This window comes from Epinephelus fuscoguttatus, linkage group LG9 (assembly GCF_011397635.1).
Source record: "Epinephelus fuscoguttatus linkage group LG9, E.fuscoguttatus.final_Chr_v1".
Classification (NCBI taxonomy): Eukaryota; Metazoa; Chordata; class Actinopteri; order Perciformes; family Serranidae; genus Epinephelus; species Epinephelus fuscoguttatus.
The window spans coordinates 23,265,337-23,485,257 of NC_064760.1; the positions used below are offsets into that span (position 1 = coordinate 23,265,337).

General features: G+C 41.5%; 2 protein-coding genes across 4 annotated transcripts; one reads left to right on the top strand and one right to left on the bottom strand.

Annotated features, from left to right (window-relative positions):
* Positions 1-232: 232 nt before the first annotated feature.
* LOC125894236 (dedicator of cytokinesis protein 2-like) lies at positions 233-152,060 on the top strand. Of its 2 annotated transcripts, none has more exons than XM_049585512.1 (51): positions 233-464; positions 4,036-4,119; positions 5,529-5,569; positions 5,758-5,813; positions 5,915-6,011; positions 6,095-6,243; positions 6,550-6,685; positions 7,315-7,472; positions 9,509-9,590; positions 9,836-9,971; positions 10,597-10,672; positions 10,852-10,928; positions 15,256-15,506; positions 15,867-15,965; positions 18,194-18,266; positions 18,549-18,652; positions 20,959-21,157; positions 24,048-24,145; positions 24,241-24,330; positions 24,603-24,703; positions 28,072-28,206; positions 37,982-38,090; positions 39,995-40,065; positions 42,021-42,127; positions 65,431-65,573; positions 72,000-72,095; positions 117,248-117,346; positions 117,452-117,546; positions 121,611-121,689; positions 121,829-121,929; positions 122,250-122,308; positions 123,709-123,857; positions 124,175-124,260; positions 125,387-125,543; positions 129,343-129,383; positions 134,824-134,914; positions 135,922-136,032; positions 137,934-138,023; positions 140,712-140,816; positions 142,922-143,063; positions 143,488-143,569; positions 143,735-143,819; positions 144,159-144,245; positions 144,383-144,559; positions 146,178-146,261; positions 146,350-146,487; positions 147,775-147,902; positions 148,942-149,146; positions 149,315-149,420; positions 150,041-150,189; positions 150,715-152,060. In XM_049585512.1, the coding sequence occupies exons 1-51, from the start codon at positions 422-424 to the stop codon at positions 150,775-150,777; spliced, it is 5,520 nt and encodes a 1,839-aa protein (XP_049441469.1). In that variant the 5' UTR covers positions 233-421; the 3' UTR covers positions 150,778-152,060. The 2 variants fall into 2 exon arrangements, with proteins under 2 accessions (XP_049441469.1, XP_049441470.1); XM_049585513.1 differs by lacking the exon at positions 233-464 and adding an exon at positions 3,698-3,791.
* On the bottom strand, positions 72,227-102,676 carry LOC125894237 (protein INSYN2B). Of its 2 annotated transcripts, none has more exons than XM_049585515.1 (4): positions 102,467-102,674; positions 87,377-89,284; positions 81,674-81,748; positions 72,227-75,375 (listed from the first exon to the last, which is right to left on the bottom strand). In XM_049585515.1, exons 2-4 carry the CDS (start codon positions 88,936-88,938, stop codon positions 75,186-75,188), a joined length of 1,827 nt encoding a protein of 608 aa, XP_049441472.1. In that variant the 5' UTR covers positions 88,939-89,284; positions 102,467-102,674; the 3' UTR covers positions 72,227-75,185. The 2 variants fall into 2 exon arrangements, with proteins under 2 accessions (XP_049441472.1, XP_049441473.1); XM_049585516.1 differs by lacking the exon at positions 72,227-75,375 and adding an exon at positions 77,230-77,955 and having other exon boundaries at positions 102,467-102,676.
* Positions 152,061-219,921: the final 67,861 nt, after the last annotated feature.

Here is a 219,921-nt window from a genome sequence, read left to right on the forward strand (position 1 = left end):
AATTTTGCTCTGATGGGAAGTTTATACTCTGTGGGTAATTCTGCATTCTATACTCACCATCACATTTGAACCCTTCTGTAACAGGAGATGTTGTTGATGCTTTGTGTTTGGTTACAGACGAAGTAATCTACTTCTAAATGAGCAAAATGGAGCCTTCACACACTGCGCAGGCCTGTGAGCTCTACAGGACTCCACCTTGTTGTACTCACCCACTTCCCCTTAACGGCCTGAAGGCAGGAAGAGAGGGGAGGCAGAAGAGGAAGAGAGGCAAAGAGGGCTGGGCTTGTTGCTTTCATTTAAAGTAAAAAAAAAATACAGAAGTGAGAAGTTCAGCAGACACCCTCAAAAAAACACACAGAGGGAGAAATAATCAGAAAGACACGACTCAGAATAGAAAGTAGGTAAAGGGCTACATGCAATCATGGCTCCTTGGACGAGGACCACCACGGAGCGGTATGGTGTAGGTAAGTCACTCTGTGCTCACCGTGTGTGTGTCTTTGTTTGCACATACATGTTGCTACGGTGTCTCTTAGTTTTGGTGTGATGGTAGACTATCCGTGTTGTGAAAAGAAACGAAAAAAATAGATGCCCATCACTTCCTACTTAACAGGATGTGAGCAGGTGCTAACGGCTTCACAGAACTTTAGGATGTACACATCAGATGCATTTCCCGCAACAAACTTAAATCCAAAAATCATATTTACCATTTACCCTAAATGCAACTCAACTTATAAGTGCTACAGTGTAGAAGATTGTGAGGGGGATAAAATCATAAATCATCATCCATCCTGAACTGATAGAAAAATGAGTGGCAGTTGGTAGGGCAGTTTTTATGCATTAAACATTACGCAGCGCATAAATGCAGACGCAAGAAGATGAATTATTCCTGAAAATGACAGTGTTACGTGCAGAATGACTGATTTTGGCACCAGGAACAAATCCTAGATAGTTAAGGAGCAACTTCTCAGTACAATCTTTAGTTTATCTGTAGTATGTGGGTTGAATATGGCCGAGCTGATCAGCATGTGTTGCTGTTAGATATGCGAGACACACAGCTTACCATGAATACAGATTTCTGACGTCTAATACAAAATGTAAGAGCAGAAGTTCACTGGCCTGTTGCAGACGATGCATTGATTTGTCACTTGCAGTAAGTTCAAGGCATATAGTTTGTGTTGTATACGCGAGGGAAAACTTTTCAAAGTTTTTAAATTCTTCCGTTGCTTTATAGCTAAAAGACTGAAAGTGACAATGGCTTGGAAGGATTTACAGAAGCCATTTTGAATCAGTCACTTAATAAGATTACTAAATGAAGTGTTGTTTATCTATGTGTATCTAGACTGAATTTCTTTCTGTGCTGTGTAAGACTACAACACAGGAAGTGGAGGAAGAAGGAAGGACTTCTTTTTTTTTTGTACCTCGTAGCTACACATCAGAATAGGGTACTGTTGTTGAAACCGCATCGTGTTATAAACTGTACACACCTCAGTTTTCATTTTAAAAGACTAGGCTTATAGCTTTTTGCAACTGAAGTGTTGGTCTGAAAATAGTGTACCATATACTGTCACAAGAATGATGTTAATTAGCGGTCATTTTGTAGCTGTGCAACTGCTTGTCAAGAATAGGATGGAGCAAAGCAAACCTGTGAGCTACTGCAGACAGTTAATGCAGGTTTTACTGCTACGCTTACTTACTGCAACAAACTGATACCCAATGCACAGGAGCTGCTGCCAGTGCTCTGCCTACTCTTTTGCTCTACCAAGCTGCTCCTGCGATGCTAATTCCTGCTGTAAACATGTTACCTGTACTGCTTGTACTCACATACAGTAAATCTAAGGCATTTTGTTTATTAAATCCATCATTTCTGGGTTGTTGTGTTTGTATATTATTTCATTTTGTGTGTATTTATTTCATTTCATCTATGTTTAAAATCAAATTGTATTCCATCTTAATTGATTTTTATCCTGTATTGCACATTGCATTTCCTCTCTGTTTGAAATGTGCTATATAAATCAAGCTACCTTGCCATCATGAGAAGCTGGAACTAGACACGGTTTGGCATTTTTGCATACAAAAATTACTTAAAAACATTTGTGAATTGGTTTTGAAAATAGTTTCAATGTGGTGTTTCTGTTAGCATCATTAAGGCCCAGCTGTTACTGAAATCATTTTGGCTCCATGTAACGTTAAAGGTCCAGTGTGTAAGATTTAGGACTTTGTGGCGTGCACTGGTGAAGACTGCAAATTGCAACCGGCTGACACTTCACTTAGTTAAAATTCCTACAGTGTTCATTGTTGAGGAGCTTTTTATCAGGAGCTGAATTATCTGCAGAAGTCCAGGTGATTTCACGTTACACATTGGCCTTTCTCCTACCTTGTCTGGCATGTCACAGCCGGCACACTTGCACAGCACCTGCAAATTTGTGCTCATCTTTCTTTTTTTCAGAGAACTTGTTCTGTGCTCACCTTATTTCTGATACAGACGTTGAGGATGTTTTTTAACACCCGGCCAGCATTTGTATTTGGGGCACATATAGGTAGTAAATGGGATGAAAAATGGGCCCCATATGGGATTGTTGACAGGTTCCATAATGGCTCCATGCCAATTGCCCACAAGGGTGGGTTAACCCATAGCTATTTTGGGCCCATACCCACCTGGTATCCAGGTAGCCCTGGCATAACCCATGTGGGGCCCACCTAGGCAAACCCACTTATGTGGGCAACTAGCATTGGGCCAATATAGAGCCCTTTGTCAGCCCCACAGAGGGTCCATTTTTCATTTTTTGCGTGAGCCAAATTATCCACTGTCTCTTTCTCTCCAAAACAAATGGAGCACTCCTTGACCTTTTGATACGTTTGATACTCTTGATACTTCTGATGCGGATGCATGATTGAATATATGTTCAGAGGAACACTACCTATGGTAATATCGGACTGATCTAGTGTCTGGGGATTGTTTGTTTGTATGTTTCTTCTTTTGTGTATTATGTCTAATGTTCTATTTGTGTTTTATGTTGGGCCCCCTCCTAAAAGCTTTGGGTAGCTTACTTGGGGTGTCCCCTTCACACATCCAAATTTGTGATGCATTTATTAAATGGTATCGGTATTATTTTGATGTGTGAATAAAAATCAAATCAAACCAGGGATTTACAGCATTAAAATCACTGAATAAAGCAGTTTCACAATGACAAATCAGTGTTTTCCACCACTGCTAATTTGCATTGGAGCTGCTGACTATGAGCCAGTGTTTTGTTTGTCCAATCTGGGCTACTGTAGAAATATGGCAGTGCAACAAAACATATGTATTGTATCATATTCATGGGTGTACTACTAGGTAGATGGGTAGGTTGGCTGAGGAGAAGGTGGGTACACTGTTCTATGTATACCAATGGCTTTTTGGTGGAGGTGGGTATACCCTGTATACCTGCATATACCCTCCACTACATCACTGATTAGCCTCATTTCTGCTAATATACTCCCCTAAATCCAACACACTGGACCTTTAAATCATCTTGTAAGTAAGCTGACCTGCTACTTGTGTGCCCATGTAAATGCATTTTTAGTGCACCGAGGAAGCCAAGGTGGTGTTGACAAGAAGTATGTAGGCAGGAATAAATTTCCATGTGTTTTGGTCCTGTTGTCACTGTGGTGGTTGTGGCAGTTTGACAGCTGATCCATGCTGCGGTTGTGGCGTGAGCTGAACTATTTTTAACTTGTGTTTATCTATAAGTAGCTTTCCTCCATTGATACACTAAAGTGTCACTCCTACACTCCGTGCATGGTCATGAAAGGTCCTGTTGTTTCCGTGCTGGTTTTTATTTCTGTAGCTGTTTAGCCTGAAACCTGCACGTGGCAGATTGACTGAACTGTTGCCAAGGTTACCACGGAACTGCTAAAGCTAGCTTACTGCTGTGCTAATCATACAGTCACTGCTACTAACATTAATCACATATTAGCTCTGCACAGTTGCTGCTTGTGTGCTTGGGACTTTTTTTTCCCATTGTATCACCATTAAACATCTGTCTTAACTTTTAGTTAAGTGGAATTTTGTCGGCAAAGGAGAGAAGCAGCTTTCCCTGGAGGTAGGAGATACAGTCCAGATCCTGGAGGCCTGTGATGGTAAGAATATCTCAAAATATAAAAATTATACTGTTATTATCACTCATGTTGTATGATGCCCATAAACAGCCTTTTTTAACATGTTCACCATCAATTAACATTTAAAATACCCTGTGCCAGTGTTTAGCATCTAGGCCTGTGCATGTAGCTTGTCCTAAAACCTTAAAGTCATATTTTTTTTCCCTATAAACCAACTGCCTTAAACAAAATGAAAAACACACTAAAAATAACAAATACTAATAGGCTCAGTTACAGTTTTGATAAACTGTCACTCACATTTTATGTATTTCACATCATAAGATAATGAGAATTTAAAATAACTTGATAAATATGATAAATAAATACACAGGGTGTGTACAGGTTCTTAAAAAGTCTTAAAATGTTAATATTACAACAGTACGGCCTTAAAAGTCATTAAATAGTCTTAAATCTGAATTTGAGAGGTCTTAACTACTACAGACATTATATCTAATTTCATTTATCCATTTCTTAATTTCTTCTGATGAAAATGTGTGAAGCCTTTCTTGTAAAAGCCCACATTTCTAATGTCATTTTACCTCATACTTGCACTTACCTTTTGGCTAAATGTAGATTGACTTAACTTACTCTCATAACCACACTCTTACATACTTACCCTCTGCACAAAACCACATACATACTGTACAACTTGCCTGCAATGATAACCTGTGATGCTTAAATAGTTTTTTGTCCACAAATCTGTCTTTAATTTGGTTTAAAGCTGTCTGAAAAGGCATTACATAAAACTGTCTGATACCTGTAGACACTCTGCAACTGTTGAGTAATTATCAAATCAGTTAAAAGGTTGTGTGCACCATAAAGTGCTTCAGGGATGACATTTCTCTGTAGGCCGACGCGGGCGTTAGCTCTGACCTGGTTCCTTTGTCAGAAAGCCTCCGGGATTTTTCTGTTGGATTTCAGATTATTGCAGAAGATGAGCTCTGTGGCAAACAAAAGTTTATGATCCTTACATGTTTTGTTCGGTGAGATAATCTCCACAAATGAACACCCCTGTTATGATTTTTGAAACCTAAATGCAAACGCCAAAAATAAAATCCTAACATTTGGCTATAAATGAAATACACTGCTGTTTGGCATGATGTCATTCTTTAGTTTCATTTAGCCACTTGTTAGCATCCACCTTTTAAAAGACAAAGTTTAAAAAGTCAGGATTGGGATACTTACTAATGTAGACTCTAAAGCTTGTGTTAACCACAGAACTTATTTCAGGCATCTAACCAAAATTCCATTCAAAGAATCCATTGACTTCAAAACATTTCCCGGTTTTAGGACTCCACACAGTCTAAACACTTCAATACTGTGAACACCAAAGGCTTGCCTATGCAGAGATGTCAGTGTGGCAGTAAAGTGACAGTCAATTTATCTTTCAGGATGGTACAGAGGCTACTTGGTCAGGAACAAATCCCAGCGGGTAAGAGCTCATACACACATCACCTGGTTTTTACACCAGACTCTGCATCACATTGATTTTAGCAGAAAGGTGATAAAAACACATTCAAGTGGGAGGTCTTCCTTCTAGTTTTGTGGATAGAAATGTGAAAGCTGACACTGTTTATTTCTTTCATCTTATTCATCTCCTCCACATGTATTCCTCTCCAGGGAGTGTTCCCCGCCAGTTTCATCCATCTTAAGGAGGTTATCATTGAAAAACGAGGGTAAGTGCAATTAAAAAAGTTTTCATCTGACTCCAAAACTTTTATCTTTTTTTTAAATTTGTTATGTTTTTGTGTGTGTGTGTGTGTGTGTGTGACTACAGAGGCGAGGAGGTCGTGATGTCTGCAGAGATGCCCTTGGTGAAGGAGGTGACCACCACGTTGAGGGAGTGGGGAAGCATATGGAAGCAGCTCTTTGTGGTAAAAAAAAAACAAACAAGAGAAAATACTTCGAGATGAATGTGTGTGTGTCTGAGTTTAACAGCATACATCTACCTGTCCAGGCCAATAAACAGATGCGTGTGACGCAAGTCAAGAGGCTGATGTGGGAGCTGATGGAGTGGCGTTCGCAGCTCCTGTCTGGCACTCTGCCCAGTGATGAATTCAAGGAGCTCAAGCAGAAAGTTACCTCCAAGATCGACTATGGCAACAAGTATGTGTGCTGAAAAACAAAATTGCCTGGTGACACTTTAATACGCTTGCTGTTTGAAGCCGATCTTTGTTAACAAGCTACTTTTTTCCTGTCTCACCCACCTGCTCTCGTCTTTCTAACCACATAATTCTCAGCAACATCTCCCCTCATCCCTTTCCGCTCTGCTCCAAACTGTCAGTCCTCTGTCCTCTTCCCTTCAGCATTGATGCCTCCACTTGCTACTTTTTTTTGTACAAGATGTGCTCATTTGTACTCCTACTATCAATCTCCCCAATCCTCACCTGAGCTCTCCTGTACCTTTGGCAGGATTCTGGAGCTGGACCAGGTAGTTCGAGACGAGAATGGGAACATCCTGGACCCAGAACGGGCCAGTGTCATCAGTCTGTTTCGGGCCCACGAGGAAGCCACAGCCAAGATCAACGAGCGTATCAAAGAAGAGCAGGTAAGGAAAAAGATGTGAGGGCAGAACCCAGCAGGGAGCGGGCCACATGGAAACTTTCATGGGGCAGAGATAGAACGTAATGGGTGGATGTTGTAATTACAGTTTAATTTATTTGGCAAATTCTTTAAACATTGCTGTGGTATGACAGCACTAAACTTTCCCACAGATTTGTGTATCATGGAAGTTTCCCTGGGAAACTGTGTGATCTCATTTAGTGTTTTTATGATTAAAATAGTAGTTATGAAACTGTCAACATAAGAATGCCATGGACTAAATATTTTGCTTGCCACTCATGTCTGCTGGTCAAGCATAATTAAGAATTCTCTTCATTACAAATTGGCTTGACTCTATTTCCACCCATGCACAGCCTTTTCTTATTATATTCATTAGTTAGAAGTGAATGTACTCTCTTATGAATTTCTTATTCTATGACTTTCCTCTCTCTCGTAAACCCACAATCTGGATCCTGCAGCTGGTACATCCCAGAACTCAGTAACCCGCTATTATTGATTGTTATTCCAGCCAACCAGATTCATCAGGACCTTGAAATGAAAGGTTTTGGTTGGCATTTTATCCTGTTTAACCCTCGTCCCAAGTTAACCTCCCACAATTAATGTCCTCTCCTGCAGTCCAACGTCCAGACGGACCACAGTGGGATCTCAGCAAGGATCCAGTCTTCCCCCACTCACAGCCTCTACGTCTTTGTCAGGAACTTCGTCTGTCGCATTGGAGAGGACTCGGAGCTCTTCATGTCTCTCTATGACCCCATCAAACAGACCATCATCAGGTGCCACTTGTCCTTCTCTCTTAGCTGTAATCCCTAGCCTCATACAGTGAGCTTCAAAAGGTGTTTTAGTACATGCTGATGTTTTCTTTTCGGTTGATTTTAAGGATTTGAAGCTCCAGATTCAAATGTGTCTCTTTTTTGGCTTCAGATAATGAACTAATTTTAGCCCTGAAGGTTGGCAGATTTAATTTAACTCTCCCTTTGTGTGTTTAATTTAATTTTGGAGTGTAGCATTGAGTCACATCAAGATAGAAAACAAGTAAACTCTGTCTATCACATAAAATGAGACTGTAGGAAACTTCAGATAAGGTGGGTTTAGCCCCAGCATCCCTGAAAAATGCATGCACACACACACATATGCTCTAGCCCACACACACTCTCCTCCCTTCTCTCTGGTGTCTATATACTTCTCCTTCTCTCGCATCTTGTCCTCTCTCATCCATTGTTGAACTCCTCTAGATTAGAACAACGAGGTGTCAAAAATACAAATAAAGAAAACTAAATTATAGGGCAGCAGATACTGACTGGCAGTGCTGTGTGGTGCCTGACAGTGCTGATGCTAAGTCCTGTCACTCACTGTCATACTGGGTGTATCTAGGTCCCAACCACAGCAGCTGGCAGTATTAAGATAGACCAGGATCGATTGTGTTTTTTTCAATATATCCACCACTGTTTGTCTCTGATTTTCTTGGCGTTTGCCCTGGATTCGGATGTTTTTCTGTTTCATTTTAAGTCTGAGTGATTGTGTCTATTTCTGTATCGTGCAATCGTGGTGATCTGATCACTAGGAGACAGGGGAGTAGGAACGGGTGAGGGGACTTATGTCACATCAAAAATAATCACACTTTTAAGCTTTTTGCAAGCAATACAGTTAAAGTTACCAGAATCAACATCTATTAACGATTGCACACATTTAATTTGAGATAAAAATCTATTTAATAGAAAAAAATGTCTCATCAATCTCTTTCAAGAGTGTGTGTGTCTCTGCTGGGTGCAACAATATCACAGCATCATGATCTGTTTTACAGTATTATCTCACCTTTAACATCACAAGCCAAATCATATCCATTACATTAAATACAATTACTGAGCGTAGAGCAAAGTTTTGGTAGAGCAGGCATGTGGAGAATGAAAATGCTGGGTGTCAGATTCGTGACAAAGAGACGGCAAACTGGTTTGAAATTAAGGACTTAAAATTCACTCGTCACTCAGGCTGATTAGCAGGGCTCAGTGGGCAGACAGGCCGATCCACCAGCAACACCTCTAAATCACAGTAGTTTGCAGATTCTAGAGATTACTTGTATAACATCGTAGTTCTGACAGCAAGCAAGTTAAAATCGCCTTAATGTCAGCATGGGAAAAACAGCATTGATTAGCCCTTTAGTTGTTGGTTTGTAAGCCGATTGCCAGTTGGCACAAGTCTGCCACATTTGCTTGTTATGTGTGTTTGATTGGTTAAACGCTTGGGTTTTTATTTTCATACAACCTGTCCCCTTACCTTGTCAGGAATGTTTTAAGAACATTTTCTCAGTTTAGATTCATCCTGCTGTTCCAATAGACACTCATCACTGTGTCTACCTTGCTATTTATCTTTCTCTTCATCCCTCAGCCAGTGTCTGGAAGGTGATTGAAACCTTGAACTTCATTCTCCCAGAAATCATTTAATGCCACATTAGTACACTGCATACAGTATTACTCATGTACACCAGACAGGCTGCTCTGTGATCCTCTCCCAGAAACCACTAAAAGATGAGGGAAGCAAACACTCCAGCTTTATCTGGACTAAGCACACACTCAGTCCTGGCCTGGACAGATAGCGTTTCTATCTTTTTGATTCATCACCCCCTGAAGGTGGAAATACACATACCCAAAAAACAACATTTTATCTTCTCAAGTAGAGTGAATCTGGAGCGTTTCAGTCAAGGAGAATGAGATGATCTTTACAGTGACAGCAATTTTTTATACTTTGTGCGTCTGTATATCAAAATCCTGTGCAGAACAATAACGACAACAACTATTTTCCGTGCTTTGTGCAGTGAGAATTACTTGGTACGCTGGGGCAGCAAAGGATTCCCCAAGGAGATCGACATGCTCAACAACCTGAAGGTTGTCTTTACAGTAAGTGGCCACAGGAGGGCACTATCACACTGTTTGTTAGCGCTACAGAAATGAATGGCTTCATCCACTTGTGGAAGATCACATTGTTTTGTTTTCTCCCTCACCCTTTTTCCCATTTAACCTTCTGTTCCTCAACTGCTCTTTCCTCCATCTGTTTATTCTTGTATCTCTTATTCCCTCTTCCACACCGTACTTCTTTTACTTTCCTTTCTCTCTGTTCTCCTTTGCCTGTCTGTGTCCACCAGGACTTGGGGAACAAGGACCTGTGCAGAGAAAAGATTTATCTAATCTGTCAGATAGTGAGAGTGGGCAGGATGGACCTGAAAGAGACAAACAACAAGAAGTGCACTCAAGGCCTGAGGCGGCCATTTGGGGTGGCAGGTACTTGAAGATCAGCCAACGCAATTTTTTTTTTTTTGGTCAAAGGTGCTGCTAAATTGCTAATCCAAGTGTGAAGTATTATTTGTGGTTACTGGACTTAGGTGTATTGCTTTTAGTCGCCTCTCTCTTAAAGCTACAGTGCATTTGCCATGCCAAATGTCAACAGTTTAGCCAGCAATAATGGCCTTCAGTCGTCTCCTCAGTCTTTTGTTCCCTAAAGGTCAGAGTAGTTTTCTCTTATTTGTCAACTGCTGCTGCTGCTGCTGCAGATATTATCGCCCAAATTTACACCTGGGAGCTGACCAATACAACAGTCATCTTTTGCACAAACAAAACTAAAATATTGATGATGACCATCCACCACTTTTCTTCCTACCCTTGGGGCTATTGTTTCTCCAGTGGCGCTAGAAAGTTGCCTATATCCTCAACTAACCTCAGAAAACAGCGATCAGCGTGTATAGTAGGGCCTGTGTTGCTAGACTAGAGAGTGTGATAGAGATTTATGTACAAAATGTTCACAGCCGCTGTCATTGTTGACTGATGTGAATCCACATCATGAATTCTTCTATAGCATTTTCTTTGATTTTGTCATCACAGACGCATTTGTTTTCCCCTTTCTTGGCAGTGATGGACATCAGTGCTCTCATCAAAGGGAAGATCGAATGTGACGAGGAGAAGCAGTATTTCATCCCTTTCTTCCCGTATGTCCTATTTTTCTCCTCTGTTACTCACGAATCCTCCCAGTAATTAAATAGCAATACTGCAGTTTTGTGTGTGAAGGTTTCAGCACCTGCATGGTTTTGAGATTAAACAGCTTTTCTGCGCTTTTAAGTGTCTTTGTGCGTTTTTTTTTTTAATGTTTTTACTTTTTTGCCTCCAGGGTAGTTGCTGAGAATGACTTTCTCCACTCCTTGCTGAACAAAGTGACAGCGTCACGGGGAGACAGTGGTGGACAAGGTACTGTTGTGCACTTACACGCTTCTCTCTCTGTTTCCTAGTGTGTAAACCATGTGACTGGGTTGCCAAAGGTAATGGTTAACCATATAACCTTCATTCTAGCTTCTCTTCACTGGTTACCAATACAGGCTGATTATAAAGCCTTGCATGGTTTTGCACCACCTCACCTATCTCAACTAATTACACCTTATACACCAGCATGTCTTCTTTGCTCTCTCGATGCTAGTCTCCTGCTCGTTTCTTTCGTGAACAACAAATAATTTGGCTTCAGAGCATTTTCCTCCGGTGCCCCTTATCTCTTGAATGGCCTTCCATTACATGTTTAGGGTGCACGTTCAGTAGTTTTGTTTTTTTGTCTGTCAGTATGCAGTTTACGTCACGCTGCTCTCCTGCTGCGGACCCAGACCCAGGCTGAGTCTGAGTGAGTCGTAGGCAGATGCCTGGAGGCAGAGAGGCTCCGAGATAATGTTATCTTCTGCCTTTTGCTTGGAAGTGGTGAATTCACAGCTCACAAGAACTTAATATGACGCAGTCTCCAGCTTTTGTTTGATATCTTGTGTCAGCAAAAAATGTTATGCATATATCTGATCCATCGTTAGCGTAGCAAGCAATAGTTTGGAAGGCTGGGTTACTGTAGCCTATCATGTGAACGTCACACTGATCATCCTATTTAACCCTGTTCAAACTCTCAAACTCTGTATGGATAAAAGGACCAAATAAGAAAAAGAAACAGCCAGATCTGATTCTACTAACATAATTCTGAGTCGGCTATAGCCCTCAGGTGAAATCTTTAATCAAGGCTAAACACTTAGCTTTAATTCACTTCATTAACAGCCTACCTTAGCACTTAGTCGGGTCCATCACCTTTAGCACTGATATTCTTAATGTGTTGCATTTTAAATTCTAACAATTTTATTTGCTCTCCATAAGCTTTGTCTTATGTATTCTTTTAATTGTTAAGTGTTTAGGGACCATTCTGTATGTTAATTCTGCACTATGAATGAATTGATTGATTGATAGAAAGGTCCCGAATGCACTAAGGGTTCCCACTGGACTGTAAACGCTGCAGTCATTTGTGGTCAGACAAAATGGCCATTTCTCATCACCTCCTCGCCTCTTCTCTCTGCGCCGTGGGTGAGAATGAAGGGCATTATCCTGATGGATGGCGTGCGCCCCCGAGCTGATGTTTTCATATTACTTACCCTTTATTTCTCCCTCGCCAGCCTCCAGCCCCGCTGCCCGCTGCCTCATGTTTATGGCTGACTTTGACAGACTCGATGGGTGACACTGTCTTATTCCACATAAAGTAACCTCACATGTTGGACTGCACTGTCACATCGCTCGACTTTTATCTCTCCTTCCTTCCTCGCTCCTGAAAGTCCTGGGCGTAACCTAGATATGAAAGGAGCACCTAGAAGAGCAGATACGGAGGGAGCACCTGAGGCCACCAGATGTCTGTTCTTAACATTACTCACCCCTAATCTCTCCTTCCTCTCACTTTGAGATGCTTTTGCAACACTACACACACACACACACACACACACACACACACTGGCACACATATACAGAGTATTCCCTGTAGGTATGTGGTTAGCCTTGAAAATGTGGGTTTGTGACATAGTCTAGATTTCACCAGCGATGTTTTTCCCTAAAATAACTCACCCCCTTTCCTATGTCCTGTCTATTCTTCATCTGTGCTTTCCTCACATAATTCCTCTGAAAGCTCTGAGAGCCCATATTCTTTAGAACTACATTTCTGCCTATTATTGTAACACCTTCACCCTTTCTTTGTCTCCTTTGCCACCCCTGTTTACACCCCTTTCACAAACAGGAGACAGCCATTTTATAGTATTATTGATTACAGTCTCGTCTCTAACAACAGCAGACATTTTCACATCCCCGCTTCACCTTGGAACACTTCAACATTATGCCCCCCTGGATAAACACTAACATTTTGCACAAAGTGGATCGCACTTTAAGATTAAGCTCTCAGGCCGAATGTTTCAAGGCTTCTGTGGGTCCTGAAAACACCTTAAAATGTTTTAAATTCAGTTTTAATAGTGCCGGGCCTTGAAATTCATTATTCATTCATTATGCTTTAATTTGAATTTACCTTCCTGCAGAGAGACATGAAAATTCCTCTCTGGATATCTCGTTTAGAATAGCTTGGAGTGGCACCTATTTGTCAAAAATAAATGTTGTTAAATTTATTGATACAAGTGCAGTCCCTGTTCAAAATGGGTTTTTCAGAACAGGCTGATTGCTTGGCTTCTGGTATTGCTACTTGCAGCTTTCTCGAGAATCATCCAAACAACCTCACGTCCAATACTGGCCTTCCTTGGGTCCTGAGCAACACACCTGTTGTGGCACAAATGCGTCCCCTAGTAACACTAGAGTATATGCATGTGTAACATACGCTCTCTTTATTCATCTGTTGTCAAATGTACTGTAACCTTGGATGTGTGAGACAACTGGACATGGCACTGCTGCTCAGCCTTGCTTCTATTTTTTCCCAGTGGCTACCAGTGATACTGCAGCAAAAAATTCCCCTGTGGCCCAAAATTTTCCCATATGCCGTTATAAAAGACATGTCTGTAAAACTGTTGACAGGACACCGCAAACTGCAAACAAGGTCAAATATGACTCTATATAATGTTTGATATAATGTTTGACATCATTACAATGTAGAGATGACGTGCTGATCAGGAACTTGTGGGCACGGCCAGTGGGAGAAACACTACTACGCATATTCAGTTACGTAAACGCGGAAGTTCAGAACTTTTTTTAGCATATGCCCCAAGTGAGCATCATTGCTCATCTCCCTGAATCGGCACCACCTCAGGGTCCAGTAACCAGATCTAATAATTCGTAACTGTAGTGAGCGATGGAGAGCCTGCTGTACTCAGCGTGCCATGTATCAATTAATAGGCTCCCCTCTCAATACAGTTCAAAGTTTGTATGTTTCACACTACTAATAGCCTGGATCTCAAGAGCTCACAGTCAACACCACACTTCCTTCAGTCCTCAGTCATACATTCAGTAATTGGGAAGTCGATCAGGTTGTCCAGAAACACAAGGGACAGACATGCAGACAGAGACTCCTTCCATAAAGTTTGATTGTGTCTCACAAGGTTTAGTGAAGTGTTGAATGAACTCTCTGATAGCCGCACATATCCTGTGGTTTTCTAAGCTGTTCTGGGTGACTGACATTGGTCATTATAGCTGTATAACAGGAGAATATTTCTCTCCTCCAGGCCTGTGACACTGTAAAGTAATACAGAAATCTTGTTTAATTACCAAGGAGTGAACGAGGAATGAATCAGAAATTCTAGCTGATGAATATCAGATACCAGCCTGTTGATATGATGGCCTCATTTAATGATGATGGACATCTTTAAGTGAAATCCTACAGTGAAACAGAATTTCTCTACAAATTTAATGTATCTCTCAATTTGTCAAATCATTACTCTTTAGATTAACAACCCATTTAAAAGCAGCAACATATCCTTGACAATATGTGCTGCGCATCATCCTGTCGTCTGTCTAAAGAGTCAGGAGTCTTGAGATTCTGAGTCTCGATAGTCTCAATGCTTTTTCAGGGGTGTATGCACTCCAGGTTCATACTTGTTATCTTGGTTTCTACTGGAACATATTAAGATGCTTTAATGTTCAAAAAACTTAATTTTCCTCGTACTGTCAGTGCTGGAATGCCTGTATTCACCCTCTGTCCGATACGCTCTGCTTTGGTGCCGAAAAGCCCAGTCTGCTCAGGTCACGCTCTGGTCAGTGTTTCCTACTCTTCCTGTCTTCACTATTGGCATCTCTGCACTGTTTTTGTAGCATGGGGAGTGGCTGTAACGGAACATAGCTGCACTTTCTATCATGAAAAATCAACTTTTAAAGTTTCTAAACCAAAATCCTCACGACCGGACATGTTCCAGCAAGAATATGATCTGTATCTGGGGAGAAATGAACAACACTGACAACCAAGATTACACGTTTCCCTGATGTTAGCATGTAGCTATATGTAGCAGTGTAGGCTACTTAATATAAACACCTGTAGTGGCATCCCTGGAGCAGATGACCAAATTAGGAAATCTGTCAGAAGCTTGGAGCAAAAGTAGATTATTTGAAACTTTGGTCCTGTTTTGAATGAACGTTAGACAATGTAAGATTATATATCTGGCAGAAAGTAAGGAAAAGCACAGCAGGGCAGGTAATTAGCAGTCTCACTGCATACATCCTGATGTTAATTGTGGACCTGATGTCTACTGATTAAACATTAATACACAGCTGTCTTTCTTCCTCTCCCCCCACCTCCCTCCAGGTCTGTGGGTGACCTTGAAGGCTCTGGTGGGAGACATAGTTCAGATCCGTAAGGAATACCCTCACCTGGTGGACCGCAGCACCGTGGTGGCCCGCAAGCTGGGCTTCCCCGAGATCATCATGCCGGGAGATGTTCGCAATGACATCTACCTCACCTTACAGGGTGGCGACTTCGACAAATACAACAAGACAACACAGAAGAACGTGGAGGTCATCATGTGGGTCTGTGATGAGGAGGGCAAGGTCATACAGGTGAGCAGCATAAAGAGATGAGGTCGACAACACGCAGGGCACGTCTGCCTGTTTGAATAGGATTTGTGTAAACAGGGATTGGTTTGTGTGTGGGGGTGTGAAATAGAGTGTGCAGGTGCATGTGTGTACTGTTTGTGTAGTATTTAAGAGATAGAGGTGGCATGGGTCAGTGAGCAAGCAAGGCACTGATCAAGCACTTATTCACCCTCTCATAGTCGGGGGCATATAGACGTGGCTTTATCCCAGTTTGAAAATCCATTTTAGACATACATGGACGCACATGCACACACACGTACACACAAGCATAAAATCCCTTAGTTCAATATGACACGCATTTTTCTCTCTCTCCCTCTTTCCCAGAATTCCATCTGTCTGGGAGCAGGGGATAAGGCAGTCAGCGAGTACAGATCCGTCATCTACTACCAAATCAAGCAGCCCCGCTGGATGGAGACAATTAAGGTGTGTGTGTGTGTTGTAGAGGTGTACAGAGGCATCATTGTCTGTACCTGAATCTGTTCACCCAACAAAATTTTCTGTCTCTGTAGCTGTCATATCCAGACGAATGTATTTTAATAACTAAAACACAGCCACAAGTCTTTGATCCATGTTGGTAATAACTGCACTTTTAACAGTATTAACCTTGTTTTAAGGCGAGAGCACAGCAAAGAAGGAAATGACAACAAAAAACACAAACAAAACAGACCAAAAACCACATTTAACTCCATAGCCTACTCACTTACTTAGGATAGAGTCATAGATATCAAAGAAAAATGACCAAATCAACAAGATCTGCAAGTCAACAAATCAGGCAGGCAAAATGCTCCGATTCTACAATGCTTCCTATGAGCAGATTCTCTAGTTCAAAAAGAGACCAAACTTTTCTATGAATGTCCATGGATGGTTTTGAGCCATACAAAAGCCACATTGTGTCCTGCAAGTGACAGTAAGGCTTGTTATTTTTAGCAGAGACAATTTCCGCAAAAACTTGAAGCCCGTAGTGGCCGGTTAAGAGAAGTGAGGAGTCAGCAGTCAGTGAATCTATAACACAGTCAATAAAACAGCTTTCTCAATAATTATGAGTCATTGCTACCATGAGAGATCCTCCAGCATACAGTTATAAATGTACAGACAAAATATGAAGCTTATAGTCTCATATTTTAGCTGCGAACAGATGAATACTCAAACATCCACACAAGACTAAAGGCTAATGACAGAGATGATAAATATAAATGGTAACGCTTTACTTGAAGGTATCTACATAAGAGTGGCATGACACTGTTATAACTATGACATGACACGGTCATGAACCTGTCATGAACATTATGTACATGTCATAAACATTTCTGACTGCTGTCATTAAGTGTTATTCTCTTTTTTGTGATGACAAATTGACATTGTTGGGGTTGTCTTGATTATGACAAGTTTACAGTAATTAAAGTGACATTACCAGAAGTTGTCTTTGTCATGACAACTTGACATTAACCAGGATGACATTACCAGAAGATGTCTTTGTCATAACAGCTTGACATGAACAAGAAATGCACCTCTTTTTGTGTTTATGACAAGTTGACATAATGATTGATACTAAGGCATCTTCTGGTAATGTCATCCTGGTTAATGTCAAGTTGTCATAATAAGGACATCCCAAACAAATTTACTGTCAAATTGTCATGACAAAGACAACTTCTGGTAATGTCACTTTAGTTAATGTCAAGTTGTCATAATCAAGACAACTCAAACAATGTCAACTTGTCATACAAAAACCAAATGATACTTAATGACAGCAGTCATAAACGTTTATGACATGTACATAATGTTTATAACAGGTTCTTGACCCTGTCATGTCACCCTTATGTAGAGACCTTCAAGTAAAGTGTTAGCATATAAATATATATGATCCACTATAGCTAATAAAATATTTAAATAGGAGTTTTTTTTAAGCATTACTTTCATTTATTTCAGGGAACTTTTATTTTGTAATTCCACAATTATTTCCCAGCTCTTTTTATTTCCATAACACACACAGCTAAAAACTACAGGTTCTAAGCTTCATTGTGATGTATAATCTGTGGGACTCTTGCAGAAATTCAGCTGCCGCACGAGGCTTTTGCTTTGCTACTCTGACAGCTCCTCGTAAAGGGGAGAGTGATAGCGGGGAACGGTCAGCTCTAAGCCCACTGCTGCCCAGTGTGTGCTGACTCGGTGGGGTTGATTAAAGAGTATAGCATCAATTTTCAATTAAGTGTAGTGAATCAAACGACTGATTGATGAAGTCAAAGTCCTGTGTTACAAACAGACCAGGCATTTTTATCTTCTGGTCATCCACAATGATATCAATCAATTTGAAGAAACAAAAATGTCTCTCATTGCTTTTCCCCTCAAACAATGACAAGCAACTTTTTGTGGAATAAATATTTGTTTCTGTTGCATTATTTGTGCTTTCCCTGGTAACGTATTCATATTCAGCTACTTCCCTAGTGTGTTGTGGAAGGAGTTGCATACAGTGGAAGAATTTCACTCCTGTCTATAAAAGCAACTCCTTTCAGTTTCCTCGAAGGTGCCTGATGTTTATGTAGCATTTGCATTCCGCTTTTCAACTGTAGCTTTACAGAAAATAAGCCCCCGAATGTATACCTGTAAATTTTGAAGATATATGATTTTATATTCTATAATAACATCCTCTCCAGGTGGCAGTCCCTCTGGAAGAAATGCACAGAATTCATTTACGCTTCATGTTCAGACACCGCTCTTCCCAGGAGTGTGAGTATCAGCCTCTCCTCCTCTGCCTATCTCTTCTCCTCTTACATTCACACTCTCTACTACTCTTATCCCCGGAGCATTATGGGACACTGAAGGGACCGAATGATTGGAAGCAATTTGGAAAATGACCCAAGGCATCATTACACACACTTGATTATACAAATCAGTAGTCTTTCTTCCTCCCATGCCTGGTTTCTCATCCTCCCTCCCTTTCTGTTCCCCTGACGTGTCTTTCCTGATCCTCCCTCCTTCTGTTTATGAATCCGTCTATTTTGTCTCCAGCCAAGGACAAGAGCGAGAAGAACTTTGCCATGGCCTTTGTGCGTCTGATGAAGGATGACGGCACAGTTCTGCAAGATGGACTGCACGACCTCGTCGTCTTCAAGGTCAGAACCAGAAGCAGAACTTTTTCAGAAAGAAAACAGATCAAGTCATGAAAGGGTTCAGTGTCGTCGTCAAAGAAAAACAAATCAAATAAGATGTAAAAGAGACCAATTTCAGCTCACTAAAAAAACCCTGACTCATTTATTGTCACCTGAATACCCTCCTCCTTGACCAAAGCATTTAGACTTTTACAGATGCTAAAGCTCCCCTGGGAGTAATAAATGACATAGTGAGCCTTTTATGATGAGAAAGGGTCCCAGCTCATAACTTTTGTTGGACCAAACAGTCTTGGATTAAACAGCCAGACCACAATAAGTCTGAAATCTGAAAAGCAGTATGTCAAATCAAAGTAAACTCTCACCAACTGGTGGTTAAACCTGCAGTTTTAGCTTTTATCAAAGTAACTTTGTGTCATATTTGCTGAAACTATCACCATATCCACACAGTAGTACATGAGACAACTAATTTGTGAAAAAAAATCACACTCCTCCTCCTCCTCTTCCTCATAGTGTTTCTAATGGCATTTGCTAGAATCTGCCACAGCTAAAGGAAGCAATCATAGCTGAGGAGTCTCTAACGCAAACATGTCAGTCACTGCTTGTAAACTGCGGTCAAACTGTCAAACTAGGCAGCGGTGGTCAAATATGAATCAAGATTCTGTCACTGCATTGCCTATTTCTCACCTCACATGTTTTCAGAAACATATTTTAGTGTACTGTTTAGCTGTAAAATGAGAAACTTTGCTCCAGCTGGTGGGTGGTGCTTCGCTTTGGCTGTACTGTTTTCAACATGGCGGCCAGGTCACAAACTTTCTCATTCTACAGCTAAACAGTAGACTAAAAAATGTTTCTGAAAAAGTTTGAGACAATACAAAAGCAACACAGATACAAAATCAGTTAACAGTTTGACTGTAGTTCACGAGATGTGATTGACATGACTGACAGCTTCGTTCGAGACTCCTCGGCTCTGATTGGTTGTTTTCATTCAGTGCGGTGGATTTTTGCAAATGCCATTAAAAGCACCATGAGGAGGCAGAGGAGCATAATTTGTTCACATTCTGTCTCATGTATTACTGTATGGATGTAGTGACAGTTTCAGCAAATATGACAAGAAGCTATTTATCTTAAAGATATCAGCTACAGCTTTTATAACACGACTGGTTTACAGAATTCTTTTGACACATCATTCATGATCAAACCTGAAAGAATGCAGAAGATTATTCTGACTGTGCCAAAGCTCAGTGCCATTCCTCACATAATTATGGAAGGCTTTATTTGGATATAGTAGTGAAAAATGAGTGGTAGACTTTACAAATCACTGAAGCCTTTTAGGTTATTTGTCTAAAACATGACATAAAAGGTCAGATTTACTGTCGGTCTGACATATACTGTGCATACTGTAACAGTTGTGCTCAGTTGCAGCCATCATCAAGGCACACCTAAACATATAGTGAGTCTGGACGGGAGATTATGGCCGCCCAGGTTGAGTGAAACCCAAATAGATTTCCTGCCAAATGAGCCAAAGCTAAGATTGAATCCCCCTATTGATTAAATGCCAAACGCAATGAAGATTAATTACTCGTGATTCACTCAAAGACCAAATGGATGGTCCCTACGTGCCCTCTTTCTCGATTATCTCTCGTTATCCCTGCATTCCTCTCGATCTCTGTGCCACTCATGGCTTCAATCTCTTACTCCCTTTTTTTCCACCCACTCACTCATTATTACTTATTGGTTTGGCATTAAAGAGGGCAGAGTTGAGGTTTGAAGCCCAAATTAATCAGTGACCTGAAGATGGTAGATTGATGTGTGGCGAAAATGCAAGTACGATCACATCATTAAACAAGCAAATAATATAGAAAATCAATATTCTAACATGATCTGTCTTTCTCTTTCTCTTCTTTCCATTGTGGTCACTCTAAGTTTTCAGCTGCCACCAAGTTTTTATTTTTCTAACCTGTCCTGGCCCCAGTGTTTCCAAAGCTATGAGTTCACAAACTGAAGTTGAGTTAGGTCGAGGTAGATGAGGCAAAGTGATCACAAGGGATTACTGCTGTGGAATCGGTGGCTTCAATCATTGTTTTTCCTTCAGGACTGGCCTGATAAATCACCGCAAGTGTAACAAACCCCAGTGACTTCTACTCCCGTATTTACATCAAGACATTTTGACTAAGCACGGGAAATATGATTTGTCTCTCAATGCTGCTGGGACAGCCACCAAACATCTGTGCCATTATTAACAAGTTGTAGCAATGCTGGTGTGTCAACATTACTGGGTTAGACATGACTCCCCCACATTGTCCTCTCAGGGTGACAGCAAGCGCATGGAAGATGTGAACTCCTACCTGTCACTGCCCTCATCCCGCAACCAGCAGGGTGACCTCCACAAGGGGACAGGCCTGAGCCGCAGCTCCAGCAATGTGTCAGGAAGTGGAGGCCTGTCAGTCAGCTCTAGAGACAGCTTCTGCATCTCCACCCTGGTCTGCTCCACCAAGCTCACCCAGAACGGTAGGTGCATGTGTGTCTTTGTTTGTGTGTGTGTGTGTGGGGGGGGGCAGGTGATGCAATATTCAGATCGCCCCTTTGTGACATTGTGTTGACATTAAGCCACTCTACAGACTTGGCAGGGCAAAACATTTTCATTCAAAAAATACACACGCACCCTCAGGTTGAAGATAGGTTAGGGGAGAAATTATTAGGAGGAGGGTGTTTGAAATTAAACCTGACACGTCAAAAAACATTAACTAACATCTTCTTTCAACAGAGTAATAAGGCCAGGCCAAGACAATGAATCATCTGTTGACTGTGAAAGTGGTAGAGGACAAATCCACTGCTTGGAAGGTCTCTTTAAATATACAATGTGTAGTTTTATGCCACTAGGGGTCTCTCAATCAAAACAAAAACAAAAGGTGGAGCAATGCCATCATTGCAGTCAGTTTATCCTGGTAAGGATTCCTTCAGCATGTATTGTTCAGGAGGTTCAGGAATTTACAGCAGAGGTCTCTTCCTATCCAAAAGAACCAGGCCAGGCGATTAAGGCAGTTGAAAACACTGAATAAAGTAGTTTCAATTTATAAGTAACTGTTTGGCTTGTCGTGAAGGGGCTGCTAGACTGGCTGCAGCTAATGTGTGCTCACCTATTTTCTCTAATAACTTAATATCCAGACGTTCAGGAGGTTTTTACCAGGAGCCGTATTATCTTCAAATGTCTCCTCCTCTTCAAAACCAGCATACCCTGTGATTTAAAGCAGTAAAAACACTAAATAAAGCAGTTTCATGTCAAAAATCTGTGTTTCTCCAATGCTGTTTGGTTCACCAGGGGCTGAAACTGAGCTGCCGCTTGCCTTTGCTCAGCTTGTTTCTCTGATAACTTTAGATCCAAACGTCTCATGACTAAAATCCTTCATCAAGTTAAAACATATAGTTAAAAACTGTGGCTTAAACTGAATAGTAAGTCAGTTTATCACAACTTCTGGCAGACAACTATGCTGACACATGTGCAAAGGGGATATGACGACAGTGACCAATTGACACAAACTGAATCCTTGATTAAACTTTCAGGTTTCTCTGGGTTCAAACTGTTTTAATACAGAGAAGTTACATATTATATCTTTAAGTCCTAAAACACTACTGGTCTAGTGTGCTTGCCATCTTGTCTTGGGCTAAATGGCTGGAAATTCAGATTTCTTGTGAGAAAACTCATAAAACTAGTAGTAAATGACAGGTAACCTGCAACCCTCCCTGACCTCATTACGCTAAATGTTATTTTCAGGTTTAGGGCTAAAAGTTGAATCAAGATGACAGTAGCTAAAGGGTGAGGTGAGGGTTAGGGTGAAGTAGACGTCCAGCCAATTAACTGAGAGTCAAGAGCATGTTAATTAGGTTAATGGTGCCGGAACTACAAGTGTGTGTGTCTGTGTAATGGTCATGGGATAGTAAGCACAGGATAGGGGGAACTGTACATGGGTTCGATTAGTGAGGAGTGTCGTCATTTTGTCCTGTACTCTCTGGCAGGCAGCCACATAACCACACACAAATACACGCACACACACAGAAGCGCACACCTAAATCCACAAATGCATGTGTGCACACACATTCCAGACAGTGAGGTGCATCAGGCACAGGTGCAGTGCAACAGCTGCTACTGAGGAAGCCAGTCCATCACTATAATGAACATTATCCCGCAGTATTAATCACCTGTACCACACACACACACACACACACACACACACACAGACAGACACAGACTTCCAGGCATGTATGCACACAGTGTTGTTTGGGGCCACCCACCAGATGTGCGGCTTGGCTTGGTGAGTCAGAAATTATTGGACAGGAAAAGCGGTGAGCTTCAAGCGGGCGGCCCTACAGAGACATGGAAATCTGCCCCATGTCAAACTGTAGCAGAATTAATGACAGCAACTGTGGATTTGAATGTTCAGCTTAAAGTCTCACTAAAAAAGAGGAACAGGGACTGTCCACATGACAAATCATCACTTGACAAATTGCTGCTTTGGTGTTGCTTATCAATCAGAGATGAATTTGGAAGTCACAGACCTGAGTGTATTATTGTTAGTAGGGCTGCAGCTAACAATTCCTTTCATCATAGATTCATTTATTGCTCTTTTTTTACTTGATTCAACCAGTTGTTTAGTACACAGTAACCACTTTTATTTGTATATGTTATGCACTCAATAGATACATTTCTCTCAGATTTTGGGTAAAATTTTGTTAAAATCCATGTATGACCACCTCTCCTTTTCCAAGATAATCCATCCACCTGACAGGTGTGGCATATCGAGATGCTGATTAAAAGGCATGAGCACTACACAGGTGCGCCTCGGGAGTGAAAACAAAATTGTTGTGTTTAAATTTTTCTCCAGTGTAATCTATCTATCCATCCATATAGATGTATAATAATATACTATAAATACAAAACCCCAAAGTGTGAGATTTACTCAGTTATCTTACATTAATAGGAAACAGAGAAAGGCAGTAAACCGCTAATTATGACATTGTTGCCAATTTATTTTCTGTCACGTAAACGATAAACTGACTTATTGTTTCAGCTCTAATTTCAATGCAGTGTATCAGCTCATTAACTCAAACTCCTTATCTTCTTTTGCATTATATTAAAAAGTGCCAAGTCACTGAAAGGTAAATTCAGAGTAACAGCTTATATGTATTCTGCGCCACAGTCAAGGAGACATGTAACACAGAAGGAGACACACGCTGTCAAATGTTCAAGGACAGAAAGTGAGAAATTATACAATACAATATAGAGAATGACATTTTTTCAACCAATACATTTCCATTGCAATAGCTTTGATCCACTCTTAAGTCAGACAGTTGGTTGTAAGACAGCTGAACAGAAAGTGTGCTGTGTGTCTCTTCTCTCCAGTGGGCCTGCTGGGGCTGCTCAAGTGGAGGACTCGACCTGAGCTCCTCAAAGAAAACCTGGAAAAACTCAAAATCATTGATGGAGAGGAGGTGGTCAAGGTCAGTGGTGTGAATACGAGTGTGTCCTTGCATAAGTGTGCAGACCGGCATATGTGCACTCTCACCGGACCTCTCCTTTGTCTGTGTGTGTGTAGTTCCTGCAGGACACTCTGGATGCCTTGTTCAACATCATGATGGAACACTCCCAAACTGACGACTACGACATCCTTGTGTTTGACGCCTTGGTGAGTGTGTGGTGTGTGTATGTTTATCCTCTGATAATGTTGTGTGCGTAAGTCTGTGTGTGCGGTTTGTCAACAGATGCAGCCGATTTGGTGACAGGCTGTCTCTTTGTGTATCCAGTCTGACATCTTTGCGTCTACTCATCCATCTTTTTCCAAATAAACATGTCTATCAGATGATTGTACATAACTTTTTATCTGCCCAGTAAATGTCTCCTGCTGTGTAAACATGTAACCCTCTCTCTGTCTCTCTGCTTCCCCCTCCTGTCTGCCAGATATACATCATAGGTCTGATTGCTGACAGAAAGTTCCAGCACTTCAACACAGTGTTGGAGGCCTACATCAAGCAGCATTTCAGCGCTACGCTGGCCTACAAGTAGGTCACTTCCTCCCACTTCCTCTCATCTCATTCTGTTACATTTTGTACACGCTCCCTGAATGACAGGAGGCACTGATCTCATCTACATGTATGTTTTGCACCAGATTTGAATGAATATGACATACAAGATTTTACACCATTTTTCACGCTTATAAGCCAACTTTTTTTTTTATTTTTTACCTGGACCATATTTTCCCATTTTCTTGTATCTAAGTGACTAATAGCGATAACAAGTTTTCAAAGTGGTCCAGTATTGGGAGAGACAGAGGTGAAACAGGCCGCAATGTAACCAGTTGGGGCATTTGTGCACTGTCAATTTATGACCTCTAAAAGTGCTTGTTTTTTTATCATTGACAGACTCAGATTATTATTCTTAATGTCTGACAACATTATGGAAAGGATCCCCACAAAGATAGTCTTTTTTGTTTAAACAGAAACAGCCCAAACCAACCAGGCTCCATGTAAAAAAACAGTAATTTTAAAGTCTATTGGGTCAGCCTATCTTCACATCTAACTTGGTGAATTGAGGGTTTATTTTAACCAAACAAGAGGTGTTTATTGTTGGAACACTGGAAAGATGAGGCGAAATGTTTTTTGTGAGTTTTATTTTATGTCTGCCGACTTCAAATAACATGTGTTTAATGATGATAAAATTACTGTTTGTTTAAAAGGAGTTTGGTGGGTTTGGCAATGGCGAGTTCAAAGCTGTTTCGAGTTAACCAAAAAGGATCTTACTGTTTAACAAAAAGGTTTTTATCTCTGTAGGGATCCTTAACATAATGTTGTCAGACACTTATAAGAACAATGGTAAACAGACTGCACTTGTATAGAGCCTTTCCAGTCTTCTGACCACTCAAAGTGCTTTTACACAACGTCACATTTACCCATTCACACACATTCACACACTGGCCGAGGCTACCATACATGTCCCCACCTGCTACTCAGTAAGCATTCACACACACTCACACACCAATAGAACAGCCATCAGGAGCAATTTGGGGTTCAGTATCTTGCCCAAGAATACGTCAACATGCAGACTAGAGGAGCCTGGGTCAAACCACCAATCTTCAGATTAGTGAATGACCCACTCTGCCTCTGAGCCACAGGCGCCTCAGTCTGAGCAAGCACTTTTAATGGACATAATTCATGGTGCACAAATGTGAACGAGACAAAGATAGGTACCTTAAATTCATACCAGCAGTCTGACTGAAAAAGACGCAACAAAGCAAAACATTGCAGACAAGCAATATATAATGTGCATGAAAGTAAAACACGGTAAGTAAGAGTTACGTAAATAATTAATAAGTACTCCAGAGAGCAAAAAGTTGAGTTGCAAATCAGTATGTTCATGCAACAACCTTGTTAATGCCTTCAGAAAGCAAAGTCATCTCCTTTTGAATCTGCCACAGGAGACTTTATTATCAATTAAACCCACCGAGCGCAACTGGCTATATTAGGTTTAAATCATTTTACCATGGGCACCATAAAATGCCAGCTGACTATTTAATTTAGCTATGACCTTTAGGATTTGTAATGACAGTGTTAGACTTCATGTAAAAAAACAAACATACAAAAACAAATATAATACTGATTTTGTGTGAAAATGTAAGCACAGTATCAGCAGTTTTCTTGTTTGCATTTCAGTGAGATTAGATGATCTTTCCTGAGGCAGGTCTCCCACCTCTTGGGAATTATGAAATCTCTTAAATCCCATTAGATAATCTCAATGATGCGCTGTCATCAAGCCCAAAAAAACAGACTGTTGTGTGGTTCCTAGAAAGTTGGACAGAGCAGCTTAAAGCACCGCACCAGCAACGCTTACATAGCATTAATGTGGGTTGTCCCCATCTGTGTCACAGACATAATCCTGTCAAGTATGCCATATTTCATGCCAGGGTTACACAAGTGTTAAACCTATTGTGGTAAATTGTCACCTGAAGATCTAATGTTCAGCGACTGAGTACTGCATTGTACCCAGCTGCCACTGGAGGTCAGTGTGTGTGCTGGCCTCTGGAGTACTTGACTGAACAGGATTAGAGTTTTAACCCTGCCTCTCTGTGGAGTAGCAGCTAAAGCACTCAGGCATGCACCCCAAACACTTCACTCTGCTTCTTACTCGCTGTTAATTCACTTCAATTGATTCAGTGGGCACTAGAGACAGCATTTGTTTGCACTGCCAAAGCTCCAGTTAGGAAATTAAAAGCAATTCTGACTCTTGCTGCTCTCTTCCCCCTTGAATCTTTTCTTGGTTTCCCCCAACTGCTTCTCCTCCTCCTTGGCTTTCTTTGCCCAATTATCCCTGAAACTCTCCTCCTCTTTTAACTGCTTTTCTCTCTTCCTGTCTGTTCGTCATTCCATCTACTCATCTGTCTCCTCACCATCACTCCATCCCTCCCCCTGCCAGTGTGTTGGTGTTCACCCTCTTAAAGAGGGTCACTGCAGCTTAACGCCTGTCAGCCCAGAGGCTGTTATGTAAAACTCTCTAACTCCCTCTCACTACATTTTAAACTCCCTATCTCTTGCTCTTAAAAAAGAATAAATCCTCCCGTGCTTGCCTTTAAGCCATGCACCAAAACAAAACCAGGGGAGACTGAATGGTAATAACGCTGGTAATATTTTCAAGGCCACCCTGATGGCAGTGAGGCCAGATTAGAGTTCATTTTTTAAGGGGACTTTTATTGTTTAAGAGGATTGGGTAGTTTTAAACCAGTTAGTGGGTGATCCCCTGTTGCCCTTTCATGGAAATAGAGCCATCACAAAGCCAGAAGTCTCAACCCTCTTAAGTCCTACAGTATTGTTTTAAGTGTCATGAATATGCTAGTGGTGTGTGCCGTTGAGATGATGCAGTGGGAGATTGGGCAGAGAACTGCTGATAGGTCTTAAACTTAGACTGAACTCTCGCCACCCACACCTCACTCAAACTGCTTTGACACAGTGGAATATTTATGTGTGTCTAAAGACGCCTGTGGGGTATGCATGTGTTGGAGGATGATTTTTTTTTTTCACCATGCATCTGAGGGCAAATAGAAATGTCTGTGAGCTGTGTGAAAGGTACATCTGTTGAGGTGTGAAATACTATTTTGCCATTTTGCCATTTTTCCACCTCCACCGCGCTGCCAGTCTTCCCCTCTCTCGTTCTCTCACCCTCACTCTGTTGCACTCTGTCTTTCTGCTCTATGGAAGTGAGAAATGGAGTTGGTGATTAAATTTCCAACCTGTGGATTGTCAGAAAGGGAATGACAATCCTGACTGAATGATTTTGATTTTTTCCTTCCTTTTTTTCCTCTGTCCTGATTATGTTTCCTATTCTTCCTCTCTACTTGCTCTCTCTCTTTCTCATCTTTGTATTATATCATTCTCCCCAGAAAGCTGATGTCGGTGTTGAAGAGGTATCTGGATGTGTCCAGCCGGGGAGAACAGTGTGAACCCATCCTTCGAACCCTCAAAGCCCTCGAGTACATCTTCAAGTTCATCGTTCGCTCACGCATGCTCTACTCCCAGTGAGTGTTTGTGCACTGATCATTATGATAATGACAACTAATTACTTTTTGGACTCACAATAATGCAAATACAGATTCTTGATCTCACACACACAGCCCAGTGACAAAGCAGGAGTAATCGTTTTTGACAGCTCTGTGAGAAAAGGCTGCTGATTACAGCACTAACGTTGCTAATAAGCATTGATGATGAAGTGCAGCGTCCGAATGAGAGCTAATGACAGGGCAGTGCTGCTGAACGGGCAGACGACAGAACACCAGACGAACAAAGTTCCTGCAGGAGAGACTTATGACACCTACTGTGCTGAGCCGAGAGCTGCGCCGTACGATAAGTGTAAACACCATTTATAACTGCAGCACAAAAATTGATGCTGACAGATCAGATCCATGATCCACAGCAAGTATTATGTGCCTTGCCTATGGGTGACTTGAGTACCTGTGTGTGTGTGTGTGTGTGTGTGTGTGTGTGTGTGTGTGTGTGTGTGTGTGTAGATGTTTAGTATATAAATCACAATCGTGTGCATAATTGAGTGCTTGTTCACATAAGATTGCAAGGTTTATGTGTGAATTGTTATGAGTTGTGTGCCTCTGTCAAAAGTCAGGGTGTATATCCCGAGTTTTTTCACAGTACGATATCGATTCTTTGGACAACGGTATGATATTTGCCAACATCACAAAGTCTGCCACAAAATGATTTTGATTTGATTTAATTCAGGGGTCTGCGATTGATATAAGACATTATCATATGTCCATTTAGTACACCCAGCTGTCTTACTCACAGCTGATTTAAGTTACCGCGTCTCCCGACACAACAGCTGGGTTGTATTTCAGCCTGCATGCATGTTTTTTCAGCCAAACGCTTTTGAAACAGAGCAGTGTTGCTGTAGCAAGAAGTTAGCCGAGTGAGATGCTTGTTAAGACGATTGATCGTTTGACCCCTCGTTAGAAGCAATGTATAGTGGTTGTATAGCTGAGTTTCAGTGGTGTCTGTCCATCTGTGTGTGTGTTGATGTGTGTATGTGTTTGTCTTTTGAAGTCCACCGGTCAATGAGGTCTGTCTTTTTAATCTTCTAGAGGGCATCACGGACTTTGTTTGTTCGAAAATGGTGTGTTTGTTTATCGATGTGGTGGATGTGTTTGTTTATTCAGCGTGTGCGGATCTGTGTGGATGTATTAGTGTGGGTTCCCCAGTGGGTGAGTGAGAGTGTGTGTGTGTGTGGGCACGTGTGTGTTTACAAAACATACATCTAAGTATGTCTGAGTGTTAGTCTTTGTACATGTGCACCCCATTATATCTCCGCTGCTCCTGGACTGACTGAGCTCCAGTCACCAGACTCCCCTGGGTATCTCTGAACTGATAAATCTCCCACTCCGTCTCTCTTTCTCTCCTCCTCTATCTGTCATCTCCCAGCCGATGACTCCAACTTGCTCTGCATCTAAAGTTTTCGCAAAATATCTCCTCCTATAAGGCCTGGCCGTGCCAGCAAAGAATGAGGTATTCAAGGCAGCCGCTGGTGCTGTAGGTGCATCTGTAAGGCTCCATCATCATCACCATCAAGACTAGCAGTCATTAATAGTTAAAGAGGCGGCGCTGAAGATTTATTAGCTTGTCAAATCGGCTTCGTGTTCATGCAAAGTCTATTAGGAGCATGTGATGTTTGCTTCAAAAATATGTAAGGCATGCTGCTGCACCAGATTTTGCTCTTTCCTTCACCTTCTTCCCGTCCTTCACGCCCTAAAGCTTCCACATTACTTCCCTGTAGTCTAGTTCATCAGTTGTATCTGTTTCTTTTTCCTTCCCCGGAGCACCTGCTATGTTCTATATTTCTCATCTGTCGTCCTCTTTCCCTCCATCCCTTCTCTCTTCTTTAAATCTCACCTGTCTTTACTTCATTCCTCCTCTTAATTTTTTCCCCACACATTTTCCTATGAGAGCACATTGCATTCATTATGTAAGTAAAAAAAAAAGGATGTTATCTAAAATGATCTTTTCTCATTATTGTGATATAGATCTAAATATTATGAGATCACTTCTGTTTCCTGTGAGATCTCATAATATGATTATGTAATCTTTTCTTGTCATCACAGTATCTAGGATTTCTAAATTTGTTATCTTGCGAAAGAAGACGTAATCTCTGGTAACGATAATAATAAAAGCATATCTTAAAATAATGAGAAACAGTTTATAGTAACATAGCATTCATCACACAGATAACTGCAATCACAGTGAGGCATTTGTTCCATCCATCAGGTACAGATATCTCAAACTTTACCGACCGAACAATATTTTAATGAATTCCATCTTTGCCAGAGCTTTACTGATTGGCCCGAGGGGTCCACAACGTTTGTTCAGTTGTCTGGTCGAATAAATTCTTAAACACTAATACAATTTAACAATACTCAAGGTAACTGTGTGACTCATTGCACCGCCCTTGCATTCATAAAAGTTTCAATGATCAGTCTCAGAGGAGCAATGTCGTTTTTATTGTACTGTATTGATGCATCGCAGCCTTGTTGGTCACTGCACCAGTTATTAGCTCGCTCAAGCCCATGATGCTAAATATCTGCTTTTCAAATTTGAACAAACCTGCAAGAAACCTCTGGGTACTTTGTTAAATGCAACAACCTTCATAACCCATTGCTCCTGACTAGAGGCCTCATCAGTCGATCAGTCAAGTTTATTCTGATAAGAAATGGTGATGTTGTAGATATTTAAATAATATATTATTTTAAAACTATTCTGTGCTCTTCATGGTAGAACTATCCATACCCACATCAGCTCAAAATGAAGTTAGTTAAAAGGACTTTTGCAGAGGCAGAAGTGGAGGTCAAATTCTGCCGTCCTCAGCATTATTAAAATGTGAATTGTAGATAGATTAAAGTCCAAGGAGGGCTGTCATTTCAGGTTAATTTTGCTTTTGATAGCCCGACACCCATTAACTGGTAACTAAGCGATTAATTTCTAAGAAAAAAAAAGCAAAATGACGTGATATAAAAGAGGCTTTTCCTTTTAGTCCAGTATTGTATGATTCAGTGAGCTTTAATGCCTCATTTAAAAATGCTATTCATTTACATGTGGTGTAATTTTAATGTTTTGAGTAGTAAATTTCTTGCCTTTTTTTTATTGGTTCTGTGGACAGATAGGCAGCTAGCTGTGGTAACTTGGAAACATAGCTCCCACTGCTCTCCCTCAGGCCCTCCATTAGCCTTGGCCAGTCTTCACTGTGCATCACTCAGGACAGATGGGAGCTAATGTCAGTTAGCTGGGTTGCTCATTTGTGATGAGTACTGGTAACACCGTCCTGCAGGGGCGATTGCTCTGAGACAACAAGGGAGGCTGAACTTCCCCTAAAATTTCATAGAAGAAATGGTCAAATATGCACTATTGAATTTACATTAAAATAAGAATTTACATGGCATTAAATGTGCACTAGGAGGCGTTTCACATCATGACTATGATGTTCAAACGTCAGCTGTTTATCACCAGTTTTCAGAGTGACCTCCCCGTCATACATTCTTCTGTCAGCACAGTGGACGCGGAGCCTCCAAGCATTCCTATGAGACAGCACTGAGCAGGTTTTTTCATGCAGCAAAGTGAGACGGTCATTGGATACGTGTGACAAAATCGTCACTTCCAGGGAGGCTCAGCTTCCCTGGGACCTAATGGAGCAGTAAGGAGAGGACGCTCGGTGTATGCATGATGATTGGAGGAATTGTGTAAAAGGCTGAACCCCTTTGTGACTGACAGTGCTTTGGAAATACACAGCGGCATCGTCGAGTGGAGTCATCTGACAGAGTGCCGTCTGGAGTTCCTTATTTCCATAAGCGATATAGCTCATTGTCACCATTTGTACAGTACAGTTCAGGTGTTTAAACCCATCTGAAAATCTTTGAAGCGTGTTTTGCTGTGGTTCTATGGCATGAGTGTGGTTGAAAAATGGCTTCAGTTAAATGTTCCTTTTTTAAGTCACTGCCTCGCTACAATATGGCAAATTTTATGATGTAAACTTAAAGTGAGCTTCCCCTGTTTGAAAGACCAGCAGCCACCACTGCTGTCCTGGTATAGCGACTTTGGGACTACATAGGGGGAAACCCTCTAGTCTGCCCTCACGTAGCCCCGTTGGTTAAGCAGTTTCATTTTGAGTCACAAAACCCCTTTGGCATTGTTAACTATGTCAGATGTTACACCATCCATGCTGACACTGGTAACGGTGCTAACAGAGCTAACAGTGATACAATAGTTAACAATGCAAAAGAAGGTTTGCAGCTCAAAGTTGACACTGTTCCTGAATCTTAACGCAGCTAGCTGTCTGTTTGTCTCCCACCAGATCTGGGTGGTGCGCAGTGTAGTAAACTGAAAAGTAGCAAGATTAAACTTTAGCCGGTCAAAAACACCCTCTGCAGTTAATCAGTTAATGTTTAACTGTCCCTAAGTCTAAGCTTTACAGTGATATATGACTTCATATTATTTTGTGTAGTTTACCTTCTTTTATGCCACCTGTATAAGTAAAATGGAAAAACAAGAACAAAATGAGTGACAGAAGAATAAGGAAAGGAGTGATAGCACATAGAAAGCTTCCATTGCTGGAATTCTTTCATGCATGTTCCAACACTTGGGACATAATCCTTTAAGAAAATCGCCATGAGACATGGTCCCTCCAAATTGGCACCGCAGTATAATATTAGGGGTACTGGCTCATGGACTGCTACTTTATTGCAGCATTGAACATTTTCACTGATTGGTCCAGTGGGGATACTGCAATTATAAATCATCACAAGGTGACATTTGTGACTGATTTGGTAAGACAGGGATTGTATAATTCACAGGGGACATGTTTGCCTTGTTGTTCTCCTTTTTCCTTCGCCTTCTCTTATCCACAGCTACATGCAGCTGAGCCGTCCTCCTCCTGTACTTTCTCTCCCGTTCGCCCCGTTGTTCAGTTTTCCTCAGTGTCCCTCACTCATCTCTCTCCTCCCTGTTGATTCCTTGTCCTTCATCCGTCTCTCTCTCTCCTCTCCATCTGTCTCCAGTACTAGTTTGCTGCTAGTATGACGTATTTATGTTGTTGTTTATGATGTGAGGGTATTTAGGGCCTGTGTGTGTGTGTGTGTGTGTGTGTGTGTGTGTGTGTGGTGTAGATAAGTTGTAGCAACAGCCTATGGTCATTTTAGTTCCACATGGATCTTTTGAGATGTATTAAAGTGATACCCTTCAGGCTTTAACATGCTATACTGCTATACTGTATAGTATAACTAATTTAGGGAAGTGTCTGTGTGGCAGGAGTGCACAACCTGCAGTTATCACACCGACACTGACCCTGACACATCAGACATCATCTCTCTCCCTACACACACACACAAACACATACACAGAAACACACACATTCTTGCACAGACAGGGCCGGTGGATTAAGCAGGACAATGCGTCTGTAATCATAACTGTGCTCTGCAAAGAGCCCAGTGATAATACCTCTGTGTGTTACTGCCTAATCCCTCCCCCCACATGCTAAATTCGCTGTGTGCCACATGCTAATCCTTCCCTCCAGCACTCATAACTTCTTTTGTAATTAACAACTGCACAGCTCCGCTGAATCAGACAGAGATAGTGAGTAGACGGGAGAAGGAAAGGGGCGGAGAGATGGATGAGAGAAGTTTGCTAGGGGGTGGAGGAAGTTGAACTGAAGGGATGGTAGAGGAATGTGTGGGTGTTTATATGTGATGTGAATAGCAGCAACAAAGATAACCCAGTTTTTTTTTTGGTTAAGTCAGAGGAGGATTGTTATAATCACAGCAGTCAGCACTTATCAATGTTTAATTTTACCTTGTCATCACAATGCTGCATGGGTTTGCTGCATCACTATGATAGCATACAGTGCATCGAATAACAAGTGAGTACTGGGCAGGCGGTAATCTCAGGGACTGAAATATGAAGCCAATGTGGAAGTACTAAAAACTGCAGTTCCTCTAATGGCCACTTGAGGCTGGCTCCTGAAGCGAATCAATCACCATAGACCCCCATGTTAAACAGCCCAAATTTACAGCAGAACTAAACACATAGCCTGGTACAAAAACGCTTTTGGTTTCTATTGCTAATTTCACCATTCATGACAACTGTATGGGGGGTGAATTTATATATCACTGATTTGAGTGACAGGCTGTCTGTGAGGCATCACCGCAATCTGTGAGTCATATCCACCCTCTCGTCCACATATGGTCACTTCTGGCCCAGAAAAACCAAGATGGAAACAGCTGAAGTGCCAATATTTTATGCAGTCTGTGGAACCGGGTAGCTCTGTGTGTTATACTTTCAGTGTCATGGTCTCACAGCTTCATATGTAAAATGTGCAATGTGTAATGCCTGGTCAAATGCTCTAAACAAATAGGGAGCAGCGTTTACCTCCTCCCACCCCAGTATAGCTTTCCAAAGTTCCAGTCTTGCCTCGCCAGGATTAGTAATGCAAAGAGGATACAATACGCAGGGTTCCCAGTCATGACATTTTGTTATTTGCAATGACATTAATTGTTACAGAAATCTTACATGGATAACCTTTCATGTAACGTAACATAACGGCGAATGTATTTTCTGTAGCTCTTGATGTAACATCTGCGTCGATGCGTGACAAATTTTTGTTTACCATCAAATAATTCTGTAATTTTCACCTCGCATTCCGTCTCTCCCTCCATGTATGGATTGTGTTTGAATAGAGTTTGAATCTGATATGTTTTAATAATGCTGGGCAAGTTAAGCCTAGTTTACATTACATGATTTTCACCCTGATTTTGTGTCGCGGAGACTATCGTAATCTTTTGAGTGTTCATACATGGCAACATGTTTTTCTGTCAGAGGGAGTCTCGCCAACTGCGTTACAACCTGTGTGTGCACACCACAAGATTTCTCCTCCGAGCCCTCGCCGACAGAGCCCCAGATAATGTGGTGACGTCACCAAACTTTTAGACGACACATCATAGAGGCATGGATGTTATTTATTACCCTATTATGTCCAAACATAACGGGCTCCCTGTGACCTTGTGCCGCCATTGTTGTTGTTGTTGCTTGCCGGCTGGCTTGTCAGTGTTGCCAGATCTTGGGAGAGAAACAAGCAACCAGGGCTATGGAAACAAGCCCAAAAGAAGCGACTATCATGCGTTTAAAATAACTTATTAGACAGATATATATATAAAGAAAGGTGACGTTTAGAGAGCAAGCCCAAATAAGCAACTCCACTTTAGAAACAAGCCCAAAGTTGCGGCTAATAAGCGGACCTGGCCAGTGGCAACCCTGTGGCTTGTCCTCCTTACATTTCTTCCATCCTCTTGCATGCTGACGTGGGACGTATCCTGCCTTTTCTAGCATGCCAGATATCCAGTCCCAGTCACAGACGAGGGGGCGACTTGCTCGTAGGTTTGTTCACACATGAGGACTCGTCGTGGCAGGCTATCTGCCGACTCACCTCCGACCCAAGGTGGCTCTCAAGATCCTCTGCGACGTGAAAATCGTGTAATGTGAACTAGGCTTTAAGCAAGAAAAATAATCCTGTGTGATTTAATATGTTTGCATACCTATGCCAGTTTTTTGAAATGGAGCAATTAACATGGGTATCCATAGGGTTTTCAGTTGTCATTTCGGTTTCATTTAAAAGTAGATCATGGTAGTTCCAAGGTACGGAGTATTCTTTTTTAAAAAAAAAAAAAAGAAAAAAAAAGAGAATGAACCGAATTGTTGGCTGTCACTCCCCGACTCCGGAAGCTTGGCTGTGCTGTGTCCACAGACTGCATGTAATACATAACATTTTGAGTACACACTACAGTTCTATTTGTGTTGTACATCATGAACAGTCCTGGAAATTTTTTATGGGTCTTTGAAAAGTCATAGAAAAGTTTTCATGGAAATTTTGTCCTGGGAAATGTGTGGGAACCCTGACTGTGCCAACTAATAACTAACAGCAGGGTAAGAATTCACCAAACTGCTGCAACTTTAAGAGATGGTCAAAATAACAATGCTATCTTAAAATCCTCACATGTGGTGTTGGTCTATATTCATGTTATAGTTTCGTGTTGTTTTAGAAAGACCATAGTAGCCAGAAAACAGCCACATCAAAACCATATATCGACATTTGGAATGTTTTTCGGTACAGTTTGTATCTAGTTGCACTAAAGATACCTGTCGCTGAAAAGCCAACGTTAGATGTTTCTTACCAGTCTAAAGGAAACGTTATGAGTTCAGCATCATATCTCATAGCTTTACTCTCCAGGAGCTCTCTAGTGGTGGAAAGCCACACCAATTTTTACTCTTGTTATCACCTTTTTCTTTGGCACTGAATGTTGTTTCTTGCTACAATGCCTCTAACTGGTGGCTGTACCTTCAATGTGAATGACAAGCCCTCGGGGCAGCTTGAATTCTTCGTCATCCCATGCTGGACTGAGAGCAGACTGGACGCTACAGTGACTCTGACCCCCCTCTTGAGGTACAACTGGTATTATAAGACAGAACAGAACAGCAGGGCTAGCTGGTCAGCATACTAAGTACAGTAGATATCTCTGTAACACAGTCTGTTGATGTCTTTGTGATAACACCAGAGCTGTTGCTTTTACATGTTCTTTTGATAACAGCAGTTCCTTTTTTTAAAGTTTTAAAACTAAAATTACAGCCATATCTACTGGTTAAATTCTAAAGCACCTTCATGCTGAATGCATTTTCTGCCATAATACTGAAAGAAGAAGTGAGAAGCTGCAGCCAATTCAGTTGATGCTTCATTTCCATAAAACACAAGAATCTATGTGTAATTTCACTCGTTGCCAGATTACTCTGAGTTGGCGCAGACAAAACCAGTGCTGGCTCGATGAAGATAACTTCAAAAACATTATCATTACCAACTTGGAATCATTCTACACTGTGATGAAAAACAACTACTGCGGAATAATTTACATCCCAGTGGAGTCCTTGGTTGTTTTATCAATAATAAAATGCTTAAAAGCCCAGAATAAAATCTGTCTAGGGGATAGAAAAGGTAGGTTTTTGATATGAAGTCACAATAAAAACAGGTTTTCAAGTAAAGAGGTGACTTAAAATACAGCAGATTATCATATATTATAATCATGTATTATCCTACTAAATCCTTCCAGAAAACAAAGGATTACAAAGTAGTTTTAGCATAACAGGGATGAGTCAATACCTCCTCCATAAGTACATGCTTCAGTAGAAGGAAAAACAGGTTTCTGTGTAAGATAAAACACCAGTTCATAATGCACGATGATCCCTTGGGTTATGATCGACTAGATATAAAAATCATGTCATGAAGTCACACCTGGCCCAAGTGATGGAGATGATAAAACAGGTATGAGCAAAGGCAGGAGGCAAATACAAGACATACCGTGAACTAAACCCTCGTCCAACCTTGTATGTTCAGCTGAAACATTTTTATTATGTTATATTTCAGTTAATAAATGTACTGTTTTTTGCTTAACCCTTGATAATCTTCCCATATTTCTGTTGCACTGAAACATATAACTATGGCTCTTTCTGTCTACATCTACATCCAACTTGAGCTTCATGTCAGACAACCTTGTTTTGACACTCTGTCTCTCCACGCTCCACCTTCACTGATTATTTACCCCCTGTTGTTTTCTCTCATCTTTCAATTCGCTCCTCGGTCCTCCCCTCCATCTACTTTGCTAATCACGTCATGTTTTCTGACATTTGTTGCATGCTCGCCTCTTTCTCTTTTTTTTTCTGTTTTTCCTGTTGCGTTTCCATTAATTTTCCCCCTTGCCCTCCCAGGTTGTACGAGGGAAAAGAGCAGGCGGAGTTTGAGGAGTCGCTGAGGAGGCTTTTTGAGTCCATCAACAGCCTGATGAGAACAGACTACACCACCACTCTGCTGCTCAGGGTAATCATGCATGCTCACGCTGCACACCATACTTCACCACCTAGCAGTCCTCTTTACATTCTTCTCGTCTTTATCCTCACTCTTTTTCACTCTTTCTTCTCATTTTTTTCCCTTTACTTTCACCTGTCTGACCCTGGCTGTGTTTCATTAGTTGTTCAACATGCCCTCGTTGACTTTTCTTCAGCACTTGCCCTTGGGGAGGAATTCCTGCCGCCATCATAAGTGTCGCTCCATTTGTTTGAAAAACTGAAGTGAACTTGTTGAGATCAACCCTGAGGGAGCAAAGTCAACATTGATGGTCACTCCAGAGGTGTATATCGCCCACATTGTATTGCAGTTATGTATTTGATGCAAGAAAATACATCCCTGGTTTGACGGCAGTAATGTCGTTAAAACTCTGGTTGGGAGCAACAAGGACAAGGAGAAGATGAATAAATTGTAAAATAAAAATTAAATAAGTCCACTACCTGACATTCTTTTCAGTTTCACATTTTCTAATATATCTTATAGGTTAATATAGGTAGACATTCATGTGTATAGGTTCACCAGTTAACACATATTTTCGAGAGACAATTGATAGCTTGATATTTTACTGAAAAATTTTACAATTAATTCCAGTAAATATTTACTTAGATTTTGTACTTTTCAGCTTGTGTGATTTCTTTACTCCAGACTACAGCTGTCAAGCGATTAAAAGAATGAGTCTAATTAGTTACATACTCTGTGATTAATTAATCGCAGGCAGACTTACTCAGCTTGCGTATGGACGTCTGGTCGAGTGTGGCTTGACGAGGCTAGCTGCTAATGCTAGCATTAGAGGCTGTGCTAGCTCGGACCTCTGGGTTTGCTGCTAAATGCTTTGCGTTGAGGTGATAGTTCAGGCTTGAAGTACTCCGATGGTACGAAAATTCCTCACTGTAGAAATACAGAGAATGGTGCTCATATCAAAAGCTCCATCTGGGCATTTTTTAAAAGTAAGGGCCAAGCAGTGTCATCTCATCCGTCTCTATCACGTAATAAAGCCAAAGTAGCCTTCAGTGATGCACGAGGTCAGAGGGCACCACGGAACACGATTAATCAGCGTTAAATTAACATGTTATTTTGACAGCCCTACCTCAAACATTATCTGTAAATGCATTATGAAATTGCCTTTTAGCCAGATACCATAAATCCATTGTGATAACAGTTAGGATTATCATAATACAGATCACAAGCAGTCCTAAATCAGAAGCTGATGCAGCCAATTATCAAGTGTCAATGTATTGCAATTATCTACAGAAGATTCCTTTGCCTGATTGAAATGAGTCTGCAGGTATTTCTGATGATTTATAGACATCAGTATAGCACCGAGCCAACAGCTGGTGGTTGATGATGATAGTTTGGGCTGAGGTGTACAAGGGTACATTTTGTTTAAGTCACCCGCTGCTCCCCTGCTGACTTTCCCTCTGCTCTCCAGGTGGCCTCTGTGTGATCTATGTCGTTACATAATACGAAGGGCTGAGGGTATGTTCATGAAGGGAAATGGAACTACTAATAAAACGCAGTGTTTGTCTCATCTTCCTGCTCCTCCACACGCTCTGACTTCTCCAGTGTGAACTCTCGATGTGATTCAGCCAACATCTCTATTCTGCTGCTTTATGTCTTTTTGTCATCCTCACCATTGACACCAAGGCAGACATACAAACCGAATGAGTCATAGACAGTTTGGCGGACACACAAGTGGCCCCATAAAACATTAAACAGATACTTACTCACACTTGTGATCAGAGGCTATATGATGGCAAAGTCACCTTCTATACACCAGCAGCTTCCACAGGATTTCAAGACAGTATTTTAACAGGGTTTTCTTGTGGTGTGTGTGTGTGTGTGTGTGTGTGTGTGTGTGTGTGTGTGTGTGTCATCAGGTTGCTGCTCTGAAGTATCTGCCAACAGTCCTGCATGATGTTGAGAAAGTGTTTGATGCCAAACTCCTCAGGTAAGCTTGCCTTTAAGCACACCGACACACACTAGCACATTATCTTGGGTCTCATTCAGGGACACTGACAGAGAGGATATATGGGAGCTTTCAGCTCAGCTGAAGTTTTCCTCCTGGCTTTGTTCAATGACCCCCGTCCTTCTGTCTCCCACACATTCCATCCTGGTTGAGCCCCACCTTCTTTATCAGGTGATAAAAATCTCATCAAACTGACATATACACAAGGACACACACTCAAACGCTGTCTGCGCCTCCTCCATGTGCCCCTGAGTGAATTGACAATTTCAGTGAAACCATCAAACAAAACCCATTTGAACCTCTTCTCCCAGGTTTATTCTCAGTCTCCTGAAGAGCAAAACGACTGGGAATGGCTTGTTTAACCTCTCTTTGACCCTGAATCAAACTTACAATATACAGTTTAGCCCATGAAATGACCTCAGTGTATACACTCACCAGCTTGGAACACCTTTTTCTAAAGTAGAAATTTAAGGCACTTTATTTGTCCTCTAGCAATACAGCACCCGAACATGGATCCATTGTCTTGGTATGACCTTGTTTCTTTTCGTAAAGAAGATGTTAATCGATGTTCTTCACTGGCCACGTTCCTTTTCAAACACCCTCATCCTCATAATTTCTCTTCTCACTTTTCTCTGACCTGAGTGTGCTTTTGTGGGTTTGTGGATTATCCACATCTGCCAGCTCAGTCCCTGGAGTGGCTTGATGTCAACACAGTGTCACAAAGGTGCTACCTTTAACACCTGCCACACAGACACACTCAATCAAGTACACACGTACACAGGTAGAAAGGTGACACGGGGCAGAAATAAAAAATCAGCTCACATTTTCTCACTTTGTGTCATTCATTTTCTCTGCCTCTCTCCTCTGACCGCATTCACTCACCCCTATTGTCTGTCTTCTGCATTTCTTCACACACACAAGCACAAATTTACCCGAGCCATCTAAGCTTAAAAGTAAGGTCCCCATTGCATTCCTGAACAGAACTGCCTGGGGCAGAGTTTCCAAAAGCAAGCTGTGTGAATTACAATCACTGCGCAAGAGGTGGACATCAAAGCTTTGTCTCGGCTTCTGTATAGTCACATTCCTGCACCTTGTAAACTCACCTGTAGTGTGATCCACCGACTAGTACAAGCACAGACGCTGTGAGCTATGCCTGTGCTTTGTTTGCTCTAAGTGTCCTTTGTATGTTCATGTGGGAAATAGGCTGACATTTTGGGTTTTAATTAAATTCAGCTCAGATGATTACTGGGCCTGATAAGTCTGCTCTGAACCTCTGTGCCCTGGAGTGTCCTCGCGCCAGCTTATGCACACCAAAAGTCACACAAACCTTTTTGTTGTGTTTGGGAGCAGAGGTGGTGCATTTAATTCTTTTGTACCATTACTGAAAGTGCTTCTGTAACCTGTGTGGCATAATTTAAAGAGACAGAGACAAAGTAAGGGACAGACGAAAAAACACGGAGACAGAGGGTTTGCCATGCTCTGAGCATTCAATCTTTCTAAGTGGCATCAGGCCTTTCAACCAGCCTGTTTAATTATTCTAAAATTGAATTTGGGGCGGAGGATGACTCAAACCTGTGTCTTCATTAAAAGCGTGTTTAGGCTTTGACTCATTTGTTTTCATGGCAGCATACACAGCTTTGCTCATGTCTGCGCTGCACTCTGCTTTTAGCGGTTGCATATTTCATGACCTTAAAGGTGAGATATGTGAAGCTCGATGTACCGAGGCGTGGTTGTGTTTTTGATCTTTGAATCAATTACATGGTAATCAGAGCAAGGAGATTTTTTGTTAAAATTCAGAGCGCATGCAATAATCCATGGAAAGTTATTATTGAATATTTATTGTGCTCATTTTCAGGAAAACAAACCTGTTGCTCCTCTCGTATAATGATCTTGCTGGTTATTTATTTATTCCACTGCCTATTGCTTTCTCCCTCCAGTGAGTTGCTGTATGACTTTTACTCCTGCATCCCCCCGGAGAAACTCCAGAAACAGAAGGTTGCCTCCATGACCGAAATCGTCAGCAGCCAGCTCTTCCAGAGACAAGGTGTGTCATTTTTTTTCTCGTTACAAGCCTCAGCACTGAGCCGCTAACCGTTTGCAGGCTTTACGGTTGTGTGAAGAACCCATCACAGATGTGCAAAGTACCAAACAACTCTGCCAACTCATTCTGTGTGAAATCCTACAGAGCATTAGTTGCTTCTCACTTAAAGGTTGGGATCACATTAAAAGGTCTATTATACAGTGAGTAATTCCAGCCCAGCAACAGGACTGGGCAGCTGTTCCCACTGTACTTTATGGCCAGTAAGGATGTCCCTTGCTTCAAAGGTTTTATCTTGATACAGCACAGTGGATAAAAGTGTGGTGCTAATACTGGAAGGGTAATGTTCCATTCCCTGTAGGGCAATCCAGTAAAGCACTCTGGATAAAAGCATTAGCCAAATGGTGAAAGGATATACTGGTGTTAATGCATTTAGGCTTTATTTGCTTTGCTGCAGCATACACACACATTTCAGTCAAGTCAGTTTGTTTTTTGAGGAAACAGAGTGTCTGCAGGTCAGTGTCTTGAATTAGGTGTTATAAATATTAGGCCATAAACCCATTAAACGTTTCTTAATTTAGAATTTATGAGGTTTTAATTGCCACAAACACTTTATCTTATATAATCTATGCCTCTTTCAATTTCTTTTTGTCAAAATGAGTCAAACTCTTCTGTGTGAGTCCACATTTCTGATGTTACAAATCTTTAAACCTACTCCTGAACCTAGTAGACCCTTTTCAGGCAGACGCCACAATGATATAGGATATAAGCTACATAGGAGTCTTAAAATGTTGTCTTGTTGTGTTATTGAGAGCCAGAATAGAAGGAGTCATGGCTATTTGGTTATTGCATACCAGCCGCCACTGCCTGTCAACAAAAACAAACTATGGTTAAATGCGATAAGATGAAAGGACTGGACGGAGCCAGTCATCAAAAATGCTCGCATGTGCAGCAGGTTAGGGACAAAGTATTTACTGTTGTAGGGATGAATAACGTGTATTAAGGGTTATCATGTGCAACTCATAAGAAATTGGGGAGGCATTAATCCTGTCAAATCATCCATCCACTGAGTGTGAGCACACGGGTCGGCCAGTCTGGTCCCGTTGATCAGCGCTTACCTAATTAAGTAACTCTCGCGGTCCCAGAAAGTGAGTGACCTGACATAATGTGTTCGTAAATTCAGTCTGACGTCCTGTACTAATATGAGAGCCCTGTTGGTCGAAGAAACGGAACGTTATATTTCTACATGATTTAACGAACAGTTAAGCCAATCAAACATTCACCCCACTCAGCACTCTGCTGCTCCGTCTCCCCAGACAGAATGCTGAGAGTGCGCTCTGCCACCTGAGAGTGCGGTGCTCCCGATTACTGAAGGACAGCGACAGCGCTCTGAATTTACCAACAGTCAAGTTTGTGCTAGAGTGCACTCTGGCACTCGGATTTCTGAATGCACCACTCATATCATCTTCCTCCATCATCTAAATCAAGTCAACAGAACTTGCTAGCTAGCGCTAACTAATGTCTGTGGAAAATGGTTTTGCCTCCAGCTAAGCCCCGCCCACCCCAAAACATCATTCTGTTTACTAACAGTAGAAAGTTCTTTACTGTCTTCTTACTTTATACTTATACCTACCTTTTGGCTAAATGTAGATCAGCCTAACTCACTCTTATGACTGTTTTCTGACTTAAAACCTACCTTTGCACTGGACCAGTATACAGTACTACTTACTTTTATACTTAACCTGCAATGCTTGAATAAGAAAAAAAAGATTTGTCCAAAAATCAGTCTAAATTTGCTTAAAAATGATCTTGAGAATTAAATTCAAGCACATGACACCCTGTAAAATGACTACACGTTACATAATTTCTATCAAAATCTTTTCACTTATGACAATTTGTCCAATTTACCTTATTCATTTGTTTATTATTAGATTTAAAGATTAAAGGATAAACCTACTTAAAGATTATCTGCTGCTTCAGTCTGTATTGAAATAAAGACGGCATGGATATCCGTGTTTAATTTTCCAAGCAAGCTTTTCCTCGGGGGCTGTTTTCTATTGAGATAAAGGAAACAATGAGGATACTTGATGCTGATGCTGTAAAACACAGTTTCAGTGCTGCTATATTCACCTCCACTGACATTACAATCAGTGCAATGGACTCTGGTCAGATACCATCTTATTACAATCAGCACAAGTGGCACCAATTAATGTAGTAGTAAAGGTCACTTCAAGTCACGCTTGCTGAGATGAAACAGTCATGAGGCTAAAATAACATCGACCTAAACATATATTTGTAGTCATTAGCCATATCTGTTGGTTTTCTTTTGTCCTTGTGGTGCTCACATTCCCTCTTCGCCCAGACTGAAAACGTCCATGAACCTTATTGCAAGCAGAAAATGAGTACACCGTTCACGACTCAGTAGGTGTTGGTGTTGAATATAGAGGAAGATAAGTGTTATCCATATTAATGTGACAGGTGATGCCTGCTGTCTGCCAATGGAGAAGAAGAAGTAATATCACCTAATGTTTTAAGCAGATAAGACAGGAAGTGTTTTCAGGGCGCTTCAGTTTCACTGACATCAGTGTGTCATTTTTCACACCTTGCCTACTTCACTTTAAAGTGACATTTACTAGATCAAGCGTAATTGCTGAGGACACATGGTTTTGTCAGTACTGGATTTTTAAAGGGGACATTTTATGCTAATTTTCAGGTTGTATGTTGGGTGTCTACTTGAACATGTTTACATGCTTTAATGTTTAAAATTTACCTCATACTGTCTGTGCTGAAACACCTGGATGCAACGTCTGTCTGAGATGCTTCGTTTTAGCTCTTTAAGCCCCGTTTCCAGGTCTTATTATTATTATTATTGCAGTCAGATAATGACTGAAACTGAGAATAGTGGCACTTGCTAACATGAAAAATCACCAATCACCTTCTAAACACAACTAGACATGTTCCAGTAGGAATATCATCCGATTGGGAAGAAATAAACAAAATTAGCAATCAAAATTACACTTATCCCTGACATTAACATGAAGCAGTGAACTTGCAGTTGGGGAATTACTGTGATGAAGAATAGAAGCACTTTCTTCCTGAAAATCACGCATTAAAGCTTCTAAACCATATTCTTCACAACCTGACTTGTTCTAGTGGGAACAATCAGGAAGAAATTAATAAATTCAGCAACCAAAATTACATGCTTCCCTAATGTTAGCATGTAGCTAAATGTAGCAGTTTAGACTACATACGGCTTGGCGATATGGAGAAAATCAAATCCCATGATATTTTTGACTAAATACCTTGATATCCAAATTGTGACGATATTGCAGGGTTGAATATTGGTGCTTCGAGAAAATATTTACAGGGGGTGATATTTAGATTTTTGATAAATAATCATGAACACCTGGAACACCTAGTAATTTCAGAAAAGTAGGTCTACATCACTTCATTGTAATGCTGCCTTTAAAACCAGGAAAATGAGCCCGGTCTCACTCTGAAGTCGTGGAAATCCAGCACTTGGGCAGTGACTTGTGGCGTTAGAAACCAACGAAAAAAGGCGTCCTTTAACGTCAGCATGATATGCAGCTGGTTGCTGTTATAGTTTAATGGCGCCCAGCAGCGCAGGGGAAGCGCTGCAAGACATGTCATAAGATTCCAAAGCCAAACCCTGTTCATTTTTCCTAAATCTAACCACTGGCTTTTGTTGCCTAATCCTAACCATGTGTGTTTTTTGTCACGTTTATGTCATGTCAAATTTTCTGTGAAAATGGAAGTGTGCCTTGAAACTTGAGAACTTGACGCAGTGTCCCAGGACATCAACAACCAACGTACCCAGGATATCTTGCATGAAGAGGTCACAGTGAGAATGTATTGGGAAAATAAAATTCTTACCATATTACGATATCCAAACTCTAATATGGTATCTACTCTCATATCATGATAGTGATGTAATGTCAATATATTGCCCAGTCCTAAGGCTACATGATGTAAACACACACACACATGACCACGTAAAGAAATCTGTCATGAGCTGATGTCATCTCGTCTCAAAAGTATTTACTTCTACATGTATTTACCTCATTTTACCTCGTTATTTGAAACTTTTGGCCAGATGCTGTATATATATATATACATATATGTGTGTATACGAGGGAAAATAAGTTTCCCTTTATAGTTCAGTAAACATCAATGATCACACAATCCGCACCAATCTGAGTCCTCCCCCTACCTCTGTTCAGTACTATTATGCCAGTCTAATTTGCTTGTAGTGATAAGTGGTGGTTTCTCCTGCAGAGGACCACACGGTGATGGAGTGGACTATTGCTGTGCCGCTGTATAATACAGACTCGATAAGGGGGCCCATAATCGGGCCTCTGCAGTGCAAACTGAAGAATTGGAAATAGGCTGTGGGTGATTGTGGTAGACCAAATTTGGTGTCAGACAGAAATCCGTCTGAGTGGGACTGAGATGGGATACACGCTGGGCTGTGCCAGACAGATTCAGCCATATCATGGACATTGCAGGTTGTGCATGAGGATGTATTCATGCCCACATGGAGCAAACACATTTGTATGTATTTGTTTCAGAGTGACTGATGACACTATATTGGGGTGTGAGGTATCTGTGCATTTCAGTGTTTGCTCGCTTAATGGGTGTGTGCACTGCCTTGAATGTTGTTTTTTTTCCCAGTGTGGCAATGGGTCTGCTCATCAGTCAGTCACTGCCAGCCAAGTCAGTGGCCGGTCCAGGATACGGTCCTTTAGTATTGATCCTGGCTGAGATGATGGATTCCCCAGGGGCCGCGGCGACAGGCTTGGCCCTCTGGCTAGCTGTCAGCATGCTCGGAGTCACACTCTGTCACCGGGAAGAGGGGAGAATGCGATGAAAGTAACAGAAGAGGGAACGATGGGGACGACAGGTAGGAAAGAGCGAGCAGGATAAAGAGAAACCAAGCAAAGGAATGTAGGGCACCATGCCAAAGTACTACATATCAGTTCTGGCAAATGAAGTCTTCTGGATTATCAGTCAATATGTGAGAAACAGATGACTGTCCTGTAACCAGTTCAGAAGCAAAAGATTTTAGAAATTACTTTTAACTCCAGTCATAGCCTGGAGTGTTTTGAATTCATGCCAAGAGTAATGTTGAGTGTTTTGAATTCATGCCAAGAGTCATTTTGAGTGTTTGTCTCCATTTTTAAAATGGTGGAGGTCTCCCTTTGGAGTAAAATGCTTCAGAGTCAGACAAAAGTAGCAGAGAGAGCGAGGAGATGTGAACAGAGGAGGAAAGTATGGAAAATAGAAAGGAGACAGGAGGGAGCAAGAAGTGATAAATCTTTAGGAAAATAAAGGAAGTGAGATCAAAAAGGGAGTAAAGAGGGATGGCTTGATGATTGGTAAAGGTGGGTCAGGGGAGGAGAGATAAGTAAGGGGATGGGAAAGATGGATGACAGGGGAGTGGGGAGGAGACAAAGGCTGGTTAGAAAAAAAATGAATTAGAAGGGCACTCAGAGAGCACAGATCTCCACTGAGGCCAAACGCCTGCAGCGCTCTTATGACAGTCAGCACTGATTATGCTGTACCAACCATGGACTATATAAAATAATGGACAAAGCTACCGTGACATCACCCATTGGTTTATAGACTGCCATTCTGAAGCCTCGAGTTCAGCATTTTGGCCATCCCCGTCTTGGTTTTTTGGAACTGGAAGTGACCATATTTGGATGAGAGGGTGGGGCTGTGGAGAATCTGACTCTCAGACTGCAGGCACGCCCCACTGATAGTGTCCCCACCCATAAGTACGCATACCTTCTGGCCTTACTAAAATGTGAAAAGTTGTGTAATAGAAAAAGTCACCCCCTGTACAGTTTAATGAGTGGGGAAATGAGCTATAGATACCAAAAACTTTGTACCAGGCTCTAAACATGTTTATATATGCTGTAAAGTTGGGCATTTTTAACATGGGTGTTTAAGGGATTGACTGGCTTCTGGAGACAGCCTCAAGTGGCCATTAGAGGAACTGCAGGTTGCCCCAGTGAGTGTGAGCTAACCCCCAGTTATACTGTTAGCTCTGTCAGTAGTGTTGAGGTTTTAAGCACTGCACTGCAACCCAGTGCCATTTTGGCTCTGTGAGCTGCGCACAAATATTGTGTGTTTAACGGAAGTGAAAAATACTTCATGTATCCACTTCTTGATTGACATCGGCTCCAATAGGTTCTTCCTTGGCCCATTCTACACCCTTCCACAAAGTTTCATGAAAATCTGGCAAGCAGTTTTTCCATAATCCTGCTGACAAACAGAGAAACACAGAAACAGCACCGAAAACATGACCTTCTTGGCAGCAGTAACAAGGGATTTGACTGAGACAGCTAAAGAGAGAGAACAGGTGGATGGTGTTGCTGGAAGAAAACAAAGTAGCTTGGGGAGAGTGATAACATAAGAGTTTGTGAGAGAAAGAAAGACTGGCCTTGTTTTGCTATTAAACAAGTCCAGAAGTGATTAAAGTTTAAGGTCTGCTCACACACCATCTATCAGCAAACCTGCACACTGTTGGTCAGCAACACCGAGCCCCCCCCCACCCCATCCTCTGGCGCGGCGCTAATTTATTTATTCGTTCTTTTATATATTGGTCCATTCCATCTCGATCCCTGCCTCACCAAATGAGGGCTGACACTCAGTCTAATTGAGATGCATTTTAGCACTGGGATGCTAATCAGAGGACTTGTATGCTCGGGTGCCATTCGTCCAGGAGGCTGAAATATGCAGCAGAGCTAGATTATATATTTATAATAGCTAATGGCCCCCGGTGTCCTATCACTGCTCTGCAATACATATTTAATAACCCTACCTGTCTGTCTGACCGTCTGTCTGAGCGGGGCCTGCCAAGCGCGCTCTCCAGGGAAAAATGTCAAGCCACTGACAGTGTAGGAGAGTTAAGATGATGGAAGGGGATGGTGTGTGTGTATGTGTGTGTGTGTGTCAGCGTGAGATGAGATCACCTGCTTGCTCATGTTTGACAGAGAATGAGAATGAACGATTATAGGATCATTATTTTTGTTTTTTACTGTATATTGAAAATTATTAAATGATTGTAGATATGGAGAAAAAACAGTAGAGAATCAATTTTACAAAACATCTGGTTTGTATTTGGATTATAAAAGTAAAAATGGCAAGGCAAGCACTTTGTGTTTAACTCTTCCTTGTTTATTTATTTTTTTTACTCACATGGAGGTGCATAATGGGCAGCATATTTACGTTTACTCCACAGTTTTTCCCTCACACACTGTTACTGGATGAGATGCCCTTATTGTAAGAGATCATTGGTCAGCAGCTTCTTTCAGCAGAACTTTCAGGTTTTTGTGTGAAGTATAATCTGGATAAAAACTGGTTTAAACGAATCAGCTCCTTCTTGAAAAAAATCTGGATATATTTTAGGGAAAATCAGCAAAAGCCAGAAAATGATGAAGCCTTAACTGTGATGTATGTATGTGAGGTTGTTACTTGTATGCAACATGGTGTTTTTTTTGCTGTTATTCAGCAGGAAAGCAGTTGCTATTTTTGTAATGAGGTCCTGTCACATGGTCACATGTATTCATTTTTCTGCAATCCCGGTTTGACGTGTGTGTGTGTGTGCGTGCGTGCGTGCGTGCGTGCGTGCATGAGTGTATCCAACTTGCTGATTTTGCCCGACCATGTGCTTGGCTTTCTCACAACTGGTTGCATCCATGGGCAGTGTTTGAAGGGATTGGATTTTTTTCCCTCTCACTCAAAAATACGCTCCCGGGATTAAGACTCTTGGCAAGCACATACTGTATACATACACACACACACTGCACACATACTCAGGCTGGCACACATGCACAGATACACATGTGCATTCTGTCATACGGGTTAATCTGGTTTTGAGACAAAATTAAATTTCTGAGGCGCATTATGGCTCAATTTAGGCAAATTATAATGCCGTCAGGCAATCACTGTGACAGATTGAGAGCATCAACACTGATAAGGAGAGGGCGGAGGGACGAGAGATCAGGGAGAGCAAAAGGGACAGAGGGATGAGTCTGTCATTTTGTTTGCCCACTCATTTCCCAAAGCTGGCCAAAGTCCCTGATTCAATCCTCTAACCTCCTGAATTTTCTCAGCCAGGCCACCATTTCCCCTCCTCCATCTGTACAGCTGGAGAAAAGACTGCAGTCATGTCACCTGTCTTGTAGGACATATTAAACAGATTAAGGGAAACCCCATTCATTTTACCGTAATGCTCACGCGAGATGAATTGTTACAGCTCTGTAACATGACGCAATAATAACCCGTAGTACAGAAACTCAGAAAAGCCGCCAATGTCATTGCCAGTGTAAAAGTATTTCTTTTTTATTTATCATTCATATCAATCCACATGAACAGCAGCAATCCCATTACTTAAATTGCTCGCACTTTACCGCAGCACATTATACAGTATTGTTGACATTGTTCACACCCATGTCTATATTCCTCCTGCTGTGATTACTTAACAGATGCATGTCAGTGCTTGATGAATATGGATGAGTGATGTACTGTACAGTTATTATCGTCAGGATTTAATCAGTGTTGAGTGATCTCAGTTGTTCCAGCATTCTCAACCAATCAGCATTAGTGACAGGTCACTTTAGGCCCCGGTTATAATGATACTGAACGCGGTTTTCTACATCTGGCCCGTAAGAGAGCTTTAGATGACAAAGATATTACCATGTGACTGAGCAGGATTTGGCTATGAATCTAGAATGATGTGGTCTAAAGTAAGATTACTCTGATAATGTCTTTAACTAAATCTTCTTTTAAAAGCAGCTGGAAAAAGCCAGTGTTTTTAATAATAGAAATATGTGATATCTGTGTGTGAGTTACCCTCAGGGTAAGCAAGTGTGTGCACGCACCACAAGGGAACTGCATTTATTGTTATGTATTTCTCCAAGCCTTTCTCAAAGCAGCTGGCTGAGCTCTAATTTCAAAGCTGTCAGCTTTACGGCTGCACAGGGTCTGTGATAGTGTAACAGGTTGCTCGGTGGTCCAGTAAGCACCCATATGCCCATGTGCTGTATCCTTAGTTATATAGACATATTAAGAGACAGATATGTGAATCATAAAAAAACGTAACGGCTGCTGTGTCCCCTCAGGCTGTCTCGAAAATGCCTCTCTCTGTTCTCCTCCAGTCTGCTTCTTACGAACTAAAATATCTTTGTTTACTGCATACCTCTCCTCTTCTCTTTCCTCCTCTGTTCTCTTCACTTACCTCCCACTGTGTCTTGCTCTAATATATTATTTTATGCTGTGTTACATTACATTAGCGTTTTGTTGCATCACATTAAGGTTCATGTCACGTCTTACTGTAACTGCATTGAGATCATGCTCACTAACACCCAGCAAAACCTGCCTGCCATACCTGACAGAGGATTATGCATGTAAATTGGGTACAAGAACTGGTCTGTGTGTGTGTGTGTGTGTGTGTGTGTGTGTGTGTGTGTGTGTGTGTGTGTGTGGTTGTTTGTTGACAGCCGAAGAGCCATCTGCCACAAATCACTGTTGTTGTTAATGCTGACCCAAAATAGCTGTGCTTACTGTAGAGCCGTGGGCTGATGGTTCCACGGGGTTAATGAGAGGGAGAGAGAGAGGTAGTTTCTGTCATTCATTCAGACTCTGCAGAGACTGCAGTTTGGGAGCTTGTGGATGAAACGCTGGAAGAAAAGGGGGATGGATGAGACTAATGGAGCAAAGTGAATGGAGTTAAATCATTTTGGGAAATGCCTCTGTCTCGCACTCTCCCTCCGTCTCGTTTATATTCTGATCCATGCCTCTGTCTGTGGGTTGATCTCAGTGGGAACCAGACAAGGACAGGAGAGGGACTTGGTCAGTGTATTAGCGCACGTACACATGAATGCATTTGGCACAAATTAGAGATGAAATAGTTTGAAAATTTCATAACAAGATTATACTGTAGGAACCAATATTATAATGGTTATCAGTATTATCACTGTATATTAAAAATGTGTTAAAAAAGTACTGATACATGTACTCAAATAATTTCACCAAGTTTTATCTTAAAAACCACAAATAAATCAGGAGCACTCTGGACTTTTTGTTTGGATAAACATAAAAAATAATAACATAGCCAGTGACTTGTGTAAATATATGACAGCCATATCAAACGTGCATTAGTAGTTAGCATTGTCGCCTCACAATAAGAGGGTTCCTGGTTCCAACCCAGGGTGATGGAGCCCCTCTGTGTCAGTGTGGGTTTTCTCCAGGTACTCCGGCTTCCTCCCACAGTCCAGAGACATGCAGGTTAACTGCTGACACTTAGGTGTGAATGTGAGCATGAATGATTGTCTATCTCTATAGCCCTTTTTACACTGCCAGATTTTCCGCGAATGTTGGGCTGTTTTGCCGGCAAGCTGTGAGCTTTAAGACACACAGAGCCGGATTTGCGAGTTGATCCGAGGTGCCCAATTTTCTGCCTCGTAGGGTAAACATATTGGTGGAACCCTTTTAGTTTAAACAGATCGAGGCAGCCTTCCGCAATGGGAGGGGTTGTTGATGACTTGTGGGAGGAGCTGTTGATGATGACGCATGTGTGAGCCACTGGTAGTGGATAAACAGGAAACAGCTGATAGCAGGAATTAACGAGCAGCTAGTAGCAAGGGGGAAACACAAACCTGACAGACACTACAGTAAAGATGAGCAACTGGGGAGACAAGGAATTGCGCGCCCTCCTTGCCCTCGCAATTGAAGAGGCCATTAACCGTCAGATGACGGGAGCGGTGAAGAACGGGCCGACTTACGAGAGAATCGCCAAAGGACTGACCAGCTGCGGCTTCCCTCCCACGTCACTGTTTACATCACACGCTGAGCTACACGTTTTGTTACTTACACACCCACCATTGCCCTGAAAAAGGGGCATTCTGTATGAACAAAAGTAGGTAGGCGGCATTTTGCTGCACTCCCCGATTTTGTTTTTATACTGCCAATGCTGATAAAAGACTGATTGGGCTTTCCTGCAAATTTGGACAATTCCTTTTTAAAAAGGGCTTATGTGTCAGCCCTGTGATAGTCCGGCAACCTGTCCAGGGTGTACCCCGCCTCTCACCCAATGACCGCTGTTTTAGGCTCCAGCCCTCCTGCGACCCCCAACAGGATAAGCAGTTACGGAAAATGAAAAAGAATGAATTATACATTTTATTTATGAGCACCTTTCAAGTCACCCAGGCACATTTATCAATACCAGATGAGACAGTACACGATGAAAGATAACAAAACAAAAAAAAGATAATAACCAAGAGCAACAACAGTAATGAAATGCATATACAGATAAAAGAATATATTCATTAAACATAATGAACACAGTCTTTGAAACAGTTGCTTGAGTGCCTGTGTCATTGTAGATGAGGACAAAGGAGCAGTGGCATCACTATGTTTGCCTGCTGTGCGCCCACTCTGTAATCAAGAGAATAGCTAAACAAACCCACATGCATGCTGCACCTGTGTCTGGGAGACTGTTGCTAACTTTGGTTGCTGCTGCATGGTATTTACCGAGAATATTTTGAAGCACGGTAATCAAACATGGTTTTAAAGGTAAACTATGCAGGATTGTTGGTTACTGTCTGCCAGCATGCTCGCCAGCGAAAGTGACAGCAAAAGCCAACCCCAGGCTCACTCTCATTTGGTGTTTTGCTTGGCTATATTTGCATTTTATTCGGCACTTTGTCTCTTGGATGCCTGCTGGTTACGTTCTGGCTCCTAGTCTCGACCTATTCATAAAGCCCCAACCTCACATGAGCAATGTGTGGGCACATACCCATAAGTCTCTGCAGAAAAATACACCGCCACACACATCTAGTGGGTCATAACAGATGATAAAGATGGCTTATGTTGATATAAGCCATACATTGTTTTTGTAGGAAAATCTTGCATAGTATGTCTTTGATGATAATTAGAATTTGAAAAGTTAACCATTGGGAATTTTACCACTGTTTTTTATTAAACTGGCAACCTTTTCATCCCTTGCACAAATGCGAGAGTGGTTTATTGTTAACGAGACTCAGGAGCAACCTGACAGAACAGCTTGGTATGCTGCTGTCAGTAGCTGGGATTCCACTGCACAGCTAAGCTTTATACTATGTTTCTCAGGTTACAGCAAAATAACATTTCTTGGACTGATTAGCGTAATGATCCCCGCTGGGACGCTAGGTCATTATACAGCAGCAGTGATAACAGTTGAAGTGGATGGCATTGAAGATATTAAACAAATGATTTCCAACACTTGGGTAAATTGGTGATAATATAAAGAATAAGTGAATAAAGACTGACAGCACTGGATCCCCAATTGTGCTCACCCTATTATCCAACCTGAGCAAATACAAAGCAGGGTTTAAAAACTGAAATCAGATATGGGCTTAACCAGAGCCAGCGGCGTCATGATATATTACTCTCCCATCAGAGGACACTGGGAATTAGCCTGCCCATCAGTCAAAGCAGTGACATGGTTCACAGCAAGGCATTCATCTGCCATCGATCTGCCGCGGTTAAACTGATCAAAAACGCTGTAGCAGCTAACGCCACCAACATACTAATTGGTCAATCAATTTAATAGTCATATGGAAGACGGAGCAGGGGAGGAAGGCAGAGATGAGGGGTGGCAATTAGCGGGTGACTCACAGACAGTGACTAAGACAGGTGGAGAGAAAGAGACGGAGAGAATTTGCATGCTGTTTGAAACGTAGAGTAAAATAAATAAAAGCTGCACCTAGAGGCAACACTCAAGGGATTATCTGATCAGTACCAACAGTATCGAGTACTTGTTATCCTTGTTAAGCGTGACAAACATGCCCAGTTCTGTCTGGACTAATGAGCAAATATCAACATATACGTGCTGTTGTATCTCTATGTTGTTCTTGTTATCTTACAATCTGGTCTTTTTTTACTCTCACTGTCTGTGTGAGTGTGTATTTGAGTGTGTGTGTGTGTACTTTACAGCAATTATACTCAAGACAGCGCCCTTTACTGTGATCGTGTGTACTTTGGTTTTGCTGACAGGATTTGTTCAGTGCCAGGTCTCATCAGCTTCATAGCAAAAATCACAGTGAAAAATACACTTTGAGGCATCATTGTGTATCAGCATCATTCACCGGTGCACTCTATCATCTGTAACTTATCACGCCATACTTTCAGGGGAGAGCACTCATTCAAACAGGCAAGACAATTTTATGCATTTTCATGAAAAAAATATCATCCCACTAAACCATTTTGAGACAGCTATCATGCTTTAAAAATCGTAAGTCAACTATATTTTACCACCTCACTGTATCGAACCAGAGATAAAAAAAAAAAAAAGGTAGAAGTGAAGACAGACAGGCACAACTTAAATACGTACAGGAATAAAATGTAGGGCTTTAAATTTCAAATGGGTTTTAAAGATGGAGCTAGGGGAAAAAAGTGAGGAGGGAGGGAGGAAGACAAATGAGAGATGGAGGGAGAGTGGATGTGCGGAGACACCCACAGTGACACAGAGAGATGAAAAACCTGCTGAGAGAGACATTTAGTCATCACTAAGAGGGAAGACAGTTGGCTTGGTCCCAACCCCCTCTCAACGCAAAAGATTTACTTGTTGTTGCGCCTCCAAACCTCCTCATTATCATCTTTTCTATCACTCTGTCTTGCCAAAAGCAAGGGGCGACAACCGGAGGGAGGGAAGGGAGAGGGATGGAGAGAAAGAGGGAGACAACTCTGATTTACATGCCTCTTAGAAACTGAGATTGCATTTCATTATCATGTGCTATAGTTTATTGTGTTTGGCTGTCAAATGGAAAAAATGGAGCAGAGAAAGGATGAGCTGGCTGCTGAGCCATCAAAGCTGCTCTCTGTGTGGTGGCCTGCCAGCACTGGTGGCTGTCTGCTCTCGCAAACTTGGTAACCCAAACACATAACCACGCGCTCACACAGGCCCAAAGAGATTCCAACTCTTCACATCAAATAGCACGCGAAGCACCAAATCAGACACAAAAAGGACGATTCACACTTGGGCACACAGGCACACACAGGTATTAATAATCAAAGGCAGAGATTACAGCTTGAATAAATAGACATTTCCAATTGAATATAGATGAGCACTTGAAGCTCTGTTGGTGTGCCTTCTGAATATGTTGTGTGTTGTGCGTCAGCACCTGTGTGTATTTCTGTTTCTTTGAACAAGTGTGTATATCTGCACACAGTGAAGGCTAGATGAGAAAAAGTTAAAATGCATCCCAATGTTTGCCCCGAGACATTGATTTCCATTTGCCTGTCAGTGCCTGTTGGCGAGGCTTTTTTCCACAGCATGGCTGAATTGATTTACTGCATTGTTGCACCTCGGGATAAAACAGGTAACATGCTTCTAAATCACACAGGCAAGTGGAAAATAGAAACACAGGTGTGTATAGGACAGTGCAAACATCTTGCATTCACCAATGTCAGTTGAAGTCACAAGAGTTCGTCAAGTTGTGCCTTATCCATCGCAAAATAGCTTATAAATTCTTTTTCATATGTCATATCAGTCAGAATCAGAAATGGTTTACTGCCAAGCAGGTTTGCACACATAAGGCTTTGACGTGGTGATCTGGTGCATAGCAATAGACACAGTGCAAAAGTATAAAGATAGAGAAAGATTTATAAAATAAAAGTATATAAATAAAAATATAAAATCAAAAATATATCTGCCATTAAAGTGTTTTTGAAGTTTGTGTACAAACCTCTTCAAATGTGAGAAAAAGGCAACAATTTAAAAAAAATGCCACATTAGTTCAGTGCCTTCCTCTGTCTTTTTCTCTGGTGCCTTTTACACGGTTCCTCCACCTCTCCGTCTCCCCTGCCACTACCCCTCCCTCTCATCCTTAGTTGAGCCTCCCAGGCAGACTCTCTTTTTATGCTGCTTCGTTACAAAGCAGCCGCGAGCAAGCTCCACTAAACAGACCTCTGCAAAAAATGGTTTAAGGTTATGAGATTAGGGTCATGACTGGGGTTATACACTGCCAATCCTAGGGATGGATGCTGGATTTGTATAGAGCCTGAAAGGAAGTTCTGCCTGAGAAGCTCAAGCCAGAGCAGATCTGGAGCACACAGAGCATGGGTCTATGCTCACTGAAAACATGAGATATGTAACTTGGGATAATGAAATTGATGAGTGGTCAGATTAGTTAATGGGTTTCATATTACTGATGCATTACTGAAAGTGTGCGGTGAAAAGAATTTTACCTGAAATGCTGAGTTGGAGAAGCAGAATTATGTCAGACAGAGCAACAAGAGAAAAGATGGAAATCAAGAGGAAAGGTGTAAAAGGACATGTAGGGAGGTTGGCAAAGAGACAAAAACAAGATAGAAAACGACAGGCAAGAGATTGAGATGGAGAAGACGGAGATTGCATTATGCATAGAGAACCAGGGAACACAAAGGAAAGAAATAACAGATGACGAAAGTGAGACGCACACAAGAGGGAAAGACCAGGAGGAGTGAGAGGAGAATATGTTGGCAGAAGTTGCAGAAGCTAAATTTGCAAGATTTTTGCATTTAAGGACCCAATAGATCTGCTAAGGCATTAATTACATGGTGTCAGCAAGCAACTGCTTTTCACAGTGAAAGTGATACTTCCTCTATTTTACACAAGGGCATTTTTTTCTGATAGTTAAACTACTCAGACGATATGATAATACTCTTAAGGTGCTTTCACACCTGCCCTGTCTGGTTCGGTTCAATCAAACTCAAGTCTGTTTGCTCCCTGAGTGAGGTTCGTTTGGGCTGATAGGAACACAGCAATCACACTTGGGTGCGTACCAAAACAACCGGACCGAGACCTTCTTGAAGAGGTGGTATCGGCCCGGTTATGAATGAACTCTGGTGCGGTTCGTTTGTGGTGAGAACGTGTTCTGACCTCGATCCGAACCAACTGCAGTCACATGACACATTGTTTGGGTTAAACATAAGCATGTTACAGTCCTGGAGGATTATTAATGTACACCTCCTCCTGTACTGCCTTAATATGCACATTCAGCACATCCAATGCATCAAAACATTGTTTTCTAGTTGGAGCCGCGCCTTGTTTTCAAACTGTATGGTTTGACTAAAATGAACAATGACAGCAATATAGTCCACGATGACCAGCGCTAAAATCAACCTGCGTAGTTGTCCCTCCATTGTAACATTAGAAAGTGTCACATTTATCTGGCAATGGCACTCGTCTTTGTTTACCTCCTGGATTTTTCCCGCATAGTAATTCTGACCAATCAAAAGCAACTTCCTTGCACAAAGCATTTGATCTGGTCTGCTTGTAAATGCTGCCGTGAGAACACGAACCAACTCTAGGCAATTATGCAACTTTGCAACAAAATTAGTCCCTGACTCGGACCAAAGCAAGACAACTCTAGGTGTGAAAGCACATTCAAGGTTTATTTTGACTCAGTCAAGAAATAAAATCACTGAAATAACCTCAGGTGGCTCCACTCGCAGCATGTGCTTGTGCTTTTGCATAATATGATTTAAAAAGTCCAAGAAGAAATGCAGGAGGCGTCTATCATGTTTGATTGGACCACTGATGTGATCGGCTGCGAGGAGGCATAATTTGTTTTTTAAAAAGAAGAGAACTGACTCATTAGTATTTTTTTGCATATCCTTCTGTTGGTACAAACACACATATTTCTTCACAGGGGTCGGAGTGTACAGTCAGCCACAGTGCAATTCCCCCGAGCAAATGTTTCTTGAAATAGCAATCATTTCAAATGCCCTCTTAAAGAATGACCTAGACCCTGGGAGCTGCACACCATTGTAGCTGGTGTTCTTACAAGACTGAAAGCCCTGAGGACCACAGTGCAGTTCAAAGAAGTCTGTGAGAAAGCTTCCATTCAGGCTGAAGCAGCAGATATTAACATTCCTGATGTTATTCCAGGCCAGGCGAGGTGCAGAAAAATACCTGCAAAGTTAAAAGCACTGTTCCACATTGGTGACTGAAGACTATCAGCCAGAGTCTGGAGGAGCATTACCAAGGCAGCTTGTACTTCATCATTTTTGATGCTCATATTCAGGAGCTCCAGAGGCATTTTGAAGGGAGTGGGAACTTAGGTAAAATCAAAACAGACAATTCACACCCCGACAGATCCATCAAAGTAGGATGCTGGAGAAGAGCAAGCTGTTAGGGTGCTCATGGTTTTCTGTAAGTTTTATAGAATTTTAGGATGAGAAGCAGATGCTGACTGAACTGAAGGTGTTTCACTCTGCATACAAAAGCTCCCAGGAGAGCACAGGTAGACAGTATTCGGAAAGCATGAGTCTGGTTGTTTTTCCATCACTATTCAAATTGGTGAAAATATATAGTCCTATATAGGAAGGTTTAACCAGAATTGAGCAGGTTGTGTCACTGTGGGTGGACAATGACAACGACAGTCTATGGTACAGTACATAAAACTAAGTCTTTACAAAATATCCACAGTGAAATGGGTAATTAAGCTCCATTTCAAACTCTTTCTATCACCTTTTCCTTCTCTCGCTCATTTTTTCAACCAAGGCAGCATTTTGTGTTGTGTTGTCAGAGCGAGACAGGTCAGGCCTAAAGCAGGACAAAATAGTGTACCTGCAAAGAAACAGCAGCTTGTCACGTTGGATCACATGTTCTTATCTCATCTTTTAAAGGACAGTTCACCCCAAAATCAAATATACCAATTATTCCTCTTGTCTGTAGTGCTATTTACTAGTCTAGTTGTTTTGGTGTGAGTTGCAGTGTGTTGGATACATCAGCCATCGAAATGTCTGCCTTCTCTCCGATGTAATGGACCGAAATGGCACCCGGCTCAAAAAAAAGAATACATTTGACAAACTCAACAGCAATGTCTCTTTCCAGAAATCATGACCTGCTTACTCAGACAATCCACAGACCTTGTTGTGAGCAGTTTCAAGTAGGAACTATTTTCTGTCTTCAGAACTACATCTCCCAACCGAATCACAGCTCAGAAGGAAGCGTGCATCTACTAGGGCTGTCAACGAATATTCTAAATTCAAATTTAAATTCGAATTTGAAAAAAAATGGACCTTCGAATGTGAAAATTGATATTTGATTGTGGAGGTTAAAAAAACACCGCAGCTGTCCTCTTTGCGAGTGGGTGTTGGCCTGGGCCGCTGCACTGAACACACTGCATAAGGCCACACCGCTCACGGAAGTGCTGCGAAGCGTAGCACAACAAAATTCTCGCGCGAGCCGGAGCACTTCCATTCACATCAGACGCCCATTTCTCCACGTTGGTCGGCAAGCGGTTCGGCTCCCAGCTGTTGTCTCCGTCACCCGGCTTGACACATTCGCTCGCGCAGAAAATAGACCAGATGCCGAAACGATCGCTGCAGGGCACAAGCCGGCCATGGAGCTGCGCGGCACAGCCGGTGTGGATGACGCAATTGGTTAACATGGGCGCCGAAAGGAAACTGGCTTTGCTTCTCTGTGCTTCGAGGCTATTCGCAGCGCTTCCTCGGGCGGTGTGGCCTGACAGGTCAGAGAGGGGGGGCAAGCAAGAGGTCCGCGGTTGTTTATAACGTAATGTTATAGATAATTGTTTTATGTGTTTTAATGCGTAGGTATGTAAATGTTTTCAAAGATGTTTATGTTGAAATAAAAATACCTACAAGTAGTTATGTTTCCTTGTAGTAATACATATACAAGTATGTTTACTTGTATTAGTTTGCCCTCTTGTGGACATAATGCGAAAAAAAATTTGAATGGTTCGAACCTATGAGTTATTTTTAGAAGGAATATTCAAACGTCATTTTTGAGCAATTTTGACAGCCCTAGCATCTACTGCTAGCTCACCAAGCCCCATGATAAGCATGAGCCTCTCGTCCATGAGTAGATGCACGCTTCCTTCTGCATGGTGATTTGGTTGGCTGGTGAACTTCTGTAGAAAGAAAATAGTTCCTACATGAAACTGCTTACAACAAGGTCTGTGGATTATCTTGAGTTGCCGAGTTATGATTTCTGGAAAGAGACATTGCTGTGGAGTTTTTCCAATTACATTTTTTGGCGCTTTGAGCACCACAAGCCAAGAACCATCTAGTTCCATTATATGTGAGAGAAGGCAGACTGATATCTTCAGCACTTTGCAACTCACACTAGCAGTATCTAGACTGATAAATAGCATTGCAGGTAAGAGGAAAATTGGGTATTTTTCATTTGGAGGTGAACTGTCACTTTAAATGTAAAATGCCTTACAGTTATCCCTGCCTAGCCTGTAAAGTATTAGTGTACATTACTGTTAATTTTCTCCTCGATGTGCAGTAATGTTATGCGTGGAGCCTCTGTAAATGTGTTCTTCCATTTTCCTTCATATTCCCACAGGGTCAGGGTAGGCGTAGTCCCTGAAGCTTGCTGCTGTGGTTATCTTTTCATTATGCCTGGCTCCTGACACAGTAAATACACGAAAAAACATGCAGTGTATCACACAACAGGATACCCTTTCAACCCACTCCACCTGCTTTCTATTTCACGTTCTCTCCCCCTGAACATGTTGCACCTCGAAATACCAGCTGGGTTTATGTCTTAGATCAATAGAAATAAAGAAGCAGGTGGCTTTGGGGTCATTTCACCAGGGAATGGAGTTCTCCTCAGGTTTAATGGTACATCCAGCCCCCGGAAGGCAGATGGATTAATTCCCGCACACACAACAATACTGCTATAAAACACAACCCATTGTTTTCTCTATCTGAAAGGACAAAAGATGATGAGTTTCTGGTTTGATGGATTAAACAGATTTAGCAGGGTTTCCGCTCAAATACAAAGCTGGCAGCATCAAAAACACCATCATCTGAGGCCACAGACCTGGGGGCCTCACCGTTTCATGTTCTTTCTCTGACAAAGGGACATTTTTTGCATCAGTTTTTACACTTGACATTATGTTATGTATATTCCACTTGCATGGCACTGAGATACTACTCTTGGTGTCATCCACTCTCTTCTGAGTGTCTCACTTAAACACCCCCCAAGTCCCATTGGATTTCATCTACCTGTCCTGGCCCCTCCTCCGTCTCCTCCTCTGTCTCGTCTCTCCATTTCTCTGAGTCATTGAGGACATTCAGTGACTCATGCATTTCTCCCTCTGTCTCTCTCATCCCCCCTCTCCTCTCTGCATGTTTGTGTGATAGAGTGACTGTTGTGATGAGGGTCCACTCAGCAGGCATATAGGCTTGGCTCAGTTAATAATGAAACTAACGAGCATCAGCCCAAATGAGCTTTTAATGGGCTCTGTCTACCTGCAGCTACAAGAGAGGGATGGGGCTAAGGAGGAGGTTAAGAGGAGAGGGGGTGAGAGATGCAAGAGGAAGACAAGAAAAGGATGGGTCAAGGTAGACCAAAAGGATCAGTTCACAGTTTTCTTAATAGTATGTATGTCTGTAATTGCATACTGTAGTACAGTATTTGTATTGACAGTTAAATATTTACATCAGACCCTAAAGTAATAAATTGACCTGTGAGCTGAATCCATGCTCCAAAGTCACCTTGGTGAAACTGTGTAATTGGGACCCATTAAACAGTCAAGCTGCTCGTGCTGTCTGCCAGCCTGTGTTAGCATTATATGCTTTTTTATGGAGTTAGATCTGCTAAGGTTAAATGTATTTGTAGGCAGGCCTACATAAATAACTTGAATTTGTGAGGAGATAAATGTAATGTTTACTGCTTCTGGATCAACGTCTACTCTAATCAATTTACTGTAGCCTTGGAGTGTGGCTGTCTTTGGTAATTTGGCCACAGCTCTTCTGACTTGTAAACAATAGCAGATGAGAATTCTAGTAGGATGACCTTGTTGAAAATCAATAATTTGAATTATCTGTCAGAGTATGCCTAGTCAAAATGTAAGTCTCATTAAACTTCAAACGGCTGTGTAATCGTCCACAAAACATTGTGTAGTTTTGTGTCTGTATAATGTGAAAAGTTGAGAAAGGCAGCTCAAAGGAAACATCAACCATTTTACTAAGGAGGCTTTCACATCACGGACCTGGGTCTGGATCCAAGTGCCCTTGACCATAAAGTCCGGTTCATTTCATTCATGTAAACACTGTGTACCGTAGTCCTCCTGAAAAGATGGTCTCAAGTACAGTTCATGTGTACTTGGGTATGGTTCACATCAAATATGAAAACCAGTTGTACAAAGTATGGAAGTGGACTGCTAGTGCAGGTGCAGTAGCACTTGGCGAGTATTGTTGCAAAGCCGTTTCTCAATGCGACTGGTCTCCTACAAAATCTGCATATGTGTGCAGCACCTGCCAATCTCATCCTCTGGCTGCAAGGCCACAGGCGATAAAGTAGGGTGGCAGGCAAGAGGGTAGTTCTTGACACTGTCCCTAAAATATAAACAATAGTAGGCTTAATGCAAAGGTCCATCCCTTTGTACAGGCTAGGGATCTCGCAATTGGCGTTCTTTTCTACACACTAGCAGCAGCATAAAGAAATATTGTGCACAGAGCAATAGCACTAATATGAAAGCTGAGTGGTGGAGAATGGGAAGGCAGGGCAGTCATACTCAGGCATGGTATGAATCAATTGTACCTAATATGAAAAAGTCCTAAGCAGATAACTTTGTTAGTTTAAAATGAAACTTCCACAAACTTTTATCCAAAGTTAAAGTATTTCTGTTTGCAGCTGAGAGCAAAATATGATGCATTAAGGATATTGTTGAAATGAAAATTCAGTCATTGATTACTGTCACAGTTTACAGTATACTTTGGAAAAAAGCAGGCTTGGCACTCTGAGGGCTTAGTCATTTTATTGAACTGCTGAGTCACATTTGACTTTTTTTATTCCTACATTTTAGATTTATACATACATATATATATATATATATATATATATATATATACTTTATTGTCCAAACAGCGGTTGAGGTTGCATCAGTTATATTTGCTTTTTGAATTAGGATCTCCCACTGTAAGTTCGCCATAAAATATCAGTGTTGGTCACCATGTGCCAGAGTGTGTGAGCAGAGTAGAGTGGTGAGAATTTCCGCTCTCTCGCTCAAAGTCTCTCAATCAGAAATGCTCCATACTTGACTCAGATTTCGACACTCAAAACTTTCAGAAACATATTTCAGCTTATTGTTTAATTGTAATATGAGATTGTTAGTTACCACCCGCTACCATATTGTTTCCTGTCTCAAAATGGCCAAGCTCGCATTACATCACCCTCCAGCTGCAGTGTTAATTGGTCCAGTGCATTCTAGTAGTTGGAGATTTTCCACCTCTTGAGCAAAAGCAAATGACACAGCCTTTTTCTCTGTGTTCTCTGGTCAATTTCAAAAGTCTTTCTACAGCATAGACTGCCAAGTTTTAAGAAAAGGCCATCTTTCCAACTGTGACAAACTTCTTTAACATCATTATGGGATAGGCAATAACTTTTGAGGAGATTAAGATATTCAAAAAAGCTCCAATTTATGTTCTCTGCTTTAGGAAAGGTGCTAGAGTGTCATACTCATCCTTTAACTTCTGTTTTAACCTCACTTTTCATTACAGTACTTTTGCTACTTTAGTCCCTCAGTGATTTCCTGTAATTCCTAAAATGAGTTTGGCCAATCCCCAGAGAAGACTGTGACCGTGTAACATCCATTAAGGAATTATAGAGCGGTCAAGCACCAGGTGTAAGTAGTATAAAAATAATAGATGCCTCCATGTACAGTAGGTTTAATAACAGAAATCTTACCATTAATGAAATTGTTTTCACACTTAGCTGCTCTTGACTTTGACATCATTTTTATTGATGTAATTACTGGTAATGCATTGCACGTGTGACCAAATTAACACGTGGATTAACTGGAGATTAGGATCAATCAGAGAGATGGAAGAGAGAAAACATTAGGCAATAGTGATTTGATTGATGAGTCATCTGTGTGGCTGACAGAGCAGCAGACATGCATGGAACTGTAAATAGGCATTTGATTGATACCACTCCATTGTGCAGTCTGGGGTTAGGGTTGAATTTCTTCAGGGTGCAGTGGCATCATTACTCATGGCTGTGTGGGTGCAGCTGTCTTCACAGGTGCTGCACCAATTGATGTAAGGGTCCAGGCTTTAGGTTTTGAAGTGTTTTTTTTTTTTCCAGAGAGAAATCACATTAAAGTACATCTTGATGTCGTGACTGCTGATGTGTGTGTTTAAACATCTTCAAACATTCTCAACTTTTAAGGCCATGCCTAATAGAAGTGAATAAAATATCACTCTTGCATACGCAGTCTCACACTACTCAGTTTTTCTTACAGACTCTAACCCCCTGTGATTTTGTTTCTTCACAGAGTGCCGTGATGTGTTGTTACCAATGATGCTGCGGGAGCTGAGCGGGGCACTGGCCACTATGGCTGATGGCCCTCATGATGAGAGGAGAAATAGTCTGGAGCTGCTCAACAACATTCTGGAGGTCCTCAGCAGAGGCAATGTGGTGAGACACAAAGAAATTTTATAATAAAGAACACACAATGCCAATGATTACACTTGATAAACTGTATTCTGGGTACATTAGATAATTAGACAGCTTCCAGTATACACTGAGAACATAATGAGATCTGACTGCTAAGTCTACATTTAGATGTGGATGGGATAAATTAGGTGTAGTATAACATATACTATTTTTTTGACAAGCTGGTTGCTTCCTTCATTTCTACATCACACTTTAAATAAAACCACGCCCCCTTTCGCATGATGAAAGCAGGCTGTCAAACATGACTGGCTGCCAGTCTACTGTTGCAAGCCGTACCAAAGATGGTCTATAGCAGCTCTCTAAACTTTCCCTGTTCATGCTTGCTGCGGCACACCGCAAGTTGGGTGTTGGCTCAAAGAGGCGTCTTATAGCTGAGCGCCCTGTGAATTGACTCATCAGTGGCTTTGAACACCACCCTTGTCAAAAAACACTGAGGAACCCTAACCTCTCTCATCCCTCTCTTAAAAGAAGAACTTTGGGTTTTGTTGCCTTTATGTTTTGTTCACATTTGTGTGCCTCCCCTTTTACTAATAGTCGCTGGCTGTATTCAAGTTGCTATAGCTGTTAAAAGGAAGCTGCCGATTTTCAACCAGCTCTGTCATCACAGTGTGGGCAGTGTGTGCAGATGAATGTATCATATTTCGATACTTCTGAAGCAAACATAGCTATTTTAAGATTGAGCTTCAATGACTCGATCGCCCCTCGACTTATCCACTGGATCAGCAGACTTTGTGGTTTCTGACTGCGGGGTAGTGAAGCGAAGGGTCCACTGGGTACATCCGTGGTGTACTATAGCTGGCTAGCAGTAATCTCTTTCAATCACACTGGCTAGCAGTAGTCTGGCAGCTTATTATCCGGCCTCAAACACACCTTTGTCATGCAGAAGTGGGCATGGTTTCATTAGAAGTGGGTTGGAAAAACAATAGATGCAGTTGACACAGCCACTGTGATGTCACCCATTGGTTTGTGAACACACGTTTCAAAGTCTCTGAAGTTTGGCATTCTGGCTGTTGCTATCTTGGATTTTTGGAGCTGCAAGTGACCCAAGGTGACAGTATTTGGAAGAGAGGGTGGAACTGTGGAGGAGTGAGGGGTGGATCAGTTGTCATGAAGGGGGAAATTAGCTACAGAGACCGAACCCTTTTTTGTACCAGGCTGTAAACATATTTATTTCTGCTGTCAAGTTGGGCATTTTGACATGGGTGTCTTGACTTGCTTTTGGAGCCAGCCTCAAATGGTCATTCCAGGAACTCCAGTTTTTGGCACTTCCGTATTGGCTTCATTTGTCAGTCTCAGAGGTAGCTGCTGCTAATCACAGTTTCTATTTTTTCTTATTACTTTGTCTGCTTTCGTTGTCACTGCATTCTTGTATTTGTTTACAACTTATTTGTTCTGTCTAGTTTTACCCAGCATGCAACCAGCAGTCCCAATCATCTGTACCTCACTACTGCAGCTGTTTGGTTGTACAGTTGCAGCCTCCTCACATATAATCAAAAGCCAATGGGAAACAAATCAGAGCCCTTAAGTGGTCATTTGAGGCACAACTCAAGTTCCAGGAGTGAGCATCATCAACATTAGTTATGACTTTGTCTAGACACAGTCTGCATATATAAAAAACAACAACAACAGGTCTGGTTAAATTAAAAACGGCCAAATATATGAGTAATAAACAGTGTGCTTACAGTTGCTGCAGACCAATCAGCACAAACATGAGTGACTGAACTGTCGAACATCATTTGCGCTGATACTACACCATAGTACCCTCTTGCACAGCATTATTATTGGAAAAATGTTAGACTAACAATGTTCCAGCCCATGAATTAAAAAACATTTCCCCTTTACCCAGTATCACTGAATGAATTTGAACTACCCTTGAGCTCTGCGCCACCTCAGTGGGACTTGTTTCCTAAAGAGTAAAGAAAATAGCCTTAGGCTGTTTTGTCTTCAGTCCTGCAGTCGTGCAATGATGCAGGCCTCGACCAATTAGAATCTAATTGATTTTGTTCACGCGTGTTGCCGCGTGTTAGCCTGTCGAAACAAACTCCCGTTAGCCCCCGAACTAAAGACGTTTATTACTCACACACACACCCAACAGATACATCACCGATATCCAGCTGAGGGCTTTTTAATTGCTCCTGCAAGTTGTTGACAGCCTGCTGAGTTGTTGAAGTGAAGGTGTGGCTTTTTGATTTTCCAGCTCTATTTGTTTGGATATCACTAATGAAGCATGAGCCCAGAGAGGAGAGACAGTGAGAGGAGAGCCGTAGACGAGTAATGAATGGAGTGGAGTGAATGTGATGAGATGAATTTGCGTCGGTTGAGGTGTTAAAAGGACATGACAGGTACAAATACAATCAGTCTGCAATACCATTGACGCACAGTCTCATACAGGTTTTATATCAAGCTGCATGAGAGCAAAAGAGTCAGACTCAAGATTAAAGTATTCTCCGCGCAAACACACGCACTGCATTGCTACGTAGTGTCTAAACATAAAGACACTGTCAAAGCGAGCACTGGCTCTGATTAATTCTGAACGTTTTTACTCAAGTACACACAGAAATGCAGTCAAAGAAATAACACACACTTATCTACATCACCTTGTGTATGCCTGCTGCTGGTATATATTCGTATACATAGTATAGTGTAATAAGAACCTTGACCGCAGCATCTGTACATGGCTCCTGTTCTTTATTCTGCACATCTTTTTGTAAAACCCAGACACTGTTGTTCGCCAGTGAAAAACCCCTCTCTCCCTCTTTCACACACTCACACAGATGTGTTTTGTTTTTTGTTTTTCAAATCGTCAGGGGAAAAATGAACAAGAGCAGAAAAGGCCAGAGAAATGAAAACCGCTCATGGCCACGCAGGGAGGATGAGAAACAGTGAATGGAGGAGCGGGACAAGAGAGTTAACAGCCAAACAGACGGAGGTGAAAGTGTTTATTTCATAGACAATAAGGTGGAGGGATTTTACAAGAAAGCAATGCAGGGAGCTGAAAGATGACTGTCTGAAATTGCAACGGGGGAGTGGGAAAACAGATGGAAGGAAAACAACAGAGGCAGAGGAGGGAAGAGGTGATGGCAGACGGTCTCACCTCCTCGCCCCCCACCTCTTGTTTTCTGCATCCTTTTGCCTTTTTTTTCCCACCCATCTCTTCATCTCTCTCCTCCACGCTATGGGTGGTACCTGATTATGTTGTCACACCACAGATGTCTCTAAACTGGAGAGATAAATGCAGAAAGAGAAACAGAGATGGAAGGGAGGACAGATGCTCATGTCTGAGGGAGTTTGTGTTGAATTTATAAGTAACTTTAGTGTGTGTGATGAAGGGAGGATGCTAATAGAGAGAGACACAAAGACATGGCTCACCAAAGCCCTCCTGTTTCTTTTTTCCCCCTACCCCCAAAACAATGTTTTCTGTTTTTCTTTTTCATATCATGTTGCCAGTGGAGATGATAAACTGGTCTGGCTACAGTTCGGAATAAATAAACAGAGTATCGACCTTCCACGTGTTTGTGTTCTGCAGGAGAGAGAAAGAGCATTGTGCCCCATCTCCCGTCTTCCTGCTCTGAGACGACTGTCTGAGAAACTCTTTCCAGGAGACTAAAATACCTACAGCGAGCCAAAAAGATTTAGGCTTATTTAGGACCAACAGCTGCGCCTCAACCTAACTCTGTGTGTGTGTGTGTGTGTGTGTGTGTGGAGGTAGTCGGTGACAGAAATTGTATGCAAGATAACATACATGTTTATCTTCACTGTGCCCTGAGGCTCTGAGTCAGTGCATTTAATGTGGTTTAAGCTTGCCTACCTGATTCCCATCCAGCCCTTCACACCATCTTCCATCAGGTCAGCACACACGGTCACATACACACACGGTCACACACACGGTCACACACATACACAGAGTCACATACACACACAGAGTCACAGAGGGAAAGAAAGAGTGCTGCATTTGAAACTTTGAACTTGGCTTTTTTTTGTTCACCCACTTCTGTTCTTTGCGGACCTTCACTCTTTGCTTCATGTTTTGTTGATCAACTCACACAAGGGCATGCACACATGAAGTGGGCACAAAAATGTGGGTCACATTATGCTAACAAGGTTGCACACACACACACACACACACACACACACACACACACACACACACAAAGATGCACCTTGCAGCATTACTGCTAAGGTGTGCTTGGATGCAGCAGATGCTTCACTAGTGAGTCTCTACCTCGAGGCAAGGCTGAGTCAGCTTCCATTGACCAAGTCACTGTAGCATAGTGTGTGTGTGTGTGTGTGTGTGTGTGTGTGTTGTCCTGTGTACATGGAGCCATGCCTTTGTAAAGGTGCATATTTTACATATGCATGTTTTTTTGAGACAGGGATTTGAGTCATTTTTGTGTCATCTGTCAGACTTCATTTTAATAACTTGCAGTCTCTATGGGTCATAAAACACTGTTTTCTTGCCGCATTATCTGGCACAATGTCGTGAATATTTTTGCCATCAAAATACATTTTTCATTATTTATTCAAAAATATTAAATTTGTCATCTTATCAATGACTTTTCTCTGCATGTTTAATTTATAATTGTGACAGATCAACTTTAGTAAAAAGGTTCAAGTGAAGCAGGGCAGTAAATCTAAATAATGTTGATATTGTGATAATAGATTTAATAACAACTGTCATGTGTTTTTGTGAAATATAAACTCCATTATAGTCAAGTGATAGCATTTTTTAAGCTTACAGTTTAGGGTAGGGTAGTAGCTCAACAAAATGAAGAGCATATTATTCTTATTGGGTTGTCATATTCAGATTAACACACATTTTGTTTCCTAAAAAGCACTACTGGAATCAATGTTAATATTTTCATATACCAATATTGAGGTATTTAAAATATCAGTAGTAAGTCCATATCGCAACTGCTAACTCCCACCTAGTTCTCAGAAAATGCTGTATGCTATAAAATAATACATACCATGATAGAAGATGTATCTATGTTGCCTACTCTTAAAGGGGAGCTCATTCACCAGGGCGATTTAGGGGGAGACTGGAGGGTGGGCGCATTGTTTCCACAGCACAGCACAGCTGTTGAGTCAGGACGTTGTTATTAGTGTTAATCACCAAATGAGCAGCACCTTTAGCTGACGTCAGCTGCCATCCGACCCAGCTGATGCACAGTAGAGAATGGCCAAGGCTAGCTAACCAGCAGAGATTGGAGGGCAGGCAGTAAGCACTATGTTTCTACATGTTAACATGGCTAGCCGGCCGTCTGTCCCTTACCAGATCTGAGTGGTGTGCAGTGCAATAAACTGAAGAGCAGAATTAACCTGTGGACTGACATGCGTAATCAAGAATCAAGAATATTCCCAGCGATTAACTGATTAATGATTAACTGTTGATATCCCTAGTCTTAGACTGTAGGAATAGCATGTATGAGTTTTGAAAATGGACGTAGTTCCTCTTTAAGTTCAAGAAACTGTTGCCGATCTGAAAAAGAAGTGGTTGTCGAAGCCCGTTGTTTATACTGTTTGACTGGCCATTGTAAAAACTGCAAATATTATCCACAGTGTGTGTTTTTCTTTTGCTCTCAGTGGGTGAAACAACCAACACTACATCAAAATGCACCACCTCCTGTGTGAAGGCTCCAGACAGCGGGTCCAATCGTACTTTATGTGCCAGTCCTAATGTCTAACAACACTTTCCTTGCAGTTGACAAATAATTATGATGTTTTAACTAAGCAACAGTAACTTGCCTTGGGACTGGTCTGAGCACAGATTGGTAGATACATCTAATCCCCCTTGTTTGCCTCTGGGCAGATGGAGGAAAAGAAAGATGACAGAAAAGTGGCTTCAAAGAGAGGGGAAAGACAGGAATAGGAAAGCAGGTCTGCACAAAAAAAAATCCACATCCACGTGCCTTTGAGGTTCAAATGTCCACACTGAGGATGATTAACTGAATGTTCTGGTGAGGCTCACTTTCTGGAAAGTGAGCAGACTTTAAATTTCAGATTCGGTAAAACTTGATTCTCTTTCTTGTTTCATTTGATCTGCCAGTCATCCATTCAGAGCCCGAGTGAAGTTTGAGACTGGTTGCACAAACTTGGTTGTTTTCTTAGTGAGGAGAGTTCATGAGAGGGGAAAATGGCAGCACAAACAAAGCCTGACTAGTCCCCCAAGTTTTTTAAAGGAAAAAAAACTTTTGAGATCTTTCTTAGAGCAGCGCCAACGTCACGCTTTAGTGGACACTGCTTCAATCGGAGTTAATCCTGTTCTGCATTTGTGTGGGTGTTTGTGTGTGTTCACACCTGAGGGAATCTGTTTCTTTGACTTCCTTTGCTCTCCATCCTTCTCTAACATTCTCTTTCTTTTACTCTTCTCTCTGTCTGTTTTTCAAGGGGGAGACATTTCAACATATCCAGGACATTGTGGTGTCTCTGCTGGGAATCATCAACCGGACAGTCATCACGATGGGACGAGAGCATGCCCTTATTGTAAGTACACACAATTTTGCAGTACTAGAGTACTAGAGAGGCACCGATTGTAAAATTCTGAGTTGATACTTGTGTTTAAAATAATGGTTTTTCTTCTTGTTGTTGTCGTTGCTCATTTTGTTTTCATTGTTATTTATTCCCCATTCTTTGCCACAGAAACAAAGAAATCTATCCTATAAAACAAAAATAACTGAACTGTATAAATGTTATTCAACCCTTCACTACACTACCTTTAAAGAAGCACAAATCAATCATACAAATTTATAAAATCGGCCTTTAATGTAACTTTTTCACATGAAAAACATCTTTTAAAAAACTGCTCCAAAAGCCTTATTACATTATATAATGTGTCATAAGTCCCTCTATCTATTTTATATTGTTGTAAAACATTAACAGATTTCTCCTTCTACTTTATTACCCAAAACTACATTTTACAGGAGCACATGAATGCCTCATGAGAATGTTATAATTTTCCTTTGCTCAATTGAAATTTTGATTGAGTAGCACTTGAACACATCACAGTGTAACTCAGAGCAACCTCTGTCAGCTGTTTGTTCAGCCATTAACTACAGATAGCTAATGCTGACTAGCTCCTCTTGCAATGATTTCAACGCAGATTTGCTATTCATGATGTAGCATTATTAGGGAAAAATGAGGGTGTGTCGCCTGACGTGTCAGTAGTGAATTTACTGCATCGTTTTGTCATCCTGGGGAAGATCTCTCTTTGTCCGAAACACGTTTTCTATTTTCCCCGGGACGACAGGATGCAGTTAGTCATGAGCCGTGCTTTTTAGCCTGCACAAAACAGAAAACATCAGCCACTGCCATCAGCAAATGACATCTTATTTACAGGCTGATGGCAACAAGGCGGATATCAGCGGAAACTGATGTTTGGCTGATGAATCGGCATTCCTAATAAGTTTCATATATGTCCGACTTGCCATCTTTTCTTTTTCTCGCTTTGTCTTCCCTTAAAGTTGATTTGTTGAAAAGCCCCCGGTCATCCACTCACGTCTGCCCATCCAGGAACACAAAGTACGTCAACACCAGCACATATTGTTTAAAATACACACTTTTATTGTACATACAAGAGGAAGATCAGGAAGAGAGGGGCATCGTGGGAGCTCACACACTGTTAGTGTTAATTGGTACATGTGGTGTCATCCAGGGTTCTAATTGGTGGCAACTTGTCAGCCAGAGGCAGCTGAAGGAAGTCTTTGCGAGATTAGTGGTTAACCTGTAAGCTGCTGTGAGCTAAGCATTGTGCAACTGGTGTGTGTTTACATGTGTGCAGAATTATGGTGCGGATGTGTGTGTTTAAACAGGGGTAGACTTGTACAGATCTTAAGTTACAATTTCTGATAAAAGACGCATCTGCCAATATATAGTGTTTTTTAATAAAATACTGTTTTCATCTACTAATTGTGTTATGATTTTACAAAGACTTTTTTTTATTAGTTTCAAATGTTCCTTTAAATGGAATAACGTACCTTGACTTGATAAAATATACTTTTTTTTATGTACATTTTGAAGATGTTTTCATCATTGATTTTTGTTGCTCTATTTTAGCTTAATGATCCCGCTAGCAGTGGCTGTGTGGGCCGAATGCTAATGAGCAAGTTTGTAGATATGGAAATGATTATCTACGGTATATTTAATGTGAACATCGTGATGTTTGTTATTGGGGGATAACTTTTTCAAAAAGATTGAGCATGTTTTGGGTTATATGTTCTCACTGTGAAACTGCAGTCATAGTTGGTAGCTGCTAAATCACATGAAACTGATATTGCTGGGCTCCCCGTGTGTTGCACAACAACAGAGCATTCTCCTGCACAGTTTATGCAGTGTGAACTTAAGAAAAACTCCAGGCATACACAGCTAGTTTCACAGTACAGAATTTATAGGCGCCTTATTAGCTCAGACTTTGCAAATATTAATACATCTTTGAAACGTGAATACAGGTCAGTAACTGCCTGCAAAGTGATGACTGGTCTACCCCTAGTTTTCATTGGTTCACAAATGTATGTGTGTGTGGAGTACTTGCTTGTGTTACAATGAGTATACTGTGTGTTTGTGTGAGTGTACGCCTTTTTGTGCATGTATTTCTATGCGTGTGTGTGTGTGTGTGTGTGTGTGTGTGTGTGTGTGTGTAAATCCTTGGAACAAGATTGAACTTACATCAAAACACTTCCATTTTGGATGGTAATAAAAGGAGAGAATCAATCACTCTGTCAGACAGCGTTGACAGAATTTTTAATCACCTGACACGGCCTGTCAGTCTGTGATCAGCTGCCCATCACATTGTCTCTTAATGTATTCTTTACACAATCTCCACTGTGCTCTCCGAAACCCTGATATCCATCCAGCGAGCCGTCTCTTTGTTTCCAGAGGGCTCATCAGCTCCTCTTCCACTCATATCCTCTTATAGCTGTTGAGTTGCTGCTACATTCAAATATTGGCCGTCAAGCCGACCAAAGACACAGTATTCCGATTCGCTGATAAATTGCTTGGATTTTCAAAATCTTTCCGGTTCCCTTGCTTATAGCTGTGATTTAGCCGAAAACTGTTGCGAGGATTCATTCCCAGCTGTTAGCGTGAATCCATCCGGGTGTAAATCCATTTATACATCTGTCCATCTGTCTAGACAGCCAGTCAGCCAAGTGACAAACAAAACACCAGTCTGTCACCCAAAGTTTCAAAGCTTCAACTCTCTGTTACAGAGTGATTATGGAAAAATGGTATCCTTGCTTTGAGTCAAAAGTTAATCACAAAGTAGCCTCTGAAGTCCCACAGTGTTTTCTTTACCCCTGTTAGATATATCAGAGAGAAGTTCAGCAGTGCCTTTGGTCCTCTTTTCCTTCTTTAGTGCATTTCCTCTTTCTCTGCCTGGTTCCCTGGTGTATCTTTTAAAAACTGCAGAAGCATTGCTGTGGATAAAGTGCCATTTTAATGACACTTGAACACAGTAGTCACTCAACGGACCATGACAGCAATGCTTTATTCCGAAACTTTGAGGCATGTGATCTCCTAAAACACAATCATCACCCACATGCCCTATGGCCAGCAAGGTGGTTGTGGTTTTCCCAAATCTTACAGCCACCAGAAACATTTCTTGCGGAGTTTCTTGACACGGGTCTTCGTGCTCGGGCGGCTGGAGGTGGAGGCGGATGGAGCTGGTGTGGGCTTGGTCAGAGTGGGTGCAGGCACGTCATAATCCCCCTCCAGAGCCTCCATGACCACCTGGAAGCGTCCCTCCTGCTGTCGGAAATCATGCTCCACGCTGGGTAGGACAGAAAGACATAGCAGTTGGAAGGGGGAGGAGACAGGGATGAGGGAGAAGCACAATTTAGAGGTTGGGGAAGAGTCTAATCAAGTCAGATTTATTTATATAGCTCATTTTTCACAAAAAAGATTAGATGTGGGGGTAGTGAGATAGAGGGAGAGGACGAGCGGAGGGATGTGATGACAGGTGGAGGTCCACTGTGCAGAAAGAGAGATTAGACAGACAGACAGATTGAGAGAAAGGTGAGCGAAGGAGTTTTAGTGACATTAAAATGTAAAGTGCGTCGCGAAATGCTGACAGCACTTTAAAGAGAGGTTGTACTTACGCACAATGCAGTTTTATATGGAGATGTTAAAACATGTTGTGTTCTCAACTCGGATATATGCAGCTTCAGCACACACACACACACACACACACACACTTTCACACAGTCTCAACTCAGCACTCATTTCACGTCCATAGTATTCTTCTGCGCTTCATGCACCGATAGATCACAGGCTGGTGAGACGAGAGGAGTAGGAGGAGAATGAAAAGGAGAGCAGGAAAGAGAGGAGAGGAAAGGAAAGCAAAGGGGTATTTGCAAAATGGAGGAGCTAAAGGAAGGAGCAAGGGAGGAACTTTTTTTTTTCTCGCTCTTCTGATGGGTTCAAAGCAGACCCTCTTGGCTTTCTTTTTCTATGCTTCTGTCGTTTCCCCTCCTCATCTCCCTCGCGCTCTCTTTCTCACCAGCTCTCTGAAGTGTCCACCGCTGCGGGTCATAGTGTAGTAGACTCTGAGCCTCTCTCTCCTTTTGGTAACTGTGTTTTTGTGTGTGAAAGAATGTGTGTGTGTGTGTGTGTGTGTGTGTGTGTGTGTGTGTGTGTGTGTGTGTTGAGTTGGATTATAGGGGTGGAGCTGCATAGGGCCTGGCATCTGGAGTTAATGAGCCACATGATGAGGCAAGGAGAGCAGAGACAACTACCCACCCTCCCCTCCTCTCCCAACACCCCAGCATTCTCACACACACATACTGTACAAACACATATGTGCTCCCCTGACACCCAACGTGTGCATCTTCCACAACACGCTCACAGCTGAGCAGGGGCATAGAGGGGCTTATGGAAGGAGAGAGGAAAGGAGCTGACTCTCCTCTGGGAGATAGAGGGATGGATAAATGAAAGAAGGCGGAGAGGTCACTAAGGAGGGAAACAAAAAGACAGAGGGAGGTAAAGAAGGAGAGGATGAGTGCCACCAGAGACGAGGGGGGGGGAGGAGGGCGGAAAGGTCTCGGCTTCCTGAGAAAAAGCTGAGGGATGGAGCTGAGTGGATAGAGGGTGAAGTAAAAGCTCTGGTGGGCACAGAGGAAGGGAGATGGCTGCCATGAATAAATGATAAAGTAGATGTACTCTAAATACACACACACACACACAGTCAGATATTGTTCACACACAAAACATATATGTAAGATAAGTGGTGCATCTGTCCCACATTTGCTCAGTTATAGTCTATCTTGTTTTAGAGTGGAGGACTTTCCTTTTCAGATCACTCTTTACCCACACACTTCACTAGGTTTCAACCTCCCCTTCTCTCAATCCTCTCTAACTACCTCTCTCAGCCCATATCTACTGTACCTCTCACTCACTATTGTTCATGGGATTATGGCACACTGGGAAAAGCTGCTGCTCTTAATTCGGTCTGCAAGCTGTCATCTTCAGCGTCTTTGCAACTGTGTGCGTGACTGTGTGTTCTTGTTGTTTCTATCCTTGTGAGATGTATTTTTAAACCCTAACTTTTGTGGTTCAAGCGAGGGTGACTGTTCACTGCTCACATACAGGACAGGTTCAGGATGCATGGCTGTGTTATATGCCTTGTGTTATGTCTCTTACTCATTATGTTTGAGTAAATGAAAGTCACAGAATACCTTTTAGGTGTAAGGTGTCTCTGTGTGTTTGTGTTTGAGCTGTTTAAGCTCTGAGAGGAAAACAGAGGGCCTGTCAAAAGTTCCTCTCCCCCCTGTCTCTCATCATACACATTAATTAGGACTGACAATGGCAAAACATCTTCAGGCAGCCAGCCCACATCAAAACCACTTTTTTCAATTCATTAGGACGGAAGTTTCAGTCCCACGCGTAATTCATCCTTTGCTTGTGTGTCTCCCTTTCCCTATCTCACCATCCTCTCTATCCAGAATCCTCTCTGAGGCTATGATAAGGCCATCCAATCAAACAAATGGAGCTGCAGACTTTTGCGTTTGGCACAATCGGCCACTGAAAATGTTTTCTGCATATATAATGTGTGTAATTTTTTTTTATGGGAACTTTAAAGGAGAAGAAAAATGATTACAGAGCAGAATCTTCATATCTGTCCAAGTCATTAACATTTTTTCTTAACATCTTCAACAAGTGTGTCCATTTCTTTGTTTGTTAGTATGAGTGTGTGTGCATGCAAGTACGCATATGAAATGCATGCACAAACGCATCCAACAATAGCGGATTCCCTTTTTTGTTGGACTAATTAGCATGTGTGTATACATGATTATATTTGCATGTGTGTAGGAAAAACAAAGGGAAAGTGGAGCAGGAAAGAAAATCTCTGAAACTGAGGAGAGAGAGAAGAAGGATGATAATGATGTGAGGAGAAAAAGAAAGACACTCTTGAGATCAGCATAGCCTCAGGCCCTTAAAAATCCTCCACAAGTGTCTGGAGATCTAAATTCAGGGCCTTGAAAGTATTTTAATGTCTTAATTACTGTTATTAAATGTTCTTTCGTGTTACTAATGACAGGTTTCCTCCGCTGCATGTTCACTCTAATATTACACACTCGGTTTATTTGTCAAAAAAAATAATAGTGGTACATCTTAAATAACAGTGTTTTCTCTCCTGTAAACATGATTTTTTTCCTGTCCAATTTCCTACACTGTTAATCTATGCAGCATATTCAGAGCTTTTGAAAGAATTATTTTGGGGGGAGCTTTTTCCTCTGTCTTTTTTTGGAGAGCAGACTAATTTATGAATTCTCAGAATAATGCCTTTTGTGAGCAGTTTTGTTTTCCTGTTTGAATTAGTATTTTGCTACTGAAAGTATGGTCTTCATAAAACTGGCCTTTCAGTGCAGTAGAAAGATGCAAATACTTTTGAAATTGGTGCTACATGACAAGAGAAAACAGAGAGCATGGCATTTGCCTTAAAACTACCAGAATGCACTGCACCACACTGAACCAATAAACACTCCTGCTGGTCCCTAAAAACACCCATGGTTTGTGGTTTGTAGGATATAGCAGGGCCCGCTTCCACAAGCTTCTTGATCCTATTTCTAAAGCTTGTAAATTTAGGAAAACTAGACTGAATAATAAACGCAACAAGGATCAGGAAAACAGTGGATTGCCCCTCCGGGTTGGGAGTGGGTTACTGCCCCAAGCAAGGGAGTTCAAGTGTATTGAGGTCTTGTTCATGAGTGAGGGTAGGATGGATTGTGAGATGGATTAGCATTTGATGCAGCATCTGCAGTGATGCAGGTGTTGTGCTGGACTATTGTGGTGAAGAGAAAGCTAAGCCAGAAGGCAAAGCTTTTAATTTACTGGTCTATCTACGTCCCAGCCCTCACCTATGGTCATGAGCTCTGGGTAGTGACCGAAAGAATAACTTCGTGGATACAAGCGGCTGAAATAAATTGCCTCAGAAGGGTGGCTGGGTTCAGCCTTAGAGATAGGATAAGGAGCTTGGACATCAGGAGGGAGCTCTGAGTACAGGTATCTGATTAAGATGCCTCCTGGGCACCTCCCATTGGAGGTGTTCCGGACACGTCGCACTGGTAGGAGGCCCTGGGGCTGACCCAGAACATGCTGGAGGGATTACATATCTCGTCTGGCCTGGGAGCACCTTGGGGTCCCCCAGGAGGAGCTGGAAAGCATTGCCGGAGAGAGGGATGTCTGGAATGCTTTGCTTGGCCTGCTGCCCCTGCGACCCAGCCTTGGATATCAATTGAAAATGGATGGATGGATGGATGGATGGATGGATGGACGGACGGACAAGTATAAAGGCATAAAGAAAACATTATTCATGTTTTCAATAATTTGTATATTTGGTCTCACACCTATATCGGCTACATGGAAACTAATCATCTGCCTTGTAACCCCGTCGGGGCACGGCATCTATGTTGTTGATGCAAGATACTACATTGACATCAGAATACAGATTCGGTGTATGGTCTCCTGTAGGTTTAATTTTGGGATTAAGGCAAAGATTAGGTTAATCAACAACTTTTTAGGTTTTGTTTTTTCTAATTTGACAAGTGGTGAGAAGACCAACGATCCAATGCAAGGTGACAAGACTGCATAAGTCAATACTCAATATAAGTCAGATAACTCACTTTGACGCAAGACATAAGGCCTAGTCCCTGTTGTTTTTTGGTGGGTGATGTATGTTTCTCCATTTAATCTCAGTTTTTCTTTTAGCCTCTGTTTTTACAGTACAGGAGACAGTATGGTGCCAACGTCCTGTACAGAAAGTTGTATAAAAGCTAAACAATGCGCTAAAGTATTTTTTGAAAACATTCATTGAATACAACAAGAAATACACAATACTGCAACAGCAACTTGGTTTATGTTTGATCAGCACTGCCTGCTTTGCCATTTGATCAGAGTTCGGTCTGACTTTTAGACCGAGAAGGGTCTCTATCTGAATCTGCTTCTGTACTCTTTGTGTCACTGGTGGCAAAACAAAAATGAGAACTTACAATCTAGTTCAAGCAACAGCCCGAAAGCCAGCAAAATTGCATCATCTGGCAAGTTTTTGTTGGCAGATCTGGGTGCTGGCAAGATGAAGGAAAGTTTACCACAGTTCTTTTACACATACAACTCACATTGTTATGGTACAAAGCTGGTTGAAATCAGACAAGTATCCCTTTAATTTAATAGCTGTGTAATGCAAGTTTTAAGGCTTTCATCTTCATGTTTATGTGCATGCATATGACTCAGTGCAAAGTAGGAGGAAGATATGTGTATGTTTATTTCGTCTGTGTGGTGGATGAGTATGTTGCCACGTGCTAGTCCTTTCCCCTCGGTGTTCATTACAACTTACTTGGCTAAGCATCCTGCTGTGTTAATTAAGATCAAGGGGAGGAGAGAATGGGATGAAGAGGAAGAGGGAGTTGGAAAACGAGATGGAGAGATTAAACGGCAGAGTTGTAGAAAGTGAAAGTACGGGAGGAATGCAGATGCGGCGCTGCTGGGAGGTGAATGTCTTTTGTGAGTTATTGAGAACTGGAGAGAAAGGCCCTGTAAAATGTGTCTTTATCTCTTATGGCCTGCAAGGGAGATTTATATACATGTGATTGAAAACAAACACAATTAGCTCCAAGCATAGCTTTGATCTGATGCATACACACGCAAAAAACTTTTGGACTAAAAGGAGCTTTCGATGCCAGATTATTCCACTTACAGCAAGTACATATTTGTTCTTCTCTGTTCCATTTGTTTTGTTTGCTCTCCATGAGGCTACTTTATTTGTGGAAAACCCACAGCTTGACTTCTTGAGCAGAGTCTTGGCAGTTGGGTGGGAGCAGGGCACAGGTGATTATAGCGTCGGCATGTGACAGATGGAATGAGGTAAAGATGTACAGAGGAAACCAGTTTGATTGAAATTTGGAGATGAAAGAAAGAGCTTTAGCAGGCATGGGATGAAAAGATGGAATGATTTATATAATGAAAAGATGAGAATGAGAGAGGGATGGGGTGAAGGTGATGGGAGAATTAAACTACAGTATGTGGTATCAGATTGTGAGTGCGCTGCTCTGTAAGTTGCAGAGGATCTAAGAATGCAATTACTTATTTAGGTCACACACACAAGGGACGACTGAAGCAGGAAAGACGCATTATTTAGGTGCTGAATTAATTTGCTTGTTTGCACACAACATTCTTTTATGTGTAAATATCATTCCTGGAGAGAGTGTCCTCGTCTAATCTCTATAATACAGCACGTATTAATTTCAATATTGATGAGGGGGGATCATTTATAGTCTTGCATTTTTCACATAATAGGGATATATTGTGTGAGTAGTGCAATTATCAGAGCAGGAGAAAAGGGCAGAGACAGCAGGATACCAGGAAGAAAGGATATGAAAAATAAAAAAGAAAGATGTGATAAAATGTGGAAAAGCTGAGAGAAAAACAACATGAAATGGAACATTTTCAAGGCTACAAAAGGCATGCCGCTTTTCTCAGAGAAGTTTCAGGGCTGTTTATTACGCTGCAGGAAAGAATGAGTTGTCATTGTTGGGTTATGTAATGCAGTAAGCTCATTATGTTGATCAGGTTACCTGTAGATGATGCATGCTGTCTTTTGGCAGGTGGGGCAGTTGTTTATGTCCTGACCAGTTCTGTATGAGCTGCGACTGCAGAAACAACAGATGCAAAACATTCACACACACTCGCAGGAGTTTAATTGAACATAATTGATACTTATAAAATGTTGTTTTAGTCATGTTCAGTGAAGAATTATTACCTTTGATAAACTGATTCAATAAATATAATGTATAAATATCAGGTTTGGCATTAGCCACTGAAATATAAAGTCTTTTTGGACTAAGAAAGAAATGGCCTTGCTTTTCTTTCCCAGAAAGAGTGTCTAACGTTATCACAGTTTTTATTGGTCTCTTCACCTACACATACTCAGTGCACAACACAATTGCTAGAAGAAATATTCACATTAAACATTTCTGCAAACCACACATGTGTTATATTTGTACATTGTTTTGCAGCAGATGTTTCTCAGTAATGCTGTGGTGAAGGTGTAGTTAGGTTTGGCCCAAAAAAGCACTTAGTTATGGTCAGGAACAAACACCACTGGGAAACACTGAAATTTGTCAGTGAAAAACACCCGCATTTGGTGGTTCAGATGCTGCTGGGAAATGCTGCGATGTGTTCGAGAAAAACACCCAGGTTCTATGGCTCAAATGCTGTAAATGCCACGGTGTGTTGATGAAAACACCCAGATTCCATGGCTCAAACGCCACTGGGAAACCGTGCAATGTGGCACTGAAAAACACCCACATTTGGTGGCTCAAATCTGCTGGGAAATGCTGCGATGTGTTTGAGAAAAACACCCAGGTTCCATTGCTCAAAACCTGGAAATGCTGCATTGTGTCGATGACAAACACCCAGGTTTGGTAGCTCAAACGCTGCAAGGAAATACCGGAATGTGATGATGAAAAACACCCAGTTTCGATGGCTCAAACGCCACTGGGAAACACTGCAATATAGCACTAAAAAACACCTGCATTCGGTTGTTCAAATCTGCTGGGAAATGCTGGCTCAAACCCTGGAAATGCCGCATTGTGTTGATATAAAAAACACCCAGGTTTGGTAGCTCAAATGCTGCTACGAAATGCCGGAATGTGATGATGAAAAACACCCAGGTTCCGTGGCTAAAACACCACTGGGAAATGCCTTAATGTGTCATTAAAACCACTCAGGTTTGGTGCCGCGACCACTGATGGAAATGCCACTCAGCAGAGCCAAAATACAGCTGTAGTTGTTTGTTGGACTCAGACAGTGGTCTGCAGCTTGGTAGGCATTTTACCGAGGTGACATGCCATCCACCATCCCCTCCTCCTCCTGATGACAGTCAGCTTGTGTATTTCATCACTTTAGAAACAATGATATGTATGAAACGTGCAAATGTAACATATTTGTGGTTTGCAACGATGACACTGTGAACATTTTCATCCGGCAGCTGAGCTGGAGTGCAGCAGCATCAGGTGTACTCTCAGGGGGCTGTCAAAGGGCACAAAATAGCTTGTGATGTTTAGTGCATACGATGTGCCCCACCAGGAGAATTCAGGACATCACCTGAATACTTGTGATGGTTCGCCTGTTTGGCATTCCAGGCAGGTAGAAAATAAACAGCAAGCATTGTGTGCAGTGACTGTGTAGGTAGGCTTAGTTCGGAGCCAGACATTACATGACACCAATATCATAAGTGCAGTGTTGAGTGAAAATCATCTTGTTGTCTTTCACACTAGAAAATAGTTGTCTGTAAATTGGTTTGCGTTTATAAAAAAAAAAACTATGATTACACATGCAAGCCGTGTTATCAAGGTTGAACAAGACTACAGAGCAAAAGACTTGTTGGGAAATAAAGTCAGATAGAAAGATCTGACAAGCTCATGCTGACTGCCATTTAATTAAATCGCTTTATTTTGCCAAGATATTTTGGCTGCCCCTTTACTGAACTGTGTAGATGGGGGAGTAGCTGATTTATGTTGATAAAATAGACATTTTAATTACATGGAGAGAGGCCGTGTGACTGGCATCATTTTTTCTCCCCGATCAGTCTTTATCAAAGACAAACAACAGCAAGAGAAGACAAGTATTTGCTCCGGGAGAGAAAAGAAAACAAGGAGCTGAGCACAGCCACAACCTCTTAGCACAGCCGACACTTTTATCACCACGGCTCACTTAAAGTGCTTTCGTTTCTGGCACAGCATCAGATACACGTGGACCCTCTCACTGGCTGGTTCTCTTGCTTTTTCCCCTCTTTTTTATGTCTTTTTCCTCTCTCAATTGCGCTCACCCTTTCTCTTCTGTCTCCCTCTTTACCCTATTATTCCATTCACTTAGCCTGAGCGTCCTCACGACAAGCACGCACACATTGAAAACTATGAATGCATAATTATATACAGTCACACTCACAGGGCAGGACAGCGTGTACACTGAGTTTCGGAGCCTTATTGTGCAGCTTAAACATTAATTGCATTTCTCAAATGTAATCTGATAGGGATTAGTCTGGAGCTAGAGACATCTGTTAACCCTCACCAAAAAGACAGGGGGAATAGAGGGTAAAAACAGAACATGAAAATGTAAAAAAAGAAGTTAAGGTGAAGAATGAAAGATTATCATAGAGACGATGAGACATAAAGGGCAGTACATTGGTTGTTTGGGAGCAGAAGTAAAACTGAAGGGCATAAGGTATTTGGGTGGAGTGGTAGAAGAGGAGTGGTAGAAAGAGGGTTGAAAGTTAGGATGGGAGAAGGGCATATAATATAAACTACAGGAGGAGAATTACTGACAGTAAAGGTGAAATGGGTGAGGAGGAAGAGGATGCAAAGAATAGGGATGCGATAGAGAAACAAAACAGACTGACAGCTGACACATGACAGCCGGCGAGTGTGATGGACAGCTTGTCGGGGCAGGGAGAGGGGGGAGATCGCAAAATGGTGAGAGGGCAACGGAGTGATTCACAGTTGTTAGTTGCAGGCATGATTCATATGTTGGAGGTGCAGAAAGAAAGACGGATGAGGTGAGAGAAAAGGGTATTCATTAAGGATGGAAGAAAGAGAGGTGCAAGGGTGAAGGTGAAGAGAGGGATGAATAGCTTGAGGCGGGTTAAAGAGCGACGGAGAAAGGGGGAAGGGCATTGATTAAAGTGAAGTGAGTACTTAGATTTATGAAGGGGGGGAACAAAGCATATGGAGCGGGAGAGGAGGATTCAAGAATGAAAAAAATGAGCAGAAGAGAGAAAGAAAGAACAAATTAGTTTGCCTTGGTGGGTAATATGATGTCTCTTGGGGACACTGTTACTGTGGGGACATGTATGTAAGATGAAGGGACAGAGGGAGGATCTACTGATATTGAATACAGGCTGCCAGGTATTGTACATCCCTGCAGGATTGGATCACAAACACACACACATACACACACACTGCAGCAACTCTCCACTGGCCTGACATTTAAAATCTATTACACGGACTTGAAAGCCTGTCGGTATATATTGCTGTAAAAACTCAAATATACTCTCTTCTCAGTCTTGTGCACTCCCTTGACACCCTCCCCTCTTCTTCTCTTTCTTCTCTTTATCACTCTGTATCACTCTCTTACTGAATGGGATAGTTCGGGTTTTTTGAAGTGGGGTTGTATGAGATACTTATCCACAGTCAATGTATTAACTACAGTAGATGGCTGTCGCATGCCTGCAGCTTGGAGAAACAGGCACAAGTACCAACACAGAAGCTAAACAATGCACTGCTTTGGATGGGGGCAGCAGCAAAAATATATTTTAGCAACCTAAAAATTCAATGTCATTTTAAGTGTTTGCTTTATTGATAGTATTTTCACTGCTTTATCTTGACTTTATTACGCTGCAGATCAGCTGTAGGGGCCAGACTTTCAGGGGTTTATGGAAGAGTCAACAAATACAAAAAACTGAGTGATTGCAACAGTGACGATGAAATGCCATTCACAGTGGAAACGAGGATATCTTTGCCAATCAGAATTAGAAGAAGAACTTTTGTAGAGGGAGACTGAACTGGCCAAAAGAGTGAGCACCACAGGAATACGAAAGTTCTATGGTTGAGAAAATGTAGTGCCAAAGTAAAGGACTGCCTGACAGCAAGGTAAAACGGTAAAAAAAAAATCTCAATATAGTGTCCACTTTAAATGACACTGATTCTTTTATGCCTCCGCACCAGTGATAGCGGTGGCCACAGGCATTATGTTTTCAAGAACACCTGGTGGAAATATCTATAAATTTAGCACCAGCATCCACCTGGACTCATTCATGAACTGATTAGAATTTGGTGATCAAAGTTCAAGGTCATTGTGACCTCAAAAAAGCATGTTTTTGGCCGTAACTCAAGGATTCATAGGCTCATTATGACAAAATTAAAAAGAAAAAAAAAACAGAATATCTCAGGAACACAAAGGGGAGACAATCGGTCAAATACTGAATTGGTGACACTCATCTTGGGTGGGGAAGATGTGTATGAAGCATTCATGTTTTAGAATGTGTAGCATCTTCGCAGCAAAATCCATTTTTAACGCATTGTTAGCTGTCATTGCTACATGTGAGTCTGGACAATCATCGATTCAAACTGTTTTTTACGTAGCTTAAATATGTTTTGGTACTAACTCCCATCCACAGCAGTACATTTCTGCATTTGATTTTGCCAAAAGGACATGCTCCTGGATCAACAACCCACATCACATTCCAGGACCAACATTGCATTCAACCAGTCACAGCCCTCTGACTCCTTTGTGCTTCTTCAGAGCTAAGCTAGATTTACAAATTCAAGTTAGCACAATTGAACAAAATCTTCAGTAACATTAGACAAAAACATTTTTAGTTATTGCAAGGTTAGTGAGTTAGCTTGCTAACCAGGTTGCTTATGCTAACAAGTAAACTTGCCAATAGACCACAATATTAGCATCTTAGCTTGCTAACTAGGGAGGCTATGCTAATGAGTACATTTTTAATAGTCTATAAAAAAGGTGGGAGAATGTGTTAATTGGGTATTTGCAACTGAAAAATTAAATAATCCATACTCTTCATTAGTGAACAATATTCTAGTCTATTTGCAAGCTTACTCATTAGCATATAGATAGGCTTCCTAATTAGCAAGCCATCTTGCTAATATTCTAGCCTAAGGCAAACTTACTTGTTAGAAAAGCCAACCTACTTAGTGTGCTAACTCACTAACCCCGCAGCAGCTTATAAGGTTTTTGTTTAGTGTCACTGAGGATTTTGTTCAATTTTACGAAATTCATTTTGAAAGCTTAGCTCTGAAGAAGCACAAAGGAATTTTGAAAGAAGCACAGAAGCAGCACACTGATAATGTCAGAGGCCTGTGATTGGTTGATTGCAGTGTTGGCTTCAGGAACGTGATGTGGGATGTTGATCCAGATGCATGTCCTAAATCACATTGTGCGTACATTTTGAGCCTCTGTGGTGGTACTCCTGCATGCTTCTCCAAACTGGGAGCATGCCGACTGACATCTAGGTATTGCACAGATTATGGATATGTACCTCATACAACCCAACCTCAAAAAATCTGCACAATTCCTTTAAGCCCTTGCTACTGCAATGAATATCTCTACCTCTCCTTCATAACTTCGTCTTGGTGTCTAACCTTCTTGTTTTCTCTTTTCTTCCACAACATCCTCCATTACTTCTTCTTGTGTCCTTTCATCCCCTCTATCTCCCCTTCTCTCTCCCATTTTGTCCCCCATTAACTCCCTTCTCTCACCCTTCGCTGAGGGCCTTGCTCTTCTCCAGGTCTTGAATGACATTGAGGAGCACCTTGATCTTCTCCTGATTGGACTGGAGGTTCTCCTCCACACTCTGCAACTGCCTCTCCAGCCCTCGTGGTGCATTCCCTATGGGTGCACCCAACAACCCTCCTGGGGCCCCATTACATTGTGCTTTCATATGCGTCTTACAAGGCAGAGTGTGGTCATCGAATGATTTACTCTTCTGTTTTGCGTAGTCCTTGAGTCTGATCCGGCCTGTTTGTTTGGGAGCATTAGTGGTCTCCTGGGTGTTTTTGGTTTGCGCTGCAGGTGTGGCCGGTTTGGTACAAGTGGGTGTGGTAGAGTTTTTTGCTGGGAGAGGTGGGGTGTTGGTAGATTTTAAGTCACTGTGAACAGAAGGAGCTGGATGTTTGGAAGTGATACGGACTGATGAGTGTTCATCATTGTGCTGGATTTTAGCCAAGTCAGACTTTTGTTTTTCAGTCGGCTGTGGCTCTGCTGCTTCTGTGGATGGTGTGTGTGGCCGTGGTGTATGTGTGGTAGCTGTGGTTTTCTCTGTGTTGTTGTGCATGTGTGTCTCTGTTGTTTGTGTGGCTGAGTCCTTGTAATGAGAAAAGTCTGCAGAATGTGGCCTTGTTTGCTGCTTTGACTCTTTTGTTTTGTTCTGTGTGTGTGACATGTGGTTGGAATGTGAGCTGTGTGTTTTTGGTATAGTGTGTGACAGCTGTGGTATTTGAGAAGTCTTTGCCGATGTGTGTGCAGAGGTGTTTGCTGTCTCTGTGTTTTTGGGGTAAGACTGAGAGTCCAGAGCACATTCTTTTCTCGACTGAGCCACAGACGGTTTCCGTGGCGGATTAGGTAAAGTCTGGCTGGCTGTTATTTGATTGACAGCCCTCCTGCGACATGCTCCTGTGCACGGTGTAATCTGTGATCGCCTTCTCCCGCATGTCCCACACAGGCTGGGTGGGGAAGTCGCCATCACTCGGCAGGGCCGTGGTGGGGTAGCATGCACAGTTGTGCAAACACTCCCTGTCTTTAATACAGAGCGATGAGTCTCCCCACGCAGAGACTGCACCCTCCTCCTCTCTCCGGCTGGCTCCTTACCTTCTGTGGCCTCAGTGCAAACCCCCCCCACCACATCAGAGGCTACCACACTGCCATTTGTATACCGAGCTGTCCTTTTCTCCCTTGCGTCCTTTGGGTTTGTCCGTATAGTTTTGATTTGGCAGTAAACTCCGCTGCCTGACCCCTGTGACCCCATGTCGTCCTGTGTCAGGCTGTTGATCTCGTTCTGAGATGTCTCCTTGGACACCGGCAGACCGTTGCTGTCACTTCTGATAACTCCCCCTGTCTCCACTGTCGCTGTTTTGCCTGTTGCCATGGCGAGTGGCCGATGAGTGTTGGTTGGTTGGCTGCCGTGTCGTTTGATAGAGGGGAGAGTCCGCAGTCCGGGAGATGTTTGCACCCCGACACTGCACAGCGGGCCCCATCGCCCCCCTGCCAGGGGAACCCCCAGCGCAGGCACCGGATTGGTTGGGTCAGCCACCCTCCTGCCCATACTCCTCCGCAGGTTGGCTCAGCCCCCTGAGGAGCTGAACGGGATGAAAGCAAGCGATGACATCAGCCAACGTCAGCAGGATTATATCCAATAAAAAGTGAGAATGTTTCCAGCTTTTGTTTACCCAGATGAATTGATGTGTTTGTGAGAGAGTTTGTGTGTGAAAGCTGGAGACAGGAAGTCAATATCCAATAAGGCTTTAAACCCTCAATGTCCTTCCATTAATGACCTCCTTACTAGATTAGCTACTTCTGATTGGACAAAAGTGTCTATGCTTTTCTTAGTCTCTAACCAATGGCCTGCAGATGATGAGTTGGATGGATTCTTTGGGCATCGTTGGTTTGTTCTGTAAGAGAGAAAAAGAGAGAGGCAATAAATGAGAGAAACGTCCGCAGAACGGAGGGAGACAGGGAATAAATGGTCAGATTGGCAAGAAGACACAGACATTAGGCACGTAAAGCACCATATAAAAGCTTCGACCTCGACTGAATGCACACACTGACCAGATCGATAGAACTCTATCAAGCCCTTATTAGACCAGTATGTGGGTTGGAGTTACAGAGGCAAAACTAAATCTCATCAAGCTCTTCGTTTTGAGGGTACAGAAAAGACGAGGGATATCTTAAGGGTAGTAGCTTATACTGTATATCCATAAAGTTGCAAGTTCCACACAACCCCCCTGAGCTATGTCAATAAATCTTATAAATTTGGGACGACAGATGTTGTTGTAGTCGTTTTATTACATGATGACACAGCGTGACACGTTTCAAATGAGGTTATGCTTGCCTCCCGCAGCGGTATGTAAACCAATAATGCATCTTGCCTCGACATCTCTCATGGAAGCAGTTTGGAAGTCTGTCTAACGACTTCAGCATAATGTGAAGCTCTGCAACATTGTCTCTGTCCATCTTCCTGTTTTCCATTAAGGTAGACAGCATATTGCCTAAAGTCAGTGTAGATATATCTTTTACTTATTTTTTGTTTGTTAGGCAGCAGAGTTTATTTTAATGCAGGCAGGTTATCTGGTTTCATTAAGCTTGGTCAGAATTGTGGGGTTATTTGAAGTGGTGGAATGCAGTTAAATCAACTCAGGTACTGTGTGTACATATTCACTGTACCTTACATGAGTCTTTTCTTTTCATGCCATTGTCTAGTTGTACTCCACTTCATATCAGAGCGACATATTTAGGGCTGTACCCAACTCAGATTTATGTCAGATGAATCAGATTTGGCTGCTCGATACAAATACTAAACAAATCACTGATTTTTTTTTTTTTTTGACATACAGAGTTTGAGAGTTTGAATGGCAGGATGTTCAGGGTGACAGTGACATTCATGTAGTATAGTAAACAAGCCAATGTAGCCCTCAGAGCAAATGCGGGCTGAATACGCTAACAATGGATTGGAAATGTGCAACATTTTTTCCAACATTCAATACCAAACAAAAGCCAGAGAGTGTATTGTATTAAGTTGCTGTGAGCTGTCAGTTCACCACCTCTAAGCAGAAGGCCAAGGATAACGTTATTTGCGAAGTCTCTCTTCCTTTGGGCAGCTGCCTCCGTCTCGCTCTGACTCACCCTGAGTCTGGGTCTGCAGCTTCCTGTACTGGAGAGCAGCACGAATGTGGGGAGTACTGACTCTGCAGCTAAATCTGAGGGCCAGAACATCCCCTGAAGTACACTGCATGCTGACTGTAAAAATAAAAGCAAAAACACACAGCTGCTCAATGTGGAGAATCTCGGTCGACTGAGGAGTTTCTGACTGATGATTCAAACCTTTGATTTTCAGGGGGCAGCTCTAGAAATATTGTACTTGTTATACTACTGCATTAATCTGGCAAATTTAGTAATTAGGTACTAGACTTTTGCACACAAAACATATCAAGAGTTTATAAAATATGATGTTTTGTTAGAGATTAAACTACCCAAAATTTGTAGGTCTACGTGGTAGCTTTTCATGTAAAATACTTCATGTTTCCAGCTTTTCAAATGTTAGGATTTTTCTGCAATGAGTACTTTTATTTTACATACATTTCCCTGATCGTACTTGTATATTTCAATGCAGAAATTTCACTTATAACAGAGTATTTTTACAGTGTGTTATTAGTACTTTTACTTAAGTCAAGAATCTGAATACGTCTTCCACCACTGGTTATTTGGGAGGGGAGCAAAATTAGGCGTTTGACCTTAATCACTTTGAATCACTTGAGAATTGACTCAGACTACTTTAATGTTGCACTCTGACACTATGATTAGCTGATAAAATTGGGGCAATATATCCTCAGGAGGAAACTGGGCCATTGCAGCAGCACATATTGGCGAGATACATCAAAGAAAAAAGACAGATAAGAGAGTAATGGAGGTTGATTAACCATACAAATGCAATTTATATTGTATTCAAAGGCAGGAAAAAATATAGGCTGGTGTCTGGGCAGAAAATGAAATCACCTAACTGCACATATTGAGCTCCTGAGGGTGGTGTGTGGTTGGAGTTTATGATTGTGCAATTGTTGTGTGACTTCTGCACAAAATCCAAGCATCAGTACATTTTAGACATGTTGTAGATCCAGTTCAGGCAATCCAGCAAATTAATTTGTATTCACCCACATTTCAGTCAGACACCTGCCCAGCCTGGGAAGCCAGCATGCTGTTGAGTGCTGAATATTGGTGCTTTTCAACAGATGTTTCTTTATGCAAATGACAAAAGACCTGGTGACAAAACATAATTTGCGCATGACATTAAGCTTGTCCAAGGCATCAGTCTGCACACTGAAATCAACTTTATGTCTCCATCAATATTTGGCTCTCCCTTTTCTCCTATATCTTCCCTTCAGTGTTGTCCTCTCATCGCAGTCAGTGTGTGATGTTAAACCAGCTGGCAAACACAAACACACGCACACACACACACACACACACACACACACACACACACACACACACACACACACACACACACACACAGAAAGAGCTTACTTAATGCCATCTGGTGCAACATCAAAGCACAGATCCTTGCTGCAGGGTCAAGGTTGAAACAGTTCAATATTTTTTGAAAATAAATGAAATATATGGCCTTGTTCACCTATTAGTTTAGCAGCCCATGAGATTACTGACAAAAAAGTTTTCATCAGGAGGCTTGCCTCAAAAGCAAAAGCAGACATCACATTCATGCTCAAGGTTTCCAGAAGTTTTTAGAGACGTGCCTTGCAGCAGTTAAAGATAAGTTCCCTCTCGTGGACAGGTAGTAACTCATACTGACTGTGATGAGGCTGACCGCTGCTGTAATAGTTCATATGTATTCAAGATCAGAGTTATGCACATGTTCCCTCTGTGTGACCTATATCGACTATATTTTTGAAGCCTGACATCACGTGGTGTTTTGACAGCATGAGCTGAATAGAAATGAGTGCTATAGCCCTTTTTTCCTGATGGCAAGTGTAATTAATATTGTCAGTCTCTTTGGAATTTCAGTTTTCATTTAATGTCATTAAATATTAAAATTGAGTGAGTGCAGTTTATTATGCTGGAGGGCCTGCCCATGGGCCACAGTATAGAATTGGGGACAGTTTGAATTTAGTCTGTTTTCAGCCTGTATCCCTAGTTTATGAAACTTTCTACATGTTACCTGAGACTTAAATTGGTGTCAGTACTGTGCAGTTAATGCTTAAGACAAAGTTCCTGGCACACAATTGAGCTGGAGAGCCTTACTGACGGCAGCGCACATCCGAAATGTAAGGTCTTTACGTAAGGCACTACAGATCAAAGGATTTTGACTTCAGTGACATATTGCTGCTATTTATATGAAAATCTTGACAGTGTTGTTGGCTCAAGGACTGCTTCTTTGCCTGGGAGCCAGCAGTGGGTCACAGATAATTGACAGTCCAGACTGTTTATGATCGGGCGCCATGGTAACGGTGGGAAAATTGTCCTGGAGTGGACCACAAAGGTCTTGACCCAGAGGTTACTCATCCTTTCAGGTCTGTGTGTTTTTTTTTTTGTTGTGTGTGTGTGTGTGTGTGTGTGAGTATTTTGTGCGTGCATGTGAGCGTGTGTGTGTGAAATCTATTTGCAAAGCAGGCCGCAGCCATGGGGAGGATGAAAAATGGACTGAGATGTGTTGTTTGCGAAAAGAAATTGCACATGATGATGATATTTTTCCTGAGAGGAAGAGAGGGAGGGAATGCGAGAATGAGAGAGAGCACGCCAGTGTGAGGACTGCAGATGTGCGAGTGTGTGAGTGTGTATATGCGTTGTCAAGCAGTTTGCCTTGGGATTCAGACTAAGTCAATTGAAGGTAATTTCACCGCAGCTCATTTCCAAGCATTTGTCTTTTCACCGGCAGCCACACCAGACACTAGAGCACCTGCTGCTACAAAGTTTCTCTCAGACTCATCTTACTCTCACCGCCTATCTATATGTGTTAGCGTGCCTACCATCTCAAGTCACTCCTCACCCCTGACCTGCAGGCTGTCAGGCAGGAAAGTGACACCATGTCCTCAGAAGTCAGCTTCTCTGATTTACATGCCTGTCTCTCTTCATCCCTCCACAACTCTCGTGCTCTCTTTCTCTCTCAGTCTTACTGGATACCACTCTCCTCTCGTCGCCGGCGTCTGTCATCGTTACCTGTGTTTGTTGTCGCACTTTTCCACTCACCGCCCCCTTTTCCATCTCTGTCATGTTGTTTTTGATTTTCTGTGTCTTTCTCCCACCCCTCCCTCTGCCTCTATATTTAATCTTAGTCTCTCGCCCACATCACACCTCTGGCTGTGCAAAATGAGCGGGGAGGAGAAGGGGTGTTGGAGGGGGGATGAAGGGGAGGCGACAAAAGAGGAGAACAGGGGGAGACAGCAGCAAGGGGTGGTGCAGGAAGGTGGTGGAGGGATAAAGGGGAGAGAACGGATGAAGGGGAAGGATCACGGACAAGATGAAAGTGATACGTGTGTGTGTGTGTGTGTGTTTGAGGGAGAGATGCAAAGGCCCATTTTCCTAACTTGGAATCTCCATAGAGTTGGTTTGATAGAGTTTGATAGAGTTGGTTAAAGAATAAAGAAAGAAGCGTGGCAGAAAGAGATGCGTGAAGAGACAGACTTTAAAAGGGAGAAGGATCTGGGAAGCTGCACACACGGCTTGCGAGTAATCAATACGCACTGCAAGTGTGCTTGAGCATCTGTTACCACACACAAAAACACACACGCATACACGCAGCGTTTAAACACTACAGGGAGTTTCTTGACAGGGCGCAGCATTTTATGAAATCTGTTTATACATGCAACGAGTTTAATTTACCAGTTGGTGGATTTGGGCTGTTCAAGAATGTGTGTGTGTGTGTGTGTGTGTGTACATGTGTGTGTGCGTGTGTGAGTGAGTGCGCACCCACGCCTTTGCAGTGGTAACAGAGCACTGAATGCTCCAGCGAATCGAGTCCCCTGTCGTTTCAAGGTGAGCCTCATTTTTCAACTGCCGATTGACGGGCCGCATGTGTGTTTTAGGGAGACTGAGACTCGCTTTACTGCTCTGTAATCACACTGCTTTTCTTGCTTACCGTCTCTCACCCACTCACCACCAGAACAGAACAAACGCAGCACTTTATTGGCCCTTTGAGACAGGGCACACACTGCATTTTGGGTAGTGTAGTCATTTTTTTTCCTCTGCTGTGTGGGCTCAAAACAACAATAAAACCATTTGATTTTGATCTTTCTCTGGTATAATATACATTGCTGCATTTAATAGTCTAAAAGCGATTAGACTCTATGTGATATAATTTGTTGAGTTGATGACTGGCATTATACCAGATGTTTCCAACAATTTTCAAACCCACAGAAAATGTGTCAATGTCATTATATCTGCTTTACCCCCTAACTTCCAACTTCCACGCAAATCCAGGAAATACCAGATAATATGTACCTGTAGATCATACAGTATCACAGAATTATACTCAGTAACATTTTTTTCTGCCACATAGCACTTTTTTTAATTAACTGCACACCATTGTGGAACACAGTAATTCAGCAGAAACCTAATTTATTGATGTGTTTAGGTATCAGTCCATTGCACCACAATGTGCTATTGTGACATGTGGCTCATGGCCGCCAACAAGCTAATGTGTATGGTAAGCTTATGTGTATGGAGTGTCACATATTGATTTTACAATTTAAAATGGGTGAAATCTTATTTTATTGTAGAGCTGTACACTGATTCGCTCAGCCTCTCCTTGCCTCGCTCTATCTCTCTGTTTATCAGAACACAAATAAGACAAGCTATGAGACAAGCTAGATGAGATAAGCTAGCTATCTAGTCCACCGACCGGCCCCTCTTCCTCACTTCCTGCCCAGGAGACTACTTCCCTGGGGGGAGAGCAGGTTGCAGCTCTGGAGACAGACAAATTGAAGTACAAATTCAGTGTTGGGGGTCATAGGAAGCTGCGTCTAACCTTTGTATCAGCAGCAATGTAAGTTTGTTGTTCTGGGTAGGAGCTGGAGTGCTCTGGGATCAGCACCCCAGAACTGTTTGGCAGGCTTAATCTGAGTTGGTACAGGGTACTGACTGACAGTCCGTGGCCCTCAGTGTTTCTAGCAGTGTAATTCACCTGGTTTGTTTGTTTTTGAGAGGAAGAGAGCTTTGTGGATCATTCTAGTTAAAGGTCCTGAACAATTGGAACTTACGTTATCAGAGAAAAAAGGTGACTGCACATTAGCGTGTGTTGGATTAGCGGTCTGCAGCAGCATGCCAAATGCATCGGAAATTCGTGGATTTGTAACCTGAAGCTGCTTTATTCTGTGTTTTTCATGGTTTAAATCACTGGTGCTGTTTGTTTTGGAGAGGAAGAGACCTCTGCGGATAATTCGGCTCCCCATAAAAACTCCTCAACAATGAACAGTAAAGGCATTACGCACTAGATGCCACTCAATATTCCTAAATCTTACACACTTCACCTTTTGGCTACATAAGCAAATGTTACCCACAGCTGTTTCATTAACGTAAAATGATAAAATATACAAAAAAGGTCACTGGAATACAACTTTGATACATGATTGAGTCAGATAGATTTTCATCGGCAGTGGTGATTGATTACCAATAAAGACAATAACTCCTATGACCTCATGCTACTTCGCGATGTCAACCAAATCCATCTTTTGTTGTTGTTTTGATTGTGAAATCTCTAGCGGCTGAAATTACATATTGTGCACTTAATTTGGTCGGGGACACTGATGTCAAAGAATTCAGGACCATTTATTACAGCTACTGTACTTGTCAGGAAAAGGCTCCGCTCTTGAGGGCACTCCCCAAATCAATCTGAATAAATTCATGAGTTTTTGCAAGGTTGCACAATAAAAATATATTTCATATTTCCATAATTATGAATCACAGCAAAAAAAAATCAGATGTAATTTCTAGGCAGCTTGCACAGGCATATGTCGATGAATAATTCCAGGAACAAGGTTGAGTGATGTCAGCACAGGTAGCCACGATAATCTGCTAAGTAAGAGTGCGAGCTGTTAGATTATTAAGACTTCCTCTCTGGCTTGTTTTAATGTGATTGATGGCTAAAAACAACTGCCAGTGTGATCAGCAGACAAGCTGTCAGACAGGTCAGTTGGAGTGAACAGCTCATTACAGGTACGATTTCTCTGCTCCACCTGAGTGAACATGATACCGAAAAAGAAACTCAGCAGAATTCCAAGGAATCCTTTCTCAGCTCTTTAGATGTGTAAGGAAGGTTGTGCTTTATCTCTAATGTAGAATTAAGATACACGTGTGTCTAGTAAGTACAGGGAGGAGGGAAAGGAGACACTTTTTGTCAGTATTAGTATCAGTAGCAAAGACAGTAGTTTAATTTCTGCTTGTAAATTAATATTGTATGTCTGCAGATGTTCTGTATTCACATGCTGCATTGCAGATACACAGCTTGTGTGCACTGTTAATCCATTTTTCTTTTGTTTCCATAATTGGTCACAGGTTTCACCTTTTCTTTAGTGTCATTGTACAGCATCCCATTTAGCTCAGCACCTCCAGACAGGAGGAAGAATCCAGTAATGATCATAAAAACAACCAGCAAACTTGCTCAGTCTCCTGCAGTTATCTGTTTTGTTGTGCATTTTAATTGGATTCACTCGTATTTTTCAGGGACAGTGCACTTTAATCAGTGTTTCAGCTGAAGAGCCAGAAGCCACAAAGGCTAATGTTCATCTCACAAAAGCCAAGTATCTCAGCCGACCCTGCATAATCCAAGTTTGGTTTTCATTGAAGCATTGTTTGGGGCATATTGTGTGTGTCTCAGTGATAGTAAGAGACAAAAGTGTCTCTTCAAGGCAGCCTGTGCAAACAATGGAAACTGTTTCTGTCCGAAGAACTTGCAACATGAGAACCTAAAGCAGTTTTATTGTACAAATACCATCAGTTTAATAAGAAATAGAATAATAGAAAATGACTCCTTTACAGCAGTGGTTCCCAAACCTTTTTAGACTGGGTATATTTTTCGTCGTGGCCGACCAACCCCTTAATTAAACTTGAATATATATATACAAAGAGGCTTATCGGTTTTAACAGTTTTAGATTATATAAGATACATATTTGACTTAAAAGAAACAACTAAATACTCTAAAAGGTTAAACGTATTTCTTTAATTTCTTCTAAATTAAAATGAGCTTATATTAAAGGTGTACAAGGACGAATAAACTAAACAAAAAAGGTTGCAGGCATTTTAATACTTTAGGATATGTGAGCCTGCCGCTTATGCGGAGAAATGAGCACAACCCGGAGATCTTGACTCCGCTGACAGTCCATTTCCTGTCTCTTGTCATGTCACACTCGTGTATGACGTTGGGATGTGCCATACCACAGTGAATCGGATAATGATGGATATCCCATTTCCAAGCAGCCAGAACCTGTCTGTTACGTCAAATAGTGTTCAGTCTGCTTTCCATTTTGTCGGTTGTCTCAGAGCGTTGAGTTCTGAGATGTATCAGCATTTCTTTTAGCTCTGTTCACTGTGTCAAATTGTCCCATCACTTGCTCTGATGGTCACTATTTTTCTGATCTGCTGAAAAAGTGAAAAACTCCCACGCCAGAAGGCACTTTGTGTTACAATGACAAATGGCTTAAATTAGCTGTTTTGAGAGTTTTGAAACGTTATTAAAAATGCACCATAAACTAGCAATGACCACTTTTACATGCATGCTAATATTCCACTAACATTCCGAATATGATAGTATTAAGAATTTGACATGGGTCACGTCAACTGCATATTAAATTTGGATGTACCGAATTAGGCCTTATTCTGAATGTAGCATTTTCTGGATAGGACATGTGGGATATGCCGACATTATCCGGGTTTCAGGAACATTCTTTGGACTTGTATACAGCACATTCGGAATGGGTGTCTCAGTTGGTTTTTTACCGCAGTTAAACGTGAGGCCTCTTGCCTGTTCGCAGTGCGTTGTACACAAACCAATTAGCCAATGGTTTGCAAAGCTGTAGTAGAGATGCATGACCAAAGGCAAAGCCCACATTTCAGGTCAGTAGAGGAAACACACCTACATGAAACATTATGAAAGACTTGGATATCAGCAGGTTTTTGGATATGTGCAAATATTGTAATGCCAACCTTTTTAAGAAGGTCCTTCAAGGAATGAAAGATGGAGGCTGTGTTCGCATAGTGGGAAACTTTGAAATCATCCTATTTTGAATAATTACAATCATTATTATTATTATTATTATTCATTCATTAATTTTCTGTAACCGCTTATCCTGTTAGGGGTCGTGGGGTGGCTGGAGCCTATCCCAGCTGACATTGGGCGAGGGGAGGGGTACACCCTGGACAGGTCACCAGACTATCACAGGGCTGACACATAGAGACAGACAACCATTCACACTCACATTCACACCTACGGACAGTTTAGAGTCACCAATTAACCTGCATGTCTTTGGACTGTGGGAGGAAGCCGGAGTACCCAAAGAAAAAAATCCCACGTTGACAGTGGGAGAACATGCAAACTCCACACAGAGGGGCTCCCCCACCCTGGGTTTCGAACAGGAAACCCTCTTGCTGTGAGGCAACAATGAAAACCACTGCATCACTGTGCCGTGCCATTAGCCATGTAAGCAGCTAAGTAGGAATACTGTCTTTTTCGGAATCAGGGCAAAAACCAGACTATTCTGTGCATTTATACCCAGTCACTGAAATGATAAATCTTGTAGCACCCTTTTCCCGTCCTCAAGGCACCCACTTTAGGAGCCACTGCTCAACTGCACATTGTGTACTGTGTGTTCATGATAGATTTATGCTCCAATCTGGCCCGCCGTCTTTGTTATGCCTATGAGAATTTAACTTTGCTCCGAAAGTGAATTAGGATCGGGGTTCTGCCATCATGCGTCTGGAGACCCTCAGAGCTGTGGGTTGTGAGCCAACGCTGTCAGTCCTTGCCCCTGGACAAAGTCCTCTGAGCAAATGTACTTTGCCAACTGTGTGGGTGCATGTTTTAATCAGTGATGCATGAATTAGACAAAGGCAGAAAAAGAATTTTGCCAGAGATGACTTAGTTCTTCATTAGACCTGTGAGGCAGACTTGCCTGAACTTGTCAGCCCTTTCTCTGAGGAACCCTCAGATAATGATAACACAGATATTAATAAGAAGCCATTTGAAAGGGTCTGAGTCTTTTCAGTTGCACGTTATACTGTAAGTCAGTTCTGCAAGCTTGTCCTTGAAGGGATTCCATTGAGTTATCATTGACCTTTTTAGATCTGAATATAAATTGATTTTCATGTTTATTTGCACTTCCACACATATGATTTAATTAACTGAGGACGTTTAAACCTGTTTGACGCACATTTGCTGCAAGTACCACTTTGAAAAATGAATTTTCTTTAGAGTTTGAGTCCTTTTTAGCCCATTTTAACTTGTTTATGAGCAAAAAATAGGACATCATTCAAAGTGATGTCCTGTTCCAGTCAGAGGGCCCTGAGAGAGAGCTAAGAAAAAAAAATCTTTTCGGTTTTATGGTGTGAGATTATTTACAACCAGTTAGGTACCTGTAACAAGAAAAGGGGTGAAATATAGACAAAGAGCGTGTCATTGACAAATCCATCTGCCAACTTAATTCATTTGCTTTGGCGAGAGGACTGTGTGAGTTGAGAGCAGCAGAGCGGAGAGACCGATGTAAAACTGAATATTTATGAGATGTTTGCCAACAAATATTTGCTAATCAGAGATAAACACGATAAAGTGGAAAACTAGATCCTGCACGCCAACGAGGGAACACAAAGTGTCTAAGTTGGAGGAGGAGCTGCCGATGCACGGCCACACACACATCTTATCAGCGTGGCTAATAGAGTGTGATACAGTCTGTTTTGCATTTTTCCTCAAACTGCACACACCCCGCTCTCTTTTTACCCTTCTCTTCCTGTCACCTCATCTTTTTATCCTCCCTTTTCACCTGTCCTCATTCTCTCATTATGCTCTCTTCTCTCCATCCTCTTCTGTCATTTCATCTTTCCCTTCTCCGCCATATCACTCATCCTGTCCGCACGTCCCATCCAGTCTCTCCATCATTAACCCCCAATCTATCTCTCCCTCTCTCATCTCTCCATCCTGTTGCCCCCGCTGCCCTCCCTCCCTCTCCCTCATCCATCTTCCTGCCCTTCTGACTTTTTAGTCCTCTTCCTCACCACCGCATCTCATCTCATTCGCATCACCTGTTCACAGTCTGTCTGGTTAGCAGAGTGACACACTCACACACAGAAACACACACAAGGATGCTTGGAAAAATACACACATTTCATTTGACTCTGTCTCGCTGTCAATCTGCTTTAACCTTTATTTCTCATTCTCTCCATCATCGGTCTTTCTCAGGAGAAAAGGGATGTAATTAAAGTCAATGCAGTATAATGTCATAACCTATTGATTAGGTTTCCCTACTTTGTAATTTGCACTATACCCCTTCAAATTATGTCTGTCTGTGCTGCAGATGTTTCTGCATGATTTCAGCACTAGACATCCAGTTTTACATAAAGTTTGGTTTGTTTCCCCCCAGTCCGACTTAAGACAAATACAGCGCTCCTAAATATTGAAAAAGAAAGCATTAGATCAAGAACGAAATCTAAATTAATAAAAACACATTCATGAGAAAATTGAAATCTTTAGAGATCTGATTAGTACTGAACCGAACTCCTGCCAGCATGTTAGCTATGCATCATCCTTTCATCCAAGGATGAAAACAGAGAAATGCACTTAGCAATATTCTGAGGCATAACTAATAACCACATACCCACAACAAGCTCCCTATATATCCAAGCATTATGACATTTTTATCAACAGATGTGCTCCCATTGCTAAACCATAAGTCCAGTATTTGTCAGTGTTTTTTTTATATTTTTTCCAGCTTAACCGAACTTTGACTTCCTTCTTCAACATTTCTAATGCTGAAGAAAAAAAGCATCCAAAAACACAATTAAATGAACTAAGAAAAGACACCCTAATACTATTTCCTTACTGATTTTTTGACCTGTCTGTGCCAATGAAACACTGTTTGATAACACAAATGCACAAACTGTCATTTTAAATGACGTTTGATACTGACTGATGTGGTTATATAATAGTTAAGTGCACAGGTCACATACATCCACACTGTCTCGATTGCACGCATTTACTTGTTCTCTCTCTCTCTCTCTCTCTCTCTCTCTCACACATACACACACATGCACACACACATTAAAACATGCACAGATGCACAGGGGCAGTATTAGTGTATAAGAGAAGGGTTATTGCAATATAATCCCATATTAAAGCTACACTCGCTGTTCTGATGATTGGTTCAGAGGCTTTTAATAGCAACACACACACACACAAACACTCTCATACACACACTCACATATCGACAGAAGCACTTGGAATGCTCGTTATAGGCAAAAGTTGCAATTAACGCTGCATGGTAGCACACACAAAATAGGCACGACGCACATACTGTACACAAACGCAAGCAGACGTAATCATATGCAGCAAATCCCACTGTGACAGATGGATAGGATTACTCACCTGCCACACACACACTCACACAGACATACATCCAGACTGTGATGCTGTTATCACACTACTTCTTTAAACAGAAATAAGCATATGGACAGTTGCTATAAAGAGCCTCACTGAAGTAGACATGTACACACTTTTGTTGAAGCTACAGAGACTGTCTCAGGAAACAAGACACCCTCCCAAAATGAAAACAGATACTGTGTGGTTTATGTGTTTGTTTTGGGGGTCCAGAGGTTAAACCTAAGGATTTTGTCCAGTTGGCTCGCTGTCGCTTCCTTCCATACAATCACCAGTGCCTCCATTCAGATCCTGGCCAGTGTCTTTAATCATGAATGAGCTGCTTTGAAAATAAAGTACTAGCTGCAGGCTACGAGACTGGAGAGGTTCCTCAGAGGGTCCTAATAGAGCGTCTTTACTAAGAGGCAAACATTTCAGGCTCGCACACACTTACTGTACACACCAGTTTTCCCCTAACAACTGTCTTCCATTGCTCTCTCAGTCACTTACCTTTTCTTATCCTCCCCTTTCGTCCGCATGCTTGTTCTCTGTGTCCCTCTCTCATCTCTGATAGTCCTTTAGTCCTCAGTAGCGCTCTCCTCCGACTCTTTACCGCTCTCTATGTCTCTCTCTCCATCTCATTCTGTTGCTGCTGATCCTCGCATACTCGCGGAGCTCAGTGATCCTCCCTCCTCTCTCCCTCTCTCTCCCTCTCTCTCTCCCTCTCTCTCTGCCTTTCTCTGATTGCTCCCTCGCACATTTTTTCTATACCCACTGCTGTTCTCACTCTCACTCTCTTTCTTTTGTTCTCACCTGTTTCTTTAATACCATCACTCTGTTATTAACTCCTCCATCTTCTCTCTCTTTCACTCTGTCCATATCCTCATTGCTGTCTCTTTACCAGTGGCTAATCCCATGCCGTGCCCCGGTTTTGTGTCTGTGTGTGCATGTTTGTGTCGGTGTGTGTGTGTGCTTGCATTGACCCTGGCATGGAGGTAGACCCAGTGAAACTTGGGCAGTGCCGAAGTGTCTACTCCCGGGAGCCGAGCCAGGACACAAACAAACACACGCACTCTCGCACACACAGAAACACACACTCTTGCTTCTATCAGTCACTTTATTTATATCTTTGCTTTTCTGTGTGAATGCCGGTCCACTATAGCCTCACTTTCTCTCTCTCCGTCTTGGTCTGTCACTTTCTCTCCCCCGGTAGGTTCACCTCGCTCTCCCCTTTGAGCTGTTTTGTCACTGCCCTCCCTCTTCTTCGCCCCACTTTAGCCTCCTCGCGCCATTCTTCCTCCGTCTCCCATCGTCACACCTCGCACTCACCTCATCCTCTGCGTTTGACTGTCCCACATCCCACCCTCTCTTCCTTCTATCTCATTCAGTCCCTTTATGTCTCTCTGCTCCTATTCATGCCAGCAGAGGATGGTGCTGCTTTCTTTCTTAAGGCAAACAGGACAAAAAAAATTAGATAAACTGAATAGAAAGTGAGATTAAACGCCATATGACATCAGGTTCTAATTATACTTAATTATGAGCGCTTTGGGTTTTTTTTTTCTGCGCGGCAGGAGCTGTGTGTTTGCAAATTAATTTCCTCATTTGCCATGCACCAGGGAACACGGGGGTATTTCTGTAGTCTTTTACGGGCAAGTTTAAGAGTTTTAAGCAAGAAATCAGACAAGGTTTAGTTACTTAACTGAAGGTAAGCCTTCAGTTACTGTTAGCTGAAAAATATATCAAATAAATTTAAGCAACCAAGCAAACCATATTTGTAAAGCACATTTCATTCCAGGTTGAAGTACAATGCTCAAGTTACCATGGAAGTTGCAGCCATAAACACTATGTGGATATTGTAAAGATAAAACATTAGACATAGTAAACAGTTAAAAACAGACACATAAGTAAGACACGTGAAGACGAAGGAATAGAAATTAGAATGAATAAGATGGAGCTGCAATTATAAGTCAATTAATCGATAAGTCCTTAGAAAGTTCAGTAAAGGAGGGATGTTACCATCCCTTGATGCACATACTTCAGACTATGAGTGGGAGTGACAGTGCCGTCTTGGGGTTTTTCGAGTGGGAGCCAAAGAGTCAAGGTTAGATGGATAGAAAAGACGCATAGGGAAGGCGAGGAGAGGATGTCTGTATGGACTGAACTCTCCCCCTCCTTCAATCTGAGGGAAGATGAGAGAAGAAGAGTTTAACTGGTCGATTATTGTTGCACATACTTGCAGTTGTGAGTGATAGTTGGGGCCATTTTCAGAGAGGGGATGGGGGTTTAGGGAGGGTAAAAGCTTCATTGGGGTCATGAGGTCGCTACCCTCCTTCACTGGTGTTTCGGTGATAGGCCCACAACATCTCCAGAGGGCTCATCGGCAGCACCTGGCGTCCCAGCCCCAGTCTCTGCTTTTACTCCGTTGAACCCTGCTGTTGTTAGTGGTATTTCAGGGCCCCAAGTGGTGTCGCTCCTTTTAATCCGTAGCCAGTGGCTTGCCTGTTCGACTGCACCAGAGAGAGCTCTCAAATTCCCATTTCTTTGAGCAGTCTGGTAGTTGACTTGCCTACGAAGCTTTAGAATGAAAATTAATCTGCAGCTATTTTTGAAAACTGATAATAGTTTCAGTCATTTTTCAAACAAAAATGTCACACATTTGCTGGTTCCAGCTTCTAAAATGTGAGAATCTGCTGCTTTTCTTCGTAATTCATTCTTATTTTCATTAAGATTCAAGAGTTTTGGACAAATGATGCAATTTCAGGAAGTCACTTTGGGTTCTGGGAAATTGCGATGAGCATTTTAAACAATTTTTGACATTTTATAGACTGAACAATTCATCAATTAATCCTGAGAACAATCCACAGATTAGTTGATAATGAGAGTACTTTAAAGTTGCAGCCTTAAATTAAAATCAGCAACCAACCAGTAAGAATTAATGAGACATTAAAGCCATCAAAAAAGTAAGAATACAATAAAATAATAATTAACGCTAACAGCTGAATAGTAACACATAACAAGATGTGAGTTGAAACAACAAAAGGAGTGAGAATAAAAAAAGTATAAGACAATTAAGACTGGCAGGCCAGAGTGCTGAAAAGTGCAGCTAAAAGGAATGTTTTCAGTGCAGTGTATGCACACTAATGAAGCAGAAATCCTCACAAATCTAGTAAAACTGTTCTGCTCCTTTTGTGCACAATGGGTTATGTAACTGTGCTATGAGTTATGTCTGTCAGTAATGTGTTTGTGTGTGTATGGAAAACAAATTATAGTGTGTGTGTGTGTGTGTGTGTGTGTGTGTGTGTGTGTGTGTGTGTGTTCCCTGAGTGGTCCCTTGATGCAGCGTCCACATAAATGTCCCTCCTGAGCCCTCCCTTATCTGAAAATAACTGGTGATGTATGCGCCACTGCAAAGCGGTTGACTCACCTTGCGTTGTGTTTCAATTGACCTCTGATGAGGCAAGCAAAGGTGTGTGTCTGTGAGTGTGTGGATGTGTGTGAGAGACCATGTGAATGTGTTTGTGCGCGTTACGTAAGCAGTGAGGGTGCAGTGCAACACATGCGGCCTTCGAAAATAATTCACGTGTGCACAGAAACATACGTGGTTGACATGCATGAGACGGTTGTGCTGAAGCTGCTAGGTCTCTACTTTGATTTAGAGTAAAGGATGAGAAGCAAAGCATGTCGTCGTCCAAGAGGAGGACGAAGAATACAGTGTGTGAAGTAGAGACTAAGTTTTTTTTTTCCCTCTCCTCTCGTTATTCCCTTCCCCTTGACCTCTCCCTCTCTTTGCTATCTCTGCCTTATTTGTACCAGCTGATAGTGTCTCTTTTGCACTTGACTGCTAAATGGGACCCTGAGGACGCATTGATCTGTTTTCTGAGCGGTGAACAGGCGTTCACGTTCACGCTGAAATGCAAACACCCATGCGCACACATAGACACCTGTATTACCCCTTGCTCCGTCTCAGCCTCAGACAAACACTCTGCCACATCACCCTGACACACACAACAACTCTAATTACACCTCAGCACAATCCATCTCTCTCTTTCAACCCCCTTTACTTCCCACCTCAGTCCCCATGTGTCTGGAGAAAAAAAACGTGTGTGTGTATGTCTGCGTGTAATAGAGGGGGGTCATGGATGAGCGTGTGTCTGTGAGGGTACAGTGAGGAATGCTGCAGGCTCGCAGTGAGACTGTGTTTTGTAGATGTTCTATTTTAAAAAATGATGAAAAATCACAGTTGAGAGCAGCGTAATGACTTGCCACCTGGGGGGGACACCACAAAAGGAACGACAGAGGAAAAGAGGGGAAGGAGAGGAGAGCACAGCCAGGATATGGACCCAAATGAAGTGCTGTGAAAGGTATCAATGGGCCTGATGTGGAATTATATGAAAGGATGGCTGTTATCATGTCCCTCTGAGCTTTAAATGGAAACTCATTTACTCATTTGTTTTGTGTCTGGTGTGTATTCTGCAGCTTGCATGACTTTCTGTCTATGTACTAGCCCTCAAAATAGGTTAAATGTCTTAGATATTGGAGTTTAAAAGGTGAGAACAAACACCAGAATCATCCATGTGTACCTGGTGGATTACTTGCTCTGCAGTTTCACACTGTTGAGTGACAGTTGTGACTAACACGCCAGAAATAATTCTTTGTGTTCCTCTAACAGATGAGACCCTGATGCTTAAAGTATTTAAATCAGGGTTGTCAAAGTTGACGCTTTAATGTGCCATCCTAATTTAAAATGAATGATATGTTAATTATGTTTAATTGCATCAATCGCATTTCACTGTTTATCCCAACGGGCATCTCTTGGGGATAATGAACTTTACGCAGAAACTTGGTGACATGAAGTGAGTCTAAGTAACTTCTGAAGAGGAGATCTCCCTCTCACAACACTCACACACAGCACAGCCTTAGTTTGACCTGTAGCTTAGTTTGTCAGAAGTCAAAATTAACTTAAGATGGATACTGATTTTATGACTTATCTGTTTGTGATACTGATACATTTCAATGGCTTTATAACCATGCTCATGGCTGTGCTGTGACAGTTGGACGGTTTTGGTTTTGTTGCTGGAAACCAGTGTGCTACAGTTACTGAGGATACTCCCTGTGTACCTTCAGATGAATCCAGGTTGAGGACAGAATAAACAAGCTGCAGCTGCAGTGGCACTGGAGTAATGGTGTGTTTAAATGAGATGAGAATGTGATGTATGTCATAAATTGTCTCAGGGAATGTGAGCAGGAGGGAGTCCACAAAAGATAATTATTTAAGACAATTTCTGAAGTCAAGTCAAGCCAATCTTTTAATGTAGAGCAGATTTAAAAACAAGTACAGTTGACCCAAGTGCTGAACAGGCACTAAATACCAGAGCAAATGGTTTAGAAGCGAACAACAATGAGAACAGTAAAAACAATAAACATCATAATAGAGAGCAAATTGCAGCACAGATGAAGTCGATTAGGCTCCCCTCAATCAAATGCAAATAAGAAGAGGTGGGTCATAAGCAGTGATTTAAAGGTTTCTGTTGTCTGAGCAGTTTTTATTTGAATAGGTAAGCTGTTTCAGAGTTTAGGGGCAGCAAACACAGAGGGCTGGTTGGTGCTGCTTTTGTGTCTCGCTCTGGGAACATCCAGGAGCATCTGACCAGTCGACCTCAGCGCTCTAAGTGGAGTATTAAGATGTAAACATTCTGCTAGATAAGGTGGGATCAGCTCATTTAAAACCTTAGAAACAAGGATATAATCTTAAAATTAATCCTAAAACAGACAGGGAGCCACTGGAGGGAGGCGAATACAGGTGTTATGTGATCCTGTTTTCTTTTTCTAGCTCCAGGACAAGCAGATGCATTTGCTCTAACTGCAGAAGATGAAGAGACGACTGTTCTGCACATACAAAGAATTACAGTAGCCTAGAGGTGATAAAAGCATGAATAACTCTCTTGAGATCCTTGTGAGAGAGATAGGCCTTTACCTTAACCTGGAAATGGGAACTGTCAAAAATCACACCAAGATTCATAACGAAATATCAATTTGTGAACAGCTTAAGGGCTAAAGGCCCAGAACCCAGCCGACTGTTGATTTGCCTCACATCGCCTATGTCATGGCCAGAAAGTTGCACCTGAACACACCGCAATGACTACAGCCAACGGCCACCTAGCAGGAACATTCTGTGCCTGCATAGAGAGAATAACTCTCCATAACAGCAGGCATTGGTATGTATTCATCATTCAAAAAGGGAAACTGGAAGACCGACAGGATTCAAGATGCTAATTAGCAAGTTAGCACATGAACAATACAACCTGATGTTGAAAGCATATTTACCTTGTGCTAGCAAACAATAGCACAAACAGTTAGAAACCATTTCTGTTAAAGATCTCAATGGCAAAAAACATGAGCTTACCAAATATTATTGGGCTTTTGTTTACTTTCCTCACTTCCATTTCATGATTTCATCACCAAGTATTCTGATTTAACATGCTGAATTGGCTCAAAAAAAAAAAAAAGCCAAAAAGGGCCAATGAGGGCCAACGGTGCTGAACACAATGCCACAAGTAACGTGACCAATGCTCACTACCAGCCCATGTTGACCAACCTGTGACCGGTGACTTGGTGTGTCAGGGCCCTAGAGTCCTTTAATAGGTTGGGTCGTCCAATCATGATGATGTCAGTCTTATTTTCATTAAGTTTCAAAGTTTATTTTCAGCCATATTTAGCACTAAAGTTGATGCAAATGAACAATGAGGTGTCAAAATCAGCAAAATCAGCAAAGCGTGGGTGTGTGGCAGGTGCGCTGTGGAGGTGCTGAAGGTGCAAGAAAAGGTGATGCAGGGTGGGTGTCAGCTGTAGGAAGGGAGAGACAGGCAGAGACAGGGAGAGACAGGGAGCCCATGGGTCAGCTTTAATAGCCTGTATGGCCCAGGTGAAGTCGTTTAATAGTTGTTTAGTTTGACACTTTTGTTCTGCCGGGTGTAATGAACATTGCAGCTTCTAGGGGTTTCTAGCATAGCTTTAGTTTAGTCACGCAGGTGCACTTTCAGGTAACTGTCATCTTGATTCACCTCCGAAATTACAGCTGTTTATACATTATTAATGAGAGTGTCCAGAGTGAGAAAATGGATAGATAAATGAGGCAGAGGAAGGGAGAGAAATCCCAGACCTCGCCAGCATCTGTGTCCTGTTTTGTCAGTAATCTCTTCACTGTTGCGTAAGGCCTTCGTCGCAACAAGCCCTGAGCTTCCTCCCTCCCTCTCTGTCTGTCTGTCTGTCTGCCTGTCTGTCTGTCACACACACCATCAGTAGTTTTATTAATATACACGGCTCATTTGCCTCCTATATGTCTGTGCATGTCATGTAATGTGTTGATGAAACACATTCATGTGTGAGGACATGGGCAGCTGATGGTCAGATATTTGGCCCTTTGACAATTTGTGTTTGTGAGTGTGAGTGTGAGTGTGTGTGTGTGTGTGTGTGTGTGTGTGTGTGTTTTTGTTGATGGCGTTAAAGGAGATTGAGAGCACGAGTCCTCAGAGAAGACCAATTACACTGAAGTAGGGCAATACAACACGTGACCTGCACAAACACATACACAAGCACACACATAGGCACACACAAACACAGTCAACATGAAACCAGAAAGTACTGAACTGTAGAGTAGTTTTGGTGAGTGTGTGTGTTCTTAATCCTATTACTGATCAGCCATCACACACTAAGGAAGCGAGGGAGGGAGAGAGACAGGGTGAGAGGGAAAGGGAGAAGTTAGTTTTGTTACCTGCTCCTCTCTGTTGGTGCTTCCTGTCCATTTATAACAATACAAATACATCATTTAAATACTGTGATGTCAGGAAAACTGTCAATAAAACTGGTTTGACACTGAGTTTGAATTCAAGTGACAGGATTTGATTTTATTGACTCAAAAGCCCAACTCGCAGGGGACTGGTATTATCAGGGGACCTCATTTGATTTAGAAATCCAACCCCTTATCTGTGCTACAGCAGCACAGTCACACAAGATAAGCAAAGTCTGTTGTTTACTCAGTTCTCCTGAAATTATCACCCAGATATGATGTGTACAGTCATTTATTTCTTCTTAACTTCTTTAATTACCATCAAACTTTACATAAAATGTAAATTTGTCTTTGACAGTGGCATAAAAAACACACAACACAGACGACACTATGCACAATAAATACATATATTACGTTTTCAAGTTGTCCATACACATTTCCTATTCTTGTCAACCTAATATCTCAAGAATGTATCAGGGATTTTTTTCAAATTTGGCACGAACGGCCACTTGGACTCATCGATGAAGTGATTAGATTCGGGTGGTCATGGTTCAAAGGTCAAAGTCACTGTCTCATTCTTGTTAATGTGATATCTCTGAGGGAATTTTTCTAAATTTGGCACAGATGTTCACTCAACAATGAACTAATTAGATGTTGGTAGTCAAAGGTCAAGGTCACTGTGACCTTGCATCCACCTCATTTTTGTGAACACAGTATCTCAAGAAGGCCTTGAAGGAGTCTCCCCAAATTGGCACAAACGTCCTCTTGGACTCAAGAATGAACTGATTAGGATTTGGTGGTAGAATGTCAAAGGTCAAGGTCACTGTGACCTCACAAAACATGTTTTTGGCCATAACTCGAGAATTCACATGCCAATTATGACAAAATTTCACACAGATGTCCAACAGGATAAAATTTTGGAATGTTGACATTTTATATTCAAAAGGTCAAAGGTCAGCTTTACTTCGACATCATGATATTCTGCAAAAACGCTTTTCCGCCATTACTAAACGTCATATCTCAGGAACAGAAGGGGAAACAGTACTAGTCCTGTGCGAATATGGTTTAAAACAACAACAGAAAAGACATTATTTAAATCTCAAATCTAAACAGACAATCTAATCTACACAATCTAAACATGGCTCCCTCATTTTAGTAATCATTACATACGGTGCTTACTGTGGTGTCAGACTAAATTGATCTCCCTGCACGTTTAAACATGCAATGGCAACACGAGGGGTAAAAGAGAAGTAGGAAAGAAAGGAAGAGAGATTAAAGGAGAGAGTATGCTGACAGGGTCTCTGGTGTCACTGCACTGCAGGAAGAAAACTAAGTGCAGAATGGGGGTGGTCACACACACATCCAAGAACATACAGTACTCTTCCCTAGTTAGACAACATTTGTTAGTCATACTTATAATAACATTTCCTTTATCAATTTTTCTGTGTGTCTGCCTTTGTATTTACTCTAAAACTGTACTCGGCAAAATTGTGTTTTTGTTTGCAGACATGACTGAAAAGTTTTTATATTGGAATGCTGGCAAGCACAAACACCCCTGCACATTTTGATCAGATGAAGGCTGTCACCTCATTAGATGCCGTTCATCTTTCATCTTCAATTAGCCATCCATCATCTTTCATCTCTGTCTCATGTTTCACTTTTGTGCCAACAACTCTGGAGGATAATTAAACCCAAAACCCTGGCTGCAGAAATACCTGCACATCTGCCATGTTTCTGGAAAAGGTTTGCGAACTTCATTCCAGCAATTAAGCACGGCAGAAGGGATGGATCAGAAAACGTTAATGTAAAAGCAGAACAAAACAAATTGACTGTGACTTAAAGCAGGGCATAAGCCAAGACACCCTGCTCCAAACTGGACCTTTAAGCTGAGGTAAGCAGTTATCTGGAAAAGCCAAAAAACCCCAAAAGATTCAGAATTTGAAAATACAGCCCTCCTTCTGCAGCTGCAAATGCTTCATACAATAACTTGTATGAGTCCTAGTCATTCATTTCAGTTATCCTGGTCCCATTCTCGGAACCCATTGGCTGTATGCGGCATCTGACTTCCAGCAGATGGCAATACAGCCTCTGGGGGGAGACCCCCGATTTCTTGGCATTCTGGTTTGATTTGGGCGGAGGAGGCGAATTTCTGTTTCCGACTTCCATTTATATATAAGTAAATATGCTGAACCATTGCGATGGATTCAGAGTTTGCAGTGACGCCAATGATGCCTCGTTAGTTCACCGCACAGACCGCTTAACCTGGCAACAACTGCAGCCAGCTCAAACGTGATTGGTCAATATCACGCAGACTACAAACAGCCTACAACCGGAAACCAGGGCTCTTCCGCTCTTCTTCCGGAGGCAAGATCTCTGGGGTTTGCCTACAGACTCTACATTCACTGAATGTAGAGTCTGTATATAGAGACTATCCTGGTCCTGATGGTGATCCCGATTCAGTCAAGTTTTGGGCCTGTAAATTCCTGACAAATGTATTTTGAGGCTCTAGCTTGCTATATGAACATGAACTTGAGCTAGCCGCAGCTGTCTTCCTTTGCTGCAGTTAGCAGAAGGCTAAACTATTACCAACATTTTCTCTCCATCTCTAAACTGTTTCGCTGATGTTGTCACATGTTTTATTGCGTTTATTGTCAGACTCTCCTTTAGACTCTCTTTTTAATAAGTCTGTCTTGCTGTTTTTGGAGTTGCTTTGCAGTGCAGGCAGTTGTTGCCAGTGCTGGAATAGCAGCTTTCTGTGCAGGAGTATAATAAGTATAATATGCTTTGATATACACTCACTGGCCACTTTAATAGGTACACCGGTTCAACTGCTTGTTAATGCAAATAGCTACGCAGCCAGTCAAGCGGCAGCAACTCAGTGCATTTAGGCGTGTAGACATGGTCAAGACGACCTGCTGAAGTTCAAACCGAGCATCAGAACGTGGAAGAAATGTGATTAAAGTGACTTTGACTGGTCTGAGTATTTCAGAAATTGCTGATCTACTGGGATTTTCACACACAACCATCTCTAGGGGGGGTTATTGTCTTGGCACATTTTGGTGCCCCTTAGTACCAACTGAGTATGGTTTAAACGCCACACCTGAGTATTGTTGCTGACCGTGTCCATCCCTTTATGACCACAGTGTACCCATCTTCTGATGACTACTTCCAGCAGGATATCGCACCATGTCACAAACCTCAATCAGTTCACTGTACTCCAGTGGCCTCCACAGTCATTGAATCTCAGTCCAATAGAACACCTTTGGGATGTGGTGGAACAGGAGCAACTGTGTGATGCTATCATGTCAATATGGACCAAAATCTCTGAAGAATGTTTCCAGCACCTTGTTGAATCTATGCCCCAAAGATAAGGTCCCATTAAGGCAGCTCTAAAGGCAAAAGGATGTCCAACCCGGTACTAGCAAGGTGTACCTAATAAAATGTGTGTGTATATCCTTTATTTAACCAGGTTAAAGTATCACTGAGAATTAAACATTTTAACAGCAACCTGGCCAAGCATAAACAATGTTAGAACAATAGACACAACCAGACAAGTACAACTGTCACACACCACAAGTGAGCAAGCACAACATCCAGTTAAATGCAACACACACACACACACACACACACACACACACACACACACACACACACACACACACACAAAAAACAGTTAAGTACATAAAACGGTCCACCCCAGCTTTGACTCTGTGCCCTTTAAGAGTCAGACTCCTCCTAGTGACCATGAGGTGCTTCAACCCCTTTCAGGCTCACCTTGTCAACTCTCATTGGTGTGCGGGTCATGCCTGCTTGTTCACGGACAGCTCAAGAGACTATAATCAAGATGGCAGATGAAAAAGAGAAAGCGAAAAATATCAAAAGTAAAAGGACAATTTAATGCTCTACAGAACAGTTGTTATTTTAAATTTTCTTTCATTTCTTTTATTTATTTTCTCGATTTTCCACAAACATTTTCAAATTGAGTTTTACTGTGTTTCATTTTAGGTTGTCAATAAGTAATTTTATTTACTGGACAGAAAACACAAAGACCAGGAATTTCCACAGAGAGAAATTATTAAGAAAGCAATCAGACAAACAAACAGGTGATGTAGATGGAGAAGAGGAAGGTGGAAGGGACTGTAAATTACTGGAAGTTAGCTTCACTAACCAATCAATACTTCAGCAATCTAACAGTTAGTATCCTATGTGTGTTCTATATGCAGACTATTTTGATGTTCATGCCTTTGGTTATTTCTGTTTTCATCTGGTCAGAGCAGTTTCTTTCTTCAGTGTTTTCCTCTCCTTTTTTACCCACCACCCCTCTCAGTGTCTCCCTCCTCTCAGCCTCCGGTTGTGGAAAGTTTTGGGCAAAATTTTCCATAAATTTTGTGCTTTAATCAGCTCAAGGATTTTTTTTCTCAACATAAGTATTTTTTTCACACACACTCAAAACTTGAAACTTGTCGAAAACTTTATTTTTCTTTTTTGCCTATGCTCACCTTTTATTTCTGTCTTACCTCCACAGCGATGCTTGCTTCTTCTCCCTCCTCTTCTGTCTCTTGACTCTCCTTCACTTTCATCTTCTACATCCTATTCTCCACATTACCAGCCTCTCTGTGTGTTTTTGTGTACTTACCTTGGGCCATATTCAGAGTTAAGTGCTCATACTGAAGAGTTAAACCTCATTAAAAACACAGACACTCAAAAAAAAACTGCAGTATGTAAATCAGTATGTAAATTTGCCACCAAAATGAAAGTAGCTTTTTGGGAAATCAGGAGCTTTACAGATATTGTTAGGACACAATTTCATGTGATTTAATTTTTTTCTACATGTGATTTTATCTCAGTGAGTAAACCGTCTGTCCCTTTGTGTCGACCTTGAGATTGACCACATTTTGCTTTTCACATTCTATGAACAGGACCCGAGTGTTGTGTCCTTATTTTGTTGAAACTAATGTTTATTTTTTAAGAGTCGTTAATGGCTTAGTAATCCATGGTAGACAATTAATGTGGAGAATATTGAGTAAATAAGTAGACAGAACAAAAGATAATTTAGAGGCCAAATGCTTTATGTTTTATTTCAAGGAATTCACTACCCGTAAGGCTCTGGAGCAAACAGGGAAAACAGTGTTTCAGATGTTAGATAGCTCTTGTTGTTAGCTGCCAAGTTGTATCCTTAGTCATTAAGAGCTAACTTGTAAAAGATCCATCCATTTTCATTTTTCATCCGCTTATCCAAGGCCAGGTCTTGGGGGCAGCAGGCCAAGCAAAGCACCCCAAGTGTCCCTCTCCCCAGCAACACTTTCCAGCTCCTCCTAGGGGACCCCAAGGTGATCCCAGGCCAGATGAGATATGTAATCCCTCCAGCATGTTCTGGGTCAGCCCCGAGGCCTGAAACACCTCCAGCGGGAGGCGCCCAGGAGGCATCCTAATCAGATGCCCGAACCACCTCAACTGACCCCCCTACTCCGAACTCCCTCCGGATGTCCAAGCTCCTTACCCTATCTCTAAGGCTGAGCCCAGCTGCCCCACAAAGGAAACTCATTTCGGCTGCTTGTATCTGCGATCTCATTCTTTCGGTCACTACCCAGAGCTCATAACCATAGGTGAGGGTTGGGACGTAGATGGACCAGTAAATTGAAAGCTTTGCCTTCAGGCTCAGCTCCCTCTTCACCACGATGGAGCGGCGCCAAACACCAATCCAGGGTTAGCCCGGCGTCGTTGGGCCCAGGCACACAAGAACTGGACAGCCAGGAATTGGAAGAAGATTTTGTGGTCAGATGAGTCCAGTTTCCAGCTTTATCTTCCTCCTACTAATGTGAGGGTACGCAGAAGGCCAGGCGAAGCATTATCTCCAGCATGTACAGTACCTACTGTCAAGCATGGTGGAGGCAGTATCATGGTTTGGGGATGCATGAGTGCTGCTGGTGTTGGTCATCTCACTGCCTGTGATGGCACATTGAACTCTACCAAGTATTGCACCATTCTCGAAACCCACATGCTCCCTTCTGCGCGTGCACTGTTCCGTCGAGGTAAAAACTGGATGTTTCAACAAGATAATGCCCCTTGCCACACATCCAAGGCCAGTAGAACTTGGCTGCAGGAGCACAGTATCCAGGTCTTAGAGTGGCCAGCTCAATCCCCGGACATGAGCCCCATTGAAAATCTGTGGTGGATTATCAAAAGGTCTGTTTCAAAGCATAAACCAAAGAATTTAGAAGAATTAAAAGCAGTAATTCAAGAAGAATGGGACAAGATTACCCCTCAACAGTGTGAAAGGCTCGTGGGGAACATGCCAGCCAGGATTAGAGCTCTACTAGGTGCCAGTGGCAGGACTACTAAATATTAATTTGATGATGTGATGGTTTATTTATTTTTTGTTCAGTTTTGAACACATTCTCTGTTATTTGTTGACTTTGATACCGACAATGTTGAGAACTGACATATTGAAACTGTCAAGAATTTAGTTTTGTTAGTTTTTCTTGTAAACAATAAACAAAAAAATATAATTTGTATTTGTTTGTATCTGTCTAATGCAGCCACACCTTTTGAAACACAAAAAAGATTTTTCCACAAATATTTCATTATAATATTTGAGATTGTGTAAAATTTTAAGGGTGTCCGAAAACTTTTTTCCACCACTGTATGCTTATTGCTGACTACCGGGAGTTAGTTATGATTGATTGGCATTCATGAACATACACACGTGCCTGTGATCAAATCTGAGTCTCCCGTGGAGTTCATTAATCCAGTGTAGCTTTTTAGTACCAAGGGTTTTTTTGTGCAAATCTACCCTCAGACTTACAGTATTTGTCAAAATCACCTCTCATTTAGGTTGCTGGTTCTGTCTCGTATACCTAAAGTTGTCTTCTGTTTTCCTTCACAAAACTATCTCAGATAACACATGTTAAAAGGGATTTTGTCTGTGTCACTTTTTTTGTAGATAAAAACTTTCAGAAATAGTATCCTTTAACTGTTTGCACTTTTAAGCATTAGCTGTTACAAGGAGCTCTGAAACCTGTTTGTGTTTAGTTATAAAGCAATTCAGAATATATGTTTGAAATCTTACCTCGTGGCAGACAGCCACAATTTACAAACTATAGCATACCATTTGGAATTTGAAGAGGCTGCCAGTGTTCCTGGCAATACTTGTGTTTGTTTATAGTAATTATGGTAATTTGTAAATAACATTGTGGATGCATACAGCATCTTTTAAAACAACATCACTCAGAGCGCCGCCCTTTTGTTCCAGGTCTTGTTTGTGATGATGTTTGTGCTGTTTGGACTTCTGTGTAGATTGTGGCTCAAATTAGCAAGAGATAGAACTGGCCTGAGGTTTTCTTTGAAATTCACTTTAGGCAGCCGTAGACGTGGTGCAGCATCAAATTACCTTAAGAGATTTGAATGTCTTTGGCTTTAGATGTATGGCACTCAGAGTAAGTACAGCACAGTGTCCAAAAAGTAATGGTGCGTATTTTTCTCTCTCACACTCAAACACTTTCCAGTCCAGAGTGGTTGCCTGCATGACAGCTATCCTGAGTCAGATGGATGATCGTCACTATGATACGTACATAGACACCTTCACTGGAACCTCTGATCTAGTGGTAAGAACACACACATACCTGCAGATAAAACAAGCTGTCAGACTGTAGTGAATGAAGATATAGCTACACACACACATTCTCCTTCTCTTGTCCATTTCGCTGCAGGACTTCCTGATGGAGTCCTTCCTGCTTTTCAAGGACCTGATTGGGAAACATGTGTATCCCTCTGACTGGATGGCCATGATCATGGTACAGAACAGGTACTACAAACACACACACACACACACACACACACACACACACACATACCCTGAAGGTACCTTTGCATTATGAAAATATATAAAAAATGATGGATTTGGATTTTAGTTATTTGCAGGTCTCGATAAGTATGGGGAAAAAAGGAGTATGAAAAAAACATTTCTGTTTTTAGACTATTGCCCTTGTTCTGTTTATTCCAAAATAAAAGTATACACGCAGAGTGTTTTTTTTTTAATGGCCTTTGAAACAGCCATATTGTTTACCTCTGTCTGAGAGAGTGCAGGCCGGAGCGAGCTTGATGTTGTCGACAACAAGGTGTGAAGTATGGCGTGCAACTTAACACACACTCCTACATAGTGCTGCCTCTACACTTGGATGTCAAAACCTGCAAAAAAGCTCTGCCCCAAGTGCCTTATTACTGAGCCAGTTCAGACATCTGCAATTAAATTTAATTGCATATATACATAACATCACTTATAACCAAATATTAAGCTTGTCTGAACATTTATGAGTTACGCAGTGGTGTCATTTGTAAACAGAGCACCTATTCTGCTTAAGGAAACCTAAGGCTGTGTTCATCATTGTTTCCATGGACACGGTGAATAAACAAGGCCACACAGATGCTGTGAAAATCAAATTGGTAATCCTTTGTCAACTCTTGTTCAGTTCTTATTTACGAAAGAAACTAAAAAGTATGTGGGGAATAATAATACAATACTGTAATTCAATATTAAAAAAGACAAGATTATAAGTAACACTGGTTAGTTTACTTCCTCTTTTGGTAGAGATGTTTAACAGACACAAAAAGAAAGCTAGATGCAAACTTTGTGTAAACTCTTGCAACATCTCCAACATGGGGAAGGTGGCAATTGTAAGCCTTTTGCAAGGGCAAAAGCATTGTCGTTTATTCACCACATCTTCTGTTGTGCATTGAACTTGTCTGGCTTCGGTGTTAATTGATTAGTTTGAGCTTGCATGCCTCAAAGAGAGGACCTCCATACAAATATTAAAATGAAGTAGGCTATGATATAATATGGCCATCTAAAGCTGGGCACAGTATATTCTGCAGAGTGTTGTATTATATTATATAGTTTATCAGCATAAATAAGATGCACATAGATCAAATAGCAAAACAGCCTATACACACATAAATCCATGAACATTAAACAGTCTCTCCGGGATTACGTGATGTTGTGATCACAGCAATTATATTCAGCCAATCCCCATGAATTCTGCATGACCTTGCAATTTTGTCCCATCGCTGCAACTTTTCTTCAAATTTGACTTTAAAAGTGGTAAATCTCATTTCATTGTAGAGCTGCACACATCATCTTGAGTCTCCCGGCCCCTCAGTCTCTCTGTTTATCATGAGGCTACTGCCGCAGGACAGGAGCTCTTAAGGTGCGGACACACCAAACCGACATCAAAGAACTAGCGGCGACGAAAGCCAACTGTGCCGTCGCCTCACGTCGCCCTGTGTCAATTGCATTTGAACACACTACACGGACTACATCCGTCGGCCAAGTGGCACGTACATTCTGCGCCTGTGTGAGAGAGAGCCAAGTGAGAGAGTGGTACATCCTGACAGCCGAGGGGTTTCCTATCTGTGCAGCCGAGCACCGCAGCACCTCCACGGACTATTACATCCAGACGGTCCCGGTGTTTCCTCTGCAGGCTCCACTTCACTCAGCTGCCTGACAAACCTGCTGCTTCTTCCCACATTAACCTGAATAACAGACCAGGGCTCGGTGCTCCGGTTGGATCCAAACAGAGAGCTGGGGCTAGCTCAGAAACTAGCGGAGGCTAACTGGCTGTACTACCCTCCGGTCATGTTGCGGCTAACACTCCACTAGCCGCTCCCAGCTAGCCCCAGCTCTCCGTTTGGATTCTGACAGAGAGCCAGGGCTAGCCGGGAAGCTAGCGGAGGCTAACTGGCTGTGTTTCTCTCTGGTCATGCTGTGGCTAACACTGCGCTAGCCACTCCCAGTGAGCCCTGGTTTGTTATTGAGTGAAGTGGAGTCTGAGGAGGAAGCACTGGTTAGCCCCGGTTTCACTACAGGCAGATTCACTCGCTACAGGGGCAAGGACCTAAAACCTGAACAGCCAATCAGAGTGATCTCTCTCACCCGACAAGCTCTGCTGCCGATTCAACATGCTCAATCGGCCGAAAAAAGCCAATGCCAAAGTGCAGGCGGCGTGGGACACACCGCAAAAACTAGGCCGACAAACGCTCACCGACGGCCCGACTTTGGTAGATGGCTGACTGTTGGCTTGGTGTGTCAGGGCCTTTAGCTTGAAGTCACAGAGACACAGTGGCAAGGCTAACTGTTAACTGTTAACATAACTAATGTTTTCCAACAGTTATTAACAGGTTTAACAAAACGGGCCATTTTGGTGTGAGATTAATGGCTCGATATTGGATGTGAACTGCTGCTGTGGGGCCTCTGCTCAAGTGGCAAAATAGGACAGCTAGTTATGAGATCACATTGTTCTGTGACAACGCTACATCAGACAGCTTTAACAGCCGATTGGCAGCGATCCGCTGTTGATGCCCCCCACCCCCACCCCCACCCTCTCTACCATTACAAATAGATTCTAATTCTGTGTGAAACACTCAATGCTCATAATATAACACTCCGAATCTGTGACAGCATCACAGGTATTTTTCCAGATTTCACTTGCCCTTGGAATTTCATTGCAAAAAACACCTATAATCATCACAACATTAATTGCAAGTTTTTTAAGAAAAGCTGCCGTGAAATCAGGCATTTCAGGCAGCAACAATCCCAAAACCAGTCCCTGAAATCCTGGAGGGACTGATTAAATCAAGAACAAAGCACATCAGGCTGCCTGCAAGGGATCGAGCCCTCACCAGGAACCACTAAAGTTACCCATCACATCCAGATGAGCACTGTGCTTTCTTGGTAGGCTACAATTAGGACAGCCAGTTAAAGTCACGTATCAACAAACCAGCATACATCAATAACAGCCTAATTTTACATGTGATCCGTGATGATAAAGACACAGAAAAATAGAAATGTGCTGCAAAATGAGCATACTGTTAATATTATGGAGACTCCCCCACCCAAAATTTCACAAGTCATGTTCTCAGGGAAGCTCATGTTTTATTAAGAGGAGCCAATCTTCCCCTGGCTCCCTGCAGTTCATGCCCTGCAGGTCTGCCTCTGTAACTGAATGGGCCACGACTGCCTCAATTCAACCTGCTATTGGGACTCTGAGGCTCGGTATATGTGAATTATAAAAGATTGTTGACATCCTCAGTGCATCCACACAAACCCACACAAGGATAAGTTCGAGATAGCAAAGCCGGGGATCAGGGCTGCCATGATGAGAAAGGCTGATGTGACAAAATGTGTGTGTGAGCTGCTGTGGTGTTATTTTTTTTTTTTTTTTTTTTATGATGTGAGCTGGAGGGGAGGCTACAGCTGTGTCAAAGGAAGAGAAAAGGCAAATAGGTAAAAGTGAGAGTGAGGTAAAGGAAAGGACAGGTTGATAAGGAGTGTCTGCAGACTAGGGTTAGGGAAGAGAGGTGCAGGGAGAGAGAGAAAAGTCCCGCTGAATAGAAAAGGGGACGGAGAGAGAATGTCACTTGGCTGTGAATAATGATGACTGACGGATGGTGTCGGGGCAGAAAAGACTGGGTGCAGATTTGCTACTTAACTTTAGCAATGCATGAAGTCACAACTCACTGATACACCTGCACACTGTGTGAAGATGCTATCATGATCTGTCATTGTGACAGAGGTTTTAAAGCTGAAGCAATGTTGCAGTCTTGTCTGAAATGGCGGTATAAAACTGTGGGCTAGAGCCGCTGTCAGAGCTGAAATTCTTTGATAAACAACAAATAAGTTTCTGATCACTGACAAATTCTCATCTGTTTATTCTTAGATGTGACTTTATTTTCCTTGGGTTTGTTTTTTATTTATTAATCATTCATCAACACTCAAAATGCTGCACGAGGAAGTTATTTTTGCATCATTTTTTCCACTTCATTGGTATATTTTGTTTGTGTGTGTATAATCAATTGTGTGTTTCTGTTCCTCAGAGTTTTCCTGAGAGCCATCAACACCTACGCAGACACAATGAACCAGAAGTTCCTCAATAACAACGACTTTGAAGTGCAGGTAAGTGTGTTTGTGTTTATTTACAGGCTTGTATTGACAGCATCTCATGTATTTTGCTTGTACTGCTTTTCACGTGGATCTCTATTGTTGCTCTCCACTGTACATCCCTCCCTCTTCCCCGCTCCTCTTTCCCGTCTAGTTGTGGAATAACTACTTCCACTTGGCGGTGGCGTTTATTACCCAGGAGTCTCTGCAGCTTCAGCATTTCTCGCCAGCAAAAAGGAACAAGATTCTGGCAAAGTGAGAGACGGGCCGTATAATTTCCTTATTTACCTCACCTACTCTCTCTGCTCTAATGAAACACTCAGTGATCTGTGATCTATTTTGGACTCTGCATTTACTGTTTACACTCCCACAGCCTATTAAAAACCGTGTGATGCCTGTGGATAGACATTCAATTTAGCTCATGTTGGGGCAGATTAGTACAGTGTTATCTTTCCCACTGGGCTGTTCAGTTTCTGAAGGAGAAAATAACAGTATTGATCAAGACATCGTTTCGAAACAAATAGGCTGATTTCTCTTTCTGTGTCTGTGTATCTTTTTTCCTCTCTAAATTTCAGATATGGAGATATGAGAAGACTCATTGGCTTTGCTATACGTGACATGTGGTACAAACTAGGTAAGAAAGTCTAATTTGATTTAATTAACAGGGTGGCTGCGGGTCCTTAAAGGTCCAGTGTTGGATTTAGGGGGATATATTGGCAAAAGTGGAGTATTATATAATAAGTATGTTTTCTTTTTTGTATAATCACTTGAAAATAAGAATCATTGGTGTTTTCGTTACCTTAGAATGAGCCGTTTATATCTACATAGGGAGTAGGTCTTTATGTAGGGAGTCTGCCATGTTGCACCACAGTTATTCTGCAGTAGCCCAGAATGGACAAACCAAACACTGCTCTAGATAGGGCCATTCGAGTTTTTGTGTTTTCACGTCTGCCACCCTGGTTATCAGCCCCTCTGCAGAGCAACATCAATAACGTGTTGACGTAACACTGATTTGGAGAATGAAACTGCTTTATTCAGTGTTTTTACTGGTTTAACTCACTTGGTCTGTTTGTTTTGGAGAGGAAGAGACCTCTGCAATTAATTCAGCTCCTGGTAAAAACCTCCTGAGGAGAGAACACTGAAGGAATTCTAAGTGGGAGAAGTTTCAGCTGGTTGCAATTTGCAGTCCTCACCACTAGGTGCCACTAAATCCCCTTAAATCTTACATACTCTTTGTTTAAAAAGTCTTAATGTCTTAAATACACATTCACCAATTAAAGGCCCTAAAAAGTCAGATTGGATGAATCTTAAATGTTTTTCAGCCACGTTACTGCAAGAATTTTCGTTGTTGGCTCTACAGGAAACATGATTTTAACAGGAAGGAAAAACTTGCTGGGCATCCATTTTGTGTATTTAGATCACACAATGAAACTGCGTTGTTAGGCCTTGTTGGCCAGCTTGCTCGTTAGTTTATTTGTCAGTGCTGAGCTTTAGAGATTACCATCAGGGTCTTCAGTTTAATTCAGAGTGGTTTTAAAAAGCTCTTAAAAATCTGAAATGTAACTTGTTTATACCTGTAGACACCCTGTGTTGCTGTGCTGTGGTTGCCTTGCTGCTTCTGTTTATACAAACATACGTGTTTATCCTCATATTAAGGCACCTGCATGTGTGTAGCTGGGTGCGCAACACAGCCAAGCATCTGTGGAATTTGTTTTCAGCACAGAATGGTAATCAGGGTTCACAATGTCAGCACCATTTCACAGGCAGGCATCAATATAACATATCACTCGTGCAATATGAGCCACAGTGTTCCTTGGCAGTCAGAGGAAGCTGCATGTACAGACATGCAGGCTTATATTCTAGAGACAGGAAGTTCCAATTGCAGAAGGAAACACAGCTTGAATGGGGATGTGTTGGCGGACATAGACCCGTGGAGACTTCCTGAGGGCAAGAGTTGGAACAGGTGGGGAACAAAGGAAAATGGGTCAGGTATGGTATTACCTGCCTGTTTCATGGCATGTGTGTGTCTTCCAGGCAGTCATAAGATCTGTTTCATCCCTGGCATGGTGGGTCCCATCCTGGAGATGACCTTGATCCCAGAGGAAGAGCTGAGAAGGGCCACCATCCCCATCTTCTTTGACATGATCACCTGCGAACATGCACACTATGGAAACTTCCACAAGGTAGAATCACACACACACAATTTGTGCACACTTCTACACACAGGAGAGCAGAAATATTCACAAAGAAAACATCATCAGCAAGACTTAAAAAAGAGAAATTCACTTTTGCATTCGCAAAATACACACAGAAACGCTGGCCCGTGCACATTGTGCACGTCCATCGATTTCCTGTGGCACTGCATGAAAGTAAAAGCGACACCTTAATTATGCTTGCATAATTGATTTCTTCTTCTATTCTTCCTCTTGATTGTTTTTCTATCTCCTTTTTTTCTCCCTCTTTGCTTTTTCTCTTTGTCACTCTCTCTTTTCTTCTGTAGTTTGAGAACGAGATCATTCTGAAGTTGGACCACGAGGTGGAGGGCGGAGGGGGAGACGAGCGATACATGCAACTGCTGGAGACCATGTAGGCCTGAGTATTAGAATATACCACAACTAACAGCTGCCTCTAAAGGGATACCGATTTTCAACCAGGTCTGTGTCACCACGGGGTGGATAGCATGTGCGTATGAACAGTGTTTGGCTTTGTCATACGGCGGATTTTTGCTCACGGCAAGTGCAGGGACTTCCCAGCATTGGCAGTATGAGGGGAAGCCAGTCATTGTTCATCTGCACACACTGTGAAAAACACAGACCTGGTTGAAAATCGGCAAAGTATCCCTTTTAATGTCTTACAAGTTGACTACTTAGGTGACCAGATGTCCTGAAAAATTTGAAACAGTTCCTAAATACAATTCTGTTCTTGTTTGTTCAGAAAATTAACCACTGTAGAAACTGATAACATTGAACAAGCTGCATCATCTGTCTTTATGCTGTGAGACTTGATTTGACTTGAGACTTGGAGGCAAGAATGCTGAGGACACGTGTCTTGGTGATACAGCATTATTGAAAAATGCTGCACTGAATGTGTTGAGTATTTTGGAGCGCTGCCAAATAGTCATGAATAATTAATAACATAACAGAGGTGTGTGCAACAAGCTGCTGCTGTCACCGGCATAAGGAAGACTCAATTCAAATAAGAATACCCCTTCATTAAATTATATGGTTGTCTACATGACTTAGTAGATCAATAGCTTAACTTTATAAATCCGTGAAAATATTCAGTTCAGATGTTCTTTCTTGTCTGTTGCACCTGCACCAAGTAGGCTTTCATAAATAACAGATTACTGATGACAGATGTATGTGCAATGTAGCCGCCATGGACAGAATTTGCGATACAAGTATGTAAAGCCCTTCACTCCCACTTCCCCTGTTCGAGTATATTCCATTCTCATCTGGTTACCCTACCCCTACTGTATATAAACAAGCACATAATAATCAAAGTGATAGTACTGCTGGGATATAGTACAGCATGTTACAAAAGTAGTTAATATCTTGACTGCCCTGGCTTTTCTCTTGTGCCTCTAACCCTCAAAAAGCTAACTTCTGAGTCACAGTATTGCAGAAATCTGTCATAAAACTTGCAGCACTCAAACACTGAAAATCAAGGCCAAATTCCTCTGATGATTAACTTGTGAATGCCTCTCTGCCAGCCTGCTGGACTGCTCTGCAGAGAAACCCACGCTGAAGCCACAGGTGCAGCACTTTGTCGCCTTGGTGAAGGGACTCCTCATTCGTCTCCTTGACTACCGCACCGTGATGAGCGATGACAGCCGCAATAACCGCATGAGCTGCACTGTCAACCTTCTGGTAAGCCCCGACGTCTTTGAAATACACCGGATGTCTTTGCTTGAACCTTAAAATTGCTACGTGCTTAATCATCTTTACTAACGCCGTCTCCACAGCCAAGGTGTTCAATTGGGCTTTCTTAACGGGTAGCAACCAAGTACAGGATCAAATAGATAGCCAGATCCTTGAATTTCACCATATTGCTGTGAGCCTTTCCTCTTTAATAATTGCATCATATTCTTGTTTTCTTCATGTTTCATTGATGCTCTGCGAACCTTTCAAAATCTCTCCTATATGTTCAGATCCTGGCACACATCACCATAGATTTGCATTTATCGACACTAACCTTGTGATTCATGCACTGTACTTTATAGCCGTAGTATTGAACCCTACAACAAGGTGCTGATCTCACACACACACGCCCCCCCACACACACATACACGCGTCAATAAACTCATTATTAATTAAAAGACTAACATAAGGAAAGACTAGTAAGTGAATGTGTTCCACAGGGACCTGAGTCAATAATCTCATCCATATAAAAAGAGCCACACTGATTGAAGAGATCATTATGCAACACTGACTTTACGTCCCGTCTTTCATGTCAAGGTCTTTGTATCCCTTTTCCACATTTGATTTGTATGCTGATTGATCTAAAGGAAAAGATTCATCTCTGTGTCTGGTCTCTGACTGTTTTTTGCAGAGGGTTGCATCAGCCCCTGTCTGCTCCACATTCTTTCTCTTATGTGATCTCCTAATCAGATTCTCCCCCACGATATGCTCAAGTTCAGTAACAGATCCCATCTACCCACCGTACGATTGTCTCCACAGCAGATTAAATCATATAAGTCCTCCTCCATGATCCGCTTTCCTTCCTTCATATGTGCAGTTCTTATTTGGATTCTTTCCTGGAAATTTTCATCTTTGTAGACGTTTTGGAGACACTAATGTTCAGCAGGATCAGTTAATGATAAATTGTTGTGTCTGTGCTGGTATCTTTTAATGTGATATTTCGCTGTGAGGAGCTGAGGCTGTTGGCACATGGCAGAGGTGTTTAGCTTGTAGTCTGTGGCAGCTGCCCATTAGCTATTCTCTTCCAAGCTAAAAATCCCCTCTGCAGGCTAACAGGCAGCAGTGTACTCTCCAAACCATGCTCCCCCCGAGGCTAACTTCACCTAGGAAGTACACACACACACACACACACACACACACACACACACACAGTCATAGGTATTTGCTCTGCCTCTTCATGCAGATGCACTTTCTAAGAAACACAAACACACTTGAACACATTCACAGACATACACACAGGGCTCAGGCTAAAATAACCTCGAGCTAAAGGCTTTCCAGAATAATTTTGTCCTTGTGGGGACACTTGCTGACAGAAGCAAGTTGCAGATATCACTTTCTCTATGTAGGATATTATATACAGATTATTAAATAGCTGCCACTCAGTGTGATGTCAGTTGGAAAAGATGCATGAAAGTCGATACTGTAGTTCTACTGTGGATTAAAGCTGACACAATTAGTTAGTTAATTGATTAGTCCATCGACAGAAAGTTAATTTGCAACTATTCTGATCATTGAAAAAATGTTTTGAAGCTTCCTAAATGTGAGACGTTGATGCTTTTTTTTGGTCATACATGATAATAAACCAAAAAGCGTAGGATTTTGGCATATAGCATATGCGCAGGAAGGTGGGTGTTGAGGGTGTTGCAGTACACCATATTTACAGGGGTTGGAACAACACAGTCTGTAAACAGTTGGCTATTTTACCATAAGTAATGGACTGTCTGAAGATTTGTTTGAAATTTTGAACAGCATATGATAAGGTGCCTGTCAGAAAATATATGAAATAAAAAGATGTTTAAAGTGTGCAAATTTGGTTGAAATCTCTGTTTTGATGTAATACCGTCATCACATCAGGTCAAATTTAAAAGGTCAGGGTCAGCTCAGGGGTAAGCTAAACTTGGGGACAGATTTGCGGTAGTAGGAGGTGATAAAAAGCCAATGTGATCTCATCCTTGCTCATCATATTTTTGCATTTCATCTTGGGTCAGCGGTTAGGTTTAGGCGACAAAAGTATTTGGTTAGTTAAAGATACTGGTTGGCGTTAGTCATGTCAGTTGACTCACGACTAACAGAATAACTCAACATTGACTTTTAGTAGTTTCACACAGGACACAAACACAAGTCTCCTGGGTCAAAGTCCTGTGCTTGTTGGTCTGATCCACATCCACATTGAGCGGCCTTTCCTGCTCTTTATACGACAGTTCATTGCTTTGATTATCTAATAATGACGCAGATGGGTTTACTGACATTGTAGTTGGTTGAAAGATTTTAGATCCATATATTCCTTAGACGCAAGGGACTTCCACTGCAGGGGCATTACCATCAGGATGCAGTTTTATGGCAGGTAATGATGGAGTCGACGACAAGTGCACATATGATTTGCTCAGGGCAAGTGAGAGAACACTGGATGTCTGTAACCAACAAAAGTGAAATATTAGAAATTTTGGTACATCCAGTCCAGAGAGAAATAGCATATGATGTGAGGGAAGTGAGTGTTAAAGTGTGTGAGCAGTTTTCCTGTAGCTCTTGCAGGCATATGTATATACATTAGGCTTGTACAAGATGAACTGCGCCTCGCCTGGAAAGTGGATGAGATCAGACAGCTGCAGAAGGAGGCACCTGATCTCCGACTTTGTAGCTGTGAAGTTGAACAGTTTCCAGACAGTTTTCAGCAGCCTTCAGTCTGTACAGGAAGTCACAGAAACACTCACATCCTGTTAGATCTGATGCCGATTTATTAAAAATGTTATCAGACCCATATATTAGTTTGTTCGCTGTCTCCAATTGTTTCAGCTATGACAGAGTAGCATATTAAATGCTTTACAGGCAATCTGTAATTTCTGTCCATGGTTCAGCCTCCATTTTACATGAATGGTCGTGAACATCAGAGTCATATCAGAGCAGACTTGTCCCCCCAGCTACATGAAATAAATTTAAAACGTCAGCCTAATCATCCAACACATTTGCAGACATCACCCTGGGCTTCTGGGAAATGACACAGGACATGTTTTACTATTTTCTGACATTTTATCAACAAAATAATTAATGGGAAATATAATGTGCAGAATTATCAATAATAAAAATGATAATTAGTTGCAGCCCTTCACTCCTGCAGTATGTTCAAAAGATGTGTCAAAGGCGTCTGCTAAAAGTAAAAACATCTGACCATCATGTAGATGGACAGCCTCCAGCAGGAAACTGGCTACTGAATATTAAATGCATTGATGCAACCAATGATGTGTATGACCTTGCAAAAATAAAACCAGTAGTTATAAATATGCATACATTATGCATCAGCTTCACAGTGAATCTCACGGTAATGAGTTTGTTTTTTTGTTGTTGTTTTTTTCTTGTGTGTGTGTGTGTGTGTGTGTATATTATTGTGTCTGCTGTTTTAATGGGAGGTGGGGTTACATCAGTTCGTTCCACTCCTCTGTTCTCTGTAGATGTCATTAAACTTCATTAAACTGGGAGTTTGTGCTGCTTAACTAACAAATGCGCATGCACACACTCCCACACATTAACACACACACAGGCAATCAAAGTATACAGTTATGACAAACATAATGCACACATACAGCCATTAAGACAAACACTAACACAAAACTGCAAACTTACAGCCAGTGCAGCGTCTCAGAATGATTTTAAAACCCTCCTTTGTCACACTCATACACAAGCACACACACACACACACACACACACACACGTTGAGTGGCACTAACCCGACTTCTCCTTTTGATTTTTGCAGAACTTTTACAAGGACATCAATCGCGAAGGGATGTATATCAGGTATTTATGTGCTGAATTTGACACAAAATACATTTAAGTGATGCATTTCTGTGTTGTAAATGTATGCATGTGTGTGTTGGAATGTGTGCACCGTGCTTGTGTGTGTGTGGCGCTCCATAATCTGACAAGGGATTATATGACTCCCGCTGAATTAATGTCAGAATCCACAGGATCAGCTCTCGGTCTGACTGGAGGGAGAGCAGAGAGAAAGAGAGGCATGATGGGGCACAAGGGAAGGAGGGAGAGGTGGAGAGACGGAGGAAGACAGGAGGATGTAGAGACAGAGTGAGAGAAGGAGAGAAAGAATGCAGATGCCGTCAGGTCCCGCGGTGCATTTCTGGCAGTGGCTTATGGACATAATTAGTTATCTGTACATGCGAATGTGAGCTTAGCTCTGTGGCTGATCAGCTGCCTCCATCCATCCTGCAGAGAATACAGTAACATTTGGTCGGCTCGCTTTGACATTCGCAAACAAATATAGTTTAATGGTTATACACATTAAAAGCACTACAGACTGCACATGTTATATGGTTAAACCAGAATGTTACCCTACACAGATCTAGCTACATGACTACAGGCCATGCATGGGCAATAAACCCCCAGACTAATTATGTTTAGCCCCAGCGTTTGAATTATGGAATATTAAATTTGCATCTTAATTGCTTACATTTATACTGAAAATTATACTTAACCTAACATGACGACTGAATATCATCTCATCTCGAATGTTACCTGCACTGTATACTGCCATATGTACTTAATACTAATCTTTATAGGATACAATTTTGCAGTTATTATGCAATAATTCAACTTTCTTTACAAAAGGAACTTCCGACGTCCAGCAGATTGTGAGTGTAGACAATGGTTGTCTGAGCATTTAATATTTTCATTTTTGTTTTTTGAGACATTTTTGAGCTTTTTATTAACATAAAACTAGAAATTTTGCATTACATTGTAGCACACAAAAAACTGGAGCATTTTGCAGTTTCTTTTTCTGACAGTGAATGCACCTTTAGTAATTTTGTCACAGTTTTTATGTGAACACTTTTTACTGTACTCAAAACCTTCTTGGAATTTGGATGTAGTCTGGAATGGGGCGAATGTCGCAATCAAAAATGGTGAAAGACTGTCGTTTTCTACAGTTCACCAGCAATGTTCCTCACGAACAATTTAAGCACATGTCGCCCAGTGTTCCCATTCAGTTATGATGTAACCTTTATTTTACTTTTTAATTAGAGGGCAAAATTAGATTAATCTCAAATGAAAAGACCACAAACTTCATTTTCCTGTATAATAGGCTTTGTAACACCCAGGTATAGGAGAATGAAAAGCTGCCTAATTTGGCTTTTGAAAAGTGGTGAAAAGACTCAGAGATGGAAGTGGAAAGAGAGGGAAGGATGGAGACAGAGAAGGTGAGGAAGAAGAGGAAGGATGAAGAGAGAAAGTGACAAATAGACGAGGGTCTTAACATAGTGAAAGGTCAGTCAAACAAACAGGCTCAGTAAGCAGATAAAGGTGCAGATTGACTTGGGGAAGCAAGAAGGATTGAATGCTGATTCACACTGTCACCAGCAACTGGCTTGTCCGAACCAATGAAACAGACCGTCCAGCCAGAAAATGAGTTGGTTAAAGCTATAGCTTGTAACTTGTATTAAAATAATCTTTTGTCATATTTGCTGAAACTCAGTATATCTGGTAGTACACGGGACAAATAATCTGCGATACAAAGTTGTTCTGATTTACAGTTTTTCCAATGGCATTTGCGAGAGTCCACTGCACCTGAACAAAAAGTTGAGGATTCTCTAAAGCAGCTGTCAATTATGTCAATGTCAACTCTCAAACAGAGTCTGTTACTGCATTGCCTTTTCATCACCACAAATGTTTTCAGAGACATATTTTAGTGTACTGTTTGGCTGTAAAATGAGAAAGTTTGGGACCTGGCTGTCATGTTGGAAACAATTGAGCCAAAACAAAACACCACCAACTGGCCAGAGCAAATTTTCTCATTTAACAGCTAAACAGTACAGTAAAATATTTTTCTGAGCGTGAGAAATAGGCATTGCAGTAACAAAATATTGATTCATATTTGATCTGCACTAGCTAGTTTGACAGTTTAGCCCTGTTTCCACCAAACTCTTTTGGTGTGGTACCTTTGGAACCAAAAGTAACCCTTCAGACATGGTACCCAGATCCCTGCGTTTCCATCGCTAACAGTACTCTTTCATGTGGGTGGGGTTGTTCTCACTCACTGCTCCATCCAGCACTCACTGTATTTCCTCCTTTATCAGTCTGCACCTCGATCACATCCACAGAACGGGGTTGTATGTTGACATTTTCAGAACACAATAGAACAGGCTGCAGTGAGAGTCTCTCTCCACTGGATATTTAAAAATAGCAGGTTTGTGCAGTTAGTCCTCAGGCAAGCTCAGGGGTTTAGTGTTTGCTGGAGTCCACAGGAACGGTGCTCTGTGAGGCCTTTTTAGGGATATATGCAGTTCACATAATCTGGTCGAAATTAATGTATATTTTTAAATGCTTGAAGATCTACTCATTAATAAAAGAGTAAGTCATCCAAGAGAGACCTAAAAACTTAAGTAATGGTCAAAGTTGTCACATTGAAATTTAAGGTTTGTTGATTGATTGAGTAACATTACAAGTTAACGTTCCACCTTAAAAGTTGTTGGCAGTCAGCCCAGTATTTTTCTCTGACTACAGCTGCTGCAAGAGATAGCAAACATCATTTCATATTATAGTAACAGTTTACTAATGTATGAAAAACTCTCCATGGTGTGAACAGTGGCCACACAAGCTTCAAAACCAGCCACAACTCAGAGTTGAGCAAGAGGGACCGCCCGCTATTGACCAATCAACAGACTGCAGTGTTCATAGCTTCACCTTTTAGTTCCAGATGTGTATGTTAGGTAGCCCAAAAATGACCAAAAATGGGGACAGTATGGAACAGTCCCATTGGTACCATCCACAACTTCTCACAGTGGAAACAAAAAAAAAAAAAGCATACTGAACTAAACTGTACCGTATTGTTTGGTGAACACAGGGCTGTTCACTGTAGTTCACAAGCAGTGATTGACAGCTTCGTTAGAGCCTCCTCAGCTCTGACTGGTTGTTTTCCTCAACTGCAGTAGATTCTAGTAAAAGCCATTAGAGGCACCACACGCAGACGGAGAGACATGATTTTCTTTTCACAGAATATCTGTCTCATGTAATACTTTGTGGATATAGTGACAGTTTCAGCAAATACAACACAAAGTTGTTTTCTATAAAAGTTACCAACAACAGCTTTAGATGTGAGGGGGAGGACGAGATACGATGAGGTTAAAAAAAAATAGAAAGCAAGAGCCTTCAGCGTTTAGCCAGACAGATTGAACGATTGACCTCAGAGTGCTTCCAGACTCCACAAGCATACAGAGGATTGTTCATTTAAAGGCATCTACTGTAGAAGCCACTGCTTTCTTGCTTTGTGATCAGTGCCTGAGCAAAGACTCCGCAGCCTGTGGCCATGTGGCAAAATATTGTCCCCACACAGAGGGAGAAAAGAAAAGGATGAAAACTTAAGGAAGAAGCTGTAAACGAGTTAGTTGCCCTAAGTTCCCATTTTCCTCCTTGTCCGGCTTATAAAACATTATTGGACTTTAAAACATCTGCCAGACCGTTAAATAGACATATGCTGAACTTTTGTGTGTTTGCATGTGAGTGCTTTTAAATGACCTTTAAATGTTGTGTACATATTTCAGGGTATGTAAAGGTCCAAAAGCAAAACAGGAGCATAGGAGAAGACCATCAGACTATAACATAGCACGGAACTCCCGTCTATTGTCTTCTACACCTGCAATAATCAGAATTTTATTGGGAACAATGTTTCAGTCCAGAGACCTTCATAAGGTTATTTTACAAGACGATGGGCGAGACCATCTTTAAAAGGTTTAATGACCCATGTGGGCCAGTCAGGTCACACTACAGACTGACATCACTCATGGAATAAAGATTCATAAATATTAACCACATCATGGCACATGTGGGCCTTCAATAAAATACACAGAAAACATCTTGTTCAAAATTCATTTTAATCATATCTTAAATGTGCAGACTAATAACGACAGCTAGCTTAATATTTTACAGTATCTTCATCTTCAGAAAAATGTGTTCTTTCAATTCTGGACCAAGTGAGTGAATTACTAAGACCCTCACGGCCAGATTTTGTGGAGGTGTTGGATAAATGACCCTATTATGTTGTTTTATTATAGCAAACCTCACTGACTGCCACTCTGTTTTTTTTTTTTTCTCAAGTCTTCCTCTGACATATTATTCATTGCTCTTATGTGCACACCATCTCTCCCAAAATGTACAAAGCTCTTACATTTTGACAAAAAAAAATCTGAACAGCAGCGGAAAATAAACTGCACCTGCCCTGATGTATGAATTGTAATGTAAACTCCTATCAAAAATATAAGTAGTTTCAAAAGATATTTATAGATTCATGCAATATCTGATCAAATCAGGCTGGAGCTGGAAAATAAACCGAAATCAGTGGTTCCCAACTGGTGCAGCCTCAGGGTCCAGATTTCTTCTTAGTTAAGGTCCACACAGTTTAATACATTTAGCATCATACTTGCATTTGGCCATATTGTTGAGGTAGTTTGCTGTCTCTGTCAAGTAGCTTTATGTTAGTCTCTCACTTTACAGCAGAAAGCCGTGCTTCAAAATAAAAGCTCTGTGCCAGAAATTCAAAAATAAAGTGTGTTTTTTACAAGCTCGACACATTTGCAAGTCACTTGTGGTCCGTTTGGACTGGACCCACGGCCCACTTATGGATGACGACCCACCAGTTGGGAAGCACTGTCCTAGAATCTGCCTAGAAAAGAGAGGAGTTGGGATCTGGAGAAAAAATTAATTGTATAAATATGGGAAAGCAAATAAAGATTAAATATATTGCTCTATTTTTTCATCAGTAACTTCTTATTTACCTTTTTTGTAATTTATGTAATTAATTATATTTTCTGTAATTGTTTTTTCCTCTAATCTGATTTCCTCTCTTTTCTTGCTGAGGGACAGATTCTAGGAGACTTTATTCAGTGAGTGATGTCAGTCTGTAGTGTGACCTGATTGGTCCACCTGGGTCATTCAGCATATTTAAGATGGTCTCTCCCTTTGTCTTGTAAGACAATCTAGGGAAGGTCGATGGACTGCAGAGTTGTCCCCACTAAATTTTTGATTATGCAGGTGTGTGGGAGTTCTTTTGTCTTTTAGGTGTGTGTGTGAGTGTGAGACAGATTGAGTGAGACTGTGACACACTGGTGATTAATGCTGCTTCATTTGCTTCAAGTTGCCCAACAGTGGCATCTAGTGGAGTGATGCATAAGTTGCATATTAAATTAAACTTGACCTCTTTGACTTTGTGTGTTCCGTACACGCGTGTGTCCAGGTACCTGTACAAGTTGAGGGACCTTCACCTGGAGGGCGAAAACTACACCGAGGCAGCGTACACACTGCTGCTCCACTCTCGCCTGCTCAAGGTAGGACACACACACACACACACACACACACACACACACACACACACACACACACACATGCACACACATATATATAAAGAGATATTTTGTCATTTTATTGCTGAAGCCAGTGTCTTGCTCTGTCTAATCACTTGTCTGTCTGGCACGAATGAGACTGTATTTTATTAGCTGATAAATGGTTGCTACGTCGCTGGCCTCCACATGATTAACCTTCGGGGTTAGTTTATGGCATAGCATCAGCCACTGTGGCTGCATCACTATGGTGATTGATTCCGTGTGCATGTCTATGTGTGTGTGTGTGTGTGTGCGCGTGCAGCTTTTTGTGCGAGCGCAGCACACGCATGTGTCTGAGTGTGTTTGACCTCTTTTGTCTCTTCATCTCTTTTATGGGACACTTAGAGGCTCATAGAGAGGGACAGAGGAACGGGAGCATCACTCCCTTGCTCTCCTCCCCTCTCTCCTCCCTCTGTCTAGTATCGTTACATCAAAGCAGTTGAACTCTATAACATTTTTTATAATCTCCATTCATCTTCAGCGTCAGTTCTGTCAAGCCCGTTTCACATTATTGGAAAGAGCGGGCTGTAACGCTCAGCATGCTCTAATCCTCCTCTTCCCCACGTTCCTAAGCAGATAGAACAGCTCCAACACTATGAGTCAGTGTTTGGAGATCACTGTGTTCTTTTTGTTTGCTTTCTAAATGAATTTCTGTGTAATTTATGTAATGGAAGATTAACCATTGTCTCATTTATATAATAAATGAGCTTTGTGCAGCCTGTTTTTGCACACACTCTGCTTGTGACTAATATTGATTTATTACAACAAAGGAGCTCTACGCTTTAAGTTCTTCTCCTCTCTTGTTTCAACATCATGATAAATGGGACAGTAAAAAACAAAGTTGGTCTGACTGTAACCTGTTTTCTTCTTGAGTTTTATTTATGAATAAATTATGAATGCTGTATCTCAGTTTTTGCTTCTGTCCTGTCTCTTCCATCATGTCTCCATTCTAGTGGTTGGATGAGATGTGCAGCCCCCAGTTTGAGTCCCACGGCTCCCAGACTCAGCGGCAGCTCAAAGAAACACTCTACGACACTATCATTGACTACTTTGACAAGGGCAAGGTCAGCAGTACATTACACTACAATGTGTTTTTCTTTCTTAAAGAAATGTGTCACGTGCAAAATGACCATTTATATCAACCAGTCACCACGTTTGTGGATTTTCTGAGGAAAACTGTTTTTCTCTGGTGATAGAAGAATCCAAAAAAGGCAAATATTCTACATGACCTGAAGTAAACTGCATTTAAAGGTCTAGTGTTGAGGATTTAGTGACATCTAGTGGTGAGATTGCAGAACTGAAACTTGTGCCATGTGTCTAGGAGAGCGACAAATGCAAATACATGAACGGCCCTATTTAGAGCCAGTGTTTGAGTTGTCCATTCTGGGCTACTGCAACATGGCAAACTCCATAGAAACGGGCCTGCTCCTAATGTAGATGTAAAAAGCTCATTCTAAATTAACACAAACACAACAATTCTTATTTTCAGGTGATATGAACTAATGAAAATGTAGTAATATTGTAGCGACACAAGTAGTTTGGGGTTTGCTGTTAAGTTCATGCTCCATAACGCTAATGTCATTCTTTTGTTATTGTCTGTGGTGTGTCTGTTCAGAACACATTTAACACGTTTATGCTAGTTATTGTCGATTGTGTTAGTTTATGGTTTGCGCCATTAGTAAGTTGGCTATTACATTTCACGACCCCAGCTAAGTTTGTAAGTCTAATTTGCACCTGCTACATTTTAATAAAGGACAGTTTTTACAGCACTTTCTTGTCCTCTGTGATGTAGGAGTTGTCATACTATATATACCATTACTGCCAATAGATGCCCCGAAATCCTACACATTGGACCTTTAACAACAGCAAAACTATCAAAACATCCTTTAACAAACTCTCACACAACTCCTGCAGTATAATCCAAGTCTCATTTATGCAGTTGTCCAAACACAATGTAATTAAAAACATGTCAGTGCAAACAGCCTCATGTACGTGTGTGCGTTTGAATTATACTCAAGGGAGCTTATATGGACTTGCATGCTCAAGCATGCTCAGGGTGTGCTCCTTATTGTCTGAAGTGTTTTTGCAAAAATGTATGTGTCTGGGAAGTGCTGAGCATACGACTGGTTACCTAAATGAGACTTGGATTATACTGCAGGAGTTGTGTGAGTTTGTAAAGTAATGTTTTGATGTGGTTTTGCTGTTGTTAATTGCAATCCTAGTTTACTTCAATTCATGAAGAATGTTTGCCTGTTTTGCATTCACCATTCACTGTGGAGGGTTGCAAAGAAAACCAACGTTTTCTTCACAAATTCAAGGGAATACACAGCAAGTAATTGATATACAAATGGTAATTTTAACTGTGCCTATATAGAGTAATGTGATGATTTGAAAAGTGCTGATAAATGCTCTAAAATTGGTTATAGTAAAGTTTTTCATAAATTATGTATATGTATATTATCTATAAATTATGTAGCAAAATGTTTAAACTTTCACAAATTTCCATAACTATCTAAATTCCTTTTCCAAAACAATAGAAAAATCACAAAACAAGGCAAATTTGTTTACTTTGGGGTCAGCAAAAGCCCATTACATCAGAATACAATGCACAGGTGTTTATTTTGGAAAATGTTCCTCCCCTGTATCAAACTTTAAGTATCTTTTAAGTAAGAGACGGTGCATGCAATCATGCAGCCATAGTCTCTGTGCGGTATGTTGGTGTCACATTCATTTTGTATTCTCTATGAGTGCTTTATGTTCTCTGAAGCAGTGAAGGAGACATTTCCCTCCGCTCTCCAGAGACATCCAAACAGTTATTTTCACGAGATGAATTCCCACCACGACAGCTGCTGCCGATTTATTAGCAGATGGTGTAATGAAGGACACTTCTTTCTGTCGTGTATGTGTGTGTGTGTGTGTGTGTGTGTGTGTGTGTGTGTGTGTGTGTGTGTGTGTGTGTGTTTAGATGTGGGAAGAGGCCATCACTCTGTGTAAGGAACTAGCGGAACAGTACGAAAATGAGATCTTTGACTACGAGTTACTCAGCAAGAGACTGGTAATACATCACTATCTCAAACCTTCATGTTGTATCCTCTGCACAATAATCAGGATCTCACATTTTTTTCTGTATTTCATCCTCCTTTAAATTCCCTTTATAGATGTTTTAGAAGTTTTTGGGTATAAGAGGGTGTTTGAAGGAAAGGAAGAGACTTCAGGCAATTTATTCATGCTTTTGATAGCAGCAGTAAAATAGCTCACTACCAGTGCACCTGCTGGGTCGACCTTTGTTAATTTAAATATGTGTGTAATGTAAAATAAAACCTGTCCCTTGGTTAAATAGTTTGGTTCTGTCATTGGCCTTTATACAGTAAAACTAAGTACCATTTGTCCAGCAGCCAATCAGTAAGTCCTGAGTTGCACACAGTTTCAACTTTGGAAAATACTGGACCTCATTCACCACCATCTTCCTATGTTTTGTCTTAAATTTGTTCTTGAGAAAGCTCCCTAAGAATCATTTACATCAGATTCAGAACTGCAGAATTGTTCGCACCTTTGGTCTTACAACGAGGAATCCCATTGTCCTCGGAAATTGAAAGCACATGCCAGTTGATCCTAATTAGCATAGGTAAACGTTCCGCCAGTCTCTGTAAAAGAAGGTAAGACTAGAGGACTGTGTGGACACACAGAAACAGAAGAAAAAAGTTTAGAGAAATAAGTAAAGAATGTCCAAATGAAAGTCTTAAGAGGGTGGAGCATTGGACTCCAAAGGCAAAAAAAACAAAAACATTCAGTCGTTCTCAAGTGGAGGTACTTCTGCAGGAAGTGAACGACAATCGAGCTGTCATATTTAGTAGCGTCAGTAGTTTATATATATTAACCCACAAAAATGATGCACAGAAGTGCTGCCCACAGAAAGTCAAACATTCAAATCATCAGTCCGAGCCCGTTGAGTCACCTGAGAATCTATAAGTCAAGCAGAAGCAGCTGCAGAGTCAGTGCTCCTCACTCATGCAGCTTTACGGGGTAAAATCATGACACTGAAGTCATCCCACCCACTCAGTGAAGATGTCTGCGATGGGTGCAGACAGACACAGGTGAGTCTGAGTGAGACGGAGACAGCTGCCTGGAGGAAGAGAGCTTTACCTAGTCATGCTCTGACATGCTGAGAAGTCAAGGATTTACAGCTCAAATCAACTTAATATGATATAGTATCGGCAAAAAATGTTGGTGGTACATTTCTTCTCCATCATCAGCACAGTTAGCATAAATTTGCTTTGAAGGCTAACTTGGTTTGTCAACAAAATTATGTCAATGTCCTCGCACACTTAACACCCTCAAAACCTTGTTCACACTCTCAAAATCTATACGGAAAAAAGGAACAGGTAGTCAAATTTTCATATTGAACAGCCAAATCTGATTCGGCTGACAAAATTCTGAGTCGGGTACAGCCGTAATCCCTAATACTTTGGATGCTATTACTCATTTAGAGACTATTGTATCCAGAAAAGGGCGTACAACTAATGTAGTAAAGCATCCCAAGAGGTACCTGTCACTCTCTGCAGATAGATCTACACTGTCCTGGAAGATGCGTTCCCTCCTCAGGGCACAATCTGCAACATTTTGCAGCTGCGGTAAATATGCCGTTGTGTGAATTGACCAAGGGTGCAGATATAGGCCTATAAATAGTGTGATAGATCACTAGTTATTGGATGGAATGGTTCCAGTTTACAGCTGACGTGAATTGAAGTGTATTTATTTTAAAATACCATAATGCTTAGTGTAAAATAATAAAAATAGGTATTAGAAAATATTAGAAAACGTTGAATTGAATAAAGCATATTAACCAAATATTTTGCACAAACATGTCAGCACTCAAAATGTGTGTAAGCGTGTGTAGATTTCATTCTTACCAAAGAAAAAATCTTGAATAAGAAAACATTGGTGAATTATAGAATCTTTGTGGAAACTGCATAAGTAGAAAAATCTCCTCTTAAGAGCAGTTGGGGAATGAGGCCCACAGTTCCCAATCAGCAGTTTCCACGCTAAATTAGTCATCTGTACTTTCAAATATTACCAACGACTCAGCACAACCATTCATCCATGTTTTAAAATGAATACTTACTTGACACTTCAAGTCCTTTTAAATCAATTTTTTCTGAAGAACTCTGGTTTGAACATCAACAATTCCCACATGACCCCTAAGAGTGAGTCCTTAGTGCCAGTCATCAGCACCTTCAAACCCCTCCTGACCCTTCTTACTTTGCCCTCTGGATCACTCCTTGGTTTCTTTCTTGCTTTGACACCACAGCAGACGTGATTCCCTCCATGCCCAAATTCAGCACCACCTTCTCCTCTATCTCCCCTTCATTCAGCTCTCCCTTTCCCCTCCTCAAAGAGAATTACACTTCTCCCAACAATGGAAAAAAAAATCTCTTTCTCTCCTTATATGACTGCAGCAGTGGCTCTCGCCGCTAATGCTGAATTTATGTGGTTATATAAATGACAGACATTGCCCTTGGATGGCGTGCACTTTATTTTTTCTGCATCTATCACCCTCAAAGGCCCAGCATTCTGCTGAGGGTAGCTTTGTCATTGGCACAAGCTGATAAAACTGCTATGGCTGCACTCAGTGCAAATTCTGAAACTCTCCCCCTCTCTCTTTGTCTCTCCCCCTCTCTCTTTGTCTCCCCCCCCTCTCTTTGTCTCTCCCCCTCTCTCTTTGTCTCTCCCACTCTGTCTGCAGGAGAAACAAGCCAAGTTCTATGAAAACATAATGAAGATCTTGAGGCCCAAGCCGGACTACTTTGCAGTGGGCTACTACGGACAGGGCTACCCTCCGTTCCTCAGGGTTTGTGTTTCTCACTGTTTGGTGGGAATAAAAATGAACAGTATATAAGTATGGTAACACTGTCTATGACCCCGTGTCTATAATGCTTTGTAAATATGCCTACAAACTTCATAATCTCCTTATAGCACTGTATAATCAGAATTTTATGCCTTCATAAATATCCATAATGCTTTATAACAAGGTCACGTATCAAAATACTTTTTTATTTGCTGGTCATCATCTGACATTTTTTGCAAGGATCACAGTTTTTTTTTATGAAGAAGATATACTTTATTAATCCCCAGGGGGAAATTAAATTTTTTCACTCTGTTGTCATATACACACAAGCCCAAAATACACACACATGCACACACAGGATCTATACATGCATTAAATGGAGAGATGTCAGAGCGAGGGGGCTGCCTTTGACGGGCGCGCCGAGCAGTTGAGGGTTCAGTACCTTGCTCAAGGGCACCTCGGCAGTGCCCAGGAGGCAGAGTGGCACCTCACCAGCTACCAGTCCATGCTCCATACTTGATCTGTGTGGGGACTTGAGCCACGACCCTCCGGATCCTAAGCCAAGTCCCAATGGACTGAGCTACTGCCGCCCCTGGCAGTAGTGGTAGTACATTACCATTACTAGCTGCTTATAAGTCACTACAAGTGGTCATTGTTTACTCTGAGAAAAGTGGAAAAAAAATACTAAATCTAAGCAAGAACAACATAAAATACTATAAAATGTATTTGTTTAACAGGTCATAACAGCAATTGAGTACTCCAGTTTGACTTTTTGATGATTAACAGCAAAATTATATCTCATTAATGTAATGTTTCACCAAAAACTCACTGTAAAGACTCAGTGGACGCAAAATCTAAATAATACTTAGTGAATGTATGTAAAGATTTGCAACACATATCGGAACAAATTAAAACATGCGGGATACCACCGCTGCCATCTTGTGCTGGTGATGTCATTTGGAGCCAGAGTCGATAGCGATCTCCGCAGCATTTAGTTGCCGCTGTCTTACCAATCGTGAGCAGCTCCATCGATTGTGAGCACAACATCATGAATCAAACCCCCTTTTATAGCATCAAATAACTAATTAAAACCAAACTTACCAGAAGAAACACCTGAACATACAGCAATGTGATGAGAACTATCTAAAATGACAAGAGACCAATTGTATTTTGATTTTTCTTAGTTTGGCCCATGTCCCAACTGCTAACATAAAGGGGGCGGGGTTTATGATCTATACTGCAGCCAGCCACCAGGGGGCGATCAAGATATTTTGGCTTCACCTTTGGGAAGCTAGCATGTTGTCCATCTTTATATACAGTCTATGATAATGCCTTAAACAATTTCTACTTTACCTGTAGCTGTATACTTTACTTTAATGTAAACATTTGATCAGCAAAAGTGATATTTGGTAAGGCACAACCTCGGTACAGGGATTTTAATGATTAATAAAATGATTTTAATGTATCAGGAGAATGTTAATGAACTATAATCCTCACAAAAGAAAATGTCAGTTATTTATTATGACTGTAAAAAGATATGGATATATGCTCATAACTGTAATTATACAGTGATATAAGTAGATTATACTGTAATATGAGTATGTTAAGAATGAATTATAGATGTGGGTGCCGTAGAAAATGTTACCATAAATATTAGGAAATATAGGAATACAAAGCTATCATCGACTCCCTCCCTTGAACAGTGGAGTCAAAAAAGTGTTTTCCTCCGTTATCAGCATAGAAGCTACAGTAAGCTTTTTAAAATTGCAGCAGTGGACAAGTTTCTAAACACACCAGCAAGACTGTTAACAGAATGGGACATAAGTACCTTGTGGGAATGTTGTGGATCTGTGGATTTCAGCAAAGTGCAGAAATAATATATTCCACTGTTTATAGCTCCTATATTCATTAGATGCATTTATCTGCTGTGGTAAGGAGTATGGAGAAGACTCAGTTTTTAGGGGGCCAGGGCAGTGAGAAATATATGCAGTGTCTGTCTACCCACTCTGTATACAGTGTCCTGTTGAGGGAAATCAAAATACAAAGAGAACATTGATCACAGAGGAAATAAAAGCTTAATAACACCAGTGCATTTCCAATGGCTTCAGAACAAGGTGTTCATCCACCGTGGCAAGGAGTATGAACGAAGAGAGGACTTTCAGAACCAGCTGATGAGCCAGTTCCCCAGCGCCGTCCGCCTCAACATCACCACAATGCCGGGAGATGACATCAAGAACTCCCCACTGCAGTGTATCCTTCTGTCAGCAAAACGCACAACAACACACACAGTCACAAATAGATGTGCATAGAAAGCAGGAAATGTACATGCATGTAGCAATGCATGATCATATATAGGCAGTTGTTTTGGGATTACAAGTATTCGGGTTGCAGAAGAAGTCTGTATTTTTCAAAGGGTAACTTTTACCCAGACTCTATAAAACATACCCAGACATCTAAGTGTATTTGAGCAATTCATCTAGTCGGTTTTCATCTGGATCTAAATTACTTTTTTTGTTTGTTTTGTTTCTTACACCTTTTGCTGTTCCTCTGTATATTAAACCTTAGCTGCTGGAGGTCTGACACATCCCTCAGCTCTCGGTTGGTACATTCTGACGGGGATTTAGAGACTCTCCATCATGTTGTGATGTTTTTATTCCTAAGTGATGTGAACCAGATATCCAGTGCTTCACAGTGCAGCCGGTCCTCGAGATTCCTCCGCGCCTGAAGAACAAACCTGTCCCCGACCAGATTATCAAGTCAGTGAAACAGCACGTTTAACCCTTCGGATTTACATAAAGAAAATGTGAATGTTTGAAAGAGAATAGACAGTTCTGATAATGTCAGATTTTCCTCTTTGTAACTTATTTATTTTATTTCCTTTTACGTTACGCTCTGTCTCCCTAATCTTACTCTATGTGCAGCTTCTACAAGTCCAACTACGTGCAGCGTTTTCACTATTCCAGACCTGTGAGGAAAGGACCTGTGGACCCAAACAATGAGTTTGCTGTGAGTGTTTTTGTTTTCAATAAAAAGATTTATGACCACTGGGACTATGGAAGTATTTCAGAAGCTATTGTGTAGTTGCATTGTTATCAGTCTGCACAGATGAGTTTCTGTTCTATAAAATAATAGGCTTTTACTCAACAGCAGAGTGAGGTGTAATTATATGATAAGACTTTAGATGATGTTGTACTTAAGATGCAACATTAGATTCAGGTATTACTATACTGTAAAATTAGATATCAGATTATGTAGTGATGAAGAAAGGAAGTAGAAAAATGGCCAGTGAAAGTGGCTCATCTAATTGCTTTCTTCTTTTCTTCTCCTTTTCCTTCCTGTTTTAAGTCCATGTGGATTGAGCGCACAACCTTCACCACTGTGTACAAGCTGCCAGGGATCCTGCGCTGGTTTGAGGCTACTGACATGAAACATGTAAGTCTGTTAGGGGTGTTTCTACATCTCCCATATCCACCCTGAAAACCTCCCTCCCTGACTTAATCTGTCCCTTTCCTTCTTCCATCATTTTTTCATGTCTTCCTCTTCCTTCCCTCTGTGGCTTCTCTGCCCAGACTACCTTGTCTCCACTGGAGAACGCCATAGAGACCATGGAGTCAACCAATGAGAAGATTCTGACCATGATTAACCAATACCAGGCTGACTGGACTCTTCCCATCAACCCCCTCTCCATGCTGCTCAATGGCATCGTGGACCCAGCTGTCATGGGTGGCTTTGCCAAGTATGAAAAGGTAAACTGTAAAGAATTAAACTGAGAATCCCCCCTAATTTACAGCCCCTTGCAAATACACTGTTACAGGTCAGTTAATTACGGAAGGTGAAAATGGCCAAGATTGCAATTTTTTTAATGCCATTATCTGAAGATCACAAGTTAATTATTTTCTAGAGAATATGAAATATCAATCCATTATCAGGAGAAAGCCAGAGGTTTCTTCCTCTAATTGTATTGTGGTGTGTTTATCAGAGATCATGCTGCGTTTACATAGAATCAGTAAGACAGTAGATGACAGCGTGGATATAGTTATGGTGGAAGAGAGATGGATGGTAAAATTAGGTGAGGCCGGCAGAGAATTCCAACAGCAGTAACAGTGTACGGCATTGGCGGTCAGAGTTCAAATATTTTAACTTCTTACCATCCACAACAGAATTTACAACCGGATGTTAAGTAGCTCCCTCACACAAGAAAAACCATGGAATATCTGGACAATTACTGGACCATACTAGAATAATTCCTCAAAATAATAGACACAAAATAATTTGATGTAATGTATTTTATTCCATTCTTTGTAAACAGCATCACCATCGCAACATATCCTCGTGAGTTTCTGTTTGTTTTTCCGTGCCGTCCAGAAGCTGTGGACTGCCATCTACCGTCTGCCTGATACCATATAAGAGCGGTCAGGAGTGCCGTGCTAGTGTGCATTGATAGCGTAGTGTAGCTGTAGCAACTTATTTAGGAATGACAGATCAAGAAGTAGCTACCCAATACTGATCAATGCATCAGACTGCACTGAAATCAAGGTCTAACACAGGCCAAAATTTGATTGTGTCTTTCGGTCATGAGCAGTGATCTTTGAGGTGGAAATCAGGTGTGATTGCATGAACCAGACACTCATGTTTGAGTTCTCCATAATTATCACGTGATCTCAAGAAAACAAGTCATGTTTCTAGTGATGAATTGTCTCATTATGTTTTCTTGAGAATTGATATAAATTAACCAATTATGATGAGAAAATGAGATTTATTATCTCAGGATAAGGAAATAATTAACCTGTGATCTCGAGATAATGGCTTTGAAAAAAATAACTGCAAGCAAGGCTGTGCTTGGCCTCCGCAGCTAATGACCGGGGTCAAACAAATTTTTTGTTTGTTTTTTTTAATATGATGAGAACAGTGAAGTTAAAAATCCATTCTGTTTATGACATCTATCACAATTTTACATTGATTTTGGCTTGTTTTTCTCATCTTATCCTTCCTTTTAATTATCTAACTGAGCACTGATTCATTGTAACAGTGTGTTTAACAAAGATTCACCATCTCAGTACTGTTTTTAATTTTGATATGAAGACTTTCTGAGCCACGAGACAAAAACAATCAATATCACATTCTGAGGCTGAATTACATTAAAATTACAAATTACATTAAATGCAGGGATATTATTAAAGTATGGTGTATTCATAACTAGAAATATCATTATCATCCTCAAACAGCATTCAGTGTTATGATATCCTCAGAAATCCGGTGCCCATGTGGGAGGCAAAGTCAGTTATTAATTTACAAACTGCCTCAGCAGGTGAAACATATCATCATGATTCCTTAAATGAGTTTTTAATACTTCCCCGTTATCAGGCGTTCTTTACCGAAGAGTACACTCTGCAGCACCCAGAGGACAGAGATAAACTGGTGCGCCTCAAAGACCTCATCGCATGGCAGGTACTAAACACTCAAACACACACTCTTGAACACACACCACATATAGTTGGGCTGCTTTTATGTGACACCGTAATATTTGTATTTATAGATCCCATTACTGGGTGGAGGGATCTCTCTCCACGGGAAGAGAGTGACAGATGACCTGCGTCCTTTCCACGAGCGCATGGAGGAGTGTTTCAAACAGCTGAAGAAGAAAGTGGAGAAGGAGTACGGAGTGAGAGAGCTGGTAAGGACTGGTATAAAAAAGGATGGGAAAAGGAGGAGAGACAAAAAGTAGGGAGAAACTTTTAACTAAAACATGGTGTTTCAGTGTACGTTCTTTTCTGCAAGGCTGGACACAGTTACTGCTGCGCTAATTAAGCTGCAAATGAGCTGACCCAGGCGGATTTTAAAGATCAAAGTACTCACAAGCGCCTCTGAGTCGAGTGTTGATATGGGATTTGTACCTTTAAATTTCTCTACAACCAGAACACGGTTGTGACTGGGGCTAAATATGATCATTAACTTGTAAATTGGCTCTACCCTTCAGGAGAGATTAAACTAATGATGAGCAGGAGTGATGTGCTGTTTATAAGAGGAACTTCACTTGCTTTTACTTTTCTTGCATTTTCGTATGATGTACTTCTGCTTTGTTTCACCATCACAATCTATGAACAGTACGATCAGAACAGCTTCGTCTTTCTATCTGGATATAATGCTGTTCAACTCTCCAGTGATGTTGCTCTGTATGCCTCCTGCGTCGCTGAAAGGATGCTTTAAACTCTCTAACGATGTGTCCAGGGGACGCATGCTATTATCTTCCTCGATAATACTACATTGTGAACAACAAATCCATGTTGAAATCATAGAAAAAGTAATGATTTTACTTATTTTACTAGAAACCACTGAGAGTGAAACTTGTGTGTTATTATTACACTGTCAGTGAGGTGTTGGTGTTTTTGTTACGGTGCTATGCACAGATCTGCCCGCCCCGCCCACCTGCTCTTAACCCCGGCTCTCTGACCGTGCAGCTCCATTTTATGTTACCAGAAATTCACTCCCATTCAATGTGTATTGGCAGCTACTGATTCGCTGCACAAAGCATACTGGGATACCTGCGATGTGAAACCAAGTGGGCGGTGTGACGAGAGGGCAAGACACTTTTAAACCATTAAAACCACAACATTTAAACTGTGCACACATGGCAGTAAAGCAGCCAACAGGGCAGGATGGATGGGACCTTATATTTTTATTATTGCACACATTCAGCCTCTCCTATAACTGTCTGCTGCAGAGGATATATTCATTCACAAAACAAGATCCTGTTTTGCTTATAGTCTAAATGAGGTAAAGAAAAAATGAAAGCAAAGGAACTCTTCTCAGAAAGAACAAGATTAGGCATATATCTCAAAATGATCTGTTAAATTTATTCAGGACCTATTCAGCTTCCCTGAGCAACCTCAAATGAACACCTATGGGTCCCACTGACTGACTTCATTTAAAACTTATCGACATAACCGCTCTCTATTTCCAGCCGGACATGGATGAGAGGAAGTCCACTCGTCCTCGCTCAATGCTGCGCTCCATTCGTCAGTCCATCATCTCTATCTCCTCACTGCAGGGATCTGAATGTGGGACTCCAACCAAGGCCCAAGCAGACAGGTAGCACACATGCACATATGTGTTGGCAGATGAATTTATCTAGTGACCTCAGAGTATTAGATGTGTTCTTTATGAAAAATTCACTCCAGAACAACATCAATATGAAAAATTTACAATTTAACCCCTTTAAAGGGAAACTTATGTATATGTCAACCTTGACCCCATTTTCCTGTGTTGTGTGTCTAAGTGACGAATGGCAACAACAGCTTTAAAAACTGGTCCTATTTCACAAAACCACTGCAGTCCGCAGCTGCATAATAGGCTGCACTATAATCATTCAAGGCAATTATGCACCATCACTATATGTCCATTAAAAGTGCTTGTTTTTGCCTCTGACAAGCTGAGATTGTTATTTTAAGTGTCTGACATTATAGAAAGGATTCCCACAGAGATATACCTTTTTGTTAAAGAGTCTGATTATTTTTATTTCACCAGAAACAGCCCCAAAGTTATCTTCACCAAACCAACCAGACTCCATTTTAATAAACAACAATTTTAGCGTGTATAGAGCCAGCATATTCTCATTTAAAACTAGGTGAATTAAGGGCTCATTTTGACCTAACCAGAGTAAGTGCTTATTGGAAAAGTGGAAAGACAAACCAAGACAACTTATTTGAGTTTTGTTTTGTTTTTGTTGAGTTTGAATAAAGTGTGTTTTACAATGATTAAATTACTGTTTCTTTAAACGGAGTTTGGTGGGTTTGGGAATAGGGAATTCAGGGCTGTTTCTAGTGAAGCATAAAGGGTTTTAAACTTGAGCAAAAAGGTCTACATCTGTAGGGATCCTTTCCATAATGTTTGAAGATCCTTATAACAATAATCTGAGCCTGTCATTGGCAAAAACAAGCACTTATAGTAGAGTGATTACATTGCGATGTATTTCAAAGCCACCAGCTGCAGCCTTCTGAACTGAACCAGTTTCAAAAAGTGTTGTTATTAGTCACTTAGACACAAAAACATGGGAAAATAGGGTCCAGGTTAAAAAAAAAATACTGATGCCACACTTTTAATTCCTCACACTTTTCCTGCCCCTTCCCAGAGAATTTCCCCCTGAGTCGCCCACCTCCTGGAACTCCACCCTGCCACGCTCCAGCGGCAGCGTGAGTTCAAGTACAGTGGAGGGGGTGGTGACAGTGGGCGATGCAGAGGTCAAACTGAGGAAGAGTAAGAAGAAGAAGAAGAGGAGCAGCATGATCTTCATCACGGAGGAAAGAGAGAGGACGAGTACCCTGGACTGCAAACGGGTGAGATTGAGCTTCAGTGGGAGGAAGAATGTGGGATGAAAGAGGAGAAAATATAAGGAAAAGCAGAGAGAACTAAAGAAAGGAAAAGAGCAGGTTAAGGGGTGTTTAATGGAGCTGAGTGTCTGTGGAAATGTTATAAAGTTTTGTGTGATCTCTGTCTCCCTCTAGCTGTCCAAGAAGCAGGAGTTCCGCAGTGACACCAACTTGTCTGAGCCGACAGAAGAAAATGTGTCGCTGACAAATGCCAACTCAAGATCCCTGCCCGCCATCACAGGTGATGTATACAAAGTTGTGTACTGTAATCAAGTTACACCTATAAAGCCAGGGCGTACAAAGTCAAAATAAGAAGTTATGCCTGGCTGGAAGTACTGCATATTTTCCTGACTGAAGAAAAAAAGCCCATGGCAGAAATATAACTAATTTTATAATAGTTTTAATAGAAATAGGCAAGCTGGGGAATGTTGCAGTAATAGCCTGACCTAACACAAAGTCTGGTGTGAGGTGGCAAATTACTAAATCAGTCATGTCGGTTGTAATTTTGTTCGGAACTGGGCAGCAGTTTCATCCAAGTTATATCTCGCTGTTTTAGTTACATAACCTTGCACCTCAAAACAGCGATCAGACCACAAATCACTAATGTTTCTCTGGCATTCTGCCTTGTTGGACCAGGCCAGCTGAGCCAGCACTGACTGTGGTTTTAATACACCACCTCTGTTTAGCAACACTGACTACAAGCTGTAGAGCTTCACTGAACATACACACAGTGCCACCGGTGTTGCCAGAGCACACAGTTCATCAGTGGAACAGCTGCAAAAGCACAATTAGTCACTTTAAATCGCCTGGCTGCAGGAGGAGGCAGCTGGTTATCAATTCTCACACAGTTTCTGCGCGCAGGTCTGTCCTTGGCCGTGGTGGGGGGCATGGAGGAGGTGGACTCCGTCAGAGCCAGGAGGGACAGTAAGAGCATGTCTGTCTGCATGACCTCTGACCGAACAGCGGACAGACGCTCAAAGGGCGTCATTAACCTCCTCTTCAAGTCCAAGGTGAGACCAACAGGTTTAAGGGAGTACCATGGAGAATTATGGGGTAGATATTAAAGAATCAGATCTAAGGTTTAGGAATTAATTGGTTGCGCTTTCTTGCCAAGGCTGAGAAGAGAAGCTTGATACTGCGACAATGTATATATGATAAATAAGAAGCTACAGCCAGAGGATGGTTAGCTTAGCATGTCAGTTAGCCCGGCTCTGTCGGTAATAAAAAATGCTATGCTTTGGGTGTCTATGCTAAGCTAAGCTATCTGGCTGCTGGCTGGCTTCATGTTTATCATACAATACAGACATGAGAGTGGTAGCGATCTTTTCATCTTACTCTTGGCAAGGGTGCAAATTTTGAACTTGTCCTTTAATAGGGTCAGTACTGCAGGTTTATCACCAACATTAGTTTTATCTAGATTATTCCAATCAGTGTTAAAGTATAAAATATCTCAGCAACACAGTCTTCCAGTGGATGTGTTTTTCATTTTTACCCAGCAAACCTTGTGTTTACATTCTGCATGTTTGTTTCAACAGAGCTCCAAATCAGAGGATGTGAAGCCCAGCGATTCAACCAAAGACAGTGCCAATCATTTCTGAAATCCTTCATTTTAATTTCCTCTTCGCTTTACTTATCTGTATGCATTTGTTTGACACAGAAGTTCACATAAACCAGCAAGCAAAACCAAATTATGCACTCACTCATTCCCCAGTCTGCCTGCCAGTCTCAGTATTGCTGTTGCCTTAATATAATTGATTTTACCTGTCAATAAAGACTATTTTTGTGGCGTGACCTTTTTCCTGGTAATTCAAATGATTTCCAGTGAAGCTAAATGCCATCTTACAGCTTTTCAATCAATTCTGCTTCTACAAGAACGAGCAAACACAAACCATCCCACCGACGTGCTTGATTAAAAAGCTTCTTATTATACGGTTTTCAGCATTGTTGTGACTGACTGCAGTTAATGGGAAAATAATCATTTGATAAAGCGCAAAGGTTACTCGGTCCTCCCAAAGGACTTTGAACAGGAAATGCTGCCAAAAGGCTTTGGCTCTGATACAACAAACAAGAAAGTCTAATAAATTCAAATATAATACAGGCAACAAACTGTGGAGCCTACTGTATAAATGCTGGAGCTTTTGTTGTGTGCACACAGAAATTAGACAAACTGTTTAGTATGAATTCCCAGTCTGAATCACATTTTATATTGTGCATGAGTTTGAACAACCATTTTATGTAAATGTATCATTCAAAATACATGTGCTTAAAGGAAGAGTCTGACATTTTGGAAAATATGCTTTTTTGCTGCTAGTTTTTTGACAAATTAATTTTCCAACCATTTTCATGTTTGTATAGCTTAATATAAAAGTAGAGCCAGAAGCTAAGCAGCTTAATTTATCATCCAGACTGGAGGCAGGAGGAATAGCTGGCCTGGCTCTGTCCGAAGGAAACAAAATCTGCCTCGGCTCCTCTAAAGCTTACTAATGAACACATAACACACACAGTTTGCATCCATGTTTGTGAAAACATGGCTGCTACACACACAGAAGATCTATCCAATCAGCACAGTTATGGTGCTGACAAAGACAGTGGATAAATACATATATAATAATACACATATATACAGTATCTTTGGTGCTGAGTAATGGCCAGAAAAGTCTTTTTGCAGAGCACTATGATGTCGCAGTGAAATTGACCTTTGACCTTCCACCACCAGATTCAGCTGTTTCATATCCAAGTGAGTTTGTCCTTTATGTGAAAATCTGAATGAATAAAATGTATGTTTAGCTACCTAAAGTACCTGCAGAGCTTGCAACCTGACATTTTAAAAAAGGGTGTTTTGAACTTTTTTTTTTTTTTACATTTTAAAATTCAAAATGGCCAACATAGACAGTTTGAAAAAAATGGAAATATTAGTTTTCATATTTCTCATGTTCTAACAATTCTAAAAATGTATAGTTTATCAACTTCACAAAAATTTTGAACAAAAATACATTAGAAATACATCAGGTTTATGGTGGACTAACTCCACCATAAACCTCAACTTGTCCTTTTTAAATGTTGGTTTTGGTACAAATTAAACAAAGGAGCACAAAATAATAAAGTTTTAAAGGTGTTAGAACCAAGCTAGCTGTTTCCCCATGCTACTATCTTAGAGTAAAAATAACTGCAATAGCCAGCCTGATGTCACTGATTCATGGTGCCTCAAGTTTGGAATTTTGATTGTTGCCATCTTGGATTTTTGGAGCTACAAGTGATCAAACCCTAGCTACTAGCTTGGTTAGCACTTGCATTGACCTGTGCTAATGCTAATGCTAACTTTGCTAGCAAAAAGCAAGCATTAAACCATTAAAACAAGATTTTTTTTTTTAGGCAACCAAAACTGAAAACCAAATTGATTTTCATGAGGTGAAAACACACTAAAATAGCAACAGCTACGGCTACTCCTCTGTGAATCTATGGTTACGCCATGATCACCTAACAAATGTTTTCGCCATGGTAGCGACTTGTCAATGGACAGCATCTGCTTGTCAACTGAAGCAACCACATTCTTTATGCATAACTTTAAGGCATAATAACATTTAAACAGGTGAGTTATATAAAAATCCCACCCTGTGCAATTGTCAGGAACAGGGAAAATTAGCTATAGAGAGCAAAACTGTTTTTTGTTACTGCTAATTTCAAACATGTTTACTTCTGCTGTAAAGTTGGGCATTTTCACATGGGGGTCTATGGGGACTCGCTTTTGGAGCCAGCCTCAAGTGGTCATGAGAGCAACTGCAGCATTTTCAAAATAATGCGTGATCAGGCTGGTACAGAATTTGTATTGGTAAAAAAATAATAAATATATGTAATGTAATGTATTCAAATATAACAGTAGACGTATTGATTTTTCTTCCCTCTACTTGAGTTAGAGTATAAGTATGTTGCATCAAAAGTACTTTAGGTACAGTATAAGTACAATTTACTCAAAAATGTAATGACAAATACACCCATTTCCTGAAATGTTGCACTGCCTTGACACACCAGTGTGTTAAGATGCACTTGGAAGCTTGATTTGGCTGATTTATTTTACACAGATGATGCCATAGATGCTGATTGAACTTTTGGAGACTTGCAGAGTCATAGAATACTGTGTGATTTGTACTCTGTGTTGAAGAATTTGATCGCTGGGTATGAGGAAGTATGAATTATGGAGTGGATGGACAGCTCTGCAGGGACGGTGTCTGTATGGCTGATCAACTCCTGTGGGCCAGAGGAAAAAACAAAACTCCTGGGCTGGTGAACTGATTTCCACTTTTCTCCTGCACCAGAACAAAGAATGTGAGTAGGAGAAACACTGCAGCCTTCAGGCCAGTGTGGAACTTTATTTTATGACTTGTGTAGGGCTGTACTGAATGTTAATTTTTTTATTGACGGGGTTCCCACAGGCCCTTGAAATCTTTGAGAGTTTGTGAATTTGAGGGGGAAAATAAATCAAGGCCTTGAAAGTTAAAAAAAAAAAAAAAAAACGAGACATGAACATTTTGTGCAAGAATGTAAACTGAAGTTCTTTTGATACTTATTTTACCCAACATTAGTAAAGAGGCTATGTTCTGCTGTCTGCATGTGTTTCTAGCTGTTACATCACTGTTTCAGGTACTACCTGCCACCACCTCCACAGCACATTTGAGAAACATTCTTTCATTTCCTCTCTTTTTCTTTTGTATTGCTGTCTGTGAGCTTCTGTAAAAGCCTGCTAGTTCTCATTAAAATTCTTAGTGTTGTAATTAACCTTGATCTGTGCCTCAAACTTTGCCATGTTGGATCCTTGAATTTGAGGGAATTAGACATAGAAAGTCTTAATGAAAACGCCCTTGCATTTGATGTTTAAAAAAGTGTGGGAATCCTGTACTGAGGTTTTTGAATGAAGCTTCAAATATCTGTCATCATATAATAAAACGTCATCACCCTAAAAAACACTAGAAAAGTGCACTTAGTTAAGTGCAGATCTCTGCAAGATGGCTGGCTCTCTTAGGGTAGCATCAACAATAACAAAACAACGGATTTATTCATCATGTATTGTGCCTAAGTGGATCATAAAATATTGGGTATGAAATTAATCTGCAGCTGCTCTGGTTCAAAACTTTTCTATGGATCAGTTTTTGAGCCACAACAAAGGCCAAATGTGTCCTGCAACAAACTAAGTAAGGCTCATTTTTTTTTTTTTTTTTTTTTTTTTAAGCCAAGCCGATTTTCTGAAAACCTGCACCCCCTGCTGGCCGGTTAAGAGGAGTGAGAAGTCAGCAAACAGCCATTTTTCTGCCATGGTTTGTGTCCTGTAGGCGAACTTTTTGTGGGCGTGTTACACCAAAACCTGTTTCCCCCAGGCAATATTTTTGCAAGCGCACCGTTGCTGTGGCACCGCTCAGAACGATTGTGATTGGTTAAAAGAAATACGAGCAGCCGGGGCGTTTTTTCCTCCAATCTCAAAGTGAGAGTTGGCCCAGCCAGACCTTTCTTTTCTTGAGAAAGGTCTGGTGAGCGAGACTAGCAAACAGTGACGGCGTAAAAAGTCAATAAAGGTTTTTCAACATTTGTGAATCCTTGCATCCACCAGAAGCCCTTGAGCATACAGTTGCACATGTGCACACAAAATGTGAGGCTGATTAGTCCAGTAGTTTGTGAGGTTAGCTGTGGACAGACAGATACGCACACATGGCAAAACGCACAATACACTCTAAGCTTATGTATACCCGGGAAGGTTAACTAAAAAGTCACAAGCAAAATCCTCAGTTTGAATAAAGAGATACATTGAAGAGTTAGTCTTTTTTTTTTTTTTTTTTTTAATTAAATCAAGTTTCTGTTTCTCCCTTTGGGTGCAGCAAGCAGGAGATCAAACAGTTTTTTGACTGCAATGAAAACTTTGTTTTTGATAGGTTAACAAGTATGGATTAGAGCAGAACATTTCATTAATGGAAATGATGACATCTATTTTTCAATCAAGTTTGACTTTTGGACTTAACTCTAGAGTTACTGGAGATTTTTAGATCACACAAATTGGAAACAGTCCTACAAAGCCACCACTGGAATCTAATTCTACAAATGGTATAAAGCTAATGATATTAGACAGAATGAATAGAAATGCAAAAACAATACAACACAAAAAGCTGCACAGCATTCAAAAACTGATTTAGAGTTTGAATGTCAACATTTCAAATGAAATTTCAGTGCAGCCCTAGACTTCAGAAACACTCAGTTTGTTTGTGTCTCCCTCAGGTTCAGTCATCCTGCAGGTCCATCCTGGCTTAGTCTGAATCCTTGCAACCAAACCCTTCAGCGTCCTGACAGATAGTGAGGAAGTGAGGTGGGCAGGAAATTAGCTTAAGTCTCACTTTCTTCATTGACTTTAGTGACATTTTAATGAAGATATTAAGATCAATTGTTAAAAGAGCAGACAGGCTGTTTCATATGATGAATACAAATTACTACCCTGTGCAGTCGGTGAAGGAGATAATGTATCACCTACATTGGTAAAAGGTCATTATGTTAAAAAATATAATTTTAAATGAGGCTGTTTTAATGATTCATAGATGGGGATGAATATCTTACATTTGCCCAGTGGTGGTTTTATTTCCTCCTGGTGTCTCTGCTCTGCCCCTTGGGAGTGCAGACAGTCAGAGGGTGATTAAGGACAATGGAGACATTCTTCCTTTCCCTTATTAATACTGCCATTATCTGGTGCCACACTGACCACCAGGTTTCTCCACAGCCAATTTAAAGTTGCAGACCAGCCTTGCAAAACTCGTGCAAAGTCCTGTACTGCAATACTCCAGTCTGGAGTGTGGATCTTCCGATTAAACCGTTGCTCCGTGACCACAGAGAGGTTTCAGTCCACAGACATCCATCTCACTTCTGCAAAAAGGGCTGGATTGGGGTAGGTGGGTGAGTTAAACGATATGCCGTATATTCTCCCAGGGAGTGAAGGCATTGCATTGCATCACTGACCAACAGATTCATTTTGATCTGAAATACCAACACTGTCCTGGAAAGTGTGTAAATGTACCAAAAAATAATCAATAAAGTCACTGGTGTATAGAGGCAGATATGTGTAAAACACTGCTTTTTAAAATATGGAAGTAGAAGAAGCTCATAAAGCTATCAGAGGTTTGTTTGGAAAACTTTTTATAGAAATATAACTCATTATTAATGGCTCGTGGCTATATTCATTATATTCATATCAAAGTTAATGATCCTGCTCTGTGGCTTGTTTGGTTTCCAGATGGGAAACCCGTCAAAAACTCAACACATAACTCCTGCAATTAGTGTTACTTTTAGCCTCTGAAGGCATGTCAGATTTTTGTGATTTAGTTTGACGCTTTTATTGGAGCTGTCTTTTTGTTTGGTGCTATTACTTACATGTCATATTAATTGGTATAACTTGTGTGCTCAGATGGCATCTTGGCTGCATTTTGAAGACTTGTTATGGCATCCGACTCATCTTTAAAGCTGCTCGGTTCTGTTCAGCTCAGATCTGTGGGACAAGCGGTCAGACAGGCCACTGCATTTAAAGGCTTGCAGGTGCAGCCATTGTTATGTCTGTTAAAGGCCCATAATGTGTCCCTGCATAACCTGTGTCTCTATATCAGTTTAATGACTGCACTAAAAAGTATATTAATATCCTGAGTCATCAGAGCATTGTGCAGGCTTTCTTTTGAGAAATGTATCAGCAGTCATTGCTTAGTCACGGTTTATAAGCACATTTAGTTTGAATGAATTTGGAAGATGTTGAAAAAGAAGAGATGAGTTAATATATTTGCAGTGTGTTTTACACACACAAAACAATCTTGCTTTTGCAAAGCTTCAGTGAACACACCTTGTCGGTTAGAATTTGCTCAGCAGAAAGTTTTCTGTAAACAATGTGCAGAATATATATATCCTGTCTTGAAATGAGCAGGATTTCTTTTCATAAAATAAACCCCCAAAGTTAAAGCCGGGTTTTGCAGAAAAAAGGTTGTCGAACAAACTTTAATAAAGTGATGTGGGTGCTTGCTTCCTTTATTTAGCTTATATAAGTCATGCCTCACAGTGAAGGCCTTTTTCCAAATATCTGATTTGCTCAAATGTATATCGAGCCAATAAACTGACAGACAAATACATATATACATTAAAATGCTGGCAGCAGCTAAAAAGCTTGTCTATCAATATATGAACAAAACTGTAACTTGCCAAAGCTTCCCACAGAAAACTAAAATCATCAAAGATTGGATGCTTTTGTTTAACGTTGTTCTAAATGTTCCTGTCAGGAGATTTGATTAAAGCATAAAACATGAAACATAAAAAAGGCCTTTGATTTATTTAGGATGGACTGAAGTGGTCAGTAAATTATAGATGCGCTCACCGTGGGCTTTTCAATATCTATCTGAGCTGAGCACAGCTGCTCAGTGCTGCTGCTGCAGCTCCGCTCTGTATCAGCCTGACTGGAAGATGACAGACACGACTGAGCAGCTCCGCTCTGTCAGAAATCATAATGAATTCCATAATGAGCGGTTGATGGCAAAGTAATAAAGGTGGTAATGTGAAAACAGTGATATTAATGTGTGGCGCAGTGGAAGCGGGCTCATTTACTGCTAATTTCAAGCAAATTATAGATTAGCATCGGAAACTTCTTCATAATCTTTGTCATTGTTGAAATTGTGGCAGAGCAGATATTCGAATCCTGTCATAATAGCTGAGCCTGTAGATCTGAGCATGGCAGGCTCCTGTGAGTTACAGTTGTGACCCTGGTCCACTAGGGGGCAGTAAAGCATTGATGTAAAGCTTCAAAGAAGAAGGAAGAATGATTACACAGACCACCAGCATGCATGTTGTGAATCCTCAGTGGAAAATACAACAATGAGATGTAAAAATGTATCTGATAAACGTTCCTGGTGTCTGACTGAATAATGTTCTGGTCTGCTGTCAGGGCAGCAGAGGTCAAGTAGCATTTTTTTTTCTGTACAGACAGTTTGAATGTTTTCTCACATTAGAGAGGTGAACCATTCCTGGGGGAATAAATGCTTCAGTGGTTCTCTGCTTCTCACACCTGCTGGTGATTTTAGCCACAAGGACGTGTCAGCCACAGTGACTTTCTGCTCATCCCCACTCCCAGCCAGCATCCTTTTCATCAAGATGGCAGCCATCCAGCTGAAACAAAGGGTAACTAATAACTATGGAGCTGATGACATGGTGCTTGCTCTTCACAGGCTTCTTCTTTGTTAACCTTTATCCTGACTGTGTGATACAGGAAGTAATGGATAGGGTTAAGAAGTGCTGTCATGTCAACGCAGAACCTGCATTGTTCTTGAAGTTCAGGAGAGCTCTCTTTGGTCTTTCATCTTAAATTTGGCAGTTTAAATTAGCCCTGAGATATTGGCTTTTCCCCCTCCAAAGTTAAACTTATGCACAAGGACAGTTTTCTCATTCCCCCAGCTCTTCGTTTGCCTTTGGTCAGCAGAGTTTTGATCTATGCTCCCCCCTTTTTTCCAGCCAAGGTCTTAAAATTTAATCCAGCAGTCTTCCGTGTGTGTTTGTGCAAAGAACGGATAGCTGGGGTTAGGGGACTCTATGAATATTTGTCATATCAATAATTGTGTCCTTGGTGTCTGGCATTAATATCAGAGAGTGGCAAAAGTGCACAAGAAACAGCCATTGTGGTGGAAAATATTGCTGTAGTATGCAAAGTGAAGCCTCCTCCTTGTTAACACTCACTTGCTTTTTCTTATGGTTCCATTAATGACTGGCGAGTTGGTGCCAGTTTGGAATTCATTATCTTTGAGTGAGTTTGTGTCGTAATATTTCTACACCAAATTTCACACAGGGCCGTGACTGACACAGCCGTTCTTGCCCATTCTTGATAACCTGCTGCTCTGGACTATCACAACCCAGCTGTGCACTCCAGTAATTCAATCAGTCAGTTTATTTGTCACATGAAATTACAAGAATATGATTCAGTAAAATGCAATCTGTCAGTTCAGGCAGTGTCCTCATTTAGAATCCTTGTGGCCTGAGGGAAGACGCTCTTCCTGAGTTTCTCAGTGCAAACCTGTACCTTCTTACTGACCTTAACAGGGAGAAAAGGTAGATACTCTGGGTGGGTGGGCTTTTTAATGATTGTCCTGGTCTTAAACATACTTTATGTAGAGTAGAGCAGTGCCTATACAGTAGTGTGTTCAGCTAGGACCATTCTTTGCAGGGTCTCGGTTTTGTTCAGTGCTGTTTCCATACTAGGCAGTGATGTTCCCTCCGTATTTGAGTAGACACCTGGATTTTCCTCAGGTGTCTAAGGTAAAACAGTTTCTTTCCTACCTTTCTCCCCAGTGGGTCAGGCCCTCAGTCACCCAGCAGTTCAATCATAACCATCTTCACCTCAAAAGCAGCAAGACAAAGGAATTAACTATTGGAAACCCAATCAGGAGAAGAATGTTGGTGTTGTCGGTGAAGATTCTCAGTCATCCAGGTCATGGTAATCGTAAGTGCTATATCGTAGGCAACTGGACTTGCTTGCGTTTCTTGAAGACGTTTCGCCTCGAATAAAAAGGGCCTGGTTATGCAGTGATGACTCATTAGAACACAACCGGATTACCGTTTGTTGATTTTGAACAGCGGCCTGCAGCTTCAGCGCCATTTTAGAAACACTGATATGATGAGTATGAAATGTGCAAATGTAATGTGTCCTAGGTTTGCAGAAGAACACAATGCCAAGATTGTATCCTGGCAGCTGGGCTGTTACTGGTCCACCCCTCATCTCACCTCAGCATCCCATTCTTATCAATAACCAAACAGTTAAACTGGTTGACTCTGGACAATAGACTTACCTTCAACCAGCACACTTACTACTGTACATCCAAAAAAGGACTAAAGGACTTGCCCCCATCTCCTCCCGTTGTTGTACCAGAACATTATTCTACCCATCCTACTGCACTGCACCGCCTGCTTCTTAAACATGTTATCTAATGCCAGGATAATTTGCCTTCCCACTCCCAAACTTGCAGAGCTGAACACAGGCCTATGCCCGCATGTATCCTCAGTAGAACAGAACATCACACACTCACTTAATCACCACCTTATCCTACTGCCATCAGGCGCAGGTACAGAGCACTTAGGTGCAGAAGGGCTCGCTTTGGGAAATGCCTCACCTCTGCAGCCTTAAACAACAGGCTTTCCTGAGTGAGCATGAGTGTTGACTGTTGTCTGTTATTTTATGTTGTTTGTGCAGTTTTTATATACTGTTATCTGATGGTTAGAGTGCGCTAAAGCAGAATTTTCCCTTTCCTCCAGCATGTTTGCTCCTGCACAGAGATACAGCTGGCAGGTGTAGTCGAAGCAAGGAAATAGTTCCTACATGAAACTGCTCACAACGAGGTCTGTGGATTATCTTGAGTAACCAGGTCATGATTCTGGATTTTTGGCGCTTTCAGCACCGCAAGCCTAGTGCCCTCTTGTTTCATTATACTGGAGAGAAGGCAGACATCTCTACGACCGATATCTCCAACACTTGACAACACACACCAAGACAAGTCAGAATGATAAATAGCACTACACAGGCAAGAGGAAAAAACTGTATTTTGATTTGGGGGTGAACTGTCCCTGTCAGAGCTGCTTCTTATTAATTTCAACTTCACTTTTTAAGCTTTTGTCTCAGATAATGAATGGACTTGGCCTTTGCTGACTTTAAAAAGAAAAGTCTTGACTGTTTGAAATGACTGTTCTCAGGATCCCCTAATATCAGCCTGTGCTGATAATTTTCATTCAGTCTCTTTTCTTAAAGTTGACATTCACACTCCAGCCTGTAGAGTGCAGTGTTGAAATGTGCCAGCAGTGAGCTCCTCCACTGTGTCGATTGAGGAAGCTGGTGTGTTAGGAATGAAAGCTGTTGAATACCCTACACAGCTCCGTAAATCAAGTCTAATAACGTGCTATTATCAGCTGTCCCTCTCCTCCTCCCACCCTCTCCTCTTCTCCTGTCAGTTAAACTTTCCTCTCCCTGCCTCCTTGTAATTGTCTTGTTTTTACTTTGCCAACTCTTCATCCTTCTCCCCACTCTCCTCAGCCCATTGTGCCCTCCCCTGTAAGACTCTTGAAACTGTCTCTCAGACAGGTTTCGCAAACAGCTGATGGGGGGAGCAAAAAGTGGAACAGTGCTGCTGTGAGTTTTAATGGGGCTCCTTGGTAATCCTTAATCTGACAGCTCATCAAAGCAGACCGTGCGGCTCACGTTCCCCTTCTCTGTGATCGTTCACCAGGATGCATGTGAGTGTAATGTACCCCATGTCATCTGTGCCTGAAGGCTCATGAGTATGGGTTATGCATATGTATAATAAACTGTAGCATATATACTGAAGCGTGTGGCTTAAAATTGCAGATGACAGGGTGCTGGAGTATGTCATTAAATAAAGGACAGGGAAGGAGATGAAAGGTTTTACAGTAACTACTGACAGATTTCAATGCACAGTTTAATCTCAGAATTAATGCAAAGACACTTGACAAGTACACATCTTCATGTCTGCTTTCCTGCTGATAACTTTTTTTTTTTTAGCATTTTTTAATTTTATTTCATAGGGGGACAGACTTGTATAACTGTGTCAGGTTAGTATAGTTCAGTCTCACACCCCACTCACGGTGTAGGGAAATTAATTGAGAAGAAATGGAAATATAGATTTATTTGGTGCAAAGCTGTTTCATATGACTCCCTGCAAAGTTGCAATTTCACACCAGCAAAAGCGAGAGCAGAAAGAGATCAGTGCAAAACACCAAAACTGCATGACGCACAGAGCCAGATGCCAGCTACAGTGCAGCAGAGTGTACCAGTGGAGCACCCAGCACGTGTCCCAGTGTATCCCACATGCTGTGTGTGAATTGAGACGAGATAAATGCAACATTACCAACTTGTGGATCTAATGTGTTCTTTGAAGGACACCTTTCAGTGTGTTTGCCAGGCACTAGCTGCTCTACTTTAGCAGGAAAGCCAAGACGTGTAGAGGGGAAACCTACTACTTTCATGGAAAATTACTTTAATGGCTCACATGATGTAAGAGCAGCATATTTTAAAGTCAGAATCAGAGTCTGTCATTCTGTGTACTTGTATTCTTATGCGCATCTCAGCATTAATTCCACCTGGTAGCAGAAGTGAATAGCAAATTGTAATCAGCATGATTCAGCACCATTAGTCAGGCATACATAGCCCAACAACCCATTCATTTGTGAGTAATCAGGATTTGTAGCAGACTACATGCTGTGTAATGGATGAGCATTCAAGACAAATGAACTCCGCTTTTTGTGTCTGAAACTTAAAGGAGCAGTTCAACATTTTGGGGAAAAGGCTTATTCACTTTCTTGCCCACAGTTAGCTTGGAAGATCAATATCACTCACGTGTGCACGCTAAATATGAAGCAGCAGCCAGTTAGCTTAGCTTAGCATGAAGACTAGAAAAAGGAAGAAATAGTGACCCTGGCTCTGTTGTGGTTTGACATTATGGGTGGTTATGTGCTCAGCTATTTCTTGGCTGGACAGGAAGGATCATAGTCTATAAAATAATGTGTGTTTTGTATGAAAATTCTTAGTCTTTAAATTAACAAATAGCTTCAACTGTCTATAGTTTGACCACTGTGAATCTGTATTGTGGTCCTGTGCAGCTGCTGTACAGCGTACATATGTGACAACTGACAGTTTTAGAGAATAAATGAGGATGTTGGAGCAACACGGTTGTTTTATTGTTCATTCATTCATTGGTGTTGCTACCGAGCCAACTCAACACGTAAAGCATTCTCCTGTCATCATTAATATGTGGTTATTTACAGAATTGAATTGAGACCAAGCTGAAAACAATGCAGACTGAAGATAGCAACTACATCTCCCCCTACAATTTGTGGTTTTAAAACTGTGATGGTGGAACTGTGTGCAGGACTTCCTGGGGCGTTATTCACAAACATTCTGAGAATACTCTCAGAGAGCTCCAAACTAAGGTCTAAACATTTCTAGCAATATGTCCAAGTTTAGGATTGATTTTGGAAATTCTCAGAGCAACTCTGAGCAAGGAAGGAACACAAACTTTTACCTCAGTGAGGATGTGTGGTTGACCCGGTTGCCAGGTGTAATTCATTCTTTTAAAAGGTGTGATTGATTGCCGTTTTGTGAGCAAGGTGAGGGCACCCAGTGGAACCCGATGCACTGCTGTACCACTGAATTTTTCCAGGTACCAAATATCTCAGTGTTGTGATCACTTTATTTCTGGCATTGTAGTGTTATTGTGTTGGCTGTGAAATGTGAGTGCATTTCTAACGAGATCGACCACAAACATTATCCCTGCACCATCTAATCTGTGGCGTTTCATTAGCTTGGTGTCATTCAGTGTTTGGAAAACATTTCTCCTACCTCTTTGTTTTTCCACCACTGTCTCCTATGCTTAAGAAAATTTTAAGCACCTCATAAGTCCTCCTCCCTTCTCCTAAAAAATTTCACCTCAGGAGCTTTCTCAGCGGCTAAGATGCTTTGTGAATACCTTGTATTTTTTCCAGGATCTAGTCTGAACTATAAGCAGAAATTCTTAGAAAACATCATTCGAAGAATTTTCTTAGAATTTCCTTACCCGGAACAACTCTTTGTACTGGGAAGCTTTGTGAATATGACCCCTGGAGTTTCCACTGGTTGCCAGGCAACCTCACGGACACCACACCATCTAAAGTATTAATCATAGCTTTAAAGATGCCATGCTAACAGAGTGACTTTAAGGTTGGCAATGTCTTTACACCAGACTAAAATATCTCAACACCTACCGGATTGAGACAAAATTTTGTACAGGTATTCTTGGTGCCCTGACAATTTATTTGACTGACTTGGGTGATTGCCCCACCTTTCCATTAGCACCACCAGGAGGTTGACTTTCTCTTAAACAACTATTGGATGGATATCTGTGAAATTTGGCACAGATACGGTCTTGGTGCCATCATTAGGCCCAGTTTTATTTTGTCCAGCACTTCGGTTTATTACCAGATACTATAGGAAACAATACATAAGATAGTGCAGCCAAACCATTGTTTGGTTCACATATACAACAAATAAAGTTGGGCTGAATGAAAGCATTAAACATTAATACTAAGCTCCTGTGAAATACTGTAGAGGAGCAGAGTGGATAATGAGAGAATCAATTTTCCCTCCTGCTCAAAAGTAAAGTAAAGTAATGATGTAACTCACAAGTGACTCAATATCTTGTTAAAAAGTGGTGCACAGCTGTATTAAGACATATAGCCTACAGTATCCATGACTAAGACCATACAAATTAGAACAGATTTCATGTCTCAACCTGCCCTGGGCTGTAACACTGCAGGCAGACATTCGATTTGTACCAGACAGGAGCAATGAGGGCAGCAGGTCTTTTTTCGTTTGAGCTGCCTGGTCATCAGTGGCTGGAATTAAAGTTCGGTATGCAGGATCCACGTCATCCTGCGACCAGCGTTATAGAAGTGAGACTAACAAGCATGACATTCACAGGTAGCAGCGGGGCAGGCAGCGGGAAACGATGATGAGTGAGGTTGACATCTTAAATTGACCACCTAATTGGTGATGGTCATACTGTATGTAAGCTCGGTGGATGTAATGTGCAATGCCACGTGAGCTCTGTGTGTGTTGTGTCTGTGTGTGTGCTCCTTGGCACTAAACATGCTATCAGATATCTTCTTGGCCTAATGACGGTCTGTGCATGCCAGAGACGCAATGCTGCAGAGAGGAAATGGAATAGAGGAAGATGGAGGGAGACTGAAAGGAGGGGATATTATCTGTTGGTGCAAGGAGGAAATCGCTAGCGGGGCGTTTTGTGTTGAGAATGTTGGACGGTTTTCATTTTCTTTGCATTGTTTTGATAAAAATAAATGTGTATTCATCTTACTTTACACTTAGATGCTGTGTGTGTACAAAAAAGCTTCTTAAAACATTGAATGGTTGCTCTGTCTCTTTCACAAATAAGATAGCTTCCTTGGTCTTTTTTCTAATAGGGTCATACGACCTTGCTCTCCATTATGCACATACACGTACACACTATCATGTAAAAATGCATTTGTTTTTCCATGATAGTTGTTGCATAGTGCAGTGTGGAACCCCAAGAGTGTAGGTTTATTTCAGTATTGGTAGGGACACACATTAAGTGGGGATCTGGGGGTCTTCCCCCAGGAAATCTTGAGCTTCAGACACTTCATTTCCTGAATTCTCATGATTTTTATGCTCCAAATTATGGTGGAAATGTCTGTTTATGTAAAAGGGATAGGAGATTATTTGAAATTTAAAAATGGGCTATAATAGAATATAATGCAGCACAGCTCTCATTGCTTTCAAATATTTGTTTTCCTAATGGTATCCCAGCTGAGTCAACACCAAGTGGCAACCTCCGAGGCTGAAAAATGAAGCCAACTTGGAAGTGCCAAAAACTGCAGTTCTTTGAATCACCACTTGGGGCTGGTTCCAGACTCCAGTCAGTCCCCATAGGCCCCATGTTGAAATACCCAACTTTACAGCATAAATAAACATGTTTACAGCCTGGTACAAAAAACAGTTTTGGTCTTTATAGATAATTTCCTTCTCCATGACAACTGCATTATATAACTCACTTGTTCACATTTTATTAAGGCTTACAATTACATATAATTAAGGGCATGGCTGCTTTGAGTGACAGGCTGCCTGTCGATAGTGTCCTTGGCTTCTCAGTCAGATCCACCCTTCGCTCCTCGACAGCACCAGCCTCTCACCCAAATATGGTCACGTCTGGCTCCAAAAAACCAACATGATGATGACCATGATGCCAAGCCCAAGGCCTCAAAACAGGAGTCCACAAACTAGTGGTGACGTCAAGGTAGCTACAGCCATTATTTTTACAGTCTGTGGTCAACACACATGTAAACATAATTCAGTTTTTAGTCCTCCTCTGTGTCTTTATTTTGGGGCAGTGACCTCTTTAAATGCACATATGGCAGCTATTCACATCAATGATGAATTAATTGATTTTAAATAATTTAAAAAACCTCTGGGCTTAAATGGTTCATAAGTGTCACAGAGCGCTATCTGGGACTCTCCCTGGATGAGTCAAAGTTTAAGCGGCTGTGTGCTGCTCTTCATCTTAGATGGAAATACCTAAGCTAACTTACAACACTTTTGATCTAATACAAGATCGTCACCTACTGAAAAATAAAATGCACTGACCTTTACTGAATCAGAACGAGACGCGATTGTAGTGCACAGAAATGTTTGAATGAGGATAATACAAACTGGTTTGTTCAAATATTGGTAGCGATATTTCTGTCCTCCAAAAATATTGACTATGCAAACCCACGCCCTCGTTGACCCCACAAGGGGAATCTGCTCTGTGCCTTTTTGGCAAATTGTCTGTCACTCAGGGCTGTGACCTCTGAGCTACCCTCTGTCGAAGAAGACTGGTTACCACAGCCTGCAGGTATGATTAGGACCTCAATTTATCAAATGAAAATCCCTCAAGGGCCCGAGTGGTGCTGAGACTGAAAGCCTTAGAGGCCATTCAATCTTGTTAGTGTCACACCTGTGGGAAACCTGACTTAATTAGCGTCTGCAATCTTGAATTTCAGCAAATAGTATTTAACACGACTCTTAATTTGTTCACACTGTCAGCTCATTAGAACCTTTTTTTGTTTTTTTTCCTCAGAGCAGACACTCGTCACACAGGCCTCTGTTGACCAGTGTGATTCCTGGTGGACTGCACCCCGGGAATTATGCGAATTTGACACCACAAGGACAAAAGGTAAACCAAGATTGCATTACATTCGACAGTAAGGGTACTACTTGACTAATCCAGTTGTTCAGCTAAATGGTATCAACACACCCTTTCATATTAAGCAGTTTGACTGCTTATAGTCATATTACACGCAAACAAAGATAAATATATTATTAACAAAGAAAAAACAAACCTTTTCTCTTTGTAACTGAATTATTTTATTTAGCTATTTATTTTATTACATATGGAATCTAACAGGGACCTGAAGCTTTATACAACCCAGTGGGGGGTTTCTGTAAATTATACAAAACCTTTTCATATGGAATACAGGATAAAAACTTATTAGCTGCCATAATTGCTATTCTTAGAAACATATTAATATATTTGGCAAGGGTTGTAAGTTTTGAGGTGCTGGCTGCAACCCAGTCACTAGAAAAAATATTGGCAACTTATGTTACTGCTCTACCCACCAGGCACCCCCAAAACACCCATATTTGGTGCCTAAAAAGCCGCTTGTCAGGTGTATCGCCATCCACTATCCCCTTCACCTTCAGATGGCAAAGTCAGCTCATACACTACATCGCTATAGAAACGTATGAAACATGCAGATGAAATATATTTGTAGTTTGCAGAAACCAACAATGCCAACATTTTCTTCTGTCGATTGAGCCGGGTTTTGAGGATGTCATTGGGTAAAGCTTTTCTAGCATAGTGTAGAAATCAAATTCCAACACAAACGTTTGACCGTGAACATGTTCTTTCCCAGCACATTCAAAAATCTGAAGTCCAGCATACACCACTTATGTAAATTTCCAGCTCCATCACATTACTTTTATTTAGCTGAGGCTTTTATCCAAAGCACTTACAATAAATGCATTCAACCATGGTTGTCAGCTTACGTTGGACTAAAGCCTCTGTTAAACAAAGTGTGATTACAGTGTGGTAGCAGACTTTGTTAGAACTTAAAGGGATTGTGTGAAAAGTCACATCTTGGTCATTAATGTAAAATAGTTCCAGTGATCCACACGGGAAATGAGCATACGTCTCTGGGGAATCACCCTGGGTATCTGACTGTCCGCCCACTGATTAGGCAGTTGTCACCAGAGGCCTGGTTGCCAAGGTAACTGCCCTCTGTCACCTCCCGTTCTCATTCGCTTCCTGCTGCTCGCCACTCTCTGCTGCGCTCTCACTTTCCTTTTTCTTTTTCTTTCTCTTTTCAAAGGGCAAGTGCTTGCAAACTTCTTGTGCATGCACCTGTGTGTGTGTATGTGTGTGTACTTCCATGTCTGTATGCGTATGTCTGTGGGTGTGTATAACTGTATGCCTCTGTGTGTGTTCGAATGTGTGTGTGTGTGTGTGTCAGTAACAGCATGTTTGTGTTATCAGTCACGCAGAGTGGCCACTGTCTCCCCTGGTGATGGACTGTGATGCCAATCTGTTGCAGCAGCTCACAACAAGTCTGTCAGTACTGAGCTGGAAAGATGGAGAGAAAGAGTTGTTATTCATTTATCCTTTCCTTTCATCACCATCCCACCTTCTTCACCCCTCCTCAAACAGTTTTCATCCATTTTTGCCTCCATTTTCTCTTTCCTTTTTTCCTCCATTCCTCACTTTGTTCCTTTCCTCTCCGCTGCCTTGTGTCCTCTGTGTCTCTGCTGCTCTCTTCTTTCCATTAACCTTTTCATCCCTCCATGTTTTGTCACTGCATTTCCATTTTGACTCGTCTTTGTCTGCTTTATGTCTTGGCATTCATCTTTCCGTCCTTGCTAAGTGAGTCCAACCTGGTTTCATGTCCTCAATCATTTACCATTACCTTCCACATTTCCTTCCTTCCATCTCCCTGCCCTTCATGTGCACTTCCTGTTTGCTTTTCTTGCTTTACCTTTTCCTTACTCTGCTTTTACTCATCTTTGGTCTTCTTTTTTTATGTCACCACATCTATAGGAAAAAACATTGAAGAAATTGTTGCAGAGGTGTGGTAGGAATGAACAAGAATTATGTTGAAGATAAGATTCACAATATCTGGAAAGAAACCAGGTATGATAGGAAGACAACATTGCTGCAGTGGAAAAGAGGAAAATGGCAGAGTGTGTGAGACTTAGGAACAACATCCTCTGGTGCAACTGAGGCTTATAGAAAATGTGTTTTTAAGATATTTGCAAGAAACTAAAGCACTTACAATAACAGTGGTGTGAGATAGAGGCTCCAGTGTGTGTCAACCACAGACTCTTGAGTTTACTTACAGCAAAATGCTCCACACACGCTGCCTCAAATTCAGACACAAATTGTACAGAAAAAAGATTTGTGGACCAGGGCACTGACATGTCAGACCTGCATATCTGCAGATGAGAATAAGATTGCCTCTGGGAGAGTGAGACATGCTGCTGAGTGTAATTGTAACCTGGCAAGACATGGAGAGTAGAGGGACAGAGAAGGAGTCACGGTTTGAGGTCAGAGTCACACATTTTAAAAAAAGGTCCAGGACGGTCAGATCCAGGAGTGACGGTCCCCGAGGCTCGGAGGCACCCCCCTCCATCTGTGTGTGCTTGGCTGCCAGATGGATGCTGAGCTCTGCCCAGCTCGTATCGGAGCAATACAGACTTAAACTCACAGCTACCCACCTGGAACATGGTGCATTGTAGAGTATATTCTTCCCCTCTCTCGTTCCACTGGTTGCTTTTCTCTTTTAAATTTTCATTCTTCCATTCTCACTGCTGTTTGTGCAAATTATCATCATATTAAAAGGATTTGAAATGCTTGCAATTTGCAAATGTGATGACAACAACAAACGTAGGCAAAGTAATTAAATATTTGAGTTGTGAATGCAAAGTTCAGTATCGGCCACAGGGACACTCAAGGACTGCCAAACATTTTGCCCTTCACCACCCTGTATTGATGATCTCTCTGTCCATTTGTGTGTTCTTCTCTCGGCACAGTGGTAATTGGTGTAAGAGTTTATGGAGGACAGGCAGGTCCTGCAGGACGGCCAGTCCTCTGTATGGGTCTAATTAAACACAGCTTTCTCATTGGCGCCCCTCCTTCTTCTCATCCCTCTTTCCTCTTCTCCTCCCTCTCGCGTCCCTGTGATGCACAGTGGGCTCATTAATTACTCTGAAGTTTCAGGATCAGCATGCTCCATCTCAATGTCATCCAGTGGAAGAACATATATGCAGACATGGAACTTTAGCACTGATGCTCTGTTTGCATTCATCATGAACTAATGCTTGTCTTCTTGGTACTCCAGTCAGGTGGTTCTCTCTTGCAATTTCCCGTAAGTGAGCATGAGTGTGTGCCACTTTGATGTGTAGTGTGTATCACAACGGCACCCTCACCGTTCCTTGTTCTGTCAGATCAAAATACAAGTGCACGGCCCTGTCTCATCTCCCAGACTGCTATCTGACCAAAAAGAAGGAAGATGCAGAACAAACGAGAGATTCAATCTCAAGCATGACAAGAAAACACTCAAAGCTGAGTCATAGTTTCAGATGTTGCAAAGAAGTACACAGCAAATACAAAGCAGGAAAAGCCTTGCCTGAAACAAGCAAAAACTCCTGAATGTAGTGAAATTTGTAACAATAAAAACTCCAGGGTGAACAACTTTTACTATAATAAGATTTGCATATACACATAGCGACTGGGAAACACTATTTCACTTTAAAACTAGTTAAAAAGACATGTCCAGAGCACCAGGGGAGATGACAATACAGAGACAGTCTCCCACGGACAGGCTGCTCTCATCAAAAAAAAGCTTTACTGAATATGCCCCATTCTACAGTAATTGTAAGGCGGCACTCTCCAGAGGCTTTGGTAATTATTATGGGAGCAGAAGAGGAAGTGAGATGTCATAGTATAGAAAGTGAAAGTTGTATTAAGATGGGAGAAGTCCCTATAGAGCATGGATGTGGAGAACTAGATACAGCATTGAAAGCAGGGCCCTGGTCATTTCTATGAAAGTTGCTCAGTGGGGCATGAAGCCAAAAATGTTCAACTGTCATGTGTAAAATTATCTGATCATCAGCACTGCTTCTGCATCATAGAGTGCTTCAGGAATGAGTCCTGACATCCAGAAATAAGTCAGCATTTTAGGACTCCCGGTTCCCTCGTTGACTCTCGCCTCCCGGGGTTTTTGAATTGGTTTTGTGTTTAGAAGCCTGCCAGGTCTGTGGTAAACATGCTTTCATGGTTTGTTCAATGACATGAAATACATCAGTAAATACCCCACTTGTGAATTTTGAATCTTTTATGTGTCAAACATAACAAGTCGCTAGATGAGACTACAGAACTTTATCACGCCGAACACAGCTTTACAGTTGTGCTGTGGGGGCGATGTTTAGTCATGCGACTGTGATGGAGTTCATTTGTAGCCTAACATTAGCTTTTTACTTCTGGTGACTGCATTTAGGCCCGAAAAAAACATTGTGATGATTATTTTGAAGAACATATCACATAGGAATCATAAAGGCTTGTTTGATTTGATCCAATATCCAATGAAAAAAAAAACATATTGGCTTTTTGACAAAGGAACCAGGGCGATGCTAACTTCCATATTGGCTTACAAAAAAACATCATCCCCTGTTGGGTCCAATGAGGCGCACCACAGACATTCGCTAGCTGAGCTGGCTACTTCCTGTTTAGCACGTCACTGACTTGAAAGGGGGATACAATTATTTAATTTAGCTGCTTTTCTAGACTTTCCAAATGTTAATGGATTGAATGGATTGAATTATGATAATTATTCTGCGGGGTTGTGATGCTTATAAATGTATCTACTGATTACAGACCTCTATCTAAAAGTATTATTTGTTTCAATATAGCATCACGTAATCTGAGGATGTGATTCCACTGTTTGGCCAGCACAAAAATTCTTCAGGACCCAGTACACTTCCAGGGGCCCTGCCATAATGGGCGGGAGGGGTGCATGTGTCAAATGAGCACAAGAATTACGCCGCAGAAGACATACTTTATTAATCCCTGAGGGGAAATTCAATATTTCACTCTGTTGTCATCTGCACACAGGCCTGAAATACACACACACGCACAAACGGCGATATGTTTGTTTTAGCTATACATGCATTAAATGGAGGGGGGTCAGGGTGGTGCCCTGGGCAGTTGGGGGTTCGGTGCCCGGGAGATGAGCTGGTGCCTCTCCAGCTGCCAGCAACTCCAGTCTTTACTGAGCTACTGCTGACTTCTTTTAATAACTAGCGTAGTGTGCTAGTATGTGTAGCATACTACAACATATGTGACGTCTTATATATGTGATGTTTAATAACAAAAGTAGCTATTTAATACCAAACCGTGATGTTTTTTCTAAGCCTAACCACAACGTTTTAGAGCTGAACAGCAACCATTTTATAATGCAGTAGATGTGTTTAAAACTGTGACTGTTAAGACAGTAACAAAAAGCCTGTTGTTTTGGGGACGGTCATATATGTTAGTTTTGAAGTTAAGTTAAGTTAAGTTAAGTTAAGTTAAGTTAAGTTTTGAAAATCAGTGTATTCTGTCTTTTATGAGTGAGAGTTGCCCATGGGAGTTTATTTTCTGTAGTTCAGTTCTGTGAGTTGTTAATATATGCAACACAAATCCACTATTGCAGGGTTTAACCAACATGGAGACTCTTCAAAACATGAAGCACGTGTCAAATACAATGTATTTGACACATGCTTGATTACTGTACTTTCTTATCATCTAGTGAAAAGATAATTTGTGCGTTTGTTCTGCTCTCCAACTAAAAGTATTAAGTGTTTGGTTGGATTTATACCCTTAGGTTATAATTATATAACAATGTTTGTGAGAACTTACATGAAAGTTATTATACCTCAAGAGAAGGCAGCTCCCTCGACAGCTATGGGATGTAGAAACATATAATTATCTGCTCACATTGTCAAAATAATACATTTGTTGACCAAATCTCCCACTGAGAACAAATGCATCACTGAAGAGAAACCACAGTGTGAAAACTGATATTAATGCTTCAGAAAGAAAGCATATGTTTGGTTATAGCAGGAGTAGAAAGGAATGAAAGGAAGACTCAGGGGGCGCTTAAATGTTGGGATCAGCAGGGGACTTCCCCAGAGACTTTGTCTGTTTTCTTCAAGTCTCTTGCCAGAGGTGAAGTTATCTGAAGAGTCCTGCTGAGTGGAGGTGGTAATATTAGAGCAGAGGGCTGTTTTTACACTAATGCAACAGGGAGGAAGCAAATGATACAACAAGTTAACCCCTGGAGTTATATGTTAGCCTCCCCCCACGCTTCTTCCACTTTAGCATGGTAGCATTTTGTGCGTATGTAATATGACAGCTAAAACTGGGAAAAGAGCTGCTTGCATGTGGTCAAAAAATAGAAAATGCTGGGGATTGACAGCCCCAGCACAACAGCTCATAGCAGGAAAGACACAGGTGTAATAAATAATCTTAACAACCTCAAACCTCTTTAATATCATTAGATACACCTGTACTTTTTTGTTACAAGTCAACATGTCTGCTGTGAAAAAACGTCTGTGATATAAAGCTGCAGCGAATGCAATTCCTCACTGGCCCCCGGAGGTAGGAACAGGATAAAGAAAAGTCTGGAGCATGTGTCAAAGTAAGTCATCGGTTTTAAAATGTGGAAAGAAAATGGCAGGGTGAGGGAGAGAGAAAGACAAAAGCTTGAGTGCCTGAGAGCGAGGCGATGGGTAGAGAGGGGTTCAAAGAATGACATGGAGGTGAACAAAAAACGTAAAAGGCAGGTGGCAGTGTCTGTAAGAGAGAGAGAGAGAGAGAGAGAGAGAGAGAGAGAGAGAGAGAGAGAGAGCGAGAGAGACTGTGAACTGTGAACAAAATAGATAAAGTTTTTTGGGAGAAAATGTGTGTCCAGGCTGAAATGGAATCACAACCAGACAGAGTAATAGAGATAATGAGTGAGAGTGTGTGTGTGTGTGTGTGTGTGGTAAGGGGAACAGTAAAAGCATAGCAGGATATCGGCTTCTTTGAAAGCAATTATCCCTGGAGCAGGTGTTGTCAGATTGGTGACAAGATTTGCCAGCCCTTGCCAGCACATCGCGGGAGCGGGGGATCAAATCTGTGATCTGGCAATACACTTCAATTTCAGGCCCCAATAAATAAAATAATAGCACTACCACAAAATATGAATACAGCCAGTATCTGGAGCAATAGGAGCAGGTGGTGAGGTGCCCTCTGGTCATCCAGAAGGAAAGCAGAAGAGCAGAAGGCTTTCCAACCAGCAGTCAAGACAAGGTGAAAGATGGAAACCCCAGAGCAAATGAACCGTGAATTTCTACAGTAGTTAAAAGAAAGTCGTGTTCTGATTTTATAACTGTCCAAGTTTGAAAGAGAGACTGGTGACAGCACAGATATACACCGTATATCAAATGTATATATTTATTTTCTGGGAGATTGTTTTTAAAAGATTGTTTTGGATTCAGGGACTAGCCAGTTAAATAATAATAGTTACATTGACTGGAGCAAGTAGATCATTTAACAGTAAACGGCACAGTGAAATACATACAAGCGTACCCCAAAAATGTTTTCTAGCTTCCAGGATTATGCAGGATTATAAATTCCTGCTGCACTCATAGACTTCACACTTTGATGACATCACAGATTTCTTCATTGTTTTTCTCGGATCCAGGAAAGTTTAACAAATATAAACATCCATGGATCAATAATTCATCAAAGAAAGATTCATGATTTGCCTTGTTTGCAGTTAGAGGTGTCCTGTCAGCAGTTTTATTGATTTTTTTTTTTTTTTTTTTACAAAGGTGGCCTGTCATGACCAGTCAAGCTCCCTGAGGTCATGTTTACTTGTCATCCCTGTGTTTCCTGTTTTATTTTGGTAATCATTGCCTAGTCTCATGTCAGATCCCATGTCTTGTCAAGTTTCCCTCCTTTATGATTACTTGCCCTGCCCTAATGTGTTTCACCTGTGTCTCATTGTCTCCCTTGTCGTAGAGTATTTCCCTGTCTTCCCCTTCGCTGCCGGATTGTCTTTACCTTCAAGTGAGAGTTTCAGTGTTTTTCCTAGTGTTTCTTGACTGTGTTTTTGCCTTTTGACCACCATTGTGGAAGTGCCGAAGCAGGGATCGAAACACCTCGAAACACTGAGTCTGCTTTATCAGTCTTTACCTGGAAAATGCTTACTGGGCAATAAGGGATGTTTTTTTTCACTGCAATACCACAAGTGGCCACTGGGAAAAATTTGCTGCAAGGCTGATCGGCTTTTCTGCGGGCCTGATCATACTACTTTGTGAAAATAGAGAACACAAACAGCAGTTCCCATGTTCTGCAAAGTAAAGTAACTGCTTTTGTCAAAGGAGTCTGATGGCTTTGAAGAAAGCAGAGAATGGCTTTGGTTCCCCGTCAAAGATGGCAGTGTGATGGCAAGGTAAAATGTTGCAAATACTCCAAATATAGCATTCTCCTTTAACTAATATTGACTTTTTTTTCAGTTGGTCTTTTTTAGGTGGCTAACAAAATCAAAACTGTCTCTTTAAGCTCATCTTATACACGGCCACATAGTCCAGAGAACAGGATTAATCAGCCAATATAATTGGAATCACCTGTGCAGGTGTTTCTTAAGTGTGCAGAGCCTTTTAGACTGTTGCTTTAAGAGATTTTTTTTGTATATTTTGTGATATTTTAAGCCTTGCTAATTTTGCTTTAGGCTAGCAAGTTTCCTGCTGTCCTGCTACAGTGTGTCTGAGCTAGTCAATGCTTAAAGTTTAACCTGGTTCATATTACTTGTTTTTCTGCAACAGACTAATGAGTGAAAGGTGTGAAATGGACATGACAATCTTCAAGAGGCCAAGAAGCATGGTGTCACAGACTGTGAGATGATGGTAAGTCCAAAAACAGTGTTGTTAACATTAGCTAACAGAAACATTGATAAGAGGGCGAGCAGGCTGCATGAATGGAATCAATGTTTTTATCTTACTGTCATTTCACAGCTGAATTCATCGTCTAAAAAAAGGCTGTAAAGTGGAAATGAAAAAGATCAATAGGTGATAAGCTGATGTTTGACTGAAGTTATCTACCCTGCCAGTAATTAATTAAATTAAAAAAAGTCATTATTTCTGGTGATTTACTTTTAAGTAACTCATTATGCATTTAAATGTTGTAGTGCTGCTCATTGCTTAACAAGTTGGTATTTAAGTGTTTCATGAGGTCAAAGTCTTTATTCAAAATGCTGCAAAAGTTTTTAAAAAGTTGGGATGATGAGGGAAACTTTAATAAGTGTGTAGAGTACTTAGTATATAGTTTTGAAATGTGACAAATGTTATGAGTGTTTGAACCTTGGTAAATAATTCACCCGTGAGTTTTTTCAGTTCAGTTCTTGTAATAACTGAAGATGATTAAAGTCAAGCATATGGTAAGGTAATGGTAATATTAATGAAAGCAATTTCGTTGAAGATTTTACCTTTGGGTGTTTGTACTGCAGACTACATCATGTATAGCTGATTCAGATAAAACAATGTGCTCCTTTTAAGATAGACAGGATCAATATTTGAAAAGTGGCTCAATCTATCAGTGTAAGATCAATAACTAATTAGGTCTGGAGAAGCTCATCACAGCCTTTGTATGCAAACAGTGTGTTTTGTACATGCCTATAGGAATAATGGGTAAAGGGAAAACCATTAAATGTGTGTTGATTAGGTTTCATGCACCCTGAGGATACAAAATTAAATCAGTTCATACATTTACTTTCAGTAAAAGATTGACCAGCACCTGAAACATTTAACCTGTTAAACCCTTGAAAGAGTCTGTATGGCCATGACCACCCTCACCAAACATTTCATCTTTCATTATTGGAAATACTCTGGATAAGCGAGAGAATATTATCAGCATCTGTAGATGAGAGGCTGCATCCCCTGTAGATCACAGATACCAGCCACGCTGTACCGCACATCAATAGAACTGACGTTCGTATCCACTAGTAGATCAGAACTGCTGCGACAGTGGGAGGAGATGGAGACAGATTGCATCGTTCCCTCTCCCAGCTCCTTATCACAACAGCCACACTTATCTACTCCCTGCGGAATGATGTTATTAGAAGCCCGAGTGAGCGTCAGGAAGAGAGACAAATGACTGGAAATTCAAAGAGGGAAAACTATGAGAGCTGAAAAGATAAAAGTTTCGAGCCAAAGTCATGAATCAGGGATTAAGTGCTGATGGTGGGAGAGAATACAGTAAACCATTGTTACTATAAATAAAGCAGATGCTGGATATTATTCTCTGTGTATTGACGGTATTGTCAGTTTGTGAGCGCCAACAATAGCACTTTTGTCATATAAGTCAACCATGGAGACAAAGGGGTGACATACTGTAAATCCCGTCAGGTTTCTAGTCTCATTGTCCCTTAGGGGAGAAATATTTTTGGAAGTGTCATGACCTCGTGCCCTTGCCATCACCCTTGTTCTTTTATACATGCTCCCTTGCTAGTTAATTATTCCTAACACTCAATCTTGCACTCATACGATTGTTGCCTGGTTAAACTGTGTCTGAGCACCTTTGTTGCATGTCATTCCTTCTCTCACTTTCCCTTCTTTTACTTTTACCCCTTTACACAATTGGCAAAGTAAATGCCTCATGTATTACTACAATACTCAGTCACTCAGTCAGGAGAATTACAGATTATCTGTGTGGTGATGAGGTTGCGTGGACATCAAAAACTACAACTCTTCCCTCCTACAGCCAAAGTCTGCATGTCAACGATGGTGTGTGTGTGTGGGAGGGGAGATATGAAATTGAGACACACCTGGGGCCAGATTCCCCAGTTTTGGTTTTATTATCTGATAGAAAGGAAATGATTTTAAAGATTCAGGGTGCTTTGGCAAAAAAAAAGTCAACCTTAAAGATTTACATTTATTGATGATTTTTTTTTTATATCACAGCATCAAGTCGCCTTCACCAAAAACACTGCCATAAAGTTTGTCTGTGCGAGCAGCTCTTTAAGAACCATATTTATGTTTAATGTTAGGTGGTACTTCCAGAGGCTGTAGTAGTTATGACGGCAGAAAAGAAGGAAGTCGTGGTAGTTTAAAGAGCGACAAGAGTCCACATAGTGAGGAGGTTGGGGGTTGAAGAGTCAAACCAACACAGGACTTTAACTCAGGAGAACATTGTTTGTGTCCTGTGTGAAACCAAAACTCAACGTACCATATACTTATTCCAAGCCAAAGCATTATCTTTTTTTTTCTAAATATAACCACATTAACATGGAAATCCAGATGCCCTGCCCCTAGCAAATTCGAATTTGCTCTGCATGGGGATCTGGCCCCGACGAGCATAGCCCAGTGAATAGCATATCAGACCAATCAGATCAGTCTATCTGACAGAGGCGGGCTCTGGGCGGGCGTAACGTGATGACGACAGCGCTGCTCTGTGGGAGTTGAAAAGTAAACAGCCAGGATGGCAGCTGCCGAAGGACTGCATCCATTCACTTTAGCTTTGGAAGAAACGCTAAGCCAACTACACTGATCTTTTTCCTTGAGAGAGGAACAGGAGACTGCCCTAGAAGCCTTCACTTCCAGGAAGGACGTTTTTGCCGTTTTGCCAACAGGATACAGCAAAGGCATAATATGTCAGTTAGCCCCACCAGCCGGCAAACAAATGGGGCTTAGTGCAATGAATATGTCACCTTGTTTTTGCTCTGATTGGCCATTGTGCTATCCAATTGCATGCGGCAGCATTTGAAAGGCCTCAGTTAGTGCCGCCCCTTGGGTAAGAAAGGGTGTATCGGTGAGGGCCAGACTCAGAATCTTTCTAGATTTGAGTCTGGATTTCCAGGCTATAATCACATAGTTTTGATGCAGAACTGTGGCCATTTCGCAATGTTAACCATGTGTCTGAAACTTTGACCGTTAGTGTTGGGGTGGTCATATGTGTCATTTCGGTATGAGGATATGTTGCATAATCAAATAGATTCGTGTTGCTGTAGGATTTTATACAGGTGATTTTTCCACTAAAACTCACATTATATGTAAAAACTCAAAATTAGCTCATATGTTTCTGAGACTCTGAGGTTTGTCTGACGGTCATTGCTCTCCTGCATGCTGGAGGGAGAGTTCAGAATTTAAGGATTTAATTCCCTTTTAAACAAATAGAAAACTCTTAGTATATGAATCCGTTCGAAAGCTGCAGTAAAAGTTGCAGTGCTGTATAATTTGCTGCTGACTGTCAGTCCAGCAGAAGATTGTTCTCTTGTCTGAAAATTAAATGAGAATTCTGTGATTCCCTTAATTGAAATATAATTGAAGCACTCACAGTGAACTTCTGTATTGTGAAATATTTCTGAATAATTCATTGGTGTCAGTAACTGGTGTGCAGGGAGAATAGATATTGGGAGAGGACACTACCTCCTTGGAGTTTCGTTGTTAGTGGTGATGGAGGGAGACAGGTGACTGCCAAGCCGCATCTGCTGCTTCCTGTCAGTTACCTGGTACCTGCAGTTGTAGCAGCTTGATGTGCAGACAATCAGGGAAGATAGTATTAAAGGCTGAACTGAAGTCCACGGACAGAGTCTGACATAGGTGCGTCCTGCTTAAGACCTCAATGGTAAGAAAACTAATCTTACCTAATTAGCATGTTTGTTTAGATCTCACACCCTCTGGACTTTAGCTGTGTTTGCTTTCATCACTTCTGTTCAGAGCTGAACTGCCAATCAGGGTCATTTTATTCTCCAATGGGCTCCACCAGCTTCAAAGCCAAGTCAACATGCTGGCCCGGCATTGACTAACGGCTGACCGTAAGCTTGTGTGCCAGAGCGGCAAAGGTTCCAGAATGGGATCTGTGGTCCTGTTTTAACCTTGTATTAACATGTGTCTTAGGTGATTGGGTCACGAGTGGACAGTTCTAAGTACAGGGATGGAGGTACCCTACCCAGTGTGTCCTTGTTGCGTCTGGAGAGCTGAACACTCAGACCAAATCTGGAGGTTGTCTGGGCCTCATATGGCCACATTACTTCAGCAGCGCATACACTAATTTGTTCTTTGACACATTGAAGGACTGTCCCCAGAGCCACTCTTGTCCCAAGCTAGTGCACAATCAGTTCAGTGTCTGCCCGATTCGCACAAGCTAACACAGCAGCAGCCGTTACATGGTCCCAACTGGTCTTTGCAAACAGAAATGATGTATGTGTTTATTTGCACGTAGAGCAGGGAAGTGAGTTCCTATCACAGTGGTCACTGGAGATGTATGCAGAGTTGCAATCTAATGCCAAGTGTGAACAGACAGACTTGGCTCTGTCCACTTGTGATCAGGGGCCACATTCACAAACATTCTGAGAACACTCTCAGAGCGCTCCTAAGTTAGCCTTAAACTTTATAGTATGGAGTCCTAGCTTCGGGGTGATTTAGTAAAGTTCTCAGAGCGACTCTGAGCAAAGAAGAGACAGAAACTTTTATCTTAGTGAGGAGCTGTGGTTGACCCCGTTGCTAGGCATGATGCATTCTTTTAACAGATGTGATTGGTTGTCACAGACCTGCCCTTTAGTGAGCCCGCAAGGTGTAAGGACACCCAGTGGAAATGAAATGAACTGCTGACTGTGAAAGTGTTGTCATTGTTAGTGTGATCACTCTGCTGATGGAAGGTTGTTGCAAACACAAGTCGTCACTGCTGCACTGTTGCATTTTTCAGTTTTCCAAATATCTTAGTGTTGTGATCGTTTAATTTCTGGTTTTATAGAGTTAGGTGGGAAATGTGTGTTTATCTCTAATGAGATCAACCACACATGCGTGCATAATGAGATCAACTGTCATCCAGAGTTTGGAGAATATTTCTCCGACCTCTTTGTGTTTCCACCATTTTCTCCTCTTCTCAGGAAACTCTTAAGCCCCTTGAAAGTCCTCTCTACTCCTTTCACCATAGGAGCTCTTTGAAGGTCTAAGATGCTCTGTGAGTAACTTTGATCTTTACAAGGACATTGTGATGACAAAACATCACAAAAAAATTCACTCTTCTTTATATTTCATCACTAGGAGCAACTCTTGTACTAGAAAGCTTTTTGAATACTGCTCCGGATCATCCAACATGCATGTTAATGCCAGGTGTGGACAGGCTCTGTGGTTGGTCTGAAGAAGGACTGGATGAGTCTTTCAGAGACCACCATGACTACTGATGTCAGAGCAATGTGTCTGTCATTCAGGCACATAATTCTGTTTTTTCTTTGGAGGTCTTGGATGTCTTAAACAATGCGGCAGACGAACTGATTGAAAATGAATGAGAACAATGGTGAGAGCTGGGTGGTGCAGTGCCTCAGTGTGGCTGGGGAGACACCGTCAGGACCTCTCAAACCAAGTGTAAAATGTGTTGTGTTCATCAGCTTCTTCCCCCCTGGTACTGAAAAAAGTTTCAAATATGCTAAAGTTAAGTTTGTGCGAAAAGTGTGTGTATGTGAGAATGTGAACGGAGGGGCACAACATCCCTGTTGTTGATGCAAATTAAATGAATCCTCTGTGTTTTCTGAAGTGAAGGAATATTAAAGTAAAACAACAGTAGAACTGCACAGCAGCTGCCAAGGCGAATTGAAAATGTGTGTGTATAAAATATGTGCGCATGGGGACTGTGTGTGCCTTGAACTGCTTTAGTCCTGCTGATGCCGAAGGCTTGTCAGTCATGAGTCAACACACAGCAGAGTACTGTGTTCATGTCTCTCACTGTCGGGTTGTTAACAGAGTGGGAGGGATGGGACAATGAAGGTCTCATTGATCCAACAAAGACAACACCCCTCTTTAATAACTCATTTATCCCCACAAAATGTGGCCATGCAAAGGACACGATTCAGTGTGTCCTGACGGATGTTTGTGTTTCTGTCCCAGCGAAGGTCAGGAAGATGAAGAAACTCTTTGTGAAGTGAGGACGTTTCACTGGTGTTCCTTAAAGCTTAAGCCACTTCCCTCAGTAGAACCGAAGCTTTATTTACTTTAATTTCACAGATAAGAAACAATAAATTGTGAAGACAATAAAACCTCCACAAAATAGCATTTTAACTGGTGTGTGATTTATTTTTTCAGGGATTTATACTTCAGGATTTATCCTGGCTTCAAACGAGGAGAGGAAATCTCCGCTCTTTGCTAGGCTACTTTACACAATGTAAAATGCCATAGGCTTGTGCTAGTAACATTGGCATGTTGTATGTGTGGGGGAAATGTGTCTAGCAAAAGACAAGTGCTTTGCCTTTGAATGCTGCAAGACACAATGAAGGCCATTTATGTACTTGTGTTTGAAATTGTCACTATGAAGTCATGTGTAATGCGTGTTTAAAGTGTGTTTTGGGTGTGTTTTGAATCAACTAAACTTTACAGCACTTCACAGAAAACCCGACGCTGACTAGTGTTTTGGAGGTGTAACTGCAGAGTGACACAGACACACCACTGCTCCAGTATAGAGCTAGGGTTTTTGTTTCACCCTGCTTCCAGTCTTTCTTATGTATGCTATGCTCAACTAAGCTAACTCTCCGCTCCAGCATCAAATGTAGCACACAGGCATGACACATATCATATATTATCTAACTCTCAGCAAGAAACCATATTGAGGTGAGGTCTGTCCAATACTAATTGCTCTATGCTTTGAATACAGTATCCAGGAAATCACGTCAATAAACTACATGAGTTGCCTCATAAATCGTTAAATCGTTGTGTTTATTTACTTTATTAAACTGATAGTAGTATGACAGAGTGAGGGCTCAAGTGTGTGTGTGTGTGTGTGTGTGTGTGTGTGTGTGTGTGTCTGTGTGTTGGCTACCTGACAGTGATAATGGCTGTCATAATTTACCAGTAGGTCTTTATAGGATCTGATAGCTGTTTAATCAGCTGTTATATTCATCCCCAGGGGGTTATGAGCACTTGCAATCTATTATTACTCTGTGTGTCTGTGTGTGCGCGTGTGCTTGTCTGTGTGTGTGTGTGTGTGTGTGTGTGTGTGTATGTAACCACATACTGTGTAACTTTTCTATAATGCATGCTAATGACTGTAATATGTTTCTGAGTAAGTGCACACTACCTGTTAACCTTTATGTCCTGTGGTTTGTGTAATGTCTCACTTTCTTAATGCCGAGTTAATTAGCTCCTGGTTACGTTTCCTTACATTTGGCTGCTCTCGCTTTATTTTCCTGCAGGTGAATGATGAGGTTATTAACCCAGTCGCTTTGTTACACAGGCAGGCTGTTTTGATGTTACTTATTTATGACTAGCCATCTGGAGCATGTAAATATACTATAACACATCAGTGTGCCCGAAGGATTCAGTATTGGATATTAGATATTGTGCAGTCAAGGTCAGTTCTCCATATCTAGCAAGTACTGTAATTTAATTTACTGTTCTCATTGAACCATGGGTCTCTTCCTGTTTGTATATATGCGTACGCTCCATACATGTATAAAGTATCAAATAATGTACCGTAAATATGTAAATGACATGCAGTATGATGATCATACCCTTGTATTCTCTTCCTTGAATTGCCCATAGTTACTGTATGCAGGTTGATTTAATGGGCTCCTATTACAGTGCAGCCCCACATGCGACTCCCATTCATTGTGTATTAGACACCGCTGATTTGCTGCACTGAGCATGATGGGATACCTGCAATTCAGACCAAGCTGGAAGTGTGTAAAGAGAGTATGACAGTGTGACAAATTTCAGCCAGCCTATCTGAAGAACAATGAATAACCTAAAAGATAGAGAGCATACAAAAACAGGATTGTTGTGGAACTTAAAATGACATTAACTGCACTGGTATTAGTCTGTGCAGATCAGATGATTAATGATATTAAATTGGGCATAGTGTTAGTTCAGGCAGGACACGATGTGAAGCTCAGCTCACATCCCAGCTACATCAACTGATCTCAAACAGCCCAATCAACTGACAGAGCAGCTGATTGATGGAAGGGAGTCAGCTGATAGATCACATGTTTCCTTTCTATGCAACCAAATGGCACATCTCATTCAGGGAGCCCTATTTAAACTGCTCTGGCCTGCCCACTGTTGCTTCTTCCTTCTTCCTTTGCTGCTGCTTTCACTGCCTTATGTAGGTGCATGGAAGGGCAGGGAGGTTTGCTCTCTCCACCTCAGGCTTTCCACGTTTGCGCGTGGAAGGGCAGAGAGGTGTGCTCACTCCACCTCAGGCTTTCTGCATTGGTGTAGGAAAAGCTGAGTGGCCCCAGAACAGAGCCATACTACCATATATAACACTGCAAATGGGAATGAAGTTTCTTTCTTTTTTTTTTTTTTTCCTTTGGGACTAAAGTGGTCCTGACTGAACTGTAAAATAAGAAATAAGAAAAGTATACTAGTATGCAGTTTCTTAACTCGAGTTGAGTTGGAAAAGCAGCTCATTTTATAGAAGTTTTGTGGTTGTACAAAACCTCTTAAAGCCCACCCGGTCAAAGGCTAAACAATTAAGCCACTTCTAAGCTGCTTAGATTGTGCATATCCCTATATATGTGTAAACTTTTATCAAAATGGAGACGCTGCACATTTTTAGATCAGTTGGATTCTCCACCCTGCAGTCTTTTAGGTTATTTTATGGAAACCATGAGCACCACATAAAATTCATTCATATTCACTGGCATATTAAACAGGAGAGACAGAAAAAACCTTGTTGACTCCCTGCCTCTGAAGCGGTCATAAAGTCTGAATATGTGTCCATTCCTTGATTATTTAAATTCCTTTATTTCTGTTAATTGAATTTTATATACTACACTAGCATAAAAGTATTCCTAAAGTTCAGTTATGACTTTTGGTTTTGGTGTGCCACCCCAGATTTTCAGTGGCCCCTTTTGGCCACCCCTATAAAAAATTTCCAGGGGAGCTTCTTCATGAATGCAAACACATCAGAAGTGACACAATTATTGTATGTTGTGGCAATCAAGACAACCCACTGCGCAAGCTCCAAACTACTCTCACGACACATTGCTAGCGACTGCCAACACACTTGTGGGAAATAAAAATACAGAGACACAACAAAGATGAGACTTGAAAAAGATGTTAAAGGACAAAAACAAAACAAAGTTTGAGAAAGAGAAAGGCAAATGCAACCATTGCAGTTTTTTTTTATTATTTATTCTGTATGCATGTATTTGCATTTCTAAATTTCACATATTTACAATGTGCACTCTGTGAGCCATAATGACAAGGCAGGCTTTACGTGTAAACTAATGAGCAGTCAACTAGCGGCAGCCACAGCACCCTAACAACAGAGCTGGGCTGACATTTTGTTGTTTTTGCTGTCTAATCACTTGATAGCCTACCAGTACTTTGCTTTCATATTCCTCCCTCAGGGGCAATAACTCATTACGGTATGCTAGCAGGGGGAAGTGCAGCTTGTAGTTTACAATAAATGCTGCTTTGTAATGCAGAACAGTTACATCAGTATGCACACTGAAAATTATGAAATATTTAGTTACACACAGAGACATGCTATAGAGGGAGTGCACAGGTAAATATGCACAAAATGACATGCAAAGACATGCAAACACATTGATATATTTCTCTGTATATAGATATAATTTATAAGAGTGAGCACTTGCAAATACCCTCACTCATTAAACATAAAGTGTGTGCCTGTACACACACACACACACACACACACACAGAGGCTACACGTTAATCTTCATTAGAGCCGTGATTAGGGAAAGAGACCTGGGGGTGTTACTGGTAATGCTGATGCTTCTCTCTGATGTCTTCCACTTTGTCTCTTTCAAATCAGAAGATATATCCCTTTCATCTTCTCTGCTTAACTGTATCTGCTCCTTGTGTTTCATGTCTAAGTAATACTAAAATCACATTTAACCCAGCTGACATTAAATCAGACAGTCCAGGGCTCCGAGTTTCTCTGTCAGAGTTCTGTGAGGCTTATTTATCTTAGGAAAACAGTTCCTGTTGTGTTTCATGCTGCTGTACTGCAGACAGCTAAGGCTGAAATCTGTATGTCTCTATACATTGTTGGCCATTATAGCAGTAAATGTTACTGTTGGGGTGGGATTCAGTTGGATTATGAGAAATCTGTGTTGCATTGGTACCATTTGGGTTGATCACTGTGGACTAATAACTAATACGCAGCTTTTTTGCAGCCTGAGCTGACAAAGCTGTGTACTCACAGGCTCAGTGCAGTGCCCATTCAAAACATGCCTGTTTGGAACAGGCTGATTGCTTCGCCCGAGGAATTGCTGCTTGCAGCATTTTCCTGAGCCACTTATACAGAAAAAAGTTTTGAGTAGGCCTGCTTCGTCTTCCTCTGCCAATACTGGCACTCCCAGTTAGAGACTGGGTGAAAAGTAAAGCAAGACAGCATTTATCTGGGTCGCTAAATCTGCCCCTGAAAGCATGCTCAAGTTGTGGTCAGAAATGCTGTCAAAATAGACTTAGCTGCACTTTTACTTTCCAAATAGGCGTGTTAGTCTTTTGCTTTGACATAAACATATAAAGTAGTGCATTGATTTAACTAGCAGAGGAATTTTTAAGGCAGTAGCATGTAGTATAGTAAACTAAGCGCTCAAATGAGCCACACAAAAAAGGTGGACCACTCAAAAAAGATGTTGAGCGTGATGCTTTTTCTATAGGCGGCTGCTTACATCTCTCCTCACTGGGAACAATTAAAAATAGACACTCATGCTCAGAAAAAAAATTCTTGTTGGACAAAGGCCTTCACACACTTTGAGCTGCAATGGCAGAGGTGTGCTGTTCCTGTTGGCTATCTGCTCAGGCTCTTTGACTCCAGGAAAGCAAAGCAAGGTCCAGTTGTATCATTAGCTGGCCCCCAGGAAGTGTGCCAGGCTTTGGAGCCAATTTTTGTAGTGGCCAAGTGGCAGAAATATGCCTTCCTGGCTCATCATGCGATGCCCTATGGTCCAAAAAGACTTTTTCTCATTGAGTTCCATGGCGAAAGAGATGTCTTTAAATCAGTGGATACATTTTTTTGAGCATTACACCCCCTTCAAAGTGACTTTTTCAGTCGAGGGATTTAATCCATTTGGTCCAATAACATTTGGAAAGTCTAGATAAACTGCACAATTTAATTAATTTATTCCCATTCAAGTAAATGAAGCATTAAACTGGAAGTAGCTGGCTTGGCTGGCAGAAGTCTCTACCGTGCCTACTCTATGGGCCGCAGAGTGTAGAAGCAGTGTCCGATCATCTGGGTATTTTGGCTTCTTGCGCCACAGATGAACTTTCATAGGAATGAATGGGCCCTGCTGCCAATGCTGTATCCAGGTCTCTTTATACATCCGTAAACGATAGTATATCCAACATCTGGCACAAGGAACTTAATCCGAAAAGCGCACAGGCCGCGCCCCAGCTGCTCCACAGGGCGTTGTTCACTAAACGTTTATTAATATTGAATATTTTGCATGTCTGAAGTAGAACACATTTGACACTGCATGTCATTGGATTCCCACCAACACGCCCACCAAGTTTGAAGTAGAGCGGATAAAGGATAATTGGTATATGTGAAGGATACATACATAGGCTACATAAATTCAGTCACACAGACAGAAAGAGATTCCTCGCTTTAGCTAGATGAGTGTTTTTCTTAAAATGTGAACTGTTTTATTTGTACAGTTGGGAGTGAATTAGTGGCCTCTTCCCAAAGTGCTGTACTCCTACCTTTGGCTGACATCTCCAGGATTAGTCTGATAAGGTCTGGCTTTGGTCTACACACACTTTCTTTTGTGAAAACAGTGAAGACCCTAAATATCTAATTATTGACTAGTTAGTGTTGGATGTTGGATGAAATGATGAAATGCCTTGGTATTTCTCTCTCTAATGAGTAAGAATCAGAGAAAAAAAGACATGAAATAAAGTATTTGAGTGAAGTTTTGACCATGGTTCGGTTATCCTCGCCTGTCTATGGAGGCAGGGCCTCAAAGGAACCACGTGTTTTGCTCACAGGGTACCCATGGGGATTTGGACAACAGATTTAATTTGATGCAGACATGTGCTTTAATGGTCTGGCAGGCTCACTCCTCTGTTATCAAGTTCAGGAGAATCCCACACGCATAAGAACCACACAGAGTAACTATGGCCACCAGTTTACTGCACATGGTGATTTCCCTTCTTGTTAATCTCTCTTGTTTCCTCGCTCTCATCTGGCTGCCTCGCCATCTATAAACATGTTTTCAATATGAGCACACTCTTGCTTTGTTTATACAACCCTTCCCAATTTCCCATCCATATTTGATCACTCTTCATGCTTAAATGATAAAGGTAATTGTGGCTGCCAGCTATCTTTGGCTTCGGTTCAGAAACGCAACTGGAACTGCCTCCAACAAACACTCCTCTACGAATCAGAAATGTGATATAAAAGCACTTTCCACTCTTTGGTGCCGCAGCAGTTTTGCTCTGTTTGTTTTAGGGTTTGCTTGATCATATTTTGTTCGTTAAAAATTAAATACTCAGGGTAATATAGTTTTATGTGCATTTTGTTCACCTGATGTAGGTTTCTTCAGGGTGTAGCTCAGGGCCTACTGTACTGGTTGTATCTGTATCCTGCTCACTGATTATGAAAAGAGCAACATGCAGACAATTGCAGTTGCTCACAATATTGCCATGAGGATGTTACTATGTATGCCAGTCATGTTTGCCTGCATCACTGCACCCATATGGTAAATGTGTATAGGGCAGAGACAGGGCAGAGTACGGCATTAATTGAGGCACTGATACAAACTGTACTAAAATCTGCACACGCTAGTCTATTTATGCATTTTCTTTACTTGTATATTGTATCATTCTATGTTGTTTATGTCCGATGTTTAATACAGTTGAGCATGATTTGATGTCTAGTTTGAAAATGTCATCTTTGAAAATATCAGCCCACACTGAAATAAAGCAAACTGAATAAAATTTATTCCATTTAATCAGCAACTTGATACAATGACAAGCACTTGCGAGTATGATTAAGCTCAATCAGACTGTGTCAGCTAAGTAAAGAGATACTAAGATGGAGGAGTAAATAATAATGCATGCTCTCACGACACTGTTTGTCTTTGCTTGACTAAATTGAAAATGAAATGATAGGGAGATCAAACATAATCTCCCCACAATGATTCATATTTGATTTGTCATAGATACTGTATCTTCAGGAAACTCCAGCAGAAAGTCAGTCACTACTCTAAACATATGTATGATCAATTCTTACTCCAAGACCCTCTGCTTTTCACAGTATCTCCGTGGAGCTCCCTGATTGGATCTGATACGTTTTGATGCATGTTTACCTGTGCATTCAGATCCTTTCCTTGGGTAAAAGTACTAATACCATCGAACCATTTTCAGTCGCTCATCCAAAGTCTGGTTGCAGGGGCAGCAGGCTGAGCAAAGTATTCCACACTTCCCTCTCCCCAGCAACACTTTCCAACTCCTCCTGGGGGACCCTGAGGCATTCCCAGGCCAGCTGAGATAATGTAATCCCTCCAGCGCGTTCTGGGTCTGCCCCTGGGCCTCCTGCCCGTTGGATGTGCCTAGAGCACCTCTAATGACCTCGTTCGACGTGAAGGAGCAGCGGCTCTACTCTGAGCTCCCTTCAGATGTCTGAGCTCCTTATCTCATCCTTAAGGCTGAGCAGCCACCTTTAGAGGAAACTAATTTCAGCTGCTTGCATCCGCAATCTCATTCTTTCAGTCACTACCCAGAGCTCATGACCATAGGTGAGGGGTGGGACGTAGATGGACCAGTAAATCGAAAGCTTTGCCTTCCGGCTCAGCTCTCTTTTCACCATGATGGTCTGGCACAGTGCCTGCATCACTGCAGATGATGTACTGTTACCACACTGTAAATATACTCAGCTACAAGACCTGCTTTCAAAACCTTAATTCAGTATATCTATGTAAAATTTTATCCACAAACTACATAGTGTCAAAGGTACTCCTTTTGCTCTACATTTGAAACGAGTGTGTTTGTGGACCCAAATGCAGTACCAGGCTCGCAGGAACAGTTGGTAATGACTTTTATTAGCACCACAGCAAACAGGGAATGCAGCAGGCAGAATAAACACAGAATAAAGTTCGTTCTTCGGGCAAGTTGCCCTCACACAGTCTCTGAGGCTCAGATGAGGGAAAGAGAAGCGGCCGTGATCAGCCACGGAACCGAGGGGAAGCTCCAGAGCCCCCGGTTCCACACAGTTCAAAACTCTTTCGGAGAGAGGGGAAGAGATGAAGCTTACGGCAGCCAAAGGTGGCGAGGCAGACGCTCTGTAGGCTGAAGCGCCGGCTGATCGTGCTGAGAAGCCGACGAGGAGTGAGCTGAGGCGAGGTCGGGAGCCAGTGGGGGGGTCGTAGCCAGAAGAGCCGTCAGCGAAGGCAGAAGCACCGTTGAGGAGCAGGCAGGAGGGTAGACGAGGCCGGGCGGAGGAGTCGAGACCAGACGAGCAGGCAGAAACCAGAGACGCTGAAGCAAAGCACGAGGTCGGGGACAGAAGGCAGGTGAGTTTACCGGGAGGCAGACGAGGAGAGCAGGTCGGGGACAGGCAGAGTTGGCACCGGGAGATCAGGCAGGAGAAGAACGCTGGAGAGTCTCGCATAATGCTAAAGAACAATCTGGCAGTGAGTGAAGGTGCTGGAGAGGCTTATATGCAGGGCTGGTAGATGAGCTGCAGCTGTGTAGGCAGGTGAGCAGAGTTGGGCTGATGAGGTGGGCGTGGCTGGCAGGTAGAGTGAAGCAGAGGGAGGGGGAGTGGAAAAACACTGCAGCAGAGTGGCAGGAGAGGACTGAGAGACAGGGATTGTGACAACATTCTTCTACACTCTACATTCAGTGAATGTAGAGTCTGTAGGCAAACCCCAGAGATCTTGCCTCCGGAAGAAGAGCGGAAGAGCCCTGGTTTCCAGTTGTAGGCTGTTTGTAGTCCGCGTGATATTGACCAATCACGTTTGAGCTGGCTGCAGTTGTTGCCAAGTTAAACGGTCCATGCGGTGAACTAACGAGGTGGAACATAATTGGCATCAATGTACTTAGATACAGTAATTTAGTAAATATACGAAGTTAATTTTAATGATTATTCTAGTATTCTGAATTTGATACAGGTCATGTTCTGTTATATTCTGTTTGCTGTTCTGAAATAGGCCTCATTCTGAGTGTAGCATTTTCTGATGTGGAGGATATGCGGATATTATTCAGGTTTTAATAGCCTTTGGACAGGTATGCAATGCATTTGAAATATGCATCGCAATTGGGGTTTTTACTGTAGTTTGTGACACACAGCCTCATGTCTGTTTACGTCAGCTCTGTGTGTTGTCATGGATACGATGTAGACGAACCAACTTGCCTGCAGTTTGCAAAGCAGGGGTAGAGATACATACCCAAAAGAAAATCCTACATTTCTGGTTGGAAGAAGGAACATGTCTTCTTTTAAACCTTATGAAATAGTTAGATATCAACAGATTTTTTGATAAGAGCAAATATCACAATGCCAACCTTTTCACGTGGTTAGAGGAATCAAAGAGGGAATCTGTGTTCACGTGGTCAAACAAGTCTGACACCACTGGAAAACTTTGAAATGATTCTATTTTGACACAAATAAGCAAAATGACATGAGCCGCTTCAGCCGTTTAACTTATCCCTATTTTGACGTGATAAAAACGGCATGTTGTGGCACAAAAATCTGAGTATGCACGGCTGCATATAAATGGCAGTGTTAGAATAAGGGCAATATTTTGTGCATGTAAACACATCCTTGGGAGTTTTGTTGTTGCTTTTCCCTCATGAACTTATTCCCTGAAAATATGATGTGATCCATTGAAATGATGATCTGATTCACTGAATGCAGTAAAATTGAGCTCCATTGAGCTGTTTACCTCAAATCCCTTTTATTTATGAGGTACTGTATATAGAAATGGAGTTGCAGTGTGGTTCTGTAAGAGCAGTGTTCTGTGGTCTGTGGGTTGAAATACAGGTGAGACTGCTTTCAGGGACAATTTACTGGCCATTATGTTAGGTACCTCTCACTAGAGTGGTCTTTTATACCCAAAAACAAAGGCAGGAAAAAAGGTGGCACTCCAGAGGAAAATAATCACCTCGTGTTCGTCTTGGCCAAATTTACTTGCAATCAATAGGCTTTTTATGAGGATGTTTTTTTCCTTCTATTTAATCCCTTTGTTTCTTTGGGGTGCAGTGTTTTGCTATTAAATGCGCAATTTATTGCAGCAGGGGACCGAGACTGGCAGTTAAATTCCAGAAGTGTCAGAAATAGAAACAAGGGGTGATTTTTAATGAGACAGTGCAAAGGTTGTATACCTCTATTACTGCACTTATGTTTGGTGCCATTCATCACTATGGAAGGGTGTGATTGGGTTCTTGGATTCTTGGCTTCTTATGTGTTTCCTGTCTCGCTTGTTTGGATGGTTTCCCAGCTGCGTCCACTACAGAGTGATAATGCAATTTATACACTGCAGCCACTTGTCTCTTGTCCATTCTCACCTGTTATGTTCTTGAGTAAGAACACAAACTAGAGACTGACATGTCTCCTTCTAAAGAGGCTATTAGTGTTTATTTTCCCACGGGACAGTGTGTACTTTCTGACTTGTTAATTAAATTTGGCCAAAGTTTTAAAGAGGGGAGATGGACAGAAAGGACAGTGTATGTGTGCTTGTGTATGTGCATAGAAAAGAAGGATGGGCAGTGTGCGAGCGTCTGTGAATCATAATTCAGTGATGGGCGCTAATGAAAAATAATTCCGGCTGAAAATAAGATTGAACGGGGAACCAGACACTGCAAGCGCCTGTCTTATCCTCTCCCTCCTTTGTCATTCCTCCCTCGTTCTCCTCTCACTCCCCCTCCTCCCATTATCATGACGTCCTTCCATTTCTGACTTCCTCTCTCTTTGAAGGCCAGAACCAGATAAAGGCGAAAGTAGAGTCAAGCAACAAATGAGGGTTCCCTAATACCCCTGAATATGCTATTATATTTATCAGGCCTGGAGACCAAGCTTGACAAATTTAATTAGCTGTGAGGAAAGACCCTTTCATTACTCGGTATATCTACCTTGGAAACATTGTTTCACTGTTTGCAAAGAGGAGCAGCACTCCACTTCCTCCTTTGATGTATTTTAAAATTGTCTCAGTGTCTAAATGGAACATCGACATTATTGCGCAAGGGAACAAGTAATAATTCAGAATGGGAACGGACTGTATTGTGCTCTAATGACTCTCATTGTAGGTGCAAGAATGGAGGGGTAATATGGCGAGTCGTCTTTAGTGACTTTGCTATCTCCATGTATTAACACTAAAATGCCATTAACATAAAATATTAAGCAGAAACTTTATATGATTTTGCAGTGGTTGGGTATAATTCACTAAGCAGTCTTACACCTTTATATTTATCATTTTGGTTTCATCTTAGTCTTAGATGGTGCTGCAGCAATGAGTCCTTAGACCAGGAAATGAAAGAGCATTTTTGTATTTGCGGTCCCCTCGTGGTTAGTCTGAGTGGGCGGAAGTTCGCTGCATAGATCAGCCTCTCATTGGGCAGAACGAGCCACCCGTTCAAGTCCCGCCCTACCACCTCCGGTTGTGTAGCAGTTTTCAACACGTCCTTTACTAACTTTTGCGGTGTTTGATCTTGCGGGAATGTAGCCATTTTTCTGCCATGGTTCGCATCCTGTAGGCAATATTTTTGTGGGCGTGTTACACCAAAACCTATCCCCCCCCGGCAATATTTTTGCTGTGGCACCGCGTGAGAGTCGGCGCAGCCAGACCTTTCTTTTCTTGAGAAAGGTCTGGTGAGCGAGACTACCTCGTGGTTAACACAAGCTTTAGAGACTTTCATGTTTTTTTCAATGACATAAAATATGTCGGTAAATACCTCGCTTGTGAATTTTGAAGCCTTTATGTGAGTTTTGATGTAAGTATTATGTCCTGATTGTGTGTGTCCTGAATGCAACAGAACATACTTTTTAAGGGCAGCTGCAGCACCTACTAAAAGTAAAAAGAAAAAGTATGTGATTCAGAACGCGCCCTGAGACTACAGAACATCATCACCCCAAACATCCTTACAGCCTTGTTGTGGTGGCGATGTTAAGTTATGTGTCCATAGTCAGGCTTGTTTACAGCCTAAAGTTAGTTTTATACTTCTGGCTATTGCATAAGAATCATTGAAACATTTCATGAAAGTGGTGTTCATTTGTGAGATTTGCAAGATTATGCTGCTGAACAAAATGTGTAAGTTGCATAAGCTTTTGTTTGCCACAGAGCTTATTTTCTGCAATAATTCAGTGGAAAAATCCCATTGACTTTTTGTTGAGGGAAAAAAGGGCATGTTAACTTCCTCGTTGGCCTACAAAAAGACATCATCCCTGCAGCACTTTATTTCCTTACCTAGTGCTATGACTCAACTCAAATGGTGACATCAACATGATTGATGATTGTGTGTGTGTGTAGTGTTTCTGCTCTCTAAAGACAATGAGATATTGACCTGACATGATTTTGTTGTAAGTGTTGTCAGAATGTTGATAAATTGATCAATTAGCTCACAAGTCTGTGTTTGTCTGACCCATCCACCACCCCTCCTGCCCACTCTACATGGACTTGGTCTTTATACTATGACAGTTGATCTGATTGTCAAATATTGCTGTGGATAGGTTTATACTGGAGATGGGTGAATGCCTGGTGTATCCCATAGATGCAAAAGGGTGTCTTAGGCATGGGTAGGGTTGCAAAGGTATACCAGTTTCAAGGTACACCATGATATTAAAATTGATGGTTATTGTACTGTGTACATTTGCTTATCTATGATATTGAGAAACAAAATGCAACTGGACACAGAAAAGGGAGACTTTTTACACATACTTCCATTAAAAATGGTTTCAAATTTCAGATATAATAATAACATGTTTGTTTAACCAAAACTAACCCTTCTGTTTTAATTCATTTTAAGAGTCATTCTCACAGATAATAATTCTGTAATACTGTTATACTGTGAAACTGCAATAGATTCTAAGACGATTATCGTACAGTGAAAATCTAATACTGTTGTAACCCTAGGCACTGGTATCACATGTCAAGGGGCATGATGTCCTGGGAATAAGGATGGACCCAATTGCTCCAACTCGCAATGTTAATGAAAATGAAAAATAATTCAAGTATCAGTGTTGTGATTTGGCTCCACTCCAAAATTTATTGGATTCTCCTTGGCCCATGCTGCACCCCTCCATACTCCACCAAGTTTCATGAAGATCAGGCCAGTAGTTTTTCCATAATCCTGCTGACAGACAGACAATCCAAACTGAAAAATAACCTTATGTTGTGTATACTGTATGTGCCAACAAACTGGACACAGTGGAGAGAAGAAATATCTGCAGAGATGCATCTGAAAATGTGGTTGATGTCTTCATCGCAAATCAGTCTACATGACGGAGCGGTGAGTGATGAATAGCCTGTCTAAGTGATTTAAGTAGCATGGCAAAACTGATGGTAATTTTAAACAAATCAGAGGTTGCTCATTTATAAAGGTTGGTCATGTAAATAGCTGTTATCACATGAACATGATGAAATATGAGCAAATAGGGGAAGGGGAAGGTTGGTGAGTGGACTTAAAGGATTTTTTTTTTTTTTTTGATTTTGGCAAAAGGGTGGCACGGTGGTGTGGTGGTTAGCACTGTCGCCTCACAGCAAGAGGGTTCCCGGTGCGATCCCAGGTGTGGGAGCCCTTCTGTGCGGAGTTTGCATGTTCTCCCAGTGTCAGTGTGGGTTCTCTCCGGGCACTCCGGCTTCCTCCCACAGTCCAAAGACATGCAGGTTAATTGGTGACTCTAAATTGTCCATAGGTGTGAATGTGAGCGTGAATGGTTGTCTGTCTCTGTGTGTCAGCCCTGCGATACTCTATGTCAGCTGGGATAGGCTCCAGCCCCCCCGCGACCCTCAAGAAGATGAAGCGGTTAGAAGGTGGATGGATTTTGGCAAACTACTATTTCCAAGGTAAAGGGTAAAAATTCACGCTCAATAGATTTGTTTAACTTTTTACAACGAGGAATCTTTTGCACAGGAAGCCTGTTTGCCTTTTTAAGATACAGAATCATGAGGACACATTATGCTGGCTACTTTATTAACAATATAAGTAAGCTCACTGTAGAGACACTTTTAAAGCCTACAATCCCTGCACAAAGAATTTGACACGATATGACACATGTTGCCGTCCACCTGCTGTATTTGCAGGAGAAGCTAAGTCAGGGAGGTAGTTCCCTGTGTTGAAGTAAATAGACATAAGAGACAGTTCATTATCTTTTATGTACTCTGTGATTCAAGATCGCCTGGTGCACTCTTTTACACCCTGGATCCTATTCAAGACAGATCCAATAAGTGAAGTTTAATTTTCACACATGCCTCCTTCTCGCCTTTGATTGAGATCATAAAGATAACGGACATCTGTCGATCCTACTGCCAGACTCAGTCCTTTTATGTACCCCAGGGTTTTTTTTATAACTTCAAACTATGATGGTTAATTTCTGTGCTGTGCAGAGCGAGAAACAAGATGAAGGAGGATTAGCTATTGTATTCACTCTCTGTCTCATCCCTGTGTTGGGCAAGGCTGAAAAACTGAGTGATATAAAGTGTGAGCTTGGCAAAGAGCAGACAAAAAAGGAAGTGGTAAAAGAGTTTAATTTCCAGCTCGGCAGGGGCAGCCCAAGTTAATTAAACTTTGCGTCTTGTTTAACACAGTTTAAATAATTTATTAAGTCCATTAGAGAGAGAGAAAAAGGAGGAGGAGGGGTGGTGGAAAAAACTCTGCTTTAATTTTATCATCCTGGGAGTCATTTGTTTTTCTTTTTCATTGCCTACGATCAAGAACACATCCTGTAAATGTAACAAGGAACAAGTGAGTGATTCTCTGAACTCACAGCCAAATTTAATAACGCTTTAGGGTGGCGCGCAATCAATTTCTGGGTCTTTGGAGGTTAGCAGATATTGGGGCACCTACTCATTTAGTTTGAAGCTTTGTAGAGCTGGGTAGCATTTAAAAAATTGATGCCAGTACCATCCCAGTACCTTTTGAAGTGATACTGACACCAATAAATTACTTCATTTGATGCTTTCCCCCCCAGTTTTTCCAGTAATAATACATGTTTTTTTTATCAGATGCCATGGGCTTGTAGTGTAGCCATACTTTGGAACATTTTGGTGGCATCTCAGCATGCTGGACTGCCAAATACTCCACTCTCAACTTCATCACACCACAGACTGTATGGGTTGTAGCTGCTGCGGTGGTGGGCCAATCACAGGTCACACTAAATCGAAGAACTATTGTGATGATTGACTGCGAGGAAAACAACATACAATTTTTTTTTTTTTCTAGATGTGGGTACAAAAAGGATTGAATGCAGGTATCGTTTGACTGAAGAAGTTTTGATAATACTTGATGCTGGGTTATTTCTGTCGATATCTTAAAGGGATTGGGTACTGATCTCTAAGCCTTTGTACAGTCTTTTATATGCAACATATCTTTGACCACAAACTGAGCTGTTACAGTCTGGCTTAATACCAGCGCTTAAATATGTAAATTAAAGTAACTGATCACAATTTTTTATGGCTGCATAACTGAAGTAAATTTTTTGCTTCAATTTATCATAGTAAATGTTGATGACAATGTAATGACTGGTTGGTAATGGTTGGAACTGCATATTGAAAGTGTGTAGGGACCAATCTCTCTGCTAGGTTATCTCCCGGGAATATGAAGGCCTGAGTCACGGCACAAAGGAAGCTACAATGCAACCGAAACAGGAGGAGGATAGGCCTTTTGTTTTCCCCATAGACAGACTGTATAAATATAGATGAAATCACCATGATGTCACCCACTGGTTTGTGGACTCCTGTTTTGAGGCCTTGAGTTTGGCATTTTGGTAGCCGCCATCTTGGATTTTTGGAGCCAAAACTGACCATATTTGGATAAGCTGGTGGAGCGTTGGAAGAGTGAGTGGTGGATCAGACTCTTAGACTGTGGTCACACCTGTTGAGGCAGCCTCTTACTCTTAATATGTGTAAATTAATACAACTTAAAGGGGTGAGTTATATAAGAATCAACCCACCATACAGTTGTCATGAAGGAGGAAATTAGCTATAGAGACCAAAACCTATGTTCATTTCTGCTGTAAAGTCAGGCATTTTAACTTGGGGGTCAGTGGAGACTTGACTCACTTCTGGAGCCAGCTTCAAGTGGCCATTCGAGGAACTGCAGTTTTTGGCACTACTCATTGGTTTCATATTCCAGCTGCAGAGGTTGCTGCTTGATTTTCCCTGTCGGCTATTGGTATCCATGGTTGTGTCTCGATGGTAACCCTAGATTTGCGATACTCACAAATGTCTGACTGTTTTATACTTAGGCAACACTGTGGTTACGGTCTTTTATTGGTTTAGGTGTAAAAAGCACTTAGTTAGGGTTAGGGAAACATATTAGTTTGGGTTTTTCGGGCATTTTCGTGAATCTAGGGTTACCATCTAGACACGAGTGGTAGCTGTCCCCAGTTACCAAAGAGTATCAGTGTAAGTTCTTGGAGTTACCGTCCTCAATAGCATAAATTCTATTCTTTTCTATTGTCATTAGGAGTGTTCATGTGTTTCAGCCGTGAAGTGTTTCTTTGTAACATAGGCCAACATTTCACAAGAGTCACAGGATCCTGTTTACTGATTGGCTGCGCATAAACTCTGGCTGTGATTCACTGCTAAAAGTTAAACTAACTCCAACTTTTAGTTTGGCCCCACTTTGTCATAGAATCAAATGGCTGCAGCTCTGAACAGCCACCACAGCTTTCCACAGACATTGCATGGCCACATTTTGCAACTGATTGGTGTGTTTGGTGTAACTATGGAACTCAAAATGCAGTGTGTCCTGTGTTATTGATGGTTACTAAGCTCTGAAGGAAACGGAAAGCAGTTGTCTTTGCAAAAGCAGGACTAACAATAATACCAATTGAAAAGGGGAAAAGTTGAGAATTTGTCCATTTCCACTTAAGCTGTGACCTCAGGTTATTCAAAAAGCCTCTTAAATAACCGAGTGGATCTCTTACAAAGCTTTTAAAAAGGCAGGAACAGTGTGTTCTTGATAAATGCAGGCTGTCTTTTCTCTCAGAGCAAAGACAGCCTGCGTGCCTGAATCTGTGTGTTTTTGTTCACACTCTGTTCATCTGAGAACTACGCTTTTCACTCCTAAAATGTCAGAAGTTTGACGCCCCACAGAGCCAACCTCTAGTGTCATTATTACTTGGCTAGAGCCTTCTCTGTCAATCAATACAACCTTGAAAATTCCACATTCTGTGCGTGTATGTGTGTTTGCAACTATGTGTAAGTGGTTGTCATGAAACAAATGTATGTTTTATAACACACAGCTGTGTTGCTCTCCTTCTCCACTCCTTTCACCTCCTGTCTCCCTCTGACAGGGTGTTGCTTGCACTGTCTGTCTGACAATAAGAGGTGAAAAATGTAATTTGAAGGTCAGTTTGAGGTCAAAATGTGCAATTTGTCACCTTTTATGTAACATATTTGTGTCAGCGTAGAGAATGGAGCTTTGTTTTGGTGCAGTTACTTTTATCTATGAGAAAATAATTGAAGGTTTTTAATTGATGTAAGCCTGTACAGTGGTGCTGATTATATTTTAGACGCTGTGTGGTTCAGTGTTTGTGTATAATCCTGTATGATAATGGCAGCCATGTTTCTTAAAATATGCTGACTCCCTGGTGATGTCGAGTAACACGGTGAAAATAATTAGTTTTAGCAATAACTGTTTGGAGCCACACAACCTCACAGACAATACTATACACACCAAATGCACCCGCCTTCCCTGCCTCCTCAGTTGTTCAATTTGCAAATGAGGTTAAGTGTCACTGAAAGATAAGAGACAGTAGGATGCATCAAGTAGGAGACAGACAGAGAGACACTGAGACACACAAGTGACTGCTCTGCGCCATGACAGATAAGCCATGCAATTCTCTGGCAGCTCCTCATATCTCTTCTTATGCTCGATTGTTGGGACAGAATAACCTTTCAGGAGCCCCCCTCCCATCCCCTGTCCATCTCTTTATTTTCAGCCTCTGATTTCAACTTGAATACAGCATCTTTCAATACACCTGAGGGGTATCTGGATTTTAATCCTCAGGCCTTGGTCCCGCTCTTCAATGCAATTCCCAGTCAGCTTTTCTTATTGTATTGAATTCACCGAATTGCTAACAATGTGTGAGGAGATCTCATTATCAGGAACCTTGGGGAGATGTGATTGTGGCAGTGAGGGGGACAGAGAGAGACAACAGAAATGAGTAGATGAGTTTTTGTAATTCATTACAGAATAATTTCCCCCCATGAGTAAGTTGGTGCAGTTTGCTCCCCTCCACTGAGGAAAATAAGATTGAGTGGAGGCAGCAGATGAACTGAGAAAAGCAAATTGGATGTGATGTCATGTGGGAAAACACCTCCCTGCTTCCATTACCTATAAATTAAATGTTTAGTTAGTGTGTTTTAGGAGATTAATGGTTATCAATGTAATCAATATAGTTTTCATTCTTATTACCTTGTCTGTTTCTACAACAGGGGAGTAATGCTCCTATTTGTGCACCACCTTATTTTCTTTTTTCCTCATTTTTCTGTTTTTCATTTATCCTATGTCCATTTCTTTCTGTTTGCCTGCTTTAACTCCCGGCTCTGACTCAGCAGAAAGACTCCTGTAGATCACAGTATGTGCTTTCTGATGCAAAAAGTAAGTCTCTCATAGGTTTTTATTTTCTCCCTCCCACTCCCTCCCAGCCTGCACCTGGTCTTGTGTCAGAGCACAAATAGTCTAAACCTGCACATCTCATCCATATTTTACACAACACCCTGCCTTTGTCCACCGCTGTCTTTTTCACTCTCCATACTGTCTCCCTTCAGTCCGGGGGCTCATTGAAGAGCAAGACAAGAAGAAAGTAGAGACTGTATGGCTTGTGAATGTGATGGACAGAGGAGGCTTAAGGGGAAGCACGATGGAGGCTGGAGAAAGAGGGAAAGTGATGAGAAAAGGTGCAGAGGCAGGAGAGCTGAAAGGCACAGCAGCTAAATTCAAAGCCTGTGTGTTTGTGTGTACATGTGTGGGGAAAGAAAAGGCCCTCCCCAGTCTTTGGATGAACACCTGAGCCCAATTACTTGCACAAGCCACATTTCCTATTTGCCTGTGAGGGGAAATGCTCGTACACACACCTGTCTTTCTTTCCTATTCTCTGAGAGTCAAAAGGGTAACTGGGAATAAATATAAAATTAAAACAGGGTTCATTTTACTCCTCTCAGCATTTGCCATCTTTTTCCGGAACTGATCGGAACCTTTTCTCTCACGCTATGTAGCATGCAAAACAGAGTATGGTGAATGTGCTAGGAAAGGTAGTATCGGCACGGTCACTACCTGGAGCTTGCATAAACGGGGCCTGGGTTTGTTGAAGGTGGCAGTGCTGTTTAGGCTGAGAAAGCCTGTGAGTTTATCTTCTCTATCTCCTTTAACTTTAATTGGAGTTATGATATGTAGCATGTGAAATACGGTATGGTGAAAGTGCTAGGAAAGGCAGTATCGGCATGGAGCTCGCATAAACGGAGCCTGAGTTTGTTGAAGGTGGCAGTGCTGTTTGGGCTGAGAAAGCCATGTGTAAGTAAGGTAAAGGAGATTGTTGGGTTGGTGCGGGGAGCAGTGAAAGCTGGCATTAGGGGAGCAGTGAAAGCTAGCATTAGGGGAGTGTCTCTGGGATGGCAGAGATCACTGTCTAGCCTCCTGGAGGTGTCGTGGGACTGCCATGGAGCTAGAAGAAACACACATGTTAGTTATCACTGCTCACTGGTCTGTAGAGTCAAGCCTTGCCATCATAGCTTATCGTAGGGCTTAGGAGGTTATTCACTGAGCGCTGATCCTTTATCCAGAGCACAACTTTCTTGTGTTTATTTGAACTGATACAACCCAATCAGTGTCATCAATTTTTGCCTGTAACGTTTTCACAAACCACAGATATGCAACATTTGTACGTTATTATCTAGCAGATATGGTAAAACTTCACTTTTCTATATGTTTTCACAATGTTGTGGTTGTGTTTAGGCTCAAACATCGCTTGGTAATGGTTAGGAGGATGGGATGCCATTGCCTTGCTAAAAAACAACCAGTTTTGTTGTTCGTTGGTCTTGAACAGTGATCTGCAGCTTGGCAGACATCTTGCCATGGTGTCCCACCATCCATTATCCCAACCACCTCCGGAACTACATTACTTTAGAAATATTGATATACTTATGAAGTATTCATGTTTTGCAGAAACATACAATGATACCTCAACTCAGTGCTCCTGCTGATCAAGTACCTATCTGATACTGGTAATCGGTTTCTCCAAAATTCTAAGTCTGTATGCCACACTGCATCAAAAACCTGAGATTAAGTTTTGAGTAAAATAACATTAGACTAGGGCTTCGTGTCACACAAAAAAAAGCACTGACAGCCCGTTATGACTGAATCAATGCAACTGATGGTGGAAATATTGAGTGAACAGCAGTGACAGAGAAACTGTATTTAATGTGGATCAGTTGATACCTGGTCTGCTTAATGAGGCTGATAACTGCAAGGTACATGCTCCTCCTTATGTAATCTTGAAAAATGCATTGTCACTTGGCTTTTTTTAAGTTCCAGAAACTTTATCTTTGAGATCCAGGGTTTTCATCTGACAGACACAATTTGTTAGTTGCTGTACACCTACAGTACGAAAACACACACATACACATGGAAACATACTTTGTGCTGTCTAACGAGCTGGAACCTCAACCGAGCAGCAAGTTGGCAGGATAAATGATGCTCGTGTTTCATGGGGGAAATGTTTACTCTGGTAAAACACATTGAACACAGTGTGCAGATAGTGTGTCCTCCCTCTGCTTCAGACAGTCTTCATCATTAACTCTCACTCTGTGCTCCTAAAATAAGACAAGTGCACACAGTACAAGCTGGCGTACACCTCTTTAGGTACAGAGAATGAATTTCCCTGGTTTCTTCTTGTCTTCTCCTGTCACTCACATTGTAAATGACTTTCAAAACCATTGCAGCAGTACATGTAAGCCACCCTCAGCCCTAAAGCTTAAACTGTATCTAGTCAGAGGAATGCAGCTGTTTCTGAAGACATTATGTACCCTGCCAGCCCAGTCAGCAGAGGAAAATGTTGGCATTGTTCGTTTCTGCAATCCACAAATATGTAACATTTGTATGTTTCATATATTTCATATCAACAGTACTAATGTGATGTAATATATGAGGGGACAGTGGATGGCGTGTCACATAGAGGCCGGCCAACCTGCTGATTGCTGCGGACTAATGTTTGAGACGAACAAACAGCAAAACCGAGTCTTCAGTGTCTCTTGGGTTTTTTAGTCCCTTAACGTGAGTGGGTTTTTTTTTAGCAACCCATTGCTGTGTTTCCAGTGAGGTTAGTTGCATGAAAAGCTTTGTTTTCTTTACCAAGGCAATGTTGTGTTTCCAGTGCGGATTGCGCCCCCAAAACTGAATATTTTTAGCCAAACTTGACCTTTTTCCTTATCATAACCAAGTGGTTTTTGTGCCTAAATGTGATCTCATGTAAATGACAGTGTTGTTGAAATGTAAGGTTTCAACATATCTGCTACATAACAACAGCCAATGGTTTAAAGAAACATAAAATGCTAACATGTTGGTGAAGATTCTCAGTCATCCAGGTCATGTTAATTCTAAGGACTTTAGGCACCTGCACTATCTTTAGTTTCTTGAAGATGTTTTGCATCTCAATCAAGAGGCCTCTTCAGTTCTAACTGACAGGTGGGGAGTCGCAGGATTTAAACTCTGTGTGGGTCTGAACCCTTACAGAGTCACTCAGCCATCATGTGTTTTTAGGGTTAGATGGGTCCAGAGGTGAATGGGTTTATAGCTGTCTGAGGAGGGATCTCAAAACTCCATTGTAAGTGGATGATAAGTGGAGTAGAGAGTATCTGAAAAAACTCAGGATTTTCAACAAACATCCACATCCCTGTACATCCCCCTAACCCTAACCCTCAAACCCAGCAACACACCCAGGCATAAGCAGAGTTATGTAGTGTATGCAGTTCAGTGCAGCCAGGAATGCACAGATTTGTACATTGGGAGCCCAAACAGCCACTCCACAAACACAGGAGAGCCAGCTCTTTAGGTCAAGAGTCAGTTGTCCATTTATATCAAAAGGAGAAGGGATATTCCTTTGGGGACAGCAGTGTACAAATCTTGGCCAGAGAAGACAGATTGTTTGAAAGAGGCATGAAAGAAGCCATCTACGTCAAACTGGAATGACCGTCGTTAAACAGAGGAGATGGCCTACGACGCCCCTTATCACCCACCTACAATGCAGAGATCCCTTCCCAGACAGCTTAAAGCCCAGTATACACTATGCGATTTTGGGTGAGTCAACAACTCACATGTCATCTCAATGACTCTGGTGATTCTGGTGCCATTATATTCTATCTAAATCCTTCCACCCAGATATGTTTCAACAGCTGCATGCTCTCTAACAAACACCAAACTGTACACAGCATCCATCTGTTCATGTTAGCTACTTTGTATAAACGATAAGAAATCCAAAAAACCTAAAACTTATGAACATTTTCTCAGCGACAATGTGAAGTGAAAGTCTTGCATCTCAAAAATGTCACCACTTGGGAATGTAAGAACATGTGACAAACTGCAACGGTTTGTTTGTTTAAAGTGGATTGAGACATGGGGGAGCATTTAGTTCTTTAATAAAACTTTAAGTGCGTAAATAGTTAACATACTGTAGCTACAGCATTGTCCTGCGTATACGGAGCATTGCATTGAGGCAGAGCAATGAAGTCCTGCTTGCATCAGCTGATTGACATCAGCCGCCTCATTCATGCTTCACCGTCAGTGACTCATACATACATCAGCGTTTATTCATCAGATTTTTTCAGAGCTCCCTCCAAGAGCAGCTGCCTTTCCTGCCAAGTCTTAACTGCATAAACATTTACTATACATAGTCAGTTCCAAGAACATAAATGACTCTGATTGAACTACAATCAAACTGCCATTGGAGATGGATGTATAGTTATATATGTACACTTCGTTTAGTTATGTTATCTTTAGCGAAGCTCCCTCAGTAATCCAAAGTGCATGCCAAAGGATTCTGCTATGAGCACGAAATCCCTCATCGTATTCACCCAGTAAACATTTGAATCTATTAAATACATGATTCAGAGAACTTCCTGACATCGTAGCATAAGCCAGGGAAGTTCAGAAGTGTTTGAACAAAATACCAGGAGATGAGTTGGATGACGGAGGGAGCTGCAGCTATCACACTGCTGTCTTTGGAGAGATTAGAAGAGTTAAGCTGCAGCCACCCCGGAAACGCAAAGTCGACCTTTAAGTCCAGCTTCTGTAAATACATTTGGATGCTATAGGTTTTTCCCAGTCAGCTTATACTAGATGCTGATGTGACACTAAATATACTGATGCCAGCAAGCTGAAGAAGCATCAGCCACCAAGCTCCTGCATCAGTGTTGTGTTGGTTATGTTGTGGGTGCTCAAGGGCAAATAGAGTGGCACTTGTGTATATTGTTCATCTTCTTCCCAGATTCTTGTGGTAGTGTGGGGATTCACACTGGTGACCTGTTGTTCATGAGATGTCCTAATTAAGAATTCATTCATTCTAGGTCATGTAATTTGTAATGTAATATGCTTCATGGTCTCATCATTTGCATGTACCATTTCATTATTAAGCACAGCCCTCCCCTCTGTTTCATTGGAATGCCTCGGAGCTACATGGCATGATCATTAGCTGACACTGACAGACAATATTTCACTTCATTTAAATGCCCAAGAAAATCTAGACATCTCATTTGAATTTTAGCAGCCACTGCAAGTTAGTTTCCCACACTGCCAGGTAGGCAGTGGAGCATTGGCGGATGCGGTCCGGCCAATAGGTGTGTGTATGTGAAACTGTTACTGAAGCTTGGCATTAATAATGGGATCTTCTTCTGAGAATAATGGCCCTGCAGACTTTTGCCACAGTCTTGATTTGTTGCTAAATTTGGTTGGTTGTAAGCAATAACTGTCCCAAATATGGAGGTTGGTTTTGAATATATATGTATTTTAGATTTAAGCCTCTCATCTGAATAACATAGGTTGATTTGATTGTGTATTCGTGTATGACTTTTTCAGTGGACGCCTGGAGCAGTGATTTGCATGCATGACTAAGAATCATAGTGTGAGGCTGGACCTGCTTTATATGCTTATTAAACAGCTTTGTATTCAAAGTCGGCATAGATTAAACGTGCTAGGATACATGCAAATTCACATACAGCCCAGCATACAGTCTTCCCATACTGCATCAAGGTTGTGGATGAGGAAAAAAGCTTTTAGTTGTGGCAGTAAAAATACTTTTGCTGACTAATGAAAACAAGAGACAGTCATAAGATCAACCTTTTTTTCATTTAGAAGGAACTTCTAAAATCTAATTTTGTTGAATGATAGCTTTTCATAACATCCAATTTTGCTGAAGATATTATTTCACTCGACTAGCGAGGGAGCAGGGCACTATTATAAGTGCTGCTCTGTCGAAGCCCTTCCAGGGGTCAATCAAAATAAGTAAGTAAATATCAGTGAGCACAGGGCAGAGGTTAGAGACCAGAGAGTGATTGCATTCTCTTGTGTCTATGTATCATCCGCCAGTGTTTAAGCGGCAAGTTAAGTAAGATCCTTCATATATTGTGAGGAACATCTAAAAAAAAAACCTTTCAACTAAATGAAGTCCAATGTGGGGCAGCTTGGTGGTTGAGTAAGTTTTTGAAGTGGGGCTGTATGAAGTACTTAGCCATAGTCAGTGTATTACCTACAATAGAGTCATGTCAGTGCACCCGCAGTTAGTAGAGGCAGGCAGGAATATCAACACCAAAGCTAAGCAACATGCTGCTGTGGACAGGGTCAGCAGCAAACCATGTTTTAGCCACCAAAAAAATGAATAGTTTAAGTGTACGCTGTATTTAGAATATTTTCACTGCTTAACCTTGCTGTTAGACAGCAATTTACGATGAAGTGAAACCTATCTATGCTCTCTTCAAAATCAGACTCCATTGTCAGAAACCGTAATTTTACCTCACAGAATATGGGAGATGCTGATCTGCTGCCTGGATTGGTTAGTTTGTTTGCATTATTGTCAGACTGACTTTGGTGGATCCAACCTAACCTTTTCAAAACACCAAAGTCACACAATAACACAAACAAACTAGCTGATTGAGGCAGCAGTAGACCAGCAACATCTGTTTTCTGTAGCTTTGAACTGGGCATAGATACGTTTCAATTTCAGTTCAGTTCCCCATCAGAAAAGGTTGTGTGATGGCAAGGTAAAGTTGTGAAAATATCCTAAATTTAGTGTACACTTAAACTGATATTGACTTTTTTAGGTGGCTAAGATACGTTTTGCTGTTGCCCCCTTTAAGGAGCAGAACAGGTAACTGTAACTTAAACCTGGGTGGTACCTATTTTTTTATGGTATACGGTATATAACGCTAATACTGTGCAGCACTATTAACACACTTCACTCAAACAGACAGAAACAAAATAAAACTCACCAAAACCATTTTGTTTAGTCTCGTTAGTCATCTAGTTAGTTAGTCCACTGTTCCAAAAATCACCTACCCTGGTTTCGTCTAAATAATTCCTAAATTCAGCAAGTTAGATGTAGAAACATGCTGTTTCTCCCCGCAGTCTCTTTCTGCTGTTGCTGGCCGGCTTTTTACAGTCCTGTGCCGTTATCCCCACCCCCCACCACTCAGAGTCTCAGTGTCTGTCAGCTCAGCTGCCTGCTCCACCAGTGGAGCCCATACACGGACCTCTGGTGGCGTGTATTGTGCACTATATACAGTGAGTTAAATAGAGAGAGGGGAGCAGCTGTATTTTTGACAGTATTTTAAAATCATCCTGTCGGATCACTAAATATACCGTAATATCGTAACACCACCAAGCCTACACCCACTGAACTTTTAGCATCACTCCTTCCTGTATTAAATACTATAAGATAATATGGACAGATTTTAAAACCCAGTTTAAACAGATACCCACCTGCAAACTGCCACACTTACCAAGCTATATTGTTATCAGCTGCTCCAACAGTAGTGATCAGTGCAATCTATATAGATTTAATGTGATTTCTTGGAAGTCCTGATCATCTTTCTAAAGCATTACTCTCAACATAGCTGTTTCTTTTCAAAGAAAAACAAAACTCGTAACTTGTATGTTGCATGTGTCTCCCCAGTCATGTATTTTACATTAAGCAATACAAAATGCAATAAAGTGAAAATTGCAAGCTTGTTGGTTGGTACAGTGGGTACTCCAGCAATTGTCATACTCAATGAAGTGTCACTTGAGTCATTTATTCAGACCTGACAACACTCCTCCAGGCAGCAGAAGACATTATACAACTGTTTTCACGGGCTGAGTAATACTAACCATGACCAGCTAACTGTTATTCATGAGCAAAATCAAAGGAGTGCTGCTTTAAAGGTCCAACGTGTAAAATTTAGAAGGATATAGCAGCAGAAGTGGAACATAATATAATAAGTGTTTTCTTTAGTAGAAGCACCTGAAAATAAGATTTGTTTTGATTTCGTAATCTTAGAATAAGCCGTTTACTATCTACATAGGGAGGGGGTCCGCCTCTGCTCAGCTGGTTGTGATCTGCAGTCCTCACTGCTAGGCGCCACTAAATCTCCCTTAATCTTACACACTGGATCTTTAAAGTATAATGCCGGCATTATTACTTTGTTTTATTAGCTGTCAATTAGTTGTGATGAAATGAAAATGACCAGTGTTTTTTATTCTGAATTGAAAATGTCAAACAGGAGGCTAAGAGTTCCATGGTTCTGTATTGTCTACTTTTCTCAGTCCTTATTCATCAATAACATGCATTTACTGAGCCGTTCACTTTTATAGCACCCCTAGCTGCCATGGAAAAACACTCCACACACCACAGTCATGTGTCACTTTCACCTTTTTCTTCAGCAGTGTAGAAAAGGAAATCTAGCCAGCCACTTTATTCTCCCAGGACCCTTTTCAATTTACAGCATGGATTTCCCATGGCTGTCAAGGCTGGGTGAGACTCAGATGAAGGGTTTTCGGCAAAGAAACCCAAGGTGTAACAAGACAGTTGTACAGCTTGTATGGGTTCATCACAAGGGCTAGAGGCGGATGCATTGTGGAGTCAATTTATATTGTGGGGAGACATGAAACCTTAGTGCTGTCTATTAAAGTGGTACTGCTCCCCAAAATCTGTCCTTTTAGGATCAATCGACCCTTCACTAAGCCCTACCCCTTTGTTATTGTCCGTCCAGCTGTCGAAGCTAGCATGGAGCCCACACTGTCAAGCTGCAATCCCTGGAGAAATATGAAAACATTATAGGGAAAAAAGTGATTCCAGAGAGAAGCAGACAGAGGGGTCTACAATATGCATTTGAGGGATGTATCCAGGATGTCAAACTCACTCTGCAGCAAAAACAGGTTCAAAAGATGAAGACAGAGACCCAGACCTCCACCACCAGGCAGGCAGGGAACTAAACATCGTTCTGCACATACTGCAGTAACACAGCCTACCTGCAGCCACTGCGGCTAAAAAGTAAAGCCAACACTGAAGTGCCAAAGACTGCAGTTCTTTAAATGGCCACTTGAGACTGTCTTCAGAAGCCAGCCAGTCCCCACAGACCCCCATGTTAACATGCCCAACTTTACAGCAGAAATAAAAATGTTCACAGCTTAGAAAAAAAAATAATTTTGGTGTCTACAGCTATTTCCCCCTTCATGACAACTGTAGGGGTGTACATTTCTATATAACTCATCTGTTAACGTTACCTTGAGGCTTAAAGTTGCACATAATTAAGGGCGGGCTGCTTTGAGTGAAAGGCTGTCAATAGTGTCCTTGGCTTCTCAGTCAGAGAAGCTCCTCCACAGCCACACCCTATCTCCCAAATATGTTCACTTCTGGCTCCAAAAAACCATAAGATGCTAAACTTGAGACTTCAAAACAGGAGCCCACAAACCAGCGGGTGCTGTTACAGTAGCCATGCCCATTATTTTACAGTCAATGCACATACAGTTTCCCTCCACTTTTCCTGTAAAGCAGTGTAGGTCTTAATTCAGTGTTATTCATTAAAAAGTAAAATCGGCATGCATATACATTCAGTTTACCTTCAATCAGTAGCTAGCTAAGCCAACTCTTTTCAGGGTGTGATTTGGGGTTTGGAGCAGGGAAGAAACACATTTCTCCTTCCGACCTCTCTGGGTAATGAGTATTACTATCACACATGCCCCAGGCACGACGATTAACCATAACTAGCTCGAAATCCACAATACTAGCCTGAAAATTAAGAAAAATGCTGTTACACTGTAGCAGTGTACTTATGTTATCATCTTCAATCTTTAAAAGTCACCAGAATGCAGGAAACAAAGTCTGAAACTGAAATTCTCCTGGGCGAAGCACCCCCAGCACACCCTCTCTGGATTTTAAATCCTTCATATTTTCGAGGTGTCAAGGTGAGCAAGTATGCCCTATGCTCTCCCCTCCAGCTTCAGTCTTGGATGTCTCAGTTTTGCTTGTTACATGCATCATGTCTTTTCAAACAAACTTCCTTCCTCATAGTTTGGGGTAAAATAAGTACGTCTGTTACCAAAAATATGTTACGTCAGTTAAGACCCATCCATCCACCCAAGCCCATGCCGCCTTTGTTGTTCTGTGTAGTATGTCATCTGACTTCTCCCTTTGCTCTCGTGATAGTTAGTATGGGCACATGACACATGACAGTTTAAAGCGTAGGGCCACTGACCAAGCCGCTGTAACAGACATGTTAGGAGAGCGAACGCCCTTGCTAGTTATAGCAAATGTTTGAGTGAACACACACTTGCATGTTCCTTGTACTAAAGTACTGAAGTGGCCTTCAGCTTTCAAATCAAACCAGTTAAGAATGAGCAAATTGACACACAAGTGTGGGAAGAAGGAGTCTGTGATGTTGATGTTGTTGAAGTCCAGTTCTGTTATGTAAGATTTTTGATGACCGTGTCAGGCTGTACATTGTTGTATTATTGTATTAAATATTATTCTCGTAATATATTTTTGGGTCAGTTTTTACAGTTCTTCTTTTCTCAAGTTTAACTTTTATGTTGTTTGTCTAATCGATTATTCGAGTCTTGCACACAGACTTACAGCATGTCTTGCTGTGCAATCAATAATGATTGGTAAATGAAATTTCCATTCAGGTAGTACATATTTATTTAACTTCAACCCAGGTGGTTTGTTTACTTACTAGGGAGCCTCTCACTCAACGTCTCTCTGACTGTAATGTGTTTGTCGTCCATATACATCCAGAGCTGCAGCTGTTTAGCTGAGGGAGCAGCCTCAGTGCCAGTGTTGATCCTCTCAGCATAGGCCACTGGTGAGGATAATTGATGGCAGGTATTACTCCAATGATCCGCTCTGCATGGAGGAGTGAAACTGCATTCCCCACTTCACATGGACTACTAGTTGGAGTCTGTGACAGCTCTCACCTCCAGAGTGCAAAAATCAGCCGCACTCTAACTGTCAGCAAGTGGAACACCAGTGTGCATTTACTTAGTGAAAAACTGATGTTTTAAACTCGCCAGTTCTCAACTGAATGTTGAGATAGTGAAGATCTTACAGAGCATGCCTGCAGCACATTTTGATTTATGTAGTTTAATAAGAGGAATAATGACAGTTGTAGTCTTTTGGCTCCTGGTCAACTCTGTCTCCAAGAAATTATGTTTCTACAGTATGTTACTAAACTGCTGTCTTATTTAACTTGAGGCAATGTAAGCCCTTTTTACACAGAGATGATGCTATAAGGCTGCTACAGAGTTCCTTGTTTATGTTGTCTTTGCATTTTTACACAGAACTGAACAACGGCAGCATCATTCCACTCCAGGGTGTGATTTAACTTAGCCAGCTGGCATCTCAGAAGAATAAGAGGTGTAACAGGCATAAGGTTTAACAAAGCAGCCTCGGTTTCAACTGTGACATATGTGTCGGCAGTGCTTTCTAATCAAGATCAATGGCATAACATGGCAAAAACAATCAGCTCAGTGGCGTAGCGGTAGAGTGTCCCCCCGAGACTGGGAGGTTGTGGGTTCAATCCCTGGCTGGGTCATACCAAAGACTATAAAAATGGGACCCATTGCCTCCCTGCTTGGCACTCAGCATCAGGGGTTGGAAATGGGGGGTTAGATCACCACATGATTCCCGAGCGCGGCACCGCTGCTGCTCACCGCTCCCTCAGGGGATGGGTCAAATATGGAGAACAAATTTCACACACTCAGGTGTGTGACAATCAGTGGGACTTTAACTTTAACTTTAACGATCATTTACCATCCCTGTTATATGGCAGTTGATCTCGTCCTCTGCTCAGAGGGTAATAAGCTTCGGACTTCATTGTTTTCCCAATTTGCAAACTTTTTGATTACTCTTCTTCTTCTTTGAGTTAGCCGCTAACTGCAGCTAGCTGTTTTTTTTAAATCTCCCACAGTGGGATGTACGGATAACACATCATCAAAGTGTCACACCTGTCCTGCCCATGGTCTCGTCCTACCAGCTGTCCTTTTTATACAGACATGGATTTGGTGCTGTCACTACTTCTGCTGCCGTCTTAAAGGCGAGACAACAAAATGGTGAGGTGGCATGATGACGCAATTTTCCCGCCTTGAACAGGCAGTGTAAAAGGGGCTGTAATCACTGCCTGGATTATGTTTCTCTTATGTAATGAAGACTGGAAAAAAAAACAGCAGGCACATCCAAAAATGATGAAATGAAATGAAATACTGGGTGCTGGACAGAAGAACAAATGTAAAATACAAAAACAGGTCCGCACACCAGAAACTGCTCCTTTTGGAAATTTTATTTGGGTAACCACATGATGTTTGGGGCACCAGCACTTCATCAGACATCTCAGGTAACTACATTCATGTACCAAGCAGGCTTCACAAAGTGTTGGTTGGTAGGGGATTGCGGATGATCGATTTTAAGTGTTTTTCAAAAAATTCAAAATGGCGGAAAATCTAACCATAAGTTATGGGTTCTTGGGGCATGAGATATGCCCATTCAAAGTTTGCAATTTCAGGTGGTTGCTATAGCGCCCCCCTCTGGCCAATTGATATAATATTGCTTCATTCGCATCCTCCCATGACCCTCTACCACTGTGCCACATTTCACATGTGATTGACCAAGTCAGTGAGGAGAAAAACGTGGAACAGACACACAGACAGACACACTCACAGACAGAGTTTTTGTCATTATATAGTAAGATGTAAATTTAAAAGGAAGAAGATGCAGTCACTTAAATGAGATACTATATTGCAAAACTGCCTTTTGTGGCAAAAACATCTGAATGTGTTGTCAGTGAACATTTAGAATCAACATTTTTGTGACTTGCCAGATATTTTAATTAGCAGCATGTTCTCATTATGTTAAAAGAAAATGTAATTTGCTCTGCAGTACATTTTCCTTCAAACATATTTACTGTTTCAAATTAGCTGTTTTTACACAAAATTTCTAGGAGATAGATCTGCTCCAGTGGCTCAATTCACAGGGGCTGAACAGAGGAAGGTCGGATTTAAATCGAGAACATAACTTTGGCCAGAGGCTTAATTTACATTTATCCTTTTGACCTTAAAGATCACATTAAGTTTATAAGTTTTATTTTCCCCTTGAATTCTTCCATCTGCTGAATTTGCTTCTTCCAAGGCCATGTGCAATAACACACACACACACACACACACACACACACACACACACACACACACACACACACACACACACACACACACACACACACACACAGATGCAGCCAAGCTTATTTTAGCTGAACCAGAAACACTTGCCATCACTTTCCATAATGACTTAGAGTCATGTGTCAAGGTGGGAATGTATTGAATGCACCGAAGCAAGCAGAAAGGAGTGTGGATTTCCTTTTTTTTTTGCACCTAATAGCATAACATTAATAATTCCCATTAGTTTGTAAATTACTGTATATGGCAGCTACAGTTTGGTATTTGGGCTGCATTCTGATACTGCATACAGCGAGGGGGTAAGCTGCACACACTCAGTGGGGCACTTGTCAATTTGAGTGTGTATTTTGTGTAAATAATAAATGGCAGTGACTGTATACTGCATGGGGGATTTGAACAAGTCATGCTATTCCAGTGTTTTTGCTGCATTGGAAGTGAATATATTAATGTATAAACAGAAACAGATAAAGGGAGAGACTTCTCAGAGCATTTATTTGCATGAATTTGCATGGTTTATGTGCATGTGTGTAAATAATGGCATCTGTTTGGGTCTGCGGTCAGGTACCTGCACACAACCACATGTCCACACACATGTCCACAAAGTGTGTAATATCTTTAATAAAGGCCAGTTGGCAGAATACCTCATTAAACGCTCTGTCACAAGTCATTCATCAAACTCTGCCAAGCAGACATAATAAAAGTTTTAAACACTTCAGTGCTTCACCCGTCGCTCTGTACCAATAAAATATGCATAGCATATGTATTGACTCCAATATCTGCCTGCTATTTCAGTCTGAGCTGTAAGGGGTTGTACTCGTGGAGCAGGAGGGAGAGAGTGAATGAAATAAATATGCAGAGTAAACTAAAAAAATAAATCTGTAGGGAAACATCACTGTCATCTGCCATCCTCGAGGGACTGCTGTCCCCATTGATCGCATGTGACGTGTCATTGATCAAGTGACCGATAAAATTACCATGAGGTTGATGGAGGGTGTGGGAGATTGGCTTTTGCGCCCTTCCTCCTCGTACGCACATTAACACTGATTGGGATGTTGAAGTCAATAGGACAGGAAGCCAGGTTGCTCTGTGACTATGTTTAACCGTGACAGATGACACCATTGTACCACTGTTTCATACACTCAGACACCACAGTGAGGTCATATTAGAGTCGAAAAATGCTGATCACTGTTGTTTTTAAACACCTTTTCCCCTCCAAGAAGCTATCTGCCAGCTAGGTATTTGTCCTCTGCCCCAATATATGGGTTTGTATTAAAATGTTAAAGCCAATATTAATGGACCAGCTGACTAAATGGTACGTTTTTTGTGTCTGTTACACAATATGAGAATAAATCCTATATAAGTCTCAAAACCTCTGGATTTGCATATTCTGGATAAATGTCAGTCAAAAATGAAACCCTCTATGAAGTATTTTGAAGTCTTTTATCTTTTGTGCAGCACATGGCCACCTCCAGACGTGATGGAATAGTGATAGGAGCTGGGACTGACAAAAATGAGCTGGGACTGACACGTTTGACAGCAAAGGAATGAATAGAGGACAGGGTGTGAAAAAGAGGCAGACAGATGCAAGGATGAGAAAAAAATGAAAGACACGAGGGCCCACTGGATGATGGATTTTTGTCACCCTCTCTGCCATCTGTCATTTTAACTCTGTCATTTGAACTCTTTGTGAAACCTTGGCCCCCTAAAAAATGTTCATGTGCTACATTTGCATAAGCAAGTATTTTTTGCAGGTAATGAAAAGCTACCCAGATTGTTGTTTAGACAAAGCTAAGGTTAGGGAAAGAGTGTGGTCTTGGTTAAATATGGAGAAGGTCAGTGCTGACTCAGAAAACAACACGGGGCACCTTGAGTCGTTCAATATTTTACCCAAACCACAGTCTCTTCCTAACCTTGACCAGGTGTTTTTGTTTTGTTTGTCCAACTCTGATCTCCAGTGTCCTGAGTCCTGTGCTTTGAAACTTAAAATTATGTCTGCTGTGTTCAATTGTCAAAGCATGACTTGTTTAGGAGGTGTTTTATTTTATTTTAATGGGGCAATATGCCCCCAAATTAAAAACACATATTTTTCCTCTTACCCGTAGTGCTGTTTATCAATTTAGATTGTTTTAGTGTGAGTTGCAGAGTGTTGGAGACATCAGCCATAGAGATGTTTCCCTTCTCTCAAATATAATGGAACTAGATGACACTCAGCTTGTGGTGCTCTAATTGCCAAAAAAATAAATTTGAAAAACTCAACAGCAGTGTCTCTTTACAGAAATGATGACCCGGTTACTCAAGATAATCCACAGACCTTGTTGTGAGCAGTTTCATGCAGGAACTATTTTCTATCTACTGAACTACATCCGCCAACCAAATCACTGCACAGAGGGCAGTGTTCTATGCTGTTCTCCTGCAGTGTTCATACGTTTTCCTATGAAAAATAATGCAACAAAATTCGTACATATCCCATTACATGATGAGCCAATAATTCGTGCATAACCATATGTATTTAGGAAGGCTGCGATCAAGTGACCATTGTGCCGATGGAGTAAAAGTTAGGGGGCAGGTTGCAGTGGTAAATGGGTCACAAAACACAGGACATCGCCTAGGGGACTGATGTTCAGGGCCATGTGAACTTTGAGTTTAGACATTGGCCTTAGAAATGTCTTCTTTCAAATATAATGGAACTAGATGACACTCGGCTTGTGGTGCTCTAGTTGCCAAAAAAAAAAAAAAAAATACATTTGAAACTCAACAGCAGTGTCTCTTTCCATAAATCGTGACCCGGTTACTCAAGATAATCCACAGACCTTATTGTGAGCAGTTTTATGGAGAATGTATTTTCTTTCGACTGAACTAGACCTGCCAACAGGCATCATCATGCAGAAGGAAGTGTCCATCTACTGCTAGCTCACCTGGCACCACTGAGCTAGCTAACATTACCGCTCAGCTGAGGAGGACACCATTAACTTTTACATCCTGCATTATCACGACCACAAGCCTCTCGTCCAAAAGAAGATGCATGCTATCATCCCTACAGTGATACGGTTGGCAGGTGTAGTTTAGTAGAAAGAAAATAGTTCCGACATAAAACTGCTCACAACAAGGTCTGTGGATTATGAGTAGCCAGTTCAGGGAAATTGCTGTTGAGTTTTCCAAATGTATTTTTGGGCACCACAAGCTGAGCACCATCTAGTTCCATTATATTTGAGAGAAGGCAGACATCTCTACATCTGATATTTCTCACTTGGCAACTCTCATCAAAACAATCTTGACTGATAAATAGCACTACATTGTTGTTTTGGGGGTGAACTATCCCTTTAAAGCAGAGATATTTGGCTGTCAAAAATGGACAGCCAAATGTTGGAGGACCGTGAGAATAGAGGGACTTTATGTGGCCAGAATATCAATGACAGGGTTGTTGTCCACTACATAGCTGAAGGGACAGAAGGTAATGGGGACTGGCTGACCCTACCGGGACAACAGGGTTACAGTTTTTCTTCCTCAGCCAGCACTACAAACAGCTTAGGGGTTGTTGGACTGTCAGCTCTCTCTGATGGACTTTTTGTCAGTATGCCATTGGTTTGCTGAGGCAAACACCTGTGACATGTGGAGCCACAACAGTGAACCTTTATTCTATAACTCTTTATTTCCTCCAGTGTAATAGATAGCTGGAATCACTAAACTGGAACATCTGCTGTCTGCACGGGAGAATGGAAACCTCCCAATAGCTTGTTTAACCGACTAGACTGATTTTGCTGCCGGAGGGGTTCATCAGGGAGGTGCTGGGTTTTCTGCCAGATGCTGCAAGCAGCTAGCTGGTAATGTCACAGATGTGGGAGGACACTGAGTCCCCTTCACTGTTGGAAACAGTTAGTAGAAAGCAGGGCTTGTAAAGAGGAAGAAAGTGTACTGTTATACGTATAGGCAGGAGACGTGTGCAGTGTATAATCAGGCGTTAAGGTCAAGTGAATATTCAGTTTGTCCTTTTGTCTTGTCCTTAGGGAACATAAAGGGAATCACAGATGGTCTCTGCAGATCTTGGTGTCCCTGCATGTTAAATATGTACAGTGAAAGAAGAGTACTTTAATGTACGGACTTTCAGAGGGGACTGAAATATTTAATCTCATCGTACTTGACGCTTGTTCTGTTGCAAGCTGTAATTTAATCACACATTTCCATCTCTGTCTTCCCGCCTCTTATATCTGTCTGTCTTTGTTAAACATACTTGGAGTACAGTAACTCACAGAAATCAATGTGAGGCTACACACCCCTACATTATTAAGGGAGGTGGCTGTGTGTGTTGTGTTGCTGTAATTTCACACACAGGACAGAAAATTGCTGCTGCACTGTTTTCTCTTGATTGCAACTTTCAAGAATGCAGCTTTTCTAAACCGCCTCAATCAGTGGTTTTCCAGCAGGAGTTCTGCCTGTGACAGACAATAGAGAGCTCCTGCTGCGACACCTGTGGCTGGGGTGAGGCCAGACAATCTCAACCCACACAGGGACCACACATTATTGAATATTGATTCACCCTTTTGAATGGCCAAATGAGTAATTCTATTCCTTTCGATGTATTAACATTCCTAAAGGAGTCCAATTGGTTCTGCAAATGTGCAGTGGCTTATTAGTGTGAAGCTGGATGATAAACAGTGTGCCTTGGACAACTACGCAGTTACTCCTTAAGACACAGGCTCACCTCTTGAACATTGTGCTTCTTACAGAGGCACTCTTAATGTAGTATAAGCTTGGCTGGTTGTCAAAACAAAAGGAAAAACTGGCTTATTGTTGCTTTGAAATCACATACATACACTTACAACAACCCTTTTCAACTTCAAAAGCCCAAAGCAATATAACATAAGAGGTACAATACTCGCACACATACACAGATGGAGGCACTTGACTTTCCCTCATGACGTCATGTTCGGTGGTACAGTTTGTCCCAGTTCTCACTAATCTCTGTATTAAGTTGGGGTCAAACTTAAGATGAATTAAGGAGGAACTTCAACAATGATAATGCACAACAACATTATGTGTTCTTCACTCAAGGACATAAGGTCTGAATGTGTGGAGCATACAGATCACTTCGGTATCAGAGCACAAGCCTGTGTTTTACTAACCCACAGTCTTGAAGAGTGGTTTGTACCGCCTCGACAATATCATTTAAATATTCATTTTTCATATGTGTAATTAATCCTGCAGGGCTGCTTTGCTGGTTTTTCGATTTGAGTCCTATCACTTTAATGTGAGGAAGATGTGAATATCTGACATTAGAATTTTTAATAAGTCCCTTAATATGCTAATTTCTCAGAATAAAATCATTTAAACATTTGCTGGAAATGACTTTGTCATTTAGTTGAGTGATTTCAAACCCTTGAGTAAGTAGATCCCATTTCACTGGAGTTGTAGCATGTGTTATTTCCATGTGAAAAATAAATGATGATGATGATGATGATGATGAAGAGATGAAACCCTGAGGCGTATGAAGACATACGTAATTGAACATGTAAACCGTGTTTCTGTAACTTATTACATGGGTAATGGCGGCCCAGCTGCCAGAAGAAAATGTTGGTACTGCACATTTCTACAAACCATATATACATTATCATTTGCATGTTTCAGGATAATTTTAATTATTTTGTGACGACCTGTTGCTGTGTTTCCAGCAGCTTTTTAGATATGAAAGGGAGTTGTTTTCACTGAGACATAGCTGATTTTCCAGCAGGGATTGTGACCCAAAACTGGGTATTTTAAGCCAGAACCGGATCTTTTCCTAATCATAAACAAATGTTTTTTTGTGCCTAAACCCAACCACATATTAACCACAGTGTTGTTAAAACATAAAGTTTCAACGTAGGCCTATCTGTTACGTAACATGCATGTAGTGTACAAATGTAATGTGTTTGTAGTTTGCAGAATACAAGAATACAATGCCAACATTTTTTCTGGTGATTGGGTTGGCAAATAGGACGCTCCTAACAATTATCTGCCCAGACCAGTTTAAACTGAAGTTCAAACTTAGGGCCGTTTCATAGTCGACACAAAGGCACGCAGACATAAATGCATTGGGACACATTGAGACGCATTGGCTGCCATGATGCGTGCTTGAGTCTCAAAATATCTTGTCCATTTTTTTCATACGTGACGCAGCAACGCGTGTAATACCGTGCGTTGCCAGTGGGGGTGATAATGCAAGCGACGTACTTGAAATTAACCACTTTTTGTAATTCACAGAAGAAGCAAGTATGAA

Bases quoted from the DNA above. Each gene is read 5' to 3' on its own strand.
- LOC125894236 (XM_049585512.1), top strand. From the start codon at position 422: ATGGCTCCTTGGACGAGGACCACCACGGAGCGGTATGGTGTAG. The intron at 4,120-5,528 runs GTAAGAATATCT...TTTATCTTTCAG, and splicing joins GATCCTGGAGGCCTGTGATG to GATGGTACAGAGGCTACTTG. The intron at 42,128-65,430 runs GTGTGTCATTTT...GTTTCTTCACAG, and splicing joins CCAGCTCTTCCAGAGACAAG to AGTGCCGTGATGTGTTGTTA.
- LOC125894237 (XM_049585515.1), bottom strand. From the start codon at position 88,938: ATGGGCAGGAGGGTGGCTGACCCAACCAATCCGGTGCCTGCGCTGGGG. The intron at 81,749-87,376 runs GTGAGAGAAGGG...TTGTTTCTGCAG, and splicing joins AGCAAGGCCCTCAGCGAAGG to TCGCAGCTCATACAGAACTG. The intron at 75,376-81,673 runs GTAACCTGATCA...TGTCCTACCCAG, and splicing joins ACAGCATGCATCATCTACAG to CGTGGAGCATGATTTCCGAC.